Source organism: Rhinolophus sinicus, linkage group LG09, assembly GCF_036562045.2.
Source record: "Rhinolophus sinicus isolate RSC01 linkage group LG09, ASM3656204v1, whole genome shotgun sequence".
NCBI classification, from domain to species: Eukaryota; Metazoa; Chordata; class Mammalia; order Chiroptera; family Rhinolophidae; genus Rhinolophus; species Rhinolophus sinicus.
The window spans coordinates 21,436,774-21,680,566 of NC_133758.1; the positions used below are offsets into that span (position 1 = coordinate 21,436,774).

General features: G+C 39.0%; 6 protein-coding genes, 1 long non-coding RNA gene and 1 other non-coding gene across 17 annotated transcripts in view; 6 read left to right on the plus strand and 2 right to left on the minus strand.

Annotated features, from left to right (window-relative positions):
- Positions 1-13,436, plus strand: part of SKOR2 (SKI family transcriptional corepressor 2) — a 49,786-nt gene extending 36,350 nt beyond the window's left edge. For both annotated transcript variants that reach the window (XM_074340019.1, XM_019739664.2), the window contains exons 7-9: positions 443-510; positions 7,679-7,744; positions 12,716-13,436. In XM_074340019.1, the coding sequence (XP_074196120.1) occupies positions 443-510; positions 7,679-7,741 (131 nt within the window). In that variant the 3' untranslated portion in view covers positions 7,742-7,744; positions 12,716-13,436. The remainder of the gene's footprint in view (positions 1-442; positions 511-7,678; positions 7,745-12,715) is intronic.
- A 17,874-nt stretch (positions 13,437-31,310) lies between these two features.
- On the plus strand, positions 31,311-40,956 carry IER3IP1 (immediate early response 3 interacting protein 1). Its single transcript, XM_019739681.2, has 3 exons — positions 31,311-31,496; positions 37,092-37,193; positions 38,088-40,956. The coding sequence occupies exons 1-3, from the start codon at positions 31,406-31,408 to the stop codon at positions 38,141-38,143; spliced, it is 249 nt and encodes an 82-aa protein (XP_019595240.1). The 5' UTR covers positions 31,311-31,405; the 3' UTR covers positions 38,144-40,956.
- A 1,842-nt stretch (positions 40,957-42,798) lies between these two features.
- On the plus strand, positions 42,799-77,510 carry HDHD2 (haloacid dehalogenase like hydrolase domain containing 2). The gene is made up of 7 exons (XM_019739678.2): positions 42,799-42,922; positions 53,989-54,135; positions 57,067-57,275; positions 62,158-62,242; positions 69,984-70,200; positions 72,258-72,321; positions 76,584-77,510. Exons 2-7 carry the CDS (start codon positions 54,128-54,130, stop codon positions 76,685-76,687), a joined length of 687 nt encoding a protein of 228 aa, XP_019595237.2. The 5' UTR covers positions 42,799-42,922; positions 53,989-54,127; the 3' UTR covers positions 76,688-77,510.
- A 6,417-nt stretch (positions 77,511-83,927) lies between these two features.
- Positions 83,928-148,754, minus strand: KATNAL2 (katanin catalytic subunit A1 like 2). 2 transcript variants are annotated; one of them, XM_019739666.2, is made up of 16 exons: positions 148,550-148,754; positions 122,186-122,256; positions 118,914-119,080; positions 117,532-117,574; positions 113,090-113,207; positions 111,826-111,924; positions 109,555-109,653; positions 109,267-109,344; positions 106,114-106,212; positions 103,951-104,014; positions 103,637-103,755; positions 99,154-99,245; positions 96,836-96,946; positions 85,533-85,695; positions 84,617-84,719; positions 83,928-84,099 (listed from the first exon to the last, which is right to left on the minus strand). In XM_019739666.2, exons 1-16 carry the CDS (start codon positions 148,598-148,600, stop codon positions 83,960-83,962), a joined length of 1,617 nt encoding a protein of 538 aa, XP_019595225.2. In that variant the 5' UTR covers positions 148,601-148,754; the 3' UTR covers positions 83,928-83,959. The 2 variants fall into 2 exon arrangements, with proteins under 2 accessions (XP_019595225.2, XP_074196121.1); XM_074340020.1 differs by lacking the exon at positions 106,114-106,212.
- LOC141573145 (uncharacterized) lies at positions 104,671-117,574 on the plus strand. The gene is made up of 3 exons (XR_012498755.1): positions 104,671-104,770; positions 106,707-106,776; positions 116,064-117,574. It is a non-coding gene; the product is annotated as an uncharacterized LOC141573145 (long non-coding RNA).
- Positions 108,448-108,555, minus strand: LOC141567066 (U6 spliceosomal RNA). The gene has a single exon (XR_012489462.1). It is a non-coding gene; the product is annotated as a U6 spliceosomal RNA (small nuclear RNA).
- On the plus strand, positions 135,220-137,999 carry ELOA2 (elongin A2). Its single transcript, XM_074339770.1, is given in 4 exon segments — positions 135,220-135,283; positions 135,463-135,498; positions 135,501-135,691; positions 135,694-137,999. Coding segments are annotated over 4 exon segments (2,157 nt in total). The 3' UTR covers positions 137,560-137,999.
- A 17,533-nt stretch (positions 148,755-166,287) lies between the features above and the next one.
- On the plus strand, positions 166,288-243,533 carry PIAS2 (protein inhibitor of activated STAT 2). 8 transcript variants are annotated; one of them, XM_074340022.1, is made up of 15 exons: positions 166,344-166,530; positions 184,157-184,245; positions 195,533-196,007; positions 200,901-200,985; positions 208,983-209,033; positions 209,163-209,253; positions 212,369-212,503; positions 214,827-214,932; positions 216,264-216,337; positions 218,252-218,412; positions 223,421-223,554; positions 225,110-225,281; positions 232,563-232,702; positions 237,516-237,553; positions 240,241-243,533. In XM_074340022.1, the coding sequence occupies exons 3-15, from the start codon at positions 195,536-195,538 to the stop codon at positions 240,418-240,420; spliced, it is 1,839 nt and encodes a 612-aa protein (XP_074196123.1). In that variant the 5' UTR covers positions 166,344-166,530; positions 184,157-184,245; positions 195,533-195,535; the 3' UTR covers positions 240,421-243,533. The 8 variants fall into 8 exon arrangements, with proteins under 8 accessions (XP_019595230.1, XP_019595232.1, XP_019595228.1 ...); XM_019739672.2 differs by having other exon boundaries at positions 166,392-166,530; positions 240,238-240,552; XM_019739671.2 differs by lacking the exon at positions 184,157-184,245 and having other exon boundaries at positions 166,288-166,530.
- The last annotated feature ends 260 nt before the right edge of the window (positions 243,534-243,793 follow it).

Genomic DNA, 243,793 nt, shown 5'->3' on the forward strand with positions numbered 1-243,793 from the left:
TATCACCCAGAAGGTATTCCATGCCCAAGAGTCTGCCTTTCCTGTGATCTCAGATTGACCCTCTTACTCAATCTGGACTTCAGAACACAGTGAAAGCGTTCAATACCTGTGACTTGCTCAAGTGTGCAAAGTTAGCGAACATGTTTGCACCCGACATTCCTGAGTAATGATTATATGCAAGGGATTGTACTAGATGGTTTATGAGCTACTGTGACATATGGGATATAGACCTTACCCTCTCCGAGTTGACTGTCTATTCTGATTAAATGATAGTCTTGAAAATATTCCTTCAAGCAACCATGTTATTTATTTATTTATTTTTTAAATACCAGAAATGTGGAGGAGGTTTCTACGGGACTGTCAGTAATATTTTTTTCTAAATATACTAAAAGTAGATTTTGCACTTCAATTAATTTCTTTCTCTGTGTCTCTCTCCTACTAGATAATTTTCAGGATCAGATGAAAAGGGAACTAGCCTACCGAGAAGAAATGGTGCAACAGTTACAAATTGTAAGATGCATTTTTGCTTAAAAATAAATGTAACTGGATGGGCTTGTTTTCAAACCACCCAATGTGTATGATTTTTGCTGTGAAATCCTTTGGTCCACTTATTTCTCAGCTGGTTTAGATGTTAATTACCAAGAGATTTACTTAGACACAGGATAAACAGATGTGTCAGTACGTTTCCTCTGAACATAACTACCTACCATGTGTTAATAGACAGATGTGTGAATTGTCTCTGTGGGCAAACCAGAGCTACCTGCATCGTCTTCCACTGTGTAAAATTCCAAATGCAGTGCTGGAATGTGCTAGAAGCTCAGTGAAGGGCAATTGTCTTCCATCTTCCCCCTCCTTGCACTGCCCAGACCTGACCCAGGCTCTCCACTAGCGATAGAACTTAGTATAACACAATTAATCAATTCAATTCACTTGAAAGATGAAAAGAAAGGACCTATTTCCAAATGAAGTGTGTTACTCACTCTATTCTAATCATGTCTACAAGTGGACACTGACCAAAATCTATTTATACAGAAACAGGAAAACAGGAAGATGTCTGATAAATAAATAGTCTATTTTTTTGTTTTCTTCTGAATGGATTCCTTGCCCTCTGTCCCCACGCAGATATACCTGGTATTATTCACTAATGCTTTTAAACCAGTCTCCCCAGCTTCCTCATTTTCATGATTACAATGGAGAAATTTCTGCTCAGTGTTTGCAGGGTACTTTCAAGCACCTGGATAAAGACACACACTGGTTCTCAGTATAATTCACAGCCTGATTGCTATAATTTGGGTTGCTCGGCATTTCTGAGCCGGCCTATGTCATCCTTATACCATTAAGTATGTATCTTTGCATAGCCACCTGTCTTGTCTCAAGAGCCAGGTAGCTAGCTCTCTGTCAGGACTATTTAAGAAAGATGGTTATTAATGTTTCCTTTCTCCATGGGAGAAATCATGTTTGTGTGAATGGAGATTGCTAAGAGTCATTTCTAAAGTCACGTTGTATTTCATGGTGTTTCTCCCCATTCTGGGGTCTCTGTTAAAAGTGTTTCTTGACGTTCTAACCCTGAGGTTTTCCTTGATCTCAAGTGCTGGTTCCCAATTCTCAGTTCTGAAAACCGCCTCAACATAAGCCGCCTCTTAAACAGGATCTTTCTTCTTCTTTTGGTTTAGTTTGTTAGTTTTTTTTTTGCACCTAAATTCACTGGAAAGCAAAAAGATTTTCTTAATCAGTGGACAATGAACCCTCCCCCGCCCCCACAGAGGTTAAAAAAATGTATCTACTATTTTTAACTTTTGATACCTAGAAAATAAGCACTACTAATTACTTGCTATGAATATACTTGTTCTCTTTGTCCAGAGGATGAACTGAAATATAGAATTGGAGGTAGAGGGATATAAATTTTTTTTTTGTAATTAAAGTGTATTGGGGTGACAATTGTTAGTAAAGTGATACAAAATGTTAAGACCTTACTGAGTTTACTCAGGATATTGTTTTCAGACTTTTAAAACAAAAATTGTCATATATGCCACCAAAAATTTGTGATTTCGGGGTGGTGTGAATCTAGTAAAATGGGCATTAAAAAGGGAAACTATTGGGGCAACCAGTTAGTTCAGTTGGTTACAGCGCGGTGCTCTTAACAACAAGGTTGCCCATTCGATCCCCATGTGGACCTATGTGAGCTGCGCCCTCCACAACTAGATTGAGACAACTCCTTGACTTGGAGCTGATGGGTCCTGGAAAAACACACTTAAATAAAGTTAAAAAAAAAGGAAAGGAAACTATTTCAGTGCCCCTCTCTAAGGCCAGTTATATAATTTTAATGTCTTAATTTTCTTTAACATTTGGTTTCTTTAGTAAAAGAGGAAATGATATTGCATCCATGTAATAAGGCAGTACTGATACGTAGAAGAAAAGAATCTCATGTCTTTTGACATATTAGGTACATGGACGATACAAATTGGTATTACTAAACATTTGTATGGTTCTGTATTGCAATATATTTGGTCATATGTATTTATTTATCTAGACAAGTGTTATTAACTCACTTTCCACTAGATAGTAAATTATTTCTGGTTGCAAATTAAATTCTTTGGGAGAAGCTAGAAATTTTCCCCCCAGCCCTGCAGGCATAATTCCTGAAATCCACAAAGGCACATCAAGGCTAACAACGTAAAAATTGGTGAAATAGACATGATGTGTCCCTCCTGTTTCTTCTCCTTCTTTTCTTTCCCTTACCCCCTAACATGCCAAGAGTTTTCTTGCTGCCTCCAGCACCCAGGACAGTGTCTAGCATCAGATAGCTGTCAGTAAACATTTGTTGAGTGAATCACCACCCACGGAGAGCCCCTGCCCCAATTCTGATATCTTCACATAGTTGTCCTCTTAATATTTTTCCAAATTTCCCTAGCTTGGTCCTGATTTCTTCACATGTTCTTTTATGCTGAGTAACTACTAGCATAAATACTAAAGGAAGGCATTACTATTGAGTTATGTGGAGCTTGTATATTACGGTACTGGCCTTGTGACTAAGACACACGCTTTAACGTCTGCAAACTTGAGTTCAAGACTCATCCCATAGAGTTCATTAAGTGTCAGTTCTTCAACCAAAGGGACCTCTTGTAAGGTCTAACCTAGTGCCCTGATAAGGATAGAGTAAGGTGTAAATGTGTAATAAACATGAAATGCCCATGCAAGTCATAAAATACTATGCCAGTATGAGTGATTGATTGTACTTCTTAAAGTAGTACTTTAATAGTGGAACTACTTAAGCTTTGGTGGCTGGAGATATTTTTGTGTTTACACTATACTATCTGCTTTAGAATTGAGGCAGCAGACTCAAGGTTACTTGAATAGAAATTTACCTAGTCCCTATTCAGCTTGTTTTATTTGCTAATGGGAATTATCACCTGTGGGGAAACGCCTTTAGAAAATTATGTCTAAAGCGTATCAAGAAGGTGCTGGTATCACAGTTACCAACTTTCTCGGTATTTTTAGTTGAATGATCTAATTCATCAGTAAATATGGTTACTTGCTTTGCTCCCTGAGAACCAAACAATTCACTTAGAATTATTTTATTATTTTATATTTAAAGTTTACAGAGCATATGTTACAGAATAGTCGTCTGCCTACAGAATAGGCATTTTTTTTTCCGTTTAGATGAAATAAAAACCCACTCTATCCTGCAATAATGGAGAATTCAAATATATTAAAACCATCATATTTTGTAACGAGTCCCATAGACCAACAATGCATTTATACTATGCTGTTACACAGTGTTCTTATTCAAAAGATTATATTGAAAGCATCTTGGGTATCATTGACGTAGAAAGAAAACTTATGAATTTCTTTGGCTCCTGCATTTTTAGATTCTCCGCTGACTATAATTTCTGCACCATTGCTTCCTTTTCCAGTTTGTTAAATGCAAAGTTTTGATGACTAGAGAGACAAATGATTGACTCTCTTTGTGCATTTATAAATGAATGTGCATTTATCTCAATGTCAGATTTAAAGCATCGGCAGTTTATTTAACATGTACACATGACCACAAGCTAACTTTAAAAAAAAAAAAATAGCTTAGTTTTATACTTCTTGACACAGTTTGTGTTAAAGTTCCCTACCCCTGCCCTGGGTTTTCAAGTGCTTAAAATGTTTTTATGACTAAACCGGATTTATTTATACCAACAAAGAAATATATTCCTTTCACTATGAACCAAATTAAAAAGTTACAGAATTTAGTGAGTTCCTGATGACGTTACTGTTCAATGTAATAAAGAGTCACAGGTTTCTCATTTATGAGTAAGCAGTGATTCTAGAAAAAATGTCCCACTTTAAGAACAAAATTCATCACCCCTTAGGGTTAAGAAGAAGGTGAAGAAACAGAAACAATGTTATATTTATATGTCAATCATATTTCAATTTTTTTTATAAAAAAAGAAGGTAAAGGTATTTTACTCTGTATAACCTTTTGATTAAGGTTTTTCCAAGGACTGGAATATAATTTACAGCATGAGCTGAGACTGTTTTGATGTCTTGATAACCTTTTTTTTCCCACTGCTAATTTGACAGCAACTTTTTTAAGCGAGTGCATTTCTGTATAAGGTACTACTGTAGTATAAGATACAGACCTTACCTCTCATAGTTGAGGACATGCTCTTTTTCAGATATAGTTCTTGAAGGACGTGCTGCAACAGAGCCCATGATAAATGGCTAGACTCAGATTCACATCCTTTGAACTTGCTAGATCGCTTCCTAGAGGTGCGTAGAAGGAGCAAATGTGCTAGTCTTGAAGTGCCCTCTGCTGTTTCTCCAGAATGCTGCAGTCACACACAACCAAGGGGAAAGGGTCTCAAAGTTCTCCATTACAAAAAGTCTCAAGTAAAACACGTTCAATCAATAGATTTAGTACTAATGTTCCAGTCACTGTAGACTTGCAAAAAAGCAGTTTACAACTTCCTGATGGCAGGAGCACGGTGCGTCCTTGCATGGAAAAGTGAGCTAGGTCTTACCATTGCTGGAGGAGCAGAGCTCCCTCTGACGAAGGCACAGCTCTTCAGTGATATGGTCTTTTCTTGGAGGTTCTCCAGTGTTCATCAGGATGGGAACTTGCCCAGATTTCTATCGTCTCTACACAGAGAATTTTTTAAATATGTTTTACGTGTTGTTGTTTTTTTAAAGTAGGTAAAATGGTTACGTTTTTGAACTGTATTTTTAGAAAAACATCCCTGGGCCACTAGAGGATTTTGGTTTTGTGGCTAAATGTGCAACAAAAGGAGGTCCCTGCAAGTCTGAACTACCATGGAATCTGCCTTAAGATTCCCCAGCAGTAGACAGGCTTTGGCTACAGTGGGTTCTCCTCTAATTATTGATCTATTGCCATTTTGACAATGCAGGCCCTTGTTGCTTAGTTATAGAGCCTCTTCTCATCTTTCTGCTTTCAAGATGTTGACCCACTTGAATGTCTGAGCTCAGTCCAACTCTCTCTTGGCACAAACTGAGAAGTTATCTTATTTTGGTGAGACCTCAATACTTTTGATAGACTAGAGCCAACTAGGTAATTTAGAAGTTATATAATAACTTCAATGAAATCAATGAAATAGGGTGGCTGTCATTAACAATTGAGCCATTTGCTAATATATTCTTTATCATTCATGATTTAAGACTTAGAATAAAAAATACATGATTTTTAGTTCACAACCTTTTGCTTTTTTGCCTTTGTTTTTGTTCAGCTTTTATTTCATTTTGTTTTAATGAAAGAAATGAGACAATCAGTGTTTGAGTGGGGATAATTCTTTACACAATTTAATTCCAGTCTGCAGATTTTGGATCAAATGTGGTTATTTGGAAATGTCCTTTTTTTCTGAGTTCTTTTTTATTTTCCTCAGCTTCCCATCTTAATGAAATGCTACATTGTTTTTTTCTGGGGGAAAAAAAAGGGAAAGAAAGAAAGGAAGAAAGAAAAAGGCATTCTGACCTAGATTTGAAAGTAGTACCCTTCAGGCAGTTTTCTTTGGGTTAGGATGAGTAGTTTAGTGGCTTTGATGAAATGGCCCATGGTGATGGTAACTTACCTCAAAAAGTGCCTGGCACAGAGCAGACACTTACTCAATCTTTATTTCATGTAATCTTGATGTTGAGGACTCTTTCTAAATGTGAGAGTGGCACAAATATATTCTGTTAGGTAATTCCAAATATCCTAAGGTTTACATCATTTCTACTTGTTATCCTAAATAATATAGTGCCTTTCAAGTCTCTGTTATATCAAGCATCTAAAGAGAGAGGTGATCCATGTATTTTGGCACATTGCACCATGCACCATAATGGAAAATCAGGATTCAGTGCATCTCTGTGAACAGCAGGTATAGCATAACCTAGAGTGAAAAGAAGAGGTAACTAGAGTAGGTTCCCATGTAGCTATTCTTGTCATAGTTATCTAGCTGATCTCAGTTCATGTCCTAAAATATGAGATTAGGACACTGAACTTTTTATGGTACTCTATGAATCATTAATTTCAGTGCTGCTGTACATGCCCTTTATCAGACATGTGCCTATTGGATGCATCTATGTTGTGGTTGCATATCAAAATGGTGAGATGGGTATTTTAGTCTTGTCCTTTGTTTTCCATTAGAAAGACTGTTTGATTTAACTGACCAGTTATTACGGCAAAATGTCCAGCTAATCTTAAGCACTAACTTCATCGTATGCTTGTAGCTCCCTCCCATTAATAAAAGTTCATATTTATGGACTGGTAGATCAGGAGAGCAAAGCAAATATTCTGGAGTAAGGGAGATGCATATAACAGTGTTCAAAAATGTTGCCTCGTTGAATGACAGTAATTTTATTTCCCTCATTGCTTTTACATGACAGCTGAATTTCGTGTTACATTCTAGAAGGCTGAATACTTAAGTGTAAAATGATTTGAATCTTTAGAGTTCTGAGTTTAGCCTTGTAATGATAATGATAAGTAACATAATGAGAGTACTTTAACTGGGGTTATTGCAGAGGCAAATCTAAATAATACATGTTGTCCAATTTCAACCATTTGCACATATCAAATGTGATAGGCTTTCATTCAATGCCCCAGTAGTGAAAAGTACTTTTCAAGTTTATCCAGGGAGCATTCTTTTTATCCAGGGTCATATTTTCCATTCAGTGCAATTATTTCTGATGCTTCTTGGTAGTTATTGGGAAATTACCCAGAGTAATAGTTTGTGTTTAGTTACTCTTATTTGTGATTTGTAATGATAGCATATTTTATCACTCTAATTAAAAGAAAGACTACATTGAATTAGTTTGTAATCACATTCTAGTTTTGTAACCTTAGATATACATGATAACATCACAAATTAGTTTTTGTACCTAAATAAAAAATAAGGATACCATATTATTAAATGCAAATATAAAAAAAGTTTTTAAAGGAAAATGTCGCATAATAATCTCTGAGACTAGCTGTAGCGACAATCCGGTGTGACCACCTGTTCTGTCCTTGACATGCTTTTTAACAGGCCTTAGGAATTGGTATATCGCAGAAGTTCCATACTGCTGAGCAGATGGAGACCTTTTCTCCTCAGGGAGGATCCATTGGCATCAAATTGTTAGGCATGATGAAAGCTCTCCATTACACATCTGTTTCCAAATTTAGCTTACCTGGAGAGTTTTGCTTCTTTTTATCTTACAGATCCCCTATGCAGCAAGCTTGATCAGGAAAGAAAAGCTTGGTGCCCATCTCAGCAAAAGCTAAAAGGTGAGTTCACCGGAGGAAAGAGATTTTTCCTTAACTCTCTGCATTGCTGTTGCATGGCTGTGTTCTTTATTGATGTATTTGAAACAGCCTGACAGATTGGTAAAGTTGTATTCTGTGTTTAAGCCAGTATACACTTTGATGAACTTTGTTATATCTAGGCATGGGACTTCCTAAATGAATAGCTAAGTGGGTCTTATAAATTCCATGGAAAATTTCGAAAACTAAGGAAATTCTCTATTCAGTCTGCAGAAGTGATCTTCATTCTGTTTTGAGGTTTTCTGCTCTTTCTGGTTCTACCTGACACCCCAATTACTGCCCCTCTGAAGGAAACTGTCAGCAGTCATGCTAATTGTGTTTCATCTTCTCAGTCTCTCTTTTGCTTCCAAAAAGTCTTCCCAAAATCTGACTTTGAGTGAATTGCTGACAGATGGAGATATGAACAATTAGGGGCAATACAGACCTTTGAGAACTTCTGCTCTAGGAATTGTGATTTATTGTTTCCCTAAGCCAATAACAGTTTCTCTATAGCTAAAGCCAGGTTCAAGTTCACATCCATGGCCACAACTTAAAAAAAAAAAAAAAAAAGTAAGGTTCCCCGGTAAAAAAGAAAAGAAAAGAAAAAAGTATTCTGGACTCCTAAGGAAAAGAAGACAGTTAAAATTCAATGACTCTATTCAGAACATAACGAAACATTTCAAACGCAACTTTTTGATTATTTGGAAGAAGACATATATAATTATTAGAATTGAAGGAATGCAAATACTAGGACTTTGTAGTTTCTGTAACAATACGTTAGGATGACCTAACAATTGGAATTGCTAAGTCAGGAAAAAACTCAGATGTCAGAGGTAGTATTTGTAAGTATTCACGGCCAACTAGGATGTGATCATTTATCAGTTGGATCCATTCCCATTAGAATGATTCTTCCCTCTGGAACATATTTTCAACTCCACAGAATTTGTTGGCAAAAAGAATTCCATACAATACAGGCTCTTAGTTCCTTTTCTTTCCGTCATGCCTTTCTTATGTATATCAAAAGCCTCCTCTACCATGTGCAAATGACAAGACTATTTCTTGCCATCATCTTTATTAGTGATAATTTTTAGTATTTGTCTTAAATCATGATAATTATGTCACATTTCATCGGGAGCTTAAAACTCTTTCCAAGACAGACTCTTATTCATATGCTGTCTCTTAATTTTATGCACAGGGAGCTGAGATACAGAGAAGGGAGATAGAATGTTTTATGTCTGTGTTGCAAAGCCAAGAAGAGATTCTAGAACTCCTGACTTTAGATCCAGTGCCTACTTATTCCTAATGAATGCACTTCCTGTCTTCTGTGAGCAGATGTCTCTGCAGCAGAGATGGTCAAATAATAAATTATTTTGTTTCCATCGCCATGAAGCCATATGCAAATAGGCCTGTGAGTTTGGCTTCATTCTATAGATTCAAGTGTTTTTCTTAAGTCTGAAGTTGACTTTGGGTAGTTTCTCATTATAGTAGAGAGTTTTGTACCAGCAGTGTGAAATGAATAATTGTAGAACATTCACACTCCAGTAAATTTTAACTCAGAAAAATCAAGGTAATCAAAGCAAGCCACATCCAAATTAATGCTAATAAACCCAAAGTGTCAAACTGATTTTCTTTCAAATCAAAGAGACTATATTCGGCGGTTTTTGTGAATAACCTTTTATTGAAGTATAACAAATTCAGCAAAGTCTACAAATGATAAAGTCATATAAGTCATACAAATCATGAAGTGTACAAATTAAAACTCAGTGGATTTTCACCAGATGAACTCAGGTTTCCAGCACCCAGATAGCCACCTTGTATCCCCGCCCAGTTACTCCCCCGCCCCCAATAAAGATGAGCTTTGCCTGCTTCTAAACTTTAGTCAAGGACATTGTATAGAATCTTCTCTTTTATCTGGCTTCTTTTACTCCACGTTTGTGAGATTCATCCATTAGAATATAGTTTGATTTACACTTAGGAACTTCAGTAAACTCTCTTCTCACTCCTTCCACTTCCCCAACTAATCTTCCTTGCTTGTCAGACACGAGCGGCTCTTACACCTACAAAATGAAGATTCACTGCCCAGAAACCACGCCTCTGGTGGTGACATAGCATACAGCGAGGTGGAAAAAAAAAGATTGATTTGTGTTTAGTAACTAATGCTTCCTCCATGCTGATTTTGTTTCCATCCTTGCAGACAACAGGGATTTCTCTAAGTAGACCCTGGTGCTTTCAGAAGATTAGTGGTTACTTAAATGCTGAGCTAAATCAGCCAAGCAGAGAATCACGACCATATTGTTAGAGGCAGTATTTGATTCTCCACATGCCAAGCCTGCAAGGAATTACCCCAAGAGAGATTACAAAATAAAAATCATTACACCAAGGGAGAGAGACAAATTCTGTCTTGCTGAGTGACCACAGGTTTCCAAATTAGGGACTGATGCATTAATGTCTTATGCAAGAGTGACCCTTAAGGTAGTGTGCTGTGTTCTTGCCACCCAGTGGATTCCAATATGACTATTAAGAGGAGGAAGCTTTTCAAAACCACAGGCAATCCACTTAATAAGCTGAGCAAGTACCGCCACATATCACTGCTCGACAAATCTTTTTTGCCCTACATTAAGACATAAGAAATTCCATGTTGAGTCAAAATAAAGGTCCACTCGGACCAGATTACTAACTGTGTAATTCCATTAGAAAAGCCAAATTGTTGTTGTTAACGATACCAACCTCAAAATTGAAGCATATACACTGAATACTCTTAACTTTCCCTTGATAACTCCTTAAAGATCCATTACCCATGGATTTATCTAAACCTTTCTTCAACCTAGGCATAGTTCCCTCTGGGGCAATGAATTCTGTTTGTTTAGCTACCAGCTGTGTAAAGTGTAGTTTATTTTATTTATCCCCAAACTACCTCCTAAAACAAGTCCTAGTAGATTAGACTTTCTACTGCTCTTGTGTATTTGCTTCATTGTGAGCTCACACGTACAATAGAAATCATTTGAAAAATAGTTTAAAATTTTGTATTATTCTTTCATCTGGGACCACTTTTAACACCGGAATTGTTCCTGACGGACTTCCTTACCTTGGTTGTTTCTGTGTCCTACGCAGACACCCCAGTGCAATCCGTGTGAAATCTGCACCCCAAATAAAAATGCCATGATGTTACCACTGGCTTAATAATTACTTTCTTTTCATTCTTTTACTTTATTATTTTATTTTAATTATTACGTTCTTTTTCTAACAAGCACCATTTAACATTACGCAAATGTCATCCCTTTACCTGGTAGAAACAGCCATGTCTTTCACAGAGAACTCAATCATTTTATATCCATGGAGAGTGAATCATAGGAAATAGCTCATTCATAGTCACACAGAAACTCATTGACCAAGCTGGAAATAATAACAATCATTAACTGAGTACTAACTATGCCACATAGTAGACTCAATTCTTTGCCACATCATCTCCTTTGATCCTTAGAATTCTACAAAGTGGATCCTATTATTATCCCTGTTTCATACAAGACAACACCGAGGCCAGGATTCAATACAGGTCTATTTGACTCTAAAGCCTCTTCTCTGTCCTACTAGAATCATTAGGCTAGCTGGTTTTGAGGAAGTCTGGCTTCTAAATCTGATATTGCCTCCCAATGTTATCATTTAATCTCTGAGTCTTATGCTTATCTGTAAAACTGGGTAGCCAAACGTGATCAAAATCTCTACCAGCTTTAAAATTTTGACTCTTGCATGCCAATCTTCTGCCATATTCCCTCTCTTTTCCCACAAAGGGGCTGCTTTTATTCAAGTCTGCTCAAGATCATATATACCACTCAAGGGCAAACCCACCTCCATTTGCCTTATGTCTGAATTTTCTTCATCATTAATTGCTACTTTGCATCCTTCTGGAGAGTTTGAAAATATGACTTTCCTCCCCTATGCTAACAATATCTACTTTTTTGGTAAACTCTTGTTATTTTTATTTTACTTGTAGAATAATTTGTACAAAAATAACAACAAAGAAAAGGTCTTAAAAGAATGTAGAGAGATTGCAGTTGAACATTCTGTGACTTCTTTTTGTACAGATCAAAGATAAAGATGGGGAAGGTCATATCCATTTCTCTCTTCTATAGTCAGACATAAGAGGATCAGGTTCTTTCAAGTGTCTCCATTGAGAATGACAATGTGTGCACCGCTGTTCTAAGCACTTTATGTCGATTATCTTATTTAATCTTCAAAACAACCCCTGGAGAGAAGTACTGCTACTTTTATCATTCTACTACTGAGAAAACTGAAATGCAGAGAGATGAGTAAGCTGTCTGTGGTCCCACTGCTAGTAAGTGGCAGGATTTGAGCCAGACTGCCCGGCAGTGCAGCCCACACTTTGTCAGCTTTCCTCTGATTTATAGCCTGAAAATGTGGCCTAATTTACATTTTCTAATATCAGTTACTAGATGCAGTTAATGACCAATCCAGTGGTTTTATTGATGTTGAATCACAGAACTTTCAGTGCTACTGCTACAGTTGCCCTAACACCCCAGGATAGGAGAAATAGTTGTAACTTGGGCCATCCAGCTAAAGCCAGCAGGATACTGGAGCATGAAATTCTGTCTGCACCTTTCACCACCACAGGCTATCTTAATGTTTGTACAACAACAAATCAGAGTTTCTAGAACCCCTCCCCACAAAATGGCTTCACTGTATAGAAGGCATAACAAACCATCACACTCTGATTTAGTCCTAGTTTGGCTCAATGTCATTGGAGATGCATAACCTAAGGTAAGCAAATGTGTATAAAAAGGAACATGATGATATGGCCACTGTTTAAAAGTTTTTGTCCAAACTGTACTAAAAATGTCTTCTCTAAAGGTTATGTAAATATTACTTTACATGTATTTAAATTCTCTGATTGCATCACACTGAGGTTGTCATTCTGTGCTTTTTTTTGTCTTATCCCAGGTGCACAGAACCACTTACTCTTGTTCTCTTGTAAGATACAGCCTGCCACTGAGCACTTCTGACCCACATAAAGACTGCGATTGAAAGGGCTTGGGAATCAAAAACAAAATCAGGTTCAGGAGAACCCAAGGACAAGTGACCTCAAAGCCGCATGGACAACCATGTAAAATAAATTGTAGCGGCCATTCCTTCGTGGGGGGAGGGGGGAGCCAACCAGAGCAGCCAATACTTGTCACATCTTTTGGTGGAACCAAAGTTTGAGTCTTTGTGTTTTTAAAGGCCAACTAAACCCAGCGTGTTGGGAGTGGTGTTGGCCAACCGGGATGGGAAATCTATGGACGGTCCCAAGTGCTGCACCCTTGGAGAGGGCAGCTCTAAAGACTGCCTTTTACTTTTGAAGACGTGATTATTGGTGGAAAGCAAACACAAGACCTGTCCTAGGAGTGGGGGTCACGTTGCAACAGCCAGGATGGCATCAGCCGTACACATACCTGCTTTTCATAGCAAACTGGACAGACGTACACGTGGCCCCTTCCTCTCTGGTTGTACTTTGCCTGCTGTATGAATGAAGATTGTATTCCTCTGGAAATATTTTACAGTTTAATATTGAGTGTAATTAAGAATATAATCATGTTATCAAAAATGGTATTTAACTCTGTTGTAGTTTCTTTAACATTCATGTGGATAAAAAAAAGTCTATAATAAAAAAACTATGAAGTAACAGTTGTGTTCATGTAGTTAAACTCATATTTGCTTGGGGTCAACTAATAGACACTAATACTTTATAGAATTATTTTGGCATAAAATATTTGAATAAATTATTTTTTGAAACCAGAATTCCTTCCAAAATGATTATTAAAGCTTAGATTAGCCTTTGGCCATTGGCAGCAGCTGGTGTCCTCCCATCGCGGTAGGATCTTCATATGGGTAAGGAAGTCTTCTAAATTTCTGCTAGGTCTTCTGACGGTGTTGGCGATGAAGTTCATATTGTGCCTTCCTCCTTACTATTACTATAATATTGCATCAAAGGCCATGAGATCATTTTATGCCAAAAATTCTGCCTTTCAGAATCTCTGCTCAGATAGATAGAAGGGCCCAAATTGTGGCCCCTTTGGGGCCAGGATTCCGAAGGTAGTGCTAGGTTGCACAGTCTCCTGTGAATGCCCTCCTTCTGAGGTTGCCAAAGACCATCCTCATCGAAGACGCATCTCACTAATGGCACCCCTGGCCAGATTTTAAGAGGTTTGAATGTATCACCATGATATTTGATACTTGTCTGCACCTTCTTCATTATTATGACCTATCCAAGAAAGCTCACAACTTCCCCTTGAGATAAATTTTCTTATCCTTAGCACCACATTAAGAAATCAAAGGAAGAACTCACTGTGATTTCCTCCCTAGCCCAGGAAGGATGGGAAGCCGGGTCAGAGAAGGGATATAAACCAAGTTCTGGTGTCTGCGGCCAGGCTCCCAGTGGCCACTAGCAGAAAATAATCTGAAAAGGCTGCAACTGACCATGGAGGGCAGGATGTTCTCTTTGAAGTGTTCTTCCAAGAGGGACCTGGCTCTGGGCATGGGGCTGACATAGCCCTTCAGATATGGCATACGTTTCTGAAACTGACAGCTGTGCTTAGGGGGTAACGGGGCAGTCAAGTTCATGGAGCATTTTCTCCAATGTACACTTTAAATTTCACATAGGGATGGAAACCCAGCATTCTTAGTTTCGTACTTTAAGCCAATAATACCAGAGGTGAAAGAAAATTATCTGGGAGAAGGACACAAACCTGGCTTCGTGACCAGCCACCAGGGGACAGCAGAGGTCATTTTCTGCAGAACCCAGTGCAAACAGCAGGAGCAGCAGTTAGGCCAGGGATTCCTGAAGGAGAACGAACAGATTTGCAGGTGAATTTAAGGTCTTTATCCTGGAGCTGCTTCAACTGGCAGTGTAAACAAGCCTGAAATGTCATTCTTCCCAATTGCAACTTTAAATGGCTCAGAATTAATAGTGCTAAAATCAGGAAATGATCTTGTAGCGAAAGGGAAATAAGAACCAGATAACTTGACAAGTACGTCTGAGAGCCTGGAGTTATTAACCATAGCATAGCTCTGAACTGAGTTAACAGCCAAGCTCAGTGTGAAGGACATCGGGTCTCCATTACTGAGGATGCTGAAACTACATTTGTTCTTTCCGGTTCTCCACCTGAAATCCAGGCTCCTTAAGAGCCCAGCTATCCACCTTTCCCTGAGCTCTGGAAGACTCCTATTATCCTTAATCTGACAGTCTTAGAGTTTCCCTACAATTCGAGTTGTTTTTTTTTCCAGACTGAGTATATTCCTTGCAAACACTAGAACTTAACAGTCCTCCATGCACCCATGAAGTGATACACCAAAACTCAAAAACTTCAGAGAAAAAGAGTCAAGGAAATCCAACATATGGTATGGAAACGTCGTTAACCCATATATTTTCTCATTAAGGAGAGTGAATATCTCTTGCCTATTGCAATGCTTGATGCTTCTAAGTTGTAACAAAAAGAATTTGTCCCTAAAGCTGGATTGGATTGGGTTATCTGAGCTGCCCTGTGGAAACAGACAGAACATCCATCTAAAGCACTGCATTGGGGCTAAAAATAAAGCCACTGTTCAGAAGGACGAATAATTCTTGGCTCCACAAAAATGACAGCTGAAAAACGTTGTGCTCTTTCCTTTGACTATTTTATCATGTCAAAATTCCAAGGTCAACCCAAATATTAGCTAATGAAGAATATGAGCGATGCAAATAAAATTATCTAATTCCAAATGAGATTATGAGATCAAAAAGGGCCATAGCAAATCAAAATAGAAATCCCAGCCTAACCAATAAAAGCATTTCCTGTAGGGACAGAACGACATTTCAGACTGATGCTTTTGATCCTCAGAATGCCTTGAGTAATTGCTCATTTATTTGCCACAGGCAAGGAGAGTGGGACAAACATCCCAATATCCTTAGTTTGAGCAACGAGTGTAGCCTCAGGTCGCAAAACACAGAGGGAGAACTCTCTCCTAGCTACAGGGGAATATGATCAAGCAGATAGGATCTCTTTCATTTAAGGCTAAGAGATAAGATAACCTTGGTCAGCAGTGAGGAAGGTCAGAGAAGAGGAACACCAATGGCAAGCTAAGGATGCATAATCGCATAATCGCATCGTTTAATGGGGCACTGTCAGCTGACTCCAGGCCTGATGACGAGAGCTCCTTTGTCTCTCTCTACAGAGTTGAACACACTAGGTTCAAGTCTGACCATCTTACAAGGCTCCCTATTGATAACACACACCACGGTTTGTAATTATACACTCTTCCTTTTGTGGGAAGGTACACACTATAAACTTTATGGGGGCAGGGGATGTTTGTTTCAGCTCACTACCATCTCCCTAGAGCTGAGCACCGTCCCTGGCATGTAGTAGCTACACAAAACAATCTTAGTTGATTGAGTGAGTGGACTCATTTGTTTTATTTGAGCCAATCACAAGAGAAGATCATTTCACTGTTATCACTTTAAACACTCTCCAAGAATATTGACATGTCATTTGGTTTTAGATGACCATATGTGGCAAATTGCTAGTTGATGTCCAACAGTATCCATTCTCAGGTGGCAAGACACCTAAATAAAAGACTACATTTCCTAGGCTTGCTTGTAGTTACATGTGGCCATGTGACTATATTCTGGTTAATAAGATGTGGGTGGAAATATGTGGAATTTTCAGGAAGGTCACATGAAAAGAGCTTGACTTTGTTGGGCAGTGTTTCTCTTTTCCCTGCCTCTTCCCTCTTACTGGATGTCTGTAACGTGCATGGAAACCCAGAAGCCATCTTGGGCCATGAGGTAACTGAAGATAGGAGCCAAATGCTAATATGGCACAGAAAGATGATGGAAGCCTGTGTCCCTGTGTGGGGACAGAACCCCAAAAAGCAGTTTCCAGGCTCTCGACCTCACATAGACAGGTGCTGGCTCAGGTAGTAAATGGCCATCAACTGTGATTGCATGGCCATCAGCTGTGGCTAGTTGGCCGTCAGCTGTAACCAGTGAGCCATTGGCCACTAATATAACTGCTGTGGCTATGCTAGCAGCAAATGGGGGCTAGCAAGATGGTGGATGAGCTAGCAAGCGCGGATTGCAGAGAGGCGGATGCCGCCAGCGAGAATGTAGTGGTATGACTCCCCTACCTATGGCTCCGTGGGTGTTCCTTTTTGGCCTCACCATGTCCTGTGTTCTTGTGTGGGGAGCGGGAGCAGAGACCCCGCAGGCCGCCCGGCCCGACACCCTGACTTCTACTGAGCCACCATTCCAACTCTGGACTGCCCACTTCTAAATTCTTACATTGAAGAGAAATGAGGTTCTGTTTTGTTATTTTAGATTTTCTGTTAACTCTGACTGATTACAAAACCCTTTTCTCTATTTGGGGGCTCTGATCAGCCAACAGTGTAACAATTTGTGTGATAACTTTCCAATGCATAGTTATTCTGTTTATGTCATTTTATGTTCTCATTAACCCTTTGATTTAGCTAAGGGAGACCAGTGGGTACGAAGGCTAGTTAGTTGCAGAGTCAAGCCTCAAATTCATTTCTTCTCACTGTCATGGCAAACTTTTCCTGCTCAATCTGTTGGTCTCACCATCACAGCTGAGCCAGCTATAATATCTCTGGTATCCTCCATTGCAATATAGACAGTTGAAGATGGGACTGGACCTGAACTTGATCTGCTCCCTAGGGTAGGGCAGGAATTAGGTTGGAAGAGGCCTCAAAGGTTCTCGCAAAGCTACAACCAGGTGTGGAGCCAAGACCCCACAAGGAAATAGAGCTCAGCAGTAGAGACCAGCTCAGGAGCAGGAGGTTGTCATTCATCGTCATCCATGAGAACAGGACCCTGCTGCACACTTTGCATTTATGGGCAGGTTCCAACCTTGGGAAAACACAGCACTGAGAATAAATAGAGTGGCAAGAAGCAAGCCCAGTTCTTGACTCAGGGATGTGCCAGGGTGAGAGCAATATGGCTTAGGAACCCATACAGGCATTGGCTGTCCTAGTCAGAGAGCAGCAAGGTAAGCTCGGGTGGTCAGGTGATAGCCCTGGGACTTTCAGACTTGGGCCAGTAACCATCACCAACGGCAGGGAGAAGACAGCTTGACTCCAGTCTTGATTTGGGCTCTGAAACAGTGTTGCAGCTTTAAGAGGAAGAATGGAAAGAGGGCTGGTTTTGAACTGAGAAAGGATCCAAAAAACACTAAGAGCACAGAATACCTTTCTGCAAATGGCCACTTATTTCCATACCAGGTCTAACATATTATACATACAATTTAGAAGTAATAAACTCAAGTTACATAAAGTAAGCAATCATTGTGAAAAGTCATGACTCTGTATTAAATTAAGAATTTCCCTGAAAACATTGTTAACATTTGAAGTTTCCAAATAATAAAATTCATTCTTCACATCCAATTTTTATATCATCTCACTATTAAGGGCAGTGGCTTCCTGGATGATTGTTAATGATGGTTTTCTTTATTATATTTTAGACCATTTAGCAAAGTGTATTGATTTATACTTCCTCGTAATTAGTTGTGATTAAAATAGATTTTATGGCCCCTAAGAGATTGACTTTTTAAGGAATCCACATTTTCCCCAAATTGTGTGCTTTTAAAACATGGTTAAATACTGTTTGAATTCAGTACTAAGCCATCATTGGTGAAACAGATTTTATATGTAGTTGCTTTCTCATTCCTCTACTTATATGCCATTATCATCCAATTACTTAGTAGCCAACTTTCATTGAGTGGTTACAATAAGGCGAAACATTGTGCTAAGTGTCTTAATGCATTATTTCATTTAATCCTCTCAGCAACCCAATGAGGCAGGAACTACTTAACTATTTATTTGAAACTTGAAGGAGTTAAGTCATTTAACTCGCAAGTGGAAAACCAGGAATTTGAACCTTCGGCTCTTGTGACTTCAACACCTTTGCTCTTACCTTCAAAAACCCACTGCTCATTGCACAAAGTTCCTGTTTTTTATCATGACCATATATATTCTTCAGTCAACTCCTGTTGCCTGAAGTAACTTGAATAGGCCTCTAGAAACAAAAGCTAAAAACAAAAGTTTCATCTACTATCTGTCTTGCTTTATAATAGCCCCACTTTTACTTATGTCTATGTCTAAAGATGTAAGAGAAAAGACAATTTTCTGAGTTTCCTGATCAAGGAAAACTATGTGGCAAGAAACCCATGTAGTTTCCCTGTTACTTAGAAAAAGGTACGCTGTTCCATAATATAACAGGTTTTCAGAGCCCTCACAGTCCCCAAATCCTTTAATGTCTATAGGGGTGCTTCCTAATACACTTTGGTTTAACTCCCCACCCACCTCCGCTGTCTTTCCTGAGTGTATGAGGTTGATTCAACAAAAATTAATAAGGTAATATTTGTGAAGAGAGAGCGTTTCTTTACTAAGCTACATAAATAACAATAGACACAAGCAATTCCCTTGGGAGATAGTAATTAATTCTCAGAAATCCTAAGAACTGTCCTTCTTTTAACATCAAGTAACAAGGAAAGAAAAATTTTGGCAACAGCAGATGGGTGTTCCATCTTCTAGAACAGAACTTTTTTATTCTTAACTCTCAATAAGCCAAGGCTCATTGACCCTTGGAGCTAGCTACTCCAGGACTGAGTTGGGATAGTATTCTCACATATCCAGAGACTTAAAAACTAATACTAGAAAAGTAAATATAGTACAAGGTTTTGTACCACCATTTACAGCTTGAATATTTTTGATGTTGCCTATTGTCTACACAATGCATCCCAAACCCTTACATACTGTTCAAGGTCTATACAATCTGGAGCCAACCTACTTTGCCATCTCATACCAGGACTCGTTTCCTTTCTTGGCCCCCAGTGCCTACCTTCTTGCCTTTGCTGACAGCATTTCTCCACTTGGAAGGCCCTCCTTCTTCCTCTCTTCTTGCCTAAGCTCTGTCCAACCTTCAATAATCAGCAACTAAAGTCCACCCTGGTCCTGGCTCTCCAAACCCTCAGATTTTCTCCCTCCTCTAAATCCTGTAAGGATACTTGATTTTCTGCACCAGTCACTTGGCTCTTGTTACGTGCTGTCTTGGGTTTCTTATTGCTCTCTCTACCTTATGTGAGCCCAATGAGACTGTAAACTCCTTTAGGGCAGGAACACAGCCCCAGTCTTACATTGATTGCAGTGCTCTCCACTGGATAAATGCAGCTGCTCCATAAGTGTTTTCTAATGACCAAGACTTGGATGTCTTAAATGCTCTAAACTTGTGTACAGGTTTGCAAAGAACTATCTGAACATGGGGAAAGGTGGCCAACCAAGCTGATCTTCTTTCTGAGACAGGCTTTATTCATTATCACTACTCCTTCCATTCAGAGTCTCTGTCCTCTGCTTGTACACACAGATCATTCTTGACTTTCAAACTTCCACATATTGTGTAGCTTTGCTCCAGATCCAAAGTGGGTTAATTCCACTAACACCGGCAAATGACTCTGGTGGTAGTTTGTACAGTGCCACTGGATTTATGAATAAATGAACCTGCCAAGGTCGTTCTTGAACTCTGCCTTCTCCTTAAGCTGCTGCTCCTTTTCTCCTTCCTGTCATTGCCAGTTCCTTTTTCTTAATTCTTCACAGATCTATTTGTTCCTTGGAACTTGGCTTCTGCCTTCACCGATGGCCACATTTAACTTTATATTTGATCGTTAGTTTGTTGTTCTACATTTTATTTTGTTGAGTCCTTTGAAAGGCGCTTCTTTCTTTCTTTTCCTTCTTTTCCCCTCCCCTTCCTTCCTGCCTTCCTTTTTCCTTCTTTCTTTCTTTCTTTCATTCTTTTTTTTTTTTTTTTTACCATATTTGTAGTTAAGGTAGATTAAGAAATGATGCAGTAACAAATAAAACCCTGAAATCTGAGTCAGTTGCTTAACATTATAAAAGCTTATTTCTTGATTATATCACCATCCACTGTGGATCAGGAGAATGTTTGTTTCCGTGCTGTGGCTCTGACAACCCTGAGATCTTCAGAGCTCTCCACTGAATCCAGTCCAGCCAGCCAGCTAACAAAGAGGGAAAAGATCAAACAGAAAATCCACTGTTTCTTAACAGTCTTGGCCTGAAAATGAAATTCACATTTCATTGGCCAGAACTCAATTATACAGTCCCACCTAATTGTAGGGAACACTGAGAAATGCAGACATCTCATGTATCCGGGAAGGGTTGAACTGGATATTGCTGAACATTAATAATTGCTACCATACCATATTACTTCTACCTTCTAGTTGATTCTCATTTTATCTATTACGTTAAATCTATTTTGATTTCTTTTTGCTAGAAGAGATTCTTTATGGAGCACACTGACTTGTTCTAATTTGAACCAATGCTTTTTAGGACTGTGACAGACCTCTCTCATGTTAGATTCTTTTCATTGACTGCTTAGTTTAATTCTGCCATTTCTTATAACTTCTTTTTTTTTTAACCCATGTATTGCTGGAGTATATCTTCAAATAAGTTTCTCAAAAAGAATGCATGAAGCTTATCTCTATTAGAATATATATTTCTTGAGGGCAGGACCTCTGTCATGTTAATTGTTATATTTCTAGTGTCTAAAATAATGCCAGGTACTCAATGAATAGGTACTCAATAAACTAGGCAAATAGGTACTTAATTGACTAGGCAAACTTTGAATCTGCATATTTAAAAATCTTTTTGGAAAATAACTGTTGTTCAGAAAATGTTAGTTTTACCTTTCTTTTAAAAAAATCTTTATTTTACCCACACCATTAATAGTTTGATTGGCTGTAGAATTTTAGATCCAAAATTATTTTCTCTCAAAACTTTGAAAAAAAGCTCACCATTGTCTTCTACATTTAGTGTTAATTGGTTTCTTATTTCTTTATAGATAACATTTTCCCTCCCTTGAAGCTTTTTGAATCTTCTCTTTAATAGGATTTGAAATTTAAGATATAAGATTTAATAAGTTTTGAAATTTCATGATGATCAGTCCAGGTAATGGAATTTTTTTTAACCAATTAACCTGCTCGGAACCCCATATCTCTTTTCAGGTTAAACACTCATACACTTGTCATCTCTGGAAATTTTTATGTTTTATTATTTTTCTTCCTGTCCTACACTTCTGTCCTTATGAAACTCCCATATTTCCTGTTCACTTTCTGTCTTATATTCTCCATCTCTATGGTTTTTTCTTTATTCTTGGATAGTCCTTCAATTTTATCTTTCCATGAATGTTCTTGGAGGGCTATAAAGTTTTAATTTTAAGAATTCGTTCTTTTATCTGATAGTTACTTTTGTACAGAAAATTTGGCAAGGGGAAGCTCTGTTTAAATGCCTCTCAAATTACTTTTATTAGCACTAATTAGCCCCCCCCCAAATTAATCTCTGTCCTCTTCTGAGGTCAGTTTTACTGACTTTTTATCTTAGTCTTTCCTTTTCATGTTGCTGGTTTTCACCATGTGCCCTGTTGCCTGTTTATATTTAATAATAATGAACTTGAGTGGATGTTTATACAATTGATGTGGGGCGAGATGTCTAACTAGAAGCTCTGTGTACTTGAAAAAGTATGACATCAGCAGCATAGCTGTAGATTGAACTAGCAGAGAATCAGTCATCAAGCTAACAGCCTCCCGAATGAATGACAGAATAAGAGCAGCAATGCACACAGTAGCTCTCTTCAGATAGTTTAATCTCCCAACAGGGGAGTCCTTTCAGCCTCGCCCAGAGGCAAATGCAGACTTTGCTATATGGTCCAAGCACTTTGGGAGTCAGGGCTGGGAAGGCTGACTATTTCATATACAGATTATCAATTTACCTGCCTGTTTTCAGCCCGGCTTCTCCTTCCAGATCTCCCATGTACTTCCGACTCTGAATCAGGAACCTTTGTGAAATTCTTCAGGACAATGATTTCCACCTCCCCTGGGACCCTTTCATGGTTCGTTGTGGGTTACAGCTTTATCCACTGAGTGTTAGCCATCCACATGCTTCCTTCCATTTGTTGTCTTCCAGAGATTGTTGAAATTTCTTGTGTTCCTCTATCTCTTTACTATTAGAGATGTAGTGCCCTTTCTTATTCCTTTATAATTTAATGGAGTCCCAGGAAGTGTTGAAGAGGAATACATGTGCACCATCGGGAACTGGAAGAAAACCACATATATTTAAAAGCTCCCACGCGCTTCTGAGGATCAGCAAGCTTGGGAGACCCTGTTCTGAACTATCGTACTTTCCCTTTATTTTAAGCACTGACATTTACTTCTTTGTAACTCCTTGCATTCTGTGACTCATGCTTCTTAATAGTTGATCATTTTCATCAGAGTAGGAGCATGTCTGATTATTATTTGTGTTTAGCCCACTGCACCTCACCTTACCCCTTACACAGTGTAAGTAAGGCACATCTTAGAAGTTCAATAAATTCTCCTTGAGCAAAAGAATGAACAAATGAATGCATGAGTGAAGGTATGATATGTATTTGGGTAGGTAGTTTCTCTAGTTTTTCATTCTGCTATAATTTACTCCGGATTTTTTTTTTTTTTTAATAAAACTAGTCAGCTATATGTAGACATTCAGGATCAATCCCGTTTAAAAATAGATACAGTGACTCATTTTTATTTTTTAAAGAAACTTTCCATTTCCAATAGCCCTATTTCCAGAAACACTTCATAATGCACAAGCTTTCAGCTTGCAAATGGTTTCATTTGAGTTTCATACCAGGAATAGCTTGTGTGAATCTATAAACATGAATGAGGCTCTTTTTGTGGGATTTTCCTATTTTAGTCCAATGCCTACCTCAAATAGAACCCATTTGGGTGAATTCTGCTGCCATAAACCCATTTAAACTCAAAGTTGCCATTGTAAATAGCAGGATTAAAAGCAAACATACCTCAGTCACCATTGATTCATATCTCAGACACAGACAATAAGATAAATATATCTATTAAAATATATTAGGATAAAAATGTTTAAAACCAATAATCCATTTTTATCATCCTTCAGGGTAAGCCTAAATATTTAATAAATAACATGAAAAAGCCTTACCTTAATGAACTATGTTCAATGCATACAGGAATAAAAATGCTGACATTTAAAAATATGAATGGAAAGAGGGCAGACAACACATTTATCGAAGAATTATTCTAGGCTCTAACTTGTGAAAAGTTTTTCTTTACCACGTACCTGATAACTTTTCATCGACTTACTGAAAGGTTTTAGTCAGTTTAAATAGTGACTATTTTCTTCAAGCAGCAAGTGTTTTCACTTTTCATCATGGATGATGCAGGTATTGTGCATAGCATTTAAGTCAGAAAGGACCATGGAGATGCAATTAGTAAATCCGGAATGTAGGAAGTTCTAGAGGACAAATGACCCAGTTCTCTCAATAAATGAATTGCTTTCCTCACTTGGCTTTGAAAGAAGTACTTGGGCTACTCTGGGGTGTATAACCTATATAGAGACGAAGGTGAAACCATAGAGATCTGTTAGGAGCTACTGCACTAATCTATGTAAGAGATTATGGGGGGGTTGGACCAGGGCTTCAGTGGTAGAGAAGGTGACAAGTGGTCAGATTTGGGTATACATTGAAGTTCAAGTCAAAAGAATTTGCTGATGGATTGTATACAGGGTGTGAGAGAAAGAGCTAGAGACAAGAACAATCCAAGGATTTTTTTCTTGAACCCCTGGAAGGATGCAGTTGCCATTAACTGAAATGTGATGACTGCAGAAGTAGATTTCAGAGGGAAATTAGGAATTTCGTTTGGGGCAAGGTAAGTTTGAGATATTTATTAGACACCCAAATGGTTGCCCGTTGGAAATATCAGCCAAGAGTTCATGGGTGAGTTCTGGGTAGGACATACAAATTCAGGAGTCTTCAGGGTATATAAACGCTTTTAATGCATTAGAATAAATTAGATCACCAAGGGGGTGACTGTAGGTAGAGATCTGTTGCTTCAAAATACTGTGGAACAAACAACCCCCAAATGTAGTGATTTAAAACAACAATCATTTATTCTTATAGATCTGTGATTGGATGAGGATTTGCTAATCTAGGCTGGGCTTGACTGGGGTCATTTGACTCTGCTCCAAGTACCTCTCATCCTTCTCCTAGAACCCAAGAACTAGCCCAGGCATTATTTATTTATTTATTTATTTATTTATTTATTTATTTATTTATTTAATGGCAATGTCAGAGGCACAGGAAAGAAAGCAGAAGCATATAAGACCTTTTGAGGTCTAGGCTCAGAGCTGGCACAGCATCACCTCTTCCTTAGTCTATTGGACAAAGCGAGTCATATGACAGAACCCAAAGTCAAGGATCAGTAAAGTAATAAAATAATGAGGCAAAGGCATTGATACAGGGAAGGGTAACAATTTGAGTTCGGACTGCAATCTCGCACATCCAAATACTGGGTCTATCCTTGGGCATTTTAACTTTAAAGGGGCCCGATATCTAATCAGAGACCACACAAGATTACCCCAGACATAATCTTAACCACTACTCCCCCTTGCCTAAAGGAACTTTATTGAAGGCACTCATACTTTGATTCTTTCAAAGGAATTGTGGAGACAGAGTCCCAGAGAGCCGTTTTTAGGCTCTCAGCCTCACGTGGAGGGTTGCTGGCTCGGGTAGTAGATGGTCATCAGCTGTGACCAGTTAGCCATTAGCCACTAATATAACTGCCATGGCTAGGTTGGTTGGTTTGTTGGTTGGCAGGCAGAGAACCGGATGACAGGTTGCGGATCGTGTGGCTCCTGCTTCCTGTGTCTCCAACCCAGCCTCCAGTGAGAATATAGTGGTATGACCTCCCCCACTTATGGCTCCATGGGTGTTCCTTTTTGGCCTCACCATGTCCTGCGTTCTTGTGCAGGGAGCGGGAGCTGAGACCCTGCATGACAGGAATGAAAACATTGACTCTATAGAATTAGTTTCAATAAAAGTCTGCAGCAAGATGCTCCAAGATGCCAAAGTGTACCATCTAACTGTCTGAAAAGAAAAAAGCAAAACAAAATTTAATGAAGCAAATGATAAGGAGACATCTGTGTTTGAAATTGAAGAAACTTTCATCCTCAACAGTAGTGTCTGATGGAATATCTAACGTGAATGAATGAAAATGTATCATGCAGACATCAGAAGCTTGGCACCAAGCAGCAAGTTCTAATTTTAAATAGGCCATAGCCAAGGCTTTTGTTTTTGTTTTTGTTTTTTTATAATCTGCTAAGATGCAGAATATGCATTTTACCCTGTTCTTTGTTTGGGGGCAGATATTTGTTTAAACTGAGGAAACTATTTTAAAAATATATTTAAAATTTTTTTCCAAGCTTTCCAGTATCTTGAAAGTGAGAATATTGGAGGAATAATTCTTTTTAAGGATATAATCTGCTGTTAGTTTAGGATGCAAGTTTGGGTTTTTGAAAAGTAACAAATCATAACACGGTACTAGTACTTGTACACTATCTTATATTTTAAGCTGCTTTTACTAGATCTAGAGATTTCAGGGGCTGAAGAAGTCTTAGAGATTATCATCACCTAATTTTATAGATGAAGTAACAGAGGTCCAGAGAGGTTAACCTGATTCTTTTGACAATAAAGTAATTGGATCATGTGAGTTGTAATCCAGAGGGGTAACACAAAGGGGTAACTGTAGGAGTGATACAGGAGAGTTAGCATGTCCCTAGGTAGATAGGGAGGTCCCCGGGTAACCCTAGAAGTGGAAGGAAAGCCTACTGATTTCCTTCTAGATACAGGAGCCACTTTCTCTGTCCTACTCTCCAATCCAGGGACCCTCTCCAATCGACATGTTACCGTCTGTGGAGTCACGGACAAGCCAATTACTAAATATTTTTCCCAGCCCTTAGGCTGCTTATGGGGTGACCTAATGTTCTCCCACTCATTCCTAATCATGCCAGAAAGCCCTACTCCTCTATTAGGAATAGACATTATGGCAGAAATGGGAACTATTGTTCTCCTAGCCCCTGGAAGTATTCCCAGCTGTCTCCCAGTAGTAGAAACCAACATCAACTCTGATGTCTGGGCATCACAAGGGACAATTGGTCACACCTTAACGGCAGCTCCAGTCCACATCCATCTTAAGGACCCCACTTTATTTCCTTGCCAGAAACAATACCCTCTGAAACCTGAGGCACAGAAAGGACTAATCCCTATCATTAATAGTCTCAAACGACAAGAGCTCCTCAGAGAATGCAACAGCCCTTGCAACACCCCCATCTTAGGGGTTCCCAAACCCAATGGAGAATGGAGATTAGTTCAAGGTCATCAACGAGGCAGTTATTTCTATATACCCATTAGTTTCAAATCCTCACACTCTCCTAGCCCAAATACCTGAAAGTGCCAGATGGCTCATGGTATTAGATTTAAAAGACACCTTTTTCTGTATACCGGTGCACCCTGACTCACAATATCTCTTTGCCTTTGAGGACCCTGAAAGCCAGATTTCACAGATCGCCTGGACCGTCCTCCCTCAGGGGTTTAGAGATAGTCCACACCTCTTTGGGCAGGTCCTCTCTAAGGACTTAGCAGATTTTGCCTATAACAGCTGTACTCTTTTACAATATGTTGATGCTCTTTTATCGTGTGCTCCATCTGAAGACCTCATCAGCCAAGGCACCATTGCCCTTTTAAATTTTCTAGCCTCTAAGGGTTACAAAGTTTCCAAGGCCAAGGCCCAGATGTGTCAGACTTCTGTCAAATATCTTGGGCTAATTATCTCTGAAGGAACTAGGGTCCTAGGGGAGGACAGAATTCGTCCCATCTCCACTTACCCCCCTACCTAAGACTCTAAAACAATTAAGGGGCTTCCTGGGCATCACTGGCTACTGCCTTCTATGGATCCCAGGATATGCAGAAGCAGAAATGGCCCACCCCCTTTATCAACTAATTAAAGATACTCAAAATGCAAATACTCATCTACTACTTTGGAACTCAGAGGCTGAACAAGCTTTTAACCTTTTAAAACATGCACTGTTAAGTTCCCCAGCCTTAAGCCTTCCTACAGGAAAATACTTTCATTTATATATAACAGAAAGGAAGGGAATAGCTTTAGGAGTCCTAACACAACCCTGGGGACCCTCACAGCAACCAGTAGGATACTTAAGTAAAGAACTAGACCTTGTAGCACGTGGCTGGCCAGCTTGTCTCCGGGCAGTACTGTGGCTGCCCTTCTGGTTCCTGAAGCCACCAAACTCACGACGGGACAAGACTTAACTGTCTTTGCCCCCCATCACATTCAAGGACTTCTACATACTGACAATAGTCACTGGCTCACAGATAGCCGCCTCCTACAGCATCAGGCCCTCTTAAAATGTCCTGTAATTCAAATACGGACCTGCTCCACCTTAATCTTACCACCTTCCTCCCAGAGACAGAGGAAAAATTAACTGCCAATAAGTTTTAATACAAGCCTATACTGCTAAAACAGATGTTTTCCAAAAATACCCCTAGACAACCCTGGTAGGAGGCTCTTCACTGATGAGAGTTCTTTTATAAAAAATAACATACAAAAGGCTCAATAGTCAAATAGCTTACTCAATAACAAAAACCCTAAAACGCCACGTCACAGGCTATCCACGCTATAAGACAAAAGTTAGGACAGGTCAGAACAACAGTTCTCAAACAAAGCTGCCATAGATTATCTACTTCTCAAACACAATCAAAAGTATAAAAAGTTTAAAGGGTTATGCTGTTTCAGTATCTCTGATAGTTCACAGTTAATTAAAGGTTTCCAATATTAAACTAAAAACAAGATTCTTTGGTTTAGATTTATCCTTCCTTACTTCCTGGCTTCCTAGCTTAACAGGACTTAAAGAAGCCTTTCTCGTATTCCTGTTATTCATCATTATAGGAATTATCTCTTGCTGCTGCCTACGGTGTATCTCTGCTTGGGGACCACTCACTAGCTGGCTACGTGGCCTCCAAAGCAACAAACTCCTCATCTGGATATGCTCATCTACCAGGGACCCTTAGATAGACCTCTGGGCAAGCCCTAGCTGCTGGTCTCTCTCTACGTCCCTCCTGAGCCTGATGTAGCCAGAGCGGTCCTCGCCCCTGTCCCCTAACAGTAGTTAGGGTTTCGTCTTCAGAGGAGGGATTGATACAGGAGAGTTAGCATGTCCCTAGGTAGACAGGGAGGTCCCTGGTGGAATAAACAAAGACAGTCATATCCTAAAACTTCAGGTTTTGAAATCACTCCTTCGCTCCAGGACATAATGTAACAAGGCCTTGAGATTCATCATAAAATTAATTTTGGCCTGACAAATGGAGCAGATCTGATAGATAAAGAGTGGGTTACTTTGCTAATCCCTTTAGGATGGGCAAGCAGAGCAAACCTGGTAGATGAATTTCATTAGAAGGCGCCAGTTCCCTTCTTCAAACAAGTTCCCTTCTTCAAACTGCTCCCCTTCCCCAAGCAGGCAAGGGAAGGTAGAAAAGCGAGAGCTTTTGCCTCAGTCACGGGGCACCCCCCATTCGGGACCCCCTCCTGCTCGGGAGCTGCAACCTCTTCTCCTGCTTCTAATAAACTATCCTGTTTTTAAAACTTTTTGCCTCTCCCTGGTCTGTGTTTCCATTCTTCGGCTTCACGAGACATGATCCCAGCCCACACTCAGAAACTGCCAGCAGATCCAACATCACCTACATCAGGAGGCTTTACTCCCATGTCCACTCCATCGCCATAATCTCCACTCATCCGCCTTCCCCCCCTCCTCATTAGACATACAATCTAGCAGTAGAAATTGAGATTAACTGCTCAACCAAACTTCTAAACAAGGTGCCCCTGCCCTCACCCAGCCCAGTACAGGAATCCTGGAGTGCTCACTTTCCACTTACAGGAACAACCTTCCTCTACACCAGTGTCTAGAGATTTGTGGGCCTTGAAAAACTGGAGGATTTGTTGGCATCCTGTCCCGACGTTTACTCTCTTAAATCTTCCTGTGTCCAATTTTGGAGATAGTGTTTATGTATATCTGTGGGAAATGATACATTTTTCTTCCCTAGTTGGCCTATTTAAGCTTAATTTATTCTTGGGAGTTTAACTAATTATTATTATTATTATTTTTTTTTTGTCTAGTGTCTCTTCCAGCAGCAGCAACACATGGGCTTCCAAGGTCCTTTCTTTAAGGGATTAATGTGCTGCTTTTCCATTTTCTATTTTAGGGGACCCTGAGAAGTTCAGAAGGTGATTACTTTGCATACTGTCCTTACCCTCAAACAATAGCTAAAATTTAACATGATTAGATACAGCCTTTTACTGGCAAAGATAAACAAAGCTGTACACCGATTAGACTGGTAGACAGATTTTAATCAGTAATATATTCTTGCAATAGGGAAGAGGGTCAAGTGTGAACTGAACTCAACTTTGATTTATAGAGAGGTGACTGGGCATTTAATTTTTAAATTAATTAATTAATTAATTTTAAATTAATGTTTATTGGAGTGACAATTGTTAGTAAAGTTACTTAGGTTTCAGGTGTACAATACTGTAATACATCATCTGTATATCACATTGTGTGTTCACCACCCAGAGTCAGTTCTCCTTCCATTACCATATATTTGATCCCTTTTACCCTCATCTACCACCCGCCTCCCATGCAGAGACCGGGAGACAGAGTTCCTCTCCTTCCCAATGAATACATTTTAAAGTTATGGCCTTCAGGTCCTTAAGAAAGACACGCCTGAATTGTAGGAGATACATATGCATCTCAAAAGGACAAAGGAAGGATTCACAATTGTTTGCCTTTCTTAGTAAATGCTCTAAGAAAGGGAGGTCAGGACCTATTTTCAGGTGTGGCTAGAACAAGTCAATTCTTTCCCGGCAGCCTTAAGCTTTCTCAGGCAGGCACTTTAAAGGGTCATTGTAGGGACGTGGCTTTGAGCTGTTAGAAACTGTTAGTGTTTGTTTAAGTCTTTTAATGTGGGTATAGGGGAGTGGATGAAATCATTTGTGTTGAGCATCTATAGTTTTCATAGGCTAAGGTTGAGGCCTAGGCCCAGGGGAGCCTAGTTAGAGTTTGATCAAGGAGAGAATGTTTCTCACTAATTTTAAGATGTGTTATTTTATTTTAATGTTTTAAGTTATTTGCCAAAGCCTGCATTTCTTTATCTGTAAAATAGGAATATTAACATCTCATACAGCTCTTGGGAGCATCTGTCCAGTAGAAATATAACGCAAGCTTCACGTCATTATCAATATCCTCATAGCCACATTTTTAAGAAGTAGAAACAGGAAAAATTAATCTTAATTTAATTTATTTACCTAATATATTCAAAACATTTTCACATGTAATCAACATTTTTTAATTATTGGGATCTTTGACGTTCTTGTTTTCGTGCTAAGTCTTTGATATCCGGTGTATTTTACACTTAAAGCACCTCATTTCGGACCAGCCACATTTCAAGCGTTCAATAGCCACACGTGGCTCCTGCATTGGACAGCACAGGTCCAGAGAAGCTCAGCACACAAGCCTTGCTGATGTAGGCGGGAGGCGGGTCTTAGCCAGACGGGGGGCGGAGCTTCTTGGAAAGCTTTCTGGGCCTCACCGGCTCCCGTAGGAGAGCGCCGGCCGTGGCGGCGCCACGTCCCTTGCGGCGGCGGCAGAAGAATCAGTTGGGTCTCCGGCCGGCGCCCAGCCACGATGGCCTTTACCTTGTACTCGCTGCTGCAGGCAGCCTTGCTGTGCGTCAATGCCATCGCCGTGCTGCACGAGGAGCGCTTCCTCAAGAACAGTGAGTGGGGCCGTGGGGCGGGGCCGAGGTGGCGGCGGCAGAGCCCCTGGGCCGCGGACGCGAGCCGGGCTGCGAGAGGGGACAACCCGGGCGGGGACCGACGAGCCGCCGAGGGCTTGGCTCTTGGGGCCTTTCCCTGCGGGAGGAAGCCGAGCCACTTTGGTCTCACCAGGTTTGAATTCAGCAGCGGGGTGAAGATTGTTCAACGGCCGCCCACTGTGAGGGGCCCTGGGGTGGGTACGGGTGGGGGGGATACGGAGAGGTGCCCGCGAAGCCCGTCTGCAGCCGGTGTAGGTTAGTGATGTAGTGCACGTCTCTGTGACCACTTTCAACGGTCAAAATACCCGGGTCTCGGTTTTCAGTTAAAGAGGGAGGGGCGTAGCTCATTTGGAGCACAGGTAATCAGGAGAATGAACTGATGGAGGGCCATAGGGGTTCCTGGGCTCTGGGGCTAATAGGAAAGGGAAAGTGTTGGGATTCTCGCGACATTCCGCCACCCACGTTCCAAGAAAAGTTTATTCAGCACACATTTGTGGGTGTCTACGATGTGCCGGGATCTGTGTTAGAATCGAAGGATACAAAGATGAAGACACAAGTTATGCCAAGCAGGACCTCACAATCCAGCAATTTCCATGGCCTCTTGGGCGGGCCGCTTCTTGCTACACGAGGCAAAACTGAGGCAGGATACTGCGTGATGTGCATCGCTTGTTACAGTATACCCCGTGTATCTGTGAGTCACTGAAACTCAACCCCACGAGCAAGGTGGATTCATTTGTGCCTTCAGAAGAGATTTATTGAGCACAAATGATGTGCCAGGCCCATGAAATAAGAGCTGGGGTTACAGAAGTTACCCTGTCCTCCCAATGGAAATTAACCTAAGTAAAACTGAACAAGTAACAAGAACAAGCATGCAGAAGATTATGAAAGAGAAGGGCAGGGAGATACTAAACCGCGAATCCGTGAAAGCTTCTTGGAGAAAGTGTGTCTCACCTGAAATCTGATAAGCGAGTAAACATTAACTAGGTGAAGGTGAAGGGTTGGGAGAAGTTGGGCGGGTAAGGAATAAGAGCTGGTGTGTAGACTGGGGCAGGTGAAAACAAGGTCTTAAGCAGTGCAGTGACATGACCAGATTTGTGTTATTTGCAAGATCCTTCTGGCTACAGTATGGAACAGACTGCACGGGGACAAGAGTGGATGTGGGAAGCACCATTCCAAATAGGGCAAGTAGTGGGGTGGGTATACTATTAGTTGAATGAGCATAATAATTAATAATAATAATAACTAATACTTAACACTGTGTGCCAGGATCTGCATCAAGTGCTTTACGTATATTAACGTGTGTAACCCTGACACAACAACCCTGTGAAATAGATACTGTTTTCACCCCTATTTTACAGATGGGGAACCTGAAGCACAAAAGACAGTAGGTAACTTCCAAGATCACACAGCTAGAAAGTGGCAGACCTAGAATTGGAACTTAGACTCTTCCTCAAGAGTCCATCTCTTCACCACTATACATACAGAAAGTAGAAGAGATCATGGGGGTTGAAGTGTGTCCTTCCCAAAAAGGTATATTGAGGTCCTAACCCTTGGTACCAGTGAATGTGACCTTATTTTGAAATAGGGTCTCCGTAGATGTAAGCAAATTAAGATGAGGTCACACTGGAGTGGGATGGGCCCTAGATCCAATGAGGTGTCTATATAAGGAGACAGATACAGAGACACATGGGGAAGAAGGCTGTGTGACAAGAGATACACAGACACATGGGGAAGAAGGCTATGTGACAAGAGGCAAAGATTGGAGTGACGCAGCTACAAGCCAAACAGTGCCAAGGATTGCCAGTAACTAGGAGAAGCTAGGAGACAGGCATAGACAAGATTATCCCTTAGAGGCCCCAGAAGGAACTAGTTCTGCCAATAGCTTGCTTTCGGAGTTCTGGACTCCAGAACTGTGAGAAGAGTAATTTCTATTTGTGTTAAGCCACCCAATTTGTGCTGCTTTGTTACGGGAGACCTACGAAACTGTTACAAATCAAGATATTTTAAAGGTAGAAAAGGCAAATTTTTACTGTTTGGACATTGGGAATGAGAAAGAAAGGAAAAAGTCAAAGATCTCTACCGTGTTTCCCGAAAATAAGACCTAGCCGGACAATCAGCTCTAATGAGTCTTTTGGAGCAAAAATTAATATACAACCCAGTCTTACATTATGTTACATTATGTAAGACCCAGTCTCATAGTAAAATAAGACCGCGTCTTATATTAATTTTTGCTCCAAAAGACGCATTAGAGCTGATTATCCAGCTAGGTCTTATTTTCAGGGAAACATGGTATTGGTTTTCTAGCTTAAACAACTGAGTGAGCGGTAGTACCTTTATTGAGTTACAGAGTACTGGAGGGAAATTGGGAGATGGGTGGTTGGATAAGAAGGTGAAGAGATAATGAAATAAGTTTTGGACATTAGAGTTTGAGATTACATCTGTGAGATAGGCAAGTAGAAATGTGGACTAGTCCGTTGGACTTAAATCTGTAGAACAAAGCAAGAGCCAGAGTGGAGAATGAACTTTGAGTTTGTCAACCACAGATGATAAATGAAACCATGTGAAGAGATGAAATTGCTCAGGGAAAGAAGAGTACAAAGAGAATTGGTGGCCAGGACAGTCCTAGAATCTCTTCCAGTATTTAATGTTTAGGTAGAGATGGAAGAGCTGACAGGAGAAATTGTTGAGCGAGCAAAACAGAGATGGGAAAATCTAGACGGTGGGGTTTCACAGAAGCCAAGGAGTGTTTAAAGAAGAGATAGTACAATGGTGGAATGTTCTGAGAAGCCAAGTAAGAGAAGGACTGAAAAGTGTCCTAAGGAATCACGGTAGTAGAGGTCATTGGTGATGTTACAAGAGCAGTCAAAGCAGTGGGTAAAATCCAGATTGGAATGGGTTGAGAAGTAAATGGAAAGTGATAAAACGAGACAGCAGGATTATCCAGCGTTACCACTAAATTGGAGGAAATGAAGAAAAGGTAGCCGGAAGGGGAAGCTGGGATGTGTTTTGTGGTAAATAGGAGAGACTTGTCTCAGCAATGACAATGAGAACTAGACAGGTCTCTTCAACAAGTCAGTGCTGTGGGGAAAAGGGGGAGGGAGTGACCATGAGGCAAACATACAAAATGTAAGAAAGACAAAAAAAAGGAGAGAGGGAAATGTAAGGGAGATATACATACGCAGTGTGTATACCTTGATTGACTCCTGGTTCAAATATATCAACTTTAAAAGACATGGAGAACATTTGATGAAATTTGAATATGGACTGCATACTGGTTAATATTAAGGAATCACTGTAAATTTTGTTAGTGTAATAAAGGTATTATAGTTAGGAAGTATTCAGAAAAAAGATGAAGCACATATAACAATTATTAAAACTGAGTGTTAGGTACGAGTATGTTTTAAAATTTTCATAATTAAAAGTTAAAAAAAATTACTGCTGACCTTAGAGAAATGAAGAGGATTCTATTTTTCTTTTGAATACTATCAACAACTATATGCCAACATAGTAGATGACTTAGATGAAATGGACAGATTCCTGGGAAGATGCAGAGTATCGCACAAAGAATTAGGAAATCTGATTAGACCTATAACGTGTGAAAAAACTGAGTTAATAATTTTAGAACTTCCAACAAAGAAAAGCCCAGGCTTCAATGCTGGATTCTACCAAACATGTAAAGAAGGCTTGCTTCATACCAATTCTTTATAAACTCTCTCCAAAAATAGGAGGGAGTACTTCCCAACTCACGCCATGAGACCACTATTAACCTGATACGAAAACCAGACAGAGACATTATGAAAAAAGAAACTATAGATCAGTATCTCTTATGAATATAGACAAATTCTTAACAAAATACTGGCAAACTAAACGAAGTGAGATTTACCCTGGGAATGCACGGTTGATTTAACACTCGAAAATCAATTAATGTAAGAAATCATATTAGTAAAATAAAGAAAATCACGTGCTCATCACAGTAGATGAGGAAAATTATTAAAGTTACCATGTGACCCAGTGATTCCACTCTTAGGTGTAGCCAGAGTAATGAAAACAAACATCCACATATAAGAACATGAATATTCATAACTGCATTATTTATAATAGCTAAAAAGTGGAAACAACCCAAATGTCCATCAACTAACTGATGAATACCGTAGATGACTTGAGTATCATGATGCTAAGTGAAGAAGCTCTAGTCATAAAAGACCACATATCATATGATTCCATTCATAGGAAATGTCCAGGATCGACAATCATATAGAAACAGCAGATTCGCGGTTGCTTTGTGCTAGCGGGGTCTGAGGGGGATGGGAAGTGGTTGTTAATGGGTTCAGGGTTTCTTTTGGGGGTGATAAAAATGTTCTAAAATTGAGTGTGGTGATGGTCGCACAACTCTGTGAACATAATGTTAAACCATTGTATACGTTTAAGTGTGTGAATTCTGTATTAGGTGAATTGTATCTTAATACAACTTTTTTAAAAACCACACATTTAAAGAAAAAATCACACAGAGTACTATTATATTCCGTGCTAATTATGAGTGGTACAAAAAAAACATGAAACAGCGTATTATTATTTGGCTCAGGCTGCCAAAGCAAAATACCAGTAAGCAAAGTGCAATCTTGTTTCCTGATACTTGGTTCTTTCATGTATAAAATAAAGACTTGTTCTCTGTCTTCAAGTTTAAGGGTTAACATGTCAGGAATTAATTAAGCCCTGTAGTCATATGAGATAAAAAAAAATAATATAGTCATATGAGATATGACAGGTGGACCTGAAATGAGGACAAGAGAAGGACAAATTGTAGAAATGAGGACATGTAAGTCTTTAGAAGAATGTGTAAGGTAATAAAAAAAGAACTAACAGATAAAGGTAAAGAAATAATGATTTGTACTATCAGGAAAATGATATAGAAGGAGGTAAAAGACTCATTTACAGAAAATAAGTGGGATAGTTGGCTAAATCCTCACCTCAGAACTGAGAAATGAAGAATAATGATCAAGGATAAAAAAGGTGTGCCCCTGCTGGCAGGATCAAGCATGTTCTAAACCTAACCGAGCTGACCAGGTTTAGGTTAAAAATTTCCCCCGTGTGATACAGATAGTGAATCTCAGTCACAATGTCTTTATACTGAAAATTGCATTAGGTTTTAAAATTCTGAATTGAGCCAATTCATTATTCAACTTGACACTGTGCCTTGGTTGTCTGTTTTTTTAGTTCGGACTTGAAAAATGTTTTGTTAGTTTAAAGAAGAAAAAAATCAATTAGGGTGTCACAACGGTCACCTTTACTGAGTTAAATGCCATGACATAATTTATTAGACTGTAGTTGATTTTATAAAATCAAAGTGGAAATGAAATGAGTTTTTGCTGCTTATCAAAAGTAAAAAATATACTCTAATGTATTTAACTTAGTATTGTTTCTACTTTTAGGTCAGATGACTTTATATTTTATGTCTTTAACAAAGGCTCAAGATAATCTTTTAGGACATGACTAATGAGGGAGCAAGGTGAATGCATAATAAATTTTAACACAGCTAATCATCTTTATATTATGCAGTTGGTTGGGGAACAGACCAGGGAATTGGCGGATTCGGAGAGGAGCCAGGAATTAAATCTCAGCTAATGAACCTTATCCGATCTGTAAGAACTGTGATGAGAGGTAAGAAGAAAAACTAGTAGAGCACTCGTAAGTTGTGTGGTTTGATTTAAGTAGCAAAGCTTTCAAATGTGAGTATTATCAAATACCATCTTTGTAGTGGGATTTCTTTTTTCTCTTTAACAGGGCTTTATTGCTTAAAAGTTATTGGTTTTTTTCATAGTTTGCCTCTTGTTTCTATCTAAGCCAGTTGATGCAAATGGAATGCTTGGTGGTATAATCTGTGTGTATGTTGCCTCAGAGTTGAAAGACAATGACGTTCTTGCCTTTTGGCAATGCTGTTGCTTCCATGTACTAGTACAGCCCGTTAGAGTCCTATAAGGCTTTCAAGAGAAGAATAAATGCCCCGTATCTGCTATTGTATTAGAAAATATTTTAGAGCAACTCAAGAAAGAAGAGTTCAAACCTTTTATTTAAAACCATTAAAGCTAGGGTCTCTCTCTCTCTCTCTCTCTCTCTCTGTCTCTCTGCCTCTCTTTAGCTGCTTTAATCACAACTTTGGGTAGAATAAGTTCTTTCTTAATTTAATGATGAAGCTACGGAATCTTTGCACTGTATTTCTAATGTCAAGTGTCCCTGGCAGCCATTAGGATCTACTTCTGCCTGAGTCCATTGTGTTTCTGTGTTCCCAGAGTAACACTGGCACTACCCACAGATGTTTTCGTATTGATCTAGTTGTACCAATGTGATCCTTTCCCCCATCACACAAGCCCTCTGTAAAATAAGTTTTGGGCTGTGTGATGCAGTGCATGTTTGAATGCTCCTGTTACAAGTATTTGCAACATGATCTTGATGATAGATTGTTGGGTATTTCCATCCTTCCGGGATGCTAGTGACTGACTTAGTTTTTTCCTGATATTTTCTTTCTGGTAACAAACTGTTTTTTTTTCTTTGCAGTGCCATTGATAATAGTAAACTCAATCGTAATTGTATTACTTTTACTATTTGGGTAAAGATCATTGCGGAAATGGAGACTCAGAAGAAGAGATGCCAGCAGAAGTTATTACTTCGATCTTTATTGGAATATGTGTATCCTAGCTGGCTGTCGTTGGACTTAACAAAAATGTAGACCTGACAATAAAACCAGAGTCCCTATTTATCTGATTTTTTTAAATGTTGAACTTACAGTTTCATTACAAAAAGATCAGATCATCAGAGGCAGTAACGATCCAGGATTGGAATACATTTGATTGCTGACTGTTAATAAAAGTTCATGGTATGGTAAAGATTGTTCAAAGGGTACAAGACTGTCACTTCTGTGTTTTTAGAGCTTTTTCTCTCTCACGTCTCAGGGATGAATTTTTTTTCAAAGTTTTGAAATTCCTTGTAACTTAGCTATGATGTGAGTGATTATCCTCCTAGATCAAATTTAAAGCGTTTTTAAAAAGTACCTACATATAAAATGAGAAGTAGGTAATTTGGATAATTTTATTTTGAACTCTTTGGATAAATATTTTGTCTGTATATTGTCTTGGCTATGAAAAATTCAAATTTACAGTAACTGTGGAGGAGTAATACTCTCTGATTTCAGGGAGAATTCTAAATTTGTAAGTCAGATAATCACATGATGATTATGTTTTTGTTTTAAGTTGTTTTCATGCATTTGTTATTTTACTAATTGGCCTGAATGATGAGTCCAGATCAGTATCTACATATTTTCATTAGTAGAAAAATCTGTGTAGATAAGCCCTTTTTACAATGATGACTTATTTTTAAAAATGAGCATAAATATTGACCTGCAAGATCAATCCTAAACAATCACAATTAAACTGTGCTATGTAAGACGACTTTATTGTGAAGCATTTACCTCTCCCAAAATTATCACATGTTTCAGTTTCTTGGAGTAACACGTTAAGGGGTGTGATTCTGAATTCCTCATTCTGTCTTTCAATAGGGCATTCATGCTGGATAAGTTGATTTTTGTTTTGTTTTTATGTCTTAGACCATCCCATATTTGCTTATCCCATAATGCAGTTATTTTGCAGAAAGATTAAAACTGTGTAAATGTTTTTTCTGGCAATTATCAGTTATATTGTAAAGGGGGGGTGAAGTGGCATCTTTGTTTATAGGAGAACATTTGTAAATAAAATTAATTTTCCAAGTCAAATCACTTGTTTTTGTACCTTAGTATATACCTGTCAGTGTTAATGAAATTCTCATTTTGTGTGTAATACTTCTTATATATATTCTTTGCTATAAAATCACTGAGCACAGATTTAACGAAAGTAAACATTCACAATCCATTTTTTCTTCAATGAATTGAATTGCTAACATACATCAAGAAAACTCATAAGCAACTTTTATTCTATGACTTAAGTTACTTCTAAAACTTTGGAGCAGGTATTGAATGGCTGTTGACCATCCCTGAGTTAGAGATGGATTATCTCTGGGCGGCGACTTGCAACTTGAATCAAAGAAATGGACCAGGGATTCGTAGTTACCCTATTTCCCCCAAAATAAGACCTAGCCAGACAATCAGCTCTAATGCGTCCTTTGGAGTAAAAATTAATATAAGACCTGGTCTTATAGTAAAATAATTTTAAAAATATTAATAAATAAAATAAGTTTTTAAAAATACTGATTTTTGCTCCAAAAGACTCATTAGAGCTAGTTGTCCGGCTAGGTCTTATTTTCAGGGAAACACGGTAATCATGTGGGTAATATATTTGGCACTTAGAGGCAGTGCTCTTAACAAAGCGCTGATGCATGAGTCTTGAGTTTCAGCCACTGAGCAGATTCAAAAGAAGCAGTTAATTGAGGGCACTCCCATTTCTCCATAGGCTCTGAGCCATACAGAACTTTTAAAAAAAGAGAGACCTTGTCTTGAGGCCATTTTCTTATAAGACATTACGGCACAGCTTCATGCTGATTTAGTGTCAGGACACTGTCCAAGCTCAGTCCATTGGGGAGCAGCACAACAGGGCAGCATCAGAGTGGTTTCTGGCCGAACAATTCTGAGAAAAGTGAAGCACTGAACATCAAAGTAGTTCATCTCTGGAGGCCACTTACACATTTCTGGCTTTAATGTGCCTGAAAGGAGGTCTGCAAGCTCACAGGTTAACCCTGGTGTCCCCAGAGCAGTTGTGGTTTGGTGACCGTAGTATCTTAGTAGACAGTACCTTACGTCCCAGTTGCCTGCACACATCCTTCCCGTTAGCCATTCACAGGATTAACAATTTGTGATCCTTCTGGACAACAAGTATCCATGATAGTTGTCCTATGTATACTGACCCTGCATCTATATGCCTAGGACCTGTTGTGAAGGATCTTGGCTCTAGTCTATAAATATTAACCAAACTCATACTCTAATCCCTAAGTACAGTGGTTTTCAAACTTTGTTAACAGCAGAACCTCTGTTATAGTTATAGTAAAATAGTTATTTCTCAAAGGAGTTATAATAACAGCACTATAATGCTGCAGTATCTAAAACAGGTAAGAGCAGTTCCATTTATTTTCGGTTGAAGCAATGATGGGGCCCAAAGGCCCACTAGTCAGCCTCCACCTTACTCTTCTTGTCCAGCTTCCTAAGACACTACCACAAAACCCTGTTTTCAAAAACAGTTAAAAAGTATGTCTTAAAAATCCTAGCTTTAGATAGAGTAAGGCAAGATCTGTGCTCTATAGGTATACGTTATCATTTATGCATGTATATGTATGTACTCATGAAATGAGAGAAAGCAATGTATTTGAGTAAAAAGTAGGAATGATATGTCTAATATGCCAAGCAGAACCTTTTTATCAAATGAATAAACTTCCTAAGACCTCAGTTGTTTTTGGTTGCTTCATCTGTAAAATTGGTTGGTAACTTTCAGAAGTCTGTTCCAGGTGATATATATCTTTTCCAGATTCTAGATGTACCTGAACCAAAGAGATGTTCTAAAGTAAAATGTTTTTGATAAATCACTTTCTCATTGACTTACAAAGTTATTACCAATAATAAAATTTTGATACCAAGCAAAATGGAATTGTTTTTTGCTAAAATTTTCCTTGGCCCCTGATTGGTCACGAGATGTCAGATATTGTGAAAACATTCTGTGCAAGGACCTGGGACACGTAGTGGGCAATGCCCAAGGGTATTAAATGATCAAGATAAGTTTTGGAATCCTGCTTTTTTTCAGTTCTGATACTGCGCTCTTTTCTTTCCCAAATCAGCCCCTCCCTTTTGAGGTTCCATCCCTAATGTACTCATTTTGCTGCTTGGCAAGTAAAGCCTTTTGAGTCTTTTGATGAGGAGGAAGACATCTGTCCTCTTGCATTATTCCACACCATAGTGAATGACACAGCACCATCTATTATACTACCCAGTTGCCCAAACCTGTAACCTAGTAATTATCTTGATGCCTTCCTCTCCCTTACCCTCAATCTAATCTCACCAAGTTCTGGCTATTTCACCTTAAAAGTGCTTGAATTTTTTTTTTTTTCTTTGTTGCCACACTGTTCAAGCATCATCTCTCTTGTAACCCTGCAGTAGCTGCTTGTCTCACATACACTTTGGCACCTCTCCCATCCACTCTCCACAGTGCAGCCCGAGTAAGCATTTAGAAAAAATGCATGTCTTAATAGTACCCACTTGCTTAAAACCCTTCCGTGGTTTAATCTGGTCAAAAACAGGCTCGTAGCTCTGAAGGGGAAACTTGGCACAGGTTCCTTTTCCTTCAGCCAAGTAGACCCTCACAGCGAACTTAGACTTAAATATAAATAAGACAAAAACAACCTCCAGGCCCAGTGGAAAGGAAAAGCAGAGGGTCCTTAGTCCAGGGAACAGGTTATAGCTTGCAACATGGCTGACCAGCACTGGACAGAGGGGACACTGGATAGTGTTCAAACAGCATGAGTCTCCTGTCAAGGGCAGAGCAGCAGTTTTGTCAAAGGTTTCCATATGTGTAAACCAGGGTGTGTATCTTCATGTCAGATTGCTCCTAAAAGTGTTTTCGTTCAGTCATTTTCATAGGCAGTGCTTAAGATGACCATCTCTGTACTCAAGTAGTTTAATTTGGGAGACAAGTGAAGACGAGACTCCCAACGTGTGTGGGAGGGAAGCAGTGAGGAGGGGGTTCTCTGTATCCCAAGATACTGCTTCCCTTTAGATGACAGGCAAAGCCTGTGGTAGCACTCTAATGAGAGGCAGGGTCGGTGGGGAAGGTTTTGGGATAGCTGCTGCAGGAAAAGAGGCACGCCACCAGAGGTGGTGATTAATAGTAAGTGCCAGATGCTATTCAAGAAGCAAAGCAGGAAATGACCTCAGAGATTGGGTGTTTCAAGGAAAGTAAGTAGGAGATGACTTCTGAGTTACCTCTCGAGAATGGGGAAGAAGTGGAGAGAGGGAGGGTTGCAGCAAAGAAAGTTAATAAAAATTGGTTCAACCATGGTGCCGTGGAATGTGACACAGCTACAGAGCAAAGGCAGAGGTTTTTGTTTTTCGTCTTGCATCTGCGCCTAGCAGGCCGCCCCCTTGATGAAGTAGGTCTCAAGAACTCGTTCTCCTCGATCGTGGTAAAAGACAATACTTGACCCTCTAAAGTACGTCCGAGACTGGGAAGGAACCCTGGGCGGATGGGGCGGAGATGCACGGGGAGAGGCGGCCCTTCCGGTGCGGTCCCGGGCTCAGCTTCCGGCGTCAGCCTGGCAGCTGCCCGGGCGTTCCGGAGCCGCTGCGAGCACGGTGCTGACCGCGCAACGGCGCCGACTCTCCTGTTAGCGCGGCCTCGGCTGAGGACGGCGTGCGGAGCGGGGTGAGGAGCCGTTCTGGCACTGGCGACCGCCCGCCTGTCTGGAGGCTGCAGTTCTTTGTGCGAGGGCTCGGGCACTGACTGTTTCCGTCCGCGGGCCACCCCGACAAGGACCAACCCGTGCGCCTGCTCCGTGAGGACTGTCCCACCCCTCCTACCGACACCGCCCTCTAGGCCGCGGCGCTACCACGCGTGCGCGGAGCGGGGCGCTCGGCGCTTCGGCTTCGGCCGGGCCCTGGGCGCGCTCGGGTATTGGTTGCCCGAGGCGGGTCGCGACTCCGAGGTATTGGTGGTTCTTCGGGACGTGCCCTTGGACTGTGTTTCGAAGCTGGTGTCCCTTCCGGCCCGTCTGGCGTTTGCCAGGCCTTGGAACTTGGGCTGGGACCCGTCCTGAGGCCCCTTCCCACCCGGGGGATGGCGGGGATCGCTATTGAGTTAGTGCGGACGGATTCTTGTTCTCGGATCCCTCTAGTGATGGAGACCTGGATCCGTGAGCTTACTGAAGTCGGAAGTTCGTTGAGCGCTAAACAGCACAGTGGAAAAGGCAACACAGCCCCTTTCCTCACAGTGCTTCACAGCTGGGACAGGGATACGTGTAATAAGGGGAGCTTGCGGGCGGGCCTGGCCCAGCCCTGGGAGTAAAGCAGTTGGACTCAGGAATGCCAGAGATGATGCGCTTCCGAGACCCAGGGATGCAGGAGTTAGGCAGGGGGAAGGGGGATCGAGGGGCCAGGGGTATAGAATGCAGGGAGCAAAAATGATGCCCGACAGAAGTCCAGCGATGAGGGAGATAAAGAACCGCAGGCTTGGCCGACTGCAGTGCCCTGGACCTTTGGTGCGGGAGTGTAGACAAGTGAGTTGGAGAGGGAAACCAGGGCTCTATAGCAGTGTGCGTCGTTCAGACTATCCTGCGGGCAGTGGGGAGCCACTGAAACGGCTTTAACTGAGGAGTAACTGAATAATAACAATTTATTGAGTGCATATAGGAGTTCCAGACATTTCCACTGGAAGCATGTAGGGAAGAACAGAGAATTTTTCCTTCCCAGGGAGTCCAGGAGGCATATTCTGAACAGCCCCCACCTCCCAGGAGAAGGTTTTTATTGAAATCTCTTGTTTTGTCTTAAATACTTATGCAAGTTTTCGAAGTAGGCCACAATAGATTCTTATTTTGGTGTAAACTGTTTTCTCAAGTCCTCAAGTTATACCAATGCTTTAGGACATTGCATCATGTGTATCCTGTGATTTTTGCAGCCCTTGCACATCTGTCGTGTCCTCTCCCCTCCTTCCCCCCGGCCCCCCGCCCCGCCACATACATAATCCAGCCTTTCTGTGTGTGGAACACTGTTCACAATACATGTATTATTTTCTTCACTCCTATCAACCATTAGAGGTGGGTGTTACTCTCTCTAGTAGTGAAGAAACTGGGGTGAGAGGTTAAGAAAATTGCCCAAGTTCACACAGCTAGTGAGTCGAGGTTCAAATGCAGGCATGTATGTAACGCCTTAGTTCCTGTCCTTCGTCACTGCATTTCAGGGAGTGGGTTTGGGGCTGGAAATAGAAGATTCAAAGCAGAGAGGACATTTAAGAAGTTGTTGACCTAGGCTAGATGAGAGGTGATGATTCCAAAACTAACTACATTTTAGTAACAAGAGAGGAAAGTGGGTTCAAGACTGTAAAGGACGTAGAACTGACATGATTTGGCAGTTGGCCAGATGGGGGTAGGAGTGGGAGAGCCTGGTGGGTACCTCTGGATTGATGGTGCTGCCATTCACTGGTAACAATCTCAGGAAAAAGTTCTGAGGGCAGCAAGGACTTGTTGGATTGAGATGCCCCTGGAATAGGCAAGGGGAGATGTTCTCTAAAGTATTTTTCAAGAGTTCATTTTAGGATGAGAGAGAATTTACTTTGTATTGACTGTCTACCAGTATCCATTGTTTATGACTCATCTAAGCTATAGCCTACATAACTTGTTCAAACTGTGGGAGATGGTGGGGCGTCAACCCAAGGTAAACAAAAAACATGGACTGCCTTTGAAGCTTTTACAGTTTTTTGGGGGGGTGATATTAATATTTTACAATTACAGGTTTTTTTTGGAAAAAAATATGTTTTGTAATTTTGAATAGCTTTTTTTTTCTTTTTGATTGAGATATAATTGACATATACTAGTTTCAGGTATACAACATAATGATCTGATATTTGTGTACAGTGGGAAATGATCACCATGATAGGTCTAATTAACACGTCACCATAGATAGTTACAAAAAATTTTTTTCTTATGATGAGAACTTTGAAAAGCTATTCTTAGCAACTTCCAAATATGCAATACAGTATATTAACTTAGTCAACATGCTTTTGGTCCCCTTTACCCATTTCTCCCACCAACCATCCCCCTTCTCTGACTACCAATCTGTTCCCTGTATCTAAGAACTTAGGGTTTTTTTTAGCTTCCACATATAAGAGAGTTCATAAATATGATACAGTTACATTTGATCAAATACTAACTTGTAGTTCACATACCATAACGTGTTAGACAAGAAAAGAGAGCATGACAGAAGTGGTCAGGACCTGTCATGGGGGGCTAACTGAAGAAGTATATTTGAGATGTGAGTGGGGCACCTCCATTTTGTTCTAGGTCTCAGTCTGTCACTCTCAGGTATGTAATGCTCCAGCAGAGCATCTTAGAGTTTAAATGAAAGCAGCAACACAGGCTTTTTAAATGCTTGGGTAACATTAAACTTTTGTGAATGCTTCAATAAGAATTAAAATTATCAGTGTTTCTTATGACCATTTACTGGCTTTAGTTGGACAGTTGTTTTTAAAACAGTACATTCCTTTTGTTGTTTTTCGAGTCTTGTTTGTATTTCGTTAAGCCTTCAGAGTTAGTGTTTTTTATTGAATATTAGATGTCTCTCACAAAAGTAAGGTTTTGAGAGAAGCAATGGTAGGTTTCTCTATGTAAAAATAGAATGCTTTGTCTTCATTTTGTGTAGCCTTATTTTTTGTGAAGTGTACGTATTTTAGTTCAAGAATCCTTTACCTGTTACACATCCAAATATAGTCTCTAGGAAGAATTTGGTCTGTTAACAAATCATTTCCCCTCTCAGGCAGGTAAGAGTTGATGCTGTTGTTGTAATCCTCCATTTCAAGGTCACAATAAAGTTCAGAAATAGAATAACATGGGAACTGTTACAAATGAGAGGCTTTTGCAATTTAACTTTGATTAACCAAAACTTTTAATACTGTTTTTTTTGCCTCTGCACTCGTCCCCCCACCTCCAGCAGGTATGTTATAAAAGACAAACGGGGAGGGGAGTTATCACTTTGTGAGGGGTGTAAATTTCTAACTAGTACATTGTTTTGTACACCAGAAACTAATTTAAAAAAGAAAAATAGAATAAATATTTTATAACTGAAAAAAAAAAAAAAAAAAAAAACAAACAGAACCAGGGATTTATTTAAAAATCAAAGTATTTGGGGGATGGAGTTTGTTTCACAAGAAACGACTGTCTAAAATATAACAAGACTAATTTTTATTATGAAATATGTCATCTACACAAACAGTATAGAAAGCACATATGTATGTTTTTAATAATTTTAATAAAATAAAAAAACATATACTCATTGTCTAGGTCAAGAGGATTTTAGAGTCTCCCTTTGTGTTCTCCCAGTTTGCATCTCATTCCTGTCCTCTTGAAGAATCACTATTCCGACCCTTGGGAATCATTCTCTTGCTTCTCTTTGACGATTTATTACCTATGCATGCATCCCTATGTCTGAATGCTGTAATACGACACCATACTGTCTGTGGGCTCTTGTGACTTGCTTCTTTCACTCTATAGTAGATTCCTGAGAGTTATCTAGATGGTGTGTATAACTAGTTCATTCATTTCCACTGCCTTTTGTGTTCTATGCATAAATATACCATAATTTATGTACCCATCCTGCTATTGAGGGACATTTGTATTGTTTCCAGTTTCTGGCTACTCCAAATAGTTCTGCTGTGGACATTTTTGTTCATGGCTAATGCTATAGTGTGAAAGAATCTCTTGGGTATAATACCTACGAGTGGAATTGCTGGGTTGTAGAGCATGGTGATTCCAAACTGGTTTCCATAGTGATCATACTGGTTTATTCTCTCACTAGCACTTCCGCGTTCCTGTTGAAAGCCTTTGATATTTTCAGACTTAAATTTTGCCAGTGTGTTAGTTATTGCAGTGATCTCATTGTGCTTTAAATTTGCATTTTCCTGATTACCAGTGAGTTTTGAACAGCTTCTTTTGTTTATTTGTTATTCAGATTTGCTCTGTTGTAAAGGATATGTTGAGAGTCTATGCCATTTTTCTACTGGATGGTTTGTCTTAATACTTATAGTTTATATTTCCTGGATTCTGGTCCTTTCTCACATGTGTTGGAAATTTCTTTTTCATTCTATGTATTTTTACTCTCTGTCTTTCTAGTACTTTTAAAATACAGTTTAATTTATCTGTCTTTTCCTTTTTGGTTTGTGCTTTTTATATCTTGTTTAAGAGAGTTATTCCTATCTTCCAGTCAGGAAGATATTCTCCCATCTAAAAGTTTTACTGCTTTGCCTTAAACGTGGTTGTTTAATCTACCTGAAGAAAAAAAAAAACGTGTATGGTGTGATATGGGAGTCCAATTGCATTTTTTTCTCCTATGGACATTCACTCGTTCTATAGCATTATTTTATTGACCACTTGATTCTTTCTTCAGTGATCTGAAACACTACCTGTCAGGTATCAAGGTTCTACATGTTGGGGCGGGAGCGTCTTTTCCTGGCTTCTCTCTTTTGTTCCATTGATCCGTTTGTCTCTTTATATGCTAATACCACAACATCTTAATAAATTACAAGTCCTCATTAATCAAATCTAGATGTTAGGTAAAGCAAGGCTCCTCTTTGTTTTTCTTCTTCAGTCTTAACTGAAATATCCTGGCTATCGTTGGCCGTTTGCACTGGTCAAGTATCAGCTTATCACGTTCCACAAAACACTTTTTGGGATAGTGATTGGAATTGTATCGATTATGTAGATCATTATAGGGAAAACTGACATCTTTAAAATATTAGGTATTTTAATCCATGAAAATAGTATTTCTGTATATTTAAGTCTTCTTTATATCTTTCATTCAAGTTTTATAATTTTGCCATAAAGTGTTGATATCTTTTATTAGACGTTTCCTGGTAACTTTATATTTTATGATACTATTGCAAGTAATGCATTTTTTTAAAAGATTATATTAATTGCTGTACTCTCCTGGTTTGTTAACTGCTTTCCATTCTTGAATTTTTGTATATATAATCATATCATTTATGAAAAATGATAGTTTTGTTTCTCCTTTCCAATTCTTATACGTTCTTTTTCTTGCCTTACTGCACTAGTTAGGGTATCATTTACAGTGTTAAACAGAAGTGGTGTGTGAAATAAAGAAAAAAACGTAAAGTGTCAACTTTCAGGTTGGGAGGATCTATCTCTTCAGGTGGGTCCTGAGTTTTAGCTTTTATTCCCTGAAGGGGCGAAGTACAGGTTACCTAGTGTGGCGGACGGTCTTGGGGGGAAAACAGGCTGCAGTGTTGTGCTCATCTTCCAGCTTCTTGCTTTTATTCCGATGGAACTATTCTGTAGATTCTTAACTATGCACTTGTCAAAACCCATAGAATACATCACAAAGAATGAACTTCAATGTATGCAAACTTTAAAAAAAATCAACCAGGATATTGGGAGATCCCAGGGTGGAAAACAGACTGTGACAAACGAAAGTAACTTAAGTACAAATGTGTGATATAACCACACTGAAGACTGGGGAATGGGGCGAAGCTGCCCTAAGTAACTTTGGAAAATTATGTTTTGTCTGAAAACTCTGAAGGATAAACACAAAATAAACTGTACGTAAGTACTCTAGTTAGTAATTTGTTTCTCATGACGGTAAGAATGAGCAGTCCTGAGACTGCTTAATGTGTAGTATACCAGACAGGAACAAATAAGTAAGTGGATGGTGTGAGTCGGATTTCTGATTTCTCTGAGAGAGAAATGACAAATAAACAAAGAAGAGAAGGCTAGAATGAACCCTGTGGTACTGCATTAGAATTGGAGACATCCGTGTGAAACTCATGTGTAGCTTCATATATACACCATGGAGAGATGCAGACGTATGTGGGGATGCATGCGTTAGGATACGTACTATAGTGCTTCGCTCTGTCTGCTGAGAGGACCTGGGGCTAATGATATCCCAGGAGCATCGAGCACTCCCAGCGCCCAGGTCTTGGTTTCTAAGTTCTGGAATAAAGTTTCCTCAGAGAAATGGCTGATTCCAGTGCTGGGGCAGGGAAAATGCAAGAAGAGTCTGGAGCATCTTGTAGTTCCTCCAGAAGGCAAGGAGATACTCACAAAAACAAAAGGATGGAGTCACGGGAACCAGTCTGAAAGACCACCCAGTGACCAAAGGTAGAATAATTTGAGCAATAAAATAGCATCGTATTGGTTTATAGTCCAAACAATAGATAAAATATCTGTGAGCCCACGCTCATTATATAAGTGACTGAATAAATAAATGGAGAAGAGACAAATCTTCCTTATGGAGGAATTCCAAATAATATGAAGGTACTCCCCTGACAAGGAGGTACAGCTTAGTTCCTCTCTGCCTTCTGTAGTGACTCACTTCCAAAGAATAAAATATGGAAAGGGAAAAATAACTGTGGAGAAACCTGACCAACACCATAATTTATTTAACTAGCCTCTGTTGATGCTCATTTAGATTGTACTAATCTTTTTTCTATTTGAATCTAGCAATAAGTTGAAAAAAAAAAAAAAGCAACAGAACCAAGTTGGATTTGGGCAGGGTTGGTTCAACATTAATTGACCACATTAACAACTTAAAGGGGAAAGTAGGACCATCTTATTGGATATGGAAAGAATAGTAGGTAAAATCCAACAGCCATTTATGGCAAAAATTCTTAGCAGATTAGTTAGTACTAGAAGAGAACTTCCTTAACAGGCTAAAATATCTACAAAGAATCCTACAGCAAACACACATAATGGTTAAATATTAAAAGCATTCCCTTTAAAATCAGGAACAAAATAAGGATGCATGCTATCACTACTTCTATTTAATTACAATGGAATTTGTAACCAGAGTACTAAAACAGGAAAAGAAAATAAGAGAGAGAAAGCTTGGAAAGAAAGAAACAAATTGTCATTTGCAGTTGATAATTATTGTCTACATAGAAAACCCAAGAGAATCTACAGGCTAATTATTAGAATAAATAAGAAAGTTTAGAATGGTTAAGGATATAAGACAAAACACCTGTTCTATTTTAGCACACCAACACAAAACTATTAGGAAAAGTAATTTAAAATAAAAGACCATTTACTGTAGCAATGATAAGGATATGTCTACAAATATATGGGAGATATTTTTAAGTAGATATTTATAAAACTTTATATAAGAAAACTTAAATCAATGGAGAGATGTGCCATATTGCTGAATAGGGAGATACAGTATAATAATTACCTCAGTTCTCCTAATATTGCTCTATAGATTCAATGCAATTCTAGTCAGAATCCCAAAAGGTGGGTTTTTTTGTTTTGATGGAAAATTACCCACATCAACAGGTTCAGGGCGTTTGGGAATGGTGGTGGTGTGAGTTCCAGACTTACTCTGTGTGTATTCTAGTATTGAGCACATGAGTAACTATAACATATAGTGTTGGTGTTTAAAAAACCATAGTTCTCAAATGGGAGAAAGCAATGAATGTGGAATGAGAAGAGAGGAAGAACATCTGTTGGAATCGGAGATGTTATTGTGAATTCATGATTTAAAAAATATATACATTTCTTAGCAGCGCAGTTCTTTTTGTCCTTTGAATATAACTTACTGGAGGGCGAGTCAGAGTACACTGTGCAAAAGTTGTCTTAGCTGGGTTAGTTTGTTTCTGTTTATATTTCATTTTAGGGCTGGCTTAATTTAAATTTGAATATATAAATCATTAACATGTTTCACAGTCAAAACTAAAAGCATGGGCAAATAAGTAACTTCTCAGTGCCTGAATTTCCTCATCTGGGAAGGATTTCTTAGAAGTTTCAATCAAGTGTTAAAGACCACAGAGCCCGTAGTGAGGTACAAGACACACACAGCACTTAGTGAGGTAGAAACACACAGCGGCCAATATATGTGAGCTGTTCTGACTTGTCTCCTTCCTCAATGGATGCCTCCCAGTTGCTTCTCTTGCTCCTTGCTTTTCCTGGTCTGTGATCCCAGGCCGTACATTGTGAAGAGCAGACAGGTAGCTGTCTGATGAGTGGGAAGGAAGAGGACTCGTACCTTCTGTGTTCCCACTATGTGCTTATTGCTGCTAGGCATTCTCAACTCACTGAACCCTCACAGCCCGGCAAGGTAGTGACTATTATTCTTCCCCTTTTACAGATGAGGAAATGGAGGCTTAGGAGGATGAATGCACTTGCCCAAGGTCACTCAACTGACCCTGGACCTATCTGACCTTTACCACGTGGCTCCAGTTCCCCCACCTTCTGCAGCTCCGTCACTTAGGCGGGGAAGCCCCTGGTTGGGTCTGGGGAGCATGTATAGGAAAGAGCAGGCCTGGGGCCCTCCTGGCTGCAGGGCTCCCTGGGTCCAGCAGGAGCGTTCTGTCTGTGTCCCTTCCTCTCGCTTCCTCCCTAGCCCAGGCCGTGCTGTCAGTGCTGTCCTGTGGGAAGTGCCGTGCTCTCCAGTGTGCCCTGTTGCATGTCCACAGTGCATGCTGAGCAGCGGCCAGCACTTGCCAGCGATTGACTTCATCTCTGGGGCTCGCTGTGGGTTTATTTATTTTTATATTTATACCTTGTTGCAGAGATGGCTGATTTGAAGTGGAAGCAGGGTCTGGGAAATGGGAGGAGCTAAAAACTGGAAGCTGGAAGGGAATTCAGGGGTCATCTTTGCCTCCTAAAAGGAATGCGCCTAAGAGAGAACAACATGTAAAAGGATAACATTGGACAATCTAGAGTATTCGTGGCAGCTCTGCGAGGTAGATCAGCAGGGATTAGCCGGCCCACATTGAAGAGGGGAAAATCAAGGCTCTGGGGGTAACGTGATACATTGATTGTTTCAGCCCCGATCTCCCGCCTGTAGGCAGTTGAAAAAGATTGAGGCTTCACCTTGCTTCCCTGTCCCACGTGTTGAGGAGTGACTTAGGACCAGAGAGGGGAAGGTACTTGGCCAAGGTCACACAAGGAATTGGAGGCAGAACCAGGCCCACCACCTGGGCCTGTGAATGCCAGTCCCAGGCTCTCACGATTACATCTCATAGGGAGCCAGCTGGGAGGGTCCCAAGGTAAGATGCCATAAACCAATGGAAAGCTCTACCCATAGTCTCCACAGATTCTTGGTAACTGCCTAGTTACATCTCCCCAGGTTCTTTCCCCTTTCCCTCCACTTCTCACTTGAAAAGAGATGGCTCCTCCAGCTCTGTTGTCACATCAGGGCTTGACACATTATAAGTGTTCAGTAAACACTTGCCTTATGAAGATACAAATGAATAGGGCAACTTGGCAACATCCTGTAAGGGTGCAAACGAGCACACACCCTCAGACTCAGCAGGACCCTAGAGAAATGTTTGCACCCATGTCCGCTGGGAGACGTGCAGAGATGTTCAAAGAGGCACTTTTCATTAAAATGTGCAAAACAACTTAAATGTTTGTGGTCAGGAGAACAGATACATTGCATATCCATACAATGGAATACCATCCAGCAGAGAAAATGAATGAACAGTGGCGACAGGTGTTAACATGAGCACATCTCACAAGCATGTGCCGTGATAAAGCAAGTCGCTAAATGTAGAAAGAATAACATTAATACAATGTTTTCAACATGTCAAAATCAGGAGAGTAGCTACCTTGGGGAGAGGAAGAAGGAGAATGGGATCCGAGGGTACACAGAGGGCCCCAACTCCATCTGTGATGTTTAATTTCTAAAGCTGAAGAATGGGTAAAGGAGGTTGTATTATGCTTGATACCTTTTTATATGTCTGAAACAGTTCATTATAAAAACAAAAAACTGGGAAGGGAATAATTAAGAAAAAAAACCTGAAAATGAAGTCCGCTCTTCTTTAGCTTTTACAATGTTCTTACTCATTCCTTTATCTTTAAACCATACTTTATACTCCACTATATGTAGGATATAACTCATAATAAATTTTAAAAGGAAAATCTGCAAAAAGGAAGTTGTACATTGTAAAGAAAGGACAATCTTTCCTGACTTTATTTTTTAATATTTCCTAACTTTAAATTACTGTATGACTTGAAATTCCCTCCTCAGTGAACTGTAAATACTGTTAGCAATGTGGCCATATATGCCATTTCAGGATATAACAGTACAGATGGGTGATTAGAACATTTTCATCATCTATAACCAAAGAAAAAGATTTTGCCAGTGATTTAGTGCTTTTATCCACCCATTCTTGAGAGTACATTACTCATATTTAAAAAAAATTAAACGAATAAATTGTTACACCAAAGGGTTAGTTTAAGAAATCTGAAAGTAAACAATTTCTTTTATTTTTAAATAAATTTTATTGGGAATATTGGGGAACAGTGTGTTTCTTCAGGGCCCATCAGCTCCAAGTCATTGTCCTTCAATCTAGTTGTGGAAGGCGCAGATCAGCTCCAAGTCCAGTCACCGTTTTCAATCTTTAGTTGCAGGGGGCGCAGCCCACCATCTCATGTGGGAATTGAACTGGCAGCCTTGTTGTTGAGAGCCCGCGCTTAACCAACTGAGCTATCCGGCCGCCCCATAATTTCTCTTTTTATTAACTCTTCTTTTCCCCTTCCTATAGTTTTAATTCAAGATTTTTTTTTTTAGAATTAAACATTATGAAAGTTTTATGAGTCAAATTTTGGATTTGGATTTTTAAAAACACATTTTGTTGTTGTTGTTGTTCCAAAAGAAGCAGCTTAACACTAAGCCATATCTTTCTGGTATAAATGATATTTTTGGGGACCTACCGGTTTTTAATTGTCCATTGTTTCCTAAATTGTATTTTGAATTTCATTTGCTCTCTCCTAGGGAATGAAGGATGGCAGCGCGCCGTGCGTTAAAAGCTGTTTTGGTGGATCTCAATGGCACACTTCACATTGAAGATGCAGCTGTGCCAGGCGCCCAGGAAGCTCTCAAAAGGCAAGCTGTCCTTCGGTTCAGCTGACAAATGTGTTTGTGAGTGCCATTTTACCCAGGCAGGTGATTAGCCAAGTGCACGGCCTTAAGATGACATTTCACCAGCTTACCATACATACAGAGAACGCCCAAAAAAATGTATGCGCATTTTAAGAACGGAAAAAACTGTATTGTAATACTTAATATATGCTGATAATGAAAGATGAATACAAGTCACGTGTGACTTCTGCGATTACAAGAGGTGCTCAAAGTGGATACCATCAGTGTCCAGACACTTCTGATGATGGCGAATTACTGCGTGAGCATAGATAACATCGCTGAAAATGTGTATACACTTTTTTGGCACCCCTGGTAGATAGGGACTGCTTTGGGCTTAGCTAGAAGATGAATGCGTTGTACTATCCTCCAGACATTGTTCACTAAGCCTTTATTAGGTTTGGCCTTTTGATCTAGTTTTTTGTGTTCGTGTGTATGTCTTTTTCTAAGTCAGTAATGTAAATTTGGGAATGAAAACTCAGGATTCTAAAATGCAGAGTAAATAGTATTGGAAAAATCACAAATGAATCCTGGAATCACAAAATGAAACACAACACATGCAAAGGTATAGTGCTGCCCACTCCCCCTTCACCTAAGAGTTGGCACTGAGTGTACAGCTCAAATAAAATTAAGGGACTTGAAATTTTGGAATTATTTCCATCAACTAAATTTAATGCTTTTGAAGATTAGAGACTGTCTTATATTTCTGATGTATCAACTGTAGTACTTAACATGTCTGGAAGCAAACCAGGATATACAGTAAAAGCTTGGTAAAGTAAACTGAATGTGAATGTGTGCTTCTGAGTGTCCTGAAGGAGTCCTCATCCGTACAGCAGAACTATTATCGCTTTTAAGCATCTTCATCCTAAAATAATTTAGAGACGTTTTCAAAGTCAGCAATACTTAGCATGGGGTGCTTATCATTTTCCAACCTTAAAATATTCGTTGTATGCTGTTCTTCAGAAAATCCAGTGACTAGCGTCACAGTGACAGGGGTTAGGCCAAAGATGGACGTATTTTGCTTTCTTTCAGGGAGCTTCTTTTCCATTTGGGAAATTAACAAATACATATAAAGAGACTTGTATATCTGGTAGGACCAGTTGGAAGCTATCAATTTAGTTAGGAGTCGTGATGTTTCTTTTATAGGTGGACAGCATGTTTTTAAAAGCCAAAAGAAAATCAGTTCCACTGTTTGACTTTCTCTTGATTCCTTGACACTGTCTCTCTCTCAGGCTTTCTCAGGGAAAGGATGTCTGTTGATCAGTCACACTTCTATTGGACAGAAGCTTTTACTGCTCTAAAGATGAGCTTTCTACTTTGGAGCAAAAGAAAAATATCTTTGTTTCTGGTAAACAATGAATGACATATCTAAGTAGCTCTGGACCTGTGAGCCTGCCATTCTACAAGGGCAGGAGCCGACAATTTGCACTGATGGGTTTCCATCCCAGAGAAATCACTATAGTGTCACTGCCATTTTGGTTTCTATAGAAACAAACAGACTAAGGGAAGTTTGTAAAAATAAAAGTTAAAAAAAAAAAATCTTCATTAAAAACGATGTGGTTGTTTCAGTACTTACACTTCACTTGTTCATTTTTAGGGTAATAGTTATGTTGAAATAATCAATTTCTTTTGAGGGATAAACCACCAAATTTAATGTGTTTCTTAGAAAAACTGTCACACATAACATAGAGGTAATCATGATAACAGTGAACTATTTAATCACACAAATTTAATTAATGTTCTTTGGGTGAACACTTAAAAATCTCTTCTGTTTTATTTGCTTGCTTGTTTTAAATGTGGTTAGTGCTTTTATACTTTGTATCTATTTAGGACAGGCATAAAATAAAAAGCAACAGGGTATTAATATAAAATTTTTAATTGTAACTAAATTAAAATTAGTTTTAGACTTTTGGAGTAAAACACTGTAGGACCAAGAAAATTCTTTTCATTTTTAAAGAAAGCTACATTATCATGAATTCTTTCTCTCATACCTGATTGCTAGTTTAGGCTCCAAAAGCAGAGATCATAAAATCAAAACAATCCTGTATGTAAGTAGTTCAATGGGAAAACATTTCTTTCAAAAAAAAAAAGGAACGTTTCTTTGAGATGTCCAGGTAGATTCTGTTTATGAATTTAGTAACATATTAGAGCTTAGCCAGTCTCTAACTGGCTGAGAAGAAGGCATCCTGAGGTATCGTTTGTTTTCTTAGTATAGGAGATCAAGTCCTGTACCAACGTAGATTGGAGTTCTTGTTTTAGCCCTACTGCTGAGCAAGTCACTTTATTTATTTTTAATTGGGGAATATCGGGGAACAGTGTGTTTTTTCCAGGGCCCATTAGCTCCAAGTTGTTGTCCTTCATTCTAGTTGTGGAGGGTGCAGCTCAGCTCCAAGTCCAGTTGTCGTTTTTCAATCTTTAGTTGCAGGGGGCGCAGCCCACCATCCCATATGGGAATTGAACCAGCAACCTTGCTGTTGAGAGCTCGCGCTCTAACCAACTGAGCCATCCGGCCGCCCTCTGAGCAAGTTACTTTAACTCTGCTAGTCCTCAGTTTTCTCATCCTTAAGAAGAAAGGGTTACACTAGTAGATAATCTCGATGGTAACTTCCACTTCTCATATTCGGTAAGTAAATACAGTGGTTACCAAGCTTTGTTTTGTCACTTTACTAAAATTCTGGTAAAGTATGGAAGGTCCCCAGAAAGGTAGACATAACTTTTACAATTTGACTTTGTAGCCTTTGAAGAGGAAGCAGCGCATGGGGAGTGGATAATACGGAAGCAGTTCTGGGTAGATTACAGAAAGGGTTATTGGCCATAAAAACATTTACTCAGTGACTTCATTTTCTGATCTTTGACAAATGCTCCCAAACTATGAAGTTTTATGGGGCTAGAACGTAAAAGCTGTTTGTTGACATCTGATTTTTACTTTTCCAGGTTACGTGGTACTTCTGTAGTGGTTAGGTTTGTGACCAATACAACCAAAGAGAGTAAGCAAGACTTATTGGAAAGGCTGAAAAAATTGGAGTTTGATATCTCTGAAGATGAAATATTCACTTCTCTGACTGCAGCCAGAAATTTAGTAGAACAGAAAGCAGTCCGGCCCCTGCTGCTAGTTGATGATCGGGCACTACCTGATTTCAAAGGTAGGGGAAATTTGGAAAGATTAAAAATTGGTTCTTCATATCTGCTTATAAATCATTCTTCAAACTGGATGTTTAGAAGTATTTATTCAGATTTCCTCCTCATAGTATTGAAATGATCAACAGATAGTTTGAATCTAAATTGGTGTTTCTCAAACCTGTTGTGACTGCATTCCACAATCAGTGAAACACATTGCATAGTAAGCTAGTACATATATTATGTGTTTATATATGCTAAACAATACTCTTACTGTATGAGAAGTACTCTATTTCCTGTTTGTTTTACTTAATAGTGTGTTTGACGACGATGCTGCTTAGAGCCCTCCAAATTAGTTTTACAATTTACTAATGGATCATGGCCCACAGTTTGAAAAGTCAAAATTGCTTCGAGTATTATAATATTCAATCCAAGAGCTACTGTGTTAATTTGATTAAATGAGCTAAACCAAGAGTTCCCGTGATTAAAAATAGATGTCATTCTGTACAATATGAAATTTTTGCAATGACTGAAATATTATCAATCAGAAGAAAACGTTTCTCTGGAAAAATTCACAGACTCTGGAAAAATATCCTAGTTTTGTGAAGCTTTGTCACATTGCTTTGTTTTATAGATGATTCAGAGTGAAATGACACAGTAAAGAAAAATGGGTATAAATACATCATTAAAAATCATGTGATGGTTTTACAAATAATGATTAGGGAAATTCGGCATGGATATACTGTTGGGCAGAACCTTAAAACGTGTCCTATCAGGAAATATAGCACTGTATCAATCAGAATTATTATTTGTAAGAAACAAACCAATTTTGGCTGTGTTAAACAGAAAATAAGTCTATTAAGCTCTGAGTGCTGACAGCAATATAAAATGATACACTTCCTATGGAGAGGAATTTGGTAATAGCTAGCAAAATTGCATATGAAGCAGTACTGTCACTTGTAGGAATGTGTCCCCAAGATATAGTTATAAAAATACATAATAACATATGAGCAAGGTTATTCATTATGGTCTTATTGCTAATAACAAAAGATTGGAAACAACTTCAATGACCACTGGAAGGGACTGACTGACTAAACTATGATATATCAATATATCCAAAAACTGGAATGCTTTGTAGCTGGAAAATAAGTCGTGACAAAAAATTCCATTCCCTATAAGGAATGATCTTCATGGGATATAGTAAGTGAAAAAAGTAAGGTTCAGAAAAACTTAACATGTTTTCTGTGTAAGAAAATGAGAGGGAAGTGTATATACAGATCCATATATATCCATATATGGTATATATACACATATCCATTTATATATTCCTTATATTTGTAAAAGAAAGCTAAAAAAAGATAAATGGAAAAATGAATAAAAGTGGTTATCTAATGGGAGGAAGAGAAGAGGAGGGGAGGGTCAAGTAAGGAGATTTCTCTAAAAGTACCTTATTACATAGTTTTCTCTTTGGAACCTTGTAAATACTTTAGTATTTAAAAGACAATCATAGAGTAAAAAATAAAACAGTCCCTGAAAACTAAAAAGAGATTGAAATAAATGAACTTAACTTTATATCATGTTAGTGACATAACTACTCAGAGAAAATAATTATTTCAATTGATGACTTTAAAATACAGTATTTTGACTATTTGTTCATAATGGGATAAATTCTAAGGATAAAAGAACTGCAAAGAAATCTTAACATTCAGTAGTTTAGTGTTATTAGTGATGTTGGCGTTGTTATTTTGAAACTATACGTAGATTATTGGCCAATACAAAGTAGTAGTCATGCTAGTATTTGTTAAGATCCAAGATTTTAAGTGTAAGTGAAAAGACATACAAATATAAAAATCAAATTAGTTAATTAAAAGCTGTGTACTATTAATTTTGAATTGCAAATATCATTATCAGCTTCCTTGTTTTCTTAAAAAATACATATTTTCTAGATCTTCCATTGGAAAGGTCTATTGAAAGAAATAATGACGACCGATGGTTAGACTGTGGGGTCTACTACTGTTCCCTACTTGAGTTCCTTGGAGAAATGGCTGATTCCAAATGCGGCAAGCGTAGTACAAGATGAGTCTGGGATAGCTAACTGTGTTAGCACGGAAACGATTGAAGACTAATGAGATCATGTCTAAAGGACAGTGGGGCCAATTGGAAGGGATAATTTTAGCATCGAAAGGAATAATGATTGCAATGGATTGTAACACATCATATATATAGAAAGCCATGAGTCTAAAAACTCAGCCCCACAAAACTCATTGATCACTATTGGAAGTTGAAAATGGATAAATTAAAGGAGTAAAATAAGTATCTTGCCTTTCCTATTTGATCTATATTTTAGAGTAACCAAATATTTGACGAGGGTGAATTCTTTATGGAATTCCAGCTAGTAAATGAAAAAAGAATGGCAGAATTAGAAAAACTCCCTTAGGAAGCCCTAACGAAATCGGCACAACATTAGTAAGTTTTAAGCACATTAGGTGAAGGGCTGATGAAGAACTTCCCAATGGAGGAATCAGGCCGACACCACTTAAACCCATGAATCAATCTTAACATCACTGGAAGTAGAACAATCAGAATTTGTGTGCTTCTGTGGTGTGATATAATAGGAGATTTATAGCATTGCCTATGAAATAATCTTGCCTAAAATTGAATGTGAATCTAAGAAGCCTATAGATCTAATTACCAGCTTACAGGGAAAATAAAAGTAAAGGAACAAATAATATTATAAGCAATCAGCCAAATTCAGGCCTTTTCCAGGGTTAATGAGCTAGTTGCTCCAATAAGTGGAGAGGAGTGTGCTGTTATAGAATGAGACATAAGAGGTAACAGTCAAATGTACTGTAATGGACCTTGTTGGGTGCCAGTTATATATCAGAAGTGAAAAGATTTTGAGACATTTGGGGAAATTAAGTTGTGGACTAAATATTGAGTGATATTTAAGAATTATTAACTTTATTGGTACAATAATGTTAAAGTGGTTATTTTTTTTCAGTTAAAGATACATATTGAAATATGAAGGGGTGAAATGGCACAGTATCTGGGATTTGCTTTAAAAAAGACTTCAAAAAAATGTAGAAGATGGTAGATTAGGTTGGCGAAATGTTGATGGTTGCCAAAGCTGGGTAATGGGTACATCAGGGCTCATTATACTAGTCTTTCTACTTTTACATATGTCTGAAAATTTCCATGACAAAAAAAAACATGTCTGTTTGGGTAGCCCACAGAACTGCCGAGGAGAGCTGCAGTGTTAGTCTTAGGGGCTATGCAGCCAGGGACAGTGTGCAGTCATGTCGCAGAACCAACCAGGTGCCACTGACGTCCCTGCTGAACATTGAACCTCTGCAGCTTGACCCCAGTGAAACTGGAGATTGGATGCTCCAGCTAGACTTCTGCCTCAGAATTTGAGGCTGCAGTAGTCACCTCTTTCAGAGGAGCTTTTTCCTGCTTCTTTGTGTGACGAGCTGACAGTTCAAAGCCTGGTGGGTGCTTCTAATTGGCAGAGCCACTGTCTCGTGCCAGCACCCATAGCTGCAAGAGAGGCTGGAAAAGGAAGTATCTGGTGTGTTCAGCCTCTGATAAGAGGGATAGCTCTGCCTCTCACCATATCTTATAAGCTAGTGAATTTCCTAATTATCAGAATGGTATTCAGAAACACAAGCAAAAATAATGACAAATGTACTCTATGATCAATGTATTTGTGTCTCTTGAGTGAGCTGAAGTCTTGCAAAACAATATTTTAATCAGATTTTTCTTTTTTTATTTTATTTGAAGAAGGTTAAGATTCTAATTGTATCAGCAGTGAGCTGTAGTTGGGATATATAAGCAGAGTCTGTGGTATGGAAGAAATCTTTGTCATTCAGTCCAGGACAGTACTTCTAATATCTTATACACATGAAACTACCCAAAGTAGATGGATTTTTGAAAGGAATAGAAATATCTTTGCTAGTGTTGAATATCTTTGCTGGTGGTAAATGGAACACAAAAGAGCACAAAAACTCCAACTTTGACTGTAGCCAACAATTTTATTTTCTTCCTTCAACAAACTTTAACCAATTCCTCCATATTCATGGCTGTTGATAAGGAGGAAATTGGAATTCTTGGGTACCTTACCTCCTCTTCCTGTTTCATCCCTTCACATTTTGGTAGAATCGAAATGAAACATGCTTAAAGGCAGGCAGTAAGAGAGGCAAAGAGAAACTGGCATACAGAGGATCTACAGAACCTTCAGTCAGACTTTTAATAACTGCTATGTGAATGTACTTGTCTGGTTGTCGTATCTGAAGTCCAGTTATCAGTTACCAAGGCCTTATAATATGCTTAAATTTTACGGTAATATTTGTGACACTAAAAGTAGATGAGGCATTATGTAGAAAATTGTAGGCATCTATAGTGCATTACATATTTATCATGAATGTGTTAACCTCAACTGTGTCAAATAGAGAGTCTAATTTCCTTTGCCACTTAGATTTTCATTCTCTCATCAGTTGCTATTGATCTGACAGCTCATAGGGAACTCATGGCTATTCTTGTTGGTAATCAGTAAAGCTTTTTGAAGTTAGAAATCACTTGTTTGAGAACATGAGGTTCAATTCAGGTATTCCCGTTACTAAGTAGCTATAAAACCATGCAAAAGAAATATGCGAAAATACTAGGAGACCTTTTTCTTTTAAGTGTCTCTTAACACTATTTCCAAAGTACACTGGGCAGGGTGTTCTCTTAAACTTCAGATTATGGCTACAGCAAATATTTGTACTTGAGCGATGAAAACTAGTTTATTATAAATGTGACATTACTTTTACTTGTATTTTCAATATATATATGTGTGTGTGTGTGTGTGTGTGTGTATATATATATACATATATATGTGTGTGTATATATATATTTTTTTTTTATTCCCAGGAATACAAACAAGCGATCCTAATGCTGTGGTCATAGGATTGGCACCAGAACACTTTCATTATCAAATTCTGAATCAAGCATTCCGGTAAGTCTGTAGCTATTTATTTTTCTTCTGGTCATACACTCCCCTACTTCCCTTCTTGAGTCTTTGTCATGTAATGTTACATACATTGTAGTTTCTGGCCACCTATATTGTTTGTGAAGACAGACATTTTTAAGACCACTCTCAGATCAACATCAAATATTTATTACTGTCTTGCTTAGTTTTTTAAAAATGATCAATATGTTCAAATATGATCATTGGGGTTTTTCTGGTTTATAAAAATCAATATTCTGGAGCAGAAATTCATAATAAAATTCCAACTCTGAAAGCCAACAGCTTTATCTTTTATTGTCACTCCCATGATTCTCCATCGATTATGCTAATCTCTGACAGAAAACACCATCCAGGCTAATGCCAAAAGGAGTAAATGTGATTCTCCCTCCTGTTGAGAACTGGGGCTGTGGAAAGAAGTTGACACATTTGACCAGCTTTTCAGAGGAATTCAGTGAGTGAGACTGGTCGTCTTAGCGGGGATAGTGGCAGTCGGGATGAAGGAAACCATCCATCCATGGCTCGATGGATGACTGAGTTTGGGAGGTGAAGAAGGACAGGGAGTCAAGGAGGACGTCAGATTTCTCACCCGGGCACGTGTGACAGAGAACACTCCTTGTGTGGGGTTCAGGAGGTGGTAAGTTTAGGTTGGGGCTCTTTGGCTTGTGGAATATCTAAGTGGAGATATTCCAGTGGCTGTTGGTGGAAATTTGGGGGAAACACAAATAACACATAAAATGTTACAAATCTTCAGTTGTGTGTGCATTTTACTTTTATGAATTTTTTGCTGCTACTTCCAAAAGGAAGAGTGTGTACTGGTTCTCATACTCCCTGAGATAAATTGGATCGCAATTTACCTGCAAGTCTGCCAGTAAATGTGACTTTTTCCCTTGGACTTTTCATTTTTCATAGATTTTTCATTTTTCATCTTTTACTTCTTGTCAGATCACTAAACAGTATAATTTGTCTTTCAATTTATGATAAGTTAAAGCAGTTCAAAATATAGGGATATATTGAACTAGCTTTAAACATTTTTTAAAAATAGCTTGATAAATTTTAGGTGTTTAACTGCAAGATGCTATGAAAACATCATTTTCTTACCAATACAAAGATCTGCAAGAATCATTCTAACTTACTTATGCTTGATGTAGATTTCGTTTCTTGATGTATATGTCCTAGAATCAGAATACTTGTGGGAAACTAAAACCCACTACAACGCTCACACATCCAGGCACAGTATTTGCTGTTGATCTTGAAAATGGGCTGTCCTCATGTACAATCTACATGGCCAGAAGAAGAAGAAGAAATAGCACCTTTTTTCCCTATACGCACATAAATTTTAGATCCTTGGTTAATGGGAACTGTGGCTACTTAATGTACTTAGTCATTGTGAGAGTTAGGCCTTTGTTTAAAAGGAACAAAGTCACTTTTTATAGTTGCTAAGTATCCATTTACTGTAGTTATTTCCTGGACGTTCACTGCTCTGCCACATTGCATGAAGATGTACTTGGGGGTATATGGTATTAAAATTTGTTTTGCTTCACCTACTTCAATTATTCTACTGTAACTTCTTGGGGGTTGGGGTGGGGGGTACATTATCTCACCTGCTCCTTAAGTAAGGCTTACAACTACACCAGCATCATTTTTCATTTGAAATAGAGAACCTGCTATAATTTTTTACTTCCGAATTTACCTCTGCTACCTTTTGTCCATTTCTTTAACCACAGAATTCAAGGAGAAGGTATTGATTGATTTTAGCTGGTAACTTGGGAAGGACATATTTAATAGGGCTCTGTCTTAGATGTATACTAGACTCAGGGTAATAAAAATGTATGTTGACATAATACTGACTTTGTAATTGCTCGGATGCTGCCTAATTAGTACACTTCCCTAACCATATTGATTTTTTTAAACACTACGTTTTAAAGCATTACAGTGCACTTATAGGTCAACTCTAATTTCACAAATGCACTTAACAGCTGGGTGGAGAGTTAACAGAAGGATTTTAGGTCCTGTCCTTCTTTGCATATTGATGTCTCCACAGAGACTCTGCCTTCCAACCAGTGACTACAGCTGTTTAGATTGTAAGTGGCAAATACAGACATCTCAAATGAACCACTGATTAGTGAAATTACTCTTCGGGTTGATAATGCGAATAAACATTGGATTTTAAACCCGTTGCATAGCTGCCTTGAATACCAGCTTCGGGGGCAGACTGCCCTCAGGCAGATGCATTAGCCTTCTGCATTACACTGCCTCTTATTTACTGTGTTTCAACTGAGTGGGTCCCCCAAAATGCATAGTACAATCTGGCTACGAATATGTCTTAAATGTCTGAATGAAATTGAGAACACCGAATTTTAAAGAGTTGATTTTAGAGAAGATTAGACATGATTTGGGGGGGTGGATTCTAAAAAACATTTAAATCCTGAGAGCCATTCATGGCTTTTTTCCTTTTACCTACTACTGAAAGATACAACACAACACAACACAAATCATTCCTATGCCTGTCAAGCAATTTAAGAAATACAAATTATCACACATTTGATGTCCCTTGCATATCCCTCCCCAATTTTATCACCCAAGACCCAAAAGTAATCAAGATTCTGAATTTTGTGTTCATTATTTTCATGCATATCTTTATACTGTAACACATCTGTAGATATCTCTAGACAGTCTATGGTATTATTTTGCATGGTTTTTGGGGTTTTTTTTGCATGTTTTATACTTTATCTCTCAATTTGCTGCTTCTCTAGTAATACTGTATGATTCATCAATATGAATATCCATAGCTCCAGTTCATTCATTTTCACAGCTGTAGTACTAGCTTGTAGCAAGGTCTTTTTTCCTCTTCTGACCTGAGTTAGAAACCCAAAGCTTGAGCATTTTAATAATGGACCAATTATAATTAAATTTAATGATTTTTATAAGGAGGAAGGCTACCTGGGCAAGCATCAAATTATCACTTAATAATTTGAACTTAGCATTAACAAGACTAAAAAAAGAAAATCTAAGCACAAAAGTAATATGTCTTCATTGTGGAAAATTTTACATGCTCAAAAAAGAAAAAGAATAAACAAAATTACCTATAATCCTTCTACCTAGTTATTTTGTTTCCACACACACATATATTTAGACAAAAGTGAGACTGTATATATACTGTATATATATACTATGTGATAATGTGCTTTTTAAAAAGCCAACAATATATTGTGCATGGTTTTCCATATTCATAAATATTCTTCTAAAATATGTTTGATTCCCACAGCATATATACCACTGTAAGAAATGCAGTAAGTTGTATAGCCATGTGTTTCCTATTGTTGGTTATTTCTAGGTTTTTGAAGTTAGTTTAAAAAAAAAAATCTGAGAATGTTTGTTAAGTAGTAATTGTATTTGTTCTTTAGGATTTTTTTCAGAATTATAATTGTTAAACCAAAGGAATTTGGGGGGAAAAACTGCACGGAATTGCCTAACCTAGGAAAAGTTCCAGTTTTTTCTATAAATTAAGAGCAACTGCTCTCCAGCTTCTAGAGATTAAAATGTCATTATCTCACAATTTTTGCATTTAAATGCAGAGGTGAAAGGCTACTTAATAATGTTTTGAAGCTTCAGAACAACTTAATTTTGAAGTTAATGACTTATTTCCTATAATTGTTACCAGGTACGAGAATCCTCCAAAAGTCTTAGAGATGTGCAGAAATTTTGTTTTTTGGGAGGAGATTCTTATCACCATAAATGGTTCCTGTTGAATGTTGGATTGCTTTTTTTTCTCCATCTCCTTAAGAAAACATTAAAAGTTAATTGCTCCAATATATTCGACTCCTTAGAAAGGGAAGAAGAGAAAGGGAGGAAAAAAAATCAACAATAATGGCCTCAGTTACTACTGCATTTGTACAGTAACTCTTGAATCCTTTCTAAGTACTCGTATTTAGAGCCCTGGGCCTGAGGAATTCCAGAACAGCATGGCAGCAGGGCTCAAACTAGAAATACTTCTGTGGGCTTTAGTTTGAAAGGGCTGACTGCTGTTGTCTTTTTAATTAAAGTGCAGACTATAAGAAATTGTTTAAGACTTAAGAACTTGAGTTATTTAAAGCATTCTATAAGTATATGCAAGAGAACAACTTTATATGCCAATTTGAAAATCACGGAATACAGAGTTGAGTTTAATATCAGTCATTAACTGCTCTAACTTTTTAATTTGGGGAGATTCTTATATGATCAAGGCAACATTTGCTACTCTAAACAAAAATTTCAGGTGAAGAGTCACATAAATATGTTACTAATTATTATTTTTTTAAATTGAAGCATAACATGCACAGTAAGGTACAATTTGTTAGTGTACAATTCAATGAAATTTTACACATAGATACACCTGTGTAACACACACTCTAATCAAGACCTAGAACGTTTCCAGCACCCTGGAAGGCTTCCTATCTTAGTCAATACCACACCTGCCTGAAGGCTACCATTCACTGCCCTGAACTGCCCGTTCTTGGTCTTCATATGAATGAAATCATACGATTGTAGTGTTTTTTGTCTGTTCTTGAGATTTATCTGAGTTGTTACATGTCACAGTACTTTAGTTTTGTTTTCTTTATCTTTGTTGTTGTGTAATAGTCTATTGTATGAATATTCCACAATTTACTTGTTTATTCTACTGGTAATGGGCATTTGGATTGTTTCCAGTTTTGGCTCTTAGGAATAATGCTGCTATGAACATTCTTTTTCATGTCTTTTGGGGGACATACGAGTATGTGCTCATTTCTCTTGGGTCTGTATCTGGAAGTGAAATTACTGGATAATAGGATAAGTACTTGTTTAGCTTTAGTAAATATTGCTAAACAATTTTCTAAAGTAATTGTATAATAGCAAGTCGTACATTCCCACTGGCTATGCATGAGTTTCAGTTGCTCCACACTCCTCCAGTCTCTGGCCAGTCTGATTTGGTGTGGATAATGATTTCTTAGTGAGTTTCAGTTGGTATTTCCCTGATGAGTAATGTGTTGAAACCTTTTCATATACCCGTTGGCCATTGCGTAACTTCTTTTGCCATGTGCCTATTCAAATCTTTGACCTTTTCTGATTGGGTTGTATTTTTCTTAATTGATTTGTAGGAACTTGTTTTGTGTTATGTATACAAGTTTTTGGTTGGAAATATGTTCTCTGCACTATCTTATCCTCTGTGGTTTGCCTTTTCACTCTCTTAATAATATGAGAACATGAAGTTTTTAATTTTGATGGAGTCCAGTTTGTCAAAATGTCAGTTATGCTAGGATTGAAAAGCCCTGATCTAGTTCAACCCCTTCGTAGATAAGAAACCTATGCCCACAAAATGTGATTTGCTGTCACCTATTCTAAGTAGTGTAGATACTACATTTTGGACCAGAAATGCTTGGAAGATAGGATGGGCAATGCTATCTAGTATATACTTTGTAGGATGTTTAGCAGCATCCCTGACTGCCACCCACTGGATGCCAGTAGAACCCATCTTCCCCCAGTTGTGACAGCCAAAAAGGTCTTCAGACATTGCCAAATGTCCCCTGGGGAGCAGAGCTGTCCCCAGTTGAGAACCACTGAACTAGATGTCTGCCTAAGATGTTTATATTATGGCCCGGCTCCCTCACTAGGATTTTTCAGTTTTTTCCTTTGCCTCCATGGAGTTTGCAGCCAGAGATTTTTGCATTGGGCCTTCTTTGCACCTTTCTTCCTGGCTTCTTGCACCTCAATGGGCTTATCGTTCGATATAGACCGAAAATTTTCAGATTTCTTTCTGATACATAATTTCTGGTGACAAAAACAACCAATCCTTTGTTCCTCTGTCTTATAAGTGTAAAAACACTCCCAAGTAATGGGGTGTCTGTTTTTGATATTTCTAAAATGTTTAACTATGAAAGATCTTTTAACCTGTGCCCTAGAAAACGTTTAGCTTTCAGTCCATCCTCACTATGCCATGGCTCTTCAAAGACTCAGTAAAGCTTACGCTGTGCAGAGAAGGATAGAAGCAGGAACCACCTTCCTGAGACATGCCTATCTTTTCCAGCCTCATGTAGCACTAGTTCCCATTTAGAGAAATGTAGAGGAACCCACAGTTTCAGCCCTTCCAGGGAAGGCACTAAAGTACTGCCTGGGAATTAAGTACACCCATCAATCAAACTGATAAGTCTTATCCCCAGTTAATACATAATAAAATATTAACAAAGCCAAATCAAATGAGTTTTTAGTTTAGCTGTATAAGTGGAAAGCAATTTTGAGGTCTGTTGCATAAAGAATTCCAGTTCCGTGGTAGAGTAGCAAATAAATGGGATTGGGGGCGGGTGACAAGGGGGGGATAGATAAATCACCCATTATTATCTCATTGCTATCAGCTGTGGTTCTTTAAGGCCGGCATGGTGGCTTTACCAGGTTTCCTAACAGTTGGATTTTAAGCTCTGCTTTAAGAAATAAATTTGTGTTAATATTAGGGAATAAATTTGAAAGATCTGTCCTGTGCTGTGAGCAATGTGTAGTAACTAACAGTAAGGCCCTGTAATAGTCCAGTATTGGTTTTTACTTAATAAAATATTTAATCATAAATGTCTGAATTCTGCATCTCCCACAGGAAGGCATTTCCATGCCCACCGACAAGAATAATTTAGCAGTTTCATAGTTGAGCGCTTAATTACTCATAATTGTGAAGGGTAAGATGTGATGAATTCTTCCTCGATGGACATACTAAATATTTTAACTAAGTAGATGGCTTAAAGTAAATTAAGCTAGTGAGATCATTTATTACCTTGGTTAAAAGCAGTTTAAGAAATCTTATCATGTCCCACATTCCATTAGATGGTAAAATGTGTGTGACTGTTTCTGCTGTGTGACTACAGGCTGCACTGTTGGGATGGATGGCAGATTGTTTTTTTGGGTGGGGGGTTGGGAGGCGAGTATTAAAAAGTTGGTGGGGTTTTTTGGATTCGTTTGTTAGGTTTCTCCTGAGTCACTAATGAGGATCCTTAGCTACATGTAGAATTTGGTTATCAAATGAATGGAGATACACTTTGGGCCCTTTTGTGTGGTATGAGAATAGTTGTCCTGTATCAGGACAAAGAGAGATTTGGCAGTAAAGGCTCTTCCCTAAAGCTTGTTGGTGTGCTCTGATTCAGGGAAGATGGCCTCACTTGCAAGTAATATCAAGCAGTCAAAACGTAGAATGATGAGGTAAAGATACAAGCAGAAAGTATTTGTGAAATGCTCTCTTAAATTTCTGAATTAGAAAGACACATACGTTTTGGCATAGAGGAAACAGGAAATCAGGTATTTTAGGAGTTAGCTGAATATGTCACTGCAGCAACAGTTGTGTCATATTGTAAAGGGCTCAGGAGCCTCCTGCTTCCATTAGGGAAGCTTGAAACAACTTATCTCATTAAGTTAAGCTTCTTCCCTTGAGTATCTTATTTAGCTTTACTTCTCTTAATTCTCGTTCCCTGGTGATTTGGGCAAAGTGTCTGAAACCACTAAAGGTAAAAGGTTGAAGCAATCCCAAATTTAATAATCTATCACCTTTCTTTAGTGTATCTGAGTGTAATTCCCAGCAGTTCTTAGTGAATTCATTAGAAGACAGCAAGTCATTAAAAGTTAATAAGAAACTATTTGTTTCTGTGGGTGTGAAGAAAACCACTTTGTAAGTCTGACATTCTTTCCTAGTCATAAAAGCCTTGCGTTTAGCCTGTTTCCATTTTCTCTGTCTCTCTAGGTTACTCCTGGATGGGGCGCCTCTGATAGCAATCCATAAAGCCAGGTATTACAAGAGGAAAGATGGCTTAGCCCTGGGGCCTGGCCCATTTGTGACTGCCCTGGAGTACGCCACAGACACCAAAGCCACAGTAGTGGGCAAACCAGAGAAAACATTCTTTTTGGAAGCACTGCGGGGCGTTGGTTGTGAACCTGAGGAGGCCATCATGATAGGAGACGTAAGTAGAAGAGCCCAGAAAATGCCCTGAGTTCACCTGTCATGCTGGGAAGATCCAGCTTTGAAGCACAGCTTGGAAATACAAGCAGACTCTGCTGTTGATATCAGATGGTACTAAGTGGCCGCCTATAAAACAGGCTTTCCAGTAGATGTTTAGTGATATTCTTCTAAAGAACCGAAATTTTTATTATTTCTGACATTCTTCATAGTGTGATGAGATATATATATATAATTCAAAAGGCCATTAAATGCAAGTCAGTTAAATGCTTTATATATATATTATGTCTTTTTGAAGAAAACCTCTACACAAATTTAGGTTTTTTGAATATTATGCAGGAACAACCTATACCTAAAGAATTCTACCATTGTTGATTTTGTTTCTTAGTATATGCTTTATGGAAGAACTCCCCAATCAGTATGCCACAAATACCTAAACATACCGATTGCCTCGGCCCGTTGAATGGCAGAGCTGAACCTGGACGATTGGAGGCTCTAGCTGGTGTCCTCTGGCCATGAGCACCTTGTTAATTCACCCTAGTGTACCGGGAAACCATTATCTACGTGTGCTGTGAGGGAGGAAGAGCTACAAAGCACACTGCCTTGTAGGTGGGAAGTAGGTGGCAAGGATTATATTTCAATTTTAAATGATAGCATGTTAGGCTGGAAGGGACCATCGAAATTGTCTGGTCCAAACCGCCTCGTTTTATGACTGAGAAATTGAAGTCCAGAGGTAAGTCTCCATGCCTGAATTCCCTTAGCTAGTTAGTGGTACAGCTGGAAGTAGAACTTGAGGCTCTGGACTCCCTCCAAAACAAACTATAAATCTCTTGCTTTCTTAATGTGTGAGGATGCAGATATATCACAGTCTGCCTGATTTTCTTTCACATCTCTATTTGTTCACATAAAACCAAATAGGATAATCATTGAACTTGATACTGTTTTGAGAAACCATCTTTTCAGTCATATCTATTCCTCTGGGAAAGCCTTTAGCTAACTTTCCTAGGCAAGTGTATGTTTGAAGAAGTGGTTATCTGAGCCTGGAGACTTCCGAGTTCTTTATCCTGGAGATAGTGGTGTTGGGACAGGGTGGACATGCGAGAGCAGCTTTGTGCAGGGCTGTTATTCAAGACATTGGCAGTTTTCTTCTCTCCCTCTCCTTGTCCACGTGTCCCCGCCTCCCTCCTTCCTTCTCTTCCTCTTCCTCATCTCCACTGCTTCAACAGGGCAAGTTTTAGGTGCAACAGAAAAGTTTTTAAGACGTCGAATGAAGACTTTGACAGAGTAAACTCGTTTCCTAGGGCTGCTGTTGAATAATATTAAAGATTTTAATGGAAAAAAATTTTTTGTTCAGGCATGGTCTGAATGAATCCTGCCCGTAGACATGAGATAGCAGGGTTGACTTTCTTTTTTATGTTTCCCCCAGTCCTTGGGTTTGTTTTACCTTGCGTTTCTTATCACAATCAACCAAGCACATGCATCCCTATCCTGAGTAAGAACCGGAAAGAGGAGCTTCCTTTCCTAACTGATCTGTTATTCCCAAGTGGGAAGCAAAAGTCAGTCCCAGAATCCGTTGAAGCCTCGTGATTTGACTTGATTCCACCTGTTCGGGACGAATGGCTGGAAAGGAAGGATAATACCCTACACGGGCGGCAGGAGCGCTGTCATCTGAATATAGTTCATTCACTGTCTGCAGTTGGGTCCTTCACCTTAAAAGCTGCCAAATGAATAGGATGCTTCCCCCCCCCCCCCCATGATCTGTTTGAAGAGGAGATCAGTGTACATGGGGCAAAAATGAAGACTGCTCTTTATGCTTGGTTATTAGATTACTACTCGGTGGTCCACCCTCCACCTCTGCGACACTCCCCTTTCAGGTGCTATGCTTTGTTAAACTAGTACATGTGGATTTCCCCTTTGTACACCTTCCTCTCTTTCATTTTAAGAAAAAAAACGTGGGGTTGCTGTTGGCCATCCCAGCCTAATAAGTCAGATCAGTTGGTAAGGTTTTGTTGGCAAGTTAACGGAAGACTCTGGCCTGAATGCTCTCGTTTGCTTTTCTAGGATTGCAGGGATGACGTTGCAGGAGCTCAGAAGGTCGGCATGCTGGGCATCTTAGTAAAAACTGGTGCGTACCTTCTGGATGAGCCTTCTCTAAAACGGGACGGTAGGATACACAGTTGCTTAAAGAAAGTCTTTGTGGGAATGGCAAAGCCCCCTGCACACTTTCATTCTCTTTCTGTCACCAAATAAAAATAAAATGGTCTTAAGATGACAGGGGAAAGGACAGCGTGGGCGGGCACATGCTGTGCCATACTAGGAAGATCAGAGTTCAGAGGTGTTTTCATGCTTCCCCAGAGATGACTTTACACAGTGGACAGTTATCATTTGTATGATTTGCGGGATGCACAGATTACCACATTGAAGTGGACCAAAGACCAGTGATCGTAGTGCTCTATAAAAGGAGCTTTTGTTTTCGCGCCAGCTAGAAGATGATGAAGTCCCGACTCTTTAGGAACTGGCCAGCTAAGTGACCTAATGCTGTGTGTTAATGTTTGCATTTTTTTAAAAAAACACACACAAGAAACTTCTTTCTTATCTTTCCACTTTCTTTTTCTTGATATTTCCTGTACCCAAATTAGGTAAACTCTGCATAGTTCCTCGGGTGCATTTAAGGAAAAGCAAGGAGCTTAACGGGAAGCACTCAGCTAACACAGTACTTGGCTCCAGTGGACTGATTTCAGTGTCCTCGTCCCTGGCCTCACTCTGCGCTGACCAGCTGTGCAAGACTCTGGCCAAGGCCCTTCCCCTCTTGGGACCCTTTAAGAGTGTGGGGTTGGACTGGTCCCCTCTAGCTCTCACAGTGCATGACTTCGTATGGTTTTCTTATGTGGAGTATGGTTTATACGGTCATTGCAGGATAAGAAAAGAACAGGCATGAGAGCTATGTGTAGGGTTGAATCGTTTCGCATTGGGAACTTAATGAGCCTTTTCAGATACAATGGCAAGCCCCCCACCACGCCCTGCCCTCAGATGGCACCTGTTGAACTTACAAGTCTTTTCCAAGGACTGTCACGGGCTCTTATAAATCAAATGGCAGATAAATGGCGCCACAGATGTTTCTGTGAGCTCATTTGCCTGGTTTCATATAATGGTAATGAAACTAATAGGCTGCTCATAAAAGATTGAAACGTAAAGTCACAGAAAAGCTGCCACTTGGCAATTTTTTAGAAAAAGTACATTTACTCATGACTGTGACATTTGTTCAAGAAAGTGTGGTTGCATAAAGACTTTGGAATTTAAAAATAAATAGAAATAAGAAAACGTGGCTGCAGCTACAATTGAATAAGTGTCTGGCAAGGCCCTGTGTGAACAAAGAGTGGCAACAGTCTCCTCGAGCCTGGGGCTTGGGGGGAACCATTGGAGCCTTGCAGATGGTGACACCAGTCACTCTAGAATTAACAGTGTCATTTTTCACACTCTGCCAAAACAATGGACACCTTCCGGGAGCATTACTGCTCTTTGAGGTAAACAAAACAGAGGAACTAGAAGCAAAAGTCAGAAAAACAAGCCACCCTCCTTATCCTTCCCTGTATCTTAATTTTCAGATTCCTGCCATTCACCATTTTATTTTCATCATTGAGGAAATAAATCCTCAGTTAACTATTTTTCCTCTTGTGTATTATGCTCACGAATATTTCCTTCCTTTGGCTCCCATGTTAAGGATTTAAGTTTCACCCTGTTGGTAGCACCCTGTTCTTAGCACCCTGTTCTTTGCCTCTATAACATTTATAAGTTTGTAATTATGTATTTATTTATGCCAGTGTCTTGTAGGCCCAGCTCCCCTGGCTGGTCTCCACTGGCTCTGCCTTCTTTCCTGACTGGCAGGTGGTTGTGACCAGCCTATCACAGAAGCATCCCGGTAGTCTTAGAGAAGCCAGCAGCATAACACAACCAGATCTACAATGTAGAACTTATAAAGCAGCTAAGCCCAACTTATGAAAACAGGCCCATTTGTACTATTCATCTCTGGTCAGAAAGAATCCCAAGTAAGCCCACTGTTCTGAAAGCACCAGAAGGGCTGCAGCACTATGAATTTGAATTCAGTACATTTGAACTATTTGCTAGGTTTCCCAGTGTTGAAAATTACCGTAACGATTTTAACTTATTCAGTAAGAAGTGTTTCTGGTGGACAGTCTTGAGCCACTTTGTTTCTCAAGGAGTGACACAAGGTTGGTGCAAAAGTAGTTGTGGTTTAAAGGTTAAAAATAATTGCAAAAACCGCAATTACTTTTGCACCAACCGAATACATTTGCTTGATGACTCGTTAATGAAGATTTTTGACTAGTCCTAACCAGAATGTATTTCTGTTCAGCATGTAAAACAGTCACCCAGAGAAGATAGGCTCTCTCTTTATGTAATGTCATCAATGTGGGTCTCCTGTATCCTCCCTCCATTCATCGTTCATCCATGCAGGAAAGCACAGATCACCACAGCGAGTGAGCCAGGCATGAGTAATGGTGGCCTGCTTCATTCATTCAGCCAACATTATTGAGCACCTGCTGTATGCCAGACACAACGCGCGGTGCTAGAACTGTCATACTATACTATCACATAATGGAAGCCACTGTGTTCATTTGTACCTTGTGGGGACCCCACTTGCTGGGCCAGATTAAGCAAAAGCATTCTGCAAGCCCTTTATCAACATGGCTAAGAAACTTGACTTTCACATATTTGCCCTTAGACCACTGGATCCAGGGAGTAGGTGGTAGAGCAATAGTTAGCCGTTAGCTTACCTTCTTGCAAAGGAGTTTATACTTAATGGGGTTTGAGAAAACACTGACAGTTTGCCATGTGGACCTAACTGGGTAGTTGCCTTGAAGACACATTCATTACTTTTGCTTATTTGATGCTGGAGGGAATTCCGCCTAGTAAGACAAGACAGGAAGCTTCTTTACCACCACAGTGCAAAGGTGTGGAACAGGGTTGGCAGGCTTGTTGTTTGCTGGGCAAAACCTCTTAAAGTGGTAGTTGTAGCAAACGGAAGGAGTGGTAGAAACCGGTGGGTCTTTTGTTGGGGGAGCTGCATGTAGGCAAAGAATACTGGAAAATGCAGAAGACTAAATAGCAGAGATCACAGAAAAAGAGATGAGAGAGCAGGGAGAAAGAAGGAAGTGCAGGGGCAGCCTGGGTGGCTACAGGGCGGGTGGCCTTGTTCTCCAAGCCCTCAGCTGAGCAGCTTCTGCTTTCCTCCCTCGGTTCCTCCCTCCCATTCTTAAAATAAACTGCAGCGCTCACCGTGTGTCATTATGTTAGGTGCTGGGAGTACAGTGAGGAATATGACAGGCCTACTCCATACTCTCAGGGAACTTACAGTCTCAGGTGTGAGACAGACATTAAACAAATAAATATATAATTACAACTTGTTATAAATGTTATAGAGGCAAAGAACAGGGTGCTAAGAGAGATTACAATGGAGGGGGTCTCATTTGGATGGGAACGTGGAGTCTGAGCTGAAGCATGAGGGAGGCAGTCAGGTGAGAAGAATGTTCCAGGCCAAGGGGAATAGCAGGTGTGAAGGTCTTCAGAAGAGCCAGGTCCAGCCTAGGACTGTGGCCTGGTGAAAGGAGCCCATGCTAGGATGAGGGCTGCTGGGGCCCAATGTCAAAGGGCCTTGTAGGCAACAATAGAGATTTGTGGTTCTTTCTGAAGGGCACTGGGGCCCAGTAAGGATGTTTAAATAGGGGCTGTGCACCATCTGATTTCCATTTGCATAAAAGCTCTCTGACCACCCACCTTGTGGAATGGTTCCTCTGTGTTGGGGTGTTCTGTTGTGTGTCTTGAATTCCAGAGTCTGGGGAGAGTTGGGCGTATCTTGCCCCTGGTGCCCTGCTGTGCATGCGGCCTGGCCCGGGCCTGTGAGCAGCCATCACTCTCTCCGTCCCCACCCCCAAGCATTCTGATTGGCCAGACTTACAGGGTCCCTGCTTGGCAGCAGTACCATCAGGAGACACAAGGCCTCTCCCCTGTGGCTTCTGGGCTTCCATTTCAAAGCATTGATTTAATCACCATTCCTATCTTGAGGGCTAGTGGGGGAAGAAAGGAATTCCATCAGCTGTGGAGATTGGAAGGCAACCTGAGCTGTCAGGTGACCCAGTACCCCTGATTGTCCATTGTGAAAGGCCAGAGGGCCTGGGGAAATGCTCGGTGCGCTGTGTCTCTGAATGTCTCCTTGCATCCTGAAGCCTCAGTCAGAGGGGCTTTGGGAGACGTGCAGCTCCGATTCTCTAGCAGTTGTAAGGGTGGTTCTGTGCTGGCCCCGGTGCTCCAGGGTGTGATGACTGGCGTTCTAGCAGTAGCTTGTGTTCACTGGCTTTACTTTCATTTCAGGGAAATACCGTGCAGCAGATGAAGACAAAATTAATCCCCCTCCTTACTTAACTTGTGAGAGTTTCCCTCATGCTGTGGAGCACATTGTGCAGCATCTACTGTGAACCATTATGTGAAGAGAAGCAACTCGAAACGCAGCTTTTTGTCGTCTGGAATGAATCCCTCACCAACCCAGCGCCAGCACAGGCAGACACACCCCTCAGCGCCATCACCGTCAACCCTCCTTTATTGTGCGGTAGTTAGAAGGAAAGGGATTGAATTGCAGCCAGCCACTAAACCGGGCTTATCTCTTTTGTTTTATTTTGTAAAAGAAAATGAGACCCAAAGAAAGGGAAAGCTAGATTTTACGCCATTCCTTTTAAAATATTCATCAGGCGAGGCAGGGCTAGGAGGGAGACTGTCCTTCCAGGGTTCATGTTCTCTGCTGTCTCCTCACTGGTCAATTGGGGGCCGGGGGATTCAGGTTATGAATAAAGTTGAAGGGTGTTTTTTAAATTATCAAGGAATACATTGAAAGATGCATTAGGCTGTAGTATTAATATGGAGTTCAACTGTGAGACCCGTCAGAAGTGCCAAGGGGAGTCCATGTCAGAAGAAGCAAAATACATTGTCCTTCAGCCCAAGTGATGGAGTGAATCTGCTCTAACGGATGTGGAAAACTAGATTATCTGCTGTGTTACTCCCAGCACGGGTGACTTCTTTTTCTCTTCATTAGCCAGAGACGACTAATTTAAATTTAGAAACTGATTTTAATTTAATATTTCCATTAATAACCTATTCATTGCAGATACTTATTATACTGTGTAACAGTTGTTTTGGAAATTTTATGTAAAATTAAAACTATCAGTATTTTACAGATGTTTTAATTAGACATTGTTATTAACAGGAACAGTGCAGAAACTAAAATCAAGCCTTTAATGTCTTATAGTCCATGCGTTTTTGAAGTTAGTGTCCACCAGGGTCCTATTAACTGTACATTTGCAAGATTTCATTATTTTTGCCTCTGACACTATGGGAAAAATCTTTTAGAAGCTATTGGGACAGATTCAGGCTTTTATGTACTTGGTTACTACAGCTGTGAAATGAAATCTCGTCTGGTAGCATGGATTATTCTTCTCGTGTTAAACCCACCCAAATGAAGGGGCCTAAGTAGGTAATGATTTTCCTCGTGCATTTGCATCCCGTGATCATCCTGGGCCTTTGCAGTTGTGTTCCAGGGCTCCTGGGCATTGAATTATTAGCGTGTAATTGTACCTCATTGTAGTGTTCACCTGATTGAAGCACTTGCTGACGTTAATGAGCCCGGGTTCTGATGCTTGTTTAGAGATCAGCGTGGTCTGGGATGGGAGGGAGCAAAGCTAACACATAGTCGCTTCTCTCCTTCTGGTCATTTGGTGAGCACTCTGTTCTTGTTTTTGCAGATGCCCCAACTTAGTACTTCAGCATCCTAGCTCGCAAAAGATAGATGTCTCAGGACCAGCACCCCAGATGAGAAGATGAGTGGAGTGGCAGAGAGCACAGATTTGGGAGCCGGGCCAGCACTTGACTAGGTCTGTGACTCCGGGAATGGCACCTGGCTTTTCATGCCTCCTTTCCCTTATCTATAAAGTGGAGATAACATAGTGCCCACCCCATAGGCTTGTTGTGAGAGTTAAATGCATGATGCATATATTGAGTCTTAGCATAGCATCAGGCACATGCTATGTACTGTGCGTTTGCAGCGACGATGGTGCAGGTGTAGCAGGAGTGTCAGCATTTAACACTCTGAAAAGGTTGGTAGAATCCATCTGTACAGTCAGTTCGATGAGGAAAGCCTTCCTGAGGATTAAAAAAGGGGGGGCACATTCTACTGCGTTTAAACTCCCTCCGGGCAAGGCTGCACAGAGAGAGGAGCTCAGCACACAGGTATGGAGCGCTGCTGGGGCCTAATGTGTGGGCCTCATTCAACATCAGCTTGTGACCTGTGTGCCTCGGTCAGTGATTCTTTGCTTGCTAATTGCTCTGTGCTAAGTGTCGGGCTAGGAAATAATGGAACTTGTAAGAAAAGGATTTTGCCTTGAGGACCCTTACTAGTTGAGTTGAGTACCCTTTCCCTCCTCTGTGACGTGAGCCTCACTGCAGGATGGAGTGAGGCGTTCCCTCCCTCAAGCCCACGTAACACTTGCTAGACTCCACTTAGGTCTTCACGTGTATCTTTTCCCCACCAGACAGGACTGTGTCTCATTTTTTTAAAATATCTGCTGCAACGCAGATAGGCTCTCAGATGGTTACTGAAGCAGTAAAAACTAGCTGTAAATATTATAGGAATTGAACGCCAGAAGGCATAGCTGTGGGAAGGGAGGAGAAAACAAGATTCATTTTAGACTTGTTGCCATAGGGGATGCCAGCTTAGACACTTGGAAATAATGGGTCTGATGCTCTGCAGACAGGTTAGAGCTAAAGCAAAGAAGTAGGCATCACTGATGGTCAGGAATTAAGTAGAATGACAGGAATGGGTGAGATCACTTGAGCATAACGTTTCCAGCCAAGAAAAACAGCTTCTCTACTTTCCTCCATTCTGGTTTGGCCCTGTGGACCATTAAAATCTTACTTTGATATTTTATTGATTTAACAAACATATAGGGCTTGCTCCCTGGCCTGTCCACGTTGAGTTTCATGAGGATAAACAAAAAGCTTGGTTTAGATCCAGGTTAGTATAAATATTCCCAGCTCAGCTGGTTGGTCTGCTTTGGGCGTCATGGAGATTTAATAACTGAAGTATCCAAAGCACTTCATTTTCCAGCCTCTTGTGATACTAACCTCAAGCACAATGTTTGCATCTGGTTTACTGTCATCTTGTCCTGGGCCCAGGAAAGGGTCCAAGTGACACCTTAGGACTAGAAAGGGTACTAGTGACCACCCACTGTCAGGAGATGGCTGCTGAGCAGCTGCTGTGAGCCAGGTGAGTGCGAGGTGCGAAGGAGGATGAAGCCCCAGTGCAGTGGAGGAGACACGTGGTCGTTGCTCCCAGCCCACTCTCACGCCTCAAGAATCAACTAGTTTTACGGTAGCCCTACCTACCTACCATTCCACATGTGTCACAACTGATTGTAACACCTAGGAAAGGAAAGCAGGCTCACTAAGTGACAGGTCCATCAAACACCTGTAGCTGTGGATGTCGGAAATTCCCTTGTAACCTCACCCTTAATTCCACATTTAAAAGTTACAGTAGCATGCTGGACAGGTAAGTTGAAAACACAACTGCGTGGGTTATGTCCAGTGGGTTTTGGATAGGATCAATGGTTGTGTGATATAATGCACCTATAATGAAAATTTTGCTTAAATTGCACAAATCTATTTCACTAGAATACTCTGCCTCGAGTAGTAGAATTCCTCTTTCACAATCAGTTGTTTACATAGAGGCATGTTTGCATGATCAGGTTTCAAGTCACAAAAGTCTTCTGTAGCGTAAATTCCCCAGGCCCTTGCTGACCTTGTACTAGGCCAGCCATCAAGGTCTGCTGCCCACAGCAGGCTGCTGCCTTTGAGAGGCAACCAGAGCCAAGTGCCCGAGCACCAGAAATGATCATAGTTTAAACTGTGTATCTGTTAAAATCAAACAATTTTGAATACCGTAATTCTATTCAGGGCTTCCCGTCGTGTCACATCTCAACACTCGTGTGTTTCACTGGCTGATGTGCCTGAGAAGATCAAACTATTTATTAAATGCCTACTGTGGCTAAGCACTAAGGAAGACAGAGCAGAATATGGCTCCCACTCCTTAGATGCTATCTTCTAGTTGGGAAATTGATGTGTATGAAAATGTATCTTAACAGTGCAAAGGGCCCTGATGAGTTCCGGACAGCTGCCCTCTCAGAGAAGAGGTCGTGTGCAGTAAGCTAAGTGCTTGGGACTCTAATTAGGAACTTGTAGCCTGTAAAGTGGGTACAGTGCTCAGAGACTGGTATTTTAAGGAATGTTTTAATTCATTCAGTAGCAGTGAAAAAAGGATCACAGCCACGGTGCTAACATTTGGGTAGGGTAACAGATGAAACACACACAACCACTTAGTACAACAGATACTGATAAGTGATGAAGAGGAATAAAGCCAACAGGAGTGAGGGAGTGGAGGTAAGTACGGTCCATCCGTGAAAGCGGCTGGTGGTGAGCTGACTGACGTGCAGAACAAACCAGAATTCTAGGGGCAGTTAACTTAGTTGCCAACATCTGAATATCAGTAGATTTCAAGTGCAGATCCACTACTGGTTTTCCTAGGACGCCTGGAAGCTCTGGCAGTGTTAGGTTCGAATTTCTACATTCAGTTGGAGCTGAGTCACTGTTGTGTCATTGGGATAGTTCCGGCCTTCCCCCACTTAACCACAGTCCCCACCTCTTCCTTGTGTCACCCCTACCTGACTTACATATTTTTACATTCCAAGTTCCTATAGGCATTTGAGTTGTGACCTCTGCTTTAGAAGAAAATACCTCATGTTGGATTAGGTGGAATTTTCCTCCAACAACTAACAGGCCAATCTCCTGTATCCTTATGAACGTAGATATGCTTTTAATCTACTTGGAAAAAAAATAACCATAGAGACTCTAGATGTAGTAGATTAATCACGTGTTAGTTGACTGCTCTCAAAGCCCCACTGAAATAAGAGGACAGCAATAATGAAGGTAGAAACCCACAAGAGTATGGTAAAGGAGACGTAAGTGGACAAGAGGGTACAATAATTTGGAAGATGGTAAGTGGACGAGGGTTGATAGTTATAATCAGTGCAAAGAAAAAAAATTCATCCTGTAGAACAACTTCAAGACTCAAGGCTGAGAGACACTAGGTAGAGAGGAAGAGAGGAGTGAGACAGGGTTGAGAAGCAAGGAATTGGTTCCAAGCTGGTAGACAAAACGATTGGAACCCCAGAAACCCTCCCCACCCTGTGCGGCCAGATGAGCACCCCCAGCCGAGGTAGAAGAATGGAGGTTTATTTTCTGAAAAAGTGAAACCATGCAAGTTAAGGCCGAGGGGATGATGAGCATGGCGGTGGGCCGCGGTGAGATGCAGGACTGAGAATGGGGATTAGGTCCATCTCTATACCACCGGGGTCCTCGGTTCCCATTACCTTGCAACACCAGGACCAGAGGGCATGGGGATAGAATGGAAAATGTGTCTGATATTTGGTGATTTGGAAAATAATACTGATGGGTAGCTGACAGATGTGAAGGTGTGTTACATAAAAAATAAGAATAGATACTTAGAAAAAAGCAAATGAAAAAGCAGTTATGAATGCCAGGAAAGGTAAAACTCACAATGTAATCCTGAAAAAAAGAAAATGTAATCCTATTCACTGGTTGGCTCTGCAGTGACTATAATGTCCGGTTCTCGTAGAAATACTGATGACTGAGTTAACCTAAAATCGTAACATAACTGTTGGGATGACAGGGAAAGCCGTGTCCGGCAGTGGGGTGCAGGAGCTAGATTTCATTTCATCCAAAGCCAGAAGTCATTTTAATGTATAACTGATTTTTTGTTTTTAAAGAAGCCACCAAAATAAAAGGATGACCTAAAAACACACGTACAGGCATAATGATTTGGAGACAAACTTGCCAAGGGGAAGAGGAGAGGAGGATTGAATATGTGACTAAATGTAGGCGGAAGTGTTACAAAGATGAACTCGGAGATCCTTAAAAGGAATGGAGGAAGGATGTGGAGATGCTTCAAGTACACCTTAGGCTGTGTGTGGGGTTTTAGAAGTGGAAGAAGATGACATGTATTTGCTGCGAGTGGTAAAGCCACACTTACCCTGGAGTCAGGAACGAGCAGGCAGTAAGCCGAAAGGGCTCCAGTGTGTTGTCACAAAGCACGTTATCCGCGGGAATGCCTCCTCTGCCCCTCTACCTGTTCACTCTGAAGTACACATTCGGTACACTCCCTGCTTTCCAACCTCAGCAAATTAACAACAGTTGAGATGATATGAAATCAGAAAGGATGGTAGTAGCCACAAGGAAATGGACTAACGGCTACAAGAAATGTCAGCTGGCAGCCTGACCGAGGAAATAACCCAAAAGCACAGAGGGAGGCCGTTTAGCTTAGGGACCTAGTCACTTAGGTATCACTAGTACAGCTTAGTGTAACACCGAATGATTATGAGGTGTACACTTAGTATGTCCTAAGATGAAATCTTTTTATTTCAAATTCGTTCTCTAGAGTGTATTTTCAATTTGACTACGTTTTCCATGAAGTGACATTTTCAGAGGCATTTGAGAATATTTCACTCAAAATAATCAATACCCCCAAAATGCTTTGTCTTTTGTTTAAAAGGGTAAAGTCCTTTGGAATATTTAGCTATCCAAAATGTCCCCTTTCCTGGAAGTTTTTCTTCAGAGGAAGAGTCTGTCTTGCAGGAATGAAGAAAATGGCAAGGAAGAGAAAAGAAGGTGACTTAACCGTAGGTAAGTTCTAGTTGGGGATAGAGGGGGCATTATTTAGTGGAAGCCTTGAGGAGTTGAATGAAAGTAGATGCCTCTCAGACTGGGCTTCTGAGGGAGATGCTTCCAGCTGTTTATAAACCACAAGGAGATGTGGAGGAGCCTAGGGGCAGGAGAGACGCAGGTGGACTCTTCTAGAAGCTCAGGTCACCCATCCTAAGCTTTGGATCCAACGAGGTGCTGTGGCAATGGCAAGGGATGTGAGATGCAAAGAGTCCAAAGGTGGTATTAGGGGCCAGAACTCAAAATGCTCAGACTGGTAGCTGGTGGTGGTGGCGTGCGAGTCACACTGTTAGCTGTAGATGCAAAACGGTCATCTGTAGAGATGGGTCAGTGACAAGTCCGAGTGGGACCTAGTCTGATAGGGGTTTGCTGCTGAGAAAACTGGTTGAGGTCAGAAGTAGGGAGAGCTGATGAGATTCAGAAAGTTGTCAAAAACTAGACTCTATGTTTCCTTGTCTGCTCCCATCCTTATCCACCCTTGAACTGTCCGCTGGCCAGATGGCCTGTCAAACTGAGCTTCTGATTGGCCCCCCAACTCAGAACCACCCTGTGCTTTCCAACGCAACCTCCCTAATTACATCTTTTTCTTCAAAATGAAAACACCAGTTCACAAACGGGGAACACTACGAGAAACGGTTCATCAAAATTTTATGGAGTCTAATTGTGAGAAAAGTGTATTACATGACTTCATAGCACATATTACCTGTAATTGAAATCTTCAATATTTTGCTGACATCAATAATGAAAAATTAATGAAAATAGCTCACATTTCTTAAACAACACAGTTGTCCAAATTGGTCTAAAAGAATAATTTTTTCTATTTCAATCCTTATGTTCTTCTCCCACTTATACAAATAAACCCAGAGGCCCCTGTGGCTGTCTTTGTGGCCAGATCAGTAAGTGGGATTTCAGACAGACTCGAACTCACTTTGCCAGGCTGAGTATCTCTGAGTCAGATTCTTTGCTGAAGGCTTGGTGTGAGCCAACACATCCAAAAAGTCGGCAGTGGTCACTGTGTCCAGCTGGATCCCAGGGAAATTGCTGCTCTCTAGATAAAAACACAACAGGAACAGCACAGCGATCGACCTTATGGTGATCAATGCTCTTGAAATGCTAATAGACCTTCTTTCAAGACAATGCATAATGCAGCATTCTTAATGGTTAATGCAGAAAAGGCAAGACTAAAGAGAGCTGGGGAAAACAACTTTCTTTAATGTGCAACTCAGCCCCTGAAGCCCGGACAAACAAACGTGACTTAAATGTATCATTATCAAAGTATTATTTAATATTTATATAGTGCTGTGTAGATCCAGCCCGACCTGATAGTGTGCCAGAGAAATAAAAGCCCGAGCCCTAAGGAGTGGATAATCTAGGGGCAAAGTTGATCCAAAATGGAACTCCAGAGGAGAGAAGAGTCGAGTGCGGGAAGGATCCTTTGACCCAAGAAGCTGTGCAAGTGTCAAGAGCCACCAAGAACAGGAGCAAGGCTCCATCTGCTGGTGAACGGTGGAGTTTTAAACACAGATTTCCCTCCCAAAGCACCTTTGCTGTGATCCCAGCCATACCTGATTGGTGGTTTTCAAGTGCATGGAAGATCTTCCTCACAGGCCGCATAGCTGCTTCCCTGCAGACCAGCTTAATGTCTGAGCCCGAGTAGCCTTCTGTCTCCTGAAATAGCCGCAAACCAGCCACTGGTCAGCAGGCAGGACGCTGGTAGTGATGACATCCTTACGGACAGGACCCAGTATCAGGGCCCCTGTATAGATTCTGTATCTGCCCCCCCCCCATGCACGCTGTACACATATTCCCGATAGATAATGCTTGGGGGAAGAGAGGCCGCTGATTTGTTTGAATAAGCTAAGAAGCTGGGCAATAAACAGCTTCCTAAATCTATACAAATACATGTTGGAAGATGCTAGTGAAGGTTTGGACCACCTAAGTTAGCCTAACGGGCTCTTGTGTCCAAACCTAAGGAGGATCGAATTTAGTCAATACTTTCGTCCTTGTAAATAAGATCATACCTGCCTTTGAGGAACCTCAGAGAACAGCAAGTTTAAGCGTCCACTCAGGAAGCAATGATACAGTGACAATGGGGGTAACAAGTATATTTGTGAGTCATTAAATCATCACAGTAGTCCTTTGTGGGGTATCTGTTACCCATCTGACAGGGGAAGAAACTGAGGCTCAGCAAGTGGTCACACAGCTAGTAAACTGCCTACAAGGCCAGGATTTAACAATAGGCTCTCCCAGTCTAAACCCTGTGCTGTTTCCACTACATCACATTGTTTCTCTCTGCTTGAATATTTCTCATGAAAGAGTTCATTCTCTCATGAAGAAGAGGCCCCTTGCATTGCTGGGGAGTTTGGATCTTTTCTAAGTGATTCAAGGAAGAGGCTCCAGGCAGCTCCTGAGAAGACCCTTCCTAGAAGATGCCTTGTGGGGGCTGCTTGGCCTGCAGACGCCTCCGTCCAGGCAGCATACCTGGCTCAGCACACTGTACTCCAGCTCCGTGCGCAGCTCCAGGGCTCTGCTCTTGCTCACAGGGGGCAGCCAGTGGTGGATCATGGCCTGCCTGGCCTCCCGGCTGGGGAGGTCAACCAGAATCCTCTTCTCCAGGCGCCGTAACATGGCATGGTCCAGCTCCCTGAAATCACATCAGAAACGGGGCAGAAAACTCACTTCCTAAGCAACAACTGTAGTTGAAGAACAATTTGGCACTGCAGGAAGCAATTGTGCATTGTAACTGTTCCTTTACGTCTATGTCTGAGTGGATAGGACAATCAGCTCATGTTGTTTGGGAGAAAGAATTGGGTAAAAAAAGAAAAGAAAATACATCCCCAGAAACACCTCATGGAAAGTGGGTAGTTTCAGGTGACTTAATTTAGGGGAAAATAATCTAACTGACAACAACCAAACAATTCCCATTGCAGTCGTAACATGAATTATTCAGTCTGACCCTGTCAGTGAGTAAATTATCCTGACAATAACTTGGGCACTCTGGGAAGTACATTCATTCTTCCAAGATTCTGACATTCTGGAGCGAATGACTACCTCACACTGTTGCTCTGGTGATCTCAGAGCGAATGCTCCCTCCAGGGTCCCCAGTGCACATGTGGCCCTTTGAGACACTCGTGCTCCTTCCAAAACATTATCAAGCCAGGTTTATGCAATTTCACATCTGCATGCCATTTCCCTAAATTTCTTAATGTACAATTTTCAAACAAGTAGAAAAGTAGAATAAAACAATGACAATCCATATACCTACCATCTTGATTCAACAACAGTTAACATTTGCCATATCTGCTTCATATCTATTTAGCTAAATTATTTCACAGTAAGTTATATCATGGAATTTCACCCCTACATGCTTCTGCGTGCATTCTCCCCTCTACCCCAAAATGGCATTTTCTTATACAGCTACAATACTGTTATGACACCTAACAGAATTAACACTGTTAGCGTCATATGTCTAATGTTCATTCCATATTAAAATCTCTCCAATCATACCAAAAATGCAGTTTTTCCAACCAAAGTCCATCAAGAATCATGCATTACATATGGTTACGTCTCTTAAATCTCACAATCTAGACCAGTCTCCTTGCCCTGGCCCCTTTTTGAAGAGAGAAGGCTGGTTGTAGAATGTCCCACATTCTGGACTCGCCTGATGTTTTCCTCATGGTATTATATAACTGGTTCCTCTACCCCCTGCTCTCTAAGATGGACATTAGATCTAAAAGCTTAATTCGAATCAGGGTAAAAATTTTGTCCAGTATATTTCATGGATGAAATATATCGATATGTTTTCATCTTTATTATCCTGGGATCCACACGTTGGTTTGTCTCGCTGTTAGTGATGTGGTGTCTAATTATTGGGATCCTCTAGTGACTGCGGGTCTCTCCACTGTAAGGGAAACATCTCTTTGCAGGTAGCAGGTATTCTACGTACAATGCTTAGGCACCATGTGAATGCCCCTTTCTCCCTCCCCTTTCAACTAATGCTTTTAGCATTTGTTAATGATCTTTGAGTCAGTTATTTCACGAGAGTGCAAAATGGTGATTTAGAAGTTTTTTTTTTAATTCTATGTGTTATTTGGAATTATTATGTAGAGTTTTCCTTCACTAACTGGGGATCTCTAGTTACACTGAATTCTTGTTATCAACAGATCATTTTGAATGTGAGTCTGTGAAATCTTTATATGTTAAAATTTCAAGTTCCTAACAGGGAGGGAACTTGATTTTCGAGTATAGAAATTAGCAAATGCCTGTGTGTTGGTCTGGCTTAACCATTAATGACGAGTAACACTGAAAACATCCTCACCAGACATTTCTCATTCACAAAGATATGAGAATTTCCAAATCATGCTCCCGTTTTTCTTACTCTCATTCTGAATCTATGTCATGCTATTTCCTTTTAAATTGAAAAATGAAAACACCCTTTCAGGGAGCGTATCTGAATCCTGAATTGGAGTGGCAAGAGTTCCTTAAAGATGGTGTCTTTTCTTTACCTATTGTTCCTCCAATCCTGAGCTGAGAACCACAGTCTAGGGGAGCCTTACCAGAAATAAGTTGCCTCTTTCTTTATCAGCTTCACCCTGTTGAAATTCACATCGGAGACTCAACCACTTCTCCCCCACCCCCACAACCATTCCCCCTCTCAAGGCCAACATTCATATTTAAAGCAGAGGGTCAACAAAACTTTGGGGAGAACAACTCTTAGGAGATTATCTTTCCTATTTGAAATGTTAATAAAAGGTAAGGTTTAAATAGCACTCACTAAGTGGTAAGGACTATTTTAAGCATTTTACAGGTATTAATTCATTTCTCACAGCAACCCTATGAGGTAGGTACTATTATCTCCATTTTAAGATGAAGAAACTGAGGCACAGAGGTGAAGTAGCTTGTTGAGGTCCCACACCAAGGAGTGAGACTCCAGAGCCTGCCTCTGTCACCGGTCTGCTGCCAGCACAGTTACTGCAGGCAAACTCCCAAGTCACATGGTCAGTATCAGAATCCTGAGAATGAAGGGAGGGTCCTAACAGCATCCGGAAATAAAAGACTGGTTACGTACCAAGGAGCAAGAATGACTTCTCACTAGCAATGTGAGATATTAGAAGAAAACAGAACAATGCCTTCAAAATTCCAAGGAAAAATCATTTCCAATGTAGAAATCCATGTATCTTGGTCAAACAGTTAATTACATTGGTAGACAGAATAAAGATATTTTCAACATGTGAAGCCTAAAAACAGTTATCTCCTATATACTCTTTATCAGGAAAGCGCCAGAGGGAGAGAGTAAACCAAACCAAAGGGCCACGTGGAATCTAAGAAACGGATGGTTTGACACAGAAAGAGAAGGAACTTCCCAAGATGACAAGGTGAGGTCCCAAGGTCTCCTGTATATCCTGGGTGAAGTCAGTTCAGTTTGGAGTTGGTAAGAAGTATCTAGAAGACATGTCTCAAAGAAGATGAAATTGATGGAATATATGAGTGTGTCTGAATTAATCCAGAGGCAATTTAGATAGTTAGCAGGCAGTTGGGAGGGTGAGGTGAGGGGGGAAAAGGAAAGGAGAGAGGGCAGGGGGCGATCTTTTAATACAGAAAAGAAACCATTAAACTCACATTTTAGGAATTTAGTTCAGCAATACTGACCACTTGCCAAGTATTCTGTCACTGCTAAGTCTCCGGTATACATAAATGAATTAAACAAACTCCTACTTATAACAGAGAGGTTTTGGCCATGGGATGCAAGCATCAATGATAAAATAAGACTGGAGATCATACTGAAAACCAGGAAGGAAAAGTGAATAAGCTGAAAAAATGGCAGAGCTAGGGGTGATCAGCAGTTGCCTTCTTTCTTCCATGGCCTTTCCTTGGACCAGCTGCCCACTCCTGAAAATGTAGCAGACTGCAAAAGGAAGGTTCTTGTGTAGGGGTACCTTCTTCTCGGTGTCCCCATTCCATCCAAAGTGACTTCATGCAGGGGGAGGTGGGAAAACAATCTCTCACTATAGATGTCCATATTGATCAGCTAATGCCCTAAAGCAAGAGATTTACCTCAAAACTGCCTGTGGGCACAAAATAAGTGCAACTGTCTGACAGCAAGTCCTGACAAATGCACTTTTAATGACATCAATAATAATATAATCATACAATGGAGGAAACAAAGGACAAATGGAATGTACCCAGGAATTATTCTTTATGTCAATATATTTATATGAAAAAGTTTAACCTGTGGCAACCAGAAGACATTCTCTTTACCTCTTACACTTTGATTTTTGACTAGTTAGCCTGTTCTCCTGTCTTTCTTTATTTGGGTTATCTGATACTTTCTTTTTTTTTTTTAAATTTCATTTTATTAAATTTATTGGGGTGACAATTGTTAGTATAATTACATAGATTTCAGGTGTACAATTCTGTATTACATCATCTATAAATCCCATTGTGTGTTCATCACCCTATCTGATACTTTCTTTACCGCAAAGGTCAAAGGTAACCAGTGAGAGTGACATGTGAGACACTGAGAAGGCGCACAGACCTCAGAGCCTGGCCACCTGGACAGTTTACATGGGCTACAGGCCTTGTATCTGAGCACCTGGGTTCCTGTGCCAAACCTCCCTGGCCCTTCCGGCCTCTTGGCCTGTCTTCCCTTGTTAAACTGTCTGGTTCCTGGGATGGAGATCATTCTGTAAAATTTGGACACCAAATATAATTCTAGTTTGTTCATTCAATAGGTCACACATATTCAGTGCAAACTATCTCAGCGGGATTGGAGAAAAGCAAAGTGTAAGCAGTCTTTGCAGTACGTCCATAACCAACATGCAGTGATGGGTCGTGGCCATCCTTGAAGAGCTGGTTCAGGAATTGCTGTAGTCTTTAGTAGATGGTGGGGAGCCAATGAATAAAACATTACAGATTACCTGTCTCCTACAGTGAGCCCTGCATAGGCTGACGCCTATCTACACTGTCCACTTGGAACAGCTTCTCCCTGGAACCCAGGGGATGCATGGGGTTACTGTGGAAAGCGCCTGGGTCATGTCTGCTGATCTCTGCAGTGACATGCATATGCTTCAATAGAAATATCGTACCCAACAGGAGAGAATTCATAGGGGAAGAAGTCGGTTTGCATAGGTACATTCCTACCCATTCCCATGCAGTAATCTCTTAGATCATATGCTTTCTTCTAAATATTAGGACTTGGAATTTTGTTTTGTTTTTAATAGAATTTGGTCATACCAATCATCTGATTTTTAAAGAGGAATAGTGAAATTTCTAGCCCTTTTGCAAATAGAGCAAGGAAAAGGTGAGTTTCAACATATTTCCCACATACAGTTTTCACACCTTATTTGTACAAACGACCATCAGGTTAAATAGACATCTAAAGATGGCATTTGCCTTAATGGCCCTCTTCAGTATTTTGTTTCCCTCCAGACTCCTCGGCCTGAATCTGTGACTATTCAACAATCGAGGTGGGTCAGATTAGCCCTAATTGTGCTTGCTGAGCATTTCTTACGTGGCTGTTACTTTCAGTGGTCGTATTAAAGACACAACATTTGTATTCTTCTCATGACTTATTTACACATCAAATGACACAGGTGAGCTGTTATTTCTTGCTTCCTTCTTGTCCTTTCTGTGATGCTATAGATCAGGGAAGGTGCTCCTTGAGGAGAAGCCCTGACTAAACAAAGATGCTGCATGCCGTCTTGCTCTGAGAAGGGGGAAAATGACTGCCCCTCGAGACAGATGCAGTTGCCTAGGGAAAATGGTAAGTTAACAAGCAGTAAAGGATAGCTTAGTGCCCTGAAAGATGCTACAAAAGAGAACTACCATTACCCAACCGTAGAGGATTTCTTTCGGGATTTTAGGACTGGGCTTTTACATAGTTTGATAGGATTTAATTATTTCCCCAGAAGGACGGATTGCTTGAGTCAGATAAGTTTATTCCTTCACCTAAGTCTCTGAAGCCAAGATAAAGATCTGTCCCAATATTCTTGACAAAAAATATACTATTTCCTCAGACGAGGACTTGGGCAAAATGTAGCAAGTAGCTTAAAAAAACATCTATACCCTTTGATACAGTAATCCTACTTCTAGAAATCTGTCCTAAAGAAGTAACCAGACTTTGGTCCATGATTTTTTTGCAAGGAAGTTCCTTTCAGTGTTATTTATAATAGAGAAAAGTTGGGAGCATCATATATGTTCAACAGGACAGGAATGATGAACTAAATTGGGGTATGTTCCCATGTGGGAATTTCGGGCAGCCGTTACAAAATCCGATTTTTAGGGATTATTTAATGACACTGGAAATGTTCTTAATATAATGTTGAGTATTAAAAGCGGGACACTAGTGGGAATACCAAATGTACAACCTCTATGGAGGGAAATTGGCGATCTCCACTATAATTTCAGACACATTAAGCCTTTGATCCAGCAATTCTATTTCCAGGAACCTACCCCAAAGCTACACTGGCCAATACATAGAGTGATATATGCATGCTGTTACTCATGGCAGCATTGTTTTTAAAAGCAGAAGAGTAGGAGTAACCCATATCCCATCATTAGGTGATTGGGATAGATTACTATACGCAGCTATCCAGGGAATAAGGAAGAATTTTCTGTATTTATTTGGAAAGATCTCCAGAATATTTTGTTAAGAAGAATCAAGATACAGAACAATTTATATAATGTGTCTCCTTTTGTGTAAGTAAACCAAGTTCAGTTATTTTATGGCGTTTTTTAAAAAAAAACACAAAAAACCCCACAAAAAATGAGAGTTTAGTGGCGCATGTGGTAGCTTATCTCTATATAATATCTGTCAATTCCTTTTAATGGTCCAGAAGTCTCAACAAGGGTGATTTTGCCCCCCAGGGAACATCTGGCAGGCAACATCTGGAGACATGTTTTGGTTGTCACAGCTGGGGGGTGGTGCTACTGGCGTCTCATGGGCAGAGCCAGGGATGCCTCTCGGCATCATACATGCACAGGACGGCCCCCACGGCACAGGCTGTCTCCCCCAAAATGTCAGTAGTGCTGAGGTTGAGAAACCCTGAATTAGTGCTTTCAGCTTAGGCCAGGGCTGTACCATTTCCTCACCAAACTCTCGGACATGATAGTACTGGTATTATTACTGAGAAACTCTGTTATACACACAAATACAAACTAGATTTACATATTAGGATAAAATGAATATTCATTATATTAACATTGTTAAGAACTAGGATTTTCACAGTTATACATATATAAAATCCAAGAACTGAAAACCTTGTACTCTTACATTTGAGTGGGAAATACTGGTACAAACTCATTGTTTGCCTCTTGTTACAACGATTTCCTAGCTCTGCCCAATCAAAAGGCAAAAAAGTAATGGCAATCTGGTAGCAAGGTGCATCCCTACTGGTGAGACTGTGATTCTCTACAGGTCATTTCCCATTAAAGGGCTCTGAATCGATAGCCGATTCCAAGTCTGGAGCAGAATGTACAAATGAAACGTGGGTCGTCTTGTGCAAATAACAAAGAAGCTTGACCTTGGCCACACCTAACAGCAGATTGACTAAGAAATAGAACCTAAAATTCTTTCTTGGGTGAAGTGAATATTGGAAGGCAGCTATCAATCTCTGTCGCAGCAACATGGGTTTAGACAAATATGTCTCAGGCTTGGCACTGTCCAATATGGTACCCGTCAACCACATGTACGGTTGAGATGTGCCATAAGTGTAAATTATACACTGGATTTCAAAGATGTAGTGTGAAAAAATAAAGTAAAATATCGCAATATTTTTATATTGATTACATATTGAAATGATAATATTTTGGATATATTGGGTTAAATATATGTTATTAAAATTAATTTTATGTTTCTTTTTATATTTTTTAATGTGGCTACTAGAAACTTCTCAAGTATATGTGTGCCTCACATTATATTTCTATTGGACAGCATTGCTGTAGAATAATCAGTTACAGGGTCTTTTAAAAGGCTCCAAGCCTAGGAAGGACAGACATAGGAATTTAGCGTTTAGCAAGGGCAAAAAGAAAGAAAGCGGAACAAAAAAGTTCAGAAAAGAAGGAAGGAAGAGAGGAAGGGAGGGGAGAAAAAAGAGGGCAGGAGGGAAGGAGGGTAGGAGGGAGGGAGGGAATGAGGAAGGCAGGCCGGCCTGATTAATGGCCACAGAATGGGAGAAAATATCTACAAATTATGTATCTGATAGAGGACTGGTGTGTGTGTGTGTGTGTGTGTGTGTGTGTGTGTGTGTGTGTGTGTGTTTAAGAATATGTAAGACAAATCTATCATTCAATAATGAAAAGACACATTTGAAAATGGACAAAGGATTTGAAAAGACATTTATCCAAAGAAGACATGCAACTACCAATAAGTACATGAAAAGATGCACAATATCATTAGTCATCAAGAAAAGGCAAATCAAAACTGAGATGCCACTTCTCGGGCCGGCCCAGTGGCTCAGGCGGTTGGAGCTCCGTGCTCCTAACTCCAAAGGCTGCCGGTTCGATTCCCACATGGGCCAGTGGACTCTCAACCACAAGGCTGCCGGTTCGACTCCCGCAAGGGATGGTGGGCTGCGCCCCCTGCAACTAGCAATGGCAACTGGACCTGGAGCTGAGCCGCGCCCTCCACAACTAAGACTGAAAGGACAACTTGAAGCTGAATGGCACCCTCCACAACTAAGATTGAAAGGACAACAACTTGACTTGGAAAAAAGGCCTGGAAGTACACACTGTTCCCCAATAAAGTCCTGTTCCCCTTCCCCAATAAAATCTTTTAAAAAAAACAAAAAACCTAAGATGCCACTTCTCATGCACTAGGATGGCGATAATCAAAAAGATAATAACAAGAGTTAATGAGGATGTGGAGAAATTGGAACCTTCATCCATTGCTAGTAGGAATGTAAAATGGTGCAGCACTTTGGAAAACAGTTTGGCAATTCCTTTAACGATTAAACATAGAGTTACCATAATAATTCCATTTAGGAGAATAGGCAAATCTACATAAACAGAAAATAGATTGCTGGTTGCCTAGTGCTGAGAGTGGGGGTTGATTGCAAACGGGTATAGAATTTCTTTTGAAGGTAAAAAAAAATGTTCTAAAATTGATTGTGGTGATGGTTGTACAATTCTATAAATATAGTTAAAACTATATTTGAATTATACACTTTAAATGAGTGAATTGTATGGTATATGAGTTATATCTCAACAAAAGTTAAAAAAAAACCTAATGAGGTTATTCCTGACAAGTCATTAATTAGATGAGAGAGAGCGAGAGAGAGCGAGAGCGAGAGCGAGAGAGAGAGAGAGCCTGGCTTATTGGTTACCACTGGAAGTTGCTAGGGTACCAACTCATGACTCTAAAAATCAGAGAGAAAGAAGCCTGGTTATCTAGTGTAAGCTACATTTCAGGGTTACCAAATAACCCTACTGGATGACAGAAAGTTCAATTATAGAGAATAATTCCAACTATCATCAAAAAGGAATGACAGCATCACACCCTAGTGAAATAAGAGCTTCAGGCAAAGGTCATCAATGGATACTGAAACCAGTGATGGGACCTGTACTCCTGAACACACTGATCCGTCCTGGCTCCACCCAAAGCTGGACAAGGGGACATTACCTACCTCTGAATGCAATGCAGTGTGATATACGCAGCATCGCCTATGAAGTATGTTTGCCAGAAAATTATATTGATCCTGAATCTAGTCAATCATCTAACATTTAGTGTATTTGTCGGGGTAATGAGACAATGACCAAATCCAGAAAATCTGGACACTCCACAGGACAATCACATCAGTGGCTAGTGGGGAGAAAAGAGAAGGGGCTTTGTCTGTTCTAGATTAAAAGAGACTCGAGAACAAGCAGTTACAAAATGCAAGCCTTGCTTGGATACCAGTGCGGTAAATCCATTGTGAAAAGTCATTTTTGAAACAATGTGGGAAATCTGAATGTCAATTGAGTATTAGATGATGTTAAGGAATTAGTATTAATGTTGTTGGGAGGGTGCTAATGGCATTGTGGTGATGCAAGAAAATGTCCTTGTTTTTAAACGATGTACGCTGAAGCATATATGTGAGAAATAACAATAATCTGGGATATAATTTAAGATATTCAGCAAAAAGGGGGAGAGGCAGGAACGGATGAGATCAACTAGGCAAGATGGTTAATTATTAAACCTGTGAAATGGTGGGGACATTGTGCTTTTATCTCTTTTTTAGTGTTTGTTTGGAATTTTTCAAATCCCGGCAATGCTCAAGGATGTATAGGTTAGAACATATTGGTTCCAGGTTGCATTGTAACAAAGCAATCTGTGATATGAAAGAATCCAAGCTCAAAAGCATGTGTGTATTTGCCATTTGACATGTTGAGAAGAATCCTTTCAGGAAAGCCCTTCTAAGCTTCCTTGATTTAATTTTTTGTTTGCTAGCTTCTGGTTTCTTGTTTGTTTTTCCTCTCTGAACCATTTTATTTGGGGCTTACCAATAACTGGTTTACCTTAGGGAAATTGTGGCAGCACCGTATCTTCCTAAACAAAGTCCTAGCTGTCACTGGGCGCAGAGGGTTCTCTATTCCTCCAGAAAATGTGTAGGTCTCCCTGGGCGTATAGACCTTCCCAGCACCATGCACAAAGCTTCACTGTTTTCCCACACGCTCTCCTGGGACATAAGTAAAGTCCTATGATCAACCCGTTTCAAATGGATGAAGGAACAGAAAGGCTTTGTCAAAAGGATTCCACAACCACACTTACATGACATGGGGTCTGTTTGGACCCCACTTTAATTTGTCTATAAATAACTTGTATCTTCAAAATGCTGATCACCTTAGCACATTAGAGAGCACCTTATAAACTTGCGGGAAGGTGGAACCAGGTTTAAGTTTGAATATATTTAAAATAACAGACTACGCTTACATCTCATGATCTCTTTTCAGTGACTTCTGCTTTGGGAGCTCAGCTGATCAGCATGTACTACAGAAGAGTTTCTTGTCTCATTTTGAAATGTGGAAACAGAAATGAATGGGGGGTGTTGAGGTAAGGGTGTCACCCGTCTGAGCTCTGCTGCAAATTTGCTGCTGACTTTGGGTGAGTTGACCTTCCTTGACCTTGGTCCTCTCTGCCAAGGGGAAAGCAGCATTTCCTTATCTGTCTCCTGTCTCACCTGTACCTCAAAAGAAATAATGTACATGCAGATATTCTTGGAACTATAAAGGGATTCTAGTGATTTTGTAAGTATACGCTCCAAGTAGACTGCTTTTCCCTAGTCAACACCTCTTATTTCCCAATTCCACTTCTAGAATTGTTCTTCAACTACTCCGGGATACAGTTTGAATAAAAGACTCTGAGAATAGATTATATTTTCAATTAGAGATTATTTAGCTTCCTATTTACTACACAACATTAAAGAAAATATTTTCTTCCTAACTTACCAAATGTTGAATACTGTTAAAATCCAAACATACTATTTCTGGAATATTCCTTGAGTCCTGGAGATTTCAGGATTTTATAGTTTTCTGCCCAAGTCCTGTTTAAATATAGCAAATAAATTGTCTTTCGACTCAAAATGTCCATTTTCAATACGGTCAGTGGTAGCCCTGGCTTACGTTCCTTCTATGAAGGCAGATGCTTGCACGGTACAGAGAGCAGGGTTTCAGGACTTGAACAGGAAAGCTTCAGATTAATCTTCCAGGGCTAGAACTGAACACCGAGGCTTTGCCCCAAGTGGCCACTGTAATATCTTCATGTATATTCAGTGAAAATGTATTCCAAATGTGCTCTCTACGTCTCTTACCAGGGCAGGTTAGAAGCTGCTAAGACAAACACGAGATCTTCGGAGCGAGCCAGCCCGTCCATCTGCACCAGCAGCTCTGTCTTCATCCTAAGGCTTCCTTCGTGCTCCCCCCTGAGAAGGACAAGCAGGTGAGGTTCTCCCCGGGGCAGAGCTCCGCTTCCACGACCAGAGCGTCTCTCACCGTCATGACTCACTGACTGTGGAAAGGGTCCCTTTCTGGCGGCTGACCCTTTCTTCCCTCATTCTCGGGAGCCACTCGTACTAGAGTTGGAGGAAACAAGCCACTGGGTACGATTTTCCCATACAGAGGAAGAAAGAGGAAGTCAGTGAATATAATGATGATATTGAAAAGAAAACCGAAGGTTGGCGGCGAACTAGAAAATAACTGAAGGGTAGACAGTGCCACTGGTAGATTAAATGCAACCCGCTGTGGCTACCTGCAGTATTATTTACCCTCTAAAAAAAAAAAGTGGCATAGTTGAGAATAGTTCTTTTCATTTATGGAGCAGGCACGAAAGAAGTTTCACAGGCAGTATTTCTGTTAATATAATTTATGGATACAAACTGTCCAAAAAGAGAGATGAACTACTAGACTAAATCTGTTTCACTCTCCTCATAAGGCAAGATAGTGACGTGGGAACTATGCTTTCCTTGCACAGCAGGTGGGAGGCAGTCTCCTGTGCACGTTCATCCTCTAAGCCCCCCCCCCCACTGCCAAAGACCCTCCCACCAAGAGAGAGCTCAGTACAGGACCTGCACAATGCAAACTGGTCTAAACACCACATCCCACACCTCCCCTTCCTCTTCACTTGTATAGATGGAAGTCAAAGGACAAAACAAAACAAAAAATGTCTGGGACAACACAACAGGCAGCGCCTCCTCTCCATATGTGTGCGCTGGCAACCCAACCAGGGCTGTGGGTGTTAGGGACTGTGCCCCTTACTATCTAACTGCCTTTTCCTGAGAGAGCAGTCTCTTGGTATAGGTATGTATTTATTCAGCATATACCCCTAATTATTATTCTTTTAACATAATATGACCCAAGAAGTCTTCTGAACACCTACCCCAATTCCCTGACCAATTTCCTGAAAATTCTAGTTTTAGAATTAAAGTTCCAGACAAGGAAACTGAGATTCAACGCCAAACCTGGAGCACACTGCAGGGTAGGGGAGGAAGTTTTCCAATGAGCTCAGTCAGAGAGCTGTGGGGAATCTGGGGATGGAGATGGACAAAGGGAATGGAAGAGCGAGTGCACAGGTCACAGGGGAAGACAGGCCAGGCATCCAGGGCTTTGTATGAGGAATGCCCAGCAGAGGGGCCTGTGCAGTTCCCTGCTCCAGTCAGGTCCCTGGGGCTGACAGCACCCGTTATGCCATGGAATCTTCCTGTTTCAATCCGTGGACAACAGGAGTCTTAATATCCCATGGACATTAAGGGTGGTTTCTCCCCACTGGGAAAATGGTTTTCAATAAGTAAAATTTCATAAATTATATTCCAGTTATACTTCCAACAAGCTAATTATTTGCTTTTTATTGCTATTAGTTCTACATTGATGATAGATCCTTAGAGGCCAGGAATAAATGCACCGTGTTGAGAATTCCCAGAGAGCTGGGGTTTTTTTCAAGCCAGAGGAGCCAAGTTTAGTAAAAAGGTTCAGAGAAAAATACCCCTAATGAAGACAGAAAGACATTCTTAACCACCCTCCCCCCCCCCCCCCCGCACCCCACACACCCCGAAGGCTCATTACAGTCTGAGATGTGAACTAGAAGTGGACAGTCTTCCCTGCTGAGGACATTAGCGAACACTTCCTCTTTAGAGATGACACATGTGACGTATTTAAAATCGGACACGCCGAGCCACAACCTGATGTCACAGAGAAGTGGTGGCTTCCCTGGCCTTGCACACCTTGTCAAGGACTGTCCCTCTTGGGACTTGGCCCTTTGCAGCCCCGTTCCCCACAGGCAGCCCCCCTGGCTCCAGAGGAGGCAGTCACAGGCGGCTATTTTGAGCCAGCAGGACGGTTATGGCAGCCTGGGACTCGGGGGGCTGCGTGATCTTCAGGCCCGAAAACCACTCTGTGGGGAAGGGGGGAAGGGAGGATGACATTTCCTCCGGTGATAAAAACTACTTAAATCGGCTATTCAGTTAACAGGATCTAATTTAAAGACCTTTCCGTGTGTCTGCAGAAAATTTGTGGGCTTATTAATAGGCTCATTCTGCTGGTAAATGTCGATAGGCTTCCGACCATCAAACACACTTACAAGAGGGGAGAAGTGATGACCAAAAAAAAAAAAAAAAAGATCAACTCTAGCTGTTACCCAGGAGCCGTGCCTCTCTGACTCATCACCGATTCCAGCTCGTCCAGGAAGATGGTGGAGGGGGCGTGATAACGAGCAAGCTCAAATAGCACCTGGGTGGGAGAAAAGCAGCCACAGGTTCAAATTCATGTATTTAAAGTTCTGAGATGCTTCCAGAGATTAAAAGCTTAGAGTCGCTATAAAGCATTTTATGCTACACTCTGCTATTTCACTAATAACTTCATAATCATTACAATTATTTCTCCCTAGCACACCCCATGGAGTCCGATGGTCCAATTATTTCCATTTATCACTTAATAAAATTAGAGACAGAGAGAGGAAGTGGTTAGCCCAGAGTTACTAACCATAAATGGGAGAGCTTAAGATAAAACTCAGCTCCCGAATTTCCAGTCCGTTAGCTAACCCCTGCGACCCCCAGTCAATAACGTGTTCCATAGGGACGCAAGAACCTTGGAATGTGTAACATCCTTTGATGATTTTCCCTAGCTCTTTAGGGACAGTGAGATGGCTATTCTCAGAAGGAAGACTGACAGGAAAAGGATCGAGTCCAAGTCATGGATAACAATACCAAAGAATTTTGCCCCTTTCTGATCCCCAGATTACTCCTCGGGGTCCCCAAAGCACCCCAACACTACTGTTTGGCTCAGGTACTTGAAGGCAATTCCCGATTGAATAAAATGTTCCATTCCAGAATAAAATGTTATGGACTAAACAAGAACAGGAAAGCAAGCATCCAAAGAACAGACATATTAAAAACAAAATAAAGAGCTCTAAAGGGAGATGTGGCGGTGATGAAAAGAGTATAAAAAACTAAACCTTTTTTTTTTTTAACCCTGAAACTGATCTCTTGAGCACCATATACAAATTCTTCACTGGTTGATTGGAGAAAGCAGCTGAGATTTAGAAAAGAATAGAGGTTCTTTAATAGGCAGCGGGGATTTATTCTCCATGTCACATAGCGCTAGCAAAGCATCACAGAACAAATAAGGGGGGAATGGCTCAGAAAAAGCCAAATTGTGGTTTTCTTGCGTAGTCGCAGGTTGTCCCTCATAGCTCTCCCTGTCACCAAATGGGAAATTCCTCGCCTTTTCCACGACTCACTTTGTGGTACATCCAAGCTCATGCTCAAGTATTTCCCTTTACAGAATCTTGTTTAGTTCAGCCAAGACGATTGGCCCAGGCTAATGAACTGAGAGAACAGTGTCAATTCTGGGACACTCATCACAAATGCCTTTTAGATAGAATAGAGACTACCTCATTAGAAGCAAGTACTTTTCTTCCTTGTCTCTGTCACACACACACACACACACACACACACACACACACACACACGCGATATTAAGGATGATTACAACAGCAGCAACCTACCCAATGAAAAATAGACTATTAGGACTCCTTATTAGATTCATACACATTTTTTAAGGAGCTCCCTAAGGTGCAGAGAGACCAAAGGGCAAGACAAGACCAAACATCCAGTTGGAAGGAGAAACACATGTGTAGTCTATGTCTCCATATTGACCACACCACTGCTCTTTCCACTGCCAGATGATATAATCCTGGGTAAGTGCTCTGCAAGCATCAGTCTAAAATTTTCAAAAGTACTTGGAGGAAGTTAAATCACATAATTGGGGGTCGGGGGGGGGGGTGTTGAAAGATGTAAGCACGAACAGGTGTGTGCATTTACTAAAGAGACCACTCAACTATTCAATAGCATCAACTCCTAAGAGGCACGAACATTAGGAGGGGAGGGAGGAACAGAACCCAAGGGTTCCCTATAAATAACTCTTAATTGGAATAGAAAGGGAAGCAAATGGTAGGAAAGCTTCTTTGATTTAGGGGAAGGTCCTGAAGGGCTTTCTTTACTTGAAAGCTTCACGGTAAGGAGCTTAACAGCATTGACCAAGATTTTGCAGGTGAAGACCTTTACAAGAGCTCAGAAAATAAAGTAGTTTCTGAAAGGATAGAAGACGAGATCCTTCAAGGTTAGCAGAGGTTATCTGTATCCCTCTTGAATTATTTTTTTAAATATCCAAAATAAAAATGCATTTCACAGAAGAAATACAAATTCTTCTAAACCTATAAAAAGATGCTCAAATTCATTCAGAATGAAAGAAATGCATATTTGAACACCAAAATATTACTTTCACTGTCAGTTTGGCAAAGATTTTAAAATTTGGGTCCTACGCAGTGTTGCCCAGCGTGTAGGGAAGCAGACACACTCACCACTGATGGGAGTGTAAGCTGGCATAACCCTGTTGGCAGTCATTCATTCCCTCTGGCCCAGCAATTCGACTCAAAGAAATTGCCCTACATGATTGTATATGCAAAGTCGTGTGTGTGTAGTAAGACTGTTCATGGTAGCTTTGTTCATAAAAGCAAGAGACTGGAAACAACCTAAATGTCCATCAAGCAAACACTGATTAAAATGTGTTTTGGGACACACCCATGCAATGAAATACCATTGAGACATATAAAAGAACATGCTCTAGCTATAGCAGTGTGAAACAGTATCCAAGTTATAGTGTTAAGTGAAAGAAAAAAATGCAAGGTACAGAAAAACGTGTTCCTACTTGTATTCAAAGAGTTGTTGATGTTAAGGTATAGAATGTTCCACAAGACCGCACAGCAGCTGTCGTAGTTTGTTGCGTCTGGGAAGAAGGCTCAGGGGTCTATGTACCCTTTTGTACTATTTATTTTTTAAGACTAGTTACTTTTTAAATATATTGTAAAATAAGGGGAGAAATTGAGGGAGGAATCATTTCCTCTTAGAATTCTAACAAGATAATACTGAAGCAAAGGAAAACTTCAGTTAAATACAATGCTCACACAGAAGGGAGAGTTCAGGTTAAATGACTTTTCTGGCTATTCAGCATTAAACAAGAAAATCTTTTTAGTGTACATCTTTGTTAAGAATAATCACAAAATATCTGAGTGTATTCTGTCCAGGGAAGTTCTGTCCAGGGAATATCATGTAATCTTCCTTTGAACGCCTTGCAGTGTATTGTGCTCATAGTTCTACCCACCCTTTTTCATGACAGAGGATGAATCTAAACTGATTTTTGGGGCATTTGGTAAGAGTCTTCTTGTTTCTCAGCACACAGAAATGGAATATTAAAAATGTAAAGTCTTCAGGCTGATAATGATTTTAGTTTCAGCTGGAACCCACAAATTTAGGAGCAGTTAAATTCAGGTCCCATCTTTGGATCTGGTACTGAGTTAGACTCAAGATGAAGAACAAAGAAATGTAGGTTGTCAACATATGATTTCCACAAATTACACTCTTAAAGGGGTGATAAGAATTTATAAAAACATATGCATTTGAAACAACTTAAGAACAATACCAAAGTAATAAATAAGGTTATTTTAGGTAAATAAATCCTTTAAAAATATTCTATTCTGCCTTCCAATTAAGCCACAATACTTTGAAAATGAATCATCTAAGAGAATGTAATTTAAGAATGATACTTTAGAGTAATTTCTTTTCATAAAATATATAATATTTATATTCTCTTAGGAGTGATTACCTATCAGTCATTCCACAGAGTGCAGTAGTTTAACAGGATTTCTGAGAAGGATCCACCTTAACGTTGAGGCATAAATCATTAACAGTTGTTCTCAAAAGGTAAAAATTTATAATATAAAATGTGACATAGACTACGAATGAGATATTATAAAGATGGAAACAATCTCTTAAGGAACGAAAAACACCCTGCAGGCTATGGGCATTGTGGAGGAAAATTGCTCAGGGCATCTGAAAGAATAATTAAGTTTCTTGCTTCTTCCCATGAGTACCTGGGTAGTACAGCGACTAGCATACAGTAGTAGCCTCTCAATAAATGTTAACTGAATATACGGCACATACTTAATAATAAATGCTTCTCGAGTGAAGGACAAAATAGGCCACTTCAGAGACAATTTTTTTTCCAGCTTTCATTCCTAAGTTGCATGAATCACAAAAGGGCTGTTGGTCAAATTCCCAAAGGAAGGGAGATCACGTTTTGCTGATGGGGGCATAATTAATATCCACATATAGTAGTCAGTCCATCTCCCAGGGTTTTGGTAATCAAGATCCAGGGTAAATTCTAACATATAAATCACCTGAAAACAAATAAATGGTAACATCATTTTGTATCACTGGCACTTATTCTAAAAACACCAGAATCAAGAATTCCTGTATCTATGAAACAAATTGGTGATTACCAGAGCAGAGAGGGGATGGAGGGCGGGCAAAATAAGGAAAGGGGATTAAGAGGTATAAACTTCCAGTTATAAAATAAATGAGTCATGGGGATGTAATGTACAGTGTAGGGAATATAGTCAATAATAGTGTAATAACTTTGTATGGTGACAAATTGTAACTAGACTTTTCATGGGATCATTTCATCAGGTATATAAATATCGAATCACTCTGACGTACACTTGAAACTAATTAGGATATTGTATGTCAATTATACACGAGAAGGAAAAAAAAAAGAATTCCTACCCGAACAAGCTTTTCTGAATCCCCTCTCCACTTGCTGACAATGGTAGACGCAGAAATGTTAAAGAAGGTTGTTTTGCATTCCGTGGCCACAGCTTTGGCCAGTAAGGTCTTTCCTGTACCTAGAGACACACGTGGATTAAGCATGAGCTGCACTTGAACTTCATTTCTCTGCTTACAGAAAGCAGTTTCCCAAGCAAAACAGGAGGCGGTTCCTCAGCTCTCGTTTACCCCAGTCCCGAAGTGAGAACAGATGAGGCAACTCATCCTCTGCAAACACACTTAACACCAAGACCAAACCAGAAGGGGTAGTTTACCTGGAGGGCCGTAGAGCAGTAGTCCTTTCCAGGGGGAAAGAATTCCGGTAAACAGCTGTGGGTACTATGGGAACAAGGAACAGTGATGAGCGTTGGTGTCAGTATGTCACTCACCCTCAGCACAGGTAAGCTAGTGAAGCTGGAGTGCAACACAGCACAACCAAAGAGGCAGGTCTCCCTGTTGTTAAGCCTGGCTGCGTCTATAGGTATCGTCTTGATCCCGACTTGACTCTCACACTTGATAGGAATGCACAGCTTAATTTGTATGGCTTTTGAAAAGAGCAACTTTTTTTAAGGAAAAGAAAGGCATAGGTAGGTGCTTTTCTCTCTATTGCAATAGTTATTTCTTACATGCATAACCTCATTTCCACCTCCCCCACTCCCCGAGTTCTAGATGCAGGGCATGTGGCAATCTATTGAAGGTTGTAAAACAGGTGCAAACTTGAAGAGAAACACTAGAACTAGCAAATCAAGCACAAAGCTTTAGTGAAGCCTGGGAACGTCCCAGAGGGTGGGAACGTTGAATGCTGAATGCGTCATGAGACACTGGCTCCAAATGGGATATGCATGAACCTCAGTGAATCTCTCCCTTTAGTTCAAACTCAAGCAGTCTGGAGGGTGGGTGGGATTGGTAGAGAACAGCCAGAGGGAAGATAAAACTGTATCTAGCTATTAGTTTCTCGCTGACGCTAATGACAAAACTTCTATGTCACCCCATATAGAGCTTATACGACCATGGAGATAACACATCCAGAGAGTTGCCGTGAGATGTTCTATCCTTTCCAGACGTCTTAGACTATCGAGCCACTCAGAAGAAATGGTGAGTAAACTTCTACTCATTCTGAGTACACAATTAATATATTTCTTATTCCCATGTCTGAACACAGGAAACAATAAGGGGAAAACAAAATCTAAAGTTATTCATTTTGTCTCATTAGAATACAAGCATCCAAAAATCAGGGGCTGCCTGGGCTCGGTGGTAAAATTAAATAGGTTATTCAATAAAAATAAATTTGTTATCCTGACTTCAGGAGATTACAGAAAACGACCACAAATTATTTGCAGCTCCTTCCACCACGAGGCAGAGTGTATTTCTCCACCACTTGAATCTGAACTTGGCCTTGTGATTTTGGCCAATGGGACATTAGCAAATAGAAGAAAAGGCTTGAAAATATCAGACTAGCAAATATGAGGAATCTAAGGAAAGATGTGGGAGATGCTCACAGATGGGGACCTGCCCTTTCTTGCTTCTGTCTGGGAACTCTCTACCCCTATGTGAACGAGACTGGGCTTACCTGCTGGAGGATGAGGGGCAAGTGGAGAGAGGCCTCAGCTGTCCTGCTTCTCCCAACTTTCCCAGCCTCTCCATCTTTTACAGCGACCCTGGCTGATGCCCCAGACGTGTGAATGAGGCCGGCCAATATCATATAAAAAAAGAGATGAGCCGGCCCCGCCGAGCCCAACCCTAACTGCCTGCCCACGGAATTGCCAACAAATAAATCTTGGTTGTTTCAAAGCCACTACATTTGTGGGGTGTTCTGTTATACAGCAAAAGCTATGTGATACACTGACCTTCTCATCACCACATTTGTAAATCGAACACGGAGAGAGTCTTATTTTTCTGTTTTTCTTCCAGTTTAGGGAGCCACTTTGCACAAAGACTTGTCAGGAGTCAGCAATGAGTGCAACATGCTGGCCTTACTAGCCAGTGCCCTGGAAGGGGCTGTCTAGTCTTTACAACCAGCCAAAAGCAAAGCCCTAGATGATGGATGTTTTTTTTGGGGGGATGGTATATATGAAAACGAAGTGAGTGGCCATCTCCTACAGGAGCTATTGAGACTATATTTTTACAGAGACAGGCTAATTTGCATCAATCTATAGGAACTGACAAATCATATATCCTACAGAGTCTTTGATCTTAAATTACCACTGAGAGCAGACACCTGCCTTGAACCTACCTGTAACATGATTTCAAACTGCCTAGAATGGACTGGGCCTTGGTACGTACTCCAGTACTGAGAAAGTATTGCAACACGGGCAAAAAGTTAACTTGTGGGCAGAAAATTTTCCTGGGCTTCTCTCCCTGATGCACCGGCGTATGACATACAGCTTGTCCAATGGATAATGAACAGAAATAACCCCCATGAGGCTTCCCATCCTTACCCTTATAGGATACACAACAGCTTCTTTGACTAACTGCTTGGCTGTATCGAGTCCAATAATGTCATTCCACTTTATGTTTGGATTATGGAGATAAATGTCCTGCAATGCACATTTGATCATTTTGTTAAAACTAATGTTTTCCTCCACAGCTGTAATAAACACAGAAGCTGCAGAATACTTGACTTACACTAGGACATAAAGTGCTGGTGATAAAAATTTTTCATGTTAGATATATGTATATATGCACGTTGTAATTTCGGGTTGGTTCACCAAAGGAATGTCGTTAGAATAGTCAGTGATTCTCCCTGAAGAAGATATTGATAATATAACATGATATTTTTAGGGGGGGGGGAGAAGATCCTGACGATGGACTATACCTGTCTTCAGTCAATAGCAAACCAGGCTGATTTACAACCGTAATTAAAGAAGCTACAGCATATGCCTTCAAATTACATTAGCTTTTACTGTGAAACATACTTCGTAGTCGGTGCCTGGCCGGCCTCTGTCTTGCTCCTTGATCTCACAAACACTTTCTTAATTTGTTACATAAAAGAGATAATGCTCCTCTAAAACCAATTTCTCTTTTTCCCTAGTGATCGCTCCCTACTTCCATCAAGAGCAATTGCTTCTACAAAATTCAAGGAAGCCAACAACCAAGCAAAAGTGAGTTTTCCCCTCTCATAGTAGAGCCCTGTAGCAACCGTCTAGGCCAATCAATTAAGATAGCTTTTGCTGATAACTCATTTACAGTTTCCAAACTTCAATTTCACCAGACGCCTCAGAACAGTCACTCAGGGGCTTTTCTCAGTAGGAGCTGTTTTGGGCCAACTGAATATCTAGAATATCTAGAGTGTTACATCAACAAATGAAACAAAAACCCCACCTCTTTTGCAAAATCATTCTGATGACTACAGAACAATCTGGAGTCTATTTTTATAGTTATTTAATTTTTAAATAAGTAATGCATGCATGAGTTCAAAAATATAAAAATATATTTTAACAGCGCTGGGGAAATGTTATGCTCCCACTCCTGTCCTTCATCCTTCCAGTTCACTTCACCACAGGTGACGACTTTTACAAGAGACACTATGTACACCAGTGATTTTGGTCGTGCCTAATATGCATTGATCCAGTCCTGGATGGGATGACAGAGAAAGGACTCAGCCTGCCAAGATCTTGGGAGAACCCACCATCTCTTTAAAGCCTGGATCTGCATGCCCACCAGCCATTCATGTACTTATTACCCCCCTTTCTTTGGAAATGCTTCACACACAGTGGGTGTTCATCTACCTTGGAATTCAGAACATCCACAGATAATAGCAGTATTTCTTGCCCTCTTCTAAAGCTGACATTGAGTTCCACATGGTAGTGTCTAATTTCCCAATAGGAAGTTTCTCTTGATAGCAGTCAAAAGACTTCAGTCAGCACTCAATAAGGCTGCCTCATGAGGTGGTGAGCTCCCCGTCACTGTAAGCATTCAAGCAGAGGCCGGATGACTACCTTCCATGGTACTGCAGAAAGGATTCCGGATGGAACCATTCCAGGCCACTTCCACTCGACAACTCTGTCATCACTAATCATGTTATTCTCTTGCAAAAACAGTAATGAGACTATAGCTTTCTGTGGTCATAAGTAGTTTTCTCTGCTCTCTTTCACATCCCAGTTACCATAGCCTGGCTCAATCCATCATCCTCTCACTGGCAATCACTTCACAGCGGGTCTCCCTACCTCCATTTCTTTGATAGCCATCCACTATGGTGTCATTAAAACAAACTATCTAAAAGTACATTTGAAAAAAAAATTTTTAAATAAAGAAATAAAAGCACATTTGATTATCCCATTCTCGATGGACACCGGTGAAAGATTCCCCACCTCTTACAGACAGGTTCCCTGCCCTGGATCCTGTTCACAGCACCCTCACACTGGCCTCCCTTTCTCACTCTGTTTTCTAGCACTCCTTGTGTTCTACATGGCTGACTAGAAACACTGCACAAGCGATACAATTTCACAGATATGTACCTTAGCCCACAATGCCCCCCAGTCTCAGTCTTCTACTCTTTTTCATGTATCTATTTCCTATGTATCTTCTTCCCTAGCACTTTCCCCACTCTGTGACACAAAACACCTCTCTTTCCTGCTCTCAAAGTGCACCTCATCTGTGGGATGAGACCCTCGTGGGCAATGGCTGGGTCGATTCGTTCACCTTAGTGTTTCCTGCCCCCAGAACCCACCTGACACATAATAGACATGCAGTGAACAACTACTGCACTGAACAGAGACAGCTGGGGAACCCTGAGCTACCTCAGTCACTGCGCATTTTTTTGGCATCTTTTTTTTATTGTGGAACACTTGCCTCACGAATTTGCATGTCCTCCTTGCACAGGGGCCATGCTAATCTCTGTATCGTTCCCGTTTTAGTATATGTGCTGCCGAAGTGAGCACTTTTTTTTTGCATCATTTTAAATATCTGCCTGAGTCTGCCTCAGTTTCAGTCCTTCAGGAAATAAGAGATCCCTGGAAATTGGAAAAGTCTCCTATACTCAGGCATCTCTCCTATTCCCAAGGAGCTTGCCCAAAGTCACACAGCTACAAAGAGGAGGATGTAAGCATCAAATCCAGGTCAAAGGATTCCAGAGCCTATGTCGTTAGCCAAAAGACTCCCCTGCCTTTAGATTCTAGGGGGCAATCTTTAAAAATCAGTAGTCTGGATGGGAAGCGTTTTCCTGCTCATCTTGTTTTGCATGGAAATTTCCACTTATGAAATCATCAGACTCCCCACATCTCTATTGCTATGCTTTGACTATTTAAACAAGAGGCAGACGTGCTCTTTCCTTCTCTAAGAGGCTTTCTTTCCTTAACTCTTGGCTCTGCTCTAAAACCTTTCACCTGTCCTTTTCTTTCTAAGTCTTTTTCTCTTTTGGTTCTCTTGGCCTCTATAGTGAGATGGTGGGCTTTTTATATTGTAATGTTATGATTCTATAATTTATTTATCATGCATTATTATGCCTCTACACAATATGAGTGCCTTTGCAAGTGGGGGCCCGTTATAAATAAATGATCACATTTATTGTTATTAATAAAAGAAGCAGCCCGCAATGCTTCAGCAGCCCCAATCCGCCTCTGTAAATTTGTGAATTCAACATCAGATCTTACCCGGCTCACCACGGCTGCCAGTTCTCGCATCTCACTGTTCATGCCAATAAGTGCACTCAAAGGTTTCAGCAGTCGTTCCTGATGATGGGAACAGAAAGCCTCACGTTATATAATATTGCTTCGTAACTTAGGAAGAAAAACAGGGCACAGATCTCGGTGACATAAACCATAGCAGTGGCTATGACCTTCGACCTCATCTCAAGCTTTCCCTGGACTCAAAATTACGTTTCTAAAATTCCTCTGGACTTTGGCAGTTCGCAAGATGAATGTCACATCTTAGCCACTTACTGAGGGGTCTGGGTTACAGTCGAAGCTGTTCAAGCCAAGTTCGCTGGTGGCTCCTTTGATAGCATCTGTAAGCAGCCCTCGGAAGTCGATGATTGGGCCCTGGAAGGGAGTAATAGTTATTTACACCATGAAAACGTGAGGGAAGGCTCTCCTTCAGAGCTCAGCTTCATTAAACCAAGACACATTTATGTACCTTGGTGTGTAGAGCAAACATAAAGGGAAGCTTTAAAAAGAACCTGCACTAATAATGAATAAGGTCATTTCCTCAAGTTGAGGCGCTCCAGAAAGAAGTTGTCAAATTCTTCAGCGTGAAGTCAGTTCAAATAAAAATTCACAAGCATTTTTCAAGAACTGACACATACCATCTGCTTCGTTACCTGTCTAGTTCAGCTGTATTGTCTCTTCCCCTTGACACATTCCACACGCAGGAAGAACTCATTGCCACAGGAGGAATGGTAGTCCCTATTCACTGACTCTCGTGGATTTTCACCACTCAGTAGAGTGCCTGGCATGAAACAGGTGTGCAAGGTAGCTTGTAAGGATTCTTTCCAATTCTTATGCCCCTTCCGCTAGTCAGGAGTGGTGTCCTGGCTTCACAGATGTAGAAGTAAAGCCAGAGGAGTTATGTGATCGGTCCAGGTCCACACAGCCCACAAGTGATGTCAGGCCAGGATTCACACCTAGATAGCTTTCCCCCATCGTCCTTCCAATGCCACCTTGCCTCCCCAATAAACAGAAGGGAAAGATAAGGATGCATGCAAAAAAATAACAATAACTGTAGCCAGCATTAGTGAGTGTTTATTATGTGCTGGTACAATACTAAGACCCTCCATTAAAGCAGCCCTATGATTACTTCCATTTTTAAATTAATTAATTAATTAATTATTTTGGTGGAAAGAAAAGCAGGTTTATTTTAAAATGCCAGCATTAAGGGAAGACAGTGGACTCGATGTCACAAAGACTGCCTTGATTATTTCCGGTTTATAGATGAGACAAAAGAGGCTTGGAGAGATTAAACAACTTGCCCGTGGGGCTTGGGGATCCTGAAGGTGGGGATCCTGAAGACACATTTTGGAGATCAGCCCCTGGCCATACACCCTCGTTCAATTTAGGAACCTTTTAAAGGCTAGGGAGAAAACCATCTACGTTTTACCCTGAGGACATTTCTGCTAGAAAAAGAATTTATAACCAGACTCTTTCAAAGATTGGGTGCTGGGTTAAATAGTCCCTTCCTTGTGACCTGATCAGAAACATCCATTCATATGAACTTGAGACATTCATGTTCATGAGAGAAACTAATGCCACAGAATTTCAGGCACAAAAGTGACTGAAACCATGACGAAAGCAGGGAAGATGAACAGGGAAATATTTCTCCAAGGGAGGCACTGATTTGAATGGTATCATCTCCCGCAATTTTTCATATAATGGAGGCCCTCAAAACGAGCCAGTTCAGGACAATGAGACAGCTCCCTTGATTTCCAAGGAGATGTTTCTAGCTTCCCTTCCAAACACACACAATCCAGAGTTCTGTCTGGCTGAGAAGAGCTGGCTGGAGGACAGGCAGCAGTTCTGGAGTTTGAGAACTTGATCAAAGAAAGACGACTTTTACAGAAATATAACCCTGACGTTTCAAGAGAAACATGTTGGTGTTGATGCTGGTTTTCATGTCCAAGGAAGGGTTTAACTCTCTTTTTTACCCATATCCACCCAATCCGGGTCTTTTCTGTTTAAGAAACTTATTTACGAATCAGGGCATGAGGTTCATTATGAAAGGGGTAGAAATATCTACCAAGGACAAGATCAACTCTCTATCAACTGAGGTTTCATGCTTTACAGGAAATTACGTTCAAGCTGGAGCCATAATTCCAAGGAGAAGGGTGACACCACTAATCAACGACCACTAAGAGGGGGGAAAGAATAAGTATGAGGCCACAACTCCTTAAATAATGCAGAACAGTCATGCCTATCATTTGAATCACAGATGTTTAAGGAAAAGAACATTAGGAGCCATCTCCTCCAAACCCCTCAATTTACAAATGAGGAAAGAGCTCCTTAGAGATGGGGCAGCAGCAAGGCCATTCATACAGAAAGAAGATTCAGAACAGAGCGCCAGGGTCCTAATCCGTATTCAAGCAGCTCTTCACCTCACAGCCAGCCTTTGATCGCCAGTGGGAACTTCCCTGTTTGACAAAAATAACATTTTTCCATTTTCGTTTTTAAAAAGAGAAAGGATTTTCCCCTTTCAGGATTAGGTTCATGAGTTCCACCTACTCTATGTGGACGGACACTTTCTTCTCTGCTGCCTTTGTTGATTCCTGAGATGCTTAAGCCATAGTCAGCGCTGTCCAGGCTGGTGTTATCGACGACCTCCTGGAAAAAGAGGAAGCCGAGGAGTCAGCTGTGGAAAGCGACTTAAGAGATGCTGGTTGCAACTGTCTATTCCATCATCCCACATCAAAGGCTGGAGGTCAGTTCTGTAAATGGGAAACCCCAAGTGTAATCCGGCCACTTCTATGCAGTTCCAACAAGAAGAATTAACCACTGCCTGTGCCATGTGGAAGGGGCTGGCCCTGGAAGCCATGGGCTTGAAGCAGCTTTTCCAGTGGAGGAAATAGTTGTGCCTCAACCCATCCGGTCTCCCTGGCTTGCCTTTCCTCTTGTGACCAGAGGTGTTTGGCGCCAGGGTGGCTGAATTTGGAAAGGCAGCAGAGTCAAGCAGCTGCTGTGGGATTTATCCTGCTGCATCAACACCTCCCTTCCACCCGGGTCAGACTGCAATGGCCAGACCATCCAACCTCCTTGACGGTGAGAGATGCCTTTTGACCAACTGAGTTTCCTGATTTTTTTTTCTATCCCGCCAGACATCTTTCATGTTAATTCTTTCCATTCTTTTCCACACTTTCTCTTGATTCTCTTTTCTGTGAAGCCTGGTATGTTTTATCCTAAACCAGGAGGTGTGACGCACAGATCTCCTGAGTCAGGAGCTGTCGGTTGCACCTGCCTCCTGGACTCTCTCTTCTGCTGCCCATCTCCTCCCCCAGAAAGTCCAGTGTGGAGGTCTGGGGAGGGGACGGACTGCATGCACTTTGGAGAAACCCCACGGGAGACTGAGGCCCAGCCACACCTGACACTATCCCGGGCCTTCATTTAGGAACCCAGGGATGTGCTTCAGGACAGGAAGACCTGCTGCCTGTAGTTGCCTCAAACGGGAGGATTGACTCTGCAGCAACCAGGCCCTCCTGCTCTGACTGGGCCCAGGGCTCACCTGTCGATGCCCGTAGCCCAGCGCTCAGATCAGGGGAAAGGCTGCGGGAGGAAGGAGCCCTGCTGCTCCAATTAAGAAATGTTAGCGAGACTAAGGATTTGCCTGTGTTTTTTAATCCAGTGAACTGGAAGAAAATCTATATTTAACAAAATCGCACTGCAATTTAAAAAACATAGGTCCTCAAAAATGAAAAAAGGAAATGTGACTGTTTTCTTGGGGCTGTTTCTCAGCCACCTGCGATTTTACCCACGGGAAGCAAAGCCGTCTGACCTGTTTGGGATGCTCCTTGTGGAGGGGTTTGGCTTCCCTTGGCTTCCCCGCCGTGGTTTTGGACTGTGGCCTCTGATGACTGATCTTGGGAAGGTTTTGATAACTGTGGCTCATCACCCTAGGGGAGGAAACAAAGACCTTTGAAGGAAATTATTCTAACCACTTAGTTTGAGGTAACGAAACAACTTGTGGAGCACGAGAGTGCTTGACAGGCAGGCGGGTGCTCCAGAATAGAGCCCTTCTATCCTCACCATCCTCCATCCCGTCTACCCTTGGGTTCCTCCAAGACCCCACTAGAGAGCCCACCTCCACCTGCAGGCCCCAACTCACGCTCTTCATTTTCCCTTCACACCCCTTGGCTTCAGCCCTTCTGCAAATCGCTTCATTGTTCCCAAGAACACATTGCTTTACAAACATCCTTCCATTGTTTCTTCCCACCTTTTTTAAAGAGCAGCAGTCCGACCAGGGAAAGGTATGGGGTTGGGGGAAAGGGGAAGGAAGGAGTCCTCTGTTCAAATTAATGAGCCTTAGGACGTCTAGGGATTTTTCCATAGTTTTAATCCAGTGTGTTGGGTGTACCCTGCCTACTTAAACAAACTTCCCATCGTGCTGTGTACAAGAAACATCAAAAAGGGCTTATGAAAGAAAAGCAAGCTTACCTCATCTGTTGTCACAGATCATTCATATTTGTAAAACAAATTTGCATCAAATATTATGTACTTCAGGCAAAACAAATTGAAAGGGCTGGAAGTCAGAATAGTGGCTAACTCTGGAGGAGATGGGGGATCTGACTAAGAAGGGAGCCTGATGGTGGGCAAGGGGGGGAATTATGAGTAAATACGCATTTGACTGTATGTACGAGGTGTGACAATTAAGTTCGTGAACTTGGTGCAGTGATGTTGCTAACCTTTTTTGATATCAGAGGGATTATTCATTATGAATTTGTACCAACTGGACAAACAGTTAACCAGGTTTACTATTTGGAAGTGCTGAAAAGGCTGCACGAAAAAGTTAGATGAAAATGACCTGAACTTTTCACCAACATTTCATGGCTCTTGCATCATGACAAAGCACCAGCTCACACGGCACTGTCTGTGAGGGAGTTTTTAGCCAGTAAACAAATAACTGTATTGGAACATCCTCCCTACTCACCTGATCTGGCCCCAATGACGTCTTTCTTTACCCAAAGATAAGGGAAATATTGAAAGGAAGACATTGTGATGACATTTAGGACATAAAGGGGAATACAACGACAGCTCTGATGGCCATTCCAGAAAAAGAGTTGCAAAATTGCTTTGAAGGGTGCACTAGGCGCGGGTGTTGGCGCATAGCTTTCTAAGCGGAGTGCTTTGAAGGTGACTGTAGTGATATTTAGCAATGAGGTGTGTAGCACTTTTTCTAGGATGAGTTCATGAACTTAATTGTTCGACCTTGTATATTACACATCAATACAAAGGTAAAATAAATTTGTTCCTTGCATTCTCATAATTAGACATAAAATTCAGTATTGGAATATTTTTAGATAGGGGATGAAATCCAGAGAGAGGCAGGACATGTTCGGGGGCGGAACACAAATGCCCACCTCAGCTGTTTGCTTCTCTCTGTTCTCTTGTCCTTACATGTGAGATACATTTGCAGGGTGTATTTTTAGAAGCTTTTCTCCCCATGTTCTAAGGGGTCTCAGAGAACTGCCATTTCAACTCAATTTCTTTGTGGGAAAGAAAAAGGTGTTCATGTCTAGTATAAATGCGTAGCTATTTGGCCAGCACCCACCGCACTAACAATACACCAACGTCCACACATGGTGACCCCAGCGTTGGGCCCATTGGGATGAATGTCATGATGTCATGAGAGGTGGACAACTGCCAGTTTCTCAGGGCATCTGTTTTTCATCAGTAAATTAGAAAGAAGACTATCTGTCCCTCAGGCCTTTTGCTGGCACAACAATGAAATAGCTATGAAATGAATACCTTGCATTTTACAAGTGTGGACCCTTTTGAACAGCATTGATTTAAATGGAGATAGATAGATAGATAGATAGATAGATAGATAGATAGATAGATAGATAGATAGATAGATGTATAGCTATATCTGCCTCAACATCCTTGCGGGACTGTCAGGGAACTAACTGGGAGTCTATTTCAGCTCCTCAGTGGAGGGAACTGACTCACAGATTTGCTTCAACAGGACCAAAGACAAGTACACCAAATGTGCAAATCAATGCAATTCATTTCTAATTGGCTCTAACGATTGTAAAATTCATCCTAATACGAAACCAAATTCACCCCCCTCTCACTTGAGTTACCAGTCCTAGGGGTGCCCCGTGTAATTCTGCAGGGAAGGTCCAGTCCCTCTTTGGAGAGTGAAGACTGCTATTGTGCTGTTCTGGGATCATCCCCACCCCGTCCTCTGTGTTTCAAGCTCATATCCCCAGTCGCTCCGGTCATTGCTCAGATTATCTGGCTCCAAGAGTCTAACGTGTCTTGGCCACCTTTTCTTCCTTCACTGTCTTCTGACCAGAATAGAGTCGCCTCCTACTTTCTGGACACTGTTTCTATTGATGGGACCCACGGCCACATTAGGAATCACGGCACGTGTTGACTCACTACTGCATCTGCATTTCCCTCTGATTTCTAGGTCTCTGACTTTGTAATCGGGGAGCTGTTTGTTGTGAACTTTTGGATAGAGCTGAAACCTTATTTCATTAAGTTTCATCTTGTTACTTTGGGCACATTTCCCAAATTGTCGAGATCTTTAGGCATCCTAATTCTGTCATCCATCACATTAAAGAACCTTTCCTCCTTTGGGTCAGTTGCAGATCTCTAAACTGGGAGCTTGCTCTCTGGTGTGAGACGCAAAGAAGTAGAAAAGGCACTTTCATCTGCTAATAGCCAGTCTCATGACCCAACCTCTCATTTCAGTATCTGTCTTTGAATATAAAATTGTAAACAAACACCATTCATTACTTTCCTAGTTATGCTTCCTGACTGCTGCCATTTGCTACCCATCCTTTGTGCTTGCCGGGTCCAAACATCTACTCAGAGAGGAACTGAAGAAACCCTAAGCTGTCAAGCTCTGTCTGAGGGAAGCAAAGCACTCCACCAACATTCGCTCACAGAATGTTCTGCCAGGTAAGGAATGCTGAGGAAATTCCAAGCATGAATGTGTGGCTGAAAAATCATCAGAATCCAAATGCATTAGAAGGTGGCCTCTTACAATGCTCTTCACTGTTTCTATTCGCAAGCAGTTATTCATTACCAGAGTCTGACTAGCTTTATGGAAGCTATAAATAAATGAATAACACTTTGGTCAAAACAATAAATCTGTTCCTAAAGAAGAGCGCAAAGCAAAGATATCCTCAGGCAGAGTATTATTGTTAGTATTAGCATGAAGCATTCATGGGCTCTATGGCCATTTTATAAGCAATGTGAGCCAAACAGCCCTGTGAGGTGTCTGTCCTTTCCTTCTTAGGCTGCAGACAAAGGACTGGAGTCACAAGTGCAGGGAACATAGTGGGGCACGTGGAACTCACACCTCCCGAGGGCCTAATGAGTTGCTTATGATCACAATCTAAGTTTTCCTCTTTTCAAGTGCATTCTAAGACTTGAAGAAATTGTGTTCAATGACTCAATGTTTGTGTGGCCCCTGCTGGAGCCCTCCTTCAACCTTCCCCTGAGACTTGGGCTTTATTATAATAGTAAGAATATACAGGCCTTGATTCCCCAAAGCTATGCCATGCTGGGGAGCTGCGCCCTTGTTCTCCTGGCCGTTTCTGAACAGGCTCTGACAATAGGGGTATGGGCCAGGAGTGGGAAGAGAGGAATGGGAGGACACTGAGGCAAGAGTGGAGGGCCTGTGTCTGCCCAGAATGGCCAAGGGACAGCCGGGCTCCAATCAGATGCTATGAGTCCCACATGAGATTTGGATTTGAGAAGCTAGAGAAAAGAATATAAGATGAGTGTGAAAAAAGGAGAAAAGAAAAACCTGATTATCTTCAGGCAGGTCAGGACATGGGATCTGGGAGTGCACAGAGAAACTGAGGTATGATTCAAAAAGGGAAACTATTCCTTGGGTGCTCACTATGGGCTGGGAACTCACTATGTGTCAGAAATTTGCTCCAAGCTTGTAAGTAGCAGAGCCTGGAATTGAACCTGGGTCTTTTAATCTCTGAGGGCCATACTTTTCATACCATATAGCCTAGAAAGATAGAGCATCCGTGGGTGCCATTATCTGCAGTAAACCCAGAAAAACTGACAGACATTGGCTCACATTTTAGATATCTGTAACAAGAGGGGAACGCATGGCTGGGCCCACCAAGGTTACATAACCACAGTTTGGTATTGCTGGTAGACAGTCATGGTGCCACACTGGAGAATCTTCTGGAAAGGGTCCCACAAACTCCTAGAGTTGAGTTGATCAAGATGAATTACCATTCACTTTACCTTCTGGTCTTCCCTCCACTTCTTGGTGGTAAATTATTTTCTGCTGTGGTAAGACAGATAATGGGAGGAAAAAGAAAGAGTATAATTTTTAAGAGAAAGTGATTGTTCAGGTATGTTTATCCTTTTACATTGTTCTTAAAATTTGTGCTACAGCCTTTTGGAATCCAAAGATTCTAAACTCTCATCTAGAGAGAAGTGAGATTACCAACGAAAAGAAAGAACCCCAGGCTTCCCAAACATTTCCATGTAGAGAAAGACCCCAAAGGCTTCAGACATTAAACCTGTGGAAGACCATGTACCTAGTGGCAACTCCAATATGGGCTAGCTTTATTAGGTTTTCATGCACTTGACACCATTTTGCTGTGGTCTGTGAGAAACTATGAGTGTATGAGTCTGGCAGGGAACTTATACCGGTTGTACTCTGCCAGTTTACCTTCAAATAAAGACGTTGTATCCAATATCCCAGAAGAATGTGATTCCATGCTAGATTGGCGCTAGCAATCTGGACATCAGATCACATCAATAATAGTCCTGGTGGCCCAGCAGGTAGGAGTCAGTGCTTTCTCTGCCAAGACCCAGATCCGACAACCAGCCAAGGACCCTCAGCTCTGAACCTTGCATTGGAAGGGAGCTCAGATGAAACACCCCTCTCTCGGACCCCTTTCAGCTCTGAGATTCGGCCCTGGCTATTTTTAGTTGACGTTCCTCTTGGTTTCCTGGTCCCCACATGAAATGTTAAAGCCTGTGGCTTAACAAGTGCCTTATAAACAGGACAATGATCTCCCTTGGTTTATAATTACTTCCCCCACTTACAGAGTTCTAAGTCAATGTTACTACAAAACATAGGGCCCTCGCTTCAGAGCTTTCCTCCAGCCAGCCTCCTTGACTGCTAACCTATCCTGGGTCTTTGCATTATATTGATCATTATCTGGATTGATGGCTTTCAAAAGCATTTCATTATCTATACATGAGCTATTAGCTTCACCAATACTCATTTTCATGTTATTTTCAAGATAGATAATAGGTCTTCCTAACAAGAAAGAGTCTTCTGTCATTTATCCTCTTCTAACAGCTCTTTCCATCTCTAAAGCAATGAAAGTAATGCAGGTCTTCTAAAAAGTACCTGGGATACACTGGGGTTTGTCTTTCGTTGTCCTAAAACAGACATTCCTCAAACAAATGCCAACATGACTAAAAGGACGCCCATGTCCAGAGAATCATGTTTAAATTGTCTGCCTTGGATCTAAGAGAAGCTACATGATCTTTCTGGCCTATTCTTTCAGTACAGCGTAAGGGGTACCATCAATCTGGGAATATAATGAGGAAGAAACACTCATCTTAAAGATGAGATAAAGTTTTATTTCTAGAAAATAGCTATGTACCTGTGTCTGATGCCTTTTTGACAATTTTGGGGTATTTCTGAAATTTTATAAAATAATAGCTCTCATATTCCATCAAAATAGTTTCAAGATCAACGTTGTCACAAACTTCAAAGCGTCGTAACCCCAGTTGAGTTTCTTGCTCCAAAGCATGGGCTGCATCGATGTATCTGGCCATTTCACAGAAGAAAAAAAAAATTAACTCTGGGAAAAAGGAATAAAAGCAAACAGGTATGAAAACTCCAAGAGACTCAATACAACGAATAAGCTTTTATCAAATAGTACACTGAAAACCAGAATATATGCGATCTTCCTAGAAAGTATAGAGCCTCATATACGTTAAATATAGACAAATACTATCTTTCAAAGCGATTGCCTCTGGAAGCTACATACTCATTCTAATGATGTCATCAGTGTTCAAAGCATTTTTGGAAGTGCTTAAAAGTCAAATAAGTCATCAAAGAAAATGTCTCATTGTTAGCCAAAAATAGGTATTTGCCCAACATGATTACTTTTTTATTTACCAGTATTCATTTTAGGTAACATTTGGCAGTTGATAAAACCTAAGTTCAGCTCCAACAGGCAAGATTTACCCTCATTGAGGCAATTCAAAAGAATATGTCAGGAGCTCTGAAGGAAATTGCAATATTTTAGTCAATATCATTGAGGAAATTTAGTGTAAGAAGATGTCATCTGGGGTGGCCAGATGGCTCACATGGTTAGAGTGTGAGCTCTTAACAACAAGGTTGCTAGTTCGATTCCCACATGGGACAGTGAGCTGTGCCCTCCACAACTAGATTGAAAGAACAACAACTTGACTTGGAGCTGAGGGGCCCTGGAAAAACACACTGTTCCCCAATAAAAAATAAAAAAATAAAAAAGACGTCATCTAATTGGGTGTATTATTTCTGGTAATTTTTTCACCTGTCACATATTACATTACTTCTGTATGTAAATAGCATCTTCTTCATAGATTTTTCACTGTCATTTTTAACTTGCTCATTTGTAAAACTATCTGACTTAAGTGGTTTTAGCAATAAAAACAAGGGCCTTGCCTCCCAATCCTTTGAATGTAGGAAGATTTTCCAGCTCTTAATTCTAAGTTCTGTACTTCTTTTTTAAAAGCAAGGACTCTCTCCTAGAAAATGTCCATATGTGTAAATAGGCACAAATTAGCATACAATTTCAGGGGCTCATCCCAGGAGCTCAGATAAAGAGTTCCTGCTGCAGGAACTCTTTCCATTTGGCTCAAATCTGGAAAGGTAGAAGGAGAAAATTTTCTCTTTTTAGTATGCTCTCTTCTCTACCTCAGATTCAGGCCAGTTGGAAGACTGAACTTTCTTAAAGGAGTTTGCCGTGATTATTTCCAATGATCTTGCTAATTTTAAAGTACTTGCAAATGTCAATTGACTATAGTCAGTCAGCTTCTATACTTATTGATGGCTACCAGGCTCCTACACTATGTTTTAATCCCCATTTTCCTGAGAGAAAAACTAAATCCATTTTTTATTAATAACTTTTGTTTAGCATGAAATGACACAAGCCAATTGAAGAAAAAAACTAGAAAATATAGTCATAAGAAAATTACACCTCTCAGAGATAATGACTGTTAACATTTTCTCTTCTTTCCAAACATTTTTAATCACTAAATACACATATACTTACATATGTGCACTTGTGAAGCAAGACAAAAGTGGAAGATGGGAACATACACTATGGGTTGCTTGTAGTTTTCACTGATATCGCATTATGGTGAACTCTTTCCAGGATCATAGAATTTTGACTTAAAAAAACTTATAATAGATGATGGCAGGTCCCATATTTCCTAAATTAATTGGTCAGGGGAACAAAACTGCTTCCGTGTATTCCTGTTACACTGTTTGAACTTGAATGAGGTCTGAACTTAATAGGGTTGGCAGGACAAGCCTCCAGACGTTCTTAGCCAACAGAGTGACAGGCAGGACTTCAGGAAGAGGACTGAACAGTAAGGAGCACGACGCAGCAGGAGAGGTGGGGAGCCGCTTAATGGGCACTCAGGCTCAAGGAGCTGCATGGCTGTGCTGTAAGAACCGCGTCCATGACCCTCCACTGCCTGATCTCACCAATTCTCCCTCACGCATTCGAACTCTGGTCTGTTTCCCTAATTGTTCCAATTATGCCAGGCCCCTTCTCTCTCTGTGCCCCTGCCTAGAATATCCTCAGCCATCACATCTGTCTATCCGTGTTCTATACATCTTTCAAGACCGGCTCACAGTGCCTTCCCTACAAAGCTTTCTCTGATTGTTTATTCTAGTCCACAGTAATCCTCTTTACGGAATTCGTAAGATTTTGTTACAGGCAGGTCTATTTTTCTGACAATGATATGTCCTTAAAAATACCTATGCTACAGTTCACTTTTCATCTTGATAATCCACCCATAAGACCCTTTCCCAGCAGGTCTCAGGGAAACTATCAACTCTTATGTAGAATTTTCATTGATTTGAGAGGCAAGGGGCCATCTCGTGGCAGAAAGGGGGAAATGCATGCTTTGTTAATAGTAAACTCTTTCCTTACATGCCACATTTCCTCACCTGCCAGTTACAGAATAAGCATTGCACAGAAAAGAGAATTGAGCATAGGTTGTCCAGGAAAATGCAATACCTTTATTTTGAAAGGAGAAAAATTGAGGATGAAAAACATTATCTCTGTATACAGCCAGCTGTGGGACTTTGGGAACCTCATTTGAAAGGCCTATGCTATCTTCAAACCTGAACGGGAAAAGGAAGGTATCCCATGAACTGGGTAGCTTTGTTACTAAAGCTTTCGCGTGCATAATGTGAAAAATATCTAGCTATACGGGGCCGTAAAATTGTGTATCTAGGTTGGTGGGGGCAGGGCAAGGACAGGTACAGCACCAGGGGTTTTTAGGGCAGTGACCCTATTGTGTGTGATGCTACAGTGACAGATATGTGACATGCATTTGTCAAAACTCCCAGGACTGGACAACACAAGACTGAACCCTGATGTAAACTGTGGACTTTAGCTAATAACGATATACCAATATTAGTTCAACAATTTTCACAAATGTAGGATGTTTAATTTTAGGGGAGGCTAGGCTGAGCGGGGTGATTGCCGGCATATAGGAATACTCTGTACTTTCTGCTCAATTTTTCTGTAAATATAAAACTGCTCTAAAAAATAAAGTCTATTAATTGTTTTCAAAAGGGCATATCTGGAAAAGTAGAGGTCAGAGAAAGAGAGGAATCACTTCTGTAAAGATTTGTCATGTAACATACCCTTCTTGTGTTAAATAATGCAAAATCAAAATAAGGAGATTTTTTCTTCGTGCTTCTGTCCTCATCTCGCACTGTGAACAAAAAGGAAGATTTAGATGAGACAACAATGAGATATTACACTCCTTTTATAGCAATACAACCTTGAAGGTAAAGGTAACCTGTCAAAACCAAGAAGCGTGATTTAAAAGGTTGGAAGGCAGTTTGACATCTCTCAGGATATATAAAGTTGTTTTCCACTGTTGTTTTCTTCTTAGAGCTGCCTTCTCCATTGGAAACTCAAGGTTTTTAAACCATGATTTAAATTAGGATTACACTTTACTAGTTAACTTCTTACTGCCAAACTAATTGGCTTTTTATTGCTTATAACCATGAAGAAACAAATATACACTCCTATTTGGACCAGGTTAAGGAAAGTGATGATAAAAATAAACTCATGAGCCAGACATCAGCTCTGACGTCACAGGTGCTCACCTGCTGTTACATCTTAAGTTCACTCAGTACCACCCAGTCCTTGCACAAATGCAAAGATGAGTGCCAATAAACCACTCAGGGGTGACGACACAGCCAAGCGTTTAGAATAGAGTAGCAGAGGCCGTAAAAGGGAAATTCCTGCATAATAATGAACTTATTCAAACTGGATGATTTGTACATTTATTCACAGTGTTAATGTGTTACATTTAGTTATCTGGTATTTCAAAGTCCCCTAAAATGTATTCATAAAATACTTACTTTCAATAATCTTTATTTGAAAATAACTTACTTAATATCTTTATCTAAGGAGAACACAGGTGAGAACTGGATAAAAGCAAAAAGGGCCCCTGAGTGGCCCAAATTATGTCATAAAAATCTATGCGCAGACATCACACTTGTGACACATATAAAAATTCTTCAGGCATGCATTCCAAAGCTTTCTAAAAATTAATGTAATAAAATTAAAACATGCCTACAATTATTTAAAAATCAAATAATACGATAATTTTTTTATGTTGCTTTTTTATTGAATAATAGTAAAATATACATAACATAAAATTTGCCATTTTAACCATTTTTACGTGTACAGTTTAGGGAGCGTTAAATACATTCAAATTCTTTGCAACCATCACTACATCCATCTTCAGGACTTTTTTGTCTTCCACAACTAAAACTCTGTATTCATTAAACAATAACTCCCAACCGCATTTCCCCAGCCCCTGGCAACCACCCTTCCACTTTTTGTCTCTGTGGATTTGCCTATGAGTCTAGCTACCTCACATAAGTAGACTCAAATACTCATAGTATTTGTCCTTTTGTGACAGCATAATGTCATCAGGGTTCATCCATGTTGTAGTATGTGTCAAAAAATGGTCCTTTTTAAGGCTGAAAATATCATACTGGAAATTTTTAAAGAAAAACAATAGTCTTCCACTCCACTACCCCACCCCACCCCTCACTCCCTAGAGGCAACAACCTTAATTACATTTGCTGTTTGTTCCGATATTTACCTCCATGTTTCTAAATCCAACACTGTTTCATGATACATGAACATGAGACATTAACTATTCACTTTCTGTTAGGGTAGAGGAGGGTGAAGCTGTTTCAGACGCTTCTCACCCTCCTCTCTCCTTATAGGCACATCAGTATTCGGTGATCAGATTATCATAACCATGTAAATAACGTCCTCCGCTGAGTCAAAAAGTACTATGGTTACGTTTCCATTTCTGTACATTTTTTTTTGTGGATGAATAATTGCCTCATTTTAAAAAGCTGGTTATTTTTCTATGTACCTATTGCTAATTTTCAAACGCCAACTCACCTCTAAAGGCCCCTCACATCACTTTCCACATCCTCAGATACATCAGATAACATCTCATTTGTGCTCCTCCGCCCCCTCCCACTCCACTCCAGATTGCTGACCCTTAGGCAGCTGTGGGCGCTCATCCGGGATTTCCCTTTGAAACTTCCCTCCATTCCATCCCCTAGAAAATGGAATCTTCTCCTTCCCTGGTCACGTGTTTGGTTTAGTAGCACACACATCCTCTTGAGTAAAAGTACTTGGAGATAAATGTGGTTGAGAATTTGCATGCCTGAAAGTGTCTTTATTCTACTTTCAACTTGATAGTTTGAAAGGGCATAACATTGCCATTCTTAGTCCCAATCCTTCGCCTGCAATATGTCTTTTCTTCCCAGGAAGCTTTTAGGATCTTGTTTTTAACCCTGGTGTTCTGAAATTTCACAACTTCCTTGGTGCAAGTCTTTTTCCATTCCCTGTGCTGGCCATTGTCAAGATGGACGTTCCCATGCTTCCATTCTGGGATTATTTCTTGGATTATTTCTTAATAAATTCTCCCTTTTTCTCTGGTTTATTCTTAAGAATTTGTAATAATTGAATGGAGGATATTCCAGATTGATATTTTTAAGATTCTTTTTTTCCTATAGTATTCCATTTGTTTCTTTTTTCTATTTTCCTGGGCAATATTTTGGCCTTGTCTTAGAACCATTCTACAGAATTTATTTAGACAATAACATTTTTAATTTTCAAGAGTTTCTTCTTATTCTCTGATTATTCCTTTTTTTTTAAAGATTTATTCTTAAGATTTTTTTTTTTTTTAATTTTACTGGGGAATGTTGGGGAACAGTGTGTTTCTCCAGGGCCCATCAGCTCCAAGTCATTGTCCTTCAATCTAGTTGTGGAGGGTACAGCTCAGCTCCAAGTCCAGTCGCCACCCTCAACTTTTAGGTGCAGGGGGCGCAGCCCACCATCACATGCAGGAACTGAACCAGGCAACCTTGTTGTTGAGAGCTCGCGTTCCAACCAACTGAGCCATCTGGCCGCCCTTCTGGAAGCTCAGCGGCAGCTCGTTGTTCTCAATCCAACCATGGAGCGTGCAGCACACTGGCCCATGTGGGCATGAAACCGGCAACTCTACCATTCAGAGCTCGTGCTCCAACCAACCGAGCCATCCAGCTGCCCCCTGATCATTCCTTTTCCATAACATCTTGTTCTTGTTTTTTGAATGCACTATTCTCTTATAATTCGAAGTCATAATGAACAGGTTCAGTTATATTCAATATTTGCTGTTTAAGTGGGTGGGTAAAATACGAACCTATTTTAAAAAGAAATCAATCCAAAATGATTCAAATAAAGTGTTGTTGCTTAAGTGATAAAACTTTATTCAGATTGCTAGAAAACACAGCAAATAAAGTAATTTGTGTTTTAAAGAGCTTGTAAAGGAGCATAGTAAGTACCATTTATTCAACCAAAATTTATTTTGTTTTCTGCCATTCAAAAATGGTTATTGTTTGTTTTTTTTTTTAGTTTTTTTTTAATTAGTTTCAGGTGCACAAGACAAAGTAATACTTAGACATTTATCATTTATATCCCTCACACTGTGTGAACTCCCCTCCCCCATCCACTACCCCTCTGACATCGCACAGAGCCATTACATTTCCACTGTCTCTATTACTAATGCTGTACTCCGCTTCTTGTAAATTCACACACACACACACACACACATACATATATATATATAAACTTGTAGTTGACATTCATTGTTGTTCAGCTTCAGCTTCAGGTGTACAGTGCAGTGATCAGGCATCTACATCATCCCTGAGGTGGTTTCCCTAATGAGGGTTATTGTTTTTTTTAAAAAATGAACTTCCATTTTATTTATCACACAGCTTTACACACATTTTTTTCCTGCTAGTTAAATGTTTTGCTTTAAATTTAGTCTAAAATAAATAAAATCAGCATTCTCAGAAGTCCAAAAGCAACGGAGATTAAAGGAAAATTAAAATAATTCTTGAACTAATAAAATATATAAGCATAAAAAGTGATGACTTAGGCTGGGAGAAGAAAAAACATCTGAAAAAGGACTGTTATCCAGAGAGTTCTTAAAACTCAACAATAAGAAAACAACCAACCCAATTAAAAATGGGCAAAGGACATGAACAGACACCTCACAGAAGACGATATACAGATGGCAAATAAATACCTGAAAAGAAGCTCAACATCACATTTGTCATCAGGGAAATGCAAATTAAAACAACAAGATCCCACTGTACACCCATTGGAATGGTGAGAATCCAAAACACTAACAACACCCAATGCTGGCGAAGATGTGGAGCATTCATTGCTGGTGGGAATGCAAAATGGTGCAGCCACGTTGGGACACAGTTTGGAGGTGTATTACAAAACTAAACATCCTCTTATCACACGATCCAGCAATCACACCCCATGGTACTAATCCAAAAGAATTTGTATGTCTACAGAAAAACCAGCACACCGATGTTCATAGCACCTTTATTCACAGTTGCCAAAAGCAACCAAGATCTCCTTCTGTGGGTGAATGGATAAAACTGGTCCATCCACACAATGGACGATTAATCAGTGCTAAAAAGAAATGAGCTAGCAAGCTATGAAACGACGTGGAGGCAACTTAGATGCATATCACTAAATAAAGGAAGCCAATCTGAAAAGGCTACATACTATTTGATTCCAACTATGACATTCTGGAAAAGGCAAAACTATGAAGCCAGTAAAAAGATCAGTGGTGGCCAGGGGTTAGGAGAGATGGAGGGAGGCAAAGCACAGAGGATTTTAGGTGATACTATTCTATATGATACTATAATGATGGATACACATCATTATACGTTTGTCAAAACTTACAGAATACACAACACCAAGCGTGAACTCTAATGTAAACTATGGACTTTGGGTGACAATGATGTGTCAGTGTAGGTTCATCTGGTACAGGAAGCTTGTGCATGTATGGGGGCGGGGAGCATAGGGGAATTCTCTGTGTTTTCTGCTCAATTTTGTTGTGAACGTAAAACTGCTCTAAAAAATTATGTCTATTTTTTAAAGTAGTAATTGATTTTTAAACAAATTTATCAGGCCTAATATATTTAAATAGAGTCACCTATCAGAACAGTCAACTCAGCACATCATGCTTTCCATTCCATTGCTCAACACATTTCTGAAACTCCTCTATTTAAATTGTCTTCAATGTAGATAAATGACCACAGGCCACATTTACAAAAAATAGTATGTGGCCACTGTAGAGAACTGGGACAATACATCAAGGCAGAAGAAAAAAATGAAATATTTTGGTCACATTCTTTCAGTCTTCTTACAAAATAGGCTTTATTAGCAGATGTGACTATTTCTAAAAATCCAAATTCATCCTCAAGGACAGATCAGATAACATTAGAAGAGCTTTAAAAGTGTATAATAGGCTATTCTAAAAAATTGACAGTGGGTACATTTCTAGCTCTGTCTTTGCAAAGACCCCTTTAGTCAGGGAGGTTTAACAAACCAAAAAGCAAATTACCAAGACGAGATAAAGAATCAAGAAGGTAATTACAGTAATCTTCTTTGCTATTTTTATTTGTTATTATGAAATATATAATTCATACAGAAGAGTGCAGGAAACATCCATTTATTTTTAATAGTAATAATAATAATAATAAAACTCACTCTAGTTTGGCCCCAGAGCACTTTTGGTATCTTAGAGACCCCCTCTCAAGGCTCCTTACAGATGCTTCACCCTCACTCCCACCAGAGATACCTGCCATCCCGACTTTTATGTTAACCATTCCCTTTTTTATGGTTTTAGCAGATATGTATATGTCCTTAAAAAACATTGTTTAGCATTCACATTTTTAAACTTTATATGAATGGAATGTGCATTTATTTTATGTGACTACTTTTGTTCCACAGTATGTAATTTCCCCAACAAAAGTTCATATCAAAGGAAAGGTTTGGATATGATCCAGCTAGTCCAAAAAACTTTCCATAAGTTATCTGCTTCCACTGTTTTTCAGTTTGTGGCCATAAATTCCCTGTGTCATATAAGGTTGCTCTCTAATGTCTCTCAAGGTAACTAATTCTCTTTTCCAGAAAACAGAAGTATCATTAAATATTTCTTTGTCGCCCATAGTACCTGGCATAGTGCCAAGTGCTAAGTAGAGACTGATATTTGTCGATAGGGTCAATAGATAATTTTTTTTTCAAACTACAGGTCATGAAATCAACATAATGGGTTACAAGCAGCATAGTCTAATGCAAATGAATTATCACAGAACACAGAACAGGTCAGAAGGCTTACTGTTGCTTTGTGAAACTTTCGTTGTGTTTGCCTGTATGTACGAGTAGGTGTCCTGGATCTCAATTGAAGCTGTCTTCAATTGATCACAACACAAAAATTTGAAAGCCACTGTACAAAATCCTAATATTAAGGTCTCCACCACTGGCAGTTTTCATTCATTTTTCTGAAGATGTTGACGCAACAACTGTTAGTGAAGGATGAAGCCTTTCTAATTTACCAAAACTAGCGTTGGTAGTCAGTCTCTCCCTTTTTTTTTTTTTTTTTTGGTCATTTGATTTGCCTCGCCTATAGTGCCATCTAGTGTATTAGGACGGGAAGCAAGTCATGAAATTTAGGTAGTTCCAAATTATTATTTGCATAATAAAGATGACAATCATTACAAAATTCAGTCCAAATCAAGTTTGCAAAATAAAAATATAACTGCATAATAAGCAATCAGTAATAAGATTGATGGGATATGTTTTTAAATGTACAAATTCTCAAACTCATGCTTGGGGTTTTGATTCACAATTTTAGGAGACTAGCAGGTACCTGGAGATCATTGAGTCTCAGGAACCTGACATCTAGAAAGGTAAAGACATTTGCTCAAAAGCCTGCAAAGAGTTTGTATGAAATTTGCCAAATAACTGTGGTTACCAGTTTTTGTTTTTGTTTATTTTTAATATCATAACAGCAAAATGAAGCGAAATAAAGGTTTTTTAATCAGGCAGCATTGAATGAGCTAAACACTGAGCTAAAAATCAGTAACAATATGTATAATATGAACAAAAATAACTGCAAAAAAAGTGGGTTTGTTAAATGATCCTACTCTAAATAACCCTCCTCTAAAGTTGCAAGAAAAGAATAAACAAAACTATTTGCAATGTTTTCCTTTATTCCTAACATTGTCCAGAATGGGTCAATTGTTCTCTTTTAAAGTTGGGTCACTTACTAAAAGAACTCAAAAGTATCAATGTAGGGTTGATGGTAAGCGTATGAAATAAGGGTGGTTGATACCTACTAAAGATAGTGAGCTGAGCCATTAAGGTACCTTATTTCAAAGACCTGAAAATATCTGGTCTAACCTCAAAAACAATTTTTTTTCAGAACATGAATTGTATAATGTATACACAGAACATAAATGAGTTTGGGGAAAAATGATAGTGACATTAATTAAGCCCATCAGCTCAGACACTCATCCACAGAACAAATTGTCCGAGCTCATTTTTCAATGCATGCAAGAGTCTTTCATTAAAGCTTCAGTGTAAACTAGTACAACCCTTTTATCAAAAACAAATTGACAAAAATCTATCAAAATGATAAAACACATATACCTGTTGACCCAGCAATTCCACTATAGGAGACCAATTATATACCGTGTTATAGAAATACTCCATGTATGCACAATGATTAATGTTCAAGGATGTTTGATATAGCATTATTTGTATTTCCAAAAATATTAGAAATAGCCCAAATGTCCATTAGTGCTTAAATAAATCATGGTGCAGCCTTACTGTGGAATATTATGCAACAATAAAAAGAATGAGGTGGGTCTAGATATAGTGACGAGGAAAGATTTTGAAGACATGTCTTCTCTCCACCTACTTCCAAACACTGTCACTCAGAAAAATTTAAATTAAAAGTAGCGCTTAGATTTGACAAAGAAAACTTCAATTAGTACAAACGTTTTTAAAGAAAAGTTTCTCTCTTCACTCTGTCCACCATTAATTATTAATTAATATCTCATGTAGTAGTTCTGAAAGGGGTTTATGACTATATCAATGTATATATGAGGTCTGACAATTACGTTTGCGAACTCATCCTAGAAAAAGTGCTACATACCTCATTGCTGAATATCACTATGGTCACCTTGGAAATACTCCCCTTGGGAAGCTATGCACCGATGCCAGCACCTAGTCCACCCTTCAAAGCAATTTTGGAACTCTTTCTGGCATGGCCATCAGAGCTGTCGTCGTATTACCCTTGATGTCCTGAATGTCATCAAAATGTCTTCCTTTCAATATTTCCTTTATCTTTGGGTAAAGAAAGAAGTCATTGGGGGCCAGATCAAGTGAGTATGGAGGGTGTTCCAATACAGTTATTTGTTTACTAGCTAAAAACTCCCTCAAAGACAGTGCCCTGGGAGCTGGTGCATTGTTGTGATGCAAGAGTCATGAATTGTTGGCAAAAAGTTCAGGTCGTCTAACTTTTTCATGCAGCCTTTTCAGCACTTCCAAATAGTAAACCTGTAACTGTTTGTCCAGTTGGTACAAATTCATAATTAATCCCTCCTATTTCAAAAAAGGTTAGCGACATCATTTTGACTCTTGCTTTGGACTGACGGAACATTTTTGGTCATGGAGAATTGACTAACTTCCATTGTGCACTTTGACGCTTTGTTTCAGAGTCATATTGGTAAATCCATGTTTCATCACCAGTGATAACACGGCCCAAAACATCATCTTGCCTCTCCAAAAGGTCTTGGCAAACTTTGACTCTCCTTTGTTCATTGGTTAGCTCCTTCGGGACCATTTTTGAACGTCCCTTTCTCATGCCAAGATTTTCAGTTAAGATTTTCCTAACTGTTTCTCTATCAATGTTTACTTGGTCTGCTATGCTTGCCACAGTCAGCCGACGATTTTGACCCATGATTCGATGAACTTTTGCAATGTTTTCGTCAGTTCTGCTCGTTACTGGCTGCCCTGGCCTCTCTTCTTCGGTGATGTGTTCTTTCCTCTCAGGAAAACGTTTAATCCATTTGTACACTGCTGTTTTCTTCATGGCATTATCCCCATTAACTTGGACTAACATGTCCCTGATTTCACTTCCACTCTTGCCAAGTTTAACAAGAAATTTCATGTTTGTTCGGTGCTCTAATTCACGCTCACACATTCTCGTGACAGCACACAAAAACATGCCACAACAGTAATGAATGCCACTCGCAAGACACCGCCACATGTTGACACAAACGCAGCTGTGAGACACTGATATACCGAGGTTATGAGACCCTACTGAGTTGTGTGTACAGCGCTGCCAGTGTAAGCGCACGGGGGCAAGTTCATGAACGTAATTGTCAGACCTCGTGTGCACAAACTTTAAAAAATTTTTAAAAATGGAATCATTGTGTATATGCTTATGGGCATCTTCCTCCCTCTCCCCCCCTCCCACTTAATAATGTCTTAAATATCTTTCCATATGAGCATATGCTGATCTACCTAATTCTAAGACATACTGTAAAGTAAAAAATTGCAGAAATACACATTCACTCTCTTTCACTCATAGAAAAAGAAAGGAATAAAAACCTAAATATATAGTTACCTCTGGGTAGAGCAAAGGGCTGGGAGCACAGCAATTTAAGTTTTAATCCATATACGTCTTAATTTTCTGAATTTAATACTTTGGCAAGTGAAAAGCAAACAAACACATCGGCTTGGGTTCTACTGTTCACAGACCAGAAAATTTCTAGGCCAAGGAATTACATCATCACCGTGGCAGACGAGCCACTCTACCATTGGGGTTCCCTGCCCCAGGCTCAGCAGGTACGGGTGGGAGTCAGGGAAATGGTCCTGGCACTGATGCTGGCTTCAGGTGTTCTCATTCACTAGGAGGGAGAGAAGCCATACAAAAGTCACCCAAAGGCACCTCCTCCTCTATACCACACTTCCCACCCCCACGTTCCCCTGAGCCCACCTCCTCCCTTCACGTATACACAGAGGCTGAGAAAGCTAGGAGTCTTGTTGTCCACTACCCAGAGGGAGAGCCTTAGATTTCGCAGCAGCCCTAACAAAACTTGAGCTAACACACTTGTCAGAATCATCTCCTTCTAGAATTCTTAGAGAGTTGTTTAAACAGTGAACCACTGACCTAGTGAACTCACGGAAGATCAGGATAGGAAGGCAGAATTCTATAGACTTCTTGGGATGGAGGGATCTCTGAATCCTAAGCCAATCTGAGCAATGTTGACCATATTCTTCAAAGGGTATAAATAACCTATCAGAGAGGCTTGTGCAGGATTTTGATTACATTCCTGGAAAATGGTAGCTGTCCCAACTCCAGTCAAGAATCTTCCAGGGTTTTTCGGCTGGAATCACAAAGTTTGGCGAATAGTCCTGATATCTATGGCAGATGATGAGTACTGAGGGATCCCCTTTGGCTCAGTGATTTAGAATTCTGTTTGGTAATGAGGCTGCTTCAAAAATGGCGTTCTTACTATGAAGATTGGGAAACAACTTTTACTTGGGGTCTCTAGGCCTTGAAATAATGCGACTTTTTCTTTGAGACAAGTTTGATAGAAATTCAGAATTTAGTAATAAAAGACAGGCAAGGTAACAAACACTATTCAAATACCTACAGTTAAATATTGAAGATGTGCTGTTACTTGAAATATAGAATGTGGTCTCATAAATTTGTTAATTAAAAGTGTAAAGTTTTCCAGCTCTATAACATCTTTCTACTCTTGCCATTCAAATTAGCATAGAAAATTATCTTCTGATTAAAAAAACCTAAGAATGAGCCACCAACAAATGGTCGGTTGATTGATTGATACTTATTTTTTACACAAAGTACTATGACATAAATGGTCAATTTAAACTGTAAAAGATGGTGTGCCCTTAAAATGGACACAATTAGATGCTCAATTAACTTCTGTCTACCAAAGAAAGGAGGCCCAGAAGTGAACATCTAACCAAAGTGTCTCATTTGTCTCTGCTTCAATAATCTGTCTGTTTTCTCCTTCCTTCATTTCCTTTGTGGGCTATTGTGCAACAAAAATGCCTCCATTATCAGATTCAAAATTGAATCCGTTGATACTGTAGCCTGAGGAAAAGGAAGCATTGAATATCATTCCTAGTTTTAGACCCAGAAGATATTTGGGAAATGTTACTGTATATACACCACATGCAACATTAGTGCTTTTAATTTCTTTTTTACGGGTGCAATGGAGATTAATTTGCATGAGCTCGTTTCAATTTCTGTAATAAGATCCAAATTTTGCATTAAGCTTTCCATCTCAGAAGCAAACAGTTAAAAAGGACACATTTCTTCTTTCAAATGTTTTTATTATAGTTCTATTTTACAGTCCCTGCATCTAATATTCACTTAAAAGCTTGAATATATATACCCATAGGTTCTAATTTGTTTTTGTTTGTTTCCTGATTACCTCCTGTTTATACTAGGAAACTTCCTAAGTTTCCAATGCTGCATAACTTGAAAAAGCATGAGAATTACCAAAAGGACTGTCTACAAATCCAGGAAGCCATTCATTGTATTTAATACAAAGTCACATCTGGTCAACTATGCTCAGGAACAGTGTTCCTTGAAGAGGGGCATTTGTTGTTCATCCTCAGTGTGAACTGGTTATAGAAATTGACATGGCAGAGAACCATAAAGTCCACTGAAACACAGGGGACTTTCCATGCCATGCCATTATTAAACACTGAGCTGGATTATGGAACTATATTTACATTCTTTCCATAAAACTTGTGCTCACACAGGCTACTTTCTAGTTGCAGCAGAGCTGCAGGATAGAGAGATCAGACTGCGTCACAGTAAGGCAATACTATCACAGACTCCAGCTGTGTTCAATGTGAAGTCCTCAGTACCACCTAAAGGGATTAACTGAAATCCATCAAGCCTTCAGAACCAACTTTCAGTTCACCAGGGATGGGCAACAGATGAAACCTCGAGGAAGCAGTCAGTCGAGTAAAGAAAGGAAGAGGTTCTACAGAACAACTGTCATGAGTTCTTGGGAAAGTCAGTGTCGTTAAAAACAAAATAAAAATGGAGATGGTAGGGGCTGAAAAAAACTGTGCTAATTCAAAGAAACTTAAGGGATACAAAAACCAGACATAATGCATGATCCTGGATTGGAACCAGGTTAGAGAACTAGTTGGTTAAAGAACAGTGTTTACGGTATGATTTCATTTGGATAAAAAATGCAAGTGTGTGTGCATGTTATGTATATCCACACACAGAATAGGATCTGGAAGGATATGTGGATATACACTAAGGCTCACGCTGGTTGACACCTTAGTGTATCTGCGTGGTGGGAATCTGGTGGGTTTTTAAAATTTATTGGGTTTGTTACATGTCCTTAAAATTGTTTTATGACTCTGTGAGTAATCGTACAATATTAGAACCGCCAATTGATACTACTGAGAATATTGAAAACAATGATAACTGTCAGGAATTCTCAGATTTTATAAATTCTAAGACTCAGGATAACTTTAAAACCCAGAATGATGGTCGACATATAGACCATTCAATAAATATGTTAAGACAACTGGAAAAATGTGAGGCAAAAGTTGAACAAAAACTCACAAGGTATATACCTATAGAATTGTTTAAGAGATCAAAAAATTTACACATAAAAAAAAAAAAAAATCAAGGAAGAACAAGCACTGGGCTTTCCTGACTGGATCAGGGGCCAGTCCGGGTACATTCCTGGAGATCTGGCTACGATCTAATCAGATTTGATTTAATCAACGTGATGAATCAGTGCTGACGTTGTCAGTTAAGTCTATGAAGTTCTTCTTTGGGGCAGCGATCATACTAATAAGGAGGCTAAACCCTGCTGGGGTGAGGGTAGGTGCCCTCGAGGACACTTGGAGTGTCTCAGGCTGACCTGAGTCAGGCCCTCCCGCTGAGGTTTAGGGGGTCAGAGCAAACGGCCATTCAGTCATTCGTTCCACAAGAGTTGATTGAACGCCTACGTGGGACGCTGCTCTGCAGGCAAACCCCATGCAGCGACTCTTACCCGCCCTCACAGGACTAAGCTGTTGAACTGCAGAAAAATCCTTTTCTCTCTCCAGGCCTCCACTCCTCACCCTCTTCGGAGGATATGCTCACACTGGACCGAAACTTCTTAAGTTCAAATTCTATCGTCCTCTCTTTCACTGATGTGATCCAAATATGCAAATTAATTTGATCGCCCTACTCCTGTCTCCTCATCCGAAAAGTAGGGATAACATAATGGACAGCGTGGGCCGGCTCCCGCCCATCCAGGAAGCTGGGGCAGGCCCTCAAGGGGCCAGTGGTGCCTGGTTCTCTAAAGAGATGCACGGAGGGCGCCATGACCCCAGCACAGCCCGGGGGGGGGGGGGGGGGGGGGGGGGGCAGGCAGGGGGCGGGGCTAGGGCGGGGCTAGGGCGGGCCCCAAGCCCCACCCTTAGAAGCTGGGGAAGATTTAAAGAGACTGCACCTGGCCATTCTCAGTAGCCATTCTGGTGGAGACCGTGGTCGGTGAGACAGTCGCCTGCTCAAACGCGAGCACATTGGAAGTCTTGCCAGGGACTTGGTGGCCCATTGCAAGAAGTTGGTTCCTGTGGAAGGAAACACTGACGCTGACAGAAGGGACTCGGAGGAGAGCGAGTCCTCAAAGTGCCCCAGGGATTCTCTTCGGAAGGAGAAGGAGATGGAGGAGACCAGCCAGCACCCTGCAAAGAAGCGGTCAGCCGTCCATCGCACAGCTCTGAGCGCAGACAGAAGAAACACAGAGAATCCTCAGAGCTCGAGAGGCCCCACCGTCATGAAAGGAGAGAGGGAAGGACCAGCCATCGAGTTTCGCCAGCTGACTCTTCAAAGTGGGAATCTTCAGGCGACGGCTGGTCCCCTCCATCATCCACGGGTCCTCATCAGATGCGCGGTGACCATCACAGACGCCCGGCCAACGCCCACATGACATGCCAGAGGCCTGGAGAAGGCCAAGCCAATGCCTCTCGGGACCGACGGGGACCCAGTGACAAACGACGCCTGGGGACAACCCAGGAGAGAGGGGCCGTGAGTCAAAGCGAGGAGCGCCCACCTTCCCACAAGGACAAACGCCCGGTGGGTGCCAAGGGGCGTGAGAAATCCTCTGCTTTGATCAGCCAGAGATCACCCCAGGCCTTCTCCAGAGAGCAAAGCCCAAGACCTCTCTCCTGGGAGGGCGCTGGGGGCAAACTGTCCTCTCGTAGTGTCAAGGAGAAGGAGGGAGAGGGCCCCGGCTTCCAGTTGTCGCCTCCCTCGGAGGTGGCCTCAGACAAGCTCCCCCAAAAGCGAAAGAACAACCACTCAGAGAAAACCCAATCGGACAAAGACAAGCAACAGCGCCTAGACAGCTTAGACGCTGGAAAGGGGGCAGGGGCCCTGCTGCCGGAAGTCCAAGAGAAAGTTGCCGACAACTTCCAGACCCAAGACGGGAAAGTCAGAACTTCGCAAAGGGATAGGAAGCCGGCGGGCTCCCTCCCTGACGTGGAGGAGGCAGAGATGGAGGAGGGATTCGAGCCGCCCACCATGCCTTTTGAGGCATATCTCACCTACGACCAGCCTCTCCGGAAGACAAAGAAAAAGAGTGTGAAGATTTCATCCACTGCACTTGAAGGAAAAGGACTTAGGAAAAAGGATTCTAAGAGCGCGAGTGAAAACTTGGACGTGGTGCAGGAATTACCTAAGGTGAATGCAAACAAGTCAGAGAAGCCGCAGCTGTCTGGAGCGGATGGGGCCAAGCGGAAAAAGGTCCCCGCTGATGCGTCAGCCGTGTTGCCAGACCCCTGGCTGCCCAGGGTCCAGCCGGGATACCGTCCACTTCCTGCCTTTGCATTGATGTCCTCCTCGCAGCTGAAGCAAAGAGCAGACGAGGAAGAAGCTGGGTTTGCCACGCCCAGAATGAACTCCAAGATGCACGTGTCCTCTGGTTCCAAGTGGGCCTGTCTCCGCAAAATGATGACCTTGCGCCAGCAGTGCATCCTGGTCCTCAGAAACAACCTCAATTCACTCTTCCGAGTGGGAGGCGTCCCGTATTCTGTTCTCCAACCCATTTTGGAGAGTTGTACGCCTGATCAGCTATATCGCCTAGAGAAATACAATTGTGTGCTAGTTAAAGAAACCGATCCATTATGGAAACTGCATTGTCACCGGTACTTTAAGGAAGAAAAGCCAGAAGAGCTTGAGTCCTGGCGGGAGATGTACCTGCGGCTTCAGGACGCCCGACAGCAGCGGCTGCGAGCACTGACACTGAAGATCCGATCCGCACAGGCCAGTAGGCCCAAAGGCCGACAGACAAAGATGATCGTTTTCAACTTTGAAAGAGGAGGAGCAGCTCTCCAGGAAAAAGTCAAGATCAAGCCAGGCCCCTCCCCCACAGCAAGCAGCCGCGTTCCCTCCAGTGGTGCCGGTGGCCACGGCTTTCACCCCACCCCTGCAAAGCTGGCGAATGCCTGCCCACGCACCAGCAGCGGGGTGGTCAGCAGCAGCGGGACGCCTGCAAAGCGGATTGCTCCAATGATGGCCAAGACCATTAAAGATTTCAAGGACAGATCCTTCCGACGATGAATGGAGGGCCTGCCTTTGGAGATGAAATTTGGGAGGAGGAATACAAGGACCGTGGGGGTGAGGGAATGGCACTTCCACAGGAAACTTGAATCTTGGGCTTCGTGGAAACTTTTGGACTCTGACACCTGTACTTCTCAAGTGTCGTACCTGTGAACCTTCCACGGCCTCCCTGTCTGGAGTGTGTGTGCACATGCATAGAAAAGGATGGGAAGGAAGACGCGAAGGTTCATCCTTAGTGTATCGGGTGGTGGGAATGTGGGGTGTGCTGATTGCCCGTATTGTGTTTTGTTACCTATCGTTTTTTTAAACTTGATTTATGATTCTGTAACTAATCATGTGTTATAAGAACTGTCAATGCACACTACTGAAAATATTGACAGTCGTAACTGTCAGGAATTTCTAGACCTAATAAATTCCAAGACTTGGGATATCTTTATAACCCAGAACAAGGGTGGAAATATAGACTGCTCGATAAAATAAAATAAAAATGTTAAAACAACTGACTCCTGGAGTTTCCAAGGTTTGCCCCTGTGAGTCCATGTGCTATAGCCACTGCCTCCTTGCCTGGAGAGTGTGTGTGCATGTGTGTGTGTATACACACATAGAAAAGGATCTGGAAGGATATATATGTACCATGTACTATGTACATATGTACTATGGTTCAGTTGTGTATGCACATATGTCAAATATACAAACTCTTTGATATAGCAATTTCAATTATAGGATTTTATCCTCCATGTATGCTTGTGTGTGTGTGTGTGTGTGTGTGTGTGTGTGTGTGTGTGTAGTTATTAATGCACACATGTGACCATGGCATTTGAAGTCACTTTCTCCCAAGGACATGTGCCTGCCTCTAAGAAGCTAAGATGCTGAGTAGTGTGTTTGACAATCTCAAGGTGCTACAGAAGCAAAAATTGGAGTCCAGGACCCAGCAAGGTAGGAGACCCTGGTAAAACCTGTGAAGGGCTCAGTCCTAGGAATAAAGGCAGAAGAGAAGTGAAGTTGCCAAGCTCAGTTTCCCATTCTCTATGTGGCCCAGAAAAATCTGTTTCTGAAGTTGGATTGAGATGTTTCTGGATTGCCAGCATCCCCTATCCCACACTTCAACCCCTCGCTGGCATAAAGCAGAAACAAACCTAAATCACCTCTACAAGAAGATAACGTCATCCTTCATCTCAAATTATTTCTAAAAACAAATTGTCAACTACACCACCCTGCACAGTCTAAGATAAGAACAACATAAATAAGAAACATCAGGAATAATGACAATTGAAACAGATCCACATGTGACTCAAGATATTGGAACTAAGATACAGACTTTAGAAAAACTACTTAAACCAATACCATTTACAATAGCATATAAAAATTCAATAGGAACAAATATAACAGAAAATGTTTAAGACTTCTTTGTGGGTTGAATTGTGTCCCCCTTCCCAAATTAATGCATTGAAGCCCTAACACTGAATACTTCAAAATATGACGATATTTGGAGATAGGACCTTTAAGAGGTGACTAAGTTAAAATGAGGCTGTTAGGGTGGGCTCTAATCCAATCTGACTGATGTCCTTATAAGAAGAGGAAATTTGACATACAGAGACATGAGAAGTGGTCTCCAACACAGGAAAGACCATTTGACAGATGACAAAGCAAGAAGGTGGCCATTTGCAAACCAAGGAAAGAGACCCCAAGAGAAACGAAACCTGCTGACACCTTGATCTTGGACTTCTAGTTTCCAGAACTGTGAGAAAATAAATTTCTATTGTTTAGCCACCCAGTCTGTGGTATTTTGTTATGGCAGCCGTAGCAAGCTAATACAACCTCTATGTTGAAGAATGACAAAATACAGCTAAGAGAAATTAAAGAAGATACAATGTTTATGGATTGGGAAAATCAATATTGTTATGATGCTAATTCTGCAAATTGATCTATAGATTCAATGCAATCTCATCAAAAGCTCAGCAGGCCTTTCTCTATAAACTGAAAATCTGATTCTAAAATTTATGTGGAAATTTAGAATAACCAAGACAGCACTGAAAAAGGGCTAAGTCAGGATTTACTCTATCAGTTTTCAAGGCTTAACATAAAGCCACAATAGTTACGATGGTTTGATATTGGCATGGAGTAGGACATAAGTACTGCATGTTCTCAGTAGAACAGAACAGAGAATTCAGAAATAGGCCTACAAATATGTGGCAATTTGATTTTTTACAAAGTGGCCTATGTAATTCAAATTTTTTGAAAAGGTGCTACTACAGCTAGATTACCAAAAAACAAAAGAAAAAGAAGCTTAACCTGTATCTCCCATCAAACACACAAATTAATTGAACATAATCCTAAATTTCTATGTACAATAACATGAAATCAAAATAAATAAAGCAAAAATTGACAAAATCAAAAGGAGAAATATGCAAAAAACACAGAGTAAGAGATTCTTATATGCCTTCCTCAGTAATTGATAGAACAAGAAAAAAATCTGGCATATAAAAGATTTGAACAACACAATTAATAAACTTAACCATGCATTGAGCCATAAAACAATTCTCAACAAATGTCAAATGACTGAAATTACTTAGACTATTGTTGTATGAATACAATGCAATTAAACTAGAGAACAATGTCAAAAAGGTATCAATAGACTTCCCATATGCAAGTAATACACTTCTAAATACTTATGAGTCAGAGAAAAATCCTAATAGAAATGACAAAATATTTGGAATTGAATGAAAATTCAAAAAATTAAAATGTTGCATACTGAAACATGGGAAGCAGGCAAAATAGTGATTAGAGGGAAATTTAAATCCTTAAATATATCTGTTAGAAGAAAAGTAAATATGAGTTAAGCAACCATCTTAAGAAATTAGAAAAAGTATAATAAAATAAACCCAAAGAAAGTAGAAAAAAGGAAATAATAATTTTAAGGATGTAAAAGTGAAACAGTTATCAAACTTATAATAGACAGGATCAACAAAACAAAAGTTGGTTCTTTGAAAAGAGTAACAAAATTGATAAACTGTTGCCAAGACAGATGAAAAAAAGAGAAGTCACGGTGGTCGATGGCTCACTTGGTTAGAGCGAGAGCTCTCAACAACAGGGTTGCCAGTTCGATTCCCACATGGGCCAGTGAGCTGCACCTTCCATAACTAGATTGAAGACAACGAACTGCCGCTGAGCTTCCGGAGGGGTGTCCGGATGGCTCAGTTGATTAGAGTGCGAGCTCTCAACAAGGTTGCCAGTTCAATTCCCGCATGGGATGGTGGGCTGTACCCCCTGCGACTAAAGATTGAAAACAGCGACTAAAGATTGAAAACAGCGACTGATCTTGGAGCCGAACTGCGCCCTCCACAACTAGATTGAAGGACAACGACTTGGAGCTGATGGGCCCTGGAGAAACACACTGTTCCCCAATATTACCCAATTATAAAAATGTTTTTTTTAATTAAAAAAAAGAGAGGTCACAAATAACCAATGTCAAGAATAAAAAGGGAAGATGGTTACAGTTCCTGTATATATTTATATAAAAATAACAAGATATTATGAACAATTACGCCAATAAATTTAAAATTTTAGATGAGACGGACAGATTCCAAGAGAACACAATATACTAAACTGACACCAACAAGAAAATTTTAAAGTATCAATAGTTTGATTGCAATGAACTTGAATCTGTTGACTAATTTTTTGAGCTGGTTTTGTCATTTTCCTTCTTATGACCACTCATGATTTTTCATTGGATGCTAGTCTTTGTAAAAGTCTGGATTTTATTGTCTTTTTTTAAGTGTGCTGAGTTTTATTTTGGCAGATAGTTTAGTTATTTGTAGGTAGCTCTAATCCTATCAAGGCTTGTTTTTGTTAGGGAAGAAATATCTAAAGTAGCCTTTATTTCAGGGCTAGTTTAGCTTACTCTTCATGCATAGCCTTCCCGGAATCTCTAAATGCTGTTCCACAAGATTTTTCTACTGAGGTTGTTTGGAATTCAAATTATATAGCACCTGTAGTTGTTTAGCTTATAGTGTCCTGGTAATTGGTCTTTCCATAAGTTTCATACATTTTCACTCTATATATGCACAGCTTAGCATTCAGTCAAAAACTCAAAATAATGGAGCAATTTGTTTGCATAGTTCCCTCCTCTCTGGTCTTTTTCCCTCATAATTCTAACCCTAGTCTCCCCAAACTCTACTCTCTCTGTCATTTGCTGTGCTCTGCTTAGCTACTCCCTCGTGTGCCAGAACCCAGTAACTGCTTCCAGGCAGAAGGCCTTGTCTCATGACCGCATTGTCCAATGTCTGTAAAGACATGGCTCATATATTTAGTTCAGTTGTCTAGCTGCATACAGTAGGAAGGCTTGTCTGGCACCAGCTACTCCATCACATTCGAAAGCAGAAGGCTATATCCTTTTTTTTAATGTTAACAAGATTTATCAGGGTGGTGAAATATATACTCTTTGTGTTTAAAAATAAAACCTAATAACTATTATTTTTACAAAAGAACAAAATGATATTTTTAACCTAAAACATCAAATATACAAATTCATATCTGTATACTCTCATATTCGCAGTTAGTGGTTAAAAAAAAGAACTAGTGTCCAAGGGTAGCAATGTGACATTTGCAAAGTGTTCCAGGTGGTCTGATCAGTCTTGGTCCAGGTACAGGAAGAATGTGGTTCCACCGCAGCCACAGCATTTTACAAGATGCAGCCGTGGTCAGTAGCGAAGTGGTTAATCTTCCTTATGTAAGAGCAGGGCACTTAGAAACATAAGAGTTACTTAGAATTCAACTTAGCTTTATGGTGATTTAGCATTTGTTTAATTAGTATTTAGAACTGCACATTGTTTATAGCTGTTGGTATTTCAATAGATGCTTAAATGTTTGAACATTTAAAGTTTAATAAGCCTTAGTTCTTTGAAGAAAAACATTGATGTAATTAAATTTTCAATCACTCTGTTTTATTTTTTTCAGGGGCCCATGCAATTAATAAAACCTAAGGCATTTAACAACACTCGTTGAAAAACCTAGTCAACCACCTCATTAATTAGCTAATGCTTACAATAGATATTTTTAATATAAAAGTCTCACACAGGCAAAGCCACAACTTTTTGAAAAGTACATATAAAGACGCATGAGAATAAGTCAAACTTAGTTTCAGGACAATTTGGTGTGTATCCATGAACGTGTCGATCAATGATGGCCTTCCCAAAACCATTCTTAAGCATTGAGACCAATTACTGTTTGTTTTAATTGTGTGGTCAAATTAAAAACACAGAAGCAATTCCTCCTTACAGCTTCCTTGCACTTAGCACATTCTACAGGATCTTACATGCAAGTTGGAAAAAAGAACGAGGCAGAGGTTTACAGATTGCATATCATTTTATTTTAATGAACCACTACATTCAAGGTGGAATAGGAGAAAATTCTCCATTCCCAGGTCTTTGCTACCCAAAGCTGAGCAGTAGCTTCAGTATTACACGGGAGCTTGTGATGCCCACCCCACCGCAGGACGACTGGGTCAGAATCTGAATGTTCAAAACATCCTGGTGTTTACTGTGCACATTAAAGACTGAGAAGCACTGAAAAAGCATGATCAGTTTACTTGTCAAAAAAGGAAATTGCTATGGTCCTTGCCCTCAAGGAGCCTCTAGTCTACTGGGGTTGGGAGAAGGAACAAACAAGGAAAAAAATCCATTCTAATTTCCCAGGATGAAGGTGTTATGGTGATCTCTACTCAGGGCATCAAGGAGGGGCACTTTATCAAGTTTAGGAAGCAGGCTGACCAAGAAAGGCAAATTCAGATCCTAAAGAACAGCCGTTCGAGGGAGAGAGAGAGAAGCTCATCAAGGAAGCCAAAAAGGGAAGTAGAACACTAGGAGACCGTAGTATCATGAAAACCAAACGAAGAGGCATTTCCTAAGGAAACCAACACTGTCAGTGCTCCCATTTGTGAATATCTCAAAACAAAAGTACAATGTTTTAGATATAGTAGGCACGAGTTGATGAATAAATGTATATTTATCTCAGTGTTAAGTAAAAACCAGGATATGAATTAAAAAATGTCTAACTCCCATTTTTATCCTCAGCCACTAGCCCCTATCGTATCCAAACAAGTAACCATATTTAAAACTAAATTTGAATATATAAATAGGTGTATGATAAATGCCTAACTTGAAACCCACAGAAAATTAACTTATCTTTTAGCTATGAATCACATATTAGTGGGTTTTTTTAATATTCACTTCTCTGAAATAAATATTTGTAAAATAAAAAGTGTTCTAAAGACTATTTATTTCTATTCTCTCCCATGAAACCACATGAAAATGATGGTAAAGGAATAAAAATGCTATGATTCATCAAGGACAAAGACTCTAGAAGAAGAGGTGACAACAGATATGACAATAAAATCGACAGAAGGAAAGCAAATGGATAAATGCCAACTGACCTAAAAAAAGCAAAGAAAGCCAAAAGCAAAGACAACCAAAATCAAAGAAAACCAACACCTGTAGAGAAAGTAGTCAAAAAGAAGCAGACGTGTATGACAGAGCCCTAGAATGTTACAGACACTGAGAACGAGGTACTCCTAAGTCACCAGAAACCTCTAAGGGCTGATGTAAGGAGTGAGCTACTGGCTGAACACGGTATAACAGATCCCCTCCCCCACTCCAATCAGGTGACAACCCCTCCCCTCCCTTGGCAAAAGACTGGACATTACTCTCAGAAGAAACTCACTAGAGAAACTTCGGACTTTAGGACACCGGGCCTGGCTGAAAGAAATAGTAATTAAGTACTCAATTATTACTTACTCACTTCCTTAAGTTATTAAGGAAGGAGTAATTAAGTATTATTATAATCTCTAAACTGAACAGTGAGGACAAGCCTCCCACCCCACACACAACTCTTTCCCTGTTTAACTCCAACAATGGTGGCAACCATGCTTATTTTGCCCTCATTCCCAATAGGGGGGCATCGGGGATTTCTCCTCGGAGAAATTGAAGACCTCGGAGCAAGGACCTACAGATTCTGACCTTTAGGGATACTCCGATGAAAAGGCCCCTGATTACCTGATCATCCTACAGAGAAATCCATCTTTATTAGAAAAGTTTCTTCTAAAACACACAGAATCTAATTAGCTTTTAGGTGTCTCACCTCAGCCAAGATTCACCAGACTTTAGAGGAAAACCTCCCGCATGAAAAACAGATCCCTGAGACAAAAAGAAAGTACCTGGAAATAAAAATATGATAGCAGAAATTAAAAATGCAATACAATGGGATAAAAAGTTGAGACGATCTCTTGATAAGAAAAACAAGAAGATTAAGCAATGTAAAATAAAATAGGAAACAACATAATTAGAGGCTCCGTTTGGAAGTCAAACATTCAATGAATAGGACTTCCAGAGGAAAAAAGTGGAAAAAAATAGCAAAAACGAGAGAGAGAGAGAGAGAGAGAGAGAGAGAGAGAGAGAGAGAGAGAGAGAGGAAGGAAGGAAGGGAGGGAAAGAAGAAAGAAGAGAGAGAGAGAGAGAGAGAGAGAGAGAAAGAAGGGAGAAAATTATCTGAAGAAATAATGCAAGAATATTTAAAGAAAGAAAAAAATAATATTTTACATAATTAAGAGCACAAATTCCCTGGTCTAAACGGTCCCTAACTGCCTACCAGCACTGTGAATGAGAAAGGATTCTCAACAAGCAGTATCTTCATGAAAATTCAGAACCCAGGGATATTAGAAGACTCTAAAAGCTTTTAGGGAAAAAGAAAAATAGCATCAGACTCATCACAGCCACATTACTAGAAATTAAAAGATAATGGAGCAATACCTTCTCAATTGAGATGAAATCAGTTCCAACCTAGACTATTAACCCCAGCCAAGGTATCACCTTTGAGAAGAGAATAGAGAGTTTCACACAAACCTTGTTTTGAAAACTTTACCTCCCTTGTACTTTTTCTCAGGTAGCTATTGGTTGATGTGTTTCATTAAAATGGGGCTATAGGGCAAGAAAGAGGCAGATATGGGATCCAGAAAACAGGGTTTCTGACACATGGAAGAGGGGAAGGGGTTTCCTAGGGCAAAAAAAATGCATGGCAAGCCCAGAGAGCAACCAGTCCACAGAGCAGGAGCATTCAGGAGGTCCAGAAAGGATGTCACTAAGGAAAAAAAAAATTGAACTGAGAAATGTCTGGTGAGCTTCACCATATAGAGGAGTTTTAGAGTTCTGTGAGAAACTTTAGGTAGGGAGGAAGTGGTATCAAATATATAGAAAATGAAGCCAAAGAATAAGGCATTAGTTAAGATATGATTGAGTCCTGCCCCAGAAGTTAAATAAAAATAATAAAATATAATCATAGTGTACCATATGGCTCATCTCTGAATAATATTTACATGGTCTGATTAATATAACTACTGAACATTTATTCAATAGAGCAAAAAATTGTGATAGAACAATCTTGGGAGAATGTAGGAAGGGAACTACAGGGCTGATGGTAGAAGAAGGGGGAAAAGTGAGGTAGGTAGAAGAAAGCCAAATGCTCATCTACCAATAAAAGTGAGCACATGAGAATGAAAAGTCAGAATTCAGAAGTGTAAACTTGTTGTTCTGAAGAAGCTTCTAAAAAAGGTGAGAATGGTTGCTCTGGGGAGCAAAACTTGAGGGCAGGATGAAATGAAGCAGGAGACTTTTTTTTTAACTTTGTAGAACTATTACAATTTTAACTACGTGGTGATATTACTTTGTTAAAAATTAAAATTAAAATTGAAAAAACACACATATAAATAATTTGAAACAACAATAAACATCAACCAAATAAAAAGGAAGTATTCTGGAAATCCTAATATAGTAGATAACATAGACGATCAAAACTCCTGTGCACAAGCACTTCTCTTTCTGTCCCGTTCACCAGATCGCCACACCCACCTCCACCTTATTTCCTTCTCCAGACCCGTAATCAGCGCAGTTCCTTGCACTTAGATCCCAAGAGATGAAGCCATCAATGAGCATGCCTAGATATTGCTATCAGCACCATCTAGGGAATAAAACAAGAAGTAAAACCGGGTCTCTGCCTTCAAATTACGTAAATTCTGTTTGAGAGGCTATGTTACAGGCAGAAAACAGATGATAATATAAATTAGTCACAATTAAGTTCTACCTTGTATGGTACAGTGTGTGGAGTTCAGAGATATGTCAGATCAGAGAGAATGTGCCTGGAGCAATGGGAGGCAAAGCAGAAAGTGGTGAGGAAGAGGCTGCATGCGGAAGTTGGGCCACATCATTGCAGTGCTCTGTGGGTCATGGCAAGGTTTGGGGGTTTTATCCCAAATGTAATGGAAACCAGTAAAAGGACCCCAGCCAAGCAATGACATCATTTTAAGATCATTTGGATCACTGGATGAAGAATGGGCTGGACAGAGGCAAAAACCAAGAGGGGGGAATAATTAAGAAACTGTTAAAGTGGTTCCAGTAAGAGACTATGGTGGCTTGGATCAGGATCGTGGCTGTGGAGATATGGATGACTAAAGACCCATTATAGAAGTAGAATCAATAAGATTTGCTGACGGCTTTTTACGTAGAGGACAAAGGGAATGTCTAGGAAGAAGAATCAGTTAAGGATGATTCCCAGAATTCTGATTTGAGCAATTAGGTATATGGTGGAGGAAGACGGGGAAAGAAAGGTACAAGTTGTAGAGAGGAAGGTTAAAAGGTATTGAACAAATTATCATGCAGATACATGAGACACCCCACGAAATGTGTTGAGTAATTTGTTGATTCATTGTCCTTTCTGTCTTCTGTCTTCTAGGACACCACATGGATTTGGGGCTCAGTGATGAAGTCCAGTCTAGAGTCACTTTGGGAGGTTGTCGACATAGAGATGGCATTGGCAGTCATGAAAATGTATGAGACCATTTAGGGCCGTGATTTTCAAACTTTCATTGTGTGTTTACAGTGCAATTTTCAAGACCCCATCCTACAGTGTTTCTGATTCAGTAAGTGTTGCCGAGGTCCAGGAATCTGCTTTATTAAAAGCCAACCCAGAATGTTCCGATGCAGGTGGTTCAAGCTCAGATTGGAATGGACTTAAGCACAATCCAAAGATGAGGAAGTAGCAACAGAAAGTGTGGGCAGCCCTTTCCCAACGTTGGAGAGAAATAAAGAGAAATAAAGTTGTTTGGGGGGGAGGGGGGAAGATAGGAGGCCAAACAGAGTTATATTTTTTTGTATAATTAGTTTTTTTGTTTTGTTTTGTTTTGTTTTTAAGGTGGGAGACACTAGAGCAGTGGTTCATAACCTTGGCTGCACATTATAACTGCCTGTTGAGTTTTCAAAAAATATTGATGCACAGGAGCCATCCCAAACGAGTAAATCAGAATTTCTGGAGGTGGGGCCAGATAGCAGTGTTTTTTCTCTTTAATTTTATTTATCCTACCCCCTCCCCCCCAAATTGTTTTTATTTCCTCGGTGCCTGGCATACAGCATGTCCTCAATTCATGTTCATTGTGGAAGGTATTGCTGGCAATACGATACAGACAACAGGAAACCACTGTACGTCTTGTAAAATTCATGTAATCTTCGTGTGAAAAAGACTACAGTCCAATTACCTTACTTTCAAATGGGGACCTTCTAGTGGCGGATCAGAACCCGAACCCAGTATCCCAACTCCCAGGTCCTGCCTTTCAGTAATCTTTATTTTGACCACTCCCAAACCCACTGACCTATCAAGACTAGCCTGTCTAATACGTAATACCTCTCGACATCCCATTTCCTCGGTCACAAACCGACTCTGCAGTTCCTTTTATCAAACCCGCCTCTGCCCCAGACCCATCCTATCAGCATCACAACCTCAAGCCCAGCCCCCGGACTTTACCAGTGGGTCCTACGGGCCCTCAGCACGCGTGCGCCACTCGGGCGGCGGACTCTGTCGCCATAGCAACCGGAGACACACAAATCGGCCTGCAGCAAGAAGGGGAGAGGAGTTCCGGGTACAGATCTTTTTTTGAATATGCTTTCCTTACCGCTTCCCGCGCCTGATGCGTGACTTTGAGGGCCTGGTAAGAAAGCTCCATCAGATACGGTTAGGACCGGAGACAAGGGAGAAAAGGAGCCGCTTAGTGAACGGCCAGTAAGTACATCCAAGGAAGGCAGCTCGGAGAAACCTGACGCTTAACCTGCCCGCCCCTTTCAGGATTGGCCAGAGCCTAGACAGGTCAGCCAATCACCGGGCACAGATGGATTCTTTAACGTGCCAGTCAATGATAAAATTAGCATGTTAATCCAGAGCATTTGCACGGCACTGACCAATCAGGAGACTGAGATTGTCAGGGCTTGGGGTGGGGTTTACAATTGTTTTGGTTCTCTTAAATCTGTGTCTAAAATGCAAGTTAACCCACGCTTAAGTACCATAGAATTTGTCCTTGATTTTGGCAGTTGTTCAAGCCTTTGTGATCCAATGCTTATGTTCCCAAGACTCTACTTTGACATCTCTTCTTCTCTAGGCCCCTCCTCTCCTTCCCCATTAAGATAAAGGTTTGGAAGTTCCTGCTGTACTTTGGAATTGTCTATTCGTGGTCCATTTAGACTAAAAGAATCTGCTGTGGACTTTTTTTTTCTTTTTTTTTTTTGCGGGGTGGGTGTCGGACTTTCTGGGATGTGAAATGTACATCCACCTTTCCCTTCTCCTCCAACTCCTTCCACATCAGACCTGCTCTAATTAGAAGTAGACCAACATGGACTTTACATTTTCCTCCGCTCCATTTCCTTCGTGTATTAACTATTCTGTGTCTTCAGGGGCTTTCCTTTCTGTCTCTCTTGCTGTGAATCCTCTTCTAAACCATCCCTTCTTCATTATCTTTGGTCTTCTTCACCCATTTTCTCCCCTTAGAATACAAAAATATTCAGGTCTTCTCAATCTAATAAGGAGCTCTCATAATTGTTGAATTGAATCACCTCTCTGCCATTCACTTCAAGCTTTCTGAAAGGACTAGCCTCCTCTTCTTCACTTCTTACCCCCCATTCATTTCTCAGCATATGCTGCTCCTACTCATTGGAAGATGTTCACCAATAACTTCCTAATTAGGAAACCCAATTGTAGATTATTTTACACTCTTTATCTTATTTAAATTTAGCACCATTTGAAATTGTTGACCATTCCCCATTAGTAATAATAACTATAATTTATTAAACAGATAACATGTGATTTATGTGGCTGTCTAATTTAATGCTAACACCCCATGGACTGAGCCATCCAGCCGCCCCTCTGGCAGCTTAGCGACAGCTCATTGTCTTCAATCTAGTTGTGGAGGGCGCAGCTCACTGGCCCATGTGGGTATCCAACCAGCAACCCTATTGTTGAGAGCTTGCACTCTAACCCACTGAGCCATCCAGCTGCCCCTAATTTATTACTTTTTAAACTATGAATATATTCTAAGAAAATATTATTTTTCCCTCTTTTATAAAGCACATTAAAATTTCTTTTGCTTGAGTTTTAAAACACTGTTTAAATAATTACCAAAATAACAAAATTGTGTCTGCTGTGTGCACTAATGATGCTTCTAAGGTGTGTCATTCAACGTATATGAAATTGAGCTCAAGCTTACCACTGTTTCTCAAGGCATATTATTTTCCCAAGTATTGAAAAACAGAATCCAACTTCAGTTGGAAAAAATGAGTTATTCCACTTATTCTTTCTCTTGCAGCAAAGATGTTTTGGAGGATGAATTCTGAGTGTTTTAATCATAAGCTTTCTTTTTTTTTTTTTTTTTTTTGATTGCTCTCTCTAAATGATACATTAGTCTGTCAGTCCCTTTCTCTCCAGCTGTCCCTCTCCAAGTAAACACCTTGGAATTCTGTATTCACAGTCTCATTTATGTCAAGCCATCTTAGCAGAGCTGCTCTAGGCATGCAGGCATGAGGGGGAGTTTTCAAGAATGACAAGAAATGTACCTGCCTAACTGAAAATTCTGTGACAGTCAACTATAACTCATCTCTGAATATGTATTGTTAAAACTGCATTTTTGTATTTTGCTACAAAAATGTATCCTGCCATTCTTTAAAAACTGTCAATGGGAAGAGAAAAAGTTTTAATCATACAGACATTCTGTGTTGGTATAAATCTCTCTTTGCCAACAATTGTTGAAATATAAGAACAAAGAGCCTTTACTGGAACTTATCCCAAAACAGTGAAATCTGGTTTTTTCAAATGATACTGAAAATTTTATTAGTGCCATTTTCTAATTTACCCCAAATGGTGTCAAAATGTTTGTCCTGTCTTCCTAACTTCATCTCCACAACAGTCTTTCTGCTGCCCTTCCTGCAGCCACGTGTAGCAGTTCAGAGCTCCTCTCTAGAGTCACACAGGCCAGGATTAGAGTCTTTACTGCTCTGAGATTTTAGGAAATGTATTGGACCTATTCAGGCCTTGTCTCCTCATCTGTAAAATGGGAATAGTAATACTCTCTCATAGTGTTGCAAGAATTAAATGAGACCATGCGTGGGAAAGACTGTCTTAGTCAAGTTTCCTTGATCAAGAGATTGTTTGCATTTTTTGCTTTTAGGAGAATGAATAATCAACAAAACAAAGAAACCTATCCATATTGTTTTAAAAATGAAGGGAGTGGATTTTACTGGAAGGATAGTGAGTAACTTAGGTCATTAAGCCAAGGAAACATTGAACAATAAGGTTTAGAAAGGGCAGATATCAGTGCAGCTTTAGGGACCTCCACAGCTGTCCCCATCACTCAAAAATGTCCTGCCATTACCATGACTCATCTTCAAACTTCTTTAGCCTGCAAATCTCTCAGTACACATTTTCAAGAAAAAGAATCTGATTGCTTCTGCCCGGCTAACAGATGGGCTTTTCTCAGCCAGTGTTCCATCCAAATCCAATCATCTATGGCTAGGGAGGAGGCTCCCACGACACAAATAGGTTTGCAGGGCCTATGAGAGAAAGGCTGACATGCCTCACAAAAAGTATGTGGTTCCAATGCTTAGAAATGCTTGGCACATATAAGCACTTAATGAGTCTTAGCTACTACTATTGTTGATAGAGTACCCTGTAATTTTCTACTTCCATACATTTTATTACACCAATTTTTGTTACCAATGAAATGTCAGTCCTCCCCTTTTTGAATAAAAATGAAATCATTCACTTATTCATTCATCCAGAAAATATTTCATACTTACTATGAATCAAAACATGTTCTTGGCAATGGGGATACAGCAGAGAACAAAGTGCCTGCTTTCATGCAGCTTATATTCTAGTGAGGGCGGAGGACTCCAGAAATAATTGTGCCCGTACACAATGAATTAATATAATTTGAGGTTGTGAGTAGTTCCAAGAGGAAAATAAATCAGTTTGAGGAGATAAATAGTGATTGTGGAGGAAGAATAAGGGCTAACTGTGGGCGATAAAACAAGGGGCTGTGGACTGTGATAAGGAGTTTTATTTTTATTTTTAGAGTGATGTGAACCCATTGAAAGGTTTTTGAATAGGGAAGGGTGAGATCAGATCTACATTTATAAAATATCATTCTGACTATTATATGGAGAGTGGTTGTAGTGGAACAGGATAGAAAGCAAGGAAATAAGACAGAAGACTGCTGTAGTCAGCCAGGACGACGATGGCAATAGCAGTGAAGTAGTGAAGAATGATCATATTTAGGATGCATTTTGTGTTTTATAATGAAATGTTTCAAGCATACAAATATAGAGAATAAAAAATTGGTATACCCAGCTTCTAATTCTGTCATATCTTAACATTTTGCCATATTTGCTTGAGATCTTTTTTTTAAAGAAAGAAACTTTATAAATATAGTGGAATCCTCCAGAATAGCCCACAGATACCATCTTTGCTCAGAGGTACCCACTATTCTGGTTTTGATATTCATCATTCACATGTATGTTTTTGAACTTCTGTCACATATGTATATATCCATAAAGATACAGCATTGTTTTATGTTTTTGAAAACTTTACATCAAAGGTACATAACTTTTTTTCCAATTTGGTTTTTTCATTTCACATTGGTTTTGTGATTTGTTCATGCTCTTATATGTAGCTCTGGCTTATTCATTTTTTTCTTACTCTACACGTAGCACATTTTTGCAAGAACACACCACAAGGCTAATATCCACTCTCTTCTTGATGGACAAGATAAGTTGTTTTCAAATTTTCACGATTACAAACAGTGATGTAACAAATATCGCAGTATATATCTCCTAGTTCACATGTACGTGAATAAGCATTTCTCCAGGTTAGCACTTCCTAACCTTTTTCAGGTCATAGCACACAAAGAAAATGATAAAATTTCTGTGATATGTTGATAAGCTGGAGGGAATTTATGAACATCTACCTGCAACTTGGTGAAAAAGCTCACCATTAATTATAAGAAAAAAATGAATGCTAACATAGTAAGGAAAATATAAAATATTAAATCTGTTAAAACTTCCAAATAAAAAATTTCAGAAGTTTTAATTAAAAGCTTGAGAGTACTTCCATGAGCAGATTTAATGCTTGAAATAGTTACACTTCCTGATTAAGGCATTTTAATGACAATATCTTCAAATTCCTATAGATACAATTGACAAGAAATTTCACATTTTTACAATCCTTCAAAAGTTGAAATTATATATTTGAAATCTAATAGTCATTCCTTTTCTATCATTAACAAATATAATTTTGAAATTTTATGATTAACAAAATAGGTTTTAGATTCCAATTGTGCACACAGTACAGAGTGTCCCATATGTCTCAGTTTCTTTTTTATTAACATCTTGTATTTATATGGTACATATGTCACAACTAATGAACAAATATCAATCTATTATTATTAACTAAAGTTCATACTTAATTTCCTTAGTTCTTGCACTGGCCTTTTTTTGTTCCAGGATTCTAGCCAGGATACCACATCACATTTATGTCTCCTTACGCTCCTCTTGGCTATAACAGTTATTTTTTCTTTCCTTGTTTTTGATGACTTTTACACTTTTAAGAAACACTGGTCAAGTAGTTTGTAGACTGCCCCTTAATTGGGATTTGTTTGATTTTTTTCTCATAATTAATCTGGGGTTATGGGTTTTGAGAGGAAGGTTATAGAGGTAAGTGCCATTTTCATCACATCACATCAAGGGTATATACTATTACCATGACTTTTCATATCTGAACAAAACCTGGGAGATGATAAAAAAAATTGTCTCATGACAATCACTATGGTAGAGAAGTGAATGAAAAACAGTCTTGTAGCAGCTCCTCACAAACCTCCCATGTGGGGTTTAGTCACTTGATCTTGTTTTCTAGCATGTCTGGTAATTTTTCAGTAAATGACGAGCATTGTTTATGAATTATATGTTAGTTTTCCCTTTCATCAATTTATTCTCTTATGTTTAATATGTCCTTCCTTTTACTCTCCTTGGCTTTATTTTTTTGTACTGTTTTTTAAAGTTTAGGTCAACTGAGTATCAGCCTTTTTCCTTTTTTAACATATACATTTAAGGTTTTAAATTTCCCTACAACCATTGCTTTAAGTACAATTTGCAAATTTTAATGTGTAGTATTTTCATTATCATTTGGGTAAATAGTTTTAATTTTTTCATTGTGATTTCTTCTTTAAACCATAGATTATTTAGAACGGTATTTCTTAATTTGCAAAAATATGGTGATTTTCTAGTTATCTATTATTGATTTTTAGTTTAGTTGTGCACAGTACATAATCTGATTTCAATCCTTTAAAATTTGTTGTTGAAACTCAAAACAAAACAACAAACAACTGATTAAAAAATGGATAAGGGACTTGAATATACATTTCTCTAGAGAATATATACAAATGGCCAGTAAGCCCAGGAAAATGTGATTAACATCACTAGTCGTTAAAGAAATGCAAATCAAAACCATGAGATACCACCTAACACCTATTGGGATGGTTACTATCAAAACCAGGAGATAACATGTGATGAGGATGTGGAGAAATTGAAACCCTTGTGTACTGCTGGTAGGACTGTAAAATGGTGGAGTCACTTTGGAAAACAGTATGGCAGTTCCTCAAAAAATTAAAAATAGTATTACCGTATGATCCAGCAATTTCACTTCCAGGTATTTACCTAAAAGAATTGAAAACAAGGTCTTAAAGAGATATTGGTACACCCATGTTCATAGCAGCATTATTCACAATAGCTAAAAGATAGAGGCAACATGCCATGTACTGAATGTCTGTGTCCCCTTAAAACCCGTATGTTGAAGCCCTAATCCCCAGTGTGATGGTATTTGGAGGTGAGGCCTTTGGGAGGTAACTGGATTTAGCTGAGGTTATGAGGGCAGAGGCCCTATCATGGCATTAATGTCCTTATAAGAGAAAGAGACCAGAGGTCCCATCCCCCACCATGTAAAGACATAACAAGAAGGTGGCCATCTGCAAATCAGGAAGAAGGCCCTCATCAGACACCAAATCTGCTGGCACCTTGATCTTGGACTTCTCAGCCTCCAGAACTGTGAGAAATAAATTTTTGTTGTTTAACCACCCAGTCTGGTATTTCGTTTAGTAGTCCACACTGATTAAAACACAATCTCAATGTCCATCAACAGATAAATGAATAACAAAATATGCTATATACATACAATGGAATATTATTCAGCCTTAAAGAGGAAGAGAGTTCTGTCACATGGTACAACATGAATGAACTTTGGAGATATTATGCTGATGGAAATAAGCCAGTCACAAAAAGATAAGTACTATATATTTCCACTTATATGAGGTACTTAGTCAAATTCATGGAGAAAATAGAATGGTTGTTGCTAGGGGATGGGGGAAGGAGAGAACAGGGAGTTACTGATTAATGAGTAGAGTTTTAGTTTTGCAAGATAAAAAGAGTTCTGGGGATGAAAGGTTATGATGGATGTGCAACAAGGTGATTATACTTAATGCCACACAGAACTATACACTTATAAGTGAATGAACTAATCAGAAACAGTTTTGGAAACATGGAGGAAAAACAGAGGGTTGCTAGAGGGGCGGGGGGGTGGGGATAAGGGGAAGGTGAGAGGTTTTGGGAACGTACAGAGGGATAGCGGATGGGGGGAGGGGGGTTCACACAGTGTGAGGGATATAAATGATAAACGTCTAAGTTTTGCTTTGTCTTGTGCACCTGAAACTAATTAAAAAAATAAATAAATAAATAAATAAATAAATAAATAAATAAAAGAGAAAAAAAAAGAACTATACACTTAAAAATGAATAAGATGGTATATTTTGTTATGTGTATTTTATCATGATTTTAAAAATGATTGAGACCTGTTCTATTGTCAGCATGTGTTCAGTTTTTGTAAATGTTCCATGTGTACTTGAAATAATGCATTTTCTGCACATTATTTGTATTCACTGGGTCAAGACTATTAATTATGCAGTTCTATATCCAAAGTTCTATATCTTTAATGATTTTTTTGTTTGCCTTTTTTATCAATGATTGAGATAGGTGTGGTAAAAAGCTTCCCTATATTTGTGGATTTCAATTATTTCTCATTGTAGTTCTGTATGATACAGAGGCATGTCATTTGATGCATACAAGCTTAAAATTGCTATATTTCACTGGTAAACTTAACTCTCTCAGGAAAGTACCAAGTATGGCATCCCCATCAGGTATTTATAATTCATTTTAATTTCTGCTCTAAAGGCAATTTTCGAATCAGAGATTTTTTTTTTAAAGTTTATTGGGGTGACAATTGTTAGTAAAATTACATAGATTTCAGGTGTACAATTCTGTATTACATCATCTATAAATCCCATTGTGTGTTCACCACGTAGAGTCAGTTCTCCTTCCATCACCATATATTTGATCCCCCTTACCCTCATCTCCCACCCCCACCCCCTTTACCCTCTGGTAACCACTAAACTATTGTCTGTGTCTATGAGTTTTTGTTTCTCATTGGTTTGTCTTGTTCTTTTTTTGTTTTTGGTTTATATACCACATATCAGTGAAATCATATTGTTCTCTGCTTTTTCTGTCTGACTTACTTCGCTTAGCATTATACTCTCAAGATCCATCCATGCTGTCACAAATGGTCCTATTTCATCTTTTCTTACCACCGAATAGTATTCCATTGTGTATATATACCACAACTTCTTTATCCATTCATCTATCGAAGGACATTTTGGTTGTTTCCATGTCTTGGCCACCGTAAATAAAGCTGCAATGAACATTGGAGCACACGTGTCTTTATGGATAAATGTTTTCAGATTTTTTGGGTAGATACCCAGGAGAGGGATTGCTGGGTCATATGGTAATTCTATTCATAATTTTTTGAGGAACCTCCACACTGCCTTCCATAGCGGCTGCACCAGTCTGCATTCCCACCAACAGTGTATGAGGGTTCCTTTTTCTCCACAGCCTCTCCAACACTTGTTACTATTTGTCTTGTTGATGATAGCCATTCTGACTGGGGTGAGGTGATATCTCATTGTGGTTTTTATTTGCATTTCTCTGATGATTAGTGATGTTGAGCATTTTTTCATATGTCTATTTGCCATTTGTATGTCCTCTTTGGAGAAATGTCTCTTCAGGTCCTCTGCCCATTATTTTTCAATTGGGTTGTTTGTTTTTTTGTTGTTGAGTTGCATGAGTTCCTTGTATACTTTGGATATTAGCCCATTATCAGAGGCACTGTTTGCAAAAATCTTCTCCCATTCAGTTGGTGGCCTCTTTATTTTGTCGATGGTTTCTTTTGCTGTGCAGAAGCTTTTAAGTTTCATATAGTCCCATTCATTTATTTTAGTTTTTACTTCCCTTGCCTTTGGAGTCAAATTCATAAAATGCTCTTTGAACCCAAGGTCCATAAGTTTAGTACCTATGTTTTCTTCTATGCAGTTTATTGTGTCAGGTCTTATGCTTAAGTCTTTGATCCATTTTGAATTAATTTTGGTACATGGTGACAGATAGCAGTCCAGTTTCATTCTTTTGCATGTGGCTATCCAATTCTCCCAGCACCATTTATTGAAGAGGCTGTCTTTTCTCCATTGTATGTTTTTAGCTTCTTTGTCAAAAATTATCTGTCCATATTTATGTGGTTTTATTTCTGGGTTCTCAATTCTATTCCATTGGTCTATGTGTCTGTTTTTCTGCCAATACCATGCTGTTTTGATTATTGTAGCCCTGTAGTACAAGCTAAAGTCAGGGAGTGTGATACCTCCAGTATTGTTCTTTTTTCTTAAGATTGCTTTGGCTATTCGGGGTCTTTTGTGGTTCCAAACAAATCTGATGATTTTTGTTCTACTTTTTTTAAAAATGCCATTGGGATTTTGATGGGGATTGCATTAAATCTGTATATTGCTTTGGGTAATATGGCCATTTTAACTATGTTGATTCTTCCAATCCATGAGCACGGAATGTCTTTCCATTTCTTTGTGTCTTCTTCAATTTCTTTTAAAAATGTCTTATAGTTTTCAGCATATAGGTCTTTCACATCCTTGGTTAAGTTTATTCCTAGGTATTTTATTCTTTTTGCTGCAATTGCAAAAGGAATTGTTTTTTGTATTTCTTTTTCTGAGATTTCATTGTTAGTATATAGGAATGCAATGGACTTTTGTACGTTGATTTTGTAGCCGGCAACTTTACTGTATTCGTTGATTGTTTCTAATAGCTTTTTGGTGGAGTCTTTAGGATTTTCTATATATATAGCATCATGTCATCTGCAAAGAGTGACAATTTAACTTCTTCATTCCCAATTTGGATGCCTTTTATTTCTTTCTCTTGCCTGATTGCTCTGGCAAGGACTTCCAACACTATGTTGAAAAGCAGAGGTGATAGGGGACAGCCCTGTCATGTTCCTGAACATAGAGCAAAGGGCTTCAGTTTTTCACCATTAATTATGAGATTAGCTGAGGGTTTGTCATATATGGCCTTTATTATGTTAAGGTATTTTCCTTCTATACCTATTTTATTAAGTGTTTTAATCATAAATAGATGTTGCATCTTGTCAAATGCTTTTTCTGCTTCAACTGATATAATCATATGATTTTGGTCCTTTATTTTGTTTATGTGATGTATCACATTGATGGACTTCGGGATGTGGAACCATCCTTGTGACCCGGGAATGAACCCCACTTGGTCGTGATGAATAATATTTTTAATGGATTGTTGTATTCGATATTCCAGAATTTTGTGTTTGATTTTTGCATCGGTATTCATCAGAGATATTGGTCTGTAGTGTGCTTTTTTTGTGTTGTCCTTACCAGGTTTTGGTATCAGGGTAATGTTGGCCTCATAAAATGAGTTAGGGAGTACTGTCTGTTCTTCAGTTTTTTGGAAGAGTTTGAGCAGGATTGGTATTACATCCTCTTTGAAGGTTTGGTAGAATTCACTAGTGAAGCCATCTGGTCTGGACTTTTGCTTTTGGGAAGGTTTTGGATGACTGATTCAATTTCATTACTGGTGATCGGTCTGTTTAGATTTTGCAGTTCTTCATGGTTCAGCTTAGGAAGGCTATATGTTTCTAAGAACTTGTCCATTTCTTCTAGATTATTGAATTAGGTGGCATATAGTCCTTCAAAGTATTTTTGGATGATCCTTTGTATTTCTGTGGCATCCGTGATAATTTCCACTTTTTCATTTCTGATTTTGTTAATTAGTGTCTTCTCTCTTTTTATCTTAGTGAGTCTTACCAAAGGTTTGTCAATTTTGTTAATTTTTTCAAAGAACCAGCTCTTTGTCACATTAATTTTTTCTATTGTCTTTTTGTTCTCTATTTCATTTAGTTCTGCTTTGCGTTTTATTATTTCCTTTCTTCTGCTGACCTTGGGTTTCATTTGTTCTTCTTTTTCTAGTTCTTTAAGGTGTAATGTGAGGTTATTTATTTGAGATTTTTCTTGTTTCTTGAGATTGGCCTGTAATGATATAAATCTCCCTCTTAAAACTGCTTTCGCTGTGTCCCAAAAATTTTGGTAGGATGCATTTTCATTGTCATTTGTTTCTATGTATCTTTTGATTGCTCCTCTAATTTTTTCTTTGACCCGGTCATTCTTTAAAAATGTGTTGTTTAATCTCCATGTATTTGTGTTTTTTTCCTGCTTTCTTTTTGCAGTTGATATCCAATTTCAAAGCCTTGTGATCAGAGAATATGCTTGGTATAATTTCAACCTTCTTAAATTTGCTGAGGCTGATTTTATGTCCCAACATATGGTCTATCCTTGAGAATGTTCCATGTGCACTAGAAAAAAATGTATAGTCTGATGTTTTAGGATGAAGTGCTCTATATATGTCAATTATGTCCATTTCATCTAATGTGTCATTTAGGGCTGCTATTTCATTATTTATTTTCTGTTTGGATGATCTATCCATAGCTGTCAATGATGTATTTAAGTCCCCTAGTATAATTGTGTTTTGGTCAATTTCTCCCTTTAGTTCTGTTAGTAGTTGCTTGGTATACTTCGGTGCTCCCTGATTGGGGGCATAAATATTGATGACTGTTATGTCTTCTTGTTGTATAGTCCCCTTTACCATTATGAAATGTCCATCTTTGTCTCTTGTTACCTTTTTCAGCCTGAAGTCTGTTTCATCTGATATCAGTATGGGTACACCTGATTTTCTCTGGATACCATTTGCTTGGAGTGTCAATTTCCACCCTTTCACTTTGAGTCTATGCTTGTCCTTGTAGCTGAGATGTGTCTCTTGGAGACAGCATATGGTTGGGGTTAGTTTTTTGATCCAATCTGCTACTCAGAGATGATTTTTATTGTAAACCTCTATCATGTTTTTGTATGGAAAGAGCTGGAAAGTTAGCTGAAGGTCAAGTTCTCATGCAGAATGTGAAAGGGTTTTGTTAAGCCTTTACCTACAGTATTTCTCATTAGTCTGGAAAATCTCAAACTTTATCTCTTCTCATATTACTTCTGCCTCATTCAGGATTTTTCTGTTCTTTGAGGACTCCAGCTAAACATTTGTTAGACCCTTTCAAGGTTATCGTTTATCTCTCAAATCTATGTCTCTAATATTTTCTTATATATTTTCCAGCTTTTTTTTTGGTCTTTGTGTCATTTTAATTAGCCTTCTAAGGTGTTCTGGTTGTTAATTCTTGCTTAAACTGTGTTGCTTAAACTGTGTGTAATATACTAAATTTATCAATTGAGGTCCTTTTTTTTTTTTTTTCTTAAAGATTGTATTGGGGAAGGGGAACAGGACTTTATTGGGGAACAGTGTGTACTTCCAGGACTTTTTTTTTTTCCCAAGTCAAGTTGTTATCCTTTCAATCTTAGTTGTGGAGGGCGCAGCTCAGCTCCAGGTCCAGTTGCCGTTGTAAGTTGCAGGGGGCGCAGCCCACCATCCCTTGTGGAACTCGAGGAATCCAACTGGCAACATTGTGGTTGAGAACCTGCGCTCCAACCAGCTGAGCCGTCTGCAGGCAGCTCACCTCAAGGTGCTGTGTTCAATCTTAGTTGCAGGGGGTGGAGCCCACCATCTCTTGCGGGACTCCAGGAGTTGAACCGGCAACTTTGTGGTTGATTGCCCACTGGCCCATGTGGGAATTGAACCGGCAGCCTTTGGAGTTAGGAGCATGGAGCTCCAACTGCCTGAGCCACCGGACCGGCCTCAATTGAGTTCTTAAACCTCTGAATTTTAGAGTTCCTATTAGATTTTTTCAAACTTTTTATTTAAATTTTTAAAAGTGTAAGCACGCTTTTATTGCAGTCTTTTTCTGATTTCTGACCCTGCTAGTCATTTTATTTGGAAAATTATCTGTAGAATAATCTGAGGTTTGAGGTAATGATGCCTTCATCTGCAGAGGATTTTTGTTTGTTTCTGCCCAGTAATTGTGGAATGCCAGCCTAGGACCTATTTATTCAGTGTTCAAGGCTTGAAGTTTCCTGATTACTGTAAAACCTGATTGGAAGTGCTGACTTACTTCTGGTTTATCTTTACCTTATGGGGTCTTGTATTAAATATGGGGAGTGTTTATGTTAGACTTTCCATCTTCGGTGGCACTAGATTTAGATGTATTTCTCTCTTACTCAGGAATCCTTCAAAAGTCATAGCTCAGTTTATAGATTTTACCTTTGGATTGTCAAATGCCTTCAGGATAGATGTTTGGTTTAACTACCTGGAATACAGCCTTCTAAGATTTGGGCTGGATAATTCTTTATATTAGGTATTTGCTTTTGTTTTTCTAAATTCAGATATTTTGATTGTTCTCAATTGGTGAGTTGAATCAAATTATCTAGTTGTCTAATATTTATGTCAGCATTCCTGGCGTAAGATTTGTTTATAAGTTAGATAGGAAAACTAATTTTTGCCTGGTTTTGGCATTGAGGTTATAATAGCATTTTACAATAAGTAGACAATGTTCCTTCATTTTTCAATTTTCTCTGTAAATTTAGAAGTCAGATCATTGGTTGTTTCTGGTGGGAGGTTTGACTGGGAAGGAGTAGGAGGGAACTTTCCGGGGTAACAGAAATGTTCTGTATCTTGATAAGCATTTTTCAAAACCAATTGAAGAGTTTACTTAAGATATGAGGATTTCACTGTATGTAAATTATACCTTAATAAAGATTGTTGTTCAAATATTAACAATTGTTGAATCTAGTTGGAATGTATACAGATGTTCATTGTATTATGCTTTCAATTTTTCTTTATGGATTAAAAAAATTCAGAATAAAAAGTTGGGGATATAAAATTAAAAGATAAATTAATTGTTCAGTTTCCTTGATATTAGTTTCAGTAAAGGTTAAGCCAAACACTATTTGCAAAATGTAAACGAGTGAACATATGTGATTAAAATAGATGTATGTTTGGCAAAAGAAGAAAGGTGACCTGAAATTATCTAGGAGGCTTGAACATGGTTATAGGAAGAGGAAAAGAGTGGAAAGGAAAAGAAAAATGTTGAGATCAGGGATGATTGATGTGTTCAGAGATAGGAAGGGAAATAATTAAAAAGACCTGTACTTGGGGGCCGGCCCGGTGGCTCAGGTGGTAAGAGCTCCATGCTCCTAACACTGAAGGCTGCCGGTTCGATTCCCACATGGGCCAGTAGGCTCTCAACCACAGAGTTGCCAGTTCAATTCCTCGAGTCCCGCAAGGGATGGTGGGCTGCACCCCCTGCAACTAGCAACTGCCACTGGACCTCGAGCTGAGCTGTGCCCTCCACAACTAAGACTGAAAGGACAACAATTTGACTTGGAAAAAAGTCCTGGAAGTACAAACTGTTCCCCAATAAAGTCCTGTTCCCCTTCCCCAATAAAAAATCTTAAAAAAAAAAAAAAGACCTGTACTTGGGACTAAACTCAATTTTCCATTAATGGTCCAATTAGGTTGAATACTCCTTTCTGAAGATACTAGGACATACCATATGGGTATCTGAGTGCTTCTTAATACTTTTTTTGGTGTGTTTATCAGCTATTTAGATACAAAAAATTATTATATATCAATTTATAAATTTATAAAATGCACTCATATACTTTATCTCATTTAATCATCCAACATCCTTAGATCAGTAATAATCATTCTTGTATTATAGATAGATTAGAAAAATTAGGTTGAGACTTTGCTAAAGTTACACACCTAATAAATGGAAAAGCCAATCCTGAGACTTTTGACTGTACGAGTATGTAGTATAATCTTAGGACACTTTCATTGTAATACTTATTTTTAATTGGAGCCAGATTAAGATGATAGCTCAACCAGGTAATTGCCTAGAATCTCAATCCATAAAACAGATTTTTATCCTTGAAAATGTAAATAAAATAGTATTTAATGGAATTCCTCTGGGGAAACAGTTCTGTATGTGGCTGGAGTGGTACTTTGGTATGTGGTCTACAGTGGTGGTGAGCCTACTGTTATAACACATTATAAGGAAGTTAGATCCAAGTAAGTGCAGATTTGTTTTTGATAAGTAGGATATACTACAAATTTGAGCCAGAGCTGAATTGCTCATGACAGTAAAGAGAGAGGCATTCTTTCTATACTTTACCACTCAGCTTTCCCTTGAAAAGAATATTGAATGAATATAAGGAGTATAGTTTAGAAAAGATGCCAAATTAGTAATCTGGCCTGGGCAGACAAAGTAGCATCCTATTTCAGAATTCTTTTGGTTGCAACTAATAGAAAACTCATTTCAAACTATCTAAGACAGTAAAAAGGAATTGGCTCAAGAACACTGACAAGTATAGAGGTAAGGTGGGTGTGTGGGGACAGAGCCCCAGAAAGCAGTTTCCAGGCTCTCGGCCTCACATAGAAAGGTGCTGGCTCAGGTAGTAAATGACCATCAACTGTGATTGGATGGCCATCAGCTGTGGCTAGTTGGCCGTCAGCTGTAACCAGTGAGCCACTGGCCACTAATATAACTGCTGTGGCTACGCTAGCAAGAAAAATGGGGGGCTAGCAAGAAGATGGTAGCTGAGCCTGCAAGCGGCGCAGTGAGGGTTGAGAATTGTGTGGCTCCTGTTTCTCCAACCCAGCTGCCAGCGAGAGTATAGTGGTATGACTCCCCTATCTATGGCTCCGTGGGTGTTCCTTTTTGGCCTAGCCATAGCCTGCATTCTTGTGCAGGGAGCGGGAGCAGAGACCCCGCAGGCTGCCCTACACGACAGGGTGTCAAAGCTAATTTTGATTTTTTTTTTTAGTGATTCTTGCCAATGACATGGGTTGGTCCTCAAGCTGGCCCCTCATAGCAAAATAGCTACAGCATTCCACATTCTGGAGTCTCCTCAGCTCTAATCACTGAATATCTAAGATGTTTATTGCCCTACCTGATTGGCCTACCTTGGGGGCAGGGGCCCACACTTGACCTAATTGGCAAACCTGGAAATGCCCTGTAGTTGGATTTACAGGAATAGTTCTGATCTAATCACGGCATCCAGGGGGACATCAGTTGTTATTGGCATAGGCCAGTCTGGACCAGCACCTAATACTCTATGCAGTCAAACCTACCCAACCCTACAATGAACACTACAAACAAGTTTCAGTGCAGCTTTGCTTCTCTTAGTTTTGTATTCCTGTTGGTCCCTCTTATGGGTTGTAAGATCCTTGGCGGAAAGGCTTATTGTATTCTATTCTTCTTTCTGTTCCCTAAACTCCTAGTCCACAGTAACCTTCATTTAATGTCTGTTGAATAATGTTAAACTCTATTGAGGTATAAACCAGGGCCTAAGGAGACTAAGCTAAGATCAAGAATAAGACAAACTGAGACCACAAAGTTAATGGTGTAGAACAGGGGTGTCAAAACTGTGGCCTGCGGGCCAACTGCGGCCCCGCAATCCATTGTTAATTGGCCCGCAGCAAATTCCAAAAATATATTTAGTTTACTTAAATAAACCAGGTGAGGCAATACGTACTTCACCTCGAGTGAGTGACCCGGCTGTTTGTGTATTTTACTGCATATGGCCCTTGGTGAAAAACGTTGAAAAAAGTTTGGACACCCCTGGTGTAGAACCTACTCTAGATACTGTTCTTCATTTTTCATTAAACAAATGAATAATTTGTCAGGCGTTTATCAGTCATTAGTCTAGTGGGTTAAAAAAATTTTAAGGTAAAAAACTTAAAACACTATTTATGTAATAATCACACAAATAATTACATAATTACCATGGAGAAATATTACGAAGAAAAGTTCAGGTCCTATGAGCAGTCGTAGAGAGGGATTTGAATTAAAATGGGGCATGTGGGTTTAGGGAAGTTCTTCCTGAAGAAGTGATAGTTAAACTGAGATCTGAAGGATGAACAGGAGTCCAAGAGGGGAAGAGGGAAAGAGTGGGAAGTTATTCTGGGCCTGAGGATCAACATTCAGAGGTCTCAAAAGGTGGTGGTTGGTAAGACACTGTCTCATCAGTGGTGGGTAGTGGGTCTGATGGAGGAACTGAAAGAAGTGCATTGTTGGTGAAGTGAGGGGGAGTGGGAGGAGGCAGCAGGTAGGAACCAGATTAAACGGGGCTGTGTAAATTATATTAAGTGTTTTAAAGTCTTTTCGTGAATGAGTTCCATTAACCTCTTCAAGGAAATCTGAACCCTGTACTTGGTCCAGCAAATTTTCTGATCAGTTTTACTCAGCATCTTCTCTCATCCTTTATCAGCAAGTCAGAAGTGCCATCAAGCTTCCTTCCATCTTCTCTGCCCTTGCCATTTCATTCTTTCCTAGCTATCAGATTTCCCTGACTCCTCGACTTTTTATCATGGCCCTTCTGATAACTCTCTTATTTCACTTCTCTTCCAGTGCCACCCCTCCCCCCAACCCTTTCAACTCTGCTGTCCATGACATTCAGTTGCCCTTCAAAGTCAGAATCAGCCCCGTTAGTACTTTGAGGAGATTAGCAATCCAAAGAGGCCCCACCAATCCTGCATCATTAGATCGGAACAATAGCTCATCCAGCACCCATACTTAGATTGTTCCGAGACAACTACGCTGGAGGACACTTTCATTGGCAGCTGCTTCCTCCGTCCACAGCCACCGTGTGAAAGGGACCGTAAGAATTCTCCCGAAATGTTCCCGTCACGAGTCCCGACCTCTTCTCAGCCACTCCCCCGGGCCAGGCTCTACCCCGAGCCCGCGGGTAACGCTGCAGTTGCGACGGCGCTTCAGGGGGTCGGGCTCCGGCCACCGCTCGGGGGAGGGGTATCACCGCTCGGGGCTGAGAGGGGACCGCGACATGGCTAGGCACGAGAAGGCATGCGGGAGGCGGGCAGGGCACGATAGAGGGCGGGAGCTAACGGGAGGATCACGCAGAAAACGGGGAGCGCGGCCGGAAGAAGCCGGCGGAAAGTGGTGGGCCCGGTGGGGGGGGCGCCTGGTGGGCGGGGCCGCGCGGCCGGGGGCGGAGCTCCTGTGTCTGTCACGTGACGGGCCCGGCGGCGGCGACGGCGGCGGCGGCCGCGGCGTCTTCAGCGGCGCCCAGTGCAGGATGGTGCTGGAGGCGGCGGCGGTGGCCGTGGTGGCGGCGGCGGCGTCGTTGGCGGCAACGGGAGGGGGTGCTGTGGCGGCAGCGGCGGCGGCGCCCGCGGTTGGTATAAAATGGCGGATTTCGAAGAGTTGAGGGTAAGCGGGGGCGCGGGAGTGCAGAGCGGAGGCCGCGGGGGAGGGGAGGGAAGGCGGGGAAACTGCAGCGTCGCCGGCCGCCACCTTCTTGCTACGCGGGGACGGGTTTGTGGAGCCCGGAGTCCCGGCCCGCGTCGGAGTGAGTGGGCGCCGGGGCAGGCGGCGGGAGGGGGAGGGGAACGCGGCGGCGGAGGACGCCGGGGCCGCGTCGGGGTTGGCGGCCTGGGGCCCAGGGCTAGCGGCCCTTTGGTCGGGCCTGGGCTCCGCACACCTGGCGCGGGGTCCGGGGCCGCCCTCGGCAGGGGCTCGTGGGGACGCGACTTCCCCGTTATTTTAAGGGCAGATGTGGAAGCAGGATTTGCTTTTCCACCTTCGCGAGGGGTGTCCGAGTCTCTGGCTATTCAGAAGTCCACACGCTCCTCACTCGGTGGGAGACTGTTCTCAGAAACGTGAAGTTGGGTTTAGGAATTCTCTTTTCTCTATGACTGATGCTACCGTTTAGTCAGATGGGTCACGAGAAAGGCCCCTCCCACCAGTGCTTCCTCAACGTGTTGGAGAGAAGCGTTGTCTTTTGGGACCCCTGCCTTCAATTATCGGCCTTCAACCTTGATATTTTCTGAGGGCTATGGTAAGAAATCCGCAAAGTCCGTGTTGTCGTGAGGTGTGTTTGTGAACTCGTCTTGCTGTTGAGGAAAAACATTTTCCCTCCTAGCCTTAGAACAAGGTCGCAACTTTATTGTTGATCCCTTTGTACAGTAGAGGTTTGAAAAGGGGTGTGCTGGAAGTGGAACGTAAAGGCTCTTTCCCCCTCCACCCTACCCCCCCGGGTTGATAACCTTCAGAGTCCTCAGCGAAACAAAACTGTGATAAAGGAACCAGATTTATTTTTTATGGCTCACTTGAATTACTGGTGACATAACTGGAATACTTAAGGACGGAAACCCTGATTTTTAAAACAAAGTCAAAATAGAGATGAATGTAAACTTGAAATTCACTGTAAACCTTTTGCATAACATGAACGAATGGTGTTAGGATTACTTTTTTGGAATAAGAAGGAAAGGAATCCGGTAAAAGATTCAGTTTTGTATGTTTGTTATTGTTTTTTGGCAGGGGATGGGGTCGGGGAAGGATGTTGGCTGGTGACCTGGCTGGTACAGTGGACATCAGCAAAAGAATGCATTAATTATTCTGATCTAAAGGGAGATTGTTACAGGTTGTATAATGCCTGTCATTTTTCCTTCCTGTTTCAAGAATTCTTTAATTCCCAGTAAAGATAAAAGTATATTAATGAATTAATGCCCTATACTAGTTTATACAGAGAACCATGATAGTACGTAAAAGGTGTTCATAAGGATAAAGTACGTATAAGGATTTGAGTGTCTCAGAACCCCAGTTGCAGAGCTTTAACACCTGTGGAGCTTTTGAAGCAACCAGGCCTGAGCCTCACCTGTGTAAATTCATGTGTTAGGTTTGGGATGGGTTGAGAAGACTGAAGTTTAAAGTTAAATTTATTTTTACCTGCAGTATTGTCTTAATTTTTGTGTAATAACAGATGTACGAGTATACAACTTTTCTAAGATTTTTTTTGTTGATGAACTTTTCCAAGTCTTGTATTACACTTTTTTACATGTTGTTCAAAGCTTAATAAAAAGCAGATAGTTTATTTACTGGTATAGAGCAGAAAGAACAGTCAGTGCTTTGGTTGGAGTGGAACCAGAAACTGCCAAGTGGTTGGAAATCAAAGAAGCTTTTCTCTCTGTGTCTCCCCCCTCCACCTTGTTCTCTTTTCTGATTTGTTTTGTGGGTCAGCTTCATCATCGCTTTCTGTAAATCAGTTGTGATTACTTCTCCCTGCACTTGCTAGAAGATGGCCCCCCTCCCTCACAGTTCACATTAGGTAACTAACAATAGGTTAATGGGGAGAGTTTTCAGAGGAGGGGAGGGTATGGGCTGTGGAGATGCTGGAAGAATTATCCACTCCAGTCCTTGCCTTAGCTGCTCAGTGGCATCTTCTACATTTAAAGATGAACTGTATTCCCGCCCCCTTCAGCCCCCCGCCAGTGCAAAGGGTGATGATGGTAATGATAATGCAGATATCCGGTAGAATATAGTGCTTATTATAATACATGCCTGGCTCTGGTCGAAGCACTACACAGACATACTTAATTGTCACAACAATTCTGTGAAGAAATTGAGGCACAGAGAGATGAAGTAACCTGGCCTAGGTCATGCAGTTCGAGTCTGGAAGACATGGGTTTTGAACCTCCGATGTCTAGCTTTAGAGTTGGTGCTCTTCAGAGTCTGAACTATACTGCACCGTTCATCTTCCTTTGGGTCCAGGCGGCACTCCCAGCTATCCTTCTGTAACCCATGGACTACATTGCCTGATAAATAACCAACACCCTTCTTATGTGACTCCTGAGGTAAGAACGTCCAAACCTATAGAAAATTTTATAAGAGTTTATTAGAACCAAACTGAAGACATGCCCAGAAGGAAGAGCTCAAAAATGCTCCAGTGAATGGCAGTTTTGCAGTTCTTTTTATACATTTGGAATGAAAGGAGGGAATGTAAAGAACATTACATGAAATCTATTGGTGGTAGTAGGTTAAGGAGGTGGAGAGAGCAAGGAGGGGAAATCCCTATGACTGGATAAAAATAAAATAGAGAGATATATTTCTTTTACATTGGTGGGTACAGGGTAGTTTATATTTAACAATCACAGTAGGAAATAGTGATAGTATATAGGCAACAAGACTATGAGCTTCCTTGAGGACGATTCCCAGAGGGGTCTGGAAAGGAGGATTACTCTGGCATTTCAAAGGTGTATTACCCTAGATTCCAAAGAACAATGGACAGAGCTTGCTTAACATGAAGATAAACCTTTCACTAAGGAAGTTAGAGGCCTGGAAATGACTATCCACCAGGTAGGAATTTATGATCAGATCACACTGTGAGGTTACTTTGGTCACTGAGCTTGTCAGATTTGTTACATGGCCCCCTTTTCCTTCACATAACATACAATATTGGAGGGGCAATTGACTGAAAAATCTATTTAGAAAAGATGAAAAGGGAAGAAACATCTAGGACATTCTAAGTGGCCTTTGCTTCAGACTATATTACTATGGTCAGAGTGATAGTCAAGTAAATTAAAGCACCAGGAAAAATCACGGGGATTAGTTTGTTGGCTGACTTCTTGGCAGTAGAGGAAATAGCCGACCTGAAGCCGCATATTTGGCTGCTGTTCTGCTGAGAGGATTTCCATTATCTTTGTCCATTATCATTCAGGGCCACTCCATGAGTCTGTATAACCAGAGCTGGTCACTTCTGGCTGGTGCTGCCATCTCCTGTACTGGATGGAGGTCAGGAATTTGGGAAGAGGTCATTCTCATAGTGACTCCTGTGCTTTTGCTTTGTAGGTTTGGGGGAGGGGAGGTTGTTTGAAGAGACAAGTCCTGTAGAACCTTAAGAGGCTGCTTGGCAGTTGCAGTTTTTGAGACTGCTGTGTGAGCCAGTACCAGAGATCTTGTCTGGCCATAGCAGAATACGGCAGCCCTACACTTTCCTTCTTTCCGTTCTGGTGACCAGTAGAATACCAACCAGCACATCTTTCTTCCAGTTCTGGGAGAGAGAGTGATGGCCTGACCTTAGGTGAGAGTCCACTTCTGTTGTCATCATCTGTAGTCAGGTTAGAGTCCCATCATACAAACCTGACTCATGAGAGCACCCTGGTGGGTTGAGAGAAAGGAAGGGGCAAATTCCCTGTGAAGGGAAATTGCAGTCTGAATAGTCATAGATCTTGACTATAATAATGCATCATGTATTAGAAGCTTCCAAGGTGCTAGAGAAGAAATCACTCAATTCACCAGTTGCTTATTTGCAGCACTTATTATGTTGGTAGGAGTTTGCGATTCACTGGTTTGCAAATTAACTACTGTGTTTCCCTGAAAATAAGACCGGGTCTTATATTAATTTTTGCTCCAAAAGACGCATTAGAGCTGATAGTCTGGCTACGTCTTATTTTTGGGGAAACACGGTACTTCTCTCCACTCAAATGGAGGGGTTGAAGGGGATCTATTGTTAAGATTCTTTCAAAAGGATCGCTCTTCTGAATTTTTCACTATTCTTTTTGTGCATTGAGAATTTATTATCTCTGTGTGTCAGAACACGAGAATGAATGCGTGTGCAAATCTCTGGTTATGTATTTGGGCTAGTGAAAGCCAGTGATTATAGCTTTCTTAATTGATCCTGGTAAACCAGACACAGAAGATCTTTTATACTAAGAGGCTTAAGTAATTTTATAACAGAAGATTTTCTATCTAGAAGGGTTGAGTGTTTAGTTCCCTATACCTAGCAGGACTTGCCATCCTGGTAGCTTCAGGTGCTGTTGGGTTGCAGAAGGAGAATGGGAAATTAAATTAATGGGGGACTAGAGTTAGAGGTACTCATAACCCCCAACCACTGGGCAAGGAAATAGTCTAATACACATAGATGTGATAGATGTAACAGAATCCACCATGTGATTCAAAGCTATTAGTGGTGTTAAAAGATAAACTGAGGCGTATTAAGCTTTTAGGAATTTATTTGAGCAAAAATCGATTTGAATCAAACAGCGCCATACCAGAAGTGGTGAGGAGAACTCCGTTGACAGAAGCTGGGGGAAAAACTTACAAAGACAGAAGCAAAGTAAGGAAATTATTGACTGGCTATAGCTTCCACCCTTGTTGGCTTAGATTTTGGTTTCCTTACATAGGTGCCAAGCATTAGTGTCACCTCAGTCCAAGGCCTCCTTGTTTGATTAATTTAACAATTCCCCCCTTTTGATTGTCATGTTGTACGCAAGAGATTGACTAGAAACTTGGTATTAGCGCCACCTGTAAGTCACGATCAGAGGTAAATTGCTCTTGTCTCATTGTGAAACTCATAGGTTATGATCCACGGAAGAATTACTTTTGCTGCTTATCCCATTGTTCGTCTTGTGTCTGTTTCTGGGTAGCGAGGAGGATCTGGTATGGTCCATTTCAAAGAGGTTCAAGGGCATTCTTTCTTAGGTGTCATTTCCAGAAGACCTACTCTCCAGGTACTAAGTTGTGGAATGTTTGACCATCTGTTGGAGGTTCACAGAAAGCTTTCTTCACTGGGTGTAAATTTACTTTGGCATAATTCATTAAAGCTTTGCAATTTTTTTTTTTTTTTTAAGATTTTATTGGGGAAGGGGAACAGGACTTTATTGGGGAACAGTGTGTACTTCCAGGACTTTTTTCCAAGTCAAGTTGTCCTTTCAGTCTTAGTTGTGGAGGGTGCAGCTCAGCTCCAGGTCCAGTTGCCATTGCTAGTTGCAGGGGGCGCTGCCCACCATCCCTTGTGGGACTCGAGGAATTGAACTGGCAACCTTGTGGTTGAGAGCCCACTGGCCCATGTGGGAATCGAACCGGCAGCCTTCGGAGTTAGGAGCATGGAGTTCTAACTGCCTGAGCCACCAGGCCGGCCCAAAGCTTTGCAATATTGAGTCATATCAGAATTTATGAGTACAGGAGACACATGTGGTTCTATCCTCAAAGACATCGGTCTTTCTGTTACTATTTTATAAGGTGTTAATTTATTCTTTTCTATAGGTGTTGATCTAATTGCCATCAAAACCAATGGTAGAACTTTTGTCCAGGGCAGTCCAGTTGATTCTGTTAATTTTAGCTAGCTTCAGTTTTAACTTTCCGTTTGTCCATTCAACTTGCCAGATGACTAAGGACAGTAAATGCAATGTGTTAGCAGTGCCTTATTTAATTGCTTAATTATTTGTCCAGTGAAATGAGTTCCCCTATCATTAGAGATTTCTCTGTATACTCCATAAAGGAAATACAGTTTCTAAAAGTTTCTTAGCCACTGTTGTGGCATCAGCTTTTCTGCATGGAAAGGCTTCAGTCCAGCCTGAGAACATACAAACAATTACAAGAACATATTGATAACCCATTGTAGGAGGCAATTGAATGAAGTCCATTTGTAAGTGTTCTAATGGCCTACGAGGTGGTGGGAATGCTCCATCTAATAATACCTTAATGGTCTTTTCAGGGTCATAGGCTTGACAAATAAGACATTGGTTGTAAATGACTTTTGCGGCCTTGGAACAGTCATCCCATCAATACTTTTTCATATTGTATCTGTGCCATGATGAGTTGCTGAGTGTAGAGCTTTTAGTAATGACATTTGTAAGGGTGCAGGAAGAACCACGTGGCCGTCCGGGCCCTCAGTAAGTCCTTGTTTAATATTAACTTTGCACCCTTATTGGTCTCAACATTGTTACTCCAGCTTAGGTGCCTGATTTTGTCTTTTATGTAAATTATCATAAGTAATTTGGTTAGAATCAATCTTACGGAGTTCGTTCAAGTTGCATATTGTAATAATTTTAGTTCTGGCTAATGTGGCATGGAAGTCTGCTAGAGCGTTTCCCGGATACTCAGGCTCTGTTTTTCTGGTATGAGCTTCAGTTTTAATTGCAATTTGGTTGGGATTCCAGTAGAAGTGAGGAACCCTCTGTTTCTATAACATACCAAAGTCATGGACGGCACCCCAAGGGCATATCTGCTCTCAGTATAAATGGCTGCTGCTTTTTCTTTGACCAGCTGCCAAGCCTGAGTGAGGAGGGCATGTAGGTCTGCTGGGTGAGCAGACTTAAACTGGGGAAGGATCCCCTTTTCCAGTAGTTCCCATTGGCTTGTTTCAGCATATCCTGCGTGACACTTCCTTTCTGCATTCTTAGCACGGGACCCAGCAATGAAGGGCATTAAATCTGGGCTTTTGAATGTGTTTTGTAAGCGAGGGCTTAACTGTGACCCCTCATCTACACAGTTAACTGTGATGGGTGCCATCGTCAGGCAAGGGTCACAGGGTTGAGCAAGTTGCAGTGCTTAAAGATGGAGTTAAGAAGGTGAAAGGAGGGGGGGTGGGGGGGAGGTGAGGGTAAGGGGGATCGAATATATGGTGATGGAAGAACTGACTCTGGGTGATGAACATACAATGGGATTTATAGATGATGTAATACAGAATTGTACACCTGAAATCTATGTAATTTTACTAACAATTGTCACCCCAATAAATTTAATTTAAAAAAAAAAATAAGTTTAACTTTTCATATAAATTTTAGAATCAGTTTACCAATTTCTAAAACTGATCCTACTTGGATTTTGATTGGGAATGTTTTGAATGTATATATAAATTTGTGGATAATTAACATCTTCATTATACTGAGCCTTTGGATCCATGTCTCTCCATTTATTTAGGTCTTCTTTAAAATTCTCTCCACCATGTTCTATAATTTTCAGAGGAGATGGTTTCCATTGTCTTGTAAAATTCCCAAATATTTCGTGTTTTGTGTTGTTGAAAAAGACTTTTTAAGTTTTTATTTACCAGTATATAAAACTATAATTGATTTTATTAAACTTACATCCTGCAATTTGGCAAAATTCGCTTATTCTAATTGTTGATTTTTAGATTCCTGTAGATTTTCTAAATAAACAGATGTGTTAGCTGCAAAAAAAAAAAAAAGAAGGTGAAAGGAGAATGAGGTATTCTCCTTATTAATCATAAGGTATTAGTCTGCTTGCTGAAAAATGTTGAGTCTGATTGGACCTTAATAGACTTTCAATAGGATGAGGTACTTGTAAGTCGTATCCTAAGACCCATTCAGTTGAGGCTTCCCTCAATTTAGCTGCTGTGGCTACTGCTTTCAAACAGTTTAGATATGCTCTGGCTACTGGTTCTAATTGTAAGCTGTAGGAATAGGTCTGTGGTTTCCTCCATGCTCTTGTGTTAGAACTTGTGCCTGGTTATCAGGCTTGTGGGCAAATAAGGTGAAAAGTTTAGTATACTTTGGGAGCCTTAGGGCTGGAGTTTGTTGTAGTGCCAATTTTAGTTGGGTAAAGTCTTGCTCATGATTATCTTCCCAGGGTAAGGGCTCTGGAATTGACTTCTTTGTAAACTCATATAGGGGAATTGCGATCAGAAAAAAATTTGGAACCCAAGATCTACGGTATTCTGCAAGTCCAAGGAGCCTCCTTTATTGTAATTAATTTAGATGTAGGTGTAGGGAAATTTTGGATAGTGTTTATGCTTTCAGGTGAGAGGGAAATGCCTTCTGCAGTCAAGTCGTGCCCTATGCGGTGAACCTTCTCTTTTGAGAATTGGAGTTTTTCCTTGGAGGCCTTGTGGCCTTTACAAACTAATCGCTGTAATAGATAAATTGCATCTATTTCTGAATCCTCCCTCGGAGGGGAACTTAGCAATAAGTCGTCTACATATTGAATGAGTGTAGAGTTCTTAGGGAATTATAAGGTTGCCAAGTCTTGATGTAAAACCTGTGAAAAATAGGATAGGGCTTCAGTGTATCTTGTGGCATTACAGTCCAGGTATAGTTCTAGTTTTTTCCAAGTGAAGGTAAACAAATATTGATCCTCCTTGTCAACTGGGATACTGAAGAAAGCAGATCAAAGATCCACCATTCTGAGTCATTTTGAGTCTGTAGGTACATTAGATAACAAGGTATTGGGATTTGTAACTATAGGAAACCTTGGTATCACAGTTTTACGAACTGCACGCAGACCCTGGACAAATTTCCAACTTCGTCCATTTGGTTTTTTAATGAATAAGATCAGAATGTTACAGGGATTAGTGCACAGAATTGTAAGTCCTTTCTTAAGTCTTCTACAGTTGGTGAGAGTCCTGGGATAGCTTCTGGTTTTAGTGGATATGGAGGGGATTTAGGCAGGGGTTTAGAATGATCTATTTGGATTTTCTTGGGTTCAGAGCTCTTAATTTTGCCTTTGTTGAAGAAGAAACCCATCAGCATTCAGGCACTTCTGAGAGATCAGGGCTTTTATACTTTCTCAATTTCATCCACTCCTGCTTGCACGACCACAGTAGCTCAGGTTCAGGAGGGTCAGGAAATTCTAAGATCATTTCTCCTTCTTAGTTAAGTTTTACATGACTTTTCATTTTAGAAAGCAAAATCTCATCCTAACAGGTTTACTGGGGCAGTGTCAGTCACACAGAAGGAAATGCGTTTTCCTGAAAATGGCCCTAGTGTTATCTGGACCGGTTTAGACACAGGTGCTCTTTGAATTTGGTTAGAAACCTCCACTACAGAAATATTCTGTACTCCCAGGGATTTGCTGTTTCATGGAACTATCCACCAATACGGTACAGAATTTTCCATTGATTTTTATCTTAGTTTCCTCTTGCTCCTTTAGAGATATCATGAAGAGCGATTTACTGAAGGATTCCTCAGAGCCCCATCAATGATTATTATTTCGGTAATCAAATTTTTTTAAGACTCCCCAATGGGAAAACAGTCTGGATTAATAGGTGGAGGTCTATTAAACAGTGGGTTCAGCATGGGGCAATCCCTTTTCCAGTGCCCTGGTTGTTTACAGTAGAGGCAGGCATTTTGGGGCAAAGTATTCCTGAATGGAGGATCTGTGGGTTCTGGCTTGAAATGTGTACGTGGAGGTTCTCAGCCTGTGGAGCTGTTGTAACTGCAGGGCCATTAGTTTATTAGATTTTTAAATTTTATCTTGCTGCAAGTTTTTTCCAAATGCTCAGCTAGGGCTGTTAATTCAGCAAAAGGGGCAGTTTCCCAGCCCAGCTTGTGTCTCTTTGTTTAGTTTGGACTGGAGCCTGCTAATGAATAAGGAAATCAAGGCGTTTTCTTTGTTTGATAAAGCCCAGAATGTTTCACAGAATTGTTTTCTAATCTTTTAGTCTGATATTGGTTCATCCTTCTTTCGTTTGCAAGATCGAATGATAGAGCAGTCAGTCTTTTGAAAAAAATACCTTATCAGTACTTTCAAGTAGGTCGTGGGCTATTTTTCTAGTGTGTTTTGGGCCAACCCTGGCAGAGCGATTAGTATATGGGTCTTTAATATTGCTCTTGGGATCTTCCCATGTGGCTTTAGCCATCTACATTCAGGTGTCACTAGGTCCTAATGTCATATGAATAAATTGGTAGCTATCCAGGAGTTCCAGATTGTAAGCTCTACTTAGAATTCCAACTTGTAAAGTTTTTGAGGATTCTCTTTAAGGTTTGGAAAATCTTTGATAGTGGCCCGAAGTTCAGCCTTTGACCATGGAGAAAAGATGAATGGAATGCATTTGGTTTTCCAAGCTCAGTAGATGGCCTCACTTTAAAAGGCGTTTGTTTAACTCTAGCTCATCTTCAGAGTGAAAGGCAATTGAGTAAAAGGGATTAGTAGGTTCAGAATATTTAGGAAGAGGAGGGTAAAGGGAAGACACAGTTTGAACAGTCAAGGTTAAGTTAGTGTACACTTCCTTTTAGATTCACCTTCAGCTTGTTGCTTAAACTTTTCATTTGCCTTTTGTCAAGAATCTTTTAAAGAGGCATTTTTTTTTATTCATTTAGTTTTTTAGAACCTTTTGCATACCAATAAAAAAATACGTCCCATTGTTTAGGGGGAAATTCGGGACCCTTTTTTCTCTAGAGCACCTCATAAATGGATAGGCTTATCTTGGTTGAAATTTCCCTACTGTGACTGCTGTACTTCAAGATTATTTACTGACCATGGGTTCAGAAAAACACAAGTTCTGGGTCTATAATTTTTCTATATACAGTTAGCCATGGGTCCCAGATGGAGGAGTCCCAGATTGTGTGGACTCAGAGGAACCCACTTTTCTCTTTTTTTCTCCCTTATTACCTGAGTTAGATCCAATCCAACCCAAGTTGGATCCAGTTCGGTTTCTTTTAAGTCTGCCAACCCCAGACCCAGTCATGAGAAAGAAATACTCAAGTAAATTCGAAGCGCTCTTTTAAACACAAAAACTGTGGAACTCATATTTGAGAGGGACTTACCTGTCACCTCCAGATGCAGCAGGAAAGCAGTGAACTCAGTGGGCCAGTGGGTGCCTTCACCTGGGTGCTTCTTGCTCTTTGGGGTTGTTGTGGGTCTCTTTTGGGTCCTGCATCTGACACCAGACCTGTTAAAAGATGAACTGAGGCACATTAACATTTTAGGAATTTATTTGAGCAAAACTTAATTCGAATTGGGCAATATCAAACCGGAAGTGGGTAGAAGTGTTATGGATACCAGGATCGGAAAGAACCCAAACTGGCACTCAGAGAGTTAGGAGGGTCAGCTTTATTACGCTGGCGGGCTCAGTGGGATCTTTCCCAAAAGACTGAGCCCCTAGCAAGGTTTTGAGCAGGTTTTTATGGGTTGGAGACTTCCTTGAGTTGGGGAAGGGGTAGGTGTCATCTGGTGATTGGCTCGGGGTGTGGCTTGCAGGGGATTATGCGGAAGTGGGCTGGGCCATAGGCTGGGGACTTCTCTCTCCACTGGGGCCACCATTTTAGGTCGGTTCCACGTGGCAGGGAACCATTTTAGGTGAGTTTCTCCATCAGAAGTACTCTGTTTACCGGAGGTGGGGAAAAACTTTTACAGAGGAAGGGTGAAAGCAAAGTAAGGAAATTATTGACTGGCTATAGCCTTAAGCCCTAGTTGGCTGTTTGTGATTGTTGTCTTTAGGTTTTGCTTTCATCACCTGGAGCTATTTACAGGCTTAGATTTTGGTTTACTTATGTAGGCACTGCAGCGTTAATGCCACCTCAGTAGAATGGGCTTCTTGCTTAATTAATTTAAGAATCGATACTGGTAAACCAGACACAGAAAATCTTTTATACTGAGGCTTAAGTAGTTTTGTAACAAGATTTTCCGTCTAGAAGGCTGGACTGTTGGGTTCCTTATACCTAGCAGGACTTGCCATCCTGATAGCTTTAGATGCTGTTGGGTTGCAGAAGGAGAATGGGAAGTTAATGAGGGATTTGAGTTAAGAGGGCCTCATCCCTCCTACCCCCAACTATTGCGCAAGGAAATAGTCTAATAGATACGATAGGTGTAACAGAATCTACCATGTGATTTAAGGCTATTAATGGACACAACTAAAATTTCCAGGAGTATCTCACTTGAGATCATGGCTATGAAAGCACGTTCAAAACTAAATATAGTTAATATATAGTCACAGGATGTGGAGTACAGCAAAAGGAAGAGAGTCTGGAACTGTAACAGCTATATGTATACGATGTCAGAGGGGTAGTAGGTTGGGGGAGGGGGTTATCACTTGTGAGCAGTATACATGTCTATTACATTGTTTTATACACCTGAAACTAATAATAATAATAATAATAATAAGCTAAATATAGTTAGTTGACCCTTGAACAACGGCAGGGTTATGGGCCCTGACCCCTGCGCCGTTGGAAATCTGCACATATCTTTTGACTCCCCAGTTGGCCCTTCAAATACACAGACTCAACCAACCACAGATTGAAAACAGTATTTTCAGTCCTCGGTTGGGAAACTGCAGTTGGGAATGCAAAAATACTGTTTTTGATCTGTGACTGGTTGAATCACAGATGCGAAACTCATGGATGGGGAAGAGCCAACTGTATTTTTTTGGGGGGGAGAAATCCATGTATGAGTGTACCTGTTCATACATGGTACGGTTCAAACCTGTGTTATGCAAGGGTCAATTGTATTTAAATTAAAATGAAATCAATAATTCCTAGTAGTCATTAAACCAAGATATTCTTACCTACAGTAGACACTTTTGCATTTCTTTGTTCCTTAGGTCTGCACCTTTCCTCTGGTAAACACAAGTACCTTTTCTGATAAAGCTGACATTTTTCTAAGTATAACATTCTCCAGATGTTTCTCTTGACTCAACATTTTTACCTTTATTTTTCTGGATTGGATCTTAACTAGTCTTTTTAGATTTTTTAAAATTGGGATATACTTTCCATACCATAAAATTCAGCCTTTTAAAGTGTTCAGTGTTTTTGGTCACTTTATAGAGTTGTGCAACTGTCACCACACCACCATCTAATTCCAGAACATTTTCATCGTCCCCAAAGAAACCATGTACCCATTAGGAGCCACTCCCTATACTCTCCCCCAGCCCTCAGCATTCACCAGTCCACTTTCTGTCTATGGACTTGCCTGTTCTGGGCATTTTGTAGAAGTAGAATCGTACATGTAGCCTTTTGTGTTTGGCTTCTTTCATCTTACATAGGCTTTTCATGGTTCGTTCACGTTGTAGCGTACATCAGTACTTGTATTCCTTTTTATGACTGAATAGTATTCCATTGTACGGAATAGACTACAATTTGTCTATCCATTCATGAATTTATGTACATTGGGGTTGTTTCTACTTTTTGGCTAATATGAACATTCATCTACTAGTGTATAAATTTGTGTGGACATATGTTTTTCAATGTTCTTGGGTAGTTAGTTTCCTAGGAGTGGATTTCCTGGGTCATGTGGTAACTGTGCTTAAGTTTTTGAGGACCTGCTGTACTGTTTTCCAAAACTGCCACACCATTTTATACTCCCACCAGCAGTGTATAAGGGTTCTAATTTCTCCACACCCTCAATCTCATGGTGTGAAGCGGTATGTCATTGTGGTTTTATTTGCATTTCCCTGATGACTAATAATGTTGAGCATCTTTTCATGTGCTTATTGGTCATTTATACATCTTCTTTGGAGAAACATCAGGTCAGACCTTTTGCCCATTTTTTAATTGGGTTATTTGTTTTTTTTATTAAGTTTAAGTTCTTTATGTATTCTAGATACAAGTTCTGCATCAGACACGTGATTGCAAACATTTTCTTTTTTTATACTGTCTTCACTTTCTCGATAGTGTACTTTGAAGCTCCAAAATTTTTGATTTTGACAGAGTTTATCTACTTTTCGTTTATTGCTTGTGCTTTTGATGTCAAGTCTAAGAAACCATTACCTAATCCAGTGTCATAAAGATTTACACCCATTTTCATCGAAGAGTTTATAGTTTTAGCTTTTGCATTAAGGTCATTGATCCATTTTGAGTTAATGTTAGTTTATGGTGTGAGATAGGGATTCAGCTTCTTTTGCATGTGGATATCCAGTTTTCCCAGCCCTATATTTTGAAAGATGATTCTTTCCTCATTGAGCTGTCTTGACAGGTAGTGTTTTTCTTCAGGTATCTCACATCACAGTTGAATTGAAGTACAAGTGTTATGTGATATCAATTGGTGTCATAGTCCAAACTGTTCTCTATGAATGTTCATTTTGAACCCCCTAGTAATGTGGCCTTTTCCCTAGACTTTTTGGAAAAATAGTTTGAAACAAATGTTTCTTTTTTTTTCACTTCGCAGACAATATGAACCTAACAAAGACATTCAGAGCTCTCCATTTACTTATTCATGTAGGTCAGTAAGAGAAAATCTTGATTATGTCACAGAATGTGTATTTTTTTTTTTATATTAGCATGCTATTCAATTTATGATGTCGAACAAGTAATTTTACTTTTTTTCTAATCTGGAAAATGGTTTTAATATTTTTTATTCTCTTATTTCCATTCCTCATCTCCCCCTGCTTCTCCTTCTGTCTCCCCCCCCCCCCCCAAATAAAAGCAATACTTGTGCAGACAGTGCAGGATAATTCCAAAGGAAAAGTCCTTCTTTCCCACTAAGTCCCACTTCTGATATAACTGCCTTAAACTGTTTTTTGGTTTTTTAAATTTTTTTAAGGCCGGCCCAGTGGCTCAGGCGGTTAGAACTCCATGCTCCTAACTCCGAAGGCTCCCGGTTGATTCCCACATGGGCCAGTGGGCTGTCAACCACAAGGTTGCCAGTTCCATTCCTCGACTTCTGCAAGGGATGGTGGGCTCTGCCCCCTGCAACTAAGATTGAACACGACACCTTGAGCTGAGCTGCCGCTGAGCTCCCGGATGGCTCAGTTGGTTGGAGCGCATCCTCTCAACCACACGGTTGCCAGTTCGATTCCTCGACTCCCGCAAGGGATGGTGGACTGTCGCCCCCTGCAACTAACAACGGCAACTGGACCTGGAGCTGAGCTGTGCCCTCCACAACTAAGATTGAAAGGACAACTTGAAGCTGAATGGCACCCTCCACAACTAAGATTGAAAGGACAACAACTTGACTTGGAAAAAAGGCCTGGAAGTACACACTATTCCCCAATAAAGTCCTGTTCCCCTTCCCCAATAAAATCTTTTAAAAAAAAAAAATTAAAAAAATTTTTTTAGGTTAATTCCAAAACTCAAAAATACCACATATCTTTCTATACCTTGAGTTTTCTTTTAACTCTTAACAGTATCTGTTGCTTGACTTTCTAGTAGATAAGAAATTTAGGTCATTATGTTTTCCACTTTTTCCTAATTCTGTTGTTGATTATGTTTAACTTTTTGTAATAGTTAAATTTCTGTTTCTTGGCCTGTCAATTTTGTTAAATTTCTGTTTCTTGGCTTATCAGACATCTGTTCAATTCCCAGCCTTTCCAAGAAGGATTTAACATCCACCCATTTCCCTTTGTTTCTCTTACCTCCACTCTTCCTTTCCATCCTGCTTTCATTTTCTATTACATTATCAAGATTTGTAGCATTTATATTATGGTTTATAACTCTTCTAAACTGTGCTTCTACAGGAGATTCTAGAAATTGAGTACCAAGAATCCGCCTTTGTAAAATGTATGCTGATGATACGTCTTAGTCACTGGAGAACTAATTCATGTGGAGCTGTAGAGAAACTTCTGTTACTAAACCTGTGCTCCTTAAAGGAGAAGTACAACAAAGTCCTGCTTGAGTGAGGGAAGCTCATGGATATCATTTTTTAAATTTCATATTACGGTGTGTTCTCATCTTTTAACCATTCAGCTTTTCTTGAAGATAGGCTTTCTGGCACGCTCGACCTTATCTCATTTGGGCAGCTTGCTTTCTTGGTGGCTTATACAGCTGTCATCCTGGGATTACTTTACATTGCACTCCTGTGTTAGGTCTGTTATTTGGATACCATGTCCTTTTTTTTTTCTTCAATTTTTACTGGAATATAATTACAGGTAGTTGTTTCAGCAAGGATACATGCTGGTGATAAATTTTCTAATTTATTGAATGTTTGAAAATGGCTTGCCTTTGTTTCTGATTGAAAATTTAGATACAGAATTTTAAGTTGATAATACATTTTTTCTCTCTGAACTTCAAAAGCTTTGCTGTAGGAATTTAAGACACCCAGTGTTGCTAATAGAGGTCCATTGCAAATCTGATTATCCTTTTGTAGTCACTTTGTATACAGTCTTTACGGTGATCTCTTTATCTTTGCTTTTGTGAAATGTGTTTAGTTGTAGGCCTTTTTCATTCATTGGTGGGGGTACCTTTTCAGTTCTAAGACTCTTCAGGTCTGAGGAATTATCTCCTATTTCTTTGATCATTTCTTTACCTCCTTTTCTGTTTTCTCTGAGACTCTTGACAGGTGAATGTTGGACTTCCTTGAAGTTTTATTTATTTACACTCTGGAAGAGTTTCCTGACTTTGTCTTTGAATTTTTCTACAGAACTTATTTCAGAAATTATATTTTTAATTTATAACAGCTTTATCCTCTTTTTCTCCTTCCTTCCTTTGTATTGTGTATATTGTATGTAGCTGTAGTTTGTTCATGCCTTTTCACTAGCAAAATAATAAGAGTTCCAGTTGCTCCATGTTCTTTCTTGTCCACCCTTTTAATTTTCGATGTTTTGGTGCATGTTCATTGCTTTTAAATTGCATTCCCTTATTCCTTTAATGGGTAATGATGTAAAGCCCCTTTACTTATTGGCCATTTGGATATCTTTTGTGACGTGGTTTGCCAAGTTTTACACCCATTTTTATATTGGGCCATCTGTCTTTTTCATATTTATTTGTAGGAGTTCATTACATATCACTGATACCAGCTCTTACTGGTTATATTTCGCAAATATCTTCTCTTTTCCCCAACCCTGTAAGTCTGTTCAAACTTCTACTTGACTTTTCAACCTATCCGTTGCCCTTTTCCCATTGGCAGATGCTTCCAGGGGACAGAAGGGATCCAGTGTTCCAGGCGTTCCCTTCGTTCCACAGTTGTGGCCTCGCAGGTCTTTGCTACCTTTGCAGCGCCTTATGCCTTCAGACAGATGTTTTCTTATGTTTTGTTCAGTGTTTGGGTTTTCACTGGGAGGGTTGGTTTGAAACAGTCTATCTAGTCAGTTATTGGGGTATACGGAAGTAGGTCAAGTCCTCCTGACTTGTAGTTCTTTAACGAGATTCTTGGCTGTTTCCTTCTCCATATACTTTCAGAATTATCTTTTTAACACACACACACACACACACACACACACACACACACACAAAACCTGTTGGGATTTTGATGGGAAATGCATTGAATCGAAACCAGTTTGGAGAGAATTAACATTTTGTTAAGTTTTCTTAATCATGAACATTGTAATCTCCATTTATTTAGGTCTTTTACTGTGTTTCTCAAAGTTATAATTTTCTTCAACTAAACTATTGCAAACATGTTACGTTTATTTCTGGGTATCTTATTTTTATATCAAATCATAAATGTTATTTTTATATAATTATATTTTCTACCTTGCTGGTGTATAGAAGTAAAATTTGACTTTGTATAACAACTGTGCTATACTCTTGTGATAAATTATCTGTAGAATTCGTTTGGATTTTCTATGCAGACAGACCAATCTGTGAATAATGACCTCTTTGTTTCCTCCTTTCCAATTCTTATGCTTTTTTTTCTTTCTTTCTTTTTCTTGTCTTAATGTGCTGGCTAGGATCTCCAGTACAATGTTGAATAGAAGCGATGATGGGGGCATCCTGATCTTGTTCCTGATTTTAAAGGAAATGCTTTCAGAGTTTCACAGTTAAGTATGATGCTTACTGTAGGTTTATTGTAGATAATCTTTTCAGGTTAAGGATGTTCCTTTCTATTACTGGTTTGCTAATTTTAAAAAATGGATGTTGAAGTTTATCAGCAACTTTTTCTGCATCTTTCGAGAGGATTTTATTCTGTAACCTGTTGGTTTTTTTTCCTGTAGTCTGTTAATATGATAAAATACATTGATTCATTTTCTGATATTTAAATCAACCTGTGTTCCAAGTATAAAGTCAACCCTGATCTGTCTTTTTTTTTCATTATTGGATTCAGTTTGAAGATAGTTAATTCAGCATTTTTGCCTCTAATAATGAGCAATATTGACCTGTAATTTTAAAAATACATGCCTTTCCACTTCTGGAAGAGTTATTGTAAGATCAGAATGCTGTTAAGTGTTTGGTAGAATTCCCTTGTAAAATTGTTACTGGTGTTTTCTTTGTGGGACACTTCTTAACTACTGATTCATTTGCTTTGGTTATAGGATTGTTTGTTTTTTCAATTTTCAAACCGGTTTTGGCAGGGTATACTTTAATAGAAAGTTGTCCATTTTATCCATATTCTTGAAATTATGGCATTAATTTGTTGATCTCTAATTTTGTAGTGCCTGTAAGTTAATGTTCGTTTTCTTTTTAAGCCTTCTTTTCCTTGATCAGTTTTAAAAGCTAAAAGTTTGGCAATTTTTAAAGACTTCAAAGAATCAAGTTTTTGTCTTTTTTATGCTCTTTAATGTATCCTTCCTCTATCTCATTAATTTCTGTTCATTCTTTATGCTTCCTTTGGATTCATTTCTATTTTTCTAATTAAGTTGGACGCCTTGCTTATTTTCAACATTTTAACATAGGCATTTAAGACCATGAGTTTCTATGTATCATTTTTCCTGCATCACACAAGTTTTGATGTGCAGTATTATCACTATTTTTCTGTTTTCCACTGTGAATTCTTTAATTTATGAGTTATTTAAAAGTTTTATTCCTAACCATATGGGGGTTTGTTTAGTTATTGATTTGTAATTGTGTTGTGGTTAGGCAGCGTGATCTGTATGATATCAGTCCTTTGGAATCTGTTGAGACTGTTACCAGTTTTTGTAATTTTTGTTTGTATTTGAAGAGAATGTCTATTCTCCATTTATTGGTGCAAAGATTTATATATGTCCAGTAGTTAGGCATCTTAATTCTGTTGTTCAAATCTTACGTCTTTATGTTTTAGAGAATCTTTTTATATTTTTCCAGTTTTTCTTGTAGTTCTATCAATTTTTAAAATGTATTTTTAAGTTGTTACTAGTATATGAAAGTTTAAATTTGTGATATTTTCTGTTGAATTGAAACTTTTACTCTGTCTAGTGACTGTCTAGGAATGCTTTTTGTATTACATACTGCTGTCTGATATTGCTGTACCTACACTGTTTTTCTTTTCGTCAGCTCATTTTGGCTGATTTTTAAAATTCTTCCTCCCCCTACATTCTACTTTCGTCTCTTGGGAACATCATGTTACTGATGGTCTTGGTTTTTGTAATTTCAAATTAAACTTTTTATTAAGATAATTGTCAGTTCAGTCAGTTGCCAAGACATAATACAGAGACATCCCATGTACTCTTTACCCCGTTTTCCCCCAGTGGTAACATCTTGCAAAACTGTAGTGCAGTATCACAGCCAAGGTATTATGGACACAGTCAAGATACAGCCCTTTCCATCACAAGGACCCCTCATGTTGTCGTTTTTATAATGACACCCACTTCTTTCTCTCCCCTTAATCTCTGGGACCCACTCATCTGTTCTTTATTTCTATGATTTTGTCTTTTCAAGGTTGTTATGTAAATGGAACCGTACAGTATGTCACCTTTGGGGTTTGGTTTTTCTCACCCAGCATCATTCCCTGGAAACTCATCTATGTTGCTATGTGTATCAAGTGTTGAGTAGTGCTCTCTTCACTGCTGACTAGTATTCCACAGCATGGACCTCTTTAAGGCATCTGGGCTGATTACAGTTTTTGGCTATTATGAATAAAAGTGCTATAAAAATTTGTGCATAGGTGTTTTGTGAACATAAGATTTCATTTCTTTGTGATAAATGCCCAGGGCTGCAATTACTGGGCTGTACGCTTCTTGTACATATAGTTTTTAAAGAACTTGCCGAACTGTTTTCCAGAGTGGCTGTACCATTTTCCATTCCTATTAGCAGTGTATGAAGTGATCCCATTTCTCTGCATCCTTGCCAGCGTGTGGTTTCAGTGTTTTTCATTTCAGTCATTCTGGTATGTATCTAGTGATACCTCAGTAAGGTTTTAATGTGCATTCCCCTAGTGGGTAATGATACTGGAGATACTTTCATGTGCTTATTTTTCATCTGTATATTCCCACTGGTGAAATGTCTCTTTATGTCTTTTGTCCTTTTTCTGATTGGATTGGTGTGTTTTTTTCTGTTGAGTTTTGAGAGTTTTAGATACATTTTAGATACTAGTTGTGTGTTGGTGTGGGGACAGAGCCAGGAGTGCAGTTTCCAGGCTCTCACCCTCAGGTGGAAAGGTGCTCACTCAGGTAGTAAATGGCCATCAGCTGTGATTGGATGGCCATCAGCTGTGGCTAGTTGGCTGTCAGCTGTAACCAGTGAGCCATCGGCCACTAATATAACTGCCGTGGCTACACTAGCAGCAAATGGGGGCTAGCAAGAAGATGGTGGCTGAGCTAGCAAGCGCGGATTGCAGCTAGCAAGTGGGGTTGATTGGCAGAGAGAAGTGGACGGCAGGTTGGGGATCGTGTGGCTGCTTAATGTGTCTCCAACCCAGATGCCAGTGAGAATATAGTAGTATGACTCCCCTACCTATGGCTCCGTGGGTGTTACTGTTTGGCCTCACCATGTCCTGCGTTCTTATGTGGGGAGCTGGAGCATGACAGTTGGATATGTGCTTTGTAAATATTTTCTCCAAGCCTGTCGATTGTCTCTTCATCCTTTTAACAGGGTCATAACAGAGCACAAGTTTTAATTTTGGTGAATTCCACTGTATCGTTTTACCTTTTGTGGATCTTGCTTTGAGCATGAAGTCTAACACTTCATGTCTTATCGTAGCCCTAGGTCCTGAAGATTCTCTTCTTGTTTTTTCCTAAAAGTTTTGTTGCTTTATTCTAACGCTTAAGTCTCTGATCCATTTGGAGTTAGTTCTTTTATAAAATGTGAGACTTAGGTGGAAGTTCTTTGTTTTTTGATCTTTCTGTGGATGTGCAGTTGCTCCAGCACCGTTTATTGAAAGGCCGTCTGTCTTTCCTCCATTTGAGTTACTTTTGCACTTTTGTCAAAAACTATTTGGGCATATTTGTGTAGGTCTATTTCTGGGTTCTTTATCCTGTTCCATTGACGTATGTGTCTCTCTCTCTGCTAATAGCCCAGTCCTGAGTACTGACCTAAGATGTGAAATGGGATAGACTGATAACTCTATTCTGTTTCAAAATTGTTTTAGCTCTTTTAGTTCCTTTGCCTTTTCATATGCATTTTAGAAGAATGTATATCTATAAAAAATCTTGGTGGGATTTGGGTAGGAATTGTGTTAAATCTGTATATCTGTTTAGGGAATATTGATGATGTTACTTTGTTGAGTCTTCCAATCCCTGAAGAACCCATTTATTTAGCTTAGACTTGTTTCATTAGTGTTTTATAGTTTTCAGCATACAAGTGCATGTTTTGTTATGTTTTAAAACATACGTATTTTAATTTTCTTTGGAGCGATTATAAGTGGTATTTTTTTAAAACTTGTTTCCACATATTCTTTGTTAGTATATAGAAATGTGATTGGTATTTATGTGTTGGTCTTCATATCCTGCGACCTTGCTGAACTCAGTTATTAGTTCTACAAGTTGTTTTGTAGATTCCTTGGGAACCTTCAAATACAGGCAGGTTTGTGTTTTTTTTCTTTATATTTTTCCAACTGTATGCCTTTTATTTCCTTTTGTCTTTTCCCACCAGCGAGAACTTCAGCACTACGCTGATTGACAATGCTCAGAGTAGACATCTTTGCCTCGTTCCCCATCTTAGAAGGAAGCAGTCAGTCTTTCACCATTAAGTATGTTAGCATCTAGATTTTTTTGTAGATGCTTTCTGTCACGTTGAGGAAGTTCTTCTCTATTTCTGTTTTTCTGAGAATTTTTATCATGGGCGGTGTTGAATTTATCAAATGCTTTTTCTGCATTAATTGATATAATCACATATTTACCTTGTTCAGCTACTAATAAAGTGTACTATGTGGATTTCAAACATTGAACCAGCCTTGCATCCCTTGAACAAACATCACTTGGTAATGGTGTATAATTCTTTTTATAAAATGCTGAGATCAATTTGCTAATATTTTAAGTATTTTAGCATTTATATTCATGGGGGATATTGAGTTGTAGTTGTATTTTTTGTACTGTCTTTGGATTTGATATCAGGGAAATACTAGCTTCATAAAATGAATTTGAAAATATTCTGTTATATTTTCTGGAAGAAATTACATAGGCTTGGTGTTAATTCTTTAAATGTTAGGTAGAATTCCCCTGTAAAATATTCTGAGCCTGGTCGTTTCTTTTAATTATGAATTAAGTTTCCTGAGTAGTTGGTGGGGTAGTCACATGATCTGTGTCATATTTGGTGAGTTTTGGTGGTTTGTATTTTTCAAGGAATTGGTCTTTTCATCTAAGTTGCCAAATTTATGTGTATAGAGTTGTTCGTAGTATTCCTGTATTATCTCTTTGATGTCTATAGTTTCTGTGGTGGTATCACTAATCTTGTTCCTTTAGTTAGAGTTTATTTCATTTATATTTGTTGGAATTACTAATGTATTTGCTTTTCTTTACCTCTTTATTTTTTGCTTCCTACTTTTTCTGTGTTTTCTGTCTTCATCTGTTTTCTTACCACCTTTTGAGGAGATTTTTTTCCTTTTCTCTAGCTCCTGTTTTCCCCATTTACTAGTTGTGAAATTATATACTTTTCAATTAAAACTCTTGAAGTTTTCATGAATTTTCTTGAAGTTTTAATACATGTATGTAAGTCTAAATTGACTATCTTTTTCTCACCTACAGAATACTTGAAACTGTTTACCACACTACCAACTTATACGTGTGCCACTGTTGCCCAGCATTTTTGTTCTAGCTTTTCTTAGTCTCACAAATTTGATGTTAGTTTTATACAGTAAATGTTTGTTTAGGCTGAGCACCTCCCTCCACAGGTTTATCATTTTTTACTCATGATTTTGCTATCTTAATACTCATTTCTCTATATTACACTGTTGAACAGTGATGGGCTTTTTACTTTCCCTTCAATGTGTTAGGCATGTGCTTTCCTCCTCAGAACTTGTGCACCCGTGTGTCCTGTGCCTTGGACTGCTTTTCCTTCAGTATCCATTGGTGCTCTCTTATTCCTTCAGTTACTCAGTTTCCTTCTCAATGAGACCATCCCTCCTTTAAAGTGGAAATCTTCTGCCTCTTCATTCCCTGTTTCCTTTTCCTCCTCTATTTTTGCCCATGTATTCACAACCTGCCATATTATACATTTCATTTATGTAGAAACATATATTCCTTAATCCTTGTTTTTTCTCATCTTTCTGATAATAACCATTCTGATAGCTGTGAGGTGATATCTCATTGTGGTTTTGAATTGCATCTCCCCGATGATTAGTGATGTTGACCATCTTTTCATGTATCTGTTGATCATTTGTATGTCATGTTTGGAAACTGTCTATTCGTATCTTCTGCCCATTTTTAAAAATTGGATTGTTTGGTATTTTGCTATTGGGTTTTATGAGTTCTTTATCTATTTTGGATATTAATCCCTAATTAGATACTATATGATCTGCAAATATTTTCTCCCATTCAGTAGGTTGCCTTTACATTTTGTTGATGGTTTCCTTTGCTATGCAGAAGCTTTTTAGTTTAATGTAGTCCCACTTGGTTTTTTTGCTTTTGCTTTTGGTGTCAGGTTGAAAAAAATCACCGCCAAGACCTATGTTATGGAGCTCATTACTGCCTGTGTTTTCTTCTAGGGGTTTTATAGTTTCAGGTCTTACATTCAAGTCTTTAATCCATTTTTAGTTAACTTCTGTGTAAGGTGTCAGATAATGGTCCAATTTATTATTTTGCATGTGGCTGTCTAGTTTTCTCAGCACCATTTATTGAAGATACTGTCCTTTCCCTATTGTATACTCTTGGCTCCTTTGTTGTAAATTAATTGACCATATATGTGTGATTTTATTTCTGGGCTCTCTGTTCTGTTCCATTGATCTGTGTGTCTGTTTTTATGCCAACACCTTACTGTTTTGATTACCACAGCTTTGCAATATAATTTGAAATCAGGGAGTGTGATACTTCCAGCTTTGTTCTTCGTTCTTAATATTGCTTTGGCTACTTGGGTCACCCCAAATGATTTTAAAGGAAGTCTCATATATTGTATAATTTTATCCATAAATATTTCAGTATGTGACTATAAGGATAGAGATCATCTGAACCAAGTAATTAACTAAGTTTATGGTAAACCATTTTTATTTTCCTTGATTAAATTATATTAGGGTACATTGAGAGCTTTCGTGTCTATATTCACAGGAAGCATTGATGTGTTAACAAAAAGACTCCTTATAGTCTGTATTGGAAAATGAGAAAGAAGAGGTAGCATACTAGGCCCCCTGTTTCATCAGGCTTTTGCCTAAAGTTTTGGTTGGATGAGTGGACTCGCTGCTGAAGTTTGAAAAACAATAATTTGCATGTTTTTAAAATTTGTTCAACAGATTTTTCCATGTTTATCTTCTAACATGTATTTGACTTTCTTTTATTCTCTCAAACAGTTTTAAGGAACAGAATTTCATCTTTTTCTTGAAGGTTTAGTAGAATTTATTCATTAAGATATCTTGTCTGGGTAGATGCTTTTGGAAGTGGAGAGAGGCAAAGATAGTATACCTCTTGGGCTGGCTCGGTGGCTCAGGTGGTTGGGGCTCCATGCTCCTAACGCTGAAGGCTGCCGGTTCGATTCCCACATGGGCCAGTGGGTGCTCAACCACAAGGTTGCCGGTTCGACTCCTGCAAGGGATGGTGGGCTGCACCCTCTGCAACTAACAGTGGCAACTGGACCTGGAGCTGAGCTGCGCCCTCCACCACTAAGATTGAAAGGACAACAACTTGACTTGGAAAAAGTCCTGGAAATACACACTGTTCCCCAATAAAGTCCTGTTTCCCTTCCCCAATAATAAAATCTTTAAAAAATATATGTATACCTCTTGAATCAACTTGAGTGATTTACATTTTTTTTTTGGAAATAACTTTTGTCTATGTCTTTAAGTTATTAGAATGTAGTTGCATATGCTATACGCTTTGTTTAAAGAAATTTCCTTAGTGTTTGTGGTCTTTATATTCCTTTTCTCATTCTCAAGACTGTTTCATTCTTTTTGGAACCTGACTTTACAGACTTTTTTGCTTTTTGCTTGCTAATTCATGTTTTCTTTTATTTTTAAATTCTTTACTCTTTTTGAAGATGTGTGTTTATTTTGTTGTTACAGTCAGCCTTCTGTATCCATGGGTTCCACATCTGTGGATTTTGGTCCTGGAACCACTCCCCCAGGTACCAAGGGACCACCTTACTTTTTTGTTTCTAAACTTACTACTTATTTTCAATCTTGTATTGTATAATAATAGAAGCATTTAGGGGGATGTTCTCCTAAGCTTTGGCTTACTTTATAGATTTTGAAATGTAGTATTCTCTTTATTGTTTGTTTTAATAGTTGACTTTCAATTTTGATTTCTTTAGCTGAGGAGTTACTTTAATAGTGTGTAAGGAAGAGATCCACATAAGGTCTCTCAAGTAAAAGGATTTAATTATAGGGAATGTGATTTCACAGGAATGCAGGGCCAGTAATGGGGGCCTCCTATGGCCTCTGAAATGGGTAGTAGTTAGGAATACCTGATGGTTTTTCTTTATCCATTCCTACTTATAAATGAAGATGTAGATTGTTTCAATGTTGTAGGTGGGATAGGCGATACTACTGTGATTTATCAGTTTCCCTCAGCAGCTCCTCTCCCTACTCCATGTTATACATGATCGCAGATAGAGGATCTACAGAGTTTGTATTGATCTTTACCATGAGTTCCAACCTGTTAGGGCTTCCCCAAATTCTGGGCTATGTTTGGCAGTTTCCATCTCATATTTAAGATTTGAAGAGCAGTTTCAGGGAAATATTTTTACTCACTTGTAATCACATGTAACTATCATATTTACTTGTTTGATGAGTTATTTTCTAAAGGTAGCACCTTCAGTTTGCCTTCACACTTACGTGTAATATTCAATTATGTAATGTCCCAGCTTTAAAAGGTTTTATAATTTTGTGTTACTTAAATTTGATAAAGAAACAAGGTTGATTTGAAGTCCTAGTCTTAATTTATATTAGCTTTTCTTGGGAAATCCAGATTTTGTATCTTTTTAAGAAATCTGTTATGCCAGCATATTCCTCTGTAGTTCAGAGAATTTCCTTAAAGTTAATCAGCAAGCATTTTTTGAGGAATTCCTCTGTGTAGAGCTTATAGCATTTGTAACTGAAGTATTAGACGGGAGATTTTGGGAGGCAGCAGGATGGACTGGATAAAATCCACTTAAAGATTATACTAAAGATGTAGGCAGCAGAAGTCAGTGGAAGAATGATAGCTGAAATCCATTCTTCATAGCAGGTATGGCAGACTCACCTTACCTGGTGACGGCTGAAATTGGGTTGAAGATGGAGTCAAAAAATAAATAAAAAAGCATCACTTTAAGAAGAATGGGATCCAGCAAGGTTTGCCAAGAAAAACGTTCATAGAATTTGACTTAGTAAGCTCCGTAGGGAATATCTTAATAGTAAATGCTAAATAAAGGGCAGTTTTTGTTGTTTGTTTTTAAATAGAATTGATGACCAGAGGGATGAAGTGACTTTCCCAAGGTCCTGAGTCTTGATGCTGGTACTTGACCTACAGACAACTACTTACTACTGTTGTGAAGTTTTCCACAGGAGACCATGGAGTCTCAAAGCCATCGTCCTTGGGAGGGCCTGACATTACTTTACCTTTGGAGCAGTTTGCAGTGCAAAGACTGTCCTGTCTGCTGTTGTTTTCTTTGCCCTTCCCCAAACCGGAGGGCTTCTTTTTTGCGACAGAATCCTGTTATTTCACATTTGTGGGTCTAAGCCCTTATCTCTTTCTTTCCTTTTGTTTGTGTGTTTACAATAGCTAATAGAGCCATTTTTATTAGCATTCTTTGTCAGGTAAAGTTACCATTGGAAATAAGTGAAATGAGACCTCCTTTTTGAGAGCCAAGCTTAGGGTGACTTGGTGTTCTCTTCCTGTATTTCTGTAAAACAGGTTTTCTTAACAATATCTAAAAATAACTGGAAGGAGGGAAGCAAAGTAATGTATTCCATTTCTTTAGAAAGAATCACAGGTGTCGTTTCTTTATGATTGTCTTTGTTGGGGCTAAGTGTCCTCCATGATCGAATGTTGCTTATACGACTGTGACATAAGCACACGTCAGTTGAAATATTTAGTGTGATTGGGGACTTCAGGGAAGAAGTCCCATTTCTTGCTTGGGAAGACACTTAGCCTGGGAAGCTATCAGTCCTTTTGGTGCATGAAACCTTGAGTAAACTGGAGCAGGTGTATAATGAGATGGCCAAGAATTTTCTGATTTTCCATCTTTGTTTTGTTTTTCTATTTTTTTTGTCCATAGCATAGGGGTAAGATAAATTCAATATTCATCTTAACCCATGGAGGAAATGAAGCGAGTTAAAGTATGACAATGGCATTATGATACATGTTGCTGTGAGAGTGTCATTTAGAGCTATACTGGCTCGTGTGGTAGCTGTTTCCCTGAAAATAAGACCTAGCTGGACTATCAGCTCCACGCGTCTTTTGAAACAAAAATGAACGAAGCCCGGGTATTATATAAGACCCGGTCTTATTTTACTATAAGACTGGGTCTAATATGTACTATAATATAATATAATTAATGTAATATAATATATAATATAATACCGTGTCTTATATTAATTTTTGCTCCAAAAGATGCATTAGAGCTGATAGTCCGGCTAGGTCTTATTTTTGGGGAAACACAGTATTTAAATTTGTTTGCAGTTCTGAAAACTGAAAAGTGTTATTCCTGACAACTATTAGAAGCCAAGGAGAGTTTTAAACAATTGCTTCTGGGCTATCGATGAGACAAGTGCAGAACAGAGGAATTACGTATTATGAATCAGTGCCTGCTGTAGGTATTGCCTACGCACAGCTACCAGGTTGAGAAGGAATCCCAGGTAGCTGTGGAGGGTGCACTACTGAGGACGGGCGGGGGAGGGGAGGTAGTTTCCTTGGGTCGATTTCTGAAAGGGTAGGTTTCTGAAAGGGTGTTTGTTCAGCTGTAGGTCATACTCTTCTTTTTGGCTAGGTGGTATGTGTGTGACAAGTAAATCTGACTACCTTCATTGTCTGAAAATCCCTAAGTAGGTGGATTTCTGAGGCAGCAAATCGCTGAAGGTATATACTAGGTTTTGTTGAAAAAACAGACGGTGAGATCTGAAGCAGGAATTGCTTATTCCCTTCATTTTACACCCAAGAACAAGTCAGTGGAGAATGGCTTGGACTCTTGTCCTTTGAGATTTGTGACCACTCATTTCCTTGCTCTTCAAAAGTCTTTTTCTCATTGGATGCTCAGTTGGGACCTTCAGTCGTTTTAGAAGTTTGATATCTGCTAAATAAGATACATGAATTTTTAGCTTTACTTTTTAAAAATAATTTCCTTGTATTTTCTGTTCCTTAATATTTGAGTTGGGTGAAAACTTCATTGGATCTCATTTCTGTCTTGATTTTATAGATTTATTACTTAGCATCAAAAGTTATGCATGCAATATTGTAAAATGTAATTCTTTGGTTAATTAATAATACCATGACAAACATGTATTGGTAAGGCTTAGTTTCGAAAAGGTACATTTTCATTAGTTATAAACTTCGTAATGAGAAAGCAGATACGGGTTTTCATATGTGTATAATCAGATAATGGTTTAAGAGACACCAATAGACTACCAAAATTCAAAGTACAACAAAACATAACACCATAACTTCAGTGTGATTTGGCAGGGTGCGGGATGACAGCATGAACAGGAATGAATCTAACTGGTAGGTGGAAATGCTGGTTACTAGAATGTGCCAGTTGAAAGAATGCTGGAAAAATCAGAATTTATAGTTTAAATAAGGTATTTATATACTTGAAGGTGACTATTTGCTTATGTCTTTTTTTTTTCTCTTTCCTTTTAGAATATGGTTTCTAGTTTTAGGGTTTCTGAACTACAAGTATTGCTAGGCTTTGCTGGGCGGAATAAAAGTGGACGCAAGCATGACCTCCTGATGAGGGCGTTGCATTTATTGAAGAGCGGCTGTAGCCCTGCAGTTCAGATTAAAATCCGAGAATTGTATAGACGCCGATACCCACGAACTCTTGAAGGACTTTCTGATTTATCCACAATCAAATCATCCGTTTTCAGTTTGGATGGTAGCTCGTCACCTGTAGAACCTGACTTGGCGGTGGCTGGAATCCACGCCTTGCCTTCCACGTCAGTTACACCCCATTCACCGTCCTCTCCTGTTGGTTCCGTGTTGCTTCAAGATACTAAGCCCACGTTTGAGATGCAGCAGCCATCTCCCCCAATTCCTCCTGTCCATCCTGACGTGCAGTTAAAAAACTTACCCTTTTATGATGTTCTTGATGTTCTCATCAAGCCCACGAGTTTAGGTAAGTGTTAGAGCAATGCATTTATTCTGGGAAAGCGAGTAAATAAAGCAGGAGTCCTTCAACTATTGAGTAATGATTTGCTATTAATATTATAAAATTGAGGCATTAATGCCAAATGTTGAAATGTCCAGATAAAAAAATATTGGCAACCACGACCTAAATCTAATACAAAACTGTTGATTCATCATCCATGCACGTTCTTATGGCTTAGAACTCAAATTGCTTCTGTGTGTGTGGGAACAGACACAGATCTTATTGCCTCTGATTCTGTGTTTTGATACTTTGGATATTTTTACAGAGAGATTACTGTTTAACATACCTTTTAAACTGCTTTTCTAAGAAATAAACGTTTTATAACTTAATTTTTTTTCTAAAGTGGCACAGGGAGCTTGACACACATGTTTTTAAGATTTTTTTTAGATTAATGTCCATCAACTGCTCAGAAAATTTAATAAATTTTATTATATTACTAAAAGTTGATATGTGTGACTTTTAACAAATTTTTACCTAGGTTGATGACTTCTGTGTTATAGTAGCATAATTTCTTACTGCCTAATGAAATTGTTTACAGAGATATTTGGCTTTATTGATGAAATAAATTGTTTGGGAAGTGATATTTCATAGTTAACCTGAGTAATTATTTTCTTTTCCATCCTGGGAAAACCCTTTTTTTAAAAGACATTTGAAAACTCTTAAATATATCAATGTGCTTTGGTCTTTTGTATAGGATTATACTGCAGATTATCTTGGTTGCGCCAGAAGGAAATTTTGAGGGCAGAATTGGTTAACTGGGTCAGTATGACCTAATCGGTTGGCAGGCCAAGGTTGCTATGCTTTTCCCAGGTCCTTGTTTTAATTGTTTTTATTAGTAATACTGAGCCAGGCAGGTAAAATAATGCATTTCATCCCTTCATTTTGAAATACCGTGTCCCCGAAAATAAGACCTAGCTGGACCATCAGCTCTAATGCATCTTTTGGAGCAAAAATTATTATAAGACCTGGTCTTATTTTATTGTAAGACCGGATATAATATAATACCCGGTCTTACAGTATAAGACCTAATTTTTGCTTCAAATGTGTCAAAAGACACATTAGAGCTGATGGTCCGGCTAGGTCTTATTGTTGGGGAAACATGGTGAGAATTCTGTTTGTTTGCATTTGCATATTTGTACAATGTCCTATGAATAGAATTATTGCATCAAAGATTAAAAACATTTAGATTCTTGATAACTAACATGGCTAAATTAGTTTCCAGAAGAGCTATGCCAGTTTAAATTACACAAAGTGAGAGAGAGACTGTCTCTCATTGCACTTTACTTTCTGCCTTGATTAGGTGTCATTAAAAACAAATCTTTGTGATTTTATGGATGAAAACTTGTTTAGTTATTTTATTTTTAAATTAATAATAGGAGCAAACATTTTAAATGTTGGTTACCCAGTTGCCTTTCTTTTATGATTTTACTTTCATCTCTAACTTTTGTTTTTACAGGTTCATTTATCTGGTTAAATGTTTCCATAATTAATTTGTTTATTTCTCCCATTGTCATGGTTTTTGGTTTATACCAGTGCTACCAGTACACAGTATCATGGCGCATACATACGGTTCTTTTTCAGCAGTTACTGCAAGTTTATTTCTTTGTATGTATTTTGAGAAAGATTTAGACTAGTGATATGCTTAGGTGACTGCCCCCTGGGACTCTTCTGGAATATGGCCCAGGTGAGGGCTGAGAGATAAGAGTGCCTGTGGGGCTGTGGTGACAGTGGAAGGTGTTGCCGAGACAGGGTTGAGGGCCTAAAAAGAAGCCTGGAGACTTGAGACAAGATAGAGCATTGTGTCTGCTCTGCTCCTGGCATCCGGGGTGTGCCAACGGCTGAACCCTGGGGGGGCTTCCTGCTGTTCTTTCCTTACTTTCCTGCTTGGTTCCCAAATAGAAATAGACATTTTCTTGCTTTTCTGTAATCTTCATAGAGTTTGTCTTCAGTAATTTCAGTAAGGTTAAAGAAAAATAGTAGGCTTTTAGTAAGTTTACTGAAATAAAACTTTTGTATCTCATTTGGCTTAGATAATGCCAGAGGTACTTTGTGTAGAAGAGTGGCTGAGAAAAACCTGCCTTTTGCTTGTAGTTAGAATGTCAGAAATATATATATGTAACCTCAGGGCTTATAAAATAACTTTATCTCTGAGCTAAAAACTGGGTATTTATATGTTTTTCAGGAGTCCTGCCTATGACTGTTTTAATTAATAATTTAACACGGTATGTAGAACTGGTTTTCTGATCCTATGTTGGAGAACCTAATGGGGAGAAAAACCACAAAACCTGCATGCTTCTACTTTACACCCTGCCATTCTTTCTCCTGATCCGCATTAAAATGAAAGTCTAGCTAATAGACTTACCTTACGGCAAGTTTAGTGTGTTTTTGGCTACTGTTCTGTCATAAAATTGCCCTACCTAAAAACTGTCAGTAAGTGTTAATACAAATTAGATTTTATTACCATATGCACTTTTTTTTTCTTGCTGTAAGTTCCTAGAACCTAACTACGGTTCATAGTGATGAGACAGATCCATTTTTCCATAGAAATGGCGTGATTATTTGGGATTATATTTTGGACTGAAAATCTGGCAGGAAATAATTGATAAAGCCAAAACTATTTCAGAAAAATAAAAGACATAGCAAAGATGTGTCTGTTAGGATATAAACTATTAACATTAAGCTGCAAGTTCTATAAATTGTACATAAATGTTGGCATATGTTGACTAGGGAAGCATTCCGGTTTCAAGGTAAGGTTGATGGTATATGCGTACTTTTCTGGGTAGGTTGACTCCAGTCCTAGAAGGACCTCAAATACTGTCATTTATGCTGGTGAATTCACTGAAGATCTTGTACCAAGCTTTGCAGGTGTAGATACCTGACATTTTAGGTGCACTAAGAGTGGATCTGTCTCTGGAGATTTATGTTAATGACGCTTGTTAGAATGAAGTCAGAATCTCAGCTGTTGGGTAATTTCATTTATTCTTTTTGCTCTTGTCATGTCTTTTACTTCTACCTATGTTATAAATCCTGCCTTTCAATGCTACTGCTTTGTGTTTTTAAAGAAATCATAAGAAAAAACTGCATATTATTTTACCTTTACCACTTATTTACTATTTGTGGTTTTCATTCCTGAAAATTTGGTTTTGAATTTGGTATTATCTTTTTTTTAATCCTGGTAATTTCTTTTTACATTTCTTATACTATATGTCAGCCTTCAACAAATTCTCCTGGCTTTTGGTTATTTAAAATTCGTTATTTCACCCTATTTTTTAAGGGTATTGAATTTTCAGTTGATAGTTGTTTTCCTTTCACCACTTTAAAGATAACTTCTGGCCTATATTGTTTCTGAAGAGAAGTCAGCCTTTATTCTTATTGTTCCCTTGTACTTACTGTTTGTTTTTTCTCTGACTGCTCTCAAGATTTTATAGTCGTCGTTGATTTTCAGTAGTTTGATTTTGTAGTTTTCTTTGTATTGATTTTGCTTGGAGTTTGATCTGTAGGGACTTTACCCGCTTCCATCAGAGTTGGGGGATAGTCTCCCATTATTAAGTATATGCCCCATTTTTCTTCTTCTGTGTTCGACCATTTGAGTTTTCTGACTGGAAGGGCTGGGTGCTCATACTATTCGCTAAGATTGGAAAACAAAGTACGTTCACCTCTAGTCTCTAAATGCAGGTTATGGAATTGGACAGGTAAGAGGTCACTGGTGACCTTAGCTATGGCTAGAGAGTGGGATCTGCACCAGAAAGAGCGAGTGGGAGGGAAGAAATGGAGAGACTTAGTGCTGTAGTTCTGTGTCTGTGTTTATGCCCCATAGTGTGGTTGTGACTGACAGTTTTGATTCATTTTCAGGCCTTCATCATAAACAGCATCCCTCTCCCTCCTCCTTTTTTAAATGTACTGTGAAAATATGAGCCACTCTCTGATATGATTTCTAGGAGCGTAATTGTTACAATACACTGCCTGTGCTTAAAGGAAAAATAGTTTTACCCAAGGAGTTAATATTCTCCTTGACTTGGTGTGACTTGTGGCTTGAAGGCCTCTGACATTTGATATTTAACTGGCATCTTGTTGATTTATCTTCATGCATCTGGAAAAAAGTGGCTAGAAACGTACAAGAGCCTTTTTTCCTTTTCTTGCATGTTTCAGTACGTGTTACAAAGCAGAAGACTTGAGGGCTCCGTATTAGCTTTTGTTTTGTGCTAATGGGCACTAGAACATTAGTGAATAATACATCAGTATAATGCATCTTGAAGTTCTTTGTGAAGTAAATATATTACAATTTTTAATAATCTAGTTACGGATGACTTCATTAGGTCATCTTTTTAAATTAGATAATCTTGTGTGCAAATAATTATGTATTTTAATATTCTATCAACTTGGAAGTTTTAAAGTTTTAAATTTTATATGAGTGACATGTGTAATTGAATATAAAAGTATTGAAAGCAAAACACAACAAAGAAAGAAAACACAACAAAGAAAGAAACCCAAAAGACACCTGCATCTTGGATAGTGTTCTCCTGGGGGAGAGGGGATTGGCTTGATCAGATTTTCATTAAATGATACTATATAGTCAAGGGTGAAATATAATTTTGAAGGGTTGTGTCATATTTTGACTATGTTATAATTTGTGTATTAGAATAAAGAATGATTAAATGCTTAAAATTGAACCTGCTTTAGAGTGACTTGACTTTCATGATTCCAAGATGAGTGCAGTATAATACTTATTTGTTTTGGAGTATTTTAAATCTATAAAATTTTTAGAATTTGGCCGACTCTATTAAAAATATTTGGTTATTGCAGGTGCTAATATCCTTGAATTTGCTATTTGAATATTATCTTTTTTTTTCCCCTCCCCAGTTCAAAGCAGTATTCAACGATTTCAAGAGAAGTTTTTTATTTTTGCTCTGACACCTCAGCAAGTTAGAGAGATATGCATATCCAGGTAAGAAGAATGTTTGGAATATATTTCTCCATGAATGTTGGTGTATTAGTCTGCGAGGGCTGTCGTAACAAAGTACCACACACTGGGTGGCTTACACAAGAGAAATTGATTTTCTCACATTTCAGTAGGCTTGAAGTCCAAGATTAAGGTGTTGCCAGATGTGGTTTCTTCTGAGCCCTCTGTCCTTGGCTGCGGATGGCGGCCTTCTTGCTGTGTGTGCTCACGTGGCCCTCCCCTGTGGGCCTGTGGTCCCTGTGTCTCTTCCTTTTCTTACGTGGATGCCAGTCATATTGGATTAGGGCCCCAACTGGATGACCTTATGTAACCTTAATTACCTTTTTAAAGTTCCAGTCTCCACATAGGTCACCTTGGGGGGGTTAGGGCTTCAATATGAATTATGGGGCATGCAATTCAGTCCATAACAGTTGGATTATTTCTCCTTAAGTGTAGTATATAAAACTAAGGTTAGTCAAATATTTAATAAATACTCTAAATGAGAAAAAAAATGTAACCTTTGAGTAAAACACCAGAGTATCTTTGAATTACTTTTTGTCACGTTTGGCAATAATTTTTTTTGATGAAAATTTTGTTTGAAATATAACAACATAAAAAAGAATTTGTGATAACAGCCCACAGGTAGGATGATCATATATACTTTATCATGCAAACTGAGGTATTTTTAGAGTGAAAGTTAGACATTATTAATAGTTTTTCTGGGACAAGAACTTAAACTGGGACTGTTCTGAGCTGTATGATCACCTGGACAAAAAATTGGCAGAAATCTGAATACAGTTATGAAAAGTACTCGTAGCTTTGCCATTTAGGAAAATAGAAGAAACGTAGACACATTTGTAATAAGCAAATGAACTAGCAGATACCAGAGGAAAGAAGAGCACATCTGCTCCAATTAAAAATGTAGTCATCTGGCCCTAGTGGCTCAGGTGGTTGGATCCTTGCTCCTAACTCCGAAGGCTGCCGGTTGCCCTTTGAACTCCTCGACTCCCGCAAGGGATGGTGGGCAGCGCCCCCTGCAGCTGACATTGAACAAGGCATCTTGAGCTGAGCTGCCGCTGAGCTCCCGGATGGCTCAGTTGGTTGGAGCGCGTCCTCTCAACCACGAGGTTGCCTCTCAACCACAAGGTTGCCGGTTCTACTCCCAGAAGGGATGGTGGGCTGCGCCCCCTGCAACTAACAAGGGCAACTGGACCTGGAGCTGAGCTGCGCCCTCCACAACTAAGATTGAAAGGATAGCAACTTGACTTGGAAAAAAAGTCCTGGAAGTATACACTGTTCCCCAATAAAGTCCTGTTCCCCTTCCCCAATAAAATCTTTAAAAAAAAAATGTAGTCATCTTTGATGTTAATAATATTTATATGACTCTTTGAAATTGTATTCTTAAAGATTTATCCTAAGGAAATTGAGGCTCCTGGAGGTTAAATAATTTTCTGGAGTTTAGAATTAAAAGTGGAACACAGAGTTGAGCAAATTAGAAGTCTTTTACTTCCTTTCAACTATTCATTAAAATACTCATCTTTTCTGATATGTTGAGAGTTTTTCAGAAGTAAGAATTCTGCAGTTAAGTTTTAGAAATTCTGTTTTCAACATAATTACGTAAGTTCTTTACTGCCGGCCTTTTCAGAGGCTTTAGTATGTTCATGTTCATTTTCAGTCTCCCAAGATGGTGGAACCAAATTTATAGGCCTCGTATCTCTTTTAAACACCCTAACATCTTGAAGATGCACTGTTATGTGGAAGATCCTGGGGCACAGCTTTAGATTCTTTCACTAATCATATCACTTGCGGATAGATAGATAGAGTGCACATTTTCAACAAAATCTCAAATTGATTTTATAATCTGACCTTGTAAAGGTTAAGCTCCCAAAAAGTAGTGCATAGACAGACTGGCTTTCTCACAAAGGGGAAAAAGACAAAGCGTTGAAAAATAAGGTTTAAAAAACCAGACAGTACAAGGATTAGTCCAAAAGATACAGTATCCAAATAATAGGGGTTTCAGAAAATACAGAGAGAATTTAGAGGAGACATTTATCAAAGAAGTAAAATGAATATAGCTTGATGGAGTTCATGTTCATCGGGGCAAGGCATTGCAGTGAGTTTTTGTGAATTGGAAGGACTTTCAATCTTGGGGATGGTAATAAACCAACAAACAAATAAATAGAATAAATATTATATCTTATCTAAAACCTTATTAATTTTAAGGGTTTTTTATTCAGTGATGATTCCTTGCTCGAGATCAACACTTACTAGGTATTTTATTAGGTACAAAGCACAATATTATATGACATGACCCCTTTCTACAAGTTGCTTGTAGTCTTGTAGTGAACCAGCTCATATACGTGAAATGATCGCGTTAGCATTGCTAGGTATTGTATGAAAAGAGCCAGTTCAGTGATTGACAAGAGCTTATTCATAGGAGGAGGAGATTACTCTTAACCTTGGAGGTCTGGGACAGCTTCACTAGAGTGTTGGGTGGGCCTTTGAAGGAAGGAGATTATTTAGAGTAAGTAAATTTAAAGATACAGATTTCAAGATACAATTTTACATCTTTTTGAAGTTTGAACTATGTGAATGTATTAACTAATCAAAAAATGAGTGACTAAAATTTGAATAATTTTCAATTTAGAATTTTAATCATATTCTGGAGCTGGATGGTGATGATGGTTACCCAACAGTATGAATGCACTTAATGCCACAGAACTATACACTTAAAAATGGTTAATGTGATAAATTTTCTTACGTATTTTTAACCACCAACTTTTTTTTTTAATTAACATTTGAAGTAAAGTTATTTGCAACCCTCCCTCTGAAGAAAACAAAATAAAACACACATACACATGTACATATAAACCTCAGCCTTTTCAGAGTTTTGTAATCAAATAGTAAAACCTCTTCTTTGTGAGTGGAAGTAAGTTTGATACCCATTACCTAACTTCAATTAATCAACATTTTGGCAGTCTGTATGTGCCCTCCCTCCCCTTTTTTCCCTGAAATATTTTAAAGCAAATCACAAGTATCATACGATTTCACCAAAAAATACCTCAAGATGCGTAATCACACTAAAAAATTAGTAATTCCTTAATATAAAACAATGTCTAGCCCATATTCAAATTTTCTCAGTTGTTTCTGTATTTAAACATGGCCATGTATTACTTTTGACTCCCAGGGTTTTTAAAAAACTTTTTACTTTGAAGTAATTATAGATTTACAGAAAATTTGTAGAAATAGTAGATATACTCTTTACCCAGCTTCCCTTCATATTAACATCTTGCATAACCATAGTACAATTATCAAAACCAAGAAATTAACCTTGGTACAATACTATTAACTACAGACTTTATTTGGATTTTACGAGTTTTTCTGCTGTTGATTTGCTCTACCTGGATCCAATCCAAGATCTCAAATCACAATTACGTCATTTTGGTCTCTTTCAGTCTGGAATAGTTTCTTAGTTTTTTTCCTTGTCTTTTATAACTGTTGATACTTCTTTGAAGAGTACTGGTCAGGTGTTTGTAGAATGTCCTGTAATTTGGGATCTATGTTTTGCCATTATTAGATTGAGATTATGCATTTTTGGCAAGAATACCTCAAGCTGTATACCCTTCTCAGTGTGTCCTATCAGGGGCTACGTAATATTGACACATCTTAGTTTTGTTGATGTTAACCTCGATCACGTGGGTAGGGTGTTGTCTACCAGATTTTTTTCACGGTAAAGTTGCTGGTTTTTCCTTTGTTATTAATACATATCTTGGGGGAGATAGCTGGAAACTAGGCACTTTTCTGTTTTTCTTCAGAGTTCCCACCAACTTAGCATTCCCTCGTGGATCTTGCCTTTAGCAATTATTTCATCAGAAACACTCTTTTCTAGTGGTATGATTTTCTATTGTCCTTATTTTTCACACTGGAGTTACTCTTTTGTAAGGAAGAGCTGTCCCTTTCCACCCACTTTTTAATTCAAGGATTTACTTGTATCCATGTGGGCTCTTGGGGACTCTGAGGGTTATAATTTAGTGCTGTAGTAATTTATGTTGTTGCTCAAACTGTTCTACCTTTGGCCACTGGGCATTCTTTCAGGTTGGCTCCTGTGCCCTTTTTGCTATGTCTCCATCCATTTCTGAGCACTACTTTATTTTTTGGCCCAACAAAGATGCTCCAGGCTCATGTTGTAATTTCTCTGCCCCAGTTCTGGAATCAATCACTTCTCCAAGGAGCCCTGGTTCCTCTCTTGTTAGCCTACTTCTACCACTGTCTTTAAAAACAAAAACACAGTCATTTGATTTCTGTAGCATATTACACATTCTCGATTTAGATGATTGCGCTTATTGTGTCATTTAACTTCTGTCCCTGTGGTTCTCAAACTTTGCTGCATGTTAGAATCAACTGGGGAGCTTTTAAGATTCCAAATACCCAGGCTTCATTCATACCAATTAAATTAGGTTCTGAGAATGGAGCCCAAATAATAGTAGTTTTTAAAGCCCCCGGGTGTTTCCACTACGCAGCAAATTTGAGAACCACTGCTGTGCATCCAGCGCCTCTTTGCCGGTTAATGGTATTAAGGTCTAAACCAGAGGCTTTAATACATTCACGTTTGTGTTTGCTCTTTTTACCACATCTTGTGAAGATTGATGAGTGAGTTCAGCTCTCGTCGGGGTTTTAGCGCCCCCCCTCCCACTTGGTACTGCTGCCGCTAATCGGGCTCTCAGTCTCGCACTGTCTTCTCTGTCACGTTCCCAGAAATCCATCTGTGATAAGCTTCTCACTACCCTCCGCTGGTACCCATGAATGTACTTTGTTAGTTTTATATTAGTGGCTGCAAAATCACCTCAACACTTCTCTCTGGAGACCTTGCTCACTGCTTCTACTTTGATGACTCACAGGTACCATCAAACAGCACATCCAGAATTGAACTTGCTTTCTTCCCAAACCTGCTGGTTTGTCTTTTGTTTTTTTCATTTATTCGTATAGTCTCACAGCATATATTTATTTACTGTTTACTTTGGTCCAGACAGTGTTCCAGGCACCAGGGGTTCAAAGTTGAAAAATGAACTTGGCCTTTAGGGAGATTTTTGTGTGGCTTATTTCCTCCTCCTGCGTGTTTCATCAGTGGCATAGGCTCTGCCTGGACAGAGGCGTCTTTGTATTACCCCACACTTCATCGACCACATCCCTTCAATCTGCTACACTCCGTTGATTCTTTTACTTAAAACAAGGAAACTCAAGGTTTAAAACTTGACACAACTCTACCTTTGAGGAAGCCAGCATTGTCTTTAGAGTAAGACCAACTAGAATGTGAATTCCAGGTCGATCACAGAGCTCTGTGTGCCCCTGGGTAAGCTACTTAAAGCCCACTGAATCTATTTACCCAGTGTGTAAAATGGGCAGAATAATCATGACCACTCAAGTTATTGAATGCCTTGCTCGATTTACCTCTTACCTGTGAGTGGTGTCACCATCTGTCCACTTGCACCATTCCAAACCCTGGTGCTCCTAGATGCTTCCCTTCCCTTCTACCTTCCGGCCTCGAGTCAGCCACCGAGTCCTATCAGTTTTTATACCTCAGTGTCATTCAGTGGTACTCATGTTTAAGTAACTTTGAGCCTTCATCTTTTGCTTGTACAGTTGTGTTCTCCTGACTGGTGGCTGACCCTGTGGTGTTTCTAAAGCTAATTCAGTTTTTTCTCTCCTGTGCTTAGAAACCCTGTAGTGATACCTCATGAAGTCCACACACTCTTGCCTGGCCGTTCTCTTCAACATTTTGCTCTTACTCATCTGTTTTTATCACCTCATGTCCTGTGACTCTTCACCGGCAGCCTGTACTCCAGCTGGGCTCTCACAGCTGTTTGCATATCCTCTTCCTCGCTACTCTGTTTTAAGGGCCAGTTCAGGTCTTAACCTTTTCTGTGATACCTTTCCCGATTTCCCCAAGCACATCCTTTGTCTCTCATTGTACTGTGTACATATATTCTATTAAAGCGTTGTTTCATTTATTTGACCATTTGCATTTCAAACTTCTTAATGAAAGCGACATCTCCTACTCATTTTTATATTCTCAAAGCCTGTCACAGTGCCTGGTATATAGTAGATGCCTACTTTACACCTGATGAATGAGAGCAACTTGTGAAAGTTCCCAGGACAGTGAAACGGGCAGAAAATGAGTGTCAGAAGATGCTTAGTCGTTACTCATAATGTTTGTGAAGATATTTAGCACATTGCCTTTCCCAGTTTGGTACTTTCCCCTACTGGAATAAAGTCTAAATCTTTAGCGAGCTATTTCAAACCCTTTATAACATGCTTCCATCTACCTTTCTAGATCCATCTTTAGTCATTTCTCCTTTTCTTAAATTATGTTCCCCAGCCTAGTCAGGATTCTGTTATGTAGCTCTGGTTGATCCTCACCCTTTTGTTGAGAATCACTGCACTCGTGAAGCCACTGGTACTGGTGGAAGTGTGTCTCTTAAGTAGAAATACGCAGAACTACTGTACAAGCCATTTTCTAATTTCATCGGACCAATTGTGATAACTGCCTTGAACTTTGGAGACAGAATTAAATTTCCCGTTTTTTCTATAGCATTTATTTTTCATAATGTACTATAGCACTTACAGCACTTACTACATTTTATTTTAGTTGTATATATCTGTTACCTACTAGCATATACAATTTTTAAGAGCAAATATTGTCTTATTTACCTTTGAAGCGCTAGCCCCCAAATTGTGAAATGTTTCTTGAATGAGTGAAATGATATGGGTTACTCATAAAAGGTCGGGTGCCGTCTAGGAGATTGGGATGTTTTGAATAGACACTCGAGAAGGGTGGAGGATCCCACTTGCGAGGGAAACAGTGAGGACGGAGTTAACAATGTTAGTAGCCAGCTGCTCACACACATTGAGCACTTCTTGTATTCAGGCACTTTCAGTGTGTTCTTAACACATTTAGTCATCACAAGAACTCCATAGGGTAGATGCAGTAAGGTGCCATCTTTAACATGTAGAAACTGTGGCCCAGAAAGGGGAAATCATTTTCCCAAGGTCATACAGCTTGGGACTGTAGACCTCAGGGTGGTCCCTACCGTGCTTGACTGCCTTCCAATGAACACAGAGAATTGGAAACAGTGAGAAGACTGGCCTCAGTAGAGCAAGAGGAGGGCTAAGTGTACCCTCCAGAAAGGAATTATCTCGAATGTTATTCTCTCTGAGAAAGTCCAAGATTTATGATAGTGGCTACGGACAATACTTCTTAAACTGGTCATACATGTCATTTAGGGATCTTGTTACAATGAAGATTCTAATTCTGTAGGTCTGGGCCTGAGATTCTGCATTTTAAACAAGTTCCAAGCAGTAACATGCTGCGTCATTGTGGATTCTATTTTGAGTGGTAAGGATTTGGAAGGTTCACTGCCAGAGATATTTTATATGGGACTCTATTAGGTTCCCATCTGGAAATTCAAAGAGGTTCTGTGTCCTTAGTTGGATACATAATTAAGAAGTTGCCATGGTGTAGAGATATTGGTACCAGTTCTTTATTGTAGTTCTGTATTAGAATCATCTGTGTATCTGTAAAAAACTAATGCTCAGGCTGTACTCCAGATCAATAAGAATATCTGGTGACTGGGCCTTTATATTAAAAAAAAAATTAGCAAGTGATTAGAGTGCTCAGCCAAAGTTAAGAACCACTATAAGCAAACAAATTAGTTTATTAAACTCTTTTAGAACCTAGGGTACTCCTTTTCATGTTAACCAAATTGGTTGCCTATTGAAATAAATATTGCATTGTGAAAGTTCTGTGAAGTGAAAATACCCTAACATTACCATAAAGACGTGATTAAATGTTAAATAAATGAGGGTTATCATCTCTGGCTTATTGGTAGGCTAGTGTTCATCTCTTAAGGAATAAGAATAAAAAATACTAACTTTTTTTTCTGGTGAGAATGCTCCTGTGATTCTTGTTGTGCTTTCATAACCCAATTTCTTTCTTTTTTCAACAGGGATTTTTTGCCAGGTGGTAGGAGAGATTATACAGTCCAAGTTCAGCTGAGGCGAGTTTGAAATTTTAACTTTAATAACATACTTGCTGACTATGTGCATATAGCATGAATTTGAAAATACATAAGTGTGTTTGAATACATTATTTCAGAATAATTTCTTTTTCTTTTTCTTTAATGCAGACTTTGCCTGGCAGAGACAAGTTGCCCTCAAGAAGATAACTATCCCAATAGTCTGTGTATAAAAGTAAATGGAAAGCTGTTTCCTTTGCCTGTAAGTTGCTTTTATTCACCAGGGGGTGGGGTAGAGTGGTAAAGACTGATTATGAGTAAATAAATTATTGAATTGGATGATAGAGGTGTGGGGGTTTATTATACTTTTATCTCTTTTTGTATGTGTTTGAAATTTCAATAATAAAAAAAGATAAAAGACATCTTTGAGGCAGTTGAGAAATTTGAATATAAACTATGTTAGATAATTTTTTAAAATTATGGTTAATTTTGTAAGGTTGTGATACTATTTTTTTTAAGGTCTTATTAAAGAAGTGTGTAAAAGTATCTGGGTCAAATGGCATGTCTGGAATTCTCATTTAAATACTCGGGGGCAAAACCAAACATGTATATAAATATGGTGTGTGTATTTTGGGGTGGGCTGGCAGGGAGGCCAGAGGCAGACAGAGCATAGCTAGCAACATGTTGATAATCATTGAAGCTGGTTGGTGGGTACTTACTGTTCTCCCTACTTTTGTATGTATTTGAAAATTTCTATAATATAAAATTAAAAAAAATACATTTGTGTTGATGGTATTAAAGTAATAGTGGTAATTAGAAAATTCTGGGGGAAATGTTAAAGGTACAACACTGTCAGCCTTTGTCACAATTACAAGTAAGGTAGGACGTTGTCATAGCATGTAACAGAAAATGTTCTTTGGGTAGATCTTCTATTGAAATGTTAGATTGAGACTGAAACAAAATCCATCACTGGCTCTCCAGCAGCCTTTATTTAGAAAGCCTTTAGATTTGCTCCAGAGGTTCCCTGTCAAATGAACTTCATTTTATTTTTGCTTTAGATTTAGAAAATTGTTAGAAATATATGAAGGCTAAACATTTGTATTTTACAATATTCCAGCTATATTCTGTTCTTAATAGACAGGGAATTGTTGGTTGAGTGGAGGTGTTGCTGATGGTGAGAGGGAGAATACAAGTTAACAGATAACTCAGAATTACCAATGAAACCAAACTAGTAAGTGTGGAAAAGTATAGATTTAAAATACTTGAGGTGATTAAGACTGGTACTGCACTTGACTTTGAATTTGCTAACACCTCATTCTTACCGTCTGTTATTCTCCCTCACCCCTAATTGCTGTCTTTCTCTGTCAAAGTAACTTAAAATAGGGTTGCTTGGTGTCTTAAATTCTAATCTCCAAAGTTCACTGTTCAGCCAGTTCATGAGTTATTATTACCATCTTGGCAGACGTTCTGCCATTGTTTTTATTTGGTTGACGTACCAGAAGACAGAATTCTCTTCCAGGCCAAAAACTATGCAAAACAAAGGTTCCATTCAAAATTACCCAGATAGTGGTGTTGATATTCCATATACCTGTTGCTCATTGAACCAGTTCCTAGAATCTTATTTATAAGAGCACTTATAAATTGTTTTATTTCACTTGAGCAAGTTTAGATGGGCATACTCTTCTGCACACAGACACACCTCCCTTTTCCAGAGTATAATGGAAGTTCTTTTTTTTATCTTCTCTTCCCCTGTTCAAACTTTTTAAAAATGATTTTCAAAGTCTTGTTGCAAGTTGTAGATTACAAATTACCATGTGAATTCCCACTTCATAAATAACTTAGTAGCTAGGCCTCCTGTGAGGCGGTGAAGGGTGTTCCCTGAGTTGTGACAGACAGGATGTGTTCCTTAGCTCTGCTATGTAGTACCACCAACATGGTATTTCTTTTTTTTTTTTTAAGGTGCTTATTTTTAACATCCCTAAAATCCAGAGGTGTCTTAAATCACTAATGACCAGGTGGCAGCTGTAATGTATTGTTGTCGCCTGCATGTGTACAACCTAGACGTTATTCCCACGGCAGGACCAATGAGCTGCACGCCCTTGGTTTTTCATTCAACAAATGATTTTAAGAACATTTTGAGGAAGGTACAGGAATCCTGGCTGTATCCAAAAACCTTTGATCAGTATATTCTCATGAGATCCAGAATATATCAGCATTAACGGATGCAGTTAATTTAAGGGTGTCAGTGACTTGAAGGAAATCTGAGAAATGTTAGTGGAGTCGAATATATTAATAGTTTTATGCTGAAATAAAATTAATAGATAGAATACTTTCATCTCCAGAGCTCTTGGTGGCATATAGGAGAATATCATGTGGAAAATATATGCATTGATGACTGAGTAAAAAGCAATTCAAAAGATTCTTATGTATATCCAAAAGGAATATGCTAGCCAATTCATTTCGCGTACGAGTATTATTTCTGTGCTATATACGCAGCAACAAGTAATGATACACTAGATTGTATCATTAGTGTTTTTTCCTTCTTGATGGTAATGGTACATGGTTAAATTACATCAATTGCATCTTATTCAGTAAAATATGGCATCTACTTCAATACGTAGATGTTTTTGCAGCTTAGAAATTTTAATATTCTAAAAATATTTTGGTTTTGAAAATCACAAACTGAAAAGTGGTAGTTGAGATTTGGATGTACTGTGAATCAAAAATGAGTGCATTTGCTATTTAAAAATGGGTACATTAAATACTTAATAACTAGAAAAAGTAGAATAAAGCACAAATAGCAATATTATAGCCATCAAGCTAATATACTGCCAGTTGAAATATTGATTATTTGTTAACTTGACCCGATGTTAAAAGTTATAATCTCTGTTCTACTCGGGAAAAAGCAGTGGAGAGCATTTTTATCACACACAAGATTGTACTAATTCCTTTGAAACTCATTAACTTGTTCTCCTTTTAATTCCCAAACCTTGTTTTCCCTCTTTCCCGCCCCATATGTCAGTGCGCGTTGAGCGGGAGCTCCTGAGGTGAAGCAGTACACAGGGGTGCGACTCCGTCGCTTATAGAAAGGAGAGGGAGGCAGCACTGAAGTGGCAAAGTGGCGGCATCTTTCATTTTAAGGGTGGGATGTGGAGTTTGTTGTTTTCTTTCTGAATTTGTGAACTCCTTTATAACTGTTTTAAAAGGTCATTTTCCTTTTCTGGATTGGTAACCTGTAGGTGAGGACTGTGTGATTTCCAGGATAAAATAAAAATAATGAGTGTAACTGAAACTAAGCAGGATCCCGTATCTGTCTTAGAGAAAATGTTTGATTGCCTATAGATAATTTAAATTGGTTTTCTTTCTTATGGTTATAGGGCTATGCACCACCACCTAAAAATGGGATTGAACAGAAGCGCCCTGGACGCCCTTTGAATATTACATCTTTAGTTAGGTTATCTTCAGCTGTGCCAAACCAGATTTCCATTTCTTGGGCATCAGAAATTGGAAAGGTAAAGATTCTCTCCTCTGGGTAACATGAATGTAATTCCTCTAGGAGTTGATTCATTTTGTTTTTTTTCTTAGTCTACTGCTCCAGCTTGTTTTCGTTTTCTGATTGTAATCTCTAAAAAACCAGTAATTTCCAGTTTAGGGGTGGAGGTGGAGATCCTTAAGGTTATAAAATTTAAAGTTTCCTGAGTATCCTCTCTTTATTTTCCTGGAAAGGGAATAAGTATAATTATAATATTTCTTAAGGTAGTGGTTTAATCACAATTGTCTTTAAATAGTATGGTAAGAAACTTGAAACTTTGGGTTATGTTATGTATTTATGAAGAGGAACGAAGAAGCTTTATTAAGCTTTGGGGAAAATAGTTTACTCATGTTGTGATGAGAAATAATCTGTTCCAGCTTTTACATAAATAGCTGATACTTCAGATAATATGTGGGCATCTCATGAAAATATTTACATAGAATTGTGTTATTTTCTCTATACCTTTAGGTTGATGCACCTGGCTTTCTGCTGATTCTTTATCTCAAAATGCATTATTTCAGTTATGAGATACTGATTAATACAACAAAGGATTTCCATTTTAGAACTACTTGTTCATATAACTGAAATAATAGAATGGCAAAAGATACCATTTAATTTCTGAACATAAACTTTAAAGTTGCTGTTTCATAGAAAAAAAGGATAATATTTCTATTTTATGGATGAAGAAGTTGAGTCATATATTTGTAGCAGGAATTTTTTTGATTTTATTACCAAGGTAATTGCAGAGCTGGACAGAAAGAAGAGTGTTTTTGTATTAATTTTTGGACTGTAAAAATGTTACTGTCTCTTCAATGATTGTTCTCTTTTTTCTGTATTTTTACTGAAACATCAATATTATCATAGGGTGCCGATTTCTAATATTTTTCATTTGCGTGAACAGTGCAGTGGTAGAGTATTGGATAAGTATTCAGAAAATCTTGGCTTAGTCCCAAATTGGCTATTGTTTGGTTTTGGCAAAGTTGTATAATTCCTTGAGTCCTACTTATAAAGAATTAGTAAAATCTTGAGAATGAGTGTTGTATACAAATGTAAGAAACATTATTAAATGAGCAAGTATTAATGCTTTAAAGCTTAGTAAGAGGAATTTGAACAGAAGAGTATATCTTTTTGAAATGTTCAGATTTTTTAATTAGTTTCAGGTGTACAAAGCAACATAATAGTTAGACATTTACACCCCTCACAAAATGATAACCCTCCACCCCCAGGCTACTACCCCTCTGACATCTTATATATAACTGTTACAATACCATTGGAAATGTTCAGATTTTTGAATAAATGATCATAGCCAGTGAAGACCTGGTTGGTTTGTTTTTGTGCCACATAATGGGAATATCCTTTCCTTGTAATTAAAATGATTAATTGACTTAAAATTTGCACATATATTAGGTATTCAAATATTTAAAAGGACTATTGCAGGACATTAAAAATATTTAAAACATTTGGTTTGGCAACTACTGAAAGTATTTTGTTTATTGTAGAATTGATTGAATATATGTAGTAAAAATGGTAAGATAGATTTTTAGCATTTAGGTAAAATTATATTTCATCCCTTTATAGCTCTGTAAATAGCTAATGAAGGTTCCTTTGTGCCAGATCTAACAGGTATGGGACTGGCCGCTGTTATTTTCTAGCCTTATCTTTTTAATTTTTATCATTTCTTCATGTGTCTTAGATACTCCAGTGGCTGCCACTTCCCTAGTAAAATGCCCAGTTGGGAACAGGAGTTATTTGTCAAATTTTTCCTCAGATGAAAGCTGATTTGGGGTTCATTTGAATGATTTGTTCAAGACCATGTAGCAAGTGGGTTCTTCTGCCAGAACTGGAACTTTGGAACTCTGGATGTGAAGGTTAATTCAGACCACTGGTGTTTGTTTCTGCAGTGGAACTCAGTTTTCAATGAAAATATTGTGAGAGCCCATTACATAAAAACAGAACAGTTCTAGTTAGAAGGAGGCATGGGAGGGTACATCTCATTCATACCATGGTGGTCCCTAAGGTACCAGTTTTGCTAAATTAGAAAAACAATTTGAAAAACTGATCTAAGTTATCTTTCACATGGATGTGTTAAAGTGATAAGTGATTGAGAAATACCTTCAATATGATTGAGCTTGTATCTTCCCTGATGGAGCTGAGCTGATTTTGTTCCCTTAGCACTCATCGATCTTCCTGTGGAAGTTATTTTGAATGTTATTTTCAGAAATCAGAGGTTCTTAAACAAGTATTATGTGTAAATAAGGAGACTATTATCTCTCATCTTTAATACAGATTGTCTTTCTTTGTAGAATTACTCCATGTCTGTATATCTTGTACGACAGCTCACATCAGCCATGTTATTACAGAGATTAAAAATGAAAGGTATTAGAAACCCTGATCATTCCAGAGCACTAAGTAAGTAATGTTTGTAAGACTTGAGCATATGAGATACTTTAATGGAAAAAAAAAACACCTCACATATACATCAATACAGGAATAATTTGGGAACAATTACTAGAAACATAAAATGAATTTTGAGTTAAAAAATACTCTAAATTTAAAAAACCCTCCTTTTAGAAATCACTCCCAAGAGGATTAGTTTTAACCCAACTAGTCTGATTTTGGGCCTTTTCATGGAAACTTATTTAGGTAAACATCAGGTTGATGGTTGTTTTGATACATACATTGACTTGAGAATACGAATGCAAGTTTTCAAAACCTCCAGTGTTTAATAGAATGTACATTTTTATAAATTCTAAATAATAAAAAGCTCCTTTTGCTGAAGAGATGTTGATAACCACCACCAGTATATTTGCCTTCTAGATGTTTTATTTTGTACTTTGCTTTCATAATATAGAATAATAGGTAGAGAAAAAAAGTAGCCCGAACTGTAAATAATTCAGTTCAATAATTGAATTTAATTGAAAAAGACATTTTTCTGGGAAAGGGAATATTTCCCCCCCAATTACTTCCAACCCACTGAATGAACCAGAAAGGAGAAAAGGATCTATAGGTTGAAATGGGAGCCAAGTACGGCTTTTGAAATGGTATTTTGTTTCTTATAACTCAAACCATTTCTCCTCTCCTCAAACAGCACAGTATGGATCTTCCTGCCTAGAGCTGAAAGCCAAGAAAGCTGTTTCCTAAGTTTTCTTACCCCACTCCAGTTCCACGGTCTCCAGTTCCAGTTCCATTCTCCCTATAATGGTGTTGAGAATTAGGGCATCTGGAGGCAATGCATGTATTTATTAGCTTGCATATACAGTAACTTGTGTACATTACCTGGTGAATAAACTCAAAGGCACATTACCACATTTTTAGTCATTTTCAGTTGTCAAAGGAAGTATAAGAATATTTTACCTTTTCTGTTTACAAATGTATTAGGGTAGCATTGAAGCTCAGAGTATTGCTGCTTTCCAAGTGTCTTTCCTAATTGTTTTGTTCTTAAGTCTTAAACAACTTGCTGTTTTGAAACGCTTCCTTATCTGCAGTTTTACCTTTAAAAATTCAATTAAATATGTGATCTAGGTTTACAAGTTTATAATTCTTTAACCTAATACTGAAATATGCTTGTGTTTTCAATACGTTAGTACTTAACATTTTGTTTTTTTGTTTTGTTTTTGTAGTTTCTTGACCTATTCAAAGTGTTTGGGAAACTTTAAATAAGATATGTATTTCTTTAACTTTGTTCCTATGTCACAATTAATTTTTTAAAAATTTATTGTTATTTTTCCTTCTTTTTAAAGTTAAAGAAAAACTTACTGCAGATCCTGATAGTGAAATCGCTACAACGAGCCTTCGGGTATCCTTGATGTGCCCTGTAAGTAAAGCAACAAAACATTCTGGGTGTTTTAATTTTTATGAATTACTAGTTTTCCTATGAAAGTACGTGTGATAATGAATGATATATTATGACAGAATTGTAAACTTTTGTTGTTTTCCTATCCAGGAATCTTCATGCTTAAGCATTTTAATTCAAAAGAACGCACACATTCTTCAGGCAATGACTAAGCAAGAAGAGACCTAAAAGGATATTGTAGCAAAGAGGGAAGAGAGCTTTAGGTTCAGAATAATCTGTCATAGTTAATGCTATAGGTAATCCACAGCTAATAATAAACATATATAGTGAGTTGGCTCCTTTTATCAGAATATAAGCAGTATTGAAAAACAGCAATAAAATTACTAGGACCTGATAAATGCTAATTGATGGTTCTGCGTTAATGAGTTAGAATGTGTGAGATGTCTTAATTTGTTTGTAATGTACTTCTAAATTGCACAATAATTTTCATTTTATATCTCCTTACATAGAGACTGTGGTGCAGAATCAGTCAGCCATTCTAAGATTCTTCTGTGTGCTTGGCACTGAGCTAATTGTGGGGACAAATACTGAAGACTTGATAAAAAGTTTTCAGAAAGATAGTGTAGTTTGAGAGAGAAAACCAACTCACATGAAAAAGCGGAAGACTATACTTACCGCATGTAATTGTGCTATTGGAGTATCAAATGATGGGAAAGGTCAAAAGTGGATAAAGGCTTTATTGGAGGGGATCCTTTCACCTGAGAGGAACTTTATATGGAATCTGGAATTTATAATGTAGTTTCGGAGGCATTTGGTGACCAGCCACCATTGTGAGACATGTACAGAGTTTTAAATGGAGATAGAATTGTGTCCGAGAGAGAAGGGAATAATTTGTTCAGTTCCTATTATGTGTTCCTTATTTAACTGTCTTGGCAATCTGTATGAGACTCGTTCCCATTTTGCTGATGAGGACACTGAGACTGAAAGGTTGGCTAGTTCCAACCATGCGGTAGTAACTTGTAGTAGAACAAGGATAAAAATTGTGTTCGGACATTCCAGTTCTCTTAACAATATGTATTCCATATTGCCACGTTGGACTATAATATAAATATCCTGATTATAAGTCCACCTCTCTATCATCCTGGAAAGTGGTGTTTGCATATATCTTTCTGAAGCCTTTTTTCTATTATTATCATTAACTTAAAACTAATTTACCTTTATTGAAAGTGAATAGAATTACCTGAAATTGGGATTGCTTACAAATTGGGAACCTGTGGTTTTCAAACCCAGAGAGAAGGTCTGCAGTCCCAGCAGGGGAGGACATTAACGCCCTGAGGTGGTGGCAGAGGCCCTAGAGACCATGTGTTTGGACCCAGGACCTTCTCTGGTCATAAGCTGTGTGCAAACCTTCAGGCATATGTTCTGATGTGTCCTGTCAATTATGGTACCTTCATATCCTGGTAGCTTTTTATGTATTGATACATGCGAGACAGTCACCAAGTTATGTTATGTGATGGGAGGTTCAAAATTATGCATATTGTATGCCACCATTTGTGGAAAAATGTTTTTTAAAACACACACTTGATTATATGTAGAACATCCAGGAAAGGACATGCAAGAGACAAGTAACAGTGATTCTAATAAACACGGGAGCAGGAGAGAAAGAGACATGTTTTCATTATATATGGATCTTTTTCTACCTGTGAATTTATGTTACCTATTTTCAGAAAGTGAAATGGTCTTTTAAAAATCATAGGGCAATCAATGAATACTAATAAAATATTCAGCGATCTTGATGGAAATTCTGGTTTGAATTTCTTTTTCATTTTGATCTTCCTTGTTTGACTTTTTCAGACTTTTACAACTGACTGTTCCCTTTGAGGCTTTGTTCTCCTTTCTGATACAGTTCCCCATGTTTTCTTCCCTGTCCTGTAGTTAGGGAAAATGAGGCTGACAATCCCATGCCGTGCAGTGACTTGTACACATCTACAGTGTTTTGATGCTGCCCTTTATCTGCAAATGAATGAGAAGAAGCCCACCTGGATATGTCCTGTGTGTGACAAAAAAGCTGCCTACGAAAGTTTAATTTTAGATGGGTAAGTACATCCCCATATAAATGTTAGCTGGTCTCCATTCACACAGCCTCACATAAATTCTGCTCTAGCATAGAGTTCAGGTGTTTATGTGATTTTTGCTTTATACTTAATTATACTCAATCTTATTTTTAAATTGTGGTTAGTGGCCTTTTTATCTTTGTGATTTGTGTTGGGGGCAAGAAGGTGAGTAGTTTCTTTTTCTCTCTGCTTCCCAAGATCATATTTTGTAGCCTATTGGCAAGAGGGGAAAGTCCACTTAGTGATGTCATTTTGCTTATCTACTGTGTTTCCCCGAAAATAAGACCGGGTCTTATATTAATTTTTGCTCCGAAAGATGCATTAGGATGTATTTTCAGGAGATGTCTTATTTTTTTATGTACAGCAATCTACATTTATTCAAATACAGTCATGTCATCTTCTTCTGGAACATCGTCATACTGGACTAAATGCGTCCTTCTGGCTGACAATCTTAACTGGGGCTTATTTTCGGGGGAGGTCTTATTTTGGGGGGAAATGGTAGAACTTCTTGAAAGAAACTAGGGTCTATGCAAAAACACAGAGCAAGTAATAGGGTCGGTAGAATTCTGTTACACAGCTGGTAAATTCAAAACTGGAATTCGCATCCAGGTTTTTCTGACTCAAGTCCACACTCTAAAGCATTACCTCTTGTGTCATGTTGCGTGTGTCAGGATTAAGGAAAATGATATGAACTATCAATAAAAGTGAGGTGCCCTTTTTTTGAAAAACACTTTTTAAAAATTACATATATCATCCATGCACCACTGTAAGTTTAGAAAATACAGTTAATGAAAAGATTAAAATAAAATTATCAGCATTTCATCCTATGGTGATGATTTTGTTATTGATGTATTAAAAAGATTGAAGTCATACTTTACATAATGACTTGTCTGTACATACAATTTTTCATTCAATGTAGAGTGAAAAATACCCTAGATCTTTAAAGATACTTGTACAACATTTCTTTTTTAAGTTTTAAAAGAGTGTTACTGTAGAAAGGAATGAGGCAATGAAAAGCAAATGGCACTTTTTGCTTTTCTCTTTATAAACTTCCACTTTACTGGTTTTTAAAAAATTTTTTAACTTATTTTGAAATAATTTCAAACTTATAGAGAAGTTGCAATAGTAGCACAAAGAACCTTTCATATAACTTTGACCTAGGTGTGTCAATTGCTAACATTCTGTCATACTATTTGTTTTATCACATTCCCTCTTAATACATGTGTATATACATTTTTGGTGTGTGTGTGTAAAGAGAAAGAGATGATTATTACTATTTTCAGAATTCTTTTGAGCCACTTGAGAATAAGTTGCATATGTCATGCCCCTTTGCCCATTAATATTTTAGGGTGTGTTTCCTAAATAGTTGATCCATTTTATGGGTTTACTACTAATCATTTCAACATTTTTTTCTGTTATTGCCTATATTGTTTGCTTCTACTTTTTCTATTTTAAGTTGCCTTGTAATGTGAACATTTTTGAAACTTTTTTGTGTGTATGTCTATTGATTTTTCCTTATGTTCTTAGAAATTGCAGTGCTGAATCAAAGAAAATGTATGATTTTAAGGCTTTTACTATTATTAAGATGCTTCCCAGAAGGAGTAGACTATTTTACTCTTTCCTAGGAAGTCATTTTACTCTCCTGCCAGGAGAGTATTAAAAGCCTACTACTTCTCAGTCTTCTTATCAATCTTATCATACGTTATTAAATTTTAGTTTTTAAATGTCTTTACAAATTCCCTTGTTGAAAAGATATCTTACTAGTTTTATTTCTATTTTTTTATTATAAGAATTATCAGACATTTCTTCATCCATACGTTGATTGTTATAGTAGCTTATGAATTGCCTCTTAATGTTTCTTTCTTTTCCTCCATTTTTTTAATGTGGTTGTTCATATTTTTCTTTCTAATTTATAAGTGGTCATTATAATTTGAGGACATTAATTTCTCTGTCCACATGTGCCAAATATATTTTCCCAGTTTGCCTTCTAATTGTGTTTTTTTGTGTTATTTTTCTCATTCAGAAACTTGGAATTTTTATTTCATCAAGTCTGTCTTTTCATTTTGAATTTCTGTCTTTAATGTGTTTAGAAAGTCCCAGAGATTTTATATGAACATTCACTTGTTTTTTTTGTCAAGTACTTTTAAGATGTCAGTGTTTTTTTTTCCTTTCAGTCATGTAGTTCTTCATTCTATCATGAATTCCTTCATGAATTTATTCAACACAGTATTTATTAAATACCTGCTATTTGTCAGATACTGGGTCTAAAATGGTTATCAGAGCACTTCTAGTGTTTGGAGACAGTGAAGAATTGCATATTACTGTATTTTGCCGTGTATAATGCACACTTTTTTGCCCACATTAGTGAGGGGAAAATAAGGATACACATTATACGTGGTTAGTACTAATTCTGTGTATAAGTGTTTTAAATTCTTTCATTGAAGCTGATGAGTTAAAAGTGTAACTCTAGAAATCAATGACAATATCCATGTACAAAATAATGCCTTGGAATACCATAATCAATTTTGTTGAACTTACTACGAACTTGTAACGATAAAGTGTTCTTGGCCTTCTACAGTGTGTAAATATTGTAAATTTGTTACTGGTACATAAAATTTCTTGTACCATAATATGTTAAAAAATAAATGCCAAAATTCTTTTATAATATTAAAAAAAGCACGTAAATGTAAACCAATAAAAATTTGAATTAAAAAATTAAAACGAAAGATTTATTTCCTTGAAAATTTGTGCCAAAAATGTGGGTGTGCATTATACGTGGTAAAATTCGGTGCGTGTTAAGTGCTCTGAAGGTAAAGAATGGAACTATGTGAGGAAAATTTGGGATGGGAAGCAACTTTAGGTTGGGAGTAGGTGATCCCATTATGGTAGGGTCACTCCACCCTACCACCCTGATTGTTAGTCAATAGTCTCACCAACATTGATTGAATAATCTCTCCCATGAGTTTAAGATACTGCCTCCATCATTTAATACATTCTTACATACAGTAGTGTTAATTTCTGAACTGCTATTTGCTCCATTGATCAAAGTATTAGTGGGCCAGTATAAACCTATTTTAATTATTGGATTTCTGTTACATGTTAATATCTCTTAGGCCATGCATTTCAGAATTTTCTTTACTATTATCAATTTGTTCTGCCATATTCATTTAAAGTGTTCTCAAATTACACATATATGTATGGGTTTATTTCTAGACTCTATTCTTTTCCATTGATATGTCTATATTTATGTCAATACTGGACATATGGTGTCTGACTTTGTTCTTTTTCACAATTATTTTGGCTGTTACAGATCTTTTGCGTTTCGTTACAAATTTTAGAAATGGCTTGCCAATTAGAAGCAAGCGAGAGATTTTGATTTGTATCACATTGAAACTATAGGTCAGTTAGTGATGACTTAACAGTATTGTCTTCTGATCCATGAACATGATATATCTCTAGTTAATTAGGTCTCAGTAATCTGGTCGTTTTCAGTATATTGGCCTCATACGCCTTATGTCAAATTTATCCCTAAGTAGTTCATATTTTTGATGTGGTATTGTTTTTTTAGAAAAATTTCTGGTTGCATATAGAAATATAGTTGACTTTAGTAGATTGCTCATATCTTGAAAATTTACTGAACTCATTTTGTAGTTCTAGTTGCTTTATTGTAGATAATATAGCATATTCTATAGACAGTGATGTAGTTTATGAGTAAAGTCAGTTTTATTTCTTTATAACCTGATTGCCTTTTGTTTCTTTGTCTTGCTGTCTTGAACTGACTAGTTTATTAACATTATGATTTAACATTCAAATGTTAAACTAATCATGTATTCTGGGGATAAATCCCACTTGGGTTTTCTTATCCTTTTTATTTATTGTTGGGTTTGTTTTGCTAAACTCATGAGGGATATTGGTCTGTTTTCTTGTAATGTGTTTGTCTGGTTTTAGTATCAGAGTAATGCTGGCCTTATACAGTAAGTTGGGAAGTGATGGTATTATGTGTCCTCAGATATTTGGCAGAATTGCCTAGTGAAGATGTTTGGCCCTGAAATTTTCTTTGTGGTAAAGTTAACTGTAAATTCAATTTCTTCAATAGGCATAGAGCTCCTCAGGTTATCTATTTCTTTTTGATGAGCTTAAGTCTGACTGGAAGTTGGTCAATGTCATTCACCTTAAAGTACCAGCTTTTTGGTTTCATTGATACTGCCTTTTTTCTATTTCATTTGTTTTTTTGTTATTTCCCTTTTCTTGTTTATTTTCACTTTAATTTGCTCTTCATTTAGGTAGAATCTGAGCTTTCAGTTCTTTTCTAGTATAGGAAGATTAGTACTAGAAATTTTCCTCTAAGTACTACTTTAGCTACATTCCACAAATTTTATTATATTTTCATTTTCATTTAGTTCAAAATACTTTCTGATTTCTGTTTTTATGTTTTCTTTGTCGCGTGGGTTGTTTTGTTTAGTTTCCAAACAGTTGGTGATTTTTTGCCTATTTTTCTGATGATTTCAAATTTAATTTCATTTTAGCCATAGAACATCATTTGTATGCTCTGAGTTATTTTAAATTTACTGACATTTCTTTCATATCCCTATTTCTTCTTTTCCCCACCCTATAATTCTTTTTTCCTTCATAATCTTATAAATTATTTTCTGTATAGCAACCTTTATGTTTGCTTATGTATATTTTATGTGTTGTTTGAAGGTTGTTCTTTACTGCCAGTCTCAGTTTGGAGGCTCCAACTGTCTATTTCTGTTTAACCACTAATTTTTCCGATGACTCGATAAGTCACTTAACTTGTATTGCTCATTAAAGACCTAAAACTTAGGAGGAAAGGGGTATAATAGTTGTGGTAAAGCGTGAAATGTTGAAATACTAAAACAAACCAAAATCAGGTTTTACTTTTGTCTCCAAGGTAATGTGTATTTCTTCATTAAAATTTCACCATTGAACAAAGCCATTGATTATATTTATGTACTTAATTGATTTATAGGCTTTTTATGGAAATTCTCAATGACTGTTCTGATGTGGATGAGATCAAATTTCAAGAAGATGGCTCTTGGTGTCCAATGAGACCGAAGAAAGAAGCTATGAAAGTGTCCAGCCAACCCTGTACAAAAATAGAAAGTATGTGCAGAATGGCAGCAGAGAATGAAGCAGTGAGATTCGTGCCGTATTATCTTTATCATTAACCTTGTCCAGTAGAACTATGTTGGGAGCTCAGTTTGCTAACTTTACCTTTTGATCAGCTATTCCATATGTAATTTCCCCCAAATAATTTTTATTCTTTACGAAATATGCTAAAGATTATACCGTCTTATAATCAGCCTTTTCATAGTTTATTTTTCATATGTAAAGTAAATGAAACAATCATCTAAAATTGTTTTAACATATGGTGTTTATACAAAATGAAAAATTATAAATGATATTTCTATGGACAGTGTTTCAGAATTGCTTTTAGAGCTCCTGTTGGGGTAACCCCAAATAGATGTGTGGTTAGATTTACCTCATCCATTCATCCAGGGTAGGCAAAGGTGGCCACAGGTTAGTTAAAAAAATTAACAAATTATTTCCATTTCTTTGTGGGAAGGCACTTGACATTGCTGTGGTTACCTAGGTTACCTAGGATGTGTACTCAGCCTTCAACTCCCTGCACCTGTCCACATTGAGTGGGGAAACTAAGGGCAGTCTGAGTAATTGAAACCCATAGATGGATTTACTAGTTTCTTTTTATCTAATCTAATCCACTCATTGCTTTTGAGTTTTATGTTGACTATTTTTGATGTTGTAATAACCAGTGAATAATTGGTGTTCAAAATAAGAAGAGAGGAAAAAGGAAAGGATTAATGTCAATATTAATCATTCTCCTTGATTGTTACTGAACCTATGGGTACAATAATTAAGGTTTGTTTCCCTCATCTTTGAGAAAAATATTGATTTAGTCGATTAATTGCTGCTGCTTTTTCATTATCAACTATAGCATTATTTTTCTACTAAATAGATAACAGGGCATAATATACTTTCTATGAAATAGTGAGTTAAATATGGTGCATGAGATCATCATAGTGGACAAAAAGGAGAACCTAGGTGGTTAGTAGGTAATTGATAAGAAAAGTTTTAAATGTCTGAATCACTTAAGTGAGAAGTTTGGCGTTTTTTCAAGGTGAAAAGTTTTATCATGTTCTGGCTTATGGTGAAGAGCCTGTACATTCTTTAACATGAACACCATTGCTTTTCTAGAATGGAAGTATCTGATTCTACTGCACACTGCCATGTGTCTGGGGGAATACACAGCCAGTGAAGCCACATCCTCTTGTCCCTGGCTGGCAATCAGCCCTTTAACTCCAGATGTCTGTCTGTGAAATGACTGCTTACCTGGGGAGACAGTGTGAACCGAAGGGTATGCACAAATGCATTGTCAGTACCGGGGAGATAACTAAGAGCCTGCTGCCTGAAGAAGGCTTTTGACCTTCTGTCAAGGCTTCACCCTGGCTCCCCAGGTTAGTAGTCATTTTACATACAGATGTCTGGTGTTAGAAAGTTGGTGACTTTCCAAGGGACAGAATATGTGGCTTTATTGGCTGTGTGTTCTCCTGGACATGCTGCATGGTTAAGACTCCTATGACTAGAGTTTGTGTCACACCTTTGAGTTTTTTCTTTTCCTTCTGTTCCCTACATGCAGGTTCAAGTGTCCTCAGTAAGCCTTGTTCAGTGACTGTAGCCAATGAGGCAAGCAAGAAGAAAGTGGATGTTATTGACTTAACAATAGAAAGCTCTTCTGATGAAGAGGAAGACCCCCCTGCCAAAAGGAAGTGCATCTTTATGTCAGAAACACAAAGCAGCCCAACCAAAGGGTTTGTTAATTTATAGTTCACTATTGTTTATTATACTTGGAACTAACTGTTATTGGGACAGGTTTGTAAATATCTGTTTGAGAGTTGCATAATCATAGAAGGCTATTTTAATTTGCCTTTGTTCAGCCGAAATATTTTCAAGTGAGCACGTTATTTATAGAAAAGCAAATCTGGATAAAGAAAATATTCCCATCTTTGGGAAGTGAGAGTTGAAATCTTCTCATGTGTTATTATTTCATATTTGATACTTTTTGTCATTTTCTCGAACCTGTTTGGCATCACAGACCAACGGAGAAAGCCTGCTGTAAGAGAGTGTGGAATTGGGAATCTGACAAGTGTGGATTCCAATTTTGACACCATTGTTGACTCATTCTGTGATCTTGGATGAAATACTTAACTTGTTTGAGCCTTCTTTTCCTGTTCTGTAAAGTGGGGTTATATAATGCCTACCTCATGAAAGTATTTTCAGGTTTCAATAAGATAATGAAAGAGCGCAGCCTCAGTGTCAGGCACCTGCTAGTTTTTCAGTAAAGATTGATTGCCTTCCATTCTCTCCCTCTCCAGGGCAAAATATGGGCAAATTAAATGCCTTCCAAAATACATTCTTTACGATTAATCTGGCAGAAGCCATTGCTCGCCTATAGTAAATAACAGGTTTGAGTAGTTAGCAATAGGTGCTTTTTAGCCAGAGATTTTGGAACCTGCAGGAAAATAGCAGAGCGTTCTCTTGACAACACATGAATGCATTCTTTCTGTCTTCGGTGTGCCAGTCTTGTCTTTTTGTCCTCTCAGTGCACTTATTTTTTCTAATGACTTTATTGGGGTATAATTTACATACCATAAAAGTTTCCCAACTTAAGTATTCAGTTGCACAGATCAGTGATTTTAGTAAACTCATAGAGTTGTACAGTCATCACAATTCAATTGTAGACTATTTCCAATGCCCAGTAAACTTCTCTCATGTTCATTTGCAGTTAATCCCCATTCATATCCCAAATCTAGGCAACCATTGGTCTATTCATCTCTATAAATTGGCCTATTCTAGACATTTTGTATAAATGGAATTATTCTCTCAGTGCACTACTGCAACATTCTTTAAAAGGTGCTTGTGAAACCAGGAGAATGAAACCTTTCGTGCTGCCTTCCTCACTGTTCAAATACTTCTATTTGCAGATGTTATTTAGTAGGGTGTATATATATGTTTTTTACCCATTTAATCAGAATGTAATTTTTTTTTTTTTTTTTTGGTGGACCAGAAAATGAGAAAAGTATTTCAAGTGAGTTTTTTTCTGGGATGCTGATCATTTATTATTCCTTTTAGACAATTATGGTTGGAGCTTCTAGAATTTAAATGATAAAAAAATGAAAATATAATTTCTAAATGTTTACTGGAGTGGAAAATCATGGGAATGAATACTTAGATGTGGTGTCTCCAGGCTTTACTTTTCTTTAGAATATGCTGGAAAAACACAGGTTTCACAGTATTATAGTTAGATGATTCACGCCAGGTTGATGGGTCATGCATAGTGATGCTGACTCATGAATTGATGTGGTCTTGGAGAGTGTCTTTGGTGGCCATAGAGGTCGCCATGAAGGTCTTCTGTTTGTCTGTCCTTTAGCACATTTTTACCAGTATTTGATGACACGAGACTGGAGGAATGGCATGTACTTTTGGTGACAACTTGAAATGACTTCAATATGCAGAGGAATATGGCTAGTTCACTTCCGTGGTCAGCTATTATAGAGCTAGATGTACTGCTTCTCTTCTAGGTTAAAAAGAAAACGAAAACTAACATTGTAAATAATAAGGTGGAAATTTGTGATTACACCAGCAACACATGAAAATCGCATCTATAAATGCAGCTACCCAGCTCATTCCATGAAAATCAGCATAACTCTTAGTATCCAAACTAGATTTACACATTAACAGCTATACAGAACAACCCTTATGAAACCGGCAGACAGGATGATCAATGAAAATTCTGAATTCAATCTTAGGAAATCATTTAATTATATATTAAAATGGCATCTATTATCACCCAGTAGGGTTTATCCAGGAATGCTTTACTATTAGGAAGTACATTGACAAAATGGATCTTGGCATATGGACAACTATATAGTCATCTTAATAGGTGCTGGAAGGGCATTCAGTAAATTAATAGCCATTCCTGATAGAAACTCTCTGAAATGTCAGAATTCACTTAATGATTTGAAGCATTCACCACATGAGTTGCTTTGTCATTAGGCAGCATTGATAAAAGTACAGTGTCCAGGATACACACATACATGCTAGTTTGGTTGAATTTTAGGTTAGATGCCCTTCACTTTGACCATTTTAGTCAGTGCTGATCATCACGAAGAGTAGTAACAGATGAGTGTAGTCAGAGTTGGGGAACGGGATGGTAAGTGGTGGAAACTAGCATGATGGGTGAATGGGTCTAGCGACTGAAGTTGTTAGTCAGGAGAAGAGAATATGTAATAGCTGTCTTATAGTTCTTCAAAGGGAACCATTGATTAACTGGATTAAGTTTATTCTTTGTTATAACATTTGGTAGATCAAAGTCCAATGGAGGAAAGATACATGGAAAAACTTTCCACTGGAGCTTTCTGAACACTAAGAAAGTTGATGCTTTGTGCTAAAATCACATTTTCTGTGGTAAGGTAGAGTAGATGGCACCGGTCCCAGTCGAATAGTGGAGACTCATGCTATGTATTCCCTTATATCTGTACTCCCTTCAACTCTTACACTTTTTTGGTTCTGTTCCTGGTCATTCTTTTCATATCCTCTCTTGTGGCTCAGCATCTAGAATTTTTATGGTTTTCCTTTGCTATGTAAGTTTATCATAGGACTTCTTGCTCAGTGATAGTAAGCAAATCAGAAAGAATAGAGAATGAGAAACTAGGAAAACTTATTTTAAGTTACAGTACAGAAATTATGTCAGCAGTCATTTTTTAAGAGGTGTAGTTTTAGTAAATATTATACTTACAAACAATTTTACAAAGCACCAAGAAGTTAAAAGCATTCTGCCTGGAGATAACCACTGATAACATTTTGATGGTAATCCTTCTAACTTCTTTCCTTGCATACATACTGTAGTCCTTAAATACAGTCATGTAATAGCTATCAGAAGAAACTGGCACCTTAATTTAAGGCTTTTAGAAAATCTCTGATATTTTTCTACATTAAAAGATCATTTTAAATATTTTGCCCCTACCCCACTCTCTGGAAGTTGAATGATTGCTTTATCATTAATATGGAGTTATTCTAAAGACATGAAACAAAGAATAGAGATAAATATGTATTTCTCTGGATTAAGGATCATTAGGAATTCATAGCAAAATTGAATCTTTTTTTATATTTTTATGATCATAAACTGGGAGGGAGTATACAGTGAATTTCAGGTTTACGGATAAAAATTAAAGTTACTGAATTGTTAATCCATTTTTAGATATTTAAGTCTGGGCCAACTATGGTGAATTCAGTGATGCAGTACACTGTCTAAAATACTAATGTTCTCTGTCTCGTAGCATTCCAGCAATTTACCTTTGTGCTATGATATTATGGATAAAGGTATAAAATTTAAAAACATATATGTACACATGTGCCTATGTGTGTTATTTCCCAATTCTACGAGGAGGCAGTCACAAATGTTAAAAGCTTTTAAAGAATTTTTTTTTTTTAAAGAATTTTTATTACTTTATAGCATCACATTTTTAAACTCACAGTTCCACCAGACATAAGCCATTTACATTTCTCCATGGTCCCTGTTATTCTACCATGTTTTCCCTAAAATAAGACGTAGCCGGACAGTCATCTCTAATGCGTCGTTAGGAGCAAAAATTAATATAAGACCCATTATGTAAAATAAGAACGGGTCTTATATTAATTTTTGCTCAAAACGACGCATTAGAGCTGACTGTCCGGCAACGTCTTATTTTCGGGAAAACACGGTATGTATTAGATGTATTATATCTATAAATACAACTATTTTTTTGCATAGGCATTAGAATCAGTTGCCCTTCTGAATGTGGTCCTTATGAAGATTATGATTAAAATAAAAATCTACCACATATAATTTGATAATCCTAGCAAATGACTAATTTCACCCAATATATATAAAGTTGTATGTGTTAGTGGTTGCAAAGTTCAGGCAATAGGAATTAACCTACACCAAATAGTTTAGTTTTTCAGATGTTTGCTGAGGTTTTAGATGTTGATTTAATAATTTTTGCCTTCACTAGATTTTGACAATTTTACATGTCGACATGTGACAGTCATCAATTTTATATTGAAGAAACAAGGAAGGTTAATCATTTAAGTAAAGTTTCATGTTATAAGATTAGAACATATGCAATGAGATGTTATTGTGACAGATGGCCTGTTGGGACATTGATCTGATTCCTTTACAGATATAAGTAAAGGGGCGGGAGAGGAAAGTGAGTTTTGTTGTTGTTTCCTGTAAATCTGATCCAAGTTGAACGGTCAATTCAAGATTAAGACAAAAGAAAATCTCCAGTGTGAGATATCAGAGGAAGAGAAGGGTGAGCAGGGGAAGGTGGACATTTTCTTTTTCTTGTAAACCTGAACATTTTCTTTTAGTTTCTCTCAGTGTCGGAGGAAAACTAGATAGATTAAATGTACGTTTAAGTAGGAACTTGTTAAAAATAAATGAAATTTTGTGTGTGTGTGTGTGTGTGTCTGCGTGTGTGTGTGTGTGTGTGTGTATTTGTCTTTAAAAGCTTGTCTCTTAAGTATTTTTAAAAATAAGATGTTAATACTGTGAGGCAGCCAGAATGATAAGAGCCACTTTTTAAACCCCCTCCTCAGCACTAACGTATCAATCTCTCCTCCTTACCTCCTGTGCCCCCTCCTCTAATTTCTGATACACATTCCTATGTGGGAAGGAGGGTCATGTGTAATTTGAAAATACTTTTGGTGATTTCCTGTTTTGCTTTCGTTCCTATAGAGGACAACTGTTTTGAAACCTCCAGAAAAACGTAACTTATTTGATCTCATCCCAGGTTCTCTCTTTCCCCCTCCAGAGTCTGCCTTTTCCAACATAGTTTACCTCCTGTTTGTCCTGTTAGGTCTCCAGGTCACATTGGAGGCTAAGAAGTATTGATTCTAAGCTAAGCAAGCTGCTGTTTGGAAGATGACTTCCTTCCATCTTCATCTACCTCTGGAAAACGTTTTTAAGTACTAGGCTTGTGTTATCGTCTCAAGCATATTCTATTTCCTATGCCTCCTAAATGGATCTGTTTTTCAGATTTCTGAACTCTGACCTATGTTGTTTATTCATTTTTCTGAGATTACTCAGTTGCCAACGCAGCTGTATATACTCTCAATATGACTTCATTTTGCACATTTACCATGACATCCATATTTCTGACATACTGCAGAATAACAGCTGGACAAGATCCTTATGTCATAATATAAACGAGTTTTAGAAAGATTCCAGTGTCTAAATAGGTCGTGGTTATGTAAGTGGTTTGAAATTTAAATTGAGGTTATGAAGTAGTTTTGTCAGTTGTTTAGAGTATAAAGAATGTCATGCAACTATGTCATCATATATTGTTACTAGTATTTAATAATCTGAGCAATAACAAAGTGTTTTAGCCAAGGGAAAGGACATCTAGAGGGCCTAGTTATCTCAGTCTAGCTTTGTGACCACGGTCCTACTTGAAGTTTCTGTAGGTTTTACTTTCTTCCTCTTTGTAATCGTCCCTTCCAGCTACAGAATTCTGTGCCTCTCGTTAAGCTTGCACTAGTTTTCTGGCAGTGCTTTGGGATGTTAACATAATGTCCCCATGTCCCGTCCCCCCCCCTTATTTAATAAAGTTTTATTTTTCAAAATGTACAGTTGGTAGGACCTGTTTATGCATCAAGGGCATCTCCACTGTTGGTGTTTCTGGTGTAAATCACTTGAACTTTGTGCTTGGAAACCAGTTCAGTAAAATCCCTCACTGAGGGGCTCCTGAAGGGCTGCCCCGGCCAGGAACTGCGAATCTTCAGTCTCTCAGAGCAATAGCTGGGGTTATCAGTTGACAGTTGGGAACTTCTTCCTTCACAGAATTTGTTGTATGTGGCTTTGTCAAACAAGGCTAAGTTATTGCGCTTGTCCCGAATTTTGCTTTTGAACTACTACTTTTTGGCCTTGCTCCCAGATTTGTTCCCTGGGTCTTTGTCTTTCTTGGCCGACTTTCTGGCACCTATCGTCTTGTTATCTTGGGCGACATCTTGGGTGACATCTCAAAGCTCAGAGAGCAGATGCTACCACTGCAACCTCAATGAGATGTCAGACAAAAAGATGTCCGCCATCAGCCACAGGACGGTAACATTGCTTAGTTCCTTGTGTACGTCCAAAATGTTTTTCTTGTGAGTTCTAATTGTTTATCCTGGGCCAAGGCAAAATGAAGCTTAAATAGGAAGAATGCAAAATCGTCTCTTTTATTCTTGAACTTTTTCAAAATTATGTTTAATTATACTGCTTAAAATTATAAAGTTATAATTATATATAGTGTGTATATATATATATAATACCAGTTATAAAGGTTTTCTTAAGTGTGTTTAATTTGTTTAATTAGTTTAAGTAGAATGAACAGCTAATTTCAGTCATAAACCCTCTTAGAAGAGTAGATGGTATCATAGTAGCCAGTGTTTTCATTTCTGAATATTATATCTGAAATCCTGAGTAGTCATCTTATTCTAATTTCTGATTGCTGCCTGTCGTCATCAGGTTGGCTGGCTTTAGGATTGGCTATGTTTACTCAGGTGATTCCCAGATAAGAGCGCTAATAATTAACACAATTCAAGTTAGAGTGGAACAAATTCTGGTTGAACTACAGTAAGTAGCTTCACTCATGAAGGTACCGTGATTTAAATTAAATTTAGGAGTCCTCTATTTTATTTCTAAGTTTCTTTATAAGTAAAACTATTAATATCTACATGTTATACATACATTAATAAAAGCATATGTAAAGTATATTTCTATTTGTGGATGAACATTTTATGTATTACTCCAGCACTGCTGTTCATTACATTATGTTTCAATACTGACTTGCTCTTACATCACAGCTGCTGTTGAGCCAACGTGCATTCATGTTAAAATGAAGATTGTTAAGGAAAGAGGAGAGGAGAGTGAAGTACTGTGTAGTGAGTAGCTGCCAGATAGTTGTGTTGAGACTTAGTGAACTTACGACTGAGAATGCCCGGTAGTGCAGCCTTCTCTCCTGTGAACTAACAGCCAGATTGTTTGTAATTTCCCATGCTATTTAAAACAGGGTTCTCATGTATCAGCCATCTTCTGTAAGGGTGCCCAGTGTGACTTCGGTTGATCCTGCTGCTATTCCGCCTTCCTTAACAGACTACTCAGTACCATTCCACCACACGCCAATATCAAGCATGTCATCCGATTTGCCAGGTATGTGAAGAGTTGTTTTGTTTGGTTCTATCAAGTTTTGTTGTTTATTTTTAATCTTAATCTGTGGAGCAAAATTAGTTTAAAAATTTTAAATAGAAAAGGCTAAGGAAATTTGAAGGCTTCATGTAAAGGTAGTGTCTTTTAATATATCTTATTCAGTTCCTATCATTTTAACTATAGAGCAATCTATAGATTCCTGATGATAAAAATACATAGTAATAGGATAGAAGGAAATTTTTATAGAATTTATTCTCCCTCATGGAGAGTTTGCATTCAGAGACTTTTTTTTAGTTTGTTTATTTTACAGGCTTCACAGGTTAGGGAGAGAATTTTCTCGTACTCTTCTTGGTAGCCCATCACAAGTGCAGAATATGCTGGTGTACTATGGCGTCAGTGTTGCCTACTAGCTTTACCGGTTGGAGTTTTTTCCCTGTCAAAATAGAATCTACCAGCTGTTTCCCTAGAGCATTGCTTAATATTTGGGGATATCTCTTATATGTATCTATCAAATGTGAGCAGGTTAGAACCAGTGCCCCTTATGTTCATGACTTCCCTTCTCTCTGAAGGGCCCTTTTAGGGGAATTCAATTCCCTCCTCCTGTTATTAATTTCCTTTTTTAGATTTCTGAAGTTAATTTTGACCTATGATTTATTCTTCTTAGTCCCCTTAATGAGGTCTTTATTTTAAGAACTGTATATTCTGTTGGGCAAGATTTGTGTTGTGGAAACAGTTGATAGTTGCATTATCTGGCCCAGTGTAATTTTGCCACGTGAAATTTGTTCAGATTATTCAAATGGAAAAGCATAGGCTAACGATAGTATCCATCAAAAAATGTTAAATACCTTTTGCTTCTTAAATATGTTTATTCCGTATGTGCTTTGGGAATTGATATTTTAAAAAATTGTTCATAAACCCAGCTATCACTAATTATAACGTATTTGTTGTATACAAAGCTTGATGCTAAGGTGCAGGTGAGATTTCATGGTCCATAAGAAAGAAAGCAACTTGGAGAGTCTTAATTCCTAACTGCCATGTTTTGCTCTAATGCTGGCTAGTTTTAAGTGAACTTGAAGAGTGTCCATGTGTCATTTTAGTATATAAGTAAGCATTCCAGAAGAATTTGTTTCCTAAAGACTTTGAATTAAAAATTAATCCTGATATGAAAAAAAAGGACAAATGTTCTGTTTATTAAAGTGACCCTGGTGGCCATTTAGCACTAAACAGAATTTATAAATCACTGTGTTTTCAAATTGTGTGATTGATTCTGGATCAATTTTTTTGTTTTATATTTAAAACATTTTTTAAATTAAATTTATTGAGGTGACATTGATGAGTAAAATTATATAGTTTTCAAGTGTCCAATTCAATATTAAATCATCTATAAATTGCATTGTGTGTTCACCACCCAAAGTCAGTTTACAGTTTTTCAAAATTTGGGCGGAAATTGAGATTATTTACTTTATAAAATGTGCAGGTTTGAGAAAAGTGCAATAAAATATGTTAACTGTGCATTTCATAAAATACATTTCAAGCTAGTATTAAGGAACTAAGACTAATATCCAGGGTTGATATTTAGCCAAAATAAACCAATATGGTGATACTGGTTATTAAAATGTTGAAATGCTTTCTACCAATTCATAAACTGAGTAGAATAGGATCTGTTGTACTTTAGAAGAATTAGCAGTTTATCATCATCTGTGGATTATGTAGCAGTTACTATATCTAAATAGTTTTTACTTTGGTTTTATTGTGAATGTGCTCTTGTATAATTAGTAATGACTTTGGTTTTATTTTTGTGCATAATTTTTATGTAATTAGTCATACTGTACAGAGTTTTGATATTTATAAATTTAATAATTTATAATAAAATATTAAATAGAACACCAACAATGGAGAGATGACAAAGTTTTAATACATTTCTTAACATTCCTTTTAAACATCATAAACATGAATCTTCTGAATCTGCAGGGGAACAAAGAAGAAATGATATTAATAATGAACTGCAGCTTGGAACATCTTCTGATACTGTGCAACAGTGAATTCAAAATAAAACAAATAATTTGTATTTATGGAATGGAAACAGCTTGATTATTTCAAGAAAAAAATATGACTGCCTTATTATTGCTAGTGCCATATTGTCAGGTGCGAATGGTGCTCAAAAGTTGTATCATTAAAATTTGAAAGTGCTAAACATTTACATATCTAATCATGTAGCAATCATGTTTTGTTCAAGCTCATGGCTCAAGTAAGGAAAATGTGTTATTAATAAGATAAAGTAGAGTCAGTTCCACATAAAGAAGCACTTAAAATCTAAAAACTACAATTTTATCAGTGTTAATAAAATAAAAACATTTAGAATGTACCATCAGAATTTTTTTAAGATTACCTGATTATTAGTTAAAAATAATTGAGCATTTTCAACTGTGAAATACATAAGGGGACATAAATATGTATCAATATAACCTATTGTTGCAATTGAAAACTTAAGGTGAAATAAGAAAACAGCATTTTGCTAAACTTACAAAATAAGAAAGTAACATTAGTTGCTGTTCATGAAACTTCATCTATTTCATACAAGTTTTAATAGTCTACTTAAAATGTAAAATGCAAGACTGATAATAAAGTTATTTTTGAAAGAATAACATCTGAAATACATCAAATTTTAGGTTAATGTTTGAGAGAAAATGGTTTCAGTGAGAAATATTTACGTTAGAACAGTATTGGATTTTGTATAGACAGCATCTGTGTAATGCTAGGGAGATAGTCTAGAGTCCAACCAACATTTTAGAAAAATGTCTAGGTTATTTTACTGTGCAGTGTGTAAGTTATCCCTGGATGAGGTGTTAAAAGATACAGATCAAGTAAATCTCTTAAATCAATGGATTGTGTGTGTATATACACACAATCTACACACACACACACACACACATACACTGGCACACATGAAATAATCAGAGAAATTTATAGTACATCTGAAGAGCTGGAAATTGAAATAATGAAAATAGGAAGACTCTTTGTACTTCAGTGGGCAGCCTTCAGTGCTGGAGCTGCAAAAACAGAAAATTATATCAAGCCTGTGTATGTATTTATATTGAAGTTATAAAATGGGAGTAGTTTAACATTTAGAGAATGAAAGTGGTTGGTTTTTTTTTGAGAGTTTTGACTTCAAATATTCGAACAGAGATATCAATACTTTCTTAGCTTTATAAAAAGTTTGTTATTCAAATGGACTGATTGAACAAACATTAAAAGTAACTGAATATATAAAATTAAATAAACTATAAAAAAGCAGAAGCTATTATAGAAAGCAAAATGTTATACCATTTGAAGCCAAACAAAATAAAATTAATAAAATTAAGCCACTTAAATGACATGCCAATAAAGTATTTTTGTGACTTATTCAATAACAGAAATGTTGAATATATAAAATTCTCAGATGATATTTTAAGGGTTAGCACATTTTGAATTACTGTTCAACTGAAGCAGAGAGAAGATTTATTGAATGATATCATTAATGTGAAGAGAAACTCTCCTTATTCAGATATATCACCTACTGATTAATAGGGAAGTTGTTTGAAAAGTTTGTTTTGATTCCCTTTGTCCAGTGTTGGCTCAAACCCCACTATATCATATAGCTAATGACAGGCATTACGGAGTGAAAAATCATATCAACAATTTTTTTAAATGCTTTAGAAATGGAATGATTTCTTTCAAATGATTGGTGCTACCAGCTTCTATCACTTGATAAGCATTTTTATCATACCTTAATTTAGAGATTCTAAGGGAATAAATATACTTTAAAAGTTAGAGTTATAAATTATTCATTCTGGTTATTAAATATTTTAAGTACCATTCCCACTAATATTCTCTATTTTGAGTAACAGTCCAATATCAGACTTTCAGTCTGTATGATTGTTATTTAAGGTGACATCGAATTGTTGGCAAATAAAAATTGATAGAATTTAATAGAAATTGGACCTGTCTTAGTGACCTATACCTAGTATGTGGTTGTTCTTTTTTTTAATGTTTTGAAATTTAGTCAAACAGGGAGGTAGGTCTAGGGGAACTGACTGAAATTTATTGCTTGACTTTTCAGACCCGAGTTTTTTTATTATTTATTGTTATAACTTGAATACTTCAAAATGGTATTACTGGGCAACCTTTTCCACATTCCTATTTCTAAAGCTTAATTGGAGAATCTTAAATCTTTGGTTTGGAAAACTGCATTGGCTTATAACCCAGTATGCCTTGATAAGATTGAGCTTGTTAGTGAGGAGAAATTACCAAGTGCTTGCTTTGTGCAGAGCATGGAACTGTGTACTATTGATGTGGGAAGGGGGACAGAAAGCGCCCCATGAAATAGACATCTGTTTAAGAAGTGGCATTTTAGATGAAGCTCAATGTGGTGTATTGTTAAAAAATAAATGTCAAGTTTCTTAAGAGCCTAAGTATGTTTTTTTAATGGTCCGTATCCAGATCATTATCTCATCATTTTTATTGCTTTTCATTCTGTTAAGTGATGAAGCGGGGAAGTGTTTCCTTTCACTAAGTCCTACTTCTCTGGAAATTTTTGGACTCCTCCCTTTAAGTCTCTGGGAAGTGATTTTTCCAGATGTTTTCTCAGGAAATATGTTCGTATTGGGGTTTTAGGCACATTATATATCACTGCTTTTGGTATAGAACTTTCCTAACGCAGAATGGTAAGCACTTACCCCCAGTGTTTTATGCCTTATGATAAATACAGAATGATTTTGGGAAATAATTCTTGTCTCCAAAATATGAGACAACTATTAACAAAGCATTTTTGTTTTAGGTTTGGATTTTCTTTCCCTTATTCCAGTTGATCCCCAGGTATGTATCCTGAATTTAAGCAACTAATTTGTATTTGATTGTTGCTTATGTCATACTAACTAAAAATGACCAGTTGCATAAAATCAGGACAGTCAACTCTCAGTTACTCAAATTGATGGAAAGGAGGTGCTTTGTGACTATTTTACAATTTTATTCGGAGGAATAAAGTTACTGTTTTTCGGTTTATGATATTTTGGCCTTTCTACCTGAATTTTTAATTATATTTTATTTAGTTTAGTAATCAGTTGGCATTTCTTACAAGCATTTGAGTCATTAAAATGAAAGGAAGCGTGCTAGATGGCAAAGTTAAAACTTGACAGAAATAATTATAAAACACTTGTTCTGTGCATACGAAACAGCTGAAGCTGCTTACACTGACTTGAATGATTACCTTGATTATTCCTTGGTTTTGAAGGCAATCAGATGCAGACTTTGGGCATGCCCCCATCTGAAGTTGCTATAAACCAATTATTCCTGTTTTCTCTGTCAGGAATAAGAAACTGGTATCCCAGAGGCCCAACATGAAGTCAAATGAGTGTGGGCTCGACTGACAGGCAGAAGCAGAACAGAGGAGGGGAAGGCCTGGGAGAGCCAAAGGGGAAAGGGAGACAGAACAAGAGAGAGAGTTTGAGAAATGTTGGGAGTAGGGAGTTCAGAGGAAGAACGGGACCACCACTTCATAGGCTGGTCAGAATCCGTCAACTACAGGTCTCGTATCGGCCTTCTGTTTGAAGAGTCTAATCACACAAACAACACTGGAAATTTGGGCCCAAGGGAGCTTGCACAGAAGGAGGAATTTCTTCTCACTCTGAGTTGACTTTGACATGAGTAGATTCTCTGTATAGCAAACGTATCTATATTATTTTTTTAGGAAATGGATTCTTCAGGCTTACAGTATTACTAATTTTTTTTTACGTGAGCCATCCTTTTAAAACAACAAAACAAAACAAAGATCTTGGAACCTAGAGGGTTCTGATTTCATAGTGCTGTTGGGCATGCTAAGTGTCAGGCTGACTTATTGACAAGCCAGTAAAAGCGTGAGGTTATACCTTCAGTTTTCTTTAGAATCTTTAGGTTTGTTCTAATTTTCCTCCATATTGCCCCCTAAATCTGTTATCCTTGGGTGGATATGTGCTGATTACACATAATAAAGGATACAGTTAGAGGTAAAATGGCCATAACCTGAGTATTATAAAAATTTAAGGCATCAAACCTGTTGAAAGCAGGGCTGTAGTATCTAACATTCATTTTATAATTGAAATAGAGTGTTTTTTTACTACTAGGCAGTCAAAAACTGCCGCAGAGGAAGTAAAAATAAAATGTATATTTCTGGGCTTTTTTCTGAATTCGTTCCCAATTTTAGTGGAAAGTTAGAAATTTATTGACTTTTAAAGAAGTTTAGTACCTGAGAGTTCAACGTTCTTTAGAAACTCTCCTCCCTCTTAACTAATGTCCCTTGAATCTCTTGTGCATGGCGTTCATTTTATTGGCAAACCAAGACAGTTATCCATCCTAAATATGAAGTTACTTTTTTAAAAGGCAGCCTGAATTGTAGTTGTTCATCCACTGACTAGCTACCTAAATCTGGGGCTGTCATTCCCATATCTTTTTGAAGATCATATAGTCTAAACAACCTCAGTTTCAAATTCTTGTTCTATAACAATATCTCTAGTGATAGCCGTCTATAGAATTGATAATACTGGTCAGGTATCCTTACAGATCTTCTTCCACACTACCATTCTAAAGACAGACTTAGGACATCTCTTGTAGTATATAGTAGACCTCACTGATTTTACTAAAGTCACTGTAGTTGTTTCTCACATAAAATACGTGAAAAATATGTGAAAAAGCTTTTACCTCTTGTCTCTCTCTACTCCTCTTGGTCAATATTAGAGTATTAAACTGAGGTTTGAATTTGTTTAGGAATCAGCAACCAAGATGGTAAGGAAACGAAATAGGAACTCTTGGAGAGGGGTGTCAAGCAAGCGTCATAAGAAATATTAGACTAGATCTCCTTTAAGGTTCATTTCAAAATTCTGTGATTACACGAGAGAATTCTCTGTTCTGAGCATCCCGTGGTAGTTAGCTACCATGTAGTCTATTTTAGAATGAATGACGTCCTTGTAATTACACAAGTATTGTTACACATATGTACAAAGGGGTCAAAAGCCACCATTTAGCTGATCAGTCTTAACATTATTCCTCAAGGGTCTGATGGACACTTAACTTTGAGAGACTTATTGAATTTTGTATTAGCATTTCTGCTTAATACCATTTAAAATAAGTATTTACTAGCCTATTGCAGTGTGATTTAAACCTGGTGTAAATGCATTTAGCAAGCAAATTCTTTTTGAGGTTAAGTAGGAGTCATAATTGTGGGGCCAATATTTGCTATTAAATAACTTCAGTTATTGTTGACATTTTGTAGTTGTACCTATATGTTTAGTCAACAAACAAATTCTGTAAGTTTTGAGAGACTTAAGAATAGGCTGCATTCACTAAATAATGTAAAATAACTAAATTCATGCCACCTTCCATCCAAAGACGTGAAGTTTTGAGAAAATTTTAAATCCCCCTGGGATTTAAAAATGTGGCTCTCACTTTTGCATATCTAACAGTTTCTAGTCTCTTTATTTAAAAATCAATGTAGCCTTTTCCTCATCGGCATCATTGTTTGTTTCAAGCAGTACTGTCCTCCTATGTTTTTGGATAGTCTCACCTCACCCTTAACAGCAAGCAGTACGTCTGTCACCACCACCAGCCCCCATGAGAGCAGTGCTCATGTTAGTTCAACCAGCAGCAGGAGTGAGACAGGGGTCATTACCAGCAGTGGAAGTAACATTCCTGACATCATCTCATTGGACTAAAGGAGGACTCACTCAATTCTAGGAATCATTCATCAGAACTGCTCTTTTCTTGGATCTCTGGTCCGTGGAAGCTCTTTTTTGGTAACAATTACTTTGATATTTATTGAAATGTCAAATGGATTCTTTTGCTTTCTGAGAAATGAACACAGATGACTGCAGCAAGAACCAAATGACACACAGCATTTTTCTTACTCATTCTGTGCTCCGAGCATTCAGCTGTCACTGTCTTCTTGGGAGATGGATTTCAATTTCGTATGTGACTGGTTGGATTCTACAAATCAGTGAAAATTTTTTTTGTTGTAATAAACAGCAATAAAATTATGTAAATGTTCAAGTAAACTTTTTTCTAATTAAAAAAGATGTAATTAATGATTCTAAAATGACAGCAACTTTTGTTTAACCTGATGTGAAAGAAAAATACATGGAAAGAAGTGATGTTTGCCGAATGCGTCCTTTCCACAGAGATTTGTTCTATTTTGTTGAAGTAATGAGGTCGTGGTAAGTGGCCAAAGCTTGGGTTCCACTTCTCTTCTGCAGTTCCACTTTTCTTCCTGATTCCATCAAAGAAAAATGGCCTTTGTGTTAATGCATTTTTTCCCTGGTTGTCATTTACACTTTGATACTGTTCGCTACGGAATGCAGAGTGAAATTTTAAGATCTGTCTGCTCTTTTTAGTGGGTATGTTGAAGAGCACTATGCAGATTCTGCCCTGATATAATGTGTGTGATTTTTGGTAATTGAACGTTCTCATTCTAGGGATTTCTATAAATTTGAGGATTGCCTTCTCAAAAAAAGAAATTCTATGCAGCCATAGAATGAAATGTTTTTGGAGTAAGGTGTGGCTGGGATGTTTGTTAGAATTTTGTCCGTACTATCCAGAAATACTGAGCTTGGAGGCAGTGGCAGAACAGATTTAGGGGTGGTGGGAATAGCGTTTAATTTCCTCTTAAGAACTTCTTTTGCTCATTTACTTCACAGAATAATATTCAAATCTTTGTTGAAACTTTTTAGACTAGTAACACTGACAAAGAAAATATCTTTTAGATCTCTGATCATATTTCTCACCAGTGTAATCTGTCTCCTAGCAATCATTTTCAAACTCAAAGAAAAAACAATTGATAGGGATGGCATCCCTTTTTTAAAAAGGAAATCTTTCCTGAAACCACAAAAGGTAAAACAGAAATGTTTGAATTTAAACAAGTAACGGTTGGGAGATGGGCTTGAATCCCACTTTGAAAACCGTTGTATGTGTTTGATTTTAAATCCCTCAGGAAACTGAGTTTTACCCTTAGAGAAACATTTTCATCCAAATTTTATCTTTCCCTTTGCTTCATTTGGCTTCCTAATTTTTGAGTTCTCAAGGAGTTAATACTTTCCCAATGTTTAGCTTTCTCTCCCTAACCTGTATCTGCTTTAAAGATAAAACCTCCTTTTTAAATGACTGATTCTCAAGCTGAAGTGCCCGATGAAGATTCCGATTTCAGTTAGAATAGGGATGTGTTATTTCAGGGTTGGTGCAACTCCACCGAGCTGACTTGTCACTGCTTGGTTTTCACACCTGCTCAAGTTTTCATGGCCTCTGTGCAACTTATACTGATTTAATTTCATGTGATTTTCTATATCATCCCTTCTTTGGCTGCATCATCCACTTAATGTATTGTCCCTTTTTGGAGAGCGGCTTATTAGGAAGAACGTGGAAAACAAACTTCTTGCAGTAGTTGCACCATAGTTGCCAGTCTTCTTGTCGTTAGATTTCCAATCCATGTTACAGTCCTTTGGTCCAGATATAGAATTTCTTCATAGTAAGATTTTAATGTTGCTGCTTCAAATACAGATGCAATTTCTGTAACTCTGTAAGCAGAAAAAGTAACCTGATTTGTGTGGTATAATTTGTTAATAAAGAAATGATGTATATTTGTTATCATTTTGTTACCTTTTAGATTCTGAGACTACTCCCCAATTTAACCAACAGAGTTTTATAAGGTAAATGAAAATATTAATAGAAATTAGTTTATTTACTTGGTTCTTGTAACCGATACCTCTCTGCTTTTATAGTTGTGATTTGTTTTCGGTATTTTATGTGAACAGTTTTAGTGTTCGTTTTTGGTGCTTTACACTGAAATTACATATAAATTTATCTCATAAATTTATCCAATTTATCTCATACAGGTGACTTAACATTTTTTTAAATGCACTTTTAAGTTTGTAATCTTAAAATTGGTGTTTTTGTGTATGTATCTTTGAAGGTGAGTACTTTTCTTTCTGCCTTTGGCCTGATGACAACAGCATAGTTATGAAGCCATGATCCCTTTTTTACTATGGTCACTAAATAATTTTACCGAGACCCTGACTTTTTAGTAGTTGATTTTACTAGCCCCGATTTCTGCTTAACCAAGCCCAGTATAATGCGTTCTAGAGGAGGTTGTCTTAGCTGTTACTTAGATGTCAGCCAACCAGTATGTATGTGGAGCACCTCGTTTAAGGAAAGGAGCTGCAGTTCTAGTTCTGGTCTCTTACAGACACCTAGCCCCCCTATATTGTTACCTTGATTCACATAGAATATTAAGGGCTTTTCTTGCTTTGGTAACTTCTGACAGTGTAAATTGGTGCTGAATATAGCTTCACGACTAAGATTTGCTTACATTCACAAACTTTCTGACCCTTAGGTGAGCCATTCGAGGATTTTACTTGCATTTCTGCACAGAAGGTATAAATATTTGGCATCTGTCCTAGGATAATTATAAAGGCCAAATAAAACAGTAGAGGTGAATTTAGATTATGTGGCATTTATCTAATAATGTGTTTCAGGAAAGCTAGAATGAAAATACGATTAGAGGTCATGAGTATAAATAAAGTCATCTATGACTCTTGGTATAAAACAAGTTTCCCTAAGGTAGAATCTTAAGGAATTTGAAGAAAGATAAGATGTTGGATTTCAAGTGGTGTTCAACAGACTGTTCTGACTTTGAGGTTCAGACCATTCAGACATTCTACCTTCAGACCAATCCTGGACACTGGTCATTTAGTGACTAACTTTTCTGTTTTTCTTTTGCCAATAAAGTCCTAATTAGTTACATTTTGTCTTTTTAAATAAAGCCGATTTTTACAAAGCATTAGTTTAAGTATGCCGTTCATTTCTCTCTAGCCCCCATTCGGTAAAACACCACTTAACTGTTGTTTTTGTTTTTCAGTAAACACTTTTATTTTCCTAATGTTTTTCGTCTTGGAAAATGTAGAGCAGTGTGCCATTTAAACTTGGGTTTGACATTTTATTTATTGGCCCTGGATCCATGTGGTGTAGGAGCTTGGTGTTGACATTTAGATCCGTGATTGATGATTCAACCTGATTCACCATCGTTTTGCTACGGTTCTA

Bases quoted from the DNA above. Each gene is read 5' to 3' on its own strand.
- IER3IP1 (XM_019739681.2), top strand. From the start codon at position 31,406: ATGGCCTTTACCTTGTACTCGCTGCTGCAGGCAGCCTTGCTGTGCGTC. The intron at 31,497-37,091 runs GTGAGTGGGGCC...TATATTATGCAG, and splicing joins GGAGCGCTTCCTCAAGAACA to TTGGTTGGGGAACAGACCAG. The intron at 37,194-38,087 runs GTAAGAAGAAAA...TTTTCTTTGCAG, and splicing joins TGTAAGAACTGTGATGAGAG to TGCCATTGATAATAGTAAAC.
- HDHD2 (XM_019739678.2), top strand. The intron at 57,276-62,157 runs GTAGGGGAAATT...TTTTATTCCCAG, and splicing joins GGCACTACCTGATTTCAAAG to GAATACAAACAAGCGATCCT. The intron at 72,322-76,583 runs GTGCGTACCTTC...CTTTCATTTCAG, and splicing joins GGGCATCTTAGTAAAAACTG to GGAAATACCGTGCAGCAGAT.
- KATNAL2 (XM_019739666.2), bottom strand. From the start codon at position 148,600: ATGGAGCTTTCTTACCAGGCCCTCAAAGTCACGCATCAGGCGCGGGAA. The intron at 117,575-118,913 runs GTACATAGCTAT...GTCTTACCACAG, and splicing joins CAAAAAGGCATCAGACACAG to CAGAAAATAATTTACCACCA. The intron at 96,947-99,153 runs GTAACAGCTAGA...TGTCCTTCTCAG, and splicing joins CAGAGAGGCACGGCTCCTGG to GGGGGAGCACGAAGGAAGCC.
- PIAS2 (XM_019739669.2), top strand. From the start codon at position 166,507: ATGGCGGATTTCGAAGAGTTGAGG. The intron at 209,254-212,368 runs GTAAGTTGCTTT...TTATGGTTATAG, and splicing joins GAAAGCTGTTTCCTTTGCCT to GGCTATGCACCACCACCTAA. The intron at 223,555-225,109 runs GTATGTGCAGAA...CCCTACATGCAG, and splicing joins ACCCTGTACAAAAATAGAAA to GTTCAAGTGTCCTCAGTAAG.